Below are 210,697 nucleotides of genomic sequence, written 5' to 3' on the forward strand. Positions count from 1 at the left end.
CTCGGATCTTCCATTCGAGGTACCAGCGCTCGAGGTCGTCCAATGCACGTTGCACGTAGACGATCCCGAGCTCCCAACCCATGGAAGATGAGAGGAGAGCCGTGTCATCGGCGTATAGAAATGAATTGGCTGTTGCAATCATTGGCATTTATAGAATTTTAGTTGGTTATGGGGCGGGGCAAAACACTTATATCTGAAAATTTCTGGAGTAAGGCTCTGGCTATAGGCCACCGATTTTATTTTCAGCTTTATCGCTTCTGGCAGTCACACCTTTGGTCATATTCAAATTGGACTTTCGTAATGAGAGTATAAAGTTTCAATGCCGGGTTTGTTCGCCGTTGTCTGCAAGTTTGTATGTCTGACGTTTCGTCTATTACTGCGAACGACATCATCATAGGCGACGAGGCAATGGATGAAGCGTTTTAGTCTTCCTCAGTATCTGCTTTTAGGACGATCAGCAGTTTACCGCAGTCGTAGGCGAAAATTCAAAGCATAATAACCTGAAAACCGCGGCCAACACAGTTTCCTTATGGGAGACTGAGAATCCTACAATTTTAATTAAAACACTTCTCAAGTTTCCCCTTAGGAGAAAAATCACGTGATTTGGAAAATCTTATTTTGAATTAATTTGTGTCGGAGGAGTATAACACTAATATAATAGTTATTTACTTCATTTTTATAAATATTTCTGTAGTCTAGATGGGTCTAGAGGGTCCATCAGGAGTGAATCCAATCCTCAAACGCCTTAATTATTTTCCAAAACATTATGGTTAATTAAATAAATGACAAGGCTGTATTGTGAATAACAAAACATGAATAGAGGTGAAAGGGGAATGTCACTAGTTTTTGACAATAGCCATTGGACATGTCACTTGAAACTAATGGAAGTGCAATAAACAACACCGATGAAAGAAATAAATATTAACGAAAAAGTTCAATGAGTTTACTGATAGTTCAAGGGCAAAGGTCACAGAAGACCTACCAATTTTTTAAGACGCTTATATTAGCTACTCCTTTGGACTCGATTTTTAAAGTACAGATGTATTTTTGACTTTGTACACTAATCAAGAATCGGTGACAATACAATCATTTAATAGGTTTATCACATTATCCTGATCTGGATCGCCAGGATTAAATTATTTCCTCACACAGTCTCTGCGTGAGCGCAAGTGAGACAACCACACTGTCTGTGAATGCGTATATATTATATATAAAAACAATTGGGCTTGAAATAGCAAGCCAAATTGAAAAGTGGAAAATAAATAGTAGTTTAAAAAACTGTAGCAACACAAACCGCCACCACCATTCAGTCATGACCCTTTTGTCCTTCTGACAACCGCCAGCCGTTAGGGTCAGAGAGCCAGGCTCCAACCTGTTTGAAACCAAGATATCTGTTGGCTGGTTAAGCTTAGCACCACGGACGAGACCTAAGGCGGGTCAAAACAGCGCTTCCCGGTGTTGAGACATGAATGCGTTCTGTTTGGGCTCTAATTTTCGTGTATCTTCGATATTTGAGTATTGAGTTCTCTATCGATCCCATAGATGGCGTCTTCGTAAGAGGAGATGACATTGCCCTCATTTTCCCCACAAGAAGTGCCTGACAAAACATTCGCCAACCATCACTCTATTCTCTTCTGAGCCACATATTATTAAATGTGATCCTGGATCACATTTATCAAATGTGATCCTGGATTGTATTTCCTCAAAGTAGAAGTCCATGGATGTTAAAAATTTAGTGAAGACATCTTAATTGGTAACACTTGACTTTGAGTAAACTGACTAGTGTTTACTGTGTATATTGAAAGATAAGTTCTACTGTGTATATTGAAAGATTAGTCCAAATTGAGCACTTTTCCCAAACACCAGAACTACAACACTCTTCTTGACGCCCATTTCCCCAACTCAGTCGAGAACGTCATCGAGAACGTTTCAAGATATTACCTCAATGCAGGAAAAATACGATCCAAATAGAAATGTGGCTGGGACTCGACCGACTTCAACGCCGCTCGACTACATGTATGGAACATTCGTCTAACTAAGAGAAACAGCTCTAGTAACAGCTTCATCCCGTAGACACAGGCCCAAAATCAAGGAAGAAACGAATGACACATGATCTTTTTATGCAGTCATTACCTCATCACCTCTAGGAAATTCATTTTCTTCATTCTGACAAATGTGAAGTCACAAAGTTTGTTTAAGAAGTATAGAGAGAGTTGCCATATGACCAAGTATATAATGTAGAAATGTTTGTATAAATTTAATCCTGAATATCTATATAGGGTTTGCCTGAAAACAGAAGAAATGAGTCCTTCACACAATTTGTTTAGTAGATATTCTACAAAGTTTTAAATTTATAACTGATTATACTTATAACTGATTAATGTCAAGTTCTTGAAGGTTTTCAATAACGGATGCATCAACTTGCTTATAGACAGGAAGAAATAAAAACTATCCAGAAGAAATTGTTTTATTAAGAAGGCTTACTACTTTTATATCATATATTTACATATATTATACAAACAAAAGCTATTCAACAGATGCAAATATAATACTGAGCCTATTTCAAACGGGAAACGTATATTTGGGATCAATGTTGAAGGGCACCTGAAAATGAATTTAATGAATACATCATAATTAATTTCTTCATTCTAAAACATACACTGGTAGGTATTTAGGCATTAGATTTAGTAGTCTCACTTGCACGATTTAAAATATCTTATACAGAGCCGGCTTAACCTGTGGTGAAGGGTGTACCGCGCACTCAGGTACATGGTCTTGGGGGCACTGAGCGACATATGTTCTTTGGAGGACTCAAAGACAGTGCGCCCGTATTATGGCCGACGCTGGGATCAAGGAATATGTTCGAGTAAACATGTAAATTTGTACCTTCAATAAAGGTTTCTGGTTCTGGGGAACTGACGGCACCACTTAGACTTGGACTATGAAGTAAAACGTCTTTTTCCTTATTTAAAATAATATAGACAGTGAGAATGGTTATTTACTACCACAATTATTGCGACCTTCACCGGGGTTGGAGCTCAACAAAAATAATTACCGAAATCTTAACTCTAAGCAAATCACAAACAGCGTGAACTAGTGATATCGATCGATGTTACTTACATACCTACCTCGAATTTTTCATCAATTTAACCAGTGAAATGCTGAACAACGGTAAGATAAAATACTCTAATATGTACTTATTACTCAAGTATTCATTTAGTTCTTACGTTTTAATCGTCTTTTTAGGGGTTTATGTGTAACTTTGTTTGAATCCTGCAAGGGACAAATGCGTGTGTAATGAGTACGAGGCATGGATATTTGTATCTATATGAATATAAAAGTATGTTGATCCATTAACTATTCTTCATATTACAAACTATCCTCAGTTTGGGGCTAGCTGAAGTATTACATTTGACTGCGCGCCTACTAGAGGGCGCCAGATGGCACACGGGTGCTATGTGGAATAGAGCCGCCTCTGCTCTTGAATAAATTACATGACCACACATCTATAATAGAATGGCAGACCACGGGACACTAATATAAATTGTATTCAAACTGTGTTCTGTTTAGATCTTGTTGTGCAATGTGCTTTGTGGATATTAACAGTCCAGTTAGCAAAGTAATATATGTATGGAGAAGAATACTCAGTTTAATCAAGTTCGAACCTACAACAACAAAGCTAACCAAAATATTGTTGAAGAACACTCCTCCCCTTTAATTGGCGAGTTCCAGTGAAATAATTCATCGTGGAAAACAGGACAAGCTTAGGGATCATTCGGTTTTTCAATACAAAAGGATGATACAGAAAATAATCAGATTTAGTTCGTTTGTTTGGAAATAGTGGAGACAAAAGTTGAACAGCTTTTTTACCTTTTGAAGTGAAACATACAAGATTACTACTCTTTCAATATTCGAGATGGTCTTAAACGAGATCATTGAATGTGGATAATTTAATATAATTCGAATAAAGCTGAGTTCAGCGTGCTGAGCAGTCCGGGATGCAGAATTTCAGTGAATACACGCACAAATCTAAATAGTCAAACAGTTTCAACCACTGAATAAATACAAAAACAAAGGACTAGAAAGTTTATGAGCTTTATCAGCAAACACCAATGTATTGCAAACATATTTTTAGTGATGAATATATCAGAAATACCCAACCTAGATAGAGTCCATGTGTATGGATGTTCAGTTACCAATCCAAAATCCAATATTCATTTCAATTAACGGAAATTTCACTTGTGATGATATTGTTTTCATAATTCGTTATTTAATGTTCAACTGAAAACGGTAATCAACATTTGTTGAAATTATGGTTTTTTACTGAAAACTGATAATTTTGCCATATCTAGTAACACCGAATGAATAGAACAAATGCACATAGATACAAAATGAAGTTTACATAAGTATATAATTCTGTCTACATTCGCTCTGAACGGTATTTCACTCAACATAACCGACTGATTTTATTTGCTTAAATAATTTCAATATAAAAATTGAGACCAAAGAGAAGGGAAGTACATAACCACAGTAACAATTTTATTCCTTTTTAACAGTTCTAATTACCAAATTTGTTGGTGTTTGTATTGATAACAAGCCTCAGAGAAACTGCTCAATTGTAATTGAGGACAACTAAAAGTTTCCTCAAGTTTCTAACATTGCCTTCTTGAAATGACACATTGCACATTTATTTAAGACTGAACACCCGATGAAAAGCATAATACCTCACATCAGCTGTAAGAGCTGATATCCAATGTTATCTCTTGGAGTACAAATTTCACATACTTTCTTAAAGTTGGCTTCACGGCATTTGTCTGCCTTAAAACGACATTTTAAAAATCTGAATATACATTTTTTTCTAAATTGAAATGTGAATATTTTGAGGAAAGATTAGTCTTTAAAAATCTTTGGAAGACTCTTACGTTTTTTTTATATAATGATGGAGAAGTAGAAAGCTAAAACCTTTCTTTCCCAAAAACAATTTCTCACTTTTGGAAATTCGTTTTTAAATTCACCTGTTTCTGCCTTGGTAGTGAGCAAATCAGTCTGTTAGTTCTCTCCACAATGAAGCTTCAATGGAGCTCAATCTGAGTTCAGTTACGTCTTCTGTTATTTTATTCAACGTCATTACATTTTGTAACCGGTACGAGACAGACAATGCCAATCAATTGAAGAAGCATGTCAATAAATCTATTTCAGAACTCATTGATTCATATATTCCAAATATATAGTTGCATGGTGATTTAAAAGCAATTCGAAGCGTTCTTCAAAAATATTTAAAACTTACTTGCTGTGAGGTAGAATGCTCCTTACTCCTGTTATCCGAATACATGTTTGAAATTGTACCCTGCAAAATAAAAGAACACTGTCAGTGTAAATCAACAACTCCACAATAGTGGCATTATAACCTTATTTATTTCCGGGAAAATGGTGCTCAAATTGAAGTTTGTTAAAGAGGTTCCTGCCACATTCATAGAAGGTGGTTCGGAGTGCTGCATGTTGTTTCTATGAAGACCAGTCAAAGGTAGCACAGCGGCAGAGTTGAATTCATTTCCTTGCCTCTGGTAAAAGGAATTTTTAGAAGTGTAGGGTGTAGTAGGAGGTAAGAAATTTGAATGGGAATGAAAATCATCGGGTAAAATAGGAGAGTTAGTCGAGCCATGCATCGATAGCAGTGGATAATCGAAACCGCCGTTATTAGTCTCATCGGTCTGCTTCTTCCTCGATTTTTTCACGTTGTTCGTGTAAGTCACGTTCTTTTCATCCTTAGTTGACTGCCTATAGTTCTTATTGGGACAAATCTTGCTGTCTTTGACCACCGTGTTGGGTACATGGAGGAAGTTATCGTGCGCATATTCATGCCCGATTGAGTCAAAATTACTAGTAACGTGAGTGGATGAAATAGTGGGCGCGGCATAGACGAAGGTGTTGGTATTGTAAGTATTGTTTTGAAAGGAGTGCAGCATGTTTTGGTTTTGAGACAAATAACCGTCATCAACAGCAGGAAAATAATTGATGATATTTTCCGTCAAAAAATTTGAAGATCCCACCGGCTTGATGGTACCGGAAGAATATTTTTTCGGTACTTCAGGCACCTGGTTTCCGATTAAGGCCTCGGCCGAATAGCTGCTCGGCATACTTTTAGGCAAGTTTCTAACTTTCTGCTCATAAAATATTTCATTTGTTCCTAACATATTGTAGTTGTTTGGTGTAGGTTTCAGGTGACTAGCCTTATCCTGGTCATTCTTGGGAGACTTTTTATGCTTGGCAGGTATTATGTTCTTAGCTCGGTTCCCGCTATTCCTTCTAGTCGCTATTCTAGACGGAACGTTCTCTACTTTATTGTGATCCACTAGTTGGCTAACAGACAAGAAGTTACCCGGGTTTTCGTAAGCTGCGATTTTGCGTTTAGGTTCTTTGGGATATTTACATTCAGGTTTCTGATCCCCAAACGTGAGGGGATTGCCCAAAGCCAAATCCCCAACCAGGGTCGGTAATGTCGGAGTGACGAAACTAGCAGCGGTGTCCAAGAAGTTCGGCAATTTCGTTGGGGACCAAGAAAATTGCTTATCTTCTGGGGCCAACGGAACTATATCGGTTTTCTTTGGTTCAATACTGCTGGCGTCTCCTGTTTCACCGGTATTGCACGAAGCAAAGGAATAAGACTGATTCGAGAATGTCGGTAAAAAAGGTTCGGGAGGCTGTTGGACTCGATTATCAGGAGTTGTCATCCAGTTGACAGGCTTGTTCTGAACAAGACATTTTTCCTTATCGTTATTCGTTCTCTTATCCTTTAAATAGTTCGTGGTATTTCCGTAATATTTTGAGGTATAGTCTATTTTCCTATGTTCCTGATAATTTTCATAGTTCAGCGGGTGATGAGACTTGGTTTCACTTCGAGAAATAACAGGTTTGTAATAACTTTGGTTGAAATTTGTTTCGGGGTAATTGTAGTTATGATTGGTGCAATTTGTATAAAGTGGATTGGGATAATTTTTATTCAAGTTCATATACGAACACGTGGGACACATTTTCGCAGGATTGCTTCTATAGTTGAAACTGCAGGAAGCATCCGCATAGCTTGCAGAAAAATAACTCTGTGGTTTCTGAGCAGAAGTTTTCAGGGATGTATCTTCTGGTTTTTTCTGATGTTGAAGGTGATCAACTACTGTTTTTGGATGAATGTTCAAATCAACACTCCTTATGTTACTAATTTTATCGGAGAAATTATTTAAAGTCGAAGTTATGTCTTTGGGTGGCGATTCAAAAAGACTGAAATGAGTATTTTCAGAAAGTCTAGCATTGGAAATGTTTTCGTTACAATTTTTAATTGAATTGGACGAAATCATTTCAATCTTGTTCGATGATTTGGACTGATAACTACTGTAGTGTGAACCGCCTCCTTTATCTATTAGTGTTGAAGAAATATTCATGGGATTCATATTAACTGTGTTGAAATCAAGGTTCTTGTTCTCTTTAAGATTGTTGTGGATATTTTCAAAATCACGTAGTACGATATCAGGTACAATTTTTCTAGATAAATCTGGTTTGGAGTCACAGATAAAGGAAATGTCATTCAACATATTCTTTGTGATATTTTTACAATCACCTTCAGAGGTTTTCAACACATTAGCAGAAATATTTTGATTTGGAACTGTATTATAGCAGATATTTTGTGATTTAGGTACATGTACATCTTTGAGAGTGCTACTAAAATGTTCAGTTGGTACTTTGGGTAATTTTTTGTTCTCTATCTGATTCACAACACATCGTGCGTTTTTTATGCCACTCAGTGAATTATCATGGTAACCCTCTTTCACCTTGTCGTCAAATTTGCTTCCACTGAAAACTTTGGCATTACCGTTATTGTTACTAACATTAATATGTTCTCGCTTTACTGTTTCCTCGTGACTTTTTGAATAGATATCATATTGGCACGTCTCATTTTTTCTAACTATTAGTCCTTCAGAACAAGGATTATCAATGGATGGTAACTTTCTTTCGGGTTTCTCTTGACACAACGTATCACTCTCTTTGAAATGTTGCTTTTCACAAGACTGTTTTTCGTGTTTGCCATTTTTTTCAGAAATATCATGACAAGCGTTTTCATCTTCTTCACTACTGTTTGGAATTTCTGAACATGTTTTGACAGGATTTTCAACAAGTATCTCATTAAATGAGTTGTTCATACTTTCTGCTTTTCTAAACTCATCTCTTTCTTTTTCATCAATACTATTTGATTGTTTTGAACAACTTTCGTGTAATTTTGAATTATCTATGACTTCTGGGACATTTGAAGGAAGAGTGTGGACTATCTCATCCACAGTGAACTGATCAGAAATTTGTAGAGAAGAAATATCATTAGGTTTATTCGAGGTATCAGTTTTTTCTGCAGCAGTTTCATCCCCTTTTTTTGTTTCAGATGGGTACGAATTGCAGAAGTTTCCATAAACATCTTTACCATTGAAAAATGAAAAACTGTCCAAGGCAAGTAATCCGCTAGCTAACGTTTCGGTATGTTTAGTTTTTGTAGAGTCCATCGTTCCAATCTGCAGTAAAGTAGGAGTTTCTCGTTGACTTTCAGAGTTATCATCATCTATAACATCGGTAACTTTAACAGACGAAACCAATGGAAATGCAAGTAAGAAGGCTGCGGTGGGAGAAGTGGATTCGGGATTCTGACATCCTGTTGGTACTTGTAACGATGCAAATATGTCATTAGATAACTCGGAATGCTCCAGATTCAATTCCAGATTTTTTATAGTATCTTCATGCACGTCAACAGTAACAGAATTATTTACGTTTGATATGGTGCAAGCGTTGGAGATTTGAGAACTTCCACAAGCTGAGATGCTCTTATTGCCAACATCGTTATTATCTGGACATATTTCTCTCGTCTTATTTTCAGTACCGTCAGTAGTATCCTTCTCATCATCCTTCTTATCATTCCCATCATCTCTCTGGATCACAGATTCTACTTCCGTTATCGACAATGACAATTCCGGTGAAACCAATTTTTTACTATTGTTCTGGATATTATTTACACAATTGGATGCTTCAGATAATGGAATTGGTGCAACATTGAATGAAATTTTAGATTCAACGTTGATAGTATCACTTGTTACATTAGAACTGGTAATTGTAGATTCTACATTGATAGTATCACTTGTTACATTAGAACTGGTAATTGTAGCTGCAACAGTAGTAGCAGTAGTATCTGGAATGTTATTTACACTGACTGGGACTTCAGACACAAAAGTTGTTAAAACTTCTGATGGATTTTTTTCATTAGGCTTCTCAACATCTGTTTCAATTTCAGGGTCAGTTACGTTTTCATTTGTATTATTTTTCAACTTTTTAGCGGTACTACCAAAACCAGCATCACCTTTTCTTTTCATCGCTTTTCTTTTTGCACCAGATACTTTCACTTGGGTTTTCGGTGAATTTTTATTCGCGATCCCATCACACATTTTTTTCTCGCTAGTTTCACCTAGCAAGTAATAGTTGTTAGCATAATGAGACGTCAATGCAGGGATGGGGACTTTATTTACTTGAGTTGTTCTCGTAATACAAGGTTTTGGTCGAATACTCAAAGATTTTTTCATCTCCGAATTTTCAATTTTCTCGTTGGATTTCCTATTGTTTGATCCGTCTGGTTTTGGTATGCGTATAGGTTTGGAAATGAAAGACGGTTCCGAAACGATAACCTGAGATTTGGATAAAACCTGTATTACCGTACCATTAGCTAGGATAAGTATTCCGGGACCCAAGGATGGTTTTATTGGATTGATTAAAGGAAATGTTGCGTTCGATATTTGTGACGTTTGTGAACCTGAATAGTAAATATATATGGAAATTAACAAATATGTAAATTAAATTGCGAAAATAATCCACACATTTCTAGTTCAGAATCCAATTTTGTGAAATATTGTTTTGTTTGTAAAATAAACTGTTTTAAAAAGTGTTGGATAGATAGATAAGATAGATAATTTAATCAACTACGATACATAATGTTTATATCAAGTCATATAAATAAACAGCCCTATTTGTAATACTAGGTTGTGAACATCTACACATATTCATGGGTAAACAAACACTTAGACATTTAAAAAAACAAAATAGTAAAACAATAATATTTCTAATGGTCGGCGGAAACTGTGTCAAAGCAATTTTCCGGGTTTATTGACAATGGTCTGCTGGTTTTGCCTATAACTGCGTTATAACATTATTAAAGGCGATGAGACAATGAAAGAAGTGCTCTAGTTGACCTCACAAGACAGTGGGTGTAGAGTATCTAATGTGACAATTAAAGCACTTCGTCCATTAGCTCATCGCTTTTGATGTTTACCGCAGTTCTAGACGAAATATCAGGCATAACACCTGCGGATCAAGGCCAACAAACCCAGAAAGTACTTTCAAAACAGTAAACTGTTTCAGTTTGTTGTACTGAGAGACTAATTAGCAATCCTGTGAAAATCAGAATATTGTCAGCAAGGGAAAGAGTATTAAAAAAGAAGTATTTAAATTTCTGTTCGATGCAAGAGAGTCAAATGGAGTAAGATTGTGAAATACAAGAAGATGAAACATTATCGCAGACAAGAACAAAGTAAGTAAAAGAAAAACAGCGCAGACAAAAGAAAGAAAGCATTCAGAAAGAACATAGGAAAACAAAGAAACTAAAGCGACAAGGAAGATAATAAGGCCAGAAAACCATAAATTGCTGATGTAAAAACAACAACTTTTGATAAATCAACCTCCTACAATTATATATCTCTCTTCAACAAGCTAGTGAATTTTCTGAAATATATCAGATACTATAACAAATTCAAGAAGAAACAAAAGAATTTATCTAAGGGTTGCTTCCATTCTGCTGAGGAATTTCTCAATTACTGACTATTTACTATTTTATTTTACCAACATTTTTGTACCATTTCCTCATATACAGTGTGTCTCACTTCTCATAGAAGTGAGAAAAACTGTGTCTCACTTCTATGAGCGAGTCTAAATTCTCATAGAAGTGAGACACACTGTATATAGACACAATGGTTTTTTTATTCCATATCAGTATTGTCCTGTATATATGTAATTCATGTATTATCTTTTAGAATATTTTACGAGTTGCCACTTGTATGATGTAATTTATCCATGGTCAAGTAAATACTGGTAGTACTATTACAATATTCAACATTTGGAAACAAATTCAACAAAAGAGAATGATTCTATGCAGTTATTGACTAACTGTTCCGAGATATTAAATTTATCGATTTCTGATAGATAGACGGACTTGATAGATAATAATGAATGATTGATGATAATAACAGTAAGTAATGACCTGTAAGAACATATATCAAAATGAAAGGATTGATTTGAATTTAATCCATTGCACCTGATAATAAATGTATATAATTAATGGAATCTATTTTCATAAATTACCTGAAGTAATAGCTTTTGATTTTGCTGATGAAATAGTTGTAGGATTAGTTATGAAATAGCATTGTTGGTTGAGTCCACCTACTGTTACAGATTGTGGCAAGACAAATACACGAGCTGTGGAAGACACAGCTCCTTTTGTTGATTTTCGTTTTCTTGAATTCATTTTTTCTGACTTTTTGACAATACTCGTGCTTTGTTTGGGAACTCTGTTAGCCTTCACCAATTTTTTCTTTTTCTTTTTGACCTGCACCAGTTTAGTAGATATATTTTCTTCTGAAAATGAGGTACATTGAACAAATCACCAATAAAGTCGACATTAACCTCTACATACTTTCCATCTCATTTTTCTGAAAAAGTTTAGCTTGTGCAGGAGATATTTTTTTGGACCACGGAAGTTTTCCTGTGAACGTTTTAACATTGCCAACCTCTTTCGGGATTGAAATTTTAGCATCCTTCAGCAAGTTACTCAGTTGCTCATTTCTGACAATTAATTTCTTGATTCTTTCTTGAAGTTTATTCACTAAACTACCTAGAACACATGAAGATATACCAAATGTAACCAATTAGATGTTCTTAGAGACATTGTTTGATTTCGTCCCTAGTATTCCTAGAATGATCTGTTTCACATAGGTGCTATAATTCACTGGCACATACATATGTGTAAATATAGATTATATGAGTTACCTTTAAAGTTTTTACAGAAGATTTGAAAAAAATTCTTAGAATAACCTTTAAAATTGATACACAAATACTTGGTTTTTGCTTCAATAGCTTGCTAATGGCATCAATATTTTTGGAATCTCAAACAATGATTAAATGCAAAATTTATGAATTTTTCGACACATATGAAGCACCATTTAATAGATGGCGTTGGTTGGTTGGTTAAAAAAACAATTGTTTTCTTGCTGACGTTTCAAATTTAATTAAATTATTCTTCGGGGCTCTGTAACAATGGATTTTCAAAAAAAACATACTTTCCACAAAACTCATACAATTATTATCGTTTCAATTTCACAAGAAATATTGAGTTCATGTTGATAATATTACTAGAAATTTTAAAAACCATCAGACATATTAGATACATATTAAAAAAATGAAATGAAAAACACTACAAAAAACCAAAAATTCCGAGACAACACCAACACAAAACGACATAAAACAAACGAATGGCTTTATCTGTGATTCTGAAAAGTTGGTGTCTGTTTTTTAATCAATGGCAGAAAGAAAAAGAATGAAAAAAGGTGAATTGGTACTTATCAAATTGAAATATGCAATATCAAGGCCATCGACATCTTTTCTAGTTTTATATCGCATTTGAGGATATGTATCAATTCGTTCTTTGGATAAATAAGGTTGAACATCTAGAATAGCTTGATGATCAAAATCAAAAATGTGTCCATATTCTTTTTCATGTTCAACGAGAGCTGTGGAGTTTTTATATTCAGTTTCTTAGGGTCTCTCATGTGTTTTGAAACTCGTGTTTTAAGATACCGTCCGGTTTGACCAACATAGCATTTGTGACAGCTTCCACTGTTCAATTTGTACACTATATTGGATTGTAGTTCTTGTGGTGTTTTTGTTTTTTGTTTCGAGAAAAAATGCTTTCCCACTGTATTTTCATTTGAAAAGGCCACTTTGATTTGTTCGGTACTGAGTGGCAATAGTAATATTATCAACAATAAAAAAATACTTTTCGGTGAGTAATTTAATTAAGAACTGATTATTTCATGTGAAATTGAAACGATAATAATCGTATAAGTTTTGTGGAAAGTATGTTTATGAAAATTCATTGTTATAGAGTCCTGAAGAAGAATTGAATTAAATTCGAAACGTCGGCAAGAAAACAATTGTTTTTTCAAGAAAAAATAATCCTGTTACCCAACCAACCTTTTTTCAGAAAAATTATTGGATCACTAAAGTAGTTAACTGTTAAATTATGTGCTGAATGGTGAAATACGTCATCTTAAATGTATAAAATTATGATGATTCAGAACATTTTGGAATAGATTCATATTGCTTATTTTAGCACAACTGAAATGATAAAAATAAGGCCCCAGGGTGTGTAATATGTGTAACTGAATTTGTTTAACTGTTGTTAAATATATAAGGACTTGGAAAATAACAAATCGACATAAATTTCACCTCTAATAAGTCATCAAAAAACAATTACCTGTATCCGATTTGTTCTCTGCATTTGGAGTTATTATTTTGTTCACTTCATCTTGTAAGTCTTTAACAGCGCAGGTAGCTTTTGTGAGTATTTCAATTTTCGTTAAGTTTACTGAAGGGTCGTAACATGGTAATACCTTAGCTAATGATGCAAATGCCTCGTTGAGGCGATTTCTACGTATCTTTTCCCATCCTCTAGATTTACTGAAAAAAACTCATGGTAAAAATATTTCGAGTTGAATAAAGACTAAAAGTATCTGTTAGCGAGGTTTCCCCTGCCTATAAATAGATCTAGAGAGTTACGTTAATGTAGGATAATTTGACTTCCAATAAATTAAAGGTACTAACCATCGATTGAAATAGTGACTTTATTATTTTCACTTTTATAGACTGAAACAAATAAAAATTATAATATAGAGAATGACAACTTTTACAGACATCAATCAAACTAATTAAGAAATATTTCAAAGTCATTTAGGACTTCATAGAAATTTTCTAGATATTTATTCTGCAGGTTTTGACAAGAGACTTTCTGCTCTCTTCCCTGTTGCAGAGTGATACTTTCAATTATTCTTCTACATATCTCAGAGATCAAGCTAGACAGCTAGACTGATAGAACTGCAGCAGTTTGACCTGAAAGTTTGCCATTTCTATACCTGTGTTAAGTACTCTTTTATAATTTTTATTCGTTTCACCTCTAGAAAATAGCTTCAAAGTTACATAACATTCTTTGATTGCTCCATAAGAAATATGTTCACCAACAATACCAAATTTATCCCGACATATTGTCACATGACCAAATGAAAACATAAATCAAAAGTATCAAACATACCAAAACAGTCACATCTGACACATCAAAGAATTCAAAATACCACAAATGTAAGTACCTAGTATGAATGATTTGTCAGGCAAATTTTTAAATATTTGGATTAATTATTGTTATGCAACAATTTCCGTTCAGTTGATTGATAGAAATTGGAACCTCTGGCAAAAAATAAATCTAACACTTCTCCTTAACCAGAACAAAAAACTGTCTCCTGATGTGCAATGTCACGTCATTAAGATGATAACCTGGTTAGTAATAGATTTCAGTTTTCATTATGGAGATTGATCAATAAACAAAAAATGTGAGGGTTTTCAAAAAAACGAATCTCTCCTAAAAATATTCTTTTTCCAACCACGATTGTTGAAGACACTGTATATAAGTTTGATATTTTATTTTGACAGATTAGTCACTTGTTTCAAAACAATTCAATATTGAGAATTTACTGTAAGTCAAGTTGAATAAAAGTTGCATTTAAAACGGTATTAACCAGGTTTATTAAACCCAAAAGTTTCAACAATGATCTTGTTAATAATAATACTAAAGATAAAATTATAATACCCTACAGAAATAATCTGATTGATACAAATTCATAATATTATTTTAGATAAATTAATATTCACAGAGAAGTTATTGTAAATTATTGAAATTATTAAAATACCTGGAATTCATTGTTGCTAGTACTCCGAACTTCAAAACATATTTTCAATATATGTAGAATAACATCTCAAAAAAGTTTTTCACTAGAATCAGCAGAAACATCACTTTCCAAATTTTACTGTTACTATTTTTACAAAAATATTATTGATGAAACTACAATACAACCCCACTTTGACTACTGCTCTAATGTACTTTCCCGTATGCGGGAATTGTGTTTCAGCTCTATAGTAATTATTTTATAAAACAGAATGTGTGTAATTCTGACGTGAAATATACTCCTTATAAGATATTGGATTGACTCACTGGCAAGGACAAAATGTATTATTTTTTTAATGACTCATTTTTGAAATATTTTCTGATGAAGCCCCTACCTGCTGTACCAAATGTATTATGCATCACAACCAAATACACAAATATCCGACCAGAAATAATCACAAACGGTATGTTACTTACACAAAGTATTATTAGAATATTCAATAATCGTCCTCATAAAATTAAACGTAGCTTCTCTTAATGAATGTGAACACTTAGACTGTCAATTTAAAATATGAATTGTAAATGAGAAACAATGAATACAATTTTGGACAAGTTCATATATGAAAACATATCATACAGATGGAAATGTACTTTTTCTGCAACTGTTTTTATACCAAGATTCTTTCTAATTTTTTTAATGTAAAAATATCATATGGTTATATCATTATTGAAATTCTAAAATTTTGAAAGACTGTAAAAACCTCACCTAGCCTCTCTTGGCATAACAATATATTATTGCCCATCTATCACGATTTATTTATCAAATAATATTTAGAATCCGCCGATGCTGAAGTGATTATTCGAAATTTTGTACGAATTTTGTATTTGTTTACATTATTTTGACAGATTTTGATTTTGGATTTTTTTTGAGGTTAGAGGTTAGCTTCGACTACTTCCTATTTTCAATTCATGGCCTCAAATCTCAGAAGTATTGGAGTCAGAACACCGTATTCTCAATACCTTCTCTACGTTTCATATTAATGATTCACAGTTGCCTCTATCACAGTTTTTCAGCTAACAAAACTTTGCGGTCGACATCTTGTTGATAAAGTTTTGTTCGTAATGAAATACGCCAACTTTCAAAGAATACACAACAGATGCTCACCCGGAAAAACAACATATTTCACCATTTGTTTAAATCTACACTGTAATATATAATTTTTTTACCGATGGTGGAATAGGTGAGATCGTTCTTCCGGGTGTGCATTTGTTGTGTATTCATTGAAGGTCGGCCAAGTCGGCCTAACTCGTTACGAACAAAATTACCATTAACCATGAGAGATGCATATGACATGATCAAGTTCAGGCGAAAACACCTCACCCTTGCCTCTCATGTGAACCTACTGCAGATAGAGCTTATGAATTATTTTGTCTGTTCGGAATATTCAGACAGTTTAATCCGTCTAAACAGTACTGACAAGGAGCTAGTACTCTGAAACTGATCTGTCGGTGGTCGTCTCGACCAAATTAAATTAATTTCAGCTTTTCATGTATAGAAACTTACTTGCCTGATGGTTTCACTCCATCTGTATTAAACAAATTCCGGAAAAATACATACAAAATTTACTCAAGTTCCAGTGAAAACACCGTGAAAACACATGTGAACCTACGATTATATAAATAACAACATTCGTTGTTATTTATATAATTGATTGATTAATCTTTCGGTAGAATTTCATAAATGTTTCCCAGGAAAGGTACAATTGAAATTGGGCGAAAATGTGGTGATGCGTCTAAGGATGGATGGGGTTGACCGTATTTTTTTTCAAAATTCCAGTAAAAACTCTCTCGCGTATGCATTGATTTATAAGTTTTGTCAAGGGAGGAAGTATTGAGTACTTTTTATTGCTCTAATAATTTTAGAGTTTCTCTTTAGCGATAGGAAGTTTTGAAATGGTCGATTTTATGGTGACAGCTCAGTGAATACTTTCCCAGGTACAGTACAAAAAAATTATTGAATTCCTTTGAAGTTTGCTTTTGTATTTGTTGTTATTGAATTCATCTGGAAATTGGTTTTGTATTTGTTGTCTGTTTTCATTCATTATACTTCACATAGTTTTTTGTTTATTGTGATTATCAGCTATGAATCTTTCGTGAGATATTTTCTTAGCTTTCAGTATTTTGTTTCTTCATGCATTTATTTTGTCCTTGATTATATTTTCAATTTCTGCAGAGGCATTATGTTTGAAAAAATATTTCATTAGGTTTATGTTGTATCTTCCTCCTTTCAGTTCTGAGATTAACTAATTTACTTTTTTAGGTTTATTGTTGATGATTTCAGATTATATGGGGAATGCTTCATCCATGTGGTATGTTATGATATTTATGAAGTTTGTGTGTTTTATACTTATATCTGTACGTTCATCATCAACGAAACTTCAATCTCTCTTTCTTTATATTTTTGGCTTTTGCTTCTATTCATAAACTTCAATTCATTAGTTGAAGGGAGCTATGAAGATTAAATAGTCCAATGTCGTGTATAGGTGTATAATTGGGTTCAAGTTTGTTTTCTATCGTTTTCGAAATATTAAGTATAACTGCATGATGAGCAGATTAATTGTTGGAGTCCACAAGACAGCTAATTTTCACCATGGTTGATTTAATGGAAACATTGTAAAAGTGGCGTTTCCTGATTTTATTATCATTCGTGTAACAGAAGCTAAATGATGAGGAGAAAAGTTTAATGAGTTTCGTGAAGTTTTTGTCACTTCGTCACTGAATACTGAATTTACTTCTCTGAAGAGTGTTGACTGTCTCCGCAAATTTGTCGAAGACTGTTTCAAAATCACCACTGCGGGACCTATATAAGGTAAAAATTACGTTGCTATTAAGTTTCAATGCTGTGCTCGTCTAGAAAAAGGACATTAATTTCACAGTAGGGATCGGGATTGCATTTTTTCAATACAAATATTGCTACTCCACCGTGAATAATCATCTTTGTTCTATGATGAAAAGAGCTGATAGTATCGTTTATTAGAGTGGCAGTTTCATCTGACCTGAGCTAATGTTCATTTAGGCAAATAGAATCGATAGCTTTGTAACTCAGATATGCCTCCAGTGTACCAGTTTTTTTTCTCAGGCATTGAATTTTCAAATTTGGTGAACTCGTTTGTATTTTGGAGAGCTTTTTACGATATTAGATTTCACCAATATTTAGATATTCAGATATTATTCATAATCAATGACTTTTTATTTGTTATGTTATGCTTGTTTTATCTTTCATTATTATTATTATTATTACTTTTAAATAACCGAGAAGAATAAATTATCATTATTACTTTAAAAAAGGTTGCGTTGATCAAATCCTCTCCTCGAAGCTCCGATACCATAGAGAGCGCTTCGGCATCAACAACTAATGACCACTCCCCCCGTCGTGAGATGGGTGAGAAAATCACGTGCCCTAAGTAGACACAATGAATCAAGAATGATAGTTTTCAGCATTTTTCCGGTCAACAATTCTGCCTCGTTGCACGAAACTCCCATGGTTTTGAGAATCGATGGTAAAGGGGGCATCATTCCACTAGGGACTCCAATAATCATATTAGTATCATCATTACATAGTGGTGGACGGAATGCGTAGAGCCAACCGCCCAAGCAAACCAACTGACCAAATGTACAGATGTGTGGAAGTTATTTTCACTTCTTTTTATATTATCTTTCAAATAAAGGATTATTGTCCCTGAAATTAATTTCACAAGAGTTTTGGATTTTTTTTTTTACAATAACTACCGTAATATTTCATAGTAATTTCAGTACAAAATGTTATTTTTTTTCTTTCCTGGAGTTTTGCAGCGCAACTTTGTGGCAGTGACACAAAATGACTGGCAATAAAATCCTCGAATAAAAAACTGAGAATGAACAGAAATAGGAAGAATTAACCAAACCTGTGACCAAACATTTTTAGGTTAACGAGTAACAATGTGTGTGTGATTGGTCTTGATTTTTGTAGGTGAATTCTAAATAGTTTTCTAAATAATTAAATTGAAACTTTTTCTTGAAATGTACGTAATTTCTCTAATACACCATGGTTGATATAAAAAGTTCCTTATCCGATTATTTGCTTGTCACTAAGAAATTATCTGGTTCCGAAAATGAAGAAAAAAACAAGGACGTTTGGGACCTTTATTGTTGTGTAGCATGCGAAGATAATTGGAAGATCTTTTTTGATCAGTCATTTGATAAAAGTCAACTGAAAATTCACTTCAGTTCACTAACAGAAGATGAACGCATAAAAATTTTCAAGTTTGGTATATCTTGTATTATATGTTTCGTGCAGATCAATTTCACAGGACCAGATTTCAGTAACACCGTAGAAGATTTTCTTAAAAAAGACATTTTCGAACCTTTTTCCTTTCATAAACTTTTGTCTGTTAATAACGAAGATATAAATGTGAATACTAAGTCACCATCACTATTAGTGGTTTCCAAGCTAATTTTCGAATGTTGCCCTGTTGATAATAACATCAATAATTGGTGGTACTGGAGATCAATTTTAATTCACCAGCAAATTCTAGACGAATTGAGTCCAACTCTCCGTTCAGATGCCGATCGCCTCTACAAGCATTTCCAAGTTGATCCCAAAATAAATGGTAATAGATAGTTGAGAAATTAATATTAGGGTAACTTACAGAATATTATTTTCAGGAGTGATAAAAGCCTCGCTTGATATTGAAGTTGCTCAGTTATACTTACTATTTAGACATGTCTCAAAGGCTAAGGATCATATTTTAGCAGCCAGTGCCTTACTTGGAGTTCGATATGATCTAGTAGGGATCCTTGGGAAACGTACAAAATATCAAGAAAAAGAACTAGCTCAATTATCTCTAAAAGTAACTCTAGAAAAAAATGAACAAGAAGATGGATCTGAAGGAGATGACCACAATGTACCAAAAAATATTTCTTTGAATGATGATACTCGTCTGGACTCCATAGAACTTTCAGAGCCTGATGCCGAAAATGCTAGAATAGCAAACTCTGAGCAGAAATTATTCATCAATATTGTCCAAGAAATGTTGATTGCCAAACCCCAGGATGAGTTACAAACAGAAGAATTGCAGCCTTTTGTAAATATGGTCCTAAAGCAAAAAAATAGTTATGCAGTCAGAATAGCTGCTTTGTTGTTGAGGTGCAAGCTAGAAATGAAAAATAAAAGGACAGTCGAAAGGTCCTTGAGTCAATGTGAAGAAATAATCAACAGTTTCAAAAAGGAAGAGCCTCCTGTATTGAAGAGGATAGCAGATGTGTTTGCTACTGGCATGCCACCTATTTGGAAAGTTGAGAAACAACATGCAGATTTATTGTTGAATTTAGGATTGGTCAAAAATGCTCTTGATATATTCCTGAAAATTAAAAGGTGGGAGGAGGTCATAGTGTGCTACACAATTCTAGAATTGAAACACAAAGCTGCTGAAATTATCCAGGAACAACTGAAGGAAAACCCCTCTGTTAAACTCTGGTGTCTTTTGGGTAAGTTATTTTATAAATAAAAAATTCTACTTTGAAAAGATTACAGATTAGCAGTTGATATTTGAAAAACAACAAATGGACATATTAATCTTTCTGGTGGTCTTGAAAAAAATAGGTAAAGCCCTTATTTATACCATTGTAGTTGCCAGGTCCACTGTTACAAATATGGCATATCAAATGAAAGTGAATAAAAAAAATCTTTACTTTTACCAGAACTCTGATAAATCGAAAAAATTACTAAAATGATGAATTTATCCCAAATTGATTACCAATATAAAGAATTAAATGTAATGTAATTTATTTAGGTAAATAGTTAGGTAAGACTAACGTGAGTGGGGAGTAGGGATTTTCAGGCAGGTGAATTAGGCAGGTGAATTGGATGAATTGTTGTTTAAGCGTGAATTTTTGCCGACATGTAGGATGTTTTAAATGAATTTTGGCTCAATAGATTTGAATCCAAATTATTCTCTCACTTTCAATAGTTGTACCTCACAACTATTGGTGCTATAGAATATTGGTAATATCAGCAATAAGTTATCTTGGATATTGATGAAGGTTGATTGTTGATGTCAATTCGGCTGTGGCAAAGTTAAGAAATATTAGCTGGAGATTTGATGGGTCAATGATCTTTCCACCTTAGGGAAGTCGTAGTACAGCAATTTCTTCAAGAATTATTATTTTTTCTCTAAACGATCTATAAAATTGTTTTCTACTTTAAATATTACCAGTATCACATTTACCTTTATCGCTGTTGGGGTCTTTGTACTTAATGTTCCCCTGACAATTGTCATTTTTATCTTAAGAACAAATCTATTAACATTTGAATACTCCTGAAGATGACATATTTAAGTAATTTTTCACTAAGTGTTCAACAATACTTCAATACGTGTTTCACTTTACAAAAAACATCTTCAGGCATGTTCATACTAGGGTGTTATAGTCTATTTCAAAAGAGTGTAGAGTAATAAAATCTCATTAAGTATTCAAAAGCGCTACAGGGTGATCCGTCAATAAATTCTGTCACTTCCCTAGTCCGCATTGCAAAATTATGTCGTTTTATAAAGAGCAGGTAGGTATCACCCTGTTTTAAGGGATTTGTCCATTGTTATCGACGGATAAATACTGAGCCAGAGGCGCGCTAGTGGGATAATTGCCAAAAGAATATGCATTCATAAAAATTATATTAAAGGAAATAAAAATTTAATACGGCAGAACAGTATTAAAAAAATATAAAATGTAACAATAAAATATATACGAACCGAAATCGGGAAATACTCACAAACACACACGAACGAACTTTACGTATTGAAACACTTGTGGGGACTTTAAATCAATTTATTCACAAAAACGACAAGAACTTTACTGGATACGTTATTACAATTTGACACTTGAACAATACTAAAACTGTGAACTTCCCTTAACGTTTAACAACACTCTATTTATACCCTAATTGAATGTTCTAGAGATTACTAGGTACAATTTTCGAGAACCTTCCGAGAAAATAATTATTCAGACTACCCTTAATTCTAAACCCTAACCTAAGCAAAAGTGTCACTGTCACTGATACACTGGTCTCTGTCCAGATTGCTTATCCCGCTACAGTATATTTACAATTCAATTAAATTATTCTACATCAGTATAGTCTTCATCCGAAGAACTGTCATCATCCCCTGGTGTTATAATTATAGGGTCAACCACCTGATCGACCAAGTTGTCCAGTTCCCACATTTTATCTTCCTCTTTTAAAACATGCTGGATTGCTTTTTGCCAGTTTTCTGATGTGATTTCCATAATGGCTTGATCAAACAATACCTTGACATCTTTCATTTTAAATGTGGTATTGTGCCTTGCAACATATCCTTTAACTTGTGCCCATATAAGTTCTATAGGATTTAATTCGCAATGATATGGCGGTAGGCGCAGCACAGTTACTTTATACTTTTCTACTACATCTTCTACGGCATATTTCATGAAGCGAGATTTATGTTGTTTTACTATGGCTAGTAGTTCCTTCTTTACTGAATTCGTCTCAAACTGAATACCTTTATATGACAGCCAGTTAATAATTTCTTGCTTTCTCCAAGCTGAAGTTGGTACCTTCTCTAAGCGCCTTGAATGGTAGCTTGCATTATCCATAACCACGACCGAATCAGCTGAAAGAAATTTTAACATTTCCCCGAAGTAGTCTTCGAAGACATCCGAATTCATGTCCTCATGATAATCTCCCGTCCGGCACGACTCAAAGCTTAACAAACCTTCTTTTAAAAATCCGTCTTCGCTTCCAATGTGAGCAATTATAAGCCTCTTCCCTTTTCCCGAAGGCACTTTAATACCCGTCGAAAGGCCTTCTATGAAAGCTTGGCGAGAACTTGTTATATTTTTATCTTGCCACATTTTTTTGACTATATAACCTTCGTTTATCCACGTCTCATCAAGATAAAAAATTTTCTTTTGCTCTCTGCGGTACTGCTTTATAGTTGTCACATATTTTCGTCTCCAGCAAACAATTTCATCACTTTCCAGTAATAGTGCCTTTCGATTGTGCTTTTCCCAGGCAAAATTCATACTTTTTAAAGTTTTCCATAAAAGTTTTCTGGATATCAAAGGAATATCGTTATCTTGGCTTATCTCGATAAATATTTTTTCAAGAGTGGGTATTTCCTTTTTAAAATAAAACGAATGAACTTTTCTTCGAATGTCACATTTGGTGTCTTCATCTAAGATTTTTATTGGTCTTCCTGATTTTCTCTTGCATGGACTTACCTGGCCTGATATCTTTCTTTCTTGCAATAATTTAAAAATCGTGGACTGTCCAATTCCAGTCATTCGGGCACATCGCTCAACACTTTCTTGCACAGACAAACTAGGGTGATCGTGTTTTATGCAATCATATACATTTAAAATTATAACTTTTTCGCAAACAGATAGCGGAGAATTTTTTACACTTCTTTTCTTTGGAGTAAATGTCCCCATTTTATAACATTTTCACTATTTCTATATCACAATATCACTGTACGTTTAATTGGTGTAGTAACAATTACTATTATAACTCGAATGTTTAAGACACCATTACAATATATTTAAACCCTTTTTCTTAATTACCTGGGTTTAATAGGTATTGCATGATTGGTGGGCAGGGTCAAAAAGGGATTATTATAATGACATGGCACCTCGGAACTAAGTGTTAACCCTTTTTTGAGAAATCATGCTCAAGTATATGAACCCAAATTGCATATTAAATAAGTTTACAAGAACCACTAAAATTAATCTTAATCTTTTTTTAAGAAATTTTACTTACCTAAATACATGTAGGTACTTAGTTTTAGACCAAATTACTTCCCAAAAATGGCCTTTTATTATTATCTATGTCTGTAATTTTTAATTTACTTTAATTATTAAGTTTAATAATCCTAAGATTTGCCTACGCCCATGGACGACAACGAAATTCAGGCAAATTTTATGACACTTCATGATTTATTACTCTACACTCTTTTGAAATAGACTATAGTATTGAATAGTGTTGTGAAAAAGCTATAATATAGTGAAACATGTGGTTTTGTGAATTGTTCAAGTGGAAAAACTCACAATAAAGTGTTACCTAAATTCAATCTTGGATTTTCATTCTTGGTATTGTTCAATCCTTTATTATTTCTTGAAGATGTACATTGATCGACTCTTGTTGAAAGATTATTATATTCCAAAAGATTTGTAAGATCTGTGAAATAAGGAATTCATTGTTCTGGAATATTTCCTAACAGAAACTCAATTTATCATTCCTTGAAGGATAATCATAGATTTGATGTTGGAAAACAATAAACTGGTATGCAGACAGAATCTAGAATATAAAAGTAATATAATATCCTTGACCGAAAGTCAGATCAGTACCACCAGCAACTAGCATAGTACATTGTAATGGGGGTATATTTGTGATTCAATTTGCATGAAATGAAAATACTAAATTTGTTTTTCCGTTAACCAGCTGTCACGACAACCCTCAGAAGTCGAAACTTGTGCGAGCTAAGGATTCATTTTAACGTGTGATTCTTAACACGTTTTGAAAGATCTCATCTAGTTCTTGTAGTTTTGTTCCTGGAATATTGAAAGTGTCTTTTAAAATCAAGTGTGTTTAACCTTATAAAACCTAAGCGTTTAAAGTTATTAACAACTTCAATGGACTCATCATAAATCTTATTGTTCAGGTATTTAATTATATTGTTCTTGTTATAATAATTATGATATCATTTAATATTGACCAGTTGCTTTAGAATTTTTATATTGATCTTAAATTTATTTTTATTCAAAAAATTATAAACAGTTTTAGTGATCATTGACAGCTAAAAATCATCAACAAATAAGTTCAAACTAACGATTTGTTTCCCGATTTTAAAATTTTTTCATTGTGACTTATTAAGCAAAAGAAGAAATAAAGTGAGAACCAATTAAGAACCATGTCAGTACACTGAAATATTTTAATTTTCTAAGTGAATGTTTATCATCTCAAAAGCTGTTGTGATATCAAGAATATAATTCCAGTATAATTATAAGCACCTTTCTACTTCCCAATAAATTTTCAGGAACCTTTCATAAAATTAATATTTCGATTTATGTTGCAGGAGATGCTACCGAAGATGTAAGCTGTTATGAAAAGGCTTGGGAATTGTCTAAACGCCGAAGTCATAGGGCTCAGCGTCATTGGGGTAACTATTTGTTTGTTAGAAAACAATATGAGGAATGCATTCCACATTTTGAAAAGTCTGTCAGTATAAATCCTTTGCAATCCAATGTGTGGTCTCGTCTCGGTTTTGCTGCTCTCCAGATAGAAAATTGGCAAACGGCTGCTACAGCCTATAGACGGTATACTAACTTGGAACCTGATGGATTTGAGGCTTGGAACAACCTTGCTCAAGCTTATATTAAAATAGGAAACAAACGGAATGCTCATCAGGCAATTCTGGAAGCTCTGAAATGCAATTTCGATAACTGGAAAGTATGGGAAAACCTTTTGTTAGTAAGTTGTGATATTTCAAACATTTCCGATGTGATTAGAGCTTATCATAGGTTATTAGATCTAAAGGGAGACTATATAAATGTTGATGTATTGAATGTGTTAGTGTACAATGTATGTAATAATGTGAATGATTGTGAGGGGCAGCCGTCACAACGTTTTTTACAAAAAACCAGGGAATTGTTAGGGCGAGTTAATTCTATCTCTCCCAGCAATGGCTATATATGGGAACTCTATGCCAACTTAGCTCCGTCGATTTTGTTGCGCGCTCAGAGACTTCAGAGAGCTTACAGAGGCTATACCCAAGGTTCGTGGGATAAAGATCCAAAAATGTGTAAACATGTGTTGTATGTTTGTGTTAAATTAGCAGAAATTGTACTTGAAAGTGATATGGATCCCAAAGACACTATAATAAATTCCATTAGGTTGAATATAAGTTCTGCAATCACAGCTATAAAGAAACATGAATGGGAGGATACTCGAGAATCACTCACTCAGGTGTCAGCCCTTTTTGAAAAAATCCTTGGAAAAGTTAAGATGGAGGCCAAGTCTGGTAAAAGTAATTAGATGATTTTTATTTTAATTGTGTGATGCATTTTCATTAAAATTTTTATTTCAAATATCTTAGGTTGTTTTTTTGTATTTGATACTGTAAGAACTTCAAAATGAAAGTAAACGTTGAGCTATTCTTGATAATAATAATAATTTATTTAGCCACTGAGGTACAATATGTACATATGGTATGTCAACAGGTACTATTTATACTGAACATATACATTTAAAATATAGCAAGTAAGTAAGATATAAAGTTTAAAATCTCAATGAGAGTTTGTTAGTATACTAAACAAAATAAAACTCAGCTGAAGTTGCCATCCAGATACTCTTGTACATTATAAAAACATTTTTCAATAAAAAATTCCCTAGTACTTCTATAAAAAATATTGTCTGATTTGGAGTTTTTTAAAAAGTTGGGTAGTTTATTATAAAACGTAATAGCACTATACTGGGGAGAGTTTTTAAATTTAGATGTGGTGTGGGCTGGTATTCTCAATAAGCTACCATGCCGTGTGTTATGATGCATTGGTTGCAAAAGTGGACAGATTTTTTCTCGCAAAATTAACACATTTGAACAGATAAATTGATGGTGCCGATAATAATTGCATTCTGACAAATATCGGTTTACAGCTATCTCTATATTCCATATTGAAAATCAATCTTACAATACGTTTTTGTGCTACAAATATCCTATTAAAATCTCTACCAGAACCCCAAGACATTATATTGAGTGAAATATGGGAATAAGCCATAGCGAAATAGATTGCCAATAGACTTTGTTGGTCAACACAGTTTTTCATTTGCTTGATCGCAAAATATGCTTTATTTAGTTTTTTACAGACACTATCGATGTGTTGATCCCAACTTAATGTTTCATCCAAAATTGTTCCTAAAAATTTAACTTCGTTTGCTGCATTGATATTGATATTATCGCACTGAGCTAATTCACTTGTGGTACCCCTACTTCTATTATAAAATCTCATCGATACCGACTTTGAGGTATTCAGAACTAGACGATTATGATCACACCAGCTTGTGAACTGGTCTATAATCAGTCTAACTCTTGTTAGCAAATCATCTGTAGTAGGTCCAGCGACTGTAATGGTGGTGTCGTCAGCGAACATAGTTAAATAGCAATCACTCATATATTCCGATAGATCATTGACAAAAATTAAAAACAATAGGGGACCAAGAACAGAGCCTTGGGGAACCCCCAATCTAACCTCGCGTTCATTAGACATTGAATTTATTTGCTTTACAATTATGCTACGACCACTCAAGTAAGTCTTAAACCATAGTACTATGTTATTAGGCAAACCAAGCACACTTAATTTGGTCAACACAAAATTAGTTGATATCGTGTCAAATGCTTTTGACAGGTCAAAAAACACACTGATAATAAAATCATTTTTATCAAGTTTTTCATAAATATGACTGAGAAAACAATAGCTAGCTGTTTCAATAGAATGATTTTTCCTAAAACCGTGTTGGCAGTTTGATACCAGGGTATTACTTTCCAGATAGCTGATAATTCTGCTAGCCACTAATTTTTCATATAGTTTGGAAAGTTCACAAAGCAGAGAAATTTGGATGAATGATTGATTGAAAAGATAAGTGAGTGGGTCGATTATAGCATCTATTATGCTCTTAATAGTACTCATAGATAGATCATCAACGCCTGATGACTTTTTATTTTTCATTAATTTTAGGGTATCATGTATCTCACGTTTAGTTATCGGACTGTCTTCGTATGGATAGAGAATATTAAGCTTAGTACTTGTAGTGCAAGGCAGTGATAAGTTTAGTCCAAAGTGATTATTTATGAGAGATTCGGCGGTTTTTGAAAAATGCTCAGCAAATGCTTCAGCTACTTCTAAGGGCTTCCCAATGGTTTTGGATTCAAGTTTCAGGTTGATGTTACTTTCAGCACAGGAAAACCCACGTTTGCCAAGCTGATTGTTTATTATATTCCACGTTTTCCTAGTTTTATTGGTAGCATTACTAATTTTTGCGGAAAAGTAGTCTAATTTACTATGCCTAATGTTTTTTTTTATGCTCTTTAAGTCAATTTTTATAATTAGACATGCTTAGCAAGTCAATTACTTGAAAACTATTTCATTTTGAGATTGTTACTCATAACATATTTTTAATAACTTTATATCTATTTTTAACCAAGTCAGTAAACCATTACTTGATTTTGATAATTACAATAATGATTATTTCCTAATCCCATATCGATAAGTTGGCCAATTAAACTTAATTTGTTGATTTATAAACATCAAGTCGATATACTATTCTATTCGAAGCTCACTCATCTAGAAATAAATGTTAAATTAAATGGAAAACACAATTATGATTTAGCTGAAAACTTCATCAGATGGTTTTCTATGTTGAATTTTGAAGACCCTCACCAGCGCCGTGTGGTGTTAGACATGATTGAACATGTACAGAAATCATTTTATTGTAGCATGATACATAATACTAACATTTAAAAACAAGCACATTGGCATAAAATGATGCCAGAGCACATTTTTTTAATATTTGCAGCATTATTTCAAAGGAAGTCCTGTAACGTGTAAAGATTTTTATTAATTGAAAAACTTTAATGGAAAATTTGAACTCTCTCAAACACACCGCATCCCTTATCTCTTATGGAAGACTATTAGTGTTTTGGTCCCAAGTAACACGGATAATTTGCTGTCACCTTGTACTTATAAAAAGGAATATAAAATTATTTAGTGCAGTTTTCCAAGATAAAATCCTTTCTATCGTTGAAGACAAATACATAACTCTAAAATAAATAAACCTTCTGATGGTAAAATTAAGCAATGAGACAAAATATCCCTTCATGAGTATGTACTAAATATCCAAACAATAAATTGATGGATGTAGCCGTTACTACGTGGTAGGAAATCATAATGAAGAAATGAGAATTGAAACTTTCCAGGTTTTTTACCACTTTATGTAAGTGGTAAAAAACATAAAGTTTCAATTCTCTTTTCTTCATCCTAACAATGACCCTCAAGATCTTTTTTGTGCAAAGAAAACCTCTTGTGCTTGTGGGGATCCACCCCAAAAGGGATACCAATAACATATTCTGAAAGCTACACAAGCATGATATAACCTAAGTAATTGCTCACGTGAGAGTATTTTTCTTAGCTATCGAAACAGAAGTTTAACTTTGCAACCAGATTATTACAGTGAAATTTTCAGTTTATATACTCATCAATTTTGATGCCTAAAATATTGATTCATCAGATTGGAAATATTTTTCTGTACGTTATGATACCTCATAATGTTTCTTGAGTATTAAAGAAAAGTGAGTTTGCACTACACACTTCATCAAGAAGTGATGTTACCCAATAATTGTTCACCAGGCCTCGCCCACTAATAATGATATAAAACCAGAGCAATGTAGTTAATGTGGTCGATAAGACGGGAACACCAACTCGGGCACTGCGACTACATCACCTTTGATAATGTCTACTGCATTAGTAGACGAAACGTCAGACATGAAAACCTACAGACCGAAGCCAAAAAACCCAGGAAATAGCTTTCACACAATCATCTACTTTGTTTGAAATCAGTATGGGTGTATCACCCGGTTGATGTTGAATCAAAATTACTTTAGAGAGCCTCGTTCATTTACATTTAATATTTGTTCCATCGCCTTTACTATCACATAACTAAAATTGAATCAATTGAAACTTTTTTTTGTTTTGTTATGGACTATGACAGATGCCAACGGTTTGGTTGGTGACACATTGGAAAATGGTTTTAAAGCTGATCCACAATTCTGAAAAAGACAAATTCTTATGCTATCAAAAGGTCAAGTAATATTACTAAACAATCCATATAAATTTTCGCCTGTTGATGTTATGACTATATTTGAATGAGTCATTAAAGATGGAAGGAAATAAAATAAACTCAGGGAAAAATTTTTATTCGTAGCACAAAGGCCACTTCTATACAAGAATTTTTGAACAAATCTAAACTATAACTAGTTAGCCATTATTTTATATATTCACAGCACATTCATATTTCTCGAAACTTATCATTCATCTAGATATAAAATAGTAATAATATGCTTTATTTATTATAAGATTTACTAGCTGACAAAATGACCAATAGGGTGTAAATTTCAAAGTACAAGTGAATAACTGAAATAAAATATAAATTATCAGATTCAATAATGTATCCTCCAAAAATATATACAAATAAATATACCCATATCATATGCAAATAAAGCTAATTAAAAAAAATAATACAAAAGATTCCTTGATTAATTCTTGTAAAATATTAAATCTTCAACTAAAATATAGATGGGGATGGAAAATCTAAAAGTAATCTCGCTGTTTCTTATGGGACAAGAAGTGACTAGATTGACTTCTGTTTTATGTTTTTTCACTAAGGAAACCATCTCTAAGATGAACAATACAATGACAGTTGATATTTTTTTGGAAGTGAAGAGTTCTTCCCCATGAATCAATGGGATTAACTTTACAGAGACATCTTACAACTCTCTTTTGTGATACCAATACAAAAGGGTTGGACTATATGCTCCCCAAAAAGCTACTTTATATTGAAGATGGCAATCAATCTATGTGTACTTAGCAATTCAGGTTGAGAAAAAGTAATAATCGACAAAATTTCCACAAATTCAATAGAAGAATTAATATAACAGTGACAAAAATAAACATTCATTAATGACTGCTGAGATGCATTTGTCTTCTATGACTTCTAACATCTGTCTAAATCAGTCCGTCATATTCATCATATCTTTCGGAATGGCATGGATTGTCTTTCTATGTGACCTCATAGGTGGAAAACAAACAATTGTGTTTATAGTGTTCAACTAATTCATTGTGTAGCACAATGAACTTCTGTAAATATCATTGGAACACTGCGCATGCGAAAATTTTGTACAGGGTCTTCCAACAGGGACCTCCGAACTTTGACGATTTATAACAGCCATCTTGTTGAAGCTACATCTGTCAAATTAGCTGTCATTTATTCAGTTTTTGTCAAATCACCATGGACAGATATAACAACATGTGCAAATAATAAAAACGTGTTGTCAAAATGTGTGTTCTGTCCGGGCAACGTACCGCGCGCTTTATAATTTCACAGTCGTCATAATCGTGCTACTAAGAGGACTATTCGCAAATACGGTGGATAATTTGAGTCCACTAGTTCAGTAAACACTCGACCAACACCTGTACATTGACGAAACGCAAGATCTGCCTAAAACATCGCCGAGATCTGTGAGAGTGTGCAGGAGAATTCGAGGCAATCGTTTTCGCGTCGCCTACAAGAACTCGGACTTTTGCAGACCACAATTTGACGAATTTTGCGTCGTGACTTGGGCCTGCACCCGTACAATATTCAAGTGACCCAGGAACTGAAGGTAAACGACCATAGACAACGACGTGCGATCGCTGATGACCCAATGTTCATCGAAAAATCATTTCTAGATGAATATCTACTGAGATCGTGTGATTTGACCTTGTTGGAGTCTTAAGTCGCAGGTGTATACGAATAAGCTACAAACCACAGCGGTCAAGCCATCGGTCAAATTCAGCCTGAGTCATGGAAAATTGGACGTTTTGGATGTGCTTCACCCAGAGAAGCCGTGGCGGACATTTGAACGATGTTATATTTTGTTTTATTTAATTTTAAGGATAGGAAGCCATTAATGAAAGACCCTATAATTTTATAAATGAGAAGAAAATGATGTGACATCATCAAGCACTTTTTTCCCTTAATTTGGGTACAATTTAAATTTGGTAAATAACTACATTGAGCATAAAGACTCATTAATGACTCTACCAACTAGGAGGTCACAACACACTGCTGCCCAACTAAAGCTGAAGATGCCCATTTACAATTGACCTATCTTGAAAGTTCAAAGCATGGTAATAAGTTTGTTTGCTTTATTAAGAACTCCAATTATGTTTTTCGAATCTCCACTCAGTGATATCTCCTAGGGGAAAATTTCATTTATATCATTTGATATCATTTTGAGTATTGGAACTTTTCTAGCAGTCATATTTGTGATTTGAAGTTTCTTGATGTCGGAGTTTTCATTAAGTAGTTGGTTATTCGAAGAACTAGTGTAAATTTTATGTGATTTTAAGGATTTGGGTCACTTTATTTTTCAACTCAAGAGTACAGTTTGACATTTCCGACCGAACATTGTTTTATCCAAAGATAATAGCAGCTGGTAAAAAGTTGCGATACATTGAAAAAGCTAAATTATCATGCTACCAAAAAGAATTAAAAATCACTACACAAACAGAGATTAAGTTTTTGCTTGATGATGTTACATTTATTTTTGAAAGAACAACAAAATGAATTCAGTGAAATTGTTTATATATGGCACAAAAGCCATTTCTTTACAATGATTTTTGAAAAAATCTGGGCCATGACTATTTAGCCATTATTTTATATATTCACAGCACATCCATACTTTCAGAAATTTATCAAGTACCTAGTTATGTACAAAATACAAAATTAACAAATATAATCTTCTAAGCCAAAGGTCAATTCTAATGACAATATAAATAAATAAACACTACAATGTTATTTTGAAGAAATAAGTTTCAAAACAAAAAATAAATTTATAGTCAAGAATTTATGACTTCCAATAGCTGCCTAAATTCTGTGTCAGTCTGTGTCTCCATGTGCATCATATCTTTCAGATTGGCATGGTTTTTCTTTCCATGTGACATTGTAGTTTGGCTTTCAACAGATCTCAACATATCATCAAATACTGTCTGCGTCTGGGTATCAATAAATCCAAAATCATTCAGTATGTCATCACAAGTTTGTGTATACATATTACTCATATAATCACAACTGAACATTTCATCTTCAAACATAAAATCAGTTTGAGTTTCCATATGACAGTTATCAAATTCAAAGCTGTCGATGTCAGCCTCAAGAGTATTCACCATCAAATCTGAAGTATCAGTTTCAATGGAGTCGTGTGTCATTGTGGAAATGGAAAATATATTAGAATGGTTATGAGTTTGCGTGCTCGAATTATTAACTTCAATTTTGTCATCGAAATCCAAATCTGTACTCAGTGATGTATTGCAGGAAAAATTCTTGGATTCTTTGATGTCGGTCTGAGTATTGGAATTTTTCTGACTTAGTGAATTGCATAAATCATTGTTTTGATTTGAATTTATGAAGTCACCTACTGTCTGAGTTCCTACACTGATGTGGTTACCCAATGATTCAGTTTGCTGTGAATTATAAGGAGACGTCCTAGTGACCTGGGTCATTTTACTTTTTAACCTGGGAGTAGTGGGAACAGTTTGGCATTCCTGACTCAACACCGACTTGTTCAGACTTGGAATAAAAACTACACTAACAGAGGTCCTAGGTAAAATTGCCTTATAGCAACTAAGAGCTACTGGTAAACTGACCTCACTCTTTGAAGTAAGGTTTTTCAGTTTATACTCAGGTTTGTTGAGTATTGTATGTTTTTTACGTCTACCATGCGTTTTCAATGTTTCATAGGAAGTATATGAGGACTGACAATCGCAACAAGTAAAATCAATACCGCAGTAATCTACATGAAGTTTCAGATGGTTCTCACATGGAAAACTTTTTTGGCATGTAGAACACAAGAAAGTTTTGGGTGCATGAACCTTCCTGTAATGCTGCCGAAGTAGCTTGATATTCTTGAAACAACTAGTGGAATTATAAACACATTCTAGTTCTGGACAGTGGTATTGTTTGATGCAGGGATCCAGGTTGATTAGGGTAGATTTCTTATGAGTCTTAGTCAAGTGAAGGGAAAGGTTAGATTCTGATGTGAAAACGTTCTGACAACCGTCTTCCGTGCATCTAATCATATTATTTACCTTACATTCTTCGACTGAGGGATATATCTTTTTTATGCCAGTTGGTATATTATATGCAGTTGAGGTATCCATTTCTGAAAATGAAGTATATTACAAAGAATAATATTCGGGTTGGAATTTGATACCTTGAAAACTGGAATTATTCCATCTATTGCCTTTTTTGGGTGAAAATTCTATATTGTTTTGAACATAAACAAAAATTTTGGCATATGACTTGACAATGACAATGGAAGATTGTCATTTGTCACTGGCTGCGTTTAATATATACGAGTTCTTTAATTCAACAGAAAATGCGCTAACGTTTTAAACGGACTAAGGGCTAGTTCATGTTGGAACGAACATCGCATAAAAAGTGCCATTTAAAATGGCGTCATGTTTATCGTAAAAAAGTTAAAAAAATTGAACTTTTTTGCGATTTCCGCAAAATTTTCAAAAACCGAAGAAAATGTAAAAAATATCACAACCTTGTGGCTGAATTGAAAATTAGTGATCCAGAGAAATATTTCCACTATTTCAGGCTGACTCTACCATTATTCAATAAATTATTGAATTTGGTTGGCCCTTCATTAAAGAAAACTCATTTTGCAAAAGAACCCATCGCTCCTGCACTTAAGTTGGCAGTAACGTTAAGATAAGTGGTTTGAAGACACGCTCCTATTAAACAAAACTTGAGAAAATTGTTAGTCCTATTTTCTGATATGATTGGGTCTGGTATTAAAAATCGTAATTCGTATGAGTCGTATGTCATCACTCAGGTTCATGTAATACAATTTAAAATTCAACAATAAAATCCCTAGAAATTGCCCGCTTCAACATGAACAGGGTATTTTGACACTTGGGCCAAATTTGCGGAACCGCAAAAATATTATCGCAATCGTTCTAATATAAACTCGTCTTCATTACCATATAGCAGTGTTTACTTCTGTACGGTTTTTATATACACTCTCATCAGTCCAATTAATTTATTATATCGGCTGTTATCTCTAAAGTTGGAAGTCTTCTCGCATTTGTATTGAACAGTACACGATCATTGACAATTCTGATACAAATTATTCAGGTTATTTATTATGAACACGTATTAGACATCATAGGATTTATTTACTTGCCTCAATTGTCGAGTCTTCAGTTCAAATATATATGGACAGTTCAGAATGAAAATAAATTTTTTCCAATATTTCATGAATTGTTTTAACATTTAATAACAAAAATGGATCCATGGCTTTTTTTATCTAAAGAGCATCTTTTTCATATAAAACCACGAAATCTGTTCGGTCCATATAAATTCCAGAGGTGTATTGAACCCTTAAAACCCTCAAAACTTTTCTATGTGTTACAAATAAATTAGTATTGTGACATTATTGATTGAAGACATCATTTTTGAAATTGTTTCGCCACTCAGCCCTTCTTCGAAAATCCAGTTTTCATTGAGATGCGGGCTCTTTTCCATTATTGTTTAAAAATCCCTGAATTGGCTCTTCAACATTTGTAGTATACAGCTCTGTTACGCCAGCGACCCAAAGTACGGAAATCGCATTTATAAAATGCCGAAATTAGGTACTTTTTAGGTGCTTTTTAGGTACTGAATTCAAAAATTAGGTGGTCTGTAACTTACACCGCAAAGTTGCGTTGCTAGCATTATGTAATGCTAGCAACGTAATGAAAATAATAATGAAATAATGAATGTTAAGAAAACACTATTAGGTGCTTAATAAGGGCTAAACAAACAACAAAAGCTGAACAAAAGCTTCCAATTTCGTTAAACAACAGATCTAAGAATCAGGTCTTCCGAAAACGAGGACGAAACTTTGAGTATTGAGTTGCGGTGTAAGTTACAAAGCACCTAATTTTTTAATTCGGTACCTATAAAGCACCCAAAGGGTACCTAATTTTGGCATTTTATGAATGCGATTTTCGTACTTTGCGTCGCTGGCGTAAATAGCTTTAGTATACAGGTGGGTTTTCCCGTATCTTGTGACCTCACAATAATATAGGGCCAATAAAGTAGTGCCAGATCGTGGAACTCAACTGTCCTTTCTACGTGAACAAGCCTTCAAGTAGGATGCTTAATTCATTGATCACTGACAAATCGATATGTCAATTGTCAATAATGTCATGGTCATGAACGTCATATTCGTGTGTTGTGATTATTAGTGATACCATGTAATTGTTGATTTAACGTGTTTTATTTCGGTGTTTGTTTGTTGTAATTAGTGCAGTACCATGAAAAAATCATTACTCTCCAACACCAGATATGAAAAAGTACCCTATGATGACATATTTATTCACTGCAGGGTGAGAATCTTTCATTCAAAAATTAATGAAATATCGATGAAGACAATATTGTCTATTCTCAATTTGTTTGCATGCTCCTAATTTGCAATGAAAGGCATAATTGAAATTAATACATTTTTATTTCTATTATTTATTGAACAATCACTGTTAATTGCTACCAATTTTATGAAAAATGTCTAGAAGTTATGACCAATGTTTTATACATTCTCAATAAATGATAATACACTTATTGATTATTACTTGGAGAGTAGTGGATTTTCGATTATGAATTAAATATAAGAGAAAAGACAATATAACATTATGCTTTGCATGCTATAATTATGACATCGTTTTATGAAGAATTATAATTTACATTTAATTTGTTTTTAATCAATATTAGTATGAGTTTTTGATTGATACTATATGTTCTGCTATACTGTTCCTAATGGTTTATTTCTAATTTGAGGGTTTATTGATTATAAAACTTTATTGATGTTATTTGTGTCATTTGAGATGACCCCTATTTTAAGCTGGCAGAACTTATTAAGACTACATGACTTATTTTTGGACAGTAATGAAAGCCTAGCTTTGCACTTTTCTCTTGAATGGTTTTTCCTCATTTAACACATATGTCGTATGTTCTGCTAGATCAATGGTAATACAGCCGTTAAAAAACTGATTTTTCAAATGGGATTGGACCATATATATCATATAGGTTCATCCCACACATCGCCCATTTTCTTTGATATTTTTAAATTAATTAGAAGATAAGTACTGCTATCTTTGTTATTAAGCTGGCTGATACGAAGAAAAATTCAGATTCTGATTTTTTTCATCTGGAAAGTTTATTGGTACAATTGGAACCTCTGGCGTGAAATTGATATAACGAAAAACTTTTCCAACACCAGGATACGACTAAAACTCTTGTGATTCAAATTCTTGTGTCAGAAAAAGTGTCGAATAAGCTAAAAATAGAGAATATTTCACAAAAATATTGTAGAATTATGGGCTGAAGATGAATTTTATATACCAAAGTGCAAGCCAAAGTGGTTCAGTTGGTTTAACAAGATCAAGAGAGGTTATTTTAAGAGGTAAGTAGTACAATGGTTCCTTTTAATAAAATATGGTAAGACATTATGAAGTAATACTATAGTTCAAAATAATTACTTCTAAATTCTATATTCATTTTCAATTTTTAAATATGTATTTTTCAAATTCATAAGCATTTCTTATAAATAAATTATTTTCAGGAGTTCACATAACAATACCGTTATGAATGAATGAGAATAATTTTCCTAAAGTTGTGGGCTGATTTTTAGAGAAATTATATGAATAGTAAGACCACAACACGACTGAATATTTTCATTTCAGAGTATCATTGGTTACCAACTCTATGAATTCTACAACGGAATATATACCGGAATGTTTCGACACATATAAAAATGTATTTAACTAACACTAAACTCTTCACAAAGCTGATAACTGTTTTGCAAACTATTTTGCAAAGATCTCACAAAGTATTGCTTAAATACTTTGTGGTGAGTTTGACCCTCACCTTGACCAGATATCTTTCTCAAAAGAATTTATATACTTGAAGTTGGGATGAATCTGCAACTTTACCTGCAAATAGTGATGATGATTCCTAGGTGGCTCGTGCAGTTATTGAAATGATCTACCCAAAACACGAGCCTAATGACCAAAGTAGTTGATGCTGTTGACACCCAAAAAATAGATTATAATAAATTTTCATTCCATCGAATGTCACATAAAAATATTTTCAAATCATTATTGGATACAATAATATAAATACCGCGACTGTTTTTCTTGGATATTTCCTGATTCACTTATCACCTTTGTTGAAAACTAATTTTTATAAACTGATTGACATTAGCGAAGTGTATCCCAGATATATTTCGATAATTTCATTTATTTTTGAGATATTTCAAGAGAAATACTTTTTTTCAGTTTTTCTCAAATATTTCTAAAACTTCTTAATTTACTAAAAGACATAAGAAACTTCGTCCTAGGAATCTTTTGGATTAATTAAAATTGTTGAAACTCTGAAACAACATTTGAAGTATTTTCTCAGTTGAGTAATGAATCAAATCAAATATATCTGGTACTAACAATATTTTCTGAACTATTAGTGTAAATATCAATTTCTTCAACAAAAACACATGTTAAAAACAAAAACATCTTTTCGCCACCCTAGATCTGTGACACTTTTCCCGATGCGCTATTTGTCAAGTTGATAGTCGTTTTTGAAAAATATTGTTTTCATTGGGTAGAGCTATTTCCAACAAATAGTGAAGCCTGTATAAAAATATATTTCCACATACCAAGTTTGTTGTTCAATACTCTCTTCAAATCATTCTAACTACCTTCTATCCTCTTTTCTCTCTCCTTTTCCTGTGCCTTCTCCATCAGCCTACCTTTATCATCAACGACCTTAGTGGCAGATACCAAAAAATCCCATATGCTTACCCCAACATACTTGTTTTTTTTCAACGTGAATTTTCAGACTCTTCTGTCAATTGAAGATTTGGGAAAATAACTTGGGTGATAGTGACCTCATGTTCACTTTTCTGTATGAAAATAAATGTGACGGAACGCTACATAATATTGTCAGGACACAAAACTCCTATGGAAGCGATCAATTATAATGAAAAAGCATTTTTTTGCCACTGTAACAGTGCTGAAAATTAGCTTCGAGAAAACTTGAATCCTGAATTGGTTTAAAGTGTTCCATAGCCTGAAACCAATATTTGAGGAGTATTGATACAAATTCGGTTATATGTGAGCCAGGGCCGTAACCTGCTAATTCATCGGTCATATCATCAATAAATTGTCCTGTGGCGATATCATATTCTTTTGATTAAGACATGTAGATCGTAGAATCTGTATCGTAATACCGGACTCCATCATCAAACCTCTCTAAAGAGGTGTATAGTTTCAGACACGCCAATGTTGTGACATATGCAGCCATAACCACATTGACAGTTGAAAGACAATCAGGGTCTCCTCATTGATTGGTAACAAGGAATTGATGATCATTTTGAAGAATTCAGCTGGTTGATTGACAATAGATATGTTAGGCTGATTGTCACGCCTACCAAAATTGATCCAAAATAAATTCAACATGAGCATAGCCAGCGATCTCAAGCCAGGGTTATCTGTAATTTTGGGAAATTCTAAAAGAACACTCTCTCGCTGCAAAAACACCTCAATGTATTGTTGTTTCTTCTCATAGGTTTTGCAATGTTGTGGCCAATTTGATGATTCTTAATTTACCTTGATAAATTTGTTCATCATATCAGTGAAAAGACCGGCTGTGTTTTCATCAAACTGTACTGTATCATAGGACCAAATCTCTATGGTTTCGAGAATACAATATCCCAACTCGACGGCTTTTACCAATCTCCTCAATCACCCAGGTCCCAGTTAATGCTCGTTCTTCATCGGAATGTGAGCACTTATGAGAGCTGAAGTTTTCACCACATGTCTGACAAAGAACAAACATTCATTTGTTCGTTTTTTGTGACAGAACAGGGTGAAAGCCCTGAGATGGAGGAGAGAGAAACATCGTATTCTTCTTCACCAACAAGTACTTTGGGGTGACCAATAAGAAATTTGCCATATTTACACACCTAGGTAGATTTTGTCTATTCATGAGTCAGATTAATTTACATTTGATTTAAGTGGTCATACTGAAATTATTGTATTATTGTTTTTAGTCACTGTACACTTTTAAACTTTGATGAAATTTGAAGTTACCTTACATGAAATTGTATTGAATCTTGAATACTAGTGTTTAATATTTTTAATCTCTGATAATTTTGAACTGATATGGCTATAAAATACACTGATGAAGTATATTGTTCAATTACCACGCGGAATTACTCTCCAAGTGATTTTCTCAAAAATAAAACATTTATTTGTTTCCAAGTACAGGTAGCCTTAACTATATAGAATACATTTTGAATATTCTCTACGTATTTTGGCACTTATCACTTTTTTATCTACACATTTATGTTGGTTTACCAGATAAACAAGAATGGAGTACCAAGTTATGAACTTTCCTGTTTTTTATTTCAAGGTCACGTAAAGTCGAATGTCTCCATTCAAAAATGTCCGTATCTAAGTCTCAACGAATAATTTGCGGCACGTTGTCTTGTACGCCTGTGTGGATAGGGTCTAAAAAAACAGGCGCGATACTTTCATTGGAAGTGTTCGGCTGACTTGGCACTCTTTGTTGATAAAATTCCCAATTCCAATTTTTCAATTGAATATAATTCAATAAGTTAAATCCAACATACATTGTCATTTTCACTTAAGCACGGATTTCAGAGTGCGTTTAGAATTTTCCTGCTGGGCTTGTGGCCCCTTCCCATGACAATGTCGACGAACATTTACTACCTGGGCTAAAAAGTGTCGGGCCAAACACATAGATTTATTATTATCCATACAAACTTGCGGTTTAATTACATGAATAAATAAGTAAATACATTATCCGAAATAATAAATTACATAGTAAAATGAAATTCACAAAATTTACAATATTTAGAAAATGTAGACACCTAAAAATAGTTATACCTACATACAACTATATTCTACAATATGTGTATTGCATGAGGACTGACACACCTTTGTAAGTTAAACAGCCCTATAAAATTAATGAAACCCAAAGTATTGGACAAACAAACAAAAAAAAATATTAAAACTAGATCCTTCAACTTCTACTCTCCCTTTCCTTTGTCTCGATAATTTTCCTCACTACTTTGTATGCACAGTCCCATGAGGTCTCTTCTCCTTTGAAATCTTATGTTCGATGTTAAATATTTTTTCCGTTTCTCGGTGGTATTCCGTACGCATTTCAGTACATCTTAAGCATGCAAAAAGCGAGTGCTCCGTATCATCATCTACCTGACACTGAATGCAGGATGCAGACTCCGATCTTCCTCTGTCGAACATATATTTACCGAAGCAGCCGTGCCCAGAAAGTGCTTGAGTAAGGTAGTAGTCTACTTCTCCAAAGGGTCAGTTAACCCAGCTCTCTACGTTTGGAATGAGTCGGTACGTCCATCTCCCATATAGACCACTATCCCTTTTAGTTGCCACCTACGCATGAGATTTCCCTGGCTGCATTTCTTTCCAGACCACTGTAGCGTTCGATTCTCTCCAGCACTTGAATTTCTATCGGTGAAACCCCCGCTATAACGCATGCTGCCTCTGCGGATATCGTTCTATATGAACTACACGTTCGAACGTTCATTTTTCTCTGCACCGCTGTTAATTTCTGGACTAGTTTCTTGTTTTGCATTGCGGTGTACCAGGATGGTGAACAGTATAGAATCTGTGAATGACCTACATTTGACATAATTCGTCTCTTTGAGGCTCTGGGGCTTTCGATATTGGGCATCAGGTTTGCTAGCGCTATAGTTGTTTTCTCAGCCTTGAGTACACTTTGTTTTATATGCTCTGCAAAGGTCAGCTTAGTGTCAAGCCATACTCCCAGGTACTTTACCGCCTTGCTCAGTCCGATCTGTGTTCCGTCGATATCGAAATTGATTACCCCTAATTTTCAGGGGCACGGCATCGGTTTATTCTGGGGCTACTTTCAGGCGCCTACTTTTAATCCATTTCGATAGTCGTAGTATTGCTCTATTTGCTACATTCATTAGGAGATTCTCGTTTCCGGCTGCCACTACTACTGCCACGTCGTCTGCAAACTCTACCAAATCAGTTCCATCGGGTTCCATCGAGAAAAAAGTTCATCATACAGGATGTTCCACAACCTATCTGTCTATTGCATGCACCGCTTTTTCAGTTACTACCAACCTTCAAAAGAAAGCTGTTGAAATTTCATGATATTCTACTCATATGTTTGTGAGTTATTGTGCTAAGGGTGACACTACTTTTGTTGTTTTCTAAACAATGTATCAAAAACAATTTTCGTGTTGTAATTTTACATTGCTTCTTTATGGGAAAAATACCGTTCAAGTGAAGCAATGGCTTGAAAGGTGTTATAAGGATTCCGGTCTATCAAAAACAACATTCACACGTTGGTTTGCTGACTTCAAACGTGGTTGTAGAGACACCTATGATGCAGATCGCAGTGGACGTCCAAATGAGGCAGTAACACCAGAAAACATAAAAAAATCCACAAAATTGTTTTGAATGATCGAATAGTAAGTTGCGTGAGTTAGCTGACATTGTAAAGATATCAAAAGAACGAGTTGGCTTTGTATTACATGAGTATTTGACTATGAGAACGCTCTGTTGAAAGTGGGTGCTGCGCGACGTCACTGTTGACCAAAAACAAGAACGTCTTGATGATTGTGAGCAGTGTTTGGCCAAGTTCAAACATAACAAACCGGAACTTTTGCGTCGATATGTAACACTGGATGAAACATGGATTTATAATTTTACTCGGGAATCAAAACGATCGTCATCTGAGTGGAGAGCAACTGGTGAACCTTGTCCAAAGCGACCAAAAGCACAACAATCGGCTGGAAAGGTTATGGCCTCGGTATTTTCGGGTGTAATTGTCATCGACCATCTTGAGAAGGGAAATACCATCAATAGTGAATATTATATAGCGTTATTGGAGCGTATGAAGGCCGAAATTGCAAAGAAACAACTACAACACAACGCACCGTGTCACAAGTCAATCAAAACAATAGTAAAACTGCATGAATTGAAATTCGAATCGCTTCCACATCCACCGTATTCGCCAGATTTGGCTCCCAGCGTCTACTGGCTGTTCGCAGACCTCAAAAAATGCTCACCGGTAAGAGATTTTGCTCGAATGAAGCTTGAGGCCTATTTTGAGGCAAAAGATGAATCGTTCTACAAAAGCGGTACTGAAATGATTGTGAGGCTCTTGATGGAGATGATGAATAATTTTGAACAAAAAAAGCTTTTTTTTCTTAAGCCGGGTAAATTTAAGCCCATGTGTTGGTTATACAATGAAATAGTTTTTTTGAGTACTCACAAGACATTGTTGTGGACAACTGACAATTAATATCTCCATCTTCATTCGGCGAATGTTGCTTGCGTAAACAATAAAATAAAATGTGTAAGTATATGATTAGTTCATCAAACACCACATTTATATCAGAATTACTTTTATGTGTTTCTTTCAACATCTTTGCGTGAATAAAATTATCAGAAACGTGCGGAAGGACATTTCAGAAATTGGCATATTTATCTGAGGATCTTTTATATGACGTTGTTTTCGGTAGCGGGTAGAACAATGTTGGTGAAAATAATGAGATCTGCGATTGTAAATGATTCATAGAACTTATATACCTACAATCAGTGCCGGATTTGATAGTTTGGATGCCCTGGGGCAACAAAGGAGTGAAGCCCCTTAATTTTTTGCTATAAAAAATATTTGTTCAAAACTAATTAGTCTATATATTGAAGAAGCGAGAAGTTCTAAGGATGACATGCAGGGTCAACCGTTATTCGATTTTTTTTTACTTATTTTATTTATATTTAACTCATGGGTAAAGATTACACATTAAAAAATGGATTGCCACTGAAATGATCGATAACAATATAATTGTGTTTGTGCAAGTATTTGTAGTAAAAAAACGTAACGTAACGGAACATAACTCGTCAAATTTTGTTTTTTTTATCTTTATTGTGGAGGCACTTCTTCTGTAGTGGTCCCGGGGCGGCAGCCCCACCTGCTCTCCCCTAAATCCGGCTCTGCCCACAATATAATGAGAGTTTTTTAGTTCATAGCCAGGAATGTATTTCGGGAAGGGAGTGGGTTATAAATACGAAGTGTATGGAAATTAAAGCGTCGCGTCGAAACTTTTGTTGCCGCAAGATATTTGGGTCCGCCGTAGAAATACTTTTTCCAGTTTAAGGAAAATTGTCATAATCTGAAAATCAATGGATGGTTGATATTTAAAATGTGCGAGAGGAGGGTGGATACACTACTTATTTAATTAACAAAATTTCAAAGCAATCAATGGCTAGTAATCACTTCTTTCACAGTAACATAAATTTAAAGCCAGACCATTAAGTCTGTTCTCTCCAGTTGAGTTGAATTTTCAATCTCTTATGAGGTGAAAAATATCGCGCTGCTATACAGGTATAGTGACAGGGCAGTTTGGCCTATATATATTGAAATGAAATGAAATGCTTTATTCAAATAGGATACATCATAATATACAACAATGATAGTAATGTTAACATTAATATACATATAAATACAATAATACAAAAAAGATCTACTTATATTTGTTAATAAGTAGTCTTACCTACGATAATTGAAAATATAAAAAAATTAAATAAAATATGAAAAATATCACATAATACCTTAATGGTCTCTCAAATGATCTAATAAATTTCTTTTGAACAGAATAAGACTGTTAGAAGACTTTATATTTTCAGGTAGACTGTTACACTTAATAAATCCTTTGAACATTAATGTTTTAGTGTTGAATGTTTTTGTTTGATTATTCACATACAAATTATTTTTTATTATAATATTATACTGGTGGATTTGATTATTAAAAATTACAAATTTGTCAAAATATGAGGGTAGAAGCTTATGTAACATTTTGTAAATATAAATCATCGTTAAATATGTAAGCCTACTTTCTATAGATATCCATTCTAGAGTATTTAACATTAAAGATATATGGGTACTCCTGTCACATCTCAAAATAATCCTCATTGCGCGATTCTGTAGTTTTTGTAGTGTTCTCATTTTATTCAAATCACTTGTTTATAGAAGAGTGGGACAATATTCAAAATGTGGTTGTATAAGTGTCTCATATACAGTTATCCGTGATTGCATAGTTAAGTGTTGGGATACTCTTGTGAAAAAATATAATTTCTTCAAAATTTTTTTCTGTATGTATGTGAAATGGTTATTCATTGATAGATGATTGTCTAACATGAATCCTAGATATTTGAATTCAGTAATGAGCTCAATTTTATCATTTTCTATTTTTATTTCAATTTGATTAAAATCTAATTCTCTGTATTTAAACGGTGTAGTAAGTATCATAGCCTTTGTTTTGTTTACATATAGCTTCAATTTATTAGTTTTTAAATATATAGCAATATTACGCAATGATTCATTCATTGGTATAGTGACAGGGCCAAACTGCCCTGTATAGCAGCGCGATATTGATCTCCGATTCGAGTCCAAAAATGTTTCATGCAAAACGAAAGTATCAGCATTGTATTCATTCTCACTAAAGTGACCTACCACAAAGTTGACACAAAGTTAACCTATAATCTTTGAATCTCATAAGATTATGATCAATAAAATCATCGAAAAATGGGATTGCAACTGCAAAAGGTCATTGAATATAAGTAAATATTTTGCAGACTTCAATCTTTAACAAAACACAGTATCATAATTTTCCCTCATTTCCTCGACAGTGATTAGAAAATAAAATCAATATGATCTAAAGCTGATGATGGATCACATAAAGGAAGCTGAAGTTTTACATGTGCCTAGAGTGGGTGAAAATAAAACAGATGAACAACATAAACTTATAACAAATTGGGTGGAGGTGATCGACGGTAAACAGATGTTACTGCCAAAAGTGTTTCAGTCTGCATTATCACTGAATTTCTCCAATGTTTACTGGATTGCTTTATAAATCTATTTGAATCTCAATAATCCATCATGATTTTCCACTCATCTTTTGTCCCATATGAGAACCAAACATTTCCACCTGGTCTCGGGAAAATATGATTCAATATTCAGTTAGAAACACTGTTTCCACACCATAACAAAAATACGCGCATTTTGCCAATCAAGATAGCATCAACAGAAAATCATTAAAATAGCAGAACATGTTCAAAGAAGAGTTTTATTTTATGAAAGTATATTTTTCATAATTTACGTTATTCAGAAGTTCATTGATGAATATTTGTATTTACTTCCTATAATGAGGATGTGCCAACATAAAATTCTTAAAGTTTTTGTCAAATAAACTGGTAATCACGAAAAAATGAAATATATCTATGAAAAACAGCTACGATTTGGTAGATTTTTTTTAAATTCCGTATTTTTATATTATACAAGTAATTATAAGATAAAGTATAATTTGTTGCCCGCGGCTACGCCCGCGTAGAATTTGGTAGTTGTAGTACAAATTAGTACTATGTTGCTGTATCGCTGCTGTCCAATTGTTTTGACAGAATCAGAATCAACGAACTTAGGCGTGCGCTGCGTTGTAGAACAGTGCTTTCAAAAAATTGTTCTACAGCGCCATCTAGTGGCGAGTTACAGAAAAACTGATAGCCTAAAAAACCTTCTCTATGAAAAATTACTTATACATGTCAAGTTTCATCACGATCGGTTGAGCGATGCAGAAGTTTATCATTTACCAACCAACCAACCAACCAACAAACATCCATTTTTATATATTAGATTAAATCAGAAATCTTTTGAAGCGGGAACAGAATTATTTATATTGTTTAAACAATATGCATGATAATCATATAAGAAATGCAATTTTGGTATCTTTTCTTTTGAAAACATTCTTCGTAGATTCATTGAAATAATAATAGTGAGTTACTTGATAACAATAGCACAAACTTTAACGTTGTTTTTGATGAATAATATACAATGATGGTACTAAAGCGTCTTCGAGAAATCGTAGACATGTAATTTATAATTCAATTATTCGAAGAAAAATGGATTTCAATTTTTTTTTTATCAAACGGCTGCAGGCTGATTGGTTTTAAGTAGCTACCTTTTTGTCAGCCCCATTCTTCATATAAGACACACTCGAACAGTCGAAGTGATAACATGCCAATATGGATGAGATTATTGATGCATTTGTACTTAATGCCAGTAATGAAAAAAGAGAAATGGTACTAGCAATGAGTTCCAAATTGCTAGACCTTTACGATGTTTCACCTAAGGAACATATGCGAAAAAAGAGACAGGAAATAGAACAGAGAAGAGCCTGCCTCGACATGGATGACGAAATGCACGACATCTCAGGCTACTCAACTGACGAGAGCCTTGAAGAAGATACGATTTTAAACAAAAAACGCCCAGTGGAGATAGAGTCTCCCAAAAAACCGAAAGCAAATTATAAGACCAAATCGCAGGTATAAAGCGAAGTACCAAAAACAGAGAAGACGGAAATACCGTCTTGGAAACCCAAAAAACTCAGGACAAATACCCCTGAAAACGTAGACGTCCAGGCAACCAATGAGGCCCCAAAACCAGAGGAAAACCATACTCAGGAGGATATGGAAACTGAGGCACATGACGAGGAGGCCGCGATGCCAAATACAACACGGGCAACCGTTCCGAAAAAAAAAAAACACCACCGATCACTATCAGACAGAAAGATAAGTGGTCGAAATTTAATGAAATCGCACAAGTCCAACCGGCAAGCACAGACGATTTTCGTAAAACAGTCAGGAAACTTGACAGAGATAAAATCCCGCACCACACTTATACCATGCAGGAACCATTAAGAGAAGTGTTTCGAGGCGTTCCCGAATTTCTCGAAAACGAAGTAATCAAGGATGACCTAAAAGCCAAGGGTTTCGACATTATTTCGATAGCCAGGCTAAAGAAACAGAACAAAAGCCACTCCCGCTCGTATTGGTTCTCGTTACCAGGAAACAGAGCAATATTTACGTACAAGTAAAAAGCGGACCACAACGACCCCGAACAGCAGTGGGGCAGTGCTACCGCTGCCAAAAGTTCGGCTATTCGCAAAGAAATTGCAAGGCAATACCTGCATGCCTAAGATGTGCCGGCCGCCACATGACGGCTGAGTGTAAGAAGCCAAAGCAAGCCCCGGCTAAATGCTTTAATTGCAAAGGGGGTCACCCAGCCAACTTCCAAGGATGCCCGGAACATCCGAAAAACAAAAAGGGTAATAACAAACCCAGAGACCCAGAGGCCGACACGACCAAGTACAATCAAAAACGGAGTTTCATATGCGGGGGCCGTTAAAACTACAAAAAGCAGCGACCCCAGTTCAGTCGATGGACTATGCACGGCTTTCGACCAACTGCAGACACTGCTGACGAACTGCCCCGTCCTGCTAACTATGCTGACGGTAAACACCCCTTCAACCAAGACGAACTGAACGCCTCAAAGGCCTCGCTACGGGGTGAGATTATAATAAATCTCGAGGCCATACAAGAACCATCATCAGGAAATCATCCCGCCTAGAGGGATACTCCTGGCGGCGAGAGAAATCTCGGCCGTGATCCACACCAAAAATACAGATCCAAATGAACCATACACGATTAAATAGTCAGGGATTTTGAATCCAATCTCGTCCGAAATTAAGATGACAAACAAGAACCCCATTCTTCAAGAGTTATTCTTGTATTATTTTTCTGCTAAACTTGCAAGTTAACTCTAATAATATGTTATTTTGTTGCATTCTCTGTCGGAGGTAATGAACTGAGTTGTATAGTGTTTTCAGAGATATACAGAATTAAAATTTTACCCTCAAACTGCAGTTTGAGTATATCCATGAAGATGTTAGCACAGCCTGCTATCGAAAGCGCTCGCATATGATAAGGATATTTTGTCCTTTGATGATTTTCGATGAACAACATCAATGTACAGAGTACAAAATTCTCTATCGATCAGTATATACCACGATACAGTAAAATATATATTTATTGAGATATGGAGCTACAAAAACATATGACATTAAAACGAACAAAATCTGTCTCTTACAGTGACGTATGGAATTTATACTAAACAAATGAGGAAAAATTATGATAAAATATATAGAATCACAATCTTGACAACAATGTTTTTAGTTTAATACAATAATATTTCTGAGAATTTAGTGCCTACTACTACTATAACTTTTAACCGTTTTGTTGATGTGGAAATAGTCAACACTAATATTTGCCACCTTTTTTTTTTCATATCAAGCGATCGATTTACGAAATGAACATACACATCAAGTGCTTACGCAAAAGTTTAAATAAAACTTTTTTGGATTATGCTTTTATGACATCAATTTTAAATATCCCAACGACATATTATTTGTCTAGGATCAAGGCAAGATTGTGTTTGATGGGGAGTTTGCGCATGTTTGGTCCAATGTAATCAAGACATTTTGTTATAAATCCAACTCGGTATTAATGTTTTCTTTCTTTTTCGTGTACGTGTTGTTTGAAAGTTTTTGCGATTCAAAATGACCAGTGACCCCGTGGAGGTGAAAGCCCAGGTGAATACCCAGGTAAATATTTTTTATGCCGTATTCATTGTTAGTTGATTACTTTAACGAATAAATGTACTAAGTGACATGTCAGTAACCCTGCCAGACTGCAAGGTGACTGCTATTCTTTCGGATGGAGGGGGGGTAGAGCTCAATTTTAGTTGATTATACTATATATATATATATATATATATATATATATATATATATATATATATATAGCAGAAGAATTAGTGGCTGTATTAACTATGAATCGGTTCTATTTGTGAGGTTGCAGTCAATAGCTGGGCAGTTACAAAGAAAACTCTTTGTTATATGTCAAACTTTCGGTATATTTCACACGTTCGTCCGGACAACTACAATAATAAGATTATATAATATATATATATAATATAAGAAGTTTTTCTCATCAAATCGGGTGTCAGGAATAACATATCTCAATCTTGTAGGTGTACAAACTCAATTTTCAGATATATGATTTTTTCAAGTTTCCACCCCATTTTCACTCCCTCAGACGGCCTGATAAACTATAACGTGAAGTTTTTCTCGTCAGTCGGGTGTCAGGAATAACATATCTCAATCTTGTAGGTGTACAACCTCAATTTTTGAATACATGATTTTTTCAGGTTTCCACCCCATTTTCACCCCCTCAGACGGCCTGGAAAACTTTAAAGTGAAGTTTGTCTAGTCAAATCGGGTATCAGGAATAACATCTCTTAATCTTGTAGGTGTACAAACTCAATTTTTAAATATATGATTTTTTCAAGTCTCCACCCCATTTTCACCCCCTCAGACGGCCTGAAAAACTATAACGTGAAGTTTTTCCAGTCGAATAGATCATCAGGAATAACATATCTTAATTTTGTAGGTGTACAAACTCAATTTTTGAATATATGACTTTTTCAAGTTTCCACCCCAGTTTCACCCCCTCAGACTGCCTGGAAAACTATAACGTGAAGTTTTTCTCGTCAAATCGGGTGTCAGTAATAACATCTCTTAATCTTGTAGGTGTACAAACTCATTTTTTTAATATATGATTTTTTCACCCCATTAGACGGCCTGGAAAACTATAACGTGAAGTCTTTCCAGTCGAATAGATCATCAGGAATGACATATCTCAATTTTGTAGGTGTACAAATTCGATTTTTCATGTTGAGACATTTTTTGATATTTTCACCCCATGTTCACCCCCCTCAGACAGCCTGGAAAACTATGACGTGAAGTTTTTTTCTGTAGAATAGATCAACATGGATAACATATCTCAAACTTGTAGGTGTACACATTCAATTTTCGAACAAATGATTTTTCCAACTTTCTTTCCACCCTATTTTCACCCCCTCAGACGGCCTGGAAAACTATGACGTGAAGTTTTTTTTGTCGAATAGATCATCAGGAATAACATATCTCAATTTTGTAGGTGTACAAAGTTTGATTTTTCATGTTACGATTTTTTAAAATATTTCCACCCTATTTTCACCCCTTCAGACAGTTTAATAAACTAAGACGGCTCTGTTTTTTTACTAATTCAGTCAATAAGCGTATCATATTGAAAAATGCTAGGTGTGCAGAGTCGGTAAATGAAAAAATAATAATGCGATATTTTTTTCTCAGTGTACTTTGTGGATGTGGATAACTTCACACTCGTATTAGAACATCGCAAGAATGGCGACTCTTAGATATATTCAATTTCATACGTGAAATTCATATTTGTATGAATGTATTTCTTCAAATAAAAAAGTTCATATTTTTTTTTCCTCTCACAGATGTGTGCAAATCAATTGGTTACACTTTCTCTGAAGCTTCTATAGTACAGGAAGTATCTTGGTGTGACACCTTTATTGAACCTTTTACCATGGTCAGATATGCAGTAGAATATTTCGTTGATTTTACATAAGTTATTAATACATATCAAGCTTTCGACAAAATAACAATTGTTTTATTTATTCCGCCATTTCCGTAGAAACGGAAATGGCACACATGTCTCTGATAGCATGACACAGGTGGACTCACACAAATTACTGATATCTTTCGCAATTTGCTGAAAAGACTCCAATGAAAATTTAAAAGGATTAAATATCACAACATAGGCCGTTTCTCTTATCATGTGGTAACATTGCTATATTCCAAACATTCGAAGACGATTAAATGGGAAAAAAGGGGACCCACGCCCTTCTCGAGTTATACGGGGAAAACCAATAATGCAATTTTTCGTTTTTTTCGAATGGAATTGTTATTATGGAGAATATAAAAAAAATGGAACTAGAATTGTTTTGGGAATTATTCCTTTTATAGTCTGATTCGTATTTTTATCTAGAAAGTTTAAGGATAGGTCCGAAAACGCGCCGATAAAAATAACAAAAGTTATAAACAATTAAGTGAAAAAAAATGGGGCTTCAGTTTTTTCTTAATATCTCGGAAAATTTTCAAAATTTTGTAAATTTGAAAAAAGATTTGAAAAGATCAATGAATTTGCGTAAAAAAAGTCCCGACTCCCGAAACTGTATCTCGATTATTTATAATTTTTACAGAGCCCTGAAAATAAAGCCAAAAGCGGGTAGTCTGGCTTCCGCGTGCCTTTCGTCACTGATATAAAAACAAAAAAAATTATTTAAACATATTAAATGTAAATATTAAGGAATGAAAAAATTCATGTAATGTTGGGATAAATCAATAAACAATAATTCGCAGTCAAAAATTTTTATCCCTATTTTAAAGTTAATTATAAATTTGTTAATTAATAACTTTTTCTGAATTGAAAGTTAATATAAAAATCCCTTTAATTATTAAACTAAAACCCTGGCATTTTTTTCCTTTGGTGAAGTTATCCTTAATAGGCAAAAAATAGATTACCGTTGCCAAAATAAAAAAATTGTTATTTTCTATTTTTTTTACATTCACATCGATTATTACACTCTTTTATGCAGGCACAATTAACCAGCTTAAGTAAGTCGTCAGGCGCCAGTTTTTCCGTTGTTTTTATCGGCAGGAACATTGTTTCAGATTTGACCAAACCCCAGTCTTCCGGATTCAAATTATAATTACCAATCCAAAACTGAACTTGGTAATACGTCCTAAATGAGTGTAAATGTGTTGCTATTTTTTCAATAAATAACGATCAATGATTAAATAAATAATAGGACTTCAACTTTAGTAAAAGGCTTAAATTGTTAATAAATTCATAATGAAGAAAAAAGACTTGAAGCATATTTATCATAAGTGCAATAGTTTGAAAGTTATTATAATTATAAAAGCGAAGGAGCGAATGAAAAAGACAAGTATCAAGGTATCACAATATTAAAAGTTTATAAAAAATAGAATAAATTAAAAAAAACACAGTTACTTTTATTATAGAACAAAGTATTGTAAAAATAAAAAAAAATAATTTGTTTATAACAATTTTTTTTAAATAAACAATTAAGAAAAGAATAAAAAAAAAGTTTTTTCAAAACCTTAAAGAACAATAGAATTTATGATTTAAAAAAAACGGTTTCTTAATTTTAATATTTAGTTGCAAAAAACGATTGTTAATCAACAAACGCATTTTTTAGCAACAAAGATTTTTTTAAGAAATCATTTTTTTTCTAAAAATCATGATTTTTTTCCATTAACATAATGCAAAAAAAATTTTCGAATTGCTTATAAACAATGTATTTGTTTATAATAAATTTATTAACAATAGCTGTAAAAAAACATTGAAACAATAAAAAATTACAAAAAAAAATTGTAATGTATTTTTTATAAAATTATAATTTTCAATTGTCAATAAAAAAATTGAAAATAATTTTTTTTAATTTGGCAACGGTAATCTATTTTTTTGCCTATTAAGGATAACTTCACCAAAGGAAAAAAATGCCAGGGTTTTAGTTTAATAATTATAGGGATTTTTATATTAACTTTCTATTCAGAAAAAGTTATTAATTAACAAATTTATAATTAACGTTAATATTGGGATAAAAATTTTGTGACTGCGGATTATTGTTTATTGATGTATCTCAACATTACATGAATTTTTTCATTCCTTAATATTTACATTTAATATGTTTAAATAATTTTTTTTGTTTTTATGTCAGAGTGACGAAAGGCGAGCCAGACTACCCGCTTTTGGCTCTATTTTCAGGGCTCTGTAAAAATTATAAGTAATCGAGATACAGTTTCGGGAGTCGAGACTTTTTTTACGCAAATTCATTGATCTTTTCAAATCTTTTTTCAAATTTCCAAAATTTTGAAAATTTTCCGAGATATTAAGAAAAAAATAAAGCCCCATTTTTTTTTCACTTAATTGTTTATAACTTTTGTTATTTTTATCGGTGCGTTTTCGGACCTTTCCTTAAACTTTCTAGGTAAAAATACGAATCGAATGACACCTTGGTCGTAATTTTTGGACAGGGCTGAAAAATGTTACAAAAAAAAGTACATGTGAACTAGACTATTAAGCTTGTCGCTCACTTGTCCGGCACAGCACAGAACGGCGCTGTCCGTCGCTTCATGGCGACGGGTAGTAGCATCGCCCATTTGTTCAGCGACAACCAGCATATTGAAGGTGCTGTTTGTTCGATTTCGAGGAAAATAGTCACAAAAAAGAATGTTGTCGCTCCATCCCATTTATCAAAAAAGGGTAAATCTGGGAGAGTTTCATCATCTTTTCAACGATCTGAAAGAAGACGAGGAGGAATTTTTCCAGTATTTCCGATCGGATAGCTGGAATCCTTTTCGGTGGCAGACGGTCTTGGCTGTGCCGTGCCGGGCTAGTGGGCGCTGGTCTATTCATTTTCATTGTTCCAATCCTATCCGTATTTTGATGGCACGTGCCGTGCTGTGCTGTGCCGGACAAGTGGGCGATAAGCTTTATACAGTGTATGACAAAGATAGTATTAGAAAAAAAGGGGAATAAAAACTTTTGTTTTCAATTTAAAGTTTGTCGCTCACTTGTCCGGCACAGCACAGCACGGCGCTGTCCGTCACCTGATGGCGACGGGCAGTAGCATCGCCCACTTGTCCAGCTTCCTCGTCCATTTTCATAGGTACCTTCTGACACCGTGCTGTCAACTGATGGAATATACTATCAACAATTTTCAATTGAAGGTGATTCATTAGCAACGTCGCACTTGAAGTGACCAACAGATAATCCTTTTACCAACTCTGCAAAGGCGTACCAAAATGATATTGTTATTTACTTAAACACATAGGTAATTACGTGAAAATTGTTATAGTAGGTGGCGCTACCTGGTTTCAATGGTAAAACTGATTACATTTTCTTATTATGCCTAATCCAGTACTTCAAAAAAACAGAAAAATTTAAAAAATTATTATTATGTTCCTTTTATATAGAAAGAGAACTACAAAGCAAAGAAATAATTACCCATGTTATGCTTATGAAGTTTCAGAATCCATTGATTCGTCCGAAAAGGAATCCCCAGTCGCACTTATATCTATTATTATTTGGTCGAAAACAGTGTACCATCCCGTCCAATCTCCACATTTTCTCTTCTTCCTTGATCACTTGGGCTACATCATTAGCCCAATATTCTTTCCGAATCCGTTCCATTGCGAGTTCTAATAAACGTTGGACATCAGAAATTTCATATGTCACGTTTTCACGAGCTACGTAACCCTTAATTTGAGCCCAGATTAATTCTATCGGGTTTAACTAGCAATGGTAAGGAGGAAGTCTCAAAATGATGCCTTCAGCACGAGCTATTGTATGCACCACATGCTGGCGATATCTGTTGCGATGCTGTTTAATGACACTCAGAAGCTCGGCCTCAACCATGTCCTCGGAAAATGGAATTCATTTTTGTCCTTACCAACTCTGCATGTCTGCTTTTCTGGTGGTCATAGTTGGCAGCTGTTCTACTAATCGGCTGTGATAAGAAGCGTTATCCATTACTATTTCTGAATTTGGCTCGACTCGTGAAAGAAGGGATCCAAACCATCCTTCAAAACGTTGAGCGTCCATGTCTTCGTGATAATCCCCGTTTTTTTAGTTGAAAAAAATTAGTGCACCATCGTCTAAAAAGCCACTCTCGCTATCTATATGGGCGACAATTAGTCGTTGCCCTTTACCCGTTGGTCCGCGCAACCCTATTGATAAACCGTCCACAAATGCTTGACGATAACTAATTAAATTAGTATCTTGCCAGATCTTAGATACTGTGTGACCAGCATTCACTCACGTTTCGTCCAGATAATAAATATTTTTGTGACCAGAACGCATTTCTCTAATAGAGCGAAGATATCTCCGTCGCCATGAGACTATATCTTCTCTTTCTATTAAGACAGATTTACGGGATCGTTTGGCATATATAAATTTTAAATCTTCTTTTATTATTTTCCTTAACTTCTCTTTGCTCATTTTTGGAATGAGATCATTATCCATTACCTTTGTCCTAATGAATTCGAGGGTTGGCGCTTTATTCTCAAAAAAGACAGAATGAATGGTATAGCCATCGGTATAGCGTACAAAATTTTTCTGGTACTCGTCCAATTCAATTTTTTTTTTCTACCACGACAATGTACTGCTGGAGCTTGCACAAGCCCAGTCACCTATTTTTCACGTACAATGCGTTTAATTGTCGACACGGATATTCCCGTTAAAATGAACATTGGGCTACAGCTTCCACTGTACGGTGTGTATTTTTAAAATTTTCGTACACTCTACAGACAATCTGTTTTTCTTCTAACGACATAAACTTCTGCTTTCTTTGTACATCACTTGGACCTGCTACGGCATCCATCTTAATACTTTAAAAATAATAAAATTCAATCATATTATTCAGCTATTTGTCAGTTGTTTACTTACCTCAAAAAATATTTTAAAGTTGATGTATTTTGAACAAAACACTTTATTGTGAGATTATCACTAGAACAGATTAACAAATCCGCAACACGTGTTTCGCTGCACAGTAGCTTTTTCAAGCGTGTTCACTAACAAACTGAATTCTACATACATTATGATTTATACATACTTTTTGAAATATTACTATCTACCTAGAAACTAATAATATTCTAGGAACTAATTAATGACAGTTATACCTTTAATGACTAGGTCAACTAATTATCTCACAATAAAGTAAGTGTGAATGTGATGAAAATCTATGATAATGTATTTTGAAAAACAAGTATCGGCCAACTCTATCTTCTATTTTAAAATTAATAAATATAACAGTCTATTTAATAAATATAATAAAATATATTTAATAAATACAAAACAAAGTCACCTTCACAAGAAACAGAACACACCACGCCTATGCAGATTAGGACGCTCGATAATGAAGAAACCGAATGACTAGTTATGGCATTTTATGGACGCAAATATAATAGACCTGCGAAGTGTTGATCAGTTTACCGATGTTTCAAAGTATTTAACGAAATGGTTCACCTATTCGCTCGTACATCCTATCGATATGCGGAAACTATCTTGTTACGGGGAGCAAATTTTATGGAATCATCTTATTTTTCAATTATTTACAATGGCGATGCATAGACAATAAAAAGAATTTAGTTCTAACATTTAACATTGTTGCCGTTAGCTCTCAGTTCAGTTTGTATGAGTTACCTTCATTTGAAAATTGTTATACTGTAGCAAACTATCTTGTTACGGGGAGCAAATTTTATGGAATCATCTTATTTTTCAATTATTTACAATGGCGATGCATAGACAATAAAAAGAATTTAGTTCTAACATTTAACATTGTTGCCGTTAGCTCTCAGTTCAGTTTGTATGAGTTACCTTCATTTGAAAATTGTTATACTGTAGCAAAACAGTGAGACAGAAACTTCCCAGGCACGTTTGGACAAGTTGATGCTGGCAAGCGCTGGCTGACGACGCGCTCACTTGGCCAGTCCGTCACAGCACGTACCGTTATTTGCCGGACAGGATCGGGGAACTGGAATCCCTTCCGGTGGAACAAACTGATAACATATTTCTACACATCTACTGCACATCTTGAGGGAGGGGTTTCTCACCGGCCATGACTCAGTTTGGCAGCTGTACCTATAAATAAATAAATGAAATAATCAAGAGAAAGAGTCAATTTACAAATGTATATCTCTCAGCCTTTTTTTTTAAACAGTTACCTAATTTATCAAAGTACAACAGGATGAAAGACCAATTTGTAAATTGATTTGATTTACTCAATTTTGAAGCTGTTTTTGGTATTCTTATTCACTGTTTACTATAACGTGATATGAAAAGTAATTGTACTATTAACCATTTCATTGGGAGTAATTTTGATCGTGATTGGAATGTTTTTTGTGAACAAGTCTATGAGACTTGATTTTGCCTCGTAATTCCTTGTGATAAAATATCTCAAACATTAATTTATAGAATAATTTGAATATAACGAATCTTATATAGATGATACTCAAGATGAAAGACACATAGCCATGCATGCATAGTACTAATTAGTACTATGTTGCTGTATCGATGCTGTTCCAATGTTTTGACAGAATCAGAATCAACGAACTTAGGCGTGCGCAGCGTTATAGAACAGGGTTTTCAAAAAATTGTTCTACAGCGCCATCTAGTGGCGAGTTACAGAAAAACTGATAGCCTAAAAACCTTCTCTATGAAAAATTACTTATACATGTCAAGTTTCATCTCGATCGGTTGAGCGATGTATCACTTACCAACCAACCAACAAACATCCATTTTTATATATTCAAACCACCGAATGTGTGTCAATTCGTTTAACTCCAGCCTATTTCATTAGATGTCGCCACATATAATTTTTGCGGTTCTATTTGAAATTGACCGTATTCGAGAAGGGCTAGCGGGTTCAATATTTTGAATAGAAGCTCTAATGAATGAAATGGTTCAAATATGACAATAACATTGACGCTTGTGACGAGAATCGTGAATACCACCATTTATTCGAATATGGTCAATTAGCTTCGTTATTTTTATACTCAATCTCAAAATGTTTAGTATTTAGTCAGCATCTATCATTATTCGGCCTTTCAAAATTGAATATCGATATCGACTATCTCTCCAACGAGACGAATTGAAAACGAAGGGAATCGAAAACAAGAAAAACTGGAGTTTTTCGATAACTCGCCAAAAAAAAACAATAAATTAAAACAATCAAAATATGTTTCCAATAACACGGGAGATATTCCCGCGTATCCAAAAACTTGGAATATTAATATGTTTTTCAAAAATTACGAAACGGCTGATAAAATCTTATTCTTGTTAAAATATGTCAATACTTCTTATTGCACATCTGCACCAGAATGAAAAACTATTATCACGAATGATATATTCATAAATACAAAATATATGAATTCATATCGAACCGAGTATATATTTATTATTCCGCTAATTATTTACATATAAAATTTCACGCTTCATAAAAACATGATTTCCATATGTTATTTTTCACTCAAGTTATTTCCATAAAGTATCAAAAACAACGAAATCATAAAGAATACCTATACATATAATATTCATAAGAATGTATGATTAAATGGAAATTATTTTTCGACAAATATTCACATCAGGCCTTATCATATTGACAGTACAGGCAAATAATTAAAATTTGGAAAAAAATGAACAACATAACATTCAAACAGACACAACTCTTGAAACAGTATTATATATTCACTTCTGAACATGTTCTGTACTAATATTCCTTATTTCACCTCTTCTGTTTTAAAAATCTGTTTTAAAATCTGTTTTTCCGTTAATCAGCTGTCGCTCCCATACGAACGACAACTCTCAGAAGTTGAGAAACTTGTGCGAGCTAAGGATTAACGAGGTCTTACCTTTTAACGTGTGATTCCTAACACGTTTATATTTTGTTGTCGAAAAACTATATTTTTTTAATTCTTGCATAGATGTTGATTTTTCCAAATCTATATTATTATAGCTGCATTCTTTAATTGATTTGCACTTTATTTTGTTCCATTCCAATTTTCTCTCTGAGCTGTAGTCTACTAGGGCCATCCAGTATAATCCACACCAGAGCGTGCAGAGAAAATACTGCATGCTTGAAACCATGCTTGAAACCATGGTTTAATCAAGATTTAAACCAACTGGTTTTTTTTTAAGAAAAAAAACCGTTTTTTTAATTGTTTTTTTTTCTCTATGTTGTTGATATTATTCTAATAATGAAAACTACAGCTCGAAAAACTACAAATAAAAACTTGATATTAAAATTTTCAAATTATTATATTTTAAATTATTCTATCAATTGAAAGAACTGTAATTTTAAACTAGTAATATTTAAATTTTTCTTCATTTTGTTATCTTTTTAATACATTATCTTTGTTATTTTGAATATTATTATGTTTGAAGATGTTTTTTTTAATTAATTTTTTGTGTGTGTAAATAAAAATAAAAATCGTCTTAATAATTTTTTTCATTGTTTATTACTATTATTTTATAAAATAATTTATTGATTTTTAAAGTATTTAAACTTATGATACTTTGTATCAAATAAACCTGGTTTTAACCAAATAATAATGATTATTATTATTATATAACTATAATTATATAACTATAACACTCTTACGGTACTGACGAGACACCGGTGTTGCCCTACGCTCCGGGGGATACTGAATTGGTTGTGGGGAACGAGAAGTGCCGTATTTATTGGAACTATTCGTTCCCCACCCTCAGGCTCATACAAGCTAATAAGCCTGATGTGGTCCTTCTCGACCACCAGTGCAAAACGATATTTGTCGTGGAGTTTTCAGCTCCTGGCGAGACGAATATAGTCAGAAAAGAGGAGGAAAAACGGATAAAATATCGAGATTTTCTCTTCGAACTCCACAGACTCTATCCAGATCACGCTGTCAAGATGGTTGTTCTGATTATTGGAGTCCTTGGTGGAATGATGTCATCTCTACTCTCGAATCTCAAAATCATACCGGTTTACCGCACTAAGGCAGAAATCTTAGCCGCACAGATGCAGAAGGCTGTCATTCTTGGCTCACTGCACTTGCTCAGGGCACATGATTCTCGGACCCAATGATAACTTACCCGACGGTGTGGGGAGTGGTCATTGGTTGATAATGCTGGCGCTCCCTCCCGAATGTACCGGGGCTTCGGGGATAGGGCCTGGCCAGCGCACACTACGGTGAAAAAAACAAATAAAAAAAAATTATATAATAATTATATAATAATAATTATATAATAAACGTAGTTTAAACAAAGAAACTTTTTTTTTTGTTTTTTGAAAAAAACCTTGGTTTTTGCCAACCCTGCTAAACTGTAATGAAATTTTATGCGAAATTGATATGTATTCTAATAGTTGTACTCACGAACAATCACAGAAACAGTACCTAAATGAAACTGTTTGTTGTTGCGGGTTTTTTTGGCCGTCGTATGTTGAAATTTCTTTCTGATATTTTTCCGGTGCGACTGGCTGTCCTTGTGATCTCTTACAATATTGGAGGTAAACTGAAGATCCCAGCTACTCGCGCCGGCGAAACGTCAGGAAAAAAATCCATAAAAGACAACCTAAATTTTTTAATATTTTTGTCAATATTGCGCCGCCCGTAGGTTCTTTAATGAGTGGCTTAGTTAATAACACAACTCAAAAACACTGCTAATTTGATTTCAATATCACATTTCATTGGATTACTTCACTTTTTTGCTTGTTTTTGCTGTCGTGTCTGTCGCTAAACTAACTAACCTCTTGTAAAGAGGTAGAAGTCTCCAAAAGTTTTCATGCCTTTTGTTATCTCTTCTATTCCAATTCATTTTTGCTATCACAATATAAACACGATAGGTAGACAGGCTTTCTGTTGATTATTGTTAGGGTTGTACTTGCCTACTCACCCAGTTGTAATAATGATATCTCTTCAGAATCTCCCGGAGAATAGTACTAATCGATTTCGAAATATTGAAAAATGCGGTCAAACATTCAATTGGTCCCAGAATCTAAGAAATTGCCGAAGACTCGCGTTTGTATAGCTATCTCTCTTCGATATACCGAATGCAGGCTACTAAAACAAGAGATCTCGCTGATTACAACCAAACGTTAACTGCTTCTCACATGTAGAATAAAATGTTCCTATATAAAAGTAGGTATACTCGTATATAATGATTCGGCCCCCAAATGTTTTAACGCCTCATGATTCCAATTTGGACTCCATGTTCTTAATGAAATGCAAAAACGCCAGAATTTTGAGTAGCCTAAGCATAAGGCAACTATTCCGTAAACAATGCCCCTAAACAAGAAAAAAGCATACTATGTTTCACTGTTTGCCTTGTATCGAAAATATAAGCAGTTTTTATGAAGAAAATTATTATTTCGAACATTAATTTTTTCCCAAGTTTGTCAAATTTCCACAGGTTAGCAACTTTCTCTCTGACGAAGGCACCATTCAAAACTCGAAATTTGGCACAAATATTTGACATATTTGGAAACAATGTAAAATATTATGCAAATGTCATGAAAATGTATCTGGTTTCGCTTGAATCAACCTCAATACAATCTTATAATTTTGTAATAGCTAATTCTGCTTTAGACACATCTGAAATATGGAAATTCATTTTGAAGAAATCCATCATTGTGTCAAAGCTATTTTCGGGTTTTTCAGCCTGGTCTGCAGGTTTTATGTCTGACGTTTTGTCTATTACTGCGGTAGTGATTCTCAACGCAGATACGTTGAGAACTACTCGTGCACTTCGACCGTTAAACCATCGCATTTGATGATGTATACCGCAGGCGAAACGTCAGACATAAAAACCTGCAGACCACGGCCAAAAAACCTGAAAATTGCTTTGACACATTTATCTCTGACCGTGAAAGTTTAAATTCTTCGAGAAACTCCATTGTTGTTATTGACTGAATGAGTTCAAACGGTTTAATTATTATTCCATATCAGTTGTGCAAGTTAGCATATGTAAAAATAACGCAGTTTTATCGAAACTATTTGGAATAATTTTTGTATTTTTATTGAAACTATCTATCGAAAAGAACCTCGAGAATAGCAATTTCGTTAAATAAGGTTAATTCGATGTTTGAAAAAATACGGGCGACGATAATTATTCCTTTAACGTTATTGAAGATTTTTATTTGATGTAATAATGAAAACCAGCCATGCCTGAATATTTCCCCTTCCACAGCGAATTCAGGTAAATTATCGGTATCTGTTGGATTGTATTGTGCACCGCGGCAAAGTAAATCAAGTGTTCAATCCGTTCTGTGAAAATATAGTGACAGTTCATGTTATGATCGGGTGCAAAAAAATTTTACCTTGTTGGAAAACTGTTGAAGCCGAGGTAAGGATTCATAATCAAAATCAAGCTTCTCAGATGTATCGTCAGGATAAGTAAATTGAAACGGCGAAAATTAGATCATTATTATGTATTACACCTTTTAAATATGACGGGTACTTCCTTAATGAACAATGAAAATTGATTGATTGATGAAAGGTGAATATACGAATGATCTTCGTCGTTATTGAATTCCACATGTCCAACCAATCCGAATACAATTTTTTTTTGTAGGCTTCAGCCTTAGTCTATCTGACCAGGGCTGAAGCCTTCAAAAACGGTAAAAAGTGAAAAAAAAAACAATAGTAGGATGGAACCCATTAGAAAAGGAGGGGAATATGATAACAATGAAAGGAAATATAAATCAGGGGCGATCTAAGTTTGGGAAGTGGGAGGGGGTGAGTTTTTAAGGGTAAAAATGGGTTATCTCGATTTCCGGCAAAACTACAAGTCCTATGGAAAAAAGTTAAATGGCAAAGTTGTAGATAATAAAAAGATCTACAACTTTTGTATTCACAATTTCATCACATAACGTCAAAATTTATATGAGAAATTCAAATAACCAAGTTTTTGGTTTTTTATTTTTATCTGCGTAATGTTTTTCTACATAGCCCAAATATTTATACGACATGATCTCTTCCACCGTTTCATTTTTCTGTCAAATTACTTTGTGCACTAAAAATTCACTATGCCGTCAGAATGCGTTGGTCTATTCACTCTCACAAATAACTCGTAGACTTGAGATTTTACATTTTTCCTGAGTAATTGAAGTGGACATTTCAATAAATAGCTCATAATTATACATAATCAAAAAAAAAATCGAATTCGAGTTTTTTGCATTTTCTGAGAACATTTACTATAGCAATGTATATTTTTTACACCATCAAAAAGTAGAGATTTCAACAAACAAAAAGCACACCGACTTTTTTAAAAAAGCTAATATTTTGACGCGAGAATTTTCGATTGAAAATTAGGGTTCTTTTTTTATATTAAGTCAAAATAAGGTGAAAAAATAAATATTTTGAATCAAATAAATTACAGTTTATTCGGGACATAAAAAGGTAAGTTTTCACCAAATTTCGTAGATTTTTTTTTAATAAAAATAAAATACCAAAAAACTTGGTTATTTGAATTTTTCACATAAATTTTCAAGTTATGTGAAAAAATTGTAATTACAACATTTAACTTTTTTCCACAAGACTTGTAGTTTTGCCGGAAATCGAGATACACCATTTTTACCCTTGAAAACTCACCCCCTCCCACTTCCCGAACTTAGATCGCCCCTAATTTATTTTTCCTTTCATTGTTATCATATTCCCCTCCTTTTCTAATGAGTTTCATCCTACTATTATTTTTTTGGTTTCAAAAATGATCGACCCTGATCTAAGAAGAAATATAGGAAAATTCATTCAACAAAATGCAAGTTATACAAATAGTTTTTTCGATTGTGAAAACTTAGTATTCTTGTCAATACCGTAAGAGTGCCGCAGATGGTAATATAGCACTCTAAGGGCCGCGTTATGTCGATGGATATAGGCCGAGATCGCATATGCTGGACATGCTGATAGCAAGTGCATTAGGGTCTCGGGCGCCTCGCGGCAGGCCGGTATTATTATTAATAATTCGAAGCCCAATTCATGAAATTTTGCCATTGGTTTGAATGACTAATAACGCTATATAATAAATATTCACTGTTGATGGTATCTCCATTTTCAAGATAGTCGAAGAACAATACACCACGCACATCCCAAAATACCGAGGCTTATGACCTTTCCAGCCGATTGTTGTGCTTTCGGTTGTTTTGGACAAGGTTCGCCAGTTGCTCTCCACTCAAATGACGATCGTTTTGAGTTTTGATTCCCGAGTAAAGTGATGAATCCATGTTTCATCCAGTGTCACATATCGACGCAAAAATTCCGGTTTGTTATGTTTGAACTTGGCCAAACACTGCTCACAATCATCAAGACGTTCTTGCTTTTGATCAACAGTGAGCTCGCGCAGCACTCACTTTGAACAGAGCATTCTCACAGTCTACTGCGTTCTGCATCATTGGTGTCTCTGCGACCACGTCGATATGTACTGGCTTAAATAAATCTTTAAAAAAGAGCGTTTTTAAGCAATAAAATGTTAGTTTCAAGAAACGATTTTTTTTTCAAAATGATTACTTGCATCGTTAATCACATTCTCTCAAAATTATCAATTATATCAAAAGCAATGCATTCGTTTATATCAATGTTTTAATAATAAGGGAAAATAGCGATTTATAATAGGGGAGCCCAAGCGGGGATTTCGGGATTTACTAAAGCGCGGCAGATTAATATACAGCGGGATACCTTGTACCCGGTTAAGTACCTCCACCAAATATGAGCCCCATATATAAGGCCGCCTTTGAGGGATAAAGGATAAGATTATTAACAAAAAATTGATCATCAGAAATTCTCGAGCGCGTCAGATTAAGGTAGGGTGAGTTAATTACCTGCTAAAAAGTGTTCCCTCTCTGAATTTTGGCATTCCATGACGCCATCACAGCTGATCACAGAGACTCGTTCGTGATGAAGATGATGACTAATTAATCAATTAATTGATGGATGTAGCCGTTACTACGTGGTAGGAAATCATAATGAAGAAAAGAGAAATTAAACTTTCTATGTTTTTTACCACTTTTATTTGTAACTAACGTTACTGCAGTTTCGTCCTACAAGGACATTTTCAAACTTATATATTGTATAAGTTTGAAAGTTTCATTTCTTTTTTCTTCATTAATTAATCAATTGATTATAAAAAATTAATTTTTTTTGAGAATTTAAAAAAAATTATTTTCGTATAAATACAAGTATTCTACTTAAAAAACATACACTATTTATTTGCATGCTATTTCCTGAGATTTTCAATTAATTGAGTTCAATGAATTGAAAAAAATTAAAAAAAAATATTGTTTTTGTCAAATTAGGCGAGTCCCTCTAGATAATCGTCAGATTATGAGACAGCACGTCTAAAACATGAAGATGAATCATATATATCTTAATCTGACGCGCTTGAGTATTTCAAAATGGCGAATTTTTTTGCACATTATAATAATGGCCGCGAGTTTGCGTCAGATCGAAATCGTCAGATTATTGCTTTTTTTTGTTGCACTCAACACCCCCTTAGAAAATCTGATGCGCTCGATTAATTTTTTTTTTCTTTTCACTTTTAACCCTTACGTACAACCACCCACATCATGCAAACGATCAGATTAACATACCAACATTATTAAAAATACGTAGGACATTGATGCTATCAATATCTGACGCGCTCGAGTATGTCCATGCAACAGTATTTTTTTACATATTTAAAAATCTATAGCCGCTTCCCCCACCGATGAAAAGGTATATATTTTATAACATTTTTTTTTCTTATCATCTAAGGTTTGCAACCTAATATGTCTTAATGACGCTCGAGTAAATCCCCATTTTGCATCGTGGGCTCCCCTGCTATAAACAATAGAAATCAAAAATAAATAAAATATGTATGTAGCTTTCACAAATAAGCAGTCAAAGCAATCGGAATATTTAAAATAATTAATTTGTTCTGTGTTTTATTTATTCATGTTTTAATTTTTTTAACATATGAAACACAATATTACTATTGTGGTACCTTCCTCTCACATAAGATTAAAATTCAATATGTGTAGTTGTTGTTACTTTTCATTAATGTTTTATCTTAGGAATGATATATTTGATGTCCGGTATGATTCAAGAATGACGAATGTTTCACTTCTGTTATCACGGACAATCAAACAAATCGGTCGAATGAAACATGGACACCTGCAGAATAATTCATTTTCAAGGAATGTAATTTGTCGTTCACTAACGAAATTTACTAGTTTTTATTTACAGTGCTGCTATTTTCATGTTGAGGTCGGAAATTTTTCATACCTCCCTCGTATAGAAGAATATAACTGTGAAAACTAAGTTTTTGTACGACTGTCATTAAAAGGGATATTTTTAATGGTTGTCAAGAGTATTAAAAGATGATGTTTACAAAGTAGCGTGTGAAAAATATTTTTAACACTAGTGTTAAAAATATTTTTAACATGTTTTTTTTTACCAATTAGCAATAAACAAAATATAATTATTCAATTTTATTATGAACAATACAGATATAAATACAATTAAATTATGTTACAAATGTATGATATGCATTAATTACATTATTATTATTATTTATGAACACTAATGTGAAAAGTATAATTAGAACAACTGCTGATATTAATACCTCGCGATTTTGAAAAGCCTTGTAATATATTTAAACTAGCAACAATTTCATGGGCATTAACATTTAATTCTTGAAGTGAAGAGGGCGATGCTGTAACGCTGGAGCTAGCTGTTGGGATTATTATTTCAGCAATAGCTTTTTTATGAGAAATATATTGATCGATGTAACCCTCAGTTACTGGTGTATACTTCCACCCTCCATGCTTCTTAATTTCCGTAATATTTGCTCCTGATTCTGCTAGCAAAGAAGCAGAAGACCTTCTGAAACAGTGACCTGAATATTCCTTTGTTTCCGGGAGGTTCAGAAACTCAGGAATGGTGTTTATACCAACTGGGTTGGCACGGCATTTATAATTTGAGTATTTCAGAAAAAAACGTTGATGATTTGGAATTTGAACAATCCATGATTTTTCCATTGATTTAGTGTCTTCTATTATCGAATCGAATCGAAAATGAAAACGAGTAGCTGAAGACTCAGAGCTGGTCAAAAATGTTCTTAGTGTATTTGATACAGAAATATATAATAATTTAAAAATATTCAGATTAGGAAAATATGTCCCAAATAAGAATATTAAAGTTGTTTTAAAATCAGCTGATGATGCAAAATATATATTAAAAAACAAAACAAAAATTGTTGTACCAAGTATTAGAATTAGCATTGACCAGACAAAAGCACAACAAGATTACTTTAAATTCATCAAAGCTGAGCTACAGAAATTAATTGAAAATGGCGATAATAATAAAACAATTAAATTCATAAATAATAAACCAACTATAGTCGATAAACAATCCCAAAAAAAACTAATTGAAAAACCTAATATACCTTCGACTTCAGACATAATTTACCTAAACTCTCAAAGTATAATTAAAAATAGAGATGAAATCCAAGAAAGTGTAAGTTGCTATAAACCAAAATTAATACTACTCAGTGAAACAAGACAAACAGACGATATTGAAGTTAGTGAAATTAAAATTGAAAATTATAATCATGTACAATGCAACTCAACAAGTAGACATACAGGAGGTGTTATACTTTATGTGAAATACAGTTATACTTTCACACATTATAAAACATTTAAACTAAGAAATAATTTTTGGTGTAAAATATTAAAATTAATTTTATATCCGCAATATATCTGAAATAACCATTCGGTTATTTCAGTTAATTTCTGCAATGAAATCAAGGTTAATAAGAACGTCAAAAAATTTAGAAAAATCAATAAGGAAAATATAGACAGTATTAAAATTAACCTAATGATTCACAACATTAATTTAACTTCTGTTGACGTTGACACAATTTATAATGAAATTTGGAGACATGTGAAACTGTAATAAATAGAAATGCTTCTATTGAAATATGTAAGTACCAATCAAAGTTGCCATGCTTTGACTATAAGATATATGATTTAATCAAGAAGAGGGATAGAGCATATAACATTTTTAAATCGAGTCGCAACAACAATAAACAAGATAAATGGGAAACCTTTAAACTATTGAGAAATGATGTTGTCAATCTTTTAAAACAAAAAAAAGAAATATACTATTTTAACAATTCGGTTATTTCAGTTAATTTCTGCAATGAAATCAAGGTTAATAAGAACGTCAAAAAATTTTGAAAAATTAATGAGGAAAATATAGACAGTATTAAAATTAACCTAATGATTCACAACATTAATTTAACTTCTGTTGACGTTGACACAATTTATAATGAAATTTTGGAGACATGTGAAACTGTAATAAATAGAAATGCTTCTATTGAAATATGTAAGTACCAATCAAAGTTGCCATGCTTTGCATATAACATTTTTAAATCGAGTCGCAACAACAATAAACAAGATAAATGGGGAACCTTTGAAATATTGAGAAATGATGTCAATCTTTAAAAAAAAGAAATATACTATTTTAACAATATTGACAGATATAGACATAATCCCAAAGAAATGTGGAGAACTTTGAAGAGACTGGTTAAAAGTAATAGCCAAAATGTCTCGAATTGCAGATATGTTGAATTAAATGAGCATAATCGACTATTAACGAGTAACATAGAAATAGCGTGCGGTTTTAATAATTATTTTGTTCATAGTATTAATGATTATACAAAGTATTAGCATCACTGAAAGTTGGCACAATGTAAACAATAATTTATATTGTTAATTATAAAACTTCGAAATGCTCTCTATGAGAGATTTGCGGAAAATAGTTAGTAACCTAGACAATAAATTCTCCATATATGAAACGCTGAACTGTAAAATGATCAAAGAGGTCTTCGAAACCATCGGTCATATTATTCTAAATTTAATTAATACATCGCTATATACAGGAAAATACCATATACATTGAAAAGCAGTACTGTATTCCTATTCCAAAAATAGCAAACACCAATACCAATAAAGCCAGTGAACTTCGACCCATTAATACTTTGCCCCCAATTGAAAAAATTCTGGAAGTTGCTGTATATGATCAGTTATCACATCACGTCACTAAAAATTCAATTTTGATAGATAATCAATCGGGTTTCCGTAAAAACTTCTCATGTGAAACAGCATTACTGCTCACAATATCTAATATTAAAACTAACTTGGATAACCAGAAATATGTTTTTGCTGTATTTTTAGACTTGATTGATAGAGAAATTATGTTGTTGAAATTGGCTCAGTATGGGATTGATGAAAAGGTGTTAGAATGGTTCAGTGATTATTTAAAGAATAGAAAACAGAAAGTCCGTTTTGAAGATGCACTATCAAATGAAAAAGACATTGATGTATGTGTTCCCCAAAGTAGCGTTCTGGGCCCACTTCTTTTTGTTTTATATTTGAACTATATTGGACTTTTTATTAAATCTGACTTCATAAACCTATTTGCTGATGATACGTTGCTTATGTGTAGCGATATGAATTTAGATAGAGCTATTCATAAAATGAATAGGATTTTAGGAGCGGTAAATGCGTATTTATGCACTAACAAATTGAAGTTAAACGTAACAAAAACAAAAGCAATGCTATTCACCACGAAATATAAACACACTTCTTTAGATATCAACGATATAAACCTCAATATCAATAACGAAAAAATTGAAGTTGTGTCATCAGTCAAATACCTTGGTTTTCAACTGGATAATTTTTTTAATTTTGACAATCACTTTGAATATATACATAAGAAAATATCGAAAAAACTATATTTTTTCAGTAGAATAGCACAAAATTTGTCAATGCAGTCCAAAGTAACAGTTTACAATACCATTATTCAACCACACTTTGATTATTGTGCGTCATTATTATTTAACCTCTGTAAATTGAATGTGCTACAAAAACTACAAAATCGAGGGATGAGAGTAATCTTGAAAACAAATCGCCGTACTCTCATAAAAAATAAGCTTGATTGTTTGAATTGGTTATCAGTTGAAAGTAGACTCTACTATTTTACAATGACTCTAGTATACAAAATTGTAAATGGAATGGCACCAGAATATTTTAAAGGTTACATCAAATTCAATAAAAACATTCATAATTATAATACAATAAATTTCAATAATATACATATAAACAGACCGGCATTCGGAAGTACCATGAATTCGTTATTCGTTATTTTCCACGAGTTCAATGAATTACCGGAAGAAATTAAAAAAATATCCATTTTAAAAGAGCACTTGATGAATTTTAAAAAAAATAATAGAATACAAATTGTATAGTTATGTGGAATTATTTGGGACATTATTGGCTATCATTTATTGTTATTTCATTTATTGTTTTTAATTGTTCACTAGGGTATTTGTATCTGTAATGAAACCAAATATCACTGTTTTAATAATAATTTAATATATATATTTACCTATATTTCATTATCTATTTAAATGTTACTCGACATATGATACTGAAATCTTTATATGTATTGTTCATTGTCTGGCTACATGCTAGTTTAAATCTCAAATTGTTTAAATTTAAAAATTTTTACATACTTTTTTTTTATATTTCATTGTGCTAGTGTTATTATTACACTCATAGATATGTATATTAGGTTTCCTATTTCAATAAAGTTTATTATTATTATTAGAAATTAATAAATGGCACAGCTCTTCACGCCGGCAGGCTCCATATATTCCGAAAATAGTAGAACTTTTGTCATCAAATATTTTTCATCTGGCGCCTCATTTATAAACCTGTGGACTTGTTCAAACGTAAGAGTTTTTGATTTATTGGGCCTATAACTTTCATTTTTCCGCTTGAATAATGCTGTTACCTTGAAATATTTGCTAAATTTTCAACGAGCGCACTCAAATTTATCATTGAAAAACTTGCTCCACAAACCACAAAGTTCGATGTTTTCAAGTCTATACCAGCTAAGAAAATTGGAATAGGCGATGTAGTACTGCTGAGCCGATTTTTTTGGTACTAACGATTCAATTGAAGCTAATTTTGCACCCTCTTCAATATCGTCAGGAACACACAATTCCTCACTAATGTTCTTCATTGTGCAAGACCCTAAATACCAGTTAAAACCCTTTAAGTTGCAGAAGTCTGAGAACATTTCAACTGATTATTTACTAGTGCTTTCCAATGAACTGCAATTTACTAGCAATAAAATATTTATTTCATATTTTTTTTCTTCTGGTTATTTTTTTAGAGGTGGGAAATTATTATCCAAAAGAACTTTTAGTGGGACGACTATTTCTACAAGTTTACCTGGAGAATAATTTCCCATCTACATGAAATAGAAAACGTATTCTCATCTAAAGTTTTTTTTATTATAAAAGTATAAAATGTTTACCAAGTACTAAACTGAACCCTTATTTTTACATAAAGGTATGAAATAACTTTAGTAAGACTTATATAATAAAAGTAACGTACTAGACTAAGATGATCTAGGTACGACTTATGGAATGGGGTAAAACAATTTTCACACAACCCGGACATTGAGCAAATAATGTTGCCTCGGTTTTTTTGGCTTTGGTGCTACACCGAGCGCACCTTCTATAAGTCTGGGTCGTGAAAAACTGATACTTTGTGTAGATGTAAATGGCATATTTAATATTTCTGGAGAGGGAACTGGAACCAAATCTGAGTTGATTGTCTGAAATAAGAATGTTCAGATTCTTGTTTTTGTTTAGAGACACTAGGAAATTGCTGGTCTTGTTCTAACGTGAGAGTTGAACTTTTTATCGAGCTTCGTAGGCATATTGATTTGGAACTTATATTCATTGACTCTGGCATGTTATCTTCTCCATCCGAATCACCCTCACATTCAGAATCAATAGCCATATTAACACTGATAATATCTTTTTCATTCATCAGCTTTTCTAACTGCTCATCTGACAATTTTTTCGAATGCCACATATTGACTATATTATACGAGACGAAAATTGCACATTGACACTGCAACAAACACGCAAAATTAGATTATGCGTATAATTTCAGCCCAGCCGAGTATCAAATACGTAAAATTATGTGTTTTTTGCACAATTCATATATTCACGGGCATATATATCAAATATTACCTTCCTCAGTAATAATTCAACAGAAAAAAAACTGAATATAAAATGTACAAATTCAAACGTCGAATTATTTTTCCATAATTTCACGTACACTGTGGCTAAATATCAATACTATTTAAAACGAATACATTATAATTTGAGAGTATCAAATACTTATGTAACTCACTTACATTTTTTTGGTAATATTTTCTTCTACTATTAAAAAAAAGGCACAACACGAACAAAAACAAGGACAATAAAAACTTTCAAAAAATGTATGCTTTTTGATGAACTATTGGGATAATAATTTCCCACCTAATAGTTCAGCGCTCGAATGACGCTTCATACATTGGCGATTAGATGGCATCACACGCATTCTTATGTTTACGTGGAAAATATCTTGGGAAGATATTTTCCACGTAAACATTAACTGCCTGACTTAGATATGACGGGAAAATATTATACCACCCAACTAGCAATTTCGTATTTTATAATAGTTGCGGAAACGTTTCGAAGAAACAAATTATAAAACTGCATTTCTCCCAGAAATATTTTAAATGTGTTTATAAAACTGCTATAAATAGAAAATTGGCACCGTTTTATAAAACATTATAGTTATTATCAATATTTTGTAAGGCCTTTTACACACACTACAAAACAGTTTTATAAACATTCTGGCAGTTACTATAAAATTTGTCTAACACTCTTGAAAAGTAGTTTTGTAAACACTTCCCTAACTGCACTTTTGCAACATATTTAAGCGATACTTATAAAATAATCAGAAGACAATTTTGTAAGAGTTTTTTAGTAGTTCCAAGTAGGCGTTATAAAATATAATACAGCAGAAAACGATAACAATAAAATAAAAAAGTGTTAAAAATGTTTTTTTGAAGACGCAAGAAGTAATTTTGTGTTGGAGACTAGGAAAATATATAATAGATATGTCACCAACTGAAAACTAACAAATAGAAAGGTTGAAGCCATTTTAAAATTTCACTTCTGCACTCATAAAACTGTTAAAGACATTGTTTGTGTTTTGAAGATTGATATTTTTACTGCAAATGAAATTTTATTGACAAATATATAGCCTATAGTAAACCTTAAAGGGTTAAACACCAGCAAGAACTTCAAATGTGAGCTGCAAACAATCCTGTTTGTTGGTAACCAGGTGATTCGGCGTCACCTGACACGGCCACTTCACAGCAAATGCGATAACATGAAAATAGTTAACTGACAAGAGATGTCAAGATGTGTTTTTATAGAAATATTAAATTTATCTATTTCAATATGAAAACTGGACAGTTGTACAAAAAACGTCATATAATATTTGTGTTGAAAGTAAGTTTTACTTCGTTCGTGAAATTGCTCAACTCGCTACGCACGTTTCGCAAACTTTCGCACACCTTACTTTTAACACTCATATCATGATGCTGGTGGGTCGGTAGCCAGGCGGTTCGACGTGGGTGCTTTGTTCACTCACTCGAATTGACTGCCGTGTTGGTCGGTGGTTCAAGCCCCAGTTTGAACAATCTATTTTCACTTACTATCGTCCAACCCGTGTTAGGAATCACACGTTAAAAGGTAAAACCTCGTTAATCCTTAGCTCGCATAAGTTTCGACTTCTGATGGTTGTCGTTCGTAGGGGTGCGACAGCTGGTTAACGGAAAAACAGATTTTAAACAGATACCCTTCTGGATATGGCATCGTCTTAGAAAAAGTTTATATCCAGGTAATGAAATATGAATCAATAACATTGACTATATGCAAACTAACTGTCATCAGATCATTTCAGAATTGTCCATTGAGTTGTCTTCACGCCCCAGTTTTAAGTCATTCAAATCTGAAAGTTAAGTTTTGTACACATTACTCTTTACATATCTCCATAAAAAGAAATCTAATGATGAAAGATCAGGTGATCGCGCTAGCCATTCAATCGATCCTCGCCTCCCTATCCACCGATTGGGAAATGTATCGAGATATTGCCGAACATTAACTGGGTAATGTGGTGGTGCTCCATCCTGCTGAAACCATATGGTATTCACTGGCACTTGAGGTATTCCTGGATCAGGATATAAATTTGCTAAACTTGGAATGACATCATGTTGAACTAGTGCCAAATAATTATCGACAATTCAAGTTGCTCTCAATGAAAATGGGACCAATTATATGGTTTCCTACAATACTTGCCCAAACATCAACCTTTTGAGGGGATCGCGTGTCTTCTTCTCTCATCCAGTGAGGATTTTCCGTTGACCAGTAGCGGCAATTTTGCCGATTAGCATGACCGTTAAGAGACAAAGTACACTCATCAGAAAATATAACGTCTTCTAATTGGATGGTATTGTCATCCAACATGTCCATCATTTGCTCAGAAAAATAATTTCTTTCATCAAAATCATCTTCCATGAGCTCCTGAGTAGGTATCATTTTATAGGGATGCATTTTATTTTCTTTCAATATGTTTACTATCGATGTATGGCTAACATTGAATGAAGTGGATGTATGTGGGTTTTCCTCAAACTCAAGCATCACATCTAATTTGAGTCCATCACTCATTGCATTGGCAGCTGCTTTTTTTATCTGCCCCACAGGACCAAGCTCGCGAAACTGCTTCTCTATTTTGCTTATTGTTCCTTGAGATATGGGGGGTAAATTAGGAAATTTCTCATGAAATAGGCGAGCTACTTCCTGTTGTATTCGGGTTTTATCTCCGTAAACAATCATTTGTAAAACTGTTATTTTATGCATTTCCGTTAATCTAACCATTTGTCAGACTTGAAGTTAACGAACTTTGAACTTAAATCAAAATACTGACAACTAATGTTGTAGCATACAAAACAAGTTGACAAGGTGTTTTAAACTAACGTTGCCACGTAAATGATTTACAGTTTTTCAAAGGATACCATCTAAAAAGAACATTGATATGGTTTTTGCTTACTTTCTTATTATCAATACCTCAACATGAAATAAGTTTTGAGTATATTGCAATAAGTTGAGTGTATTTTATCGAATATCGGTAACCATATGATTTGGAATGATTTTATCCTAATTGTTGCAATAAACTTGAGAATGAAGAGTTTTCAAATGATATATCACAAGCCTATACTTTCCATTTAAAACATTGGGGGTTGTACCTGTTATTCGACGGGGGTTGAAGGTAGGGGTAGTATTTTTTCGTTGAAGTATGTCAAATTGTAATTTAAATTTGACGTGTTTTGGGAGATTTTGTTAAAATATGTACCGTAACCGAAATAATGAATTTATTTCATTTGGCTTTTACACATTGTATACACACAAAAAAACAGTAAGAAGTACAATAATGAACTCAGTATGACATTTCGAAACCCTGCTATCTGTAATAAAAACACTGTGAAACTTATAGACTAGATAAATTATCTTCAGACGTCTTATTTTTGAAGGAGTGTGTTGGATTCAACATAAAATATTACAAAAACGATAAATAGAAAAAAAACGGTGTTTATGATACATATACTGTCTGTAACCTTCTTCTACTGGTCAAATCAATTAACATTCAAATTTATAATAAAATCAACAAAAACAAAGTGACCAGCATCTTTTATTCAATAATTATCTGTCTTGTTCAAATATGTACACACCTTACAAGTTCTTTGAGTCTTTGTTTTGGTGATCTTAAACTGTTATTCGTATATTCGACCTTGACATTTCTTACTGTACGGCGTGGATAAGAATGATGGAATAAATTCAGTTCTAAGAATTGTACAACAAATATGCAGAAAGTTGCCTTTCTTATGTCACCTTCTACATTTTTTCAAATGGGGTTTCACGAAACTCTTCGAAAAGTATTTCAATTCATGAATAGTAGCATCTTATTATTGAAATGTTTATTGAATCTAGAACTTCAAATTTTTGAGATATAGATGAACAAAGATACATTTTATACACGAACTCTATCATAATGAAGAGTTCGTCATATAATATTTGAACAATCGGGGTTTTACAATAACTTATAGGCGAATTAGTAATAAGGGACCCAAAAAGACTTTTCTTGAGACGGAGACGAACCGTCTGATTAAAACTCTGTAAATGCCATCTTGTACGACTTGAAAGTGACACGAGAAAGGGTTTTTTAATCATCCTCCAATATTGTAATGTAAAGACGACCTTTGTTTGAGGAATACCGGATTATTAGAGCCCATTCCACAGTGTTAGCCAGGTCATCATTGATGATGGGGTTAAATTGAGTGCTTCACATTTGTTCTCACAGAGACCAGCAAATCTAAATAGATTATTTTCGATTATATATTGTGAGATTTTCACTGCATAGTTCATAAACAATAGGTTTCACATCTGGGTTCCATACGAGTACAATATTCTCCACTACTCTATTAGAATGTTAGAATTAAAAAAATACTTACTAAAACACTCCGTAAAAGATTCAATCTTCACAAACTTTATTTTCAAAAATATGTGTTCGCTATCACAGTAGGAACTGTGATATCGACTACACAGTAAAAATAAAAATCTCAAAATGAAGAACATTATCTCGATTTAAAGAAATCTTGCTCTCCTATATTCATGAAGAAATATTTTTTTAAACTGAGAAACATATTCTCTCAAGTTGAATTTGAATAATTATTTCAAATGGACTGACGTGCAAATCATAAATATTATCCTGAAAAAGCATGTGATAAACGAAACGTAATAGAGAACTAAATTTTCTTTGCTAATCTTTGCTTAAATATCATATTCCAACCGCACACTTTTGAGAGATCATACAGTTATACAAATAACATAAATAAATATTCAACAAGAAAACATATAAAAAAGGACATATTCTTGACAAACTGTAAATTAATAAATAAAATGAAATCGAAGCCTATAAACAACATTACAACTCAGCCAAGAAAATGAATTAATTTATTAGTAATTTTACACAAATGAAGTTTTTAAATCTAGATGCCATTCTGGTAAATAACATTAAAAAAATCACTTTCGTCGATCAAGTTCTGCATTCTGCTTTTGTTTATCCACAATTTTATTGCCGCAACATCACTTGGATTCTGAAACGGAAGAAGAAATCAGCACAGCATCCTTAGCCACTATTTCAAATATATAGAAAGGTAAAAATATGAAAACAGCAGCCACTTAATCAAAAAAAAATTTTTTTTTCAATAAAAATGTGTGAAAAATTACGAAGCATTGGTATAATTTTCGCAAAATGAAGGCAAAATTAAGAGTTGCCGTCAAAGTTTACCACTTTATCTTCGGTACTCCGTATACAACGCGGTACTTACTGATATAGCGGAGTTTTATCCAATTATAATACTTACCCATGAAAATATCTTTCAACTGTGCAAGAACCCAGTCTTGTAAAATCTGTTCCATTATGGTAGATACAAAATAATCGGAAAGAAATTGCACTGCCTACAGACACATAAAACACTTCCTCCTCAAAATCACAACACACCAGCATCACTTTCCAACGTATACTGGCGCGTACGCAATGCTTACAACGGAATTCCCCGCTCCCCTCTCACTTGAGAGGGTCATAGAAAGACCAGAACACCACAGGTTTTTTCAAAATGATATGAACGAAATACTTCTTTAAAAGAAACCCTGTTCATTCTATACAAAATTCCTGTTATTTTCAGTCGATCATAATATAGTTTTGTATGTAGATTCACAAAACTCTTGTTATAAACGAATAAAATTATTTGAAGGGATACAGTATTAAATTCAAATAAATACTATGTGTTCAGATCAAGTTGATATTGCTCTCCATTTGAAACAGTTCATTTTTCCCTTCAAATAGGTGGTGGATTTTGAGATGATAATATATTTTCTTGATTCAAAATAGTTCATCTTCGCAATGATATAATCAAACGAATGATGTCGTTGAAAGGCCAAGAAATTTGATTTCTTTGTTGAAAAAAGCAACCTATGATCTTCTTTTAAAGAAATACTTTTTACTGTGTATGACTGCTTGTCAATCCCAACGGGTCTAGATCCTTCTGGTCGGTAGCTAAAGCTGTTACTTTACAAAATCCACAATTCCACCACTAACACAAGCAGATGGTTCAATTGCAACCAGCCATAGAAACAGCAAATCTACTAGCTGAACAATTTGCGTCCCACTCCACAGTCAATTTTCTGCGAAAGGCACCATCCACTATTCCCAGACTAGAAACCACAATGCCGGAAAATACTTTTCGACAGCGTCTAGTTAGGCGATTTGAACGAACTCAATATCAACAAGGCGTCTGGTTCTGATGTAGTGCCCGTATTCGTTCTTAAAAAACTCTTCCAAATAACTATAGACCAGTCGCTTTGCTATCAGTGATATAAAAATCATGGAGAAAGCCATAAACCACCATATTCTGAAATATTTGGAAGGTTTCTTGAGCGATCATTAATATGGCTTTCGGTAACAAAGATCAACAGGAGACCTGCTGCCTTCACCGGCAGCAGGAAGTTGAATATCTTAATGAGGATCTAGAAGTAATTTCGAATTGGGGTGAAAGTAACCAGGTTTTAATTTAATTAATTTTTTATTTATATATACTTTATTGTCCACAGAAAAAATATTGTTGACAAAGTTAGTGAATAAATTTAAAAGAATACATAAATTTCCTATGAATATAAAAATATAGATAAAATATAATCTAAACTTAAGTATAAAAACACTGAATAAAAAACCACAAACAATGGTTGAAACATACATACACATAAAACATGATAAGTTAAAAATGATCGGTATAGAACTCAGTCAAACTGTAATATGGTCAAAATTTCTATAATCATTTTTCTGTACTGATTGGTATCAATATTTATCTCTTTAGTGTAACTCAGCAGATGGTTATACATCTTCACACCATTGTAAAATAAAGAGTCCTTGACCAGAGAGTTGCAAGGGATAGGTAATTTTAAATTTTTTTGCACGCTCTGACGAGTTGTATAGCGATGGGTGGTAACCTCAAGTTTCACAAGATGTTTCTTAATTAAACACACTGTTTCCAGAATAAAAAGAGCTACAACCATCAACATTTTCTTGAACAGTCACGAGGTTTAGTTTTGTACAAGTATCGTATAGCTTTTTTCTGTAATACAAATTAAGGCTAAGCACACCCCAAAAAGGTATACCGTACCTTAAGTGAGACTCTACTAAAGCGTGATATGCTGTTTTTGCAGTATAAACTCCCAGTTCTCTAGCAATACCTCTCACTGCATAACAGCCGATGGAAATTTTACTTTTCATATTTCTGATGTGAGCGGTAAATTTCAGTCCACCGTCTATATACAGTCCCAAAAATTTAGTACACTCTCTGTTCTCAATGATACCGCTCGCTACAGATAAATTCTGAAGTGAACATTTGAAAGTCATATTTGTTTTCGAAATATTAAGGGAGAATAGATTGGAATCACACCAAGACTTGATTTTTTGTATATCATGAGCTGTTGTCTCATTCAGTATATCTATACCTTTACTATACCACAATATAGTGGTGTCTTCAGTGAAAAGAGTGAATGTTCCAGATATATTTATGTTCATCAAATCGTTAATATACAACAGGAACAATGTGGGACCGAGAAGCGATCCCTGTGGTACACTAGTATTTATTTCAATACTGTTTGAACATTTAATCGTTTTCACAATCTGACTGCGACCATTGAGATACGACTCAAACCACCGTAGTGTTATCCCTCTACATCCAAAGATATTCAGCTTTCGTAGCAGTATTTTATGATCAACGCAGTCAAACTCTTTTGTAAGTTCACAAAATACTGCTGCAGCAGCATCTCCATCATTCATATTGGAATACACTTCAAACAGAAAAGAGAATATCGCATCATGTGTGCTCTTGTTGCTCTGGAATCCAAATTGATTTTGCTTTATAATGTTATGGCGAAGGAGAAATTCATTGAGTCTTTTCTCAAGTAGTTTTTTAATTATTTTTGCAATAGTAGGAATGAGAGATATTGGTCGATAATTTGAAGGATCATCTACAGAGTTACCTTCATATAAAGGAATCACTATCAACAATTTTAGAAAGGATGGAAACCTGTCATTTCTAAATGAAATGCCACCAAAACCCAGGCATCGGGTTTCTCCAAAAAGAAAAAAGTTTCCGAACCGGATATAATAATGTCAGGTCAGATAATTCCGCTTTCTACTTTGATAAGGGTTAAAATGGATACCAATATGTCTTGGCACAATCATGTCGCTGGAATTGCAAAGGTTGCTTCTCAAGAGCTTGGAACACTGTTCCGTACCAGAAAACTGTATACACCTCAGCAACTTTTGATGATTTATGACGGTCAGATCAGACCTTCTTTGGAGTATTGTTCTCATGTATGGAGCTCCGCCCCCAAACATACCCTGAAGCTGCTGGATTCGATCCAGAAAAGATCCATCCGTCTGATAGATCTATAGATAATCCCCCGAGAAGTGTTCAAGTGACTTGGCACTTTTGATACCACCAAGAGCGGTACATATCAGAAATACGCGACAGACTGTGGTTGCTCATCGTTTGGAGGTTCAACTCAGTACACCTCGAACTTCATTGTTTAAGAACTCTTTCATTTGGAGAACGGCGTTTATGTGGAATAAACTTCCTGAGAACGTTTTTTCCAAATGGATTTATTCTCCAGCGATTCAAATCCAATGTGAATCACTACTTTCGCACAGGCACCGCTCTGAGAGCGCCTTAAAGATTTTTCTGTAGTGCTTGTGTTTTGAACTTAAAAAAGCGAACCTTCACAAAGGTTGTAGATCATGCATAGAAGTTATTTTTAGATACAAACGAAAAAAAATTACTTTCGAAAGAACATTGAAATATATAAAAATAACTTTTCCCAATGGAGGACTTCGAAGTTTCGGAATGAGATTTGTCTTTTTACATTACAAGATAATTCATTCCAACAGTTTTTGTATTAAGGTGGAGAGGTAGAATGCCAAAAACTTTTCTTTCCTTATAACATATCATACCAACAAATTATATATTAAAAAATGGATTATATGAAACAATGTGAAAGTTATATCGTAATAATTATATATTCGAATCTCGATGTGAATAATACAGCTTATTATGAAGGTAGCGACTATATTTAAGTAGCCTTCATTTAGTGTAATGATAGTCATTGCAACTAACATACACGTCAAGAACACCGACGAAGCAGAATTCATTCATAACGAAAATTCTGAAGGTAATAGCGGAACATTGAAAACGCAAATGACTAGCGATATCGTTGTGATGGCAATTCATAAAATCCGATAGGTACAGGTAGATATTGGGGATATATATATATATATATATATATATATATATATATATATATATATATATATATATATATACAGGAAAATATAAATGTGGAGAACTTAGTAACGTGAGAAAAAAATAATATAAAATGGTCCAAAAACGGTTATAAAAAACAAAATAACGATACTTATCAAAACTCCAATGGCTCATAACTCCGGTATAGACTGTGTTATTCTTCGTACAAATTGCAAGCAGGTATACATTGGCCAAACTGGTAGACTTCTTAAAGATAGGATCATTTCACATAAAAATGGTACTTCACAAGACACCCTTTCACAAGACATCATTCTTTTAGATCATTATTTTGCATATGTCAGTGCCAAATCATCACTAAAATAGAATTTACAAAAGACTCTTCCTAGAGATGGTTTTTCTTTTCCAAACATATTTCATCATGCGAAGATTAAACGGTACTGTTTTAATTGAAACTATTTATTTTCCATATTAAAAATTATGATGTTGACCCGCCCTATTAATTTTTTGCTCTTAATTAGTTGTTAATTCATCCTTATCATTTGTTTACGGTGTGTTTGCCTAATCTCCAAGGTAACTTTCTCAATTACTGAATTAGAATAACAGACAGGTAGTAAACACTAAGGCACGACTGGCATTTCAGCAGTACCTTTTTTATCAACTTCATTTTTGTGAAAAAAGAAATTATGTTTATGCATATTGATTTCAGTTTTTCCACTAGGAAGGTGGAAAATATATCATTTAGTTTGGATCTAAAAAAAATCTAATTATACCTTCTCCATCAAATTTGATTATTAAAAACTGATTGATTGATATTTCAATACTATTTATTTTATGATTGAGATATTTCAATATGCCATTGTGAAAATGTAATATTTGAATTATTATTATTATTATTATTATTTATGTGTTATTATTCATATTGTTATTATCTGTCATATTTATGTTATCACGCACAAGTCACTTCTGTGACTTTTGTGATATTGTCTGTTTTTTCAACTAAATTCTGTATCAAATGTATATAATGATATATATGTGAATAAACATTATTATTATTATATTAGGCTGTTTCAAAAGTGTTGTTCGTGTTTATGAGTCTACTTTAAACTGTAATATCTCAGTGAATACTTATTAAATTTAATCGAAATAAGCGCCATTCGAATCAGTGCCAACACAAATCGAATAATTCCGTCAGCATAAAAACTAGGTGCTTGGGATTTGACGAAATCGACGATTGCCATGTCCTGATTGGTGAAGGTTCTACCAGTGAGAAAGTTATCGAAGTGCTTGAAAAAGATGGTAGTCGGTTGGCAAGAGGTCTGGGGAGTATGGTGGCTGAGTCAAAACTTCGACGCTCAATTTGTTCAATTTTCGGACGATGATTTGAGAAACGTGCGGACGGGCGTTGTCGTTGAGCAGGATCAGACTTCTTCTGTTGACCCGTGCCGGCTGTTGCTGATGTAATTTTTGGTACATTTCGTTGATTTTCTCACAGTAGGACTCTGCTGTGATGGTTTGGCGCGATTGCAGAAAGTTATAGTGAAACACAACAGCCGCTGGTCACCATACAGTAATCATTCCAGCTTTTCAATACATTTTGAACCATCAAAAACCACATAGGAGCTGACGCCCAGTTATTTCGCCATTCCACGCACCGTTTGTGATGTGTCAGTCTCCATCAGGGTCCCTAAATCCGCAACCTGGATAACTGTAGGTCGACCATTTCGAGGCTCATCGAGGCTAAACTATCCTGGTCAACAATTCGCGAACCAACGTCAAACAAGTGCGTTCATTAACACTATCATTGTTTGTTTGAAGGTGGTTGACAATGTTTCGTGGTGTATTCCATCAGTTCGGACTTCCATTGTCTAATATAATATAAATTGATTTGAAATCCCTAAAAAAAAATTAAAAAGATTAACCGAAAATAACAATTTTACTAAACAAAAAACTGAAATTACAAAGAAATAACATACAAGCAACAACCAAAAACAATAAAAAATTGAAATATTTATAAAATAAAATAAAATAAAAAAATGTTATTAACAAAAAATGAAAAATAAAAATTAAAATATTCCAAACCAAGTTACGTCACGACATTTCGATTGTATTGTTAGTATCCACAATCGTCTTGGGATGATAACTGGACTTATTCAGATCTCGGAGGAGTGTTCAAGCATAACAAACCGGAATTTCTGCATCGATGTGTGACAATGGATGAAACATGGATCCATCACTTCACTCCGGAATCAGAACGATCTGAGTGGTGAGCAACTGGTGAACCTCGTCCAGAGCGCCCGAAAGAACAACAATCGGCTGGAAAGGTTATGGGCCGGTGGTGTAATATTCATCGACTATCTTGAGAAGGGAAATACCAGCGTTCTTGAAGTGTTTGAAATTGCCAAAAAACGGACGCATCTGGTATCTGTAGAGTAGGGAGGGTGAGTGTAGACTCAAAGCACTTAGGCCACATGTGACCCATTGTACATCCTCCCGAGGAGTCGCCTCCTAGGTCCTCGTCCATCCTGTGATCTCCAAGAAGGAGACATCTCCTTAATATTGGCAGGTGTAGGGCAAGACTCGCCGAACACACACTCTCTTTGGCAACCTTGAGGTGTCTCATGGTGGCCTCCGCGAAGGTTTTGGAAGGTGCAGCGATATTATTATCATTGCGCGGCTTCTTCAACCTTTTTGGGGTTCCCTCCGTGGAGGTGTACAAGTGAGGGAGCTTTCCTGCAGGGGAGCCGGTTCGTTGCCTTTATTCAAGGCTGAGTTCCTGGCGCCCGCCACAGGAAGTGCCCTTGCTGTTGGAGGGGATCTGCTATGTCCAGACTCATTCCATGCGGTAGATTGGGCCAGCCACATCCTTAGATTGAGGTGAGCACTTTTGTCCAGCCTTGTGATTGGTTTTTGTATTTGTTGTTTCTGTTGTTTCATTCATGTGTGTTCCCACGAGTAGCAAGGGAAGAGTTGGTCACCTCGCATATGGCAAAGAAAAAAAATGTTCCATCAAGATAACGCACTTGTTACAAGTCAATGAAAACAATGGAATAACAACATGAATTGAACTTCGAATTGCTATCAGATTCGCATTCGCCAGATTTGGCTCCCAGCAAATACTGGCTGTTCGCAGAGCTCAAAAAAATGCTCACCGGTGAGAAATGAAGAATTTATTGCTGAAACTGAGGCCTATTTTAAGGCAAATTAAAAGAAATGTTGGAGCGGCACTGGAATGATTGTGTGGCTCTTGGTGGAAATTACGTTAATTTCAAATAAAAAACACCTGTTTTTTTTCTTAGTATCAGGACGTTTCAGACCCCGTGTTATATTACTTGAATTCCCATTGCAAATTTAACAAAATATTGCAACATACTACATACTGCCAAATTTAGACTTGCTGGGCTGAATATCGGAAGGAGACCATTTTCTAATTGTAACGTGCATATATATCGGTAGTTAATTGATAAATACTGAAACCTTGTATTATCATTTTGGTGAATATCCCTGTACACCTCATCTGTGAAAGTATTTATCGGTTCAAAACAATTTACCGTTGTTTTTTAACACGATTCGCAGATAACTCAAAACGAAAATGTTGATAATTGCATCGATGACGAAAAATTTGTCAATTATCATGAAATATCACATACCGTTTTTTCTTTCAAGACAAACACAGGTTAGTCAGGAATGTTACTCACGTCGCTACCATTTCTAAAAAACATAACAAATTCCACCTTGTCGAACACTTTGGAGGTGAGTTGCTATCTAGTATTATCTAAAGAGTAGAAGCTGTGTTTGCGAATATTTTGCGATTACATTGGTTTTTGTCCTTGTCGGGTCTCATTCATTGAAACACGATTTTGGAATACAAATTCCTTTCTCTAATTTGTGTCAGAACCTTTTTGTGGAGTAATTAATGATGAAAAATGAAAGCAATAACTCATTTTGTCTCTGTCTACGTTAATTCCCGAGATTTCTCAGTTTTTATAATTATTTGCTTGTTGAATTTTTGAGAAACGCCTACCTCTTCTCAGAAGAAAATTTTATGCTATCGAAAAAAGTGACTTAATTAATGTAGGAAACCACTATCTACATGGGTGGAAAAAACGCGAGGCCCGAGAGATTGGATGGGAATTAGTCAGTCAACTCGAGCGAGCCAAGCGAGATCATTGTTATTCATTTAGTTGTTTATATCCAGATCGGAAAAGGGGTCATGGTTTATTCGTTAAGTTCAATTGTCAATTGATGCATCTTTGGGTAAAATATATTTATACGATTATTATATCTGCTTTTCTTATACTAATTTGCATCAAATTTTGTGTGAAAAATGGAATTAAGTGCTCAAAAACATTTGAAATGATGACAGTGGCGTACGGTGATTGTACTCTGAGTCAGAAAAATATTAACAAGTGGTACAAGCTTTTCACAGAAGGTCGAGAAGATGTGAATGACGACGCCCCGCCTGGACGCTCCAGCACATCAACAACCGATGAAAATGTTAAGAAAGTGAAGAAAATTGTTATGGAGAATTGTCGAATTACTCTTGGAGAAGTCGCTGAGGATGATGGCATATCGGTTGGCTCATGTTATGTAACCGTCGCATGAGCATCGCTCAGAAATTGTTGAAAGATTCAGATTTGCTTGAAAGGGTCATAACTGGTAACGAATCATGGATATATGGTTATGACATCGAAACCAAAGTCCAAACGTCCCAACGGAAGAGCCGAGGAGAGCCAAGACCAAAAAATCACGCTAGGTTTGATCAAATGTTGAGGTTTTGCTCACTGTTTTCTTCGATTACCGTGGTGTAGTGCATCAGGAGTTCTTGCCACATGGTCGTACGGTCAATGAGGAGTATTATTAGTCTAATCAACAAGTTCAAAAACATGAAAAATAGAGATAAAAGTCCTAAAAATATGAGCTCATTCGATTCGGAATCACCTCTAGAATAATTTTTTTGAAGGATTTTGTTTTTTTTTAAGTAGAAATAAATTGTAAATATATAAAAAATTGCCATAAAAATTATATAATTAATTTAATTATAAAATTATAATAAATAAAAAAAATTATGGCACTTTTTTATATATAACTGTTTTTATATTTTTTTCCTGCTTCAGAAAAAAAATATAACTTTGGTCAATATTTGTTCATAACAAATTGTTAAACTAATAAACAATTAAATAATGAAAAAAAAAATTTTTTGCCAAACTATTTGAAAGTGTAAATTATGATTTTTAAAAGCAAAATTATTTCTTAACTGATTATTTAAACAATCGAAATATAAAAAAATCGATGTTAAACAATTAAAAATTAAGAAAAGAAAAGTTTTTAAAACCATTTTTTTTATTTCATTTTGTTAATAACAATTTCAATTTTTTTTCCTGCACCAAAATCCTTCAAAAACATTTTTCTAGAGGTGATTCCGAATCGAATGAGCTATCGCTCATATTTTTAGGACCTTTATCCCTATTTTTCATGTTTTTGAACTTGTTGATTAGACTATATCTTGAAGTTATGCGCCGCTTGCTAGAAGGAATACGAAGAAAACGTCCGGTATTGTGGAAAAACAATTCAAATCTTTCGCATCACGATAATACACCTACTTACTCGTCATTGCTTGTTCGAAACCGTAACAAACACATCCTTCCGCATGTTACAAAATCTAAAACTCAAAGAGCCTATCGTTGTATTTCAATAAAACTATATAATACCCTGCCCAAAGAAATAAAAAATGTAATAATAAACAAAACTTCAAGAAAAAATAACAAAATATATCAATGAAAATGAAAAAAATTGTTCTCCCAACTATTTGAACCCTAATGAAATACAATCATTGTATCATAGTACTTTGATGAAGTAATTCAGTTGTATACCTTTTATTTTATGCCATTTTAACTGACTTTAAATATATTTTAGAGTTGTATACTTATACATTCTTAAATTTTATATTTGTTATCGTCAGTACCGGGCAGAAAAATGTGAACCAAGAAGTACTTGATAAAAACAACTGCGTAAACGCAAGCGAGACATAAGTGGAACCACCTATTTGGTGTGACACCCAAGTCAACTTGCCAAGTTTTTTATGTCAGTGTTGGTGGTTTGACCAATCAACCGACAACTGCGGTAGTAGACATGCTGTCTTGGAATGCCATCGGAAAATGAATCCACATGTTTCTAGAATTGATATGAAATCGAGAAAGGTTAATGCAGTCAAGCTGCTGGAAAATAATTCCATGAAAATAAAAAAAATAAATTAAGTACCACTCTGATCATTTCCATATTGATTTCAATTTAAGAGCCACCGGTAGCAGCTGTTTCAGCCTATTCGGCTTCGTCAGTACCGGGCAGGCGGTCCTCGATTGAAGACGACATGTGAAAAATCAAGAAAAGTACTTAATGAAAATAATTGCGTAAACGCAAGCGCGACATAAGTGGAACCACTTATTGGTGTGACACCCAAGTCAATTCGTCAAGTTTTTATGTCAGTGTTGGTGGTTTCACTAATTAACCGACAACTGCCGTAGCAGAAAATTGGGAAGCTAACCTGAAATGCCTTCGGAAAACGAATCCACATGTTTCTAGAAATGATATGAAATCGAAAAAGAACGAAAAAGGTTAATGCAGCCGAGCTGCTGGAAAATAATATAAGAAAAGCAGATATAATAATCGTATAAATATATTTAACCCAAAGATGCATCAATTCACAATTGAACTCAACGATTAAACCTTCGCCCCTTTTCCGATATGGATATAAAACAACTCAATAAATAACAATGCTCTCGCCTGGCTCGTTCGAGTTGACTGACTAATTCCCATCCAATATCTCGGGCCCCGCGTTTTTTCGGGTACCGTGTTTTTTTCCACCCATTTCGATAGTGGTTTCTTACAATAATTCCATGAAAATCAAAAAATAAATAGATAAGTACTATTTTGATCATTCCCACATTGATTTCAATTTAAGAGCCACCGGTAGACAGCTGTTTCTGCCTATTGGGCATCGTCAGTACCGGGTAGGCGGTCCTCGATTGAAGACAATATGTGAATAATCAAGAAAAGTGGCATATAGGAATCATCAGAATGGTACTACTCATCTATTTATCTTTTGATTTTCATGGAATTATTTTCCAGCAGCTTGACTGCATTAACCTTTAAGTAACCTATTTATATATTTATTCTATTTATCTGTCGATTTCATGGGAAACAAGTGCTTTGCACTTATCGTTAATCACTCTGCTCACCCCGTGTATTTGTATTATTTATATATTATTACTATGAATAAAGTAATCATGCCTCAGCAATCGTATTCACCAGATTTGCCCCCCACGTGACTTTTTCCTGTTCCCATGAAAGGATGGTGTTTTGCGACAATGGGGAATGTTCCTCCTGACGAAAATCAGGTAGTTTTCATAAAAGAGTTCTAAAACAACGCATTTTAAACTTATCATTTCTTTTAAAAATTATTTAAATACTTAAAAAAGATGAATGAAATAATGCATTCAACATTTAAGGGGATTCGTTTCTATTTCACCATTTGGCAACATCGGTTATAGCTAATAAAGGACAATGAATCTGTTACCTGTATGAGACAAACAAAGATGACATATTTCAGAGGTGTGCTGTTCTATTTACTTATGTTCCGAGTTCCGAGACATTCTGTGACATATGACTTTTGTGCACCTAACCCATCTTCCTCTATATAAATAAATAACAAAACAACTGTTGTTTATGTGGCTTGTGGAGGTGGTATTGAACTATAATTTATATTTTGCCTTAATTGTTGATTTATAAAAATAATTTTCCTTTTTTAAAGTAGAATATCTAGGTACGTATAAATTATTTCAACTTGATATAGGCGCTGTTGCCAATATGTGAATTAGAAACAAATCCCTTTAAAAATTAAAACCCAATATTTGAAACATCAATTTGGATACTTTTCGAAGTGAATTTGAAAAACTCATGAATTAAACTCAACTTTATTTTGTTCAAACTTGCATTTGCTGTAATAACCCAAATTGAGGAACATTTCCCATGAGGAGATAAAAACCGAATTGTTGAGAGAGCTCAAGGACATACCAAAAAGTGCATATTAGAACTGCTTCGAGGATTGAAAATAACGTTTTAACGTGTGATTCCTAACACGGATGATATTTGAATGCTTGGAGTACAAACTGAATAAGAAAACGCGTTTTTCTATAATTCATTGTTCATATAAAAGTGGTTGTTTCGAAAATATTTTTTCTTTCGTGTAATTCAATGTTTGTATGAAAGTAGTTTTTTTTTTCCGAACGGGCATTTTCTCCACAGATGCCACTCTTTTAATCACAGAGGGACATGAGTTCAACCATGAATTCAAGCTAGCAGAAAGGTTTAAAACTGTACCTGTTGGAGAGTATGGAAATAAACAAATGTCCATGTCCCCTCCCAGGTTGAGTGCCCTAAAGTAAAAACTTCGCCCCACAACTAATTTGCGAGGAAAACTTATTACTCCACTCCATCCATCCCCGCTCTCCGAGCGGTCCTCAACTTACTGATGGGCACTTCAGCAAGATTGACATCTGACCTCTTTTGGTCGAAAGTCAGCCTTTAGGTGCTTAAACTTTCTGATCGGTTAATTGTTTTATCATGACTATTCCTAACTGAGTTTTTGCATGGGGGCCCCCAAAAACTAACCGGTGGCTATTGTTGTTAGCGTCGAGCATTCCTCAGTGAATCTAAGGAAAAGTTAATCGCTGTCGAAAGGGGAATGTTTCTCAATTTGGGTTATTACAGCAAATGCAAGTTTGAACAAAATAAAGTTGAGTTTAATTCATGAGTTTTTCAAATTCACTTCAAAAAGTATTCAAATTGATGTTTCAAATGTTGAGTTTTCATTTTTAAAGGGATTTGTTTCTAATTCACATATTGGCAACAGCGCCTATATCAAGTTGAAATAATGTATATGTACCTAGATATTCTACTTCTAAAAGGAAAAATATCTTTATAAATCAATAACTAAGGCAAAATATAAATTATAGTTCAATACCACCTCCACAAGCCGCATAAACAACAGTTGTTTTGTTATTTATTTATATAGAGGAAGATAGGTTAGGTGCACAAAATGTCATATGTCACAGAATGTCTCGGAACTCGGATCATAAGTAAACAGAACAGCACGCCTCTGAAATATGTCATCTTTGTTTGTCTCATACAGGTAACAGATTCATTGTCCTTTATTAGCTATAACAGATCGATGTGGCCAAATGGTGAAATAGAAACGAATCCCTTTAAATGTTGAATGTATTATTTCATTCCTCTTTTTCAAGTATTTAAATAATTTTTTAAAGAAAAAGATTGAAATGATAAGTTTAAAATGCGTTGTTTTAGAGCTCTTTTATGATTTTCGTCAGGAGGAACATTCACCATTGTTCTGCGTTGAATCTACCTGAAAGAGAGTTTATTTGATTAGTTTTATGCTTACTTACCAGATGAGTAACAAATTTAAAAGCTTTCAATATCTTATGAACAATGAAAGTGAACTGAATAATTCTCCATTATTGAATCTGTTTATTTCTAGATAACAAAAGTAGAGAATGATTAGGGTAATTTCGGAAATTTAATTTATTCATTTAGTTAATGAATTCATACATGACCTTTTCAGGTAGATTAGGCAAACAAGTAGATAATTTGTTGTAATGAGAAAGCTATTGTAGTGAAAATCTTACAATAAACTGAATTAATGAGTTTCAATATGGATTTTCATCAGTTATCGACCAAGTTGTATTCAATTATACTCTTTTTAATTTAATAAGTTCACCGTCTTATAATACATTTTATCTATTGAAGTTGATAAAACAATCCAGGATATTAGGTTACTGAAGTAGTTCTTGCATTGAAATTTGTTGGTTCATTCGACATTTAATTCATATATATTCTATTCAATAAACGCTTCGAATAATATTTGAATCAACTTGAAATTTTCATACATTATTCGAAATCAAATTTTCCAAAATTGTCACTCGAGACGTCCTGATTTTTTTAGGCTCCCTTGATTCCTTCATAACCAGTTTTGGCTAGAGTAGAATGACTGTGAGAAAAAATGAATAAATACCAACAATCAAATTTGTTATTTCCGCCAGCATGTACCATTACGAATGTAAATCAGCTCTGTAGCGAATCCTGAATAATATATGAAATCCAACAACCAATCGATCATGTGAGCCGGAACATCAAGTTAAGTAATAACAATTGTCCCGTTTGGAAATCAACAATATGCGATGAATAAATTCTTTGTTTCAAAGTGAATTTCATTCGTTCGAACTTCCATTGTCTAATATAATATAAAATGATTTGAAATTCCTGAATGAATCAATAAAATCAACATGAGTAGCTGAAAATAACAATTAGCAAAAAAAATCTGAAATGAAATAAAAGAAATACAAGCAACAATTGAGATTTGAATAGTTTAAATGAAATGAAAATTAAAAGATTTCAAGCCAAGTTACAGGACATTTCGATTGTTAGTGATGACTGAGTCATCATCCGAATCAATTTTCAATTGTTGCTTGTCTTTTTGTAATTTAATTTGAAAGTTTGTTCTTGCTCAATATAATTGTTATTTTCAACTATTTATTTTGAATTTATTGTTTCTTTCAGGGATTTCAAATCATTTTATTTTATACTAGTACTATGTTGCTGTATCTCTGCTGTTCCAATGTTTTGACAGAATCAGAATCAACGAACTTAGGAGTGCGCTGCATTATAGAACAGTGCTTTCAAAAAATTGCTCTATAGCGCCATCTAGTGGCGAGTTACAGACACATTGATAGCCTAAAAACCTTCTCTATGAAAAATTACCTATACATGTCAAGTTTCATCACGAACGGTTGAGCGACGTAGAAGTTTATCGCTTACCAACCAACACACATCCATTTTTATATATTAGAAGATTAGACAATGGAAGTCGGAACCAGGACCATAACGAAAAGAAAAACCGGGGGGGGGGGGGAATCCAAATTTTCCCAACCCCACCAGCAAAATTTACCAACTTTCGAAGAAATGAAAGCCGAGGGATTAGTTGCTACTATAATATATTAATTTTTTTACTTAGCTATCCATAGATTGGCTGAATGCTTTGGTTTTTATGCACAAACAAAAATAAATTTTGGTGATTATAAAAATAATAATGGGAATTATTCTACTTTGGACCAAGGTCCTTGTTCTTCCACCATATTCACCATGTATAGGAATATTCAATACAAATGAAAGAAAACAACACTTAAATAATATTGTGCTTATTGTTTTCTACTATTATTTTTTCTATCTTCACGGCCCGAAATTTCCCAACTTTTCCAAGTCGAAAAAACAGCAAAAAGTTGGGAATTTTGTAAAATTGTCACTTCAAAATTTGTGGACTGTTCAGGACTGTTTTCTTACTTGGGAGAAATTAAACTTTATTGAAGATTTCAAACAACTCAGAATTCTCTTCAAGTTATGCATGTTGGGAAATCCCAACATTCTCGTGGTTCTTTCCCTTTTCTTATTACCTCTCCTTTTCTTTTCTCTCATTTTTATTTTTTTTAATTTTTATTCATTTTTTACTTCAAGGCCCAAAATTTCCCAACTTTTTCCCAAGTCGAAAAAGCAGGGGGGGAGGTTCCCCCATCCCCCCATGGCGACGGCCCTGGTCGGAACTAATGAAATAAAATTCTTGTTTGATTTGGGTTCACGAAGGGTGAAACATTAGGAAAAAACGATTGTTTTTGTCTATTTGTCGCGAATAACTGCCAAATTCTTTTTATTATCACATGTTACAGTGACATTTAAAACAATAAGTCCATTCAATAGAAAGGGATTTTCGGTAGTTTCAAATTATTGATGTTATCCAAGAATGGTTTGTAAATGTTTAAAATGCACAATAACTTTTCCTCCGCGCCGCACTAAATGAGATTAAAATAAAAATAAATATAGTTTAAAACAACTAAAAAACAATAAACTAAGTACTAGTAATATTATGATAAAAGCGTTGGCGCTTTGTGCCATATTTTTTGTATATCAAGCGCCCGTCGCTTTTTTCACAATAATACAAGTATTTTTCGATCGTTATTGTTTTTAGCTTATTTAAAAAAAATATTTTTAACTTTTTAATTCGATGTTCTTTGAAAGCGTGTTTTTTAGTTTTTTTTAACTATTTTTATTTTTTAGTTACGTATGCTATAAAGGCGTGTTTTTTAGTCTTTTTAAACTATATTTATTTTATCTAAACTTTAGGATCAATCAGCCGTATATTGTTTAAAAAAATGACCGACATTTCCGATTCCGGGCAGGGAGCCTGAAAATGAGCTACCAAGCCCAAGGAAGGCAGCAGGCGTGTAAAGGAGGGTTACAAATAAGGCAGCAGGCGCGCGTCTTAATAAAAAAAATACTTTTTCCAAATGAAGAAATACATGTAAAGTGAGTTCGAATTATATCAAGGAGATTACGTACAGCGCCATCTGCTTGCGAATAGATCAAGCAATAATGTCGATAATTCTGTCAAATACAGATCCCGACTTGAGAGTTACAAATAAACTGACAAACAAACAAACATACATACATACAGATGGAGCTAATAAAAGCGTGTTAAAAATCAAAAAGAAATATCTCGATCTAAAAAAGATATCTATCAGTCTCGGTTTAACGGCATTCTTCAGCTGAAATGATGAGGAAAAATTTAAAATACTTGTGAATTTGACCTATTGCCCTTCAATTTCGAATTAAAACTTCAATTTCTTCAATTTTTCTCAAAAATCGCGAAAATTTGCCGAGATGTGAATTTTTTTCTCATATGCTATATTTTTTCGTCAAGTAGAAAAATAATTGCGGTCGCACGTTGAAAAATATTGAAAAAGAACGACTGTAATTTTTTTAAAGTTCAAACAATGAATATGTGGTACTTTTTTATTTGTGACTTAACTAATAACCGAAAAAAAAATTATTACTGATAAAGTTGGTTTCTCTCAAAAATCTTCTAAATAAAAAATATAGATATTTTTTTCTCAATAGGGTAATACATAACTTCGGTTATTCAAATTAAAGAATTAACTGTCTTAAACAAATTTATTTCCAACAATATTTCACGTAATCACGAACTAATTTATTTACAACATTTAGCAAACTAACGCTTAAATTATTTCCACTATTTGAATTCATTGTTTAACCGCTCGATTCACTTTCTGAACTGCCCTCTTGGGTCGGGAAGCCGGGCTTATATAATGTAACGGTCCTTTCTAGAAATCTGTAGTCGGTTCGGTACTCGACTAGAGTTTTACCGGCGGTTGCATTCTTTCGCGGTGATGTCATGTGTTTGTTCGCTGAGTCGGCCGGCATATCGGTCAGGGTCGGCTTCAGATTCGTTACAATAGTATGAAGGAAGAGAAGCCTGAGTACCAAATTTCAGTCCCTAATATTATATATTTTGAAAATTCACATCAATTTTGTTTTTTAATATTTTTCAACGTGCGACCATCAATTCATTTTCATTGTCATTTTCTCTTCTTTTAAGAAAAAATATAGTATATGAGAAAAAAATTGTATATCGCCAAATTTTCATGACATTTGAAAAATATGTCATTCTCAACAATGTTATAACAAATTGGCGAGGATATCTGAAAGAACAAGGGGATTATTTGTCCACCCGCTATATATCAATCGTATCCAATACTAGTTTATATATGATATTCGCGTCGTCATTTGATAGTTTCACGGGCAATTCACTAGTTCTTGTTTTCTCGATTTGGATGTTGATGCATATGAAAAACATGACACCGAAAGAAGTACTATGATTTTTCCAATTGATATGTGATTATTTCATGGATGACTGACTTTTTGTTTTGTTTCAGAATGATAAAGACACAACTGGATTATGGTTAACGGCTAGTGAGGCAAGTAGTTTAGAAGTGGCAGAAGTAGCTGAAAGATTGCGAGTTGACACCCAAAAAGGTTTGTCTTGGCAGGAGGCAAATGACAGGAGAAAGGTTTCAGGGTGAGTGATAGTAAAATAGTAAGGATATAGGCTTTGAACCAAAACAGTAAAATAGTTACTGCACAGAATACCTTACAGAAGTGATACTCTGCACAAACCAGGAACTATGATTACTGTCAACCTAAAAATTTCATCGAGTGGTTAGTGAACTTGAACATGGTGAAATTAAGCGAGTTACTTTGAAATTATTGAAATATTTTCATAATAACCTTCGTCATCGTTATAATTTCAATTTACTGCTAAAATGGCAACACGTCGAACATAGAATATAGGTCACAGAAACTTGATTCCTCAAGATCAATTGCGCTAACACCAAACTGATATTTTTGCACTCGACGCGCGTTTCGCCAACAAAGTTAGCATCCTCAGGAGAAGAAAATTGAATCAATTGGATCAGTTTTCTTCTCCTGAGGATGCTAACTTTGTTGGCGAAACGCGCGTCTAGTGCAAAAATATCAGTTTGGTGTTGGGGCAATTGATCTCGAAAAAAGTTATTCAACTTTCACACCAAAGGTTCCAATCTCATCGTTATTGATTCCTCAACATCGAAGTGCCGCCAGATGAGTGGCTCTTCTCTAAGGTATTCTGTGGTAACTGTTATTTAAGTGTCAGATCAATTTAAAATATCATTGCTTTAATATGTTAAAAAAAGTCTGTCCCACCAAAGAGTTACTATATTTTGATATGAAGAATAGTGTTCAACAAGTCTTCCGTTATTTTTGTTTCTCAATATTATTATGACTACTTTATTATTTGATTGTTTTTTTTTTTGACCATATATTTTGAAAGTTTGACGCTTGAGAATATATTTTGAAGTAGGATATTCTCAAGGTTTACTTGCAAATGAAAATAATTGGTCTCAAGGTAGTCAGTTTGATCTGGTCCATTATGATTGGAATCTGATTGTACCAAAACGACATCCTCTCCTGTCAATATTCAACGTACTGTTGTAACCAAATCCATACCATACTGGTAACCATAAACCAAACGTGACGTAGCTAAGAGCGCGGGAATGTTCAATGTTCCCTTTCACTCGAGAAGCAGCAAGGAGCTCGAGAAGCACCAAAGAACTTCGGCGAAAATTCCACGATGTTCGATTACGATATTTAAACGCTAGCGGCGGGCATATCGAGACCTGAACTTGAGAAATAAAAAACTACAACGTCACCGACTTATCGACTCTGAGATATCAGCGACATGGATTCCAACGACAACATGTCGGAAGAAGGAAATCAAGCGGAAAAAGTCCGAAAAAAGAGGAAAAAAGAGCCAGAAGCGGCCCAACAGACCAAACAGATAAAGTCCGGAATTTCACAGGCCGAACGGACTACCATTCCAAAGTTCAATAAAATCACACCCGCTTTGTTACAAAAACCGGGCGTGGTACCGGAAGACTCCAGACACATGCCCGCTCAGAAAATCGAGCCGGCAAATCCAGAGAAAATTGAAGACCCGTCGCTTGAATCAATGGAAGTAGGCGACGTAGAACAAGAAACAGATGTCCCGAAAACTGACCGGGTAGAAACACGTAAGAAAGCGCGGATAGGCCTCCTTCTATAAAATCATCCACGTAAAAGAAAAAGGGAAAACATGTAACACGATCGCCGCCGCGCAAAACATCTCCATCTCGCGGGCGGTAAATACAACAGACGGCATCAAAGTCCATCTAAAAAACACAGACGACTACAGGAAAATCACTCGGATCCTTGATCACGAGTAGATTCCCTACCATACTTACACAATGCAAGGCGAAAAACCACTTAGAGTAGTTTTTCTTGGAGTGCTGGAGTCCATATTATGTGATGACATCAAGACCGAACTCCAAGGCAAAGGATTCGAGATCCTATCTATTGTCCGCCTGAGTAAAGCAAAAAGACACCGATCCCGTTTGTGCTGGTTTTGGTACCGAGAAGCCAAAACAACATTTACGAAATCATCAAAATCCAAAATGTGCGCGTGAGCGCCGAATCACAGAAACCGAGAAACAGAGCAGGACATTGTTATAGATGCCAGAAGTTTGGACACACACAAAGAAACTGCAAAGCAGTCCCGGCTTGTGTCAGATGTGCCGGACGGCACCTAACCAAGGAATGTAAAAGACCCAAAAATTCGCCCTTGCGATGTTTTAACTGCAAGGGAGAACACCCAGCGAGTTTCCACGGATGCCCTGAATGCCCCGACAACAAAAAAAGGGCCTCAGATAGGCCTAATGAAAACCGACAGTCCCCAAACCCAAGGCCTGTCAGAAGAAATACAGTCAGAAGCGACATCTTGTACGCGAGAGCCGTTTCATCATCAGAGAACGCCTGTAACTCTCCCGAAGGTCTCCCAATGGCCTTAGGGCAGTTGCAAATGCTTCTAGTGAAGTTCCAGGAGCTGCAGTCCGTGCTCGCCGGAAAATAAAATGAAGAAACAGTGCCCAAACGGCTGCAAAGACAACAGAAGCACGCTGCATCTTCTGCGTACAGGGCCACGAGCCGAAAAGAAGACGTCAGAGGATAAAGCAAATCCCCTGCCGCCCCGCCACAAAAATCCACAGTCAAACACCCAAACAGTTGAAAGGATAAGGGGCACTCTCTTATCGGGACGTTCAAGTGGAAGTGACAGTGCGGTACACGGAGCGATCTAATAAGGCGATAGACATTTGAATAATAGTTGAAGTTTCAGTGTTTTGTTGTATTGAAAGTTAAATTAATTTGAGTTTGATTATTGTTCGGTGTAGTCATTTTTTGGTTAACCCACGGGAAAAACGTAACAGTAGAATGAGTCGATTAATTTCGTCGTCCCGTTAAAAATTGAGGGATCAAGATCCGATGATCACGACGAAAGCCGTTTTCGCCTGGTTCTGATTGGCGAAGGTTCTACCGGTGAGAAAAGATGATAGTTGTTTGGTGAGAAGTCTGAGGAGTATGGTGGGTAAGGCAGAACTTCTATGATCAATTCGTTTAATTTTCGAACGATGATTTCGGAACGTGCGGACTGGCGTTGTCGTGGAGCAGGATCGGACCTTTTGTGTTAACCAGTGCCGGCTGCTGCCGACGCAATTATCGGTACATTTTGTCGACTTCATCACAATAGAACCCTACTGTGATGGTTTGTCCCGATTGCAGAAAGTTAGAGTGAATCACATCAGCCGCTTACCATACAGTAATCATGATCTTTTTTAGTGGGTTTTTGCCTTCGAGAAGTATCCTGAACGTATTCGTCGTACAGGATCCATTTGTGATGATCCTTGTGATGTGAGGGTCATCAAATCCTCGTCCTGGATTACGGAGCTCATCTTCGAGGCTAAAATCTTCGGAACGAAACTTGGCAAACCAACGTCAAACAGTGCATAAATTACCTCTATAATTTAACCATGAATCGACTTACGAATGAACAAAGCTTGCAAATTATTGAATTTTATTATCAAAATTCATGCTTGGTGAATAAAGTGCATCGTGCACTTCTTCCAATTTTCTTCGGTCTACTGCGAGAGCTATTCGGAAGCTTATGACTAAATTTCGAACCCAGTGTACATTATTGGATATTAAACCACCAACACGTATACGTAGAGTGAAGACCGAAGAAAATATTGCGGCTGTATCCGCCAGTGTTCGAGATGACCGTTAAATGTCGATTCACCGCCGTTCGCAGCAATTGGGTCTCTGTTACTCCCAACTACATGGAAAATTTTGCGAAAGGATTTGGGTGTAAATCCTTATAAGGTACAGCTGGTGCAAGAATTGAAGCCACACGACCTCCCACAACGTCTTACATTTAGTGAATGGGCGCTGGCAAAGTTGGAGGAAGATCCACATTTTTATCGAAAAATTGTGTTGAGCGACGAGGGTCATTTCTGGTTGAATAGATACATTAACAAGCAAAATTGTCACATCTGGAGTGAAGACCAGCCACAAGCATTGCAAGAGCTACCGATGCATCCTGAAAAAGTCACTGTTTGGTGTGGATTATGAGTCGGTGGCATCATCGGGCCGCACTTCTTCAAAGACGACAATGGCCGGAACGTTATTGTGAATGACGAGCGGCTACCGTGTGATAATTGATGACTTTTTGTTACCCAAAATGGAAAAATTGGACATGCCTGACATGTGGTTCCAACAAGACGGTGCCACATGCCACACGGCATGCGAAACAATGGCCCAATTAAGAGCCGCCTTCGGTGAACAGTTTATGTCACGTTTGAGGCCCGTCAATTGGCCGCCTAGATCGTGTGATTTAACGCCTTTGGATTATTTCTTGTGGGGTCATATATAGTAATGAGCTCAAAAGATGAACAAAATTAATGAAATTTGGTGAAAATGAACAGCATCAATGTTCAGAGTACATTGAGATACGGATCTACAAAAACACATGTCATTAAAACAGACAAAACTTTGGAAAAAGCTAATACAACCGTTCAAGTTAATGTGTCAAGAGATACATGTGTCTAAACTTCATCCAATCGTTATGACGGAATTAAATGTAATTATAACGATGAATTTTAATAAAAAATATATAAAAAGTTAAAATCAAAAACAGATTGACATTATATTATATTATTAATAATAAAAATACATTATAATATTGAAAAAAATAATAATAAAATAATAGTGTGTGGTTCCGATTAGATCATACCAAAATTGAATGAGTAGAGAATCTAAAGGAAAACTAAAGTTATTCATTTCGAATAATTTATTGAATATCATTTCAGATACAATGAGTTCTCAGTAAAAAACGGCGACCCAATATGGAAAAAATACTTGGAACAATTCAAGAATCCTCTGATCCTGCTGCTGCTTGCCTCGGCTGTCGTTTCTGCTGCAATGAGTCAAATCGATGATGCCGTCAGTATTACAGTAGCTATAATTATAGTAGTCACCGTAGCTTTTGTTCAAGAATATAGATCTGAGCAATCTCTGCAAGAATTAACCAAACTTGTACCGCCATCATGCCACTGGTAAGTATACTTATTATAAAGAAGTGTTGACATGGTTCCTCTATTGCAGAAATCGATTCTTCCTCAAAAGTCGAAAATATTTTATAGTTATGTGTGTACTTCTATGTGGCACAATATTGATAATCATTTAACTTTAATTTCGACGAATTAAATATTACTGAAATTTTTTCCCAACACCAAACCGTTATTTTAACACCTCGACACGTGTTTCGATCACCAAGTGATCATCTTCAAGAGGAAGATCAGTCTACCTCTTGAAGATGAAGATCTTCCTCATCTGGATCTTCTTAGCTCAGTTCCCTTCAGGTTGTTGGGGCAAACTTCTTATTTTCGGCAAAATAAGATTCTATTTGACTTTTTGCTTTTTATTCCAAAAACAAAACTGACAACAATAATGGTAACTATATAAAACAATAAACAATCTCAACTTCAATACTAGATGTGAAATTAATTCACAACACAGGTAACTTATCAGTTTCAATATCCAGCTCGAAGGACCACACGTGTTTAGACTGCTTTTTCTGTGATGGTTGAGTCTAAGGTCATCAACGTTCATTGATACAAAGAAATATTCAATGTTTATCAAGGGACAATAGCAATATGAACATTTCATTATTAACAAATGAGTCAAGAGTATAAAAAGAAGTGTGAATATTGATAAGAAACGATTTCAAATAATTGGATTTTGAAAAATATTGATCCACAAACACGCACAGGCAGAATTAATGTATTGGGTTACAATTTTATAGGACTAGGTTTTGAGAGTTGAAGTACTTATATTTTAATCTTTGATGAGATTGGTTAGCCCAAAAATTAGTAATCAGGTTTGACCACCACCGCCAAACCTATGAAAGGCACTGAAAGTCACAGCAACCACAAGTCAACTACCTGCCTTATAAGTCCGAACTCCGACTAGAAAAGACTGTATTCTCCCGGAGGAGGAAATACTAAGAGGAGATAGCTGTTGGTACACGGATAGTTGAAAGACACATTCAGGTTCTGGTGCAAGTATATACAGTCGCAGATCCAGAATAGAGACCTAAGCGACTGCAGTTTCATGGGGAAATCTAAGCCACTTATTTGTGTGTGGAGAGATCCACGTAAACCAACCTCAATCATAAATCAATTCAAACATTCTCGAACAGTCAAGCGGTTCTCTCACCACGCAACGTTCAAGTTGGTAGTAAACTGCAAAAAAACTCAATAGGAGACCCAACATATTGTTTCTGGTCTGGATTCCTGGCTACACTGGCCTAGAAGATAAACAAGCTGCTGACCAGAATTTGTTGTTGGCGTTGCTTCAGGCCCTGCAAGACAAACACTGAATACCTGGAGAGCAAGAGGTATTTCTATTTTCTGGCAGAGCACATACTTGATGCTTGCCCCATTACGGATCCAATTAGGTCGCATCATCGGACCTGAGAGATCAGCCACCAATAATAATTAATAGGATTCGTTGATCGGTCGAATTTGAATATGCGTGTGTTACAATAAACCTTAGCGGTCTCTTCAGTCTAAATTCACATCATTGTTTCAGTTTATTCAAATGATGAGTTGAATCATGTCACTCATGTAGTTCAAAAACTTAAACTGTTAGATATTTATACAAGTAAGAAAAGATTTCAAATTACGTCAGTACTCAAAACAGAAATTCAAAATTTTTTAAAACGCAGTTTGTGATTTCCATACAAACTTCCACAGGCAAAATTACTTTTGGCATACAAAAGACCTGTCAAAATCATAGAACGTTGTAACTAATTAATCATCGATCCATTGAGAAGAGAAAAATAAATTTCTAGAATGATCTAATGATTTGTCACTTCGATCTCTGGCTAGTTCACAAAAACCGTTCTAGTTGTGTCATTCCAATCTCTGACTAGTTCACAAAATTCTTTCAGCTTGAGAGAATCGACGCCGGACAGTTTCCTCGCTCGGGAATTGGTTCCTGGCGATGTGGTATTCCTGAATGTCGGTGACCGAGTTCCTGCAGATATACGTATATTTGAAGCAACTGATCTCACTATCGACGAAAGTTCTTTCACGGGTGAAACGGAACCGGCAAAGAAGAACACTGATTCTGTCATCAGACCAAATGGAGCACATTCCTCGAACACCAACATCGCCTTCATGGGCACCCTAATAAGATGTGGCGTTGGAAAAGTAAGATTATTACTGAAATATTTCGAATTGATACCTGATTCAGAACTGTTAACATTGTGTTAAGATATTGTCATCAATAGCAGTTTAATGTCATTACAAATAATCATCATAAAACATTAGACTTGGTTTTTGTACTGACACAGACCATGTTTACGTAAGCATATACCATTTATTTTATGACAGTTGTTGTTCTAACGTCCATTCTTTGGAAAGTATTTGCATGGAACAAGCATAACTACACATCTAACTCTATGAAATCCGTCCCTGACTACCATCTTTGTCAACACAACTCATTTAACTAACTGTTCGTAAATTCAGTCAGATAGTTTAAGGAAAAAAAGTTGCTCCAAGGAATTCCCATTTTATTATTAATTTACTGACCCCTTGGTGAAAATTAAACACAATATTCTTGACAATAAAACAATTTTCACACTCAAAAGTTTACTAAAGGCGCGTTTTGCTAAACAATATCATTCGCAGTCAAACTGGTACATTGAAGTATTTTAGAATGCATTTTATACAACAGTAGTTACAGAATATAATTAGTTCATAATGAGAATTCTAGGTACACAGGTGGATTTTAAGAAAAAGTAACTACCATACTACCAATAAGGATGAGTGAGAAACTTCTTGTTGGTCTTTTAATAAGGAATTTCATTGTTTTCGTTTATCGATTTCCAGGAATTCCGACAGGTCCAATTCATGCCTTTTATTTTCTTAAAATAATATACTATAGTTCATGTTGAAATCGTGATTGTTCTCTAAAAGTTGGCAAGCTTAGGTAGAATTAAGCTTCATCAGTTCAAATTCTTTTGTGTTCCGAAATTTCTAGACATTCTGGCTATATAAACTTTTAGCTTACAGACACCTGATTTAGTCAAACATTGATAAAGACAATCTGGCATTGGAATATTGGGTTCTATTTGTTCTATTTGGTTCTATTTGTACATTAGAACCTATGTTGTTGTGATCAATGATTACAGATCAGCTCCCTGAGTTGTCACTTCATTAGTAGCCCTTCTTTTTGTAGAAAATTTAAAAAAAGGACAATTTATGAATTTTATTTTTTATGCGAAAGTCATGCGCCTATAAAAAAAACATAAAGACCTACTCAGAAAGGATTGAGGATTTCAAAAATTAGTGACTTATCATTTTTCTATTTAAAATGATTTAGTACAAATCCCTCACGAACAAGAATAAAAAATTATGCTGTGAAGCATATGCTTTTTTTCTGGGGCTGGTACAATAACACTACCTTCCAGTATGTGAATTCGGTATCTGTAGGTTTTCTGAGTAACTTTTTTCATTCATTCACTTGTAAATTCAGAGACTGTTTCCAGTGCTTTTTCAATTTTATCTCTCATTATTGGAAAATAGTCATTCACTTCATAGGTAACTGTCCAATATGCCAATGAATCTGAAATTCAAAATATTAGAATGCTAATTTGTAAAAAAAACATTTTTCTGACCCGACTTGGAAGTGAATTAATAAATGGGTTAAACAATAAGTGATTTGTGATTTCAGGTCACAATAAGTTTTCTTTAATAATTCGCGTCCTTATATATTTCACTTTCATACTTCATTGTTTATTAATGTTTATTTTTTTGTAATATTATCTTCCTTTTCAATCAACTTATATGAATATTTTGACCATGGACTTTCAAGTGGAAGTTTGAACCTCTATCAGTCACCAATCACTTTCAAACAAATCATCAGGGTACGCTTAGAGCAAAGCTCTAATTATGTATCTTAGAAATCTAAGGGAATGTCTAAGAGAAAGTTCTGATATTTACTTTTCACAAAGTCAGAGCCATGAATTGTTTTTCTCAACGCTATTTTTTAAAGCCAAATTTTTTCTAATTACAGAATCCTTTTCGATTTACAAAACCACAATCACGCATGTTATGATTCTTGGATTCAACAGATATGAAATTCAGGTGATTGTTTTTGTAGTTGCCAATATCAGTCACACCTAATTCAGAAATTTATAGGGCATTCATTTTTATCACAAATCAATAAGCGTGTTCCTTCATACAGATTATTACTGTAAAATCCCATTCATGAAATGATTTATTTTCACCTGCAATTGTATTTACTTTTAATTTGTCTGTTGAAAGTTCAAATAATCGTTATTCTAAAGACATAAAAATAGTTCATGAATATTACTAGAGAAAAGAGAATTGAAACTATCTTTGTTAACACTTTTATTTGTAACTAACGTTACTGCAGTTTCGTCCTATATGGACATTTTCAAACTTATACATTAGACTAAAACATGCAAACTGCAGTAACGTTAGTTACAAATAAAAGTGGTAAAAAACATAGAAAGTTTCAATTCTCTTTTCTCCATTATGATTTCGTACCACATAGTAACGGCTACATCCATCAATTTATTGAATATTACTGGAGTTTTTTCCAACACCAAACCGTTATTCAAACCGATCAAACTGGAGTTTGATACTCCTCTTGAAGATGATCACTTGGTGATCGAAACACGTGTCGATGTGTTAAAATAACGGTTTGGTGTTGGGAAAAAACTACAGTAATATTCATTACTACACCAAAGGTCCCAAACAATGCATCACAAATATATAAAAAGAGTTCTTCAAAGATAAAATAGATTACTAAGAAACTTCAATGGTTGAGAAGTCAGTGTAGACAAATAATTATTTATTGTTGTACTTGGTCGTTAGTCAAATTCACTTTTATCCACTTTCACTTTTTTCCACAAGAAATATAGTTCCTTCGTATTATTTTTGTTAATTATTTTAATTTTTCCAGGGAATAGTTGTAAGCACAGGTACAAATAGTGAATTTGGATCTGTGTTCAAAATGATGCTGGAAGAAGAGGCGCCAAAAACACCATTACAAAAATCCATGGATAAATTAGGAGCACAACTCTCCATGTATTCGTTTGGAATAATCGCTTTAATCATGGTTATAGGATGGATTCAGGGTAAATTAATAATGGAAATGTTGCAAATCGGCGTCAGTTTGGCTGTTGCAGCAATTCCCGAAGGTGAGAAAGTTAAATTGTATATTGAGGGGATGTAGACGGAACAATACAACTCACGTTAATTATTAATTGACGGTTATGTTGGAGCATGTATTAATAATAAGTAAGTGGAATGTTGAATGAATCATTTTAGGGTATCTTAACGATTTTGTTCACAACAGTGTCATTTGATATCATTGAACTTCTTGTTTTGAATATGTGCCATTATGAAAGTAGTATATTGCAATTTGAGTTAGGTATATATATGACTTCATTCATAGGTAGTTGGTGGAGGTTTTTATCCTTATTTGTAAGAACTTTATTGCTAGAGCTGTACTCAAGCCTATTCTCATTGTCTCAGCTGCTCAAAAGTCCATCCTCTCATACCTGGGCAGATGTTTCCTCTTGACATTTTGACGTCTTATACTCTGATTCAGAAATGTTCTTAAGAAGCTGTCATCGATACAGCTTGTGGTAGATGTTGAAAATCTTGGCGCGAGGGTTGGAAAATCCATTGATGATTCTGCTCTTAGATAGATAGATAGATATTTATTTAATCTCTTATGGTTGCTATACAACATGAGATAAGTCACAGTACATAAAGAGGGAAAAATTCTCGTTATATAAACATTAAGAAAAAAAAACATCACAAACATTCTAGTTGTTACAAATTGATTAGGAATAATAAGAATAGAATAAAATAAAAAATATTTAAATATAAACACATGTCTAAATACATTGAAACAAAACTGCCTAGTCGCTATGTTTTTTATACTTATCTAATGAATAAAAGGCATGGCGGATGAGAAACTTTTTCAAAGATAGTTTGAAATGTTTCATATTGGTGATGAGTTTCAAGTCTTCAGGCAAAAAATTTTACAAATGTGCTCCAGAATATAGAGGGCTCTTTATATGTTGCTTTTTTTGCAAGTGGTGCAAATGGAAGTCATTCTTCTGTCTGGTATCATATTCATGGTAGTCACATTATCTGAATGTTAGAGAATGTAAGTCTTATCAAATATTAAACTGTATTCATGCACAAGTGCATAATAATACATTGTTTTTTTTAAATTACTAGTAATGAGGTTCCTAATAATGTGTTGTGTTGTACATGGAAAACCGTAGTTTGGTAGTTGAATGTAATGGAATTACATCAGTTCCTCATGATAAGGATCTAAGTGTTTCACAAGGTTCTGTCTTGGGTCCTTTGTTATTTATTTATTTATTTTTCAACGGACAAGCCAATTTTTACAAATATCTTTTTATAAATTGTACATGTGCTTACAAACTAAAGATACATCAGATGTTTTTAATCGATTTTTTGAAGTATAATAATGATGAATTGAACAATTCCAGGTTAAGATGGTAATGATTTGCTGATTTCAATATCCTACATATTGTTTCATTCTGACCATAATTGGTTCTACAAAAAGGAATTTTAAAAATATCACTATTTCTGGTTCTTCTATCATTCACATATTCATCAATGACTTGCCTGAATTTGTATCAGATTGTCAATGTATGCTGAGCATACTACAATCACTGTTGTGAGATAAACGAAAATAAGTTATCGTTGAAAATAAGTTTATTTATTGACGAATTTAGTAGTTTGTGTCAACGTAACAAACTAATTTTCAATGAATCCAAGTCAATATAGATGATGTCATTCGTTAAGAGTGTGCAGTAAACTTAATTCAGCTTATTATTCAATGAAACAGTTGAAACAATTTTTGGGTTGTGATATTTTATGATCCAGTTTTACTTTTTGATGATGTCCTGGTGAAGTGAAATTCAATACTTGTTAAAAAACAAGTTCAATTCGACCCAACGTTTTAGTTTTGTATAAAACCCTATTCATGATCCCTAAATCATTTCAGTTTTATCATTACCTCATCTCTACGTGTTGCATGAGCCAATTGTTGTCTTATTCTTCTAAACATTCTTGGGGAGCTCAAATTCTTGAAAGTGTTTTTTTAAGTAATGAAAAAAGATAACCATTATGAAATCGAAGTAACTTTTGATCTTTTCTATAGGTTTGCCAATCGTCGTGACAGTAACATTAGCATTGGGTGTAATGCGAATGGCAAAGAGGAAGGCAATAGTTAAAAAATTACCAACGGTAGAAACGTTAGGCTGTGTTAATGTGATATGTTCTGATAAAACAGGAACAATAACTAGGAACGAGATGACTGCCACTGTGCTGGTTACGTCTGATGGATATATAGCAGAAATTACGGGTGCTGGTTATAATGATCATGGACAAATATTACTACGCACTAAGTATGATTTTCCAGATAAGGCTAGAGAAAGTATACACGCATTGTTGGAGGTAAGAAAAAAAATAGCTCTTTTTCGATAAATTATTTGCTTTTTTCTTATATTGAAGTAGTGCTTATTTGGCAAAGCAATGATGTTAACACTTTTCAAAATAATTCATGTGAAATGTAGTTTCATCAATTAAAATTTTTGTATCTAAAGACCTACTCAAGGAATTTTGAGTATAATATTCTTCAACTCGTAACTTGGATAAGTATATGATGTCATTTTAGAGGAAAAATTTCACACATGCATCCATATTATTTGTCACAGTTGGTGTTAAATCTGTCACAGTTGAGTTTGATGTTGGTGAAATGTTTTCTGGAAGAAAGGACCGTAATGGTTAAGAATTTTGTTTGGAGCACAAATATTTCTATATGTTGACCATTTTATGTATTTATCATTAGTGCCAGTTGTCAAAACATAGTTGGCGTTTGTAGTTTCCATTATTGAATTTGGTGTTAAACTCAGTTTTCTCAATATCAAATTGAAGTTACATCGTAAATAATGACAACTGACACTAATGACAGATTCACAGAGTAGCCAACTAAGAAAAAATACATGAACTCCAAATTTAATTGTTAACAGATATGCCCATTATAGATTATTAGATTACATTTACTGCTTGTGTTTCAAATGTGTAAATATACAACATTTTTGGGAAAACCAGATTGTATGTTTCAAGTTTTCAGCTCCAACATTACAAACATATGTTTTCTTAATGTAGAGTGGTGATTGAACTTTATTCTGTGAAAAATATTCCTGAATACTAGTTTAGTGTTTGGCACTTGACTGTACTTAAGTTGTTTTAAAACCAGTTTTTGAATAACTTTGCATTTGTATTGGGAGGCTATTCATTTTTGGCTGATAAAGATGTAAACAGGAAAATTATTTCGGTAGTTCCATCTGAAACTTTATCTTTTTGTCAGCTTAATATTTTCATCAAGTTCACTATGTATCATTGTGATACTTTTACGTCATCTTCCAGATGTCTTTCATCTACCTAATTTCTCATTTTTTTCTTTGTCATCGGTGTCATACCACATAATAGGTAGTACAACTTGCAAAATATACTGTGAAAATATGTGAAAAGTTTCAATACCCCACATTGTCAAATACTGAAATATGACTCATTCCTTTTCAGACTGGGGTGGTATGCAACAATGCAACAATAAAAAATGACACTCTGACTGGACAGCCCACCGAAGGAGCACTGTTAGCTGCAGCAATGAAACACGGAATGGACATTGTAGCTAACCGCTATATCAGACTGAAAGAATACCCTTTCAGCTCCGAACAAAAAATGATGGCTGTTAAATGCATTTCGAAATATGACGACTCTAAGGATGAAATCTACTTCGTTAAAGGAGCAATGGAAAAAATTTTACCTAAGTGTACAAAGTACAGTTGGAATGGCAATCTGCAGTCTATGACGGACAGTAAGAAGGCAGAATTCATAGCCGAAGCGCACGAAATCGCTAAAAAAGGGTTGAGAGTTATCACAATGGCAAAAGGAAGTACTTTACAGGACCTAGTTTATTTGGGTATTGTAGGTATCTGCGATCCACCAAGACCCCTTGTGAGAGAAGCTGTTACAATATTGAAGGAATCTGGGGTACAAGTAAAGATGGTCACTGGAGATGCTATGGACACAGCTATTGCTATTGGTGAGTATTTGTTCGTATTTACTGAATATTCTTGATTTGATAAAAATCATCAATTACTTCAATACTTTATTATATCATAATAAATGTGATACATTGCCAGTATCAGTAATGATCAGCTGGATATTAAACAAAGATGCAGATCTCTAAAACACATTATTCTGTATGGAGTACATTCTTCTCTGTTGAAAACTGTCTTGTTTGTAGAATTTGAATTCAATGGTCACTTAGTAGATAATCAATGACCATTAGATTACTAGGTGTTATTTGATTAGATAATTCATAATCAATTGGTGTTTTTCAATTATGTTTTATACATGTTGGTAAAATATTGTTCAAATGAACATAATTCATGGATGATTCATATTTATATCTTCCAATATCCATGACATAAATACCAATCAGTCTAATGATATCTGTGAAATCATAACACTGCTTGACATAAACCTCAACCACCCCAACAATTTTGTCTCTTGTCTGAAAAATAGCATTGTATTCTGGTATATTGTATTATTCAAAGATAAGATCGAATGCCATTCAATTGAATATAGATAACAATATTGTTCAGGACACCCAGATAATAACAAATCATTTTGCTGAGTATTTTAATAGTATTCCAACAATACTTTCGAACAATATAAAAGAACTATTATATGAACTCACACTTAAAGATTTCAATCCTTTTACTTTTTCCTTCAAACCTGCTCTAGAAACAGACATAACACGTATAATAAGTAATCTAAAAACTACACATACTACTGGTAATGATGATATTAGCTCTAGTCTGTTAAAAAAGTGTTCAACATATATTGTTAAACCATTAACTTGTGTGATTAACAGCTCTTTGGAGGAAGGAATCTACCCTGAAATTCTGAAAGTCGGTAAAATAAAACCCATAAATAAAACAGGTGATAAAACTCAGGTTGAAAATTTCAGGCCCATCACTGTTCCCAGTGTGTTTGCAAAAGTTTATGAAAAGTGTGTGGCACACATGGTAATTTCTTTTTTTGATCTTTATAAACTCTTTAATGCAAATCAATTTGGCTTTAGAAGAGGGCGGTCAACAACGCATGCCATAATAACATTTCTTAATGAACTATATAATAATCTAGATGAAGGAAAGAGAACCCTGGGTGTTTTCTTGGATCTTAGTAAGGCATTTGATTTGGTTAACCATAAAATCCTACTAGATAAATTAGAAAAGTATGGATTTAGGGGCATTCCATATAAATGGTTTGAAAGTTACCTGGGCAATAGAACACAATATGTTGAGATAGACAAGTTTAAGTCTATTCACCGTAATTATACCATGGAAATGCCACAAGGTTCTATTCTGGGACCATTGCTTTATATAATATATGTCAATGATTTTGCAGGTGATGTTGTAATGTATGCAGATGATACAACCTTACTGGTAAATGGACCAAACATCTCCGCTACAGTTGACTCTGCTCATATAGAAATATTGAAAGCACAGGATTGGTTCTCCAAAAATAAATTAGTTTGCAATGATAAAAAATCCTCTTTTGTAAGATTTAGTTATGCACCAAAAGGGTATGATCACAGCTTACTTTTAAAAGTATCAAATGGTTCGTTAAAACAAGTAACATCAGTTAAATTCTTGGGACTTAACCTCTCAGAAGATTGTAAGTGGAATCATCACATTCATGAAATGTGCAAAAAAATATCACCAATGTGCTATTGCCTGTATCAACTTGATAAAATTGTGGACAAACCTGTATTACTTATGTTTTATCATGCACATGTTCACTCTTTAATCTCATATAGCATATCAGCTTGGGGTTTATCTAGTGAAACGCAAAGGGTGTTTATTTTACAAAAGAGAGCTGTCAGAAATATTCAAAGAGTAAGTAGACGCACGAGCTGTAAAGAACTATTCAAAATCCTAAAAATTTTAACCTTACCTTGCATTTATATTTACCAGATACTGATGTTTGTAAAATCAGACAGACAATTGTTTGCTTCATTGAATAGAAACAAATACAGTACAAGAAATTCAACTTTATTGGAAATACCAATTCACAGACTGGCCAGGATCGAATCAAGTCCTTTTTATATGGGTATCAAATTATTTAATAAATTGTCAACTCGTGTTAGAGAAATGTCGCTGAGAGAATTCAAACCGTATGTGAAACAACTTTTAATTGACAAAGCCTATTACTCTGTTGATGAGTATTTGAAAGATCCTATGTAATGTATAATTGGTTAATGCCTTCATGGGTTGATTAGAATGCCAACACAATTACCAAATGTGGCTCAGTTCATAATTATATTTAATTTTGATGTACCTACGATTTCAATCATATAATCGACTGTTTCAATCAACGGGGTTTTCTATCTATATATTTAGATTTTATTTTATCTATCATATTTATTTTTTATTTTTATTATTGACTTATTCTATGTCATCATGTTATGATCGTTATGAACGAATAAATATTATTATTATTATTATTTATCTTCCCTGAAAAACAGCCACATTTCAGTAATAACCATACCAAGCTAATCACAAGTTTGGTCAATCTTTCAACTTTTTCAATTAGTTGCATATAGAACAAACAGACATCCATTTATAACATTACAAAATGATTGGTCATTGCTTCCAACTGATGTGACACTTATAATTTTGTCATACACTCTTGCAGTATTCTCCATTCTGATTACTAGTTCCAGTTAACTCTTACTTCGATCCAATTAATCTCTCTCTTACTTTCCTTTTGAGAGCAGTATTCTCTTTTTTTAGAGTTTGCGTTCCAGCCAGGACTCTTTTTTCGTTACGAAAAATTCATCAAATTTTTCAGGCATGAATAAAACAGTATTTTCCAGATCCTTTAAACATCTGATATCATCAGAAGACGACATCTTTAGACTTTAGGATAGGACCATTTCAGTGATAATACATTATTGTTTATCCTGGCACAGTTAGAACATTTTATAGATCCATCAACAATCACACATAATTTTTAGCACTACATACTACTTACATGTTTTTCATTTATTTTATTGCAATATGCCCAGATTTAATTTTGGGAGCTCATGTTTGGCATTTAATCTCTTAACCCAATCTTTCTTCCAGTTGTGCATCTTTTTCTAACAACAATTCTTCATACATTGTGTGTAATGTATAACACTGGTAAATTCTTACTTTATTTTGAATGCAACACTCTGTTTGTTCAATTATTGGCAACCAATACTTTTGCTACTGAACAGAAGATGTAAAATTTCATGGCGAGAGACAACTTTGTCAAAACTAGCTTCTGGATTACTTGTATTTGTGGATTGGTCTTCACTGGAACCACGAAAAGAAGTGTAAGTACCTGGATCCATATATACAAGAGAAACTCTCACTTCAACAAAGCTGCAGTAGCGGAATATGCACTCGGAGAAGACATTTTAAGATACCGAAGTGCTCGGTAGAACTAAAAGCTACTATTCAAGACTATTATGTGAGGCAATGGAAATTCAGAAGAACAGATATAAGAAGAGTGGATTAACATAAATAAAATCTGGCTACCTGCACTAAATTATAGACGAATCTGGTCATTTAATGAAACAAAGAGAAACGAAACCACGCCCACTACCTGAATAAAACTGCAGACTCAAACCTTGAATGATGCAGTATGTGCTGTGAAGATAATAAAAAAATGTCTACCGCAATCGTAGACGAAACGTAAGACTTGCAGACCACGGGCAACAAACCCAGAAAATAGTTTGACGCAAAATAGAAGGTGTGACATTTAGATGACTCCGACTGTATGAAGTTTTTTTTTGAAAAAAAGTGGAACTGAAAATACCAATCAATAATTATGACTCGTGTGCGTTACGCTAACTTGTCTAGCGAAAACGCGCCTCGAGAAATCGTAATTTTTGTTCTGGTGTTGGGAAAGTGTTTTCAATAGATTCATTTTACATCAGAGGTTCCAGTACAAACCAACCAATCAATAAGTTTCAGCAGTTTTTTTTTCAATCTGCCCCAATTCAATTATCATTTGACTTATACACTATACACACCTGAAATCCTTTTACAGACCAGTTTACAACTTTTTTGAGTAGTTGTAACATAGTCTATATTCTTCTATTTTCTCAAAATGTATGCGGTATACATATACATAGAAATTAATGTGATTTTTCAGCTCAATTGATTGGCCTCGAAACTTTGCCTAGCCAAGTGATATCTGGGGAGCAATTGGATTCATTTACGGAAACAGAATTGGACGATGCAACTCCTCGAGCCACAGTCTTTTATAGAGTTTCTCCAAAAAACAAACTTTCGATAGTCAAGTCTTTACAGAGAACTGGTCATATCGTTGGTATGACTGGTGATGGAGTCAATGATGGTGTAGCTTTGAAGAAAGCTGATATCGGCATTGCAATGGGAAAGAACGGTACAGATGTATGCAAAGAGGCGGCAGATATGATACTCGTTGATGATGATTTTTATACTATAATGTAAGTTTTATTTCTCAAAAAAAACTTGTGTGAAAAATTGAAGTATTTTTTGTTACAGAGCTGCCATAGAAGAGGGCAAAAGCATATTTTACAACATCAGGAATTTTGTTAGTTTTCAACTTTCGACTTCGATAGCTGCCTTGTTGTTGGTAGGACTCGCTACAATGATGGATATACCCAACCCCTTGAATGCCATGCAGGTAAGAATACGCAACTACAATTCTCTGGATAACTCCTGAAGTGAAACAGGCCAGTCTCGATTTAAAGAGTAGGCATTGGTTATGTAAAAATATAGGCAACGAAGATTCTCGTGCTGCATACAAAAAAGCGAAGAAAGACTATGAATCATTAATAAAAGCTTCAAAGTTGAATTTTTACGAAAATGTAATTAAGAATTCTAACAATAAAAATAGAACAGTTTGGAACCTAGTTAACAAAGAAACCAACAGGAAAAAAATTCATTCAAAGAGATATTACTCTCAACTATAATAATAAAGTAATCACAGACAGAGATCATGTTGCGAACATATTTGGAGACTATTTCTCTTCAGTAGTAGAAAATAGCTCAGCAGACCTTTTTGGCGACAATAGATCATCCGTATGCACGGTTTCTGGAATTGAATCGAATACTTTTTTCTTTATGCCCGTTAACGAATGTGAAATTGACGCAGTAATTAACAATCTAAAAAATAAAAAAAGTACAGGAATTGATAATAATCAGTGAGAATTTTAAAAGAAATTAAGTTACACATTTCAAAACATTTAGCTTATTTGTTGAATCTATCAGTCACAAGTGGCAAATTCCCTTCTATTCTAAAAACAGCCATGATCATACCAGTTCATAAGAAGAACGATACATCGGATATTACAAACTATCGCCGCGTGGCCCTGCTAAGCATTTTCTCAAAAATTTTTAAAAAGGTTGTGAATGAGAGAATATTGAGATTTTTATCAAGGTTTAAGATCCTGTCCGATTCTCAACATGGTTTTTGCAAAGGCAAGTCCACTCAATCAGCTACTTGGAGATTCTTAGAAATTATATACGCTTCTTTAGATAGGGGTAAGCATGTTGCAGGAGTATTCTTCGATCTGTCACATGCGTTCGGTTGTCTAAATATTAAATTCATCGAGAGCAAATTATATAATCTAGGATTTAGAGGGGACTTCCTAGAACGGATCATTGACTTTCTTACAGATCGTAGGATGTTTGTCAAGATTAAAGATATGAAATCAGACTATCACAATATATGTTCTGGAGTTCCTCAAGGCTGTGTGTTAGGTCCGCTGATCTTTCCATTGTTTGTAAATGATCTGCCTACTTATTTCACCAGTAATGAACATGCTCTCACTCTTTTCGCAGATGACACGTCTTTAGCTGTATCAGCAGAGAGTCAGGAGGAATTAAAATCAAAAACAGAGGAATTAATATCACTGTTCTTAAATTGGTGTGAAAGGAACAATCTGATTGTAAACTTGACCAAAACAAAATATATCTATTTTAATTTAAAAAACATCTGAAAAAGCAATCGCTTGCCTTACTAATCAATGGAATGGCACTGGCATGCACAAGTTGTGCAAAATTCCTTGGCGTTCATGTAGACAACTGTTTGAAGTGGTCTGACCATATCACAGTTGTTTGTAAAAAAATCAATCAAGGATATTATGCAATCTCAAGAATTAAGAATTGTATGCCTTTACGCGCCATTTTAGATGTATATTACAGTCTGGTCTATAGCCATCTAAGTTATAATGTGATCCTATGGGGAAACAGTGTTGACAAAGATAGGGTTTTCATTGCTCAAAAAAAAGTTGTTAGGAAATTACTAGGCATCCCTTGGAGGGAATCATGCAAGACATTTTTCATTAGTCATCAAATTTTAACCTTTCCCTGCATCTATATCTTTAAAATACTTTTATATGTTCGCGAATGTATAACAGACTGTACTAAGAACTCATTCTATCATAGCTACCCAACTCGATATGCAGAGGAGTTGAGCATTCCTAAACATAAAACTATAAAATTCGAACATTCTCCCAAATATATGGGAATAAAATTATTCAATCGTTACCAGACCATTTCAAACAGATGAACACTGTAGCATTTAAAAAAGCAGTTAAAACATTGCTTCTTTCTAAGGCCTACTATAGTATTGGCGAATTTCTCTCGGACCATTTCGACTGAATGGGTTCATGCGGCTTTGGCATGACATATTCAATTTTTATAACTACAATTGTTTTAATTTTTGTAATTCTGACTTTGTTGTATACATTTTTATTGTATTATTTTTATCTACTGATCTACAATTTTATCGTTTGATGTGATTTTTATGTGCTTAATACTGACCTATCCTATACGTTTGTCAACGTCTTTGAGGATGAATAAATATTATTATTATTATATTATTATTTTTTTGTTGTGAGATTCCGCCTTTTTACTCGTAATTTTTTGAATATTGTTTTTAATCATTGAAGGCACTGAATGTTCATAGAGATTTTCTCATAATCATCCGTTCAAACTGTCAATAAGCCATAATTATATCACACTCAATAGGCTACTACACGTCACACTATATATATATATATATATATATATATATATATATATATATATGGCATATACTTTGCCAATATTACTCGATACAGAGTTTTGACATGTCACTGAATACATTAAAGAACTGGGTTTCAAAATTTAAAAAAAAAATTGTTAGGGCACGATTAATATTTCAATTTCTGAATTTATGCATAAAGCATAAAGAAAATAGAAATTCAAAGGTGTCATGATAGACAAAGCATTGTAAGCAAGTTTTCAATTTCAATTTAAACGTGCCTATTGGAGCTTGTTTGATAAAGTCTGAAAGAGTGTTGAACAATATGGTACAAGTGAGTTTTTCATTTGTAGAGGTTAACCTTTTATTGGGAATAGAGATATGGGATTGAGATCTTGTTCTAGTCAGATATTTGTGGATACCTCCGTTAAGTGATTATAAATGCATATGCGTTTTTAGGTGGACTAACTCATTGTAAATTATTGCTTGAACTAAGTGTACCATGGTTCACAGCTTCCACAGTTGTTGAAACCACATGTTGAAGTTGGTCATCATCAACCTTTGGTGCTCGCCGTTGACAGTGATGACCTGGCCAACGTCGTTCTCAAAGAAATATAGATCGATAACGCCGCCAGACCAAAATCCATACCAAACAGTGACTTTCTCGGGATGCATTGGACGATCTTGTGTCTCATGTGGATTGGTATTGTTCCATATTTGACAATTTAGTTTGTTTACATAGCCATTCATCCAGAAATAGGCTTCATCGCTGAAGATTATTTTTCGATGGAAATTAGGGTCAGTTGCCAACTGCTCCAGAGCCCATTCACCGAACACACGTCATTTTCTATGGTCAAAATTCATTAAGTTCTGGTCTGCGAAAGGCCGAGTTCTTGTGAGTGACGCGAAATCGACTGTCTCAGATTTTCCTGTACACTCTCACAGACAGCGGCGTGTTTTTGGCCGATCCTGCGTTTCGTCGATGTACGGGTGTTGGTCGATCGTTTACTGAACGACCAACAACCAGCGGACTCTCAAATTTATCCACCACATTGCGAATAGTCCTCTCCGTAGGACGATTATGGCGCCCGTAAAATGTGCGTAGCACGCGGAATGTTGTCTGAAGAGAACACCCATTTTGATAAACAATTTTCATATCATAACAAGATGGCCGTTATCAATTGTCAAAGTTCGGAAGTCCCTGTTGGGAAATCCTTTACATCAAATTATATAAAATAACCACTAGATCCTTCAAAACTACTCAATTGAAAGGAGAATGTTTATTTGTCAATTTGCGATATATAAAGCCCCAGATATTTACCAACAACATGCCTTTATCACTTAAAACTCTATGATGATCGTTACATATATGAATAACAAATGATTTTTTATAGATTTTATGGATCAACATCATTATGGATGGCCCACCAGCCCAGAGTTTGGGTGTGGAACCTGTAGAAGAAGACGTTGTGAAACAAAGAGCCAGAGATACCAAAGAGCCAATGATCACGAAAAGGCTTATTTTGAATGTTCTTTTATCTTCATTAGTCATTATCTCAGGTACCTTATGGGTTTTCCAGAAGGAAGTGAGTACTGAATTTTACAGTACATTATTTAATAACTGCCATGAAATGAGATCAAGTCAAATATGCTAAAAACATAAATGATGGTTAAAGTTTGAATGCTTGCAATATAAGGGGTGTACTTAAAAATCTTTCCAATTATAATATATGTTTACAACAAATTATCACTGAATTATCTCGAAAAAATCATCAGGTCCCAATTTGAACAATCCGTCAATTTCAAAATGAAAACAATAATTGTTCATCATGTCATGTTTTTAAGTGACTCTATTGACTACAGAAATTCATCATTGTATGAACATGCAATGATAATAGTTTGGAAATATTTTGAAATCTTTTCAAAAATTTTTCAATTATATATTCAAATTATTCATCCAATAATTCAAAACTGCAGTATTTTGAATGTGACAAAAAAATTATTGGCAAATTATCAAAAAACTAGAGGGGAAGATTTGAAACTCTCTTACATTGTAATTATTTCTATCTATAACCAACTTTTAGTGATTTTTACTAGTTAATTTTAGGCTGTCTTTTTTTCAGTTAAGTTCAGAAGGAATTACAGCCAGAGATACAACAATGACGTTTACCTGCTTTGTGTTTTTTGACATGTGGAATGCCCTGTCATGCCGATCACAGACTAAAAGCGTCTTCAGTATTGGTCTTTTTTCTAACAAGATGTTCCTGCTTGCTGTGTCTTTATCAATAATCGGACAAATGCTGGTGGTATATGTACCACCTTTACAAAGCATTTTTCAGACAGAGTCCCTAACTGCCTGGGGTAAGTCGTTCAAATAATTTTGGTCTGTACAGTCTTTATTTTCCATATTTCAACTGAATATCAAAGAAATAGACGGGTTTTATATTTTGCAAAAAAACTAATTACTGTAAGTTTGAAAAATTGTTGATCTTGGATGCAAGTGGCCAATAGGCCAACTATGATGGTCAGGAAAAATATTTTAATAACATTAAACTTGTTTTGTAATTCAAATCATATTTTCAAAGTTCAAGTACCTACCGTTTATATATTTTCATTTTTGTACCACCCAAATGTTTATCATTATCTATTAAATATTCAAAATTCAAATAAAATATATAAAATAGAATGAGCTCGTTAGCTCAAATATAATCCTGAATACGCATGTGTTTCATTATTTGGAATTTTAACTTCGTTCTGAATTAGAATGCTTAATAGCGCAAGCAATCTTCTTGTGAGAGATCTTTTATAACCTCAAAACAACTTATGAACAACCATTTTTCACTTTGTGACTTTCTGCGATTCAACATTGTCTGTGTCATCACATAATTATTTTTCTCCTAATCAACTTATCAATATTACTGGAGTTTTTTCCCAACACCAAATCTTTATTTTTAACACCTTGACACGTGTTTCGATCACCAAGTGATCATCTTCAAAGAGGAAGATTAAAACTGTTTTAATCTTTCTGTTGGGAAAAAACTCCAGTAATATTCATTGCAGTTTTAATCTTCCTATTTGAAGATGATCACTTGGTGATCGAAACACGTGTCGAGGTGTTAAAAATAACGATTTGGTTTTGGGAAAAAACTCCAGTAATATTCATTACTACACCAAAGGTTCCAAACAGTGTATCATAATCAACTTATCCACTAAATTTGAAGGATACATATTAGTTTCTATGTCTGTCCAACTATATCTATCTCTGAGTTCTATCATTTATTTGAAAGTAGTTGTTTTGAGAGGGCTTTTTTTTCCCGTTTGTATCTGATAGTATACATTTTTGTGAAGAGTTTATTTTGAAATTGATTGCTCTTTAACTTCCTTTGGTGGTTTCCCACTTTTTTTTTATAAAGAAGGAGAAATACTAAGCCAAAACCTTTTCCCCAATGTGGTCAAATTATTCGTTTTTGCTTTGTCAAGATACCATAGTTCAATTAGTGAAATTATTTTCAGTTATACACATATTGTGAATGGATGCATTTATTATTTACTATAAATACCTTTTTTTTCAGATATGGCGTTTTTGACCGGTCTTTCTTCGTCGGTATGGATAATTTCCGAGATAAAAAAACTTATTGAAAGGTACTGCGAAAGTAGGTGCAAAGGTAAAAAAACTCCCTTAGAATACGTATGACAAGAGAGGGGGCTAGGGGCGAAAACCCGCTGCAACTAGCTGCTTCCCATTTTTGCCCCTCAAGTTAGTCAGCCCCTAACCCTTTAGAATGTGCAACATATTAATCCGCAGAAAGCGCCTAATATATTTCGAAATATGTAATCTGAATGTTGTCTATTCAGCCTCGAACAAAATTTTGCACTTGGATATATGCTTGTCTAGCACATACAACTCGTGAGTTAACTGTCAACTTTTTATTCACTTTTGTCTATTAATATTAATGGAAATATCAAGTGTAACTGAGAAGCTTGAGTGAACATTTCAGATATATTAGTAAGTAAAACAATTTTTTTTCTCGATTTTGATGGTACTCTTAGATGTATAACTCATATTTCTGTCGTAGTTGTCAAAATGTACTGACACTGATGAGCACTGGCAAATAGGATTGGCAAATACTGTTTGACAAAATATTCAGAAGCTATTTTGCGACAGTTAAATTACTCGAAATAATAATAACTGAAAATCTATTGTTTAATGAATTGTCATTGGTTTTTTGATGAAGTTTCCACCTGTTTCACTTTTAATAAAGAAGCTCTCTCAATGGTGGTAACCTAGATTTTTTTCATGCGAAATCCGAGAATAATAAATTCTACAACATCGCTCACTACTCTCTAGATTTCCTGGGATATATTGGCCAATACGCTTCTATTATTCATGTCGTTCAGATGTGTACATTAAGATTCTGTAAACTGTAATTTCTTCAAAAATTCAAGTCTTACCAGTTGAGCAAAATTGTAATTTTGTTCAATAAATTACAATTATTATTATAATTATTTATTCAAGTCTTATTATACCTTGTTATAGTTATTGGATACTTATCAGTTCATTTGTTTCAGAAAACATTTCTTGGTGAATTTGTATTCAAGAAGGATAAGTGAACTTTTCATGTTTATGTTATGTCTGGTACTGACTTCTCTTGTTCAAATATATAGTCACTTCTCCACAGCACCAGACATCAAAAATTCTCTAACGCAAATAAATTAAGAAAGGTTTCCGAAGCACAGAATACATATCTGATAACTATACCTCATAGTTTCATTTACTATCAGCATGATTTAGTTGTTTGCTTTTCCAATAATTACTGATTATGTTTTGACTAGCTAATTTCATTCATTTCACATCATTGAGAGAAACTACATTGAACATAATGTAATTTTACTGAAGTGTTAATGTACAATATTAGTTAGCAAATTTGAAGTATAGTTTCCAGCTAACCTATACAATTCATTAAAAACATATCAAAAGTAAAATTTGTACTCTCCTATTTGACAGTTCTTTATATAAGTATAATCGTTTTAAGTCTAAAAAATCTGTAGTATTGCAAATTTTAGAAACCCCTTTATTGAGATTGCACATATCTCACCCAATAAATATTTAGAAATTTCATCAGATTTTCCATCGTTAGATACGGAAAAATATAGTTAGACTATACTCTACTATATGAATTGCAAATTAAGTTGAAGTATTTTATTTGTTGCATCATTTGAAGTGGTCCATTCACAGGATAGTAACATGAATATTTATGTGAACCAGGACCATATGCCTTGCACAAAATTTATAAAAAGTAATTCTATCAGAGACACTGAGAAATAATTATTGATTAAGGGATTACATTGTTGAGGTTTCTTTCCACATAAGTCATAGATATAAGGTAAGGAAAGAATAAAGGCTGCAAAAAAAAATGAGATTTCATTTTGAAAAACAACATAATTATCAAAACGAATATATATTGTAGGACGTAGCCAGTTCTAAAGAAACCGTTGGAAGCTGTAAAACGTGTAGTTAAATTCCCGTTGAGAACACTTATAGAGAGATGTAGACAAATGAACACGTGTGACAATTATTTGACAAATAAAATGTTATAATTTTCAAGCAAGTTGAACAAAACTACTGTGATATTTTTTATATGGGAACACATAGAAGTTTAGGTACGCCCTGAGTGGTTCATAAGTAAAAAGATCAAATTTGTACATCGTTTTGAGCAAATGTTGTAAATATCGATTTGAAAAGTGAATTTCAAATGATACGGCGTCCTTTGGTCTACTTAAAAAAATCTCTATTCTCGGCCACTCCAAAAGATGCAACATACAATAAATCTGAACTTTCAACTCAATTTTGTAAATTTTCTACAATAATGTTTACATTTAGTTAGTGCTATATTGAAATAAAGGAAATGTAGAGAATATAGTGATTTAGATAAATTTTTCAAGAAACTTGAAAACTGACTGGAAAATAGAAAAGTAAAAAATGTTGTGCCGAAATTGATATTATTATTTTAATTGAGAAATTTCCAAATTAAAAAATTTTTGGTTTGGTTTTTATAATAAACACCCTATTCAAGTATGGCTAAATAAGCATCAATCATGCATTTTTGCAAAACATTTTTAGAGGTCAGTAAACCACTTTATAGAATCGTTGTTTCCACACAAAAAATTTCATTGTGCTGTTCATTTTAGGGTGTTCTGAAGCTTCACTGGAAATTTAGTCAGAATCAAAGAATTCACTATATTCTTCACGTTTACCAAAATAAAATCAACAAACTATTGAAAATTGTGAAACTTGGATACATCAAAAATATTTGGGAAAATGTTTGCTCAATTTTTTTTAGTAATTTCAGGTACTTAAGAATATTTATAAATTCTGTAAATAGTCCAAATATTTGATTTTCTCATTACTTTAATTGGGTGAGTATTTAAATGTACTTTGATTTTGATTGTGTTACTGCTTAATATGTATAATTTTGACTGACACTTCAAAGAGGAAATCATTTGATGCCATTGACGGCTTTTTATCATTCAAAAAGAATTAACAAGGATTTTATATCAATATCGAATGCATATCTAGATTTCTTATGTAAACTATAAAATATTCTTGTACCGATAAGTTAACAAAATCAGATATGCAAGATAACGCATTTTTAACAAATGTAATTAGAAATACAAAACTCTCAATTTGTAAAATTGATTCGTCTGTAAAATCATTCTCATTTTTTACATGCTTGCACATTTTTTGGGATTGCTTGTATATTTTGCAGCTGATTGTATGTATTAATTTATTTATTTATTTCGTGTTATATGATGAATTTTATGTTTAGCACTAAGGAATAAAACTCATTATTTGATATTCGGAATTGAATTCAGGCACCATATCTAGGTTTCTATACAGTGTATCTAGTCTTATTAAATGTTTGTTTATTCTACATTGATAAGGCCAATATACTATAGTTATCCATATCACCCATCGACGTAATATTCGTCTGTTTCAGCTTGTTGAAAAATTGAAAATGCCCTCCATAATAATTGATATTAAACATTTGACTTCTCAAATTTTTTTCAAAAAATTTGGTACCTATTATTAAAGTATTTGCAATACCGATTTTGGATTTGTAGTTGAAACTTGCCATATTAGCTAAAACATACTTTTCAAATATTTTTTCTTTTATTTTTTGGAAGTCTGGCCTATGTAAAATCAATGTAGATAATTTCAAAATTTTACTGAAGTGACAATTTCGACTGAAGTAGAAAAAAGCAAATTTGTAATCTGATGAACAACTTTCCCAACAATAAAATAAAAATATTAGTAATTGAAGTTTTCATTGATAAATTGCTACAATCACCATATCGTTATTTAATATGTTGTGCTATAGTCATATGTATTCTACTTGAAAAAGTAAACCCTTTTATTTCAAATTGCACCTTGATATTTGAATAGCTTTAATACTTTCCAGTTGATGTTGGTATGAAAATTCTATGAAATCACTGTGGTGCATCTCAACAGGCATTATTTGTGCTGTGAAAATACATTTTGATTTGCTCATTTTAATTAGGTGAACTCTAGGAACAATTGTTGAAAGAAAAAATAAAAGATTATGTTCAAGAAGTTTTTTCATTTTATTGAAACCCATTCCCTAATAATCTCAGGTCCGAAGTGGGAAAATATGTTCTTGGCTATCCTGGGTTCAAAAAAACAATATTTTTTACCATGTACCAACCTATCAGCATTACAGTTATGAAAAAGTGTTTCACAAATTTTCGTAGGACTCCGATGCGAACAAAATGGTTTGATGAGAAATTTTGATATCTGCAAGTAGTTTTGGGAGTTGTAAATACAATTAGACTTTCCTATATTCATTGTTACCTTCCGTACTATTGAAGAAAGAGAAAAACTAACTATTTTCACATTTTTCTGAAAGAGATGAAAGGGGTCTCATAAATTCATTTTTAATTTTTCAAAAAAGACCTGGAAAAACATCTTTATGAATTTTTTACTCGACTCATTTTCAATAGATTTGTGAACTAATTGACTCTTTTCAAATTTCATTTTTTGATTCTGAACAACTTCGTAGTAACCATGGTACATCTCTTCAAATAAAAAAGATGGGGTGTAAATTTTCAGTGACAAGAAGTTGGTAATAATTTTTATGTAGCTTAAAAAATACATGAAATAACGACAAATATAGAAAAGTTTGATTTTCAGATTGACGTGATGAGGATCCATAGTAATTTCACAAACTACACCTAACCATTTGATCTTCACAAACTTCATTTTCAAAAATTTCACATGTTCTATCACATAAGTGTAATGCTTCTGTGTGAAATTATTTTTTAATTAGGGATAGCCATGAACATATTTCGATAGGCTATATATTTGGGATGCATACATCCATATTTGAAATTTAATGAAGAGTATGTTTCATCTGGAAAACAGATGGGCAAATGATGACTTCTCTTTGGATCCTGTACAATAGGTATTTCAAAAAGTAGCATAAAATAGTGAATTTATTTAATCAGTATAATTTTTAGGTAGGAATATTAAGAGACTGAAGTAGTAAAAACTAAATGTAAAATTTAATTTTTATTCTTGGCTCTATAAGGAAATTTTTGGCGCCCATACAAAAATGTTTATTAAAAAAAAATGAAGTTATTCAACTTACAAGCTAACAGTATGCACATCAATAAAAATCTTCATCAAACTTAACATTTTGTTGCTGATTTTTGACCTGTTCTTGATTTGAATACATATAGGCAATTTGTTGTGATGATGTCGCTTCTTCTACAGTCTTGTCGTCTCGTATTCTTATGAATCTCGGAAATCGTAATGAGATACCTTTCTCTGGATCAGCCTGAAATAATAATTCAACCAATCAATTACTGTACTTTATTGTCTAAGAAAAAAATCTTATTGACAAAGCATATGAAAACAATACTATTACACAAAATAACATACACATATATGCACATATATACACACACATATATATATATATATATATATATGAAATACAAGTTATCAAGTAATTATAAAGAAAAATAAAAATAACAGGTGCAGACAAAATAAAAATATAATAAAATATAATAGTCGAAGTTATGTAAAATTTCCAGAACTGTAAAAAGTTCAAAAAATAAAACCTAAATCAGAAGCTGGTCTCAAAGCCTGTCTTCAAAATATTCGACCAAGCTGTAATACGCTTTTAAGAGCAAAAGTTCTTTTACACGGTTACGGAATACCTTGTAGTTCACTATACTTTTCATTTCGGTAGGTAAATGGTTGAAAATCTTCCGACTCTCAAACAAAACAGAATGTTTTGTTAACGTTGTTATTGGAATAGGCAGAGGTATGTCGTGAATTTGACGGGTAAAGTAGGTATTTTCTGATCTATAGCATTCTCTTCTTTTAAATATGAGACTTACTGTTTCCAAGATAAAAATGCAGTGTACAGTCAGTAATTTATTATTGATAAATAGGGGTTTGCAATGGTCCCTAATATTGGCTTTGTAGATGAATTTCACTGCTCTTTTTTGCAAAACGAAAACAGACTGTAGTAACTGTTTGCTACAAAACCCCCAGAAGGCGACACCATATCTCAAGTGAGATTCGATTAAAGCGTACTACGCAGTTTTACCAGCGTACGAAAAACAGTGCAGTGTTTATGATTGATTTTTTGTAAATTTATTTTTTTTTATCAACTTCTTATCCTTTCATTTTATTTTTCACCAATTCATTTTAGTTGACATCAAAATGGGTTTTTTTAGGAGAGATTTTTTTGGGAAAAAAGCCTTTTGGCTTTCACTTCACCATCTTTAAACAACTTCGTAAAGAGTTCATTTTGAAACAATTTCCTTCTTCCTCTCCAAAAATGGATTGACGAATTGAATACAGGGTGTTTCAGAATAAAATGCTGATCCTCAAGCGTGAATCCTCAGCTGATTTTAAGAAGAAAAGTTCAAATAAATGTATGTCTTTAACCTTATTGACTTTTGAGCTACAGGGTGTTAACATCTCAAATTTATTATATTAACTTTCTGGATAGGAATGAAAAAAGAGATTTTTGGGAAAAAAGTTTTCAACGTTTTTCTTAGAATTGTGCTTGAGATTTAGCACATGCCATTCATATTGGGACAAATTTAATTTTTTGATCTTTTTCATCTGACATGCGATTTTTGCGTAAAAAATTCAAGTTTGTCAAAAAAACAGTGGCATACATACTATTTATCCAAGAATATCCAGTCAATATTTCTGTACGAACGCCACTACTTCAAATTTTTAAAATCTACATGAAAAAAATTACTGTTGGGGCTTAGAGTGTAGGTGCATACACTTCATGAAGAACTGACATGAGACAATGAAAAATTCTTCAATATAATTGTATGTTGATAGCCTCCATTGATAAGCAATGAAAAAAGAGTAAAAATAAAACACGCTAATAACGAAAGTGAAGTTGGTTCGAAAGAAAGTTCATTGTTTTGTTTGGGGATAACACTTCATTCTGTTACAAAACCTAACATAACTGAAAATTGTGACTATTAGGATTTGGATTTCCGTGGCTTAGTTTACCAAATACTACAGTTGGTATCTAGATTTCTGAGAAAAAGTTCTGGAGACTTCTATACTCAAAGCATAACATGAAAGGACATGGAATCTTCGAAATTCATTATAAAAGAGAGAGCCTAGTGCACTAGTGATTTAGCTAGTTCGATAAGGTGTTCAAAGATAACCATGAGAGAGCTGAATTAAATATGTGAAATGTTTATTAAGAGCAATAAAACTGTTTGGATTTTTTGAACTATTTGTCACTTCTCTATGATAACCCAAAGTAACAGGCACTTTGACTGTTGAAGACAAAAAAATTTTGTACAAGTACTTGTATGACATAGACTACTTATTTTCCTTGTTTACTTTGGCCGAATACTTTTCTGTTCTGAATTTTTGTTATTACATTCAAATTCTATTTATTTAAATTATATTTAAAACATGTAAACTCTGAACTTCACCTCAAATAGATATAAATTTTTCAAACAACATATCTAGTTTCAACTCACAATTCCAACTGCTGCCTTATGAATGGGAGATAACGACAAATCAGCACATTTTATCTCCCACACCTGAACTGCATCAAACCAGTGATCCGGTTCTAAAGAACTATCATATCGGTAATATGATTTTGGCTGTGAAATAACATGATTCTTGAAATACTCCGAATGAGTTTGTAAGTTCTCATCACTGAATCCAGTTCCGATCTGAAATAAATTTCCAAGTTCATTATTCCAGAAAAATACTCGAAACTTTACATAGTGAAATAGTCTACAAACATACTTTACAAATGCTTTGATATTCCTCATTGTCGTTGTCATAACAGGCCAATAAGAATCCTCCGTAATGACCAGTACGTTTTCCTTTGCCAATATACCCTCCAATAACAACTACATCTATAGTATCTCCTACTCCTTCCAAATAGTCCTTCTTCAATTTCAACCAATTGTGTGATCTCTTTGCTATTTCGTAGGTTGCATCTTTTTCCAACGTCTTAACCATCAAACCCTCACAATTTCCTAAAATAATCGTATCAAAATCAGAAGATATACCATAGAAAATAATTAACTGTAAACTATATACAGGTGGTGGAATATACACGCATATTTAATCTCAACTTGTTTATCTATCAACGGAAATAAGTGCATTAGGAAATTTTTAGTGACCATAATCATTTTCAGGTATATCTTAAATTTATTAAAAAAAAATTATTGTCTAAACAGGAATAAATCCCAATAATAAGACATATTAACATCATTAGCAAGCATGTTACAGTTTTATATCTGCCTATACATATACACATACATACATACATACACATGAATACAATACTAATTTATCAACTAGAAACACCTGAAGCGAGTAAACAAAAAACAAAATAAAGGAAACATTTAGGAGAGTTAAGCAAATAATTAGGTGAAAAACTTGTGTGCAACAAGCTAGGAGAGTAATTGAAAAAAAACCATAAGTCAGATGTAGAGCTAACAAGTAAAACCATAGTTCAGGTGTATTACAAAAAAAAAATTCAGCAAAAATACAGTAGTAGTAGTAATAAGCTCACATGATTTCGGGACAGTCAATCAGATTATTTACTAGTTTATAAATGAAAATTATAGAGTAGTAGGTTCTTCGGTTTTGAAGGGATAATAGATTAAATTTATTCAGTATTTAAATTTTTCGGAAAACTGTATAGTTTTCTTAGATAACGGAAGACTTCTAATTTACTGAACTGGTCGAATCCTATAAATAAAAAATAATTCACGGAGTTTCGATAACCTGGCAGGAGCCAGGTTATACTATTGTGATACAAAACTATTTTCATTCACCTGTTTTTTTGATTAGATCTGAAATTTTGCTGTATTATTGCTTTATACACTAGACTGAAAGATCATTGGAGGTACGCAAGAAAAGTGGAGTTTTTTGATATTTCATTAATGTTATATTTCGAAATGATTACTGAATTGTCTAGTTGAAATCCCAGAAATGTCACATCATTAGTAATTTCAATTCTTTCATTGCAAAAATGAAGATCCATCAAAGTTTATCGATTGATCTTCTTTAAAATTGTCTTCATCTTATGTAAAGCAATATTGGCATTCTTGTGGTAACAAGGTATCAATTAAATAGTGGTGTGGACCTAATATACTACCCTGCGGGATTCCAGCTATAGTGTAAATTACCTTTTACACTTTCCTCAAGAAATTCTTGTACTTCTTCCATAGTTGTAGTGTCTAAACTTTTGGCGAATACCCATTCTCCTTCCACCTCTTTGAAGTATTGCTTGAGCAACTCTCTTCTTTCTATGAATGGTTTCCTAACTAATGCCTCTCCATTCAAGTACAACAGATCAAACATGAAAACACATACTTGTACTTTGATATCAGCTTCATTGGCATCCTAAAAGTGTTGAATACATACTTTAAATCTGCCATTATTCAACAAGATCTCGATAGTTTGTCCTGGAACCTCTGGCGTAAAATCTATTGAATAGATTCAGTTTTAGATTCAATAGATTCAACAAGATCTCGATCGATTCATAAAAAATATGCCCTAGATATCAGACCAAAGTCTTGGTGGTCTCATTAGGTTAAGATATAACTTCAAAAATCCTATCATTCAAATCTACATATAATACTTGAAAACAATTAACCCCAACACCTTTTAGCGCGAAACTCAAAGTTTAATAAACCTACAATCATGTAAACCTGTATTCTAAAATATTTCAGAAAATAAATTTGTAATTAGTGTTACCCAATATATAATAGAATTAAATTTTGTACATCATACAGTTCTTTGTTTTGTAGGTGAACTATTGAATACATAATAAAACGGTGGTTACTTTTTAAGAAAACATAATCCGTACTAGTAGGCCGTGGTCAAATGGAACCCAGAGTACCAAACATTTCGTTTGCTACTTCCAGTGGGACATTCGTAAACAAAGACACAACATCGAAGCTGACCAGAATATACGTCAGCTCCAGAGTTAAATCCAACGAAGTCTGTCGAATCATTGACGTAGGAGTTTATCTTTCCCACATGCGGCTAGAGGAACAAGGCTAGATGCTTTGCCAAGTGGTAGGTTGGTGAGCCTGGAGCACTAACTATTGGTCTCAGTGGCATGTTAGTTTTGTGTATTTTCGGAAGCCGTAGAATTTGGGTGGAACAGCTTCAGTTCTGAGAATGGCTCTGTGTAAGGTTTCCGACAGTGAGAAAGATTCGATAATTTTGTTAACGTTCCTTAGCCTTGATTGTGTTGCGTTTATCGTATACCGTGCACTTGTGGGGAGGTATACGTCGGATCCACCAAAAGATCCATGGGAACAAGGCTGAAGGAGCATGAAAGACTTGGCCAAACGGACAAGTCAGCTGTGGTGGAACACGCATTCAGTGAAGGAAACCACATGATTCTATTTGAAAACACTGCCCTTGACCAGGGATACCATAGCCGACTGGTATGGGAAGCAAAAGAAATACACAAACTCACGGATGATTTTAAGAGAAAAGAAGAAGCTGTGAACCTCTTAATCGAATATGGAAACCCATTCCAAGAAGTTCAACAATAGCAAACAGCATGACGGCAGGTAGAAAGGGGTCAACGAACGGTATTGACAATTTACCAACTTCAGGTATTATCACACCAGACTACTTGAATCAACGTAAACACGCTTTACGTAATTTACCTAAGCCAGGTTCAGGTATTAGCATACCAAACTACTTGAGGAGTCAACATAAATACATATTACGCAGCCGTAATATCCAGTCATTGGAGATATTCTGCCGCGCTTAGACAAGAGGTCGTATCTAGTTTTGCAAGAGTTTTGAGTTATTTGGAGATTAGTAAATCCAATTGGAATATCAGTGTTTGTTGTATTCAAAATTAACTTTTTGGAGAAATGTTGTTTAGTGTGATGAGTCGTTAATGATTCAATAGTTTGACATTTTAAATATCACTATTCAAGAGAATTTGATGACTTTGACAGATACGACTTTTGGACTAAGTTATAATGCCTCACCATGAAATGAACTTGAGTCATATTCTTGTGAGAGATACGACTTTTTGCCTTTGGAAGAATCATATAAGACATATCGGCTTGGGAAATGAACTAACCAAATGAATAAGTGATGTTTATTAGGATTAAGTGGAAACAAAAAATCATGTATTCACAATATTTTGTGAGAACTGAGAATGGAAAATCAGTAAAATCAGTTTTTGATGATTGAAATATTTGATTAAAAAACTTCAATCTAATCCGGTTTCTTCTTCGGTCTCCAGTAACTCCTCCCAAAACTTGAGTCTATTTTTGGGTACAGACATCCCTTGTAATTTACGAATCAAGTTATGTTTTCGAATTGGGTTTATTCCTTTCGGAGTGGATCTGATTTGCGGCCAAGCTATTTCTTCTTTCAGAGCTTTCGCAGTTGGGAAACACAATTCAATTCACTCTCCATCAAACTTTGTTTTGTGAAATAGTTTTTTGGAACCTCTCACGAAATGTACTTCACAAAACATAGATAATTATCTATTATCTATTATAATAGAGGTTTTGGTTCCGTTTTCTTTAGTTTGAATCTGGCTGAACAGTCTGAAACATCCAAAAAGTCATCTACATCCATATGAATGCAGGTCGTACGTCCACTATTTGATATTTGAACACAAGTTTTATAGTCTTCAAAATCTACGACTTTGCCCTTCTGTTTTAATTACTTTTCCACTTGGTGATGGAATGAGTCAGCATTCATGAAAGTGTGACCAGTTTGAAGATATTTGAGTTTCAGTAAATTTATTGTTGTACATTCAGAATTAATGAAGTGAACTAAAAAACAGTACAGAGTCCAGTTTTTATTCTGGGCTGCACAATTATCCATCCAAAGTGTTATTTCTTTGGCATCTCTGTGTGATAATAGAAATTTATTGAAAGTTAATATTATGTCAGATTGTGACCTTTCAGCACCTGAACATATTCACCGAAGTTCAGTTGCAATGTGAAATTGTCAATTTTGTCGTTTTCAAAAACAATGTTCAACAAATGTACGGAAGTGATCGCTAATATTATTCGTAGAAATATGGAAGAATACATTCACCACGTGGTGCAATAAAGAATAACTTTCACACACATAACCTCACTTCTGTTGAATTGAACAGGTGTAAGTATCACATTTTCAGCCAGATTTCGTACTCATCATATTTCAATTGAAGGCAACCTAATTTCAAAAGTCGTATAAGGAATTTTAAAGCAGTGTTACGACAATCTGACTCAGTGCAGGGCAGATAGGACAATTCAACCATGTATTTGCTTATCAAATTCTATATGAATAGCAATAAGAGAAGTCTCAACTGTCAGATAGGACGACATGATTTACCATGAACCAGATACGACACTTTGATTTAGTAACCGCTTGATATTCTCAAGATACGACAAATAGTATATGTTATTTTAGGTATTTAGACTGAAGATACGACATTCTGACTTTGTCCCTTGGATAGGTTGTGTTCAATAGAAGCGAAATATTCAAAAACCTTGAAATGCAATTTTTGGTCAGTTACGACCTTCTGTCTTAGCACGGCAGTATTAACTCAGGTTGTATAAATCTCTGAGGAAGGTAGCCACTCGCGCCAGCGAAACATCAGGAAGAAATTCCAAAAATCGGCGGTCTTCAAACCTGAATAAAAATAGTGACACTGAAAACCCCGGCCGCGAAAGCCTAAACCATTTAGTCATAAATGAAGTTGTTTATAAATTGTAAAGATACCTTTCTCTTTCTGGTGCTGAGAATTTGAAATGGTAAAATTTGTTTCTTTTCCTTATCCCAAGCAACAGCTTCACAATCGAGGATACAGGATTTGACATCTTCAACCTTGCAACCCTCCAATCGTGAAATAATATCTGGGTATTTTGAAGTATTATTTTCTTGATTTCTACTGAATATATGTACATTTTCATTGTCAATGTGAATCTAAAAAGAATCTTATTAGAGGAATTTATATAAAATTTTTGAATAATGTGAATTACCTGAGCTCTTTCACCATCATATTTCCATTCACAAGTGAATTTCAAACCTTCGAACCTTCGGAGTACCTCCTGTACTCCCTTCGTTGGATGCGCTAACATTGGCTTCAAAGGAATTCCAGGTGTTAATTTGCAATGTTCAGGTAACTTTTCTATACCCTTCTCCAAAATTATTGAAATAATTTTGTCGTAGTTTGGACACTCGCTGTTATAAAATACATGATGATATAAAATACATACTGATATAAAATACAGAAAATGAGATAACAATAATGATGCAACTATTATTTTGATTATTTTTGTTTTATCAACAACTAGTACTGTGTTGCATGCGCAGCGTTATAGACCAGTGCTTTCAAAAAATTGTTCTACAGCGCCATCTAGTGGCGAGTTACAGAAAAATTGATAGCCTAAAAACCTTCTCTATGAAAAATTACTAATACATGTCAAGTTTCATCACGATCGGTTGAGCGATGTAGAAGTTTATCACTTACCAACAAACATCCATTTTTATATATATGATAAAGAAAATCTGTGATACATATATACAGATTTTTCAACATTTTATGTTTTAGATCATCATAGATGGACCTAACAAGAGTCTCACGAAAGTCTTCAATGCCGATTGATATTATAACTTATACTACCGATTTAACTAAGGGCACAAGACATTTACAGTTTGCTTCTTTTGAATTAACTTTCCAAGGATAATTTTTTCTATTTGTCTCAAAAAATAATGGACTGATATATTCAATGGAAACACCTGTGGGAGAGACTTTGAAAAGTTGATGAAAACTGTAACTTATCACTTTGAAAAGGCTTCCATTTACGAAGTATGTACATGTACAATCACTCAACAAATCTATATACTGAAAAATTATGTTTTTCTGTATGACGATCTGAGCAAACAATATTTTAAGTATTTATCAAATGGTGTCAAGAGACTTACTCTTCATTAATTTTGTCTCATTCCATTATTATGAAATGAGATTCAAATTTTTTAAATATGTGATAAAAAAAAAATTAGATGACATAGGAAATAATTCATTTTATCATATGTTCTCGGTTATATGAATTAAATTTCGTTAATTTTCAAAACTCTGAGTTCTATTGAAATTTTTAGTGTAAAGTAATGAATGATAAAGGTATTTACTTTTTTATAGAAGATGTAATAGTTACCAAGTATTTAAATTTTTTCAAATCTATGAATCTTATGATTTGAATATGAAAGGAAGACACCTTTTTTGTAGAGTCCTTTACAATAACAAAAAAAATGTAATGACACTTTTTATCGAGATATTGAGAAAAAATTAACTCCAGCATCAGATAAAAAAAATTTACATCGCATAAACAAAGCTTCACTCAGATTTGCTGGAATTTTTCAGGAGTTTCCCTCCGCTATATGATGAAGGTCTGGTAAAAAATGAATTATTTCAGTAATAATTCAAGTTATCCATTTTTCTTAAATATGTGCTTTGCTACTGAAATAAATATGTAATTATTCAATTTGAAGAAAAACTTTCTCACCAATAGGCTGTTTTAAGGAGAATACTGAATCTGTCGTATTCTGCTTTAAACGAGTCAGCAGACATACTTTTAGACATATTCAGCTCCTCAGGTGGATACTGCTGATTTGAAGGAGTCATTGCACAAGCCAACGCCAAAGCTTGTAATACAGATTGTTCTGCAAGGCCGATTCTCAGTTTACCAGCCAGAGATCGAATCAGGAACCTTGCTTCAGATCCTTGACACGCCACAAACATGGCTTGAATTTTCTCAACTTTTTTGGTCTGAGATGCATGTCCTGTCATCTTTGCGATATCTTTCAGTTTTTCAAACACCCCTCGAACGGTTAACCTTGCCGGTTTGATAAGCATCCTTTGATTCGACTTCGATTTTTCGGCTACTAGACCTAAGTCACCAACTTCTTGCGAGTCTGCTTTTATTTGAGCCATGCTTCTTCCAGTTGATTGCGCAATGGCTTTCATGAGACTAGTTTCAGCTATTCCCAATTCCAAACCTGAAATTGAAGTCTCACATTTAGTGACATCATTGAAGTGGGCAAAGTTTGGAATTCAAATTATTTACAGATTCACATGAAATTGAAGTATGACATAGATTGACGAGATTACTCAAACTTTAACAAAAATGTGGGAAGCTTCTGAATGAAGAAAGGAAGCAATCAAGTTCAAAACGAACTCTTTACAAAGATGTGTAGATCATGGAAAGAGGTTTTTCTGAATTTTTCATCGTTAAACCAATATGAAATATCAAATCAAGTTTATTCATCATTCAACATTCATTTTTCAATGAGAAAACATTTCTTTTTTTACAACATGAAGGACCACGCACAAACCTTATAGAAAATGGCTTTCGGTGAATTCTGATGATTTTTTGGTATAATGAACTTTTCATTGTCATGATTAAAAGTCTCCACAGACACAACAAAAAATAATTACAGTTTTTGAGAAAAACTTGCTCAAACTCGGGAAATTGTTGAATTTATTTCACAAATATGTCAAAAAGTGTCGTCTAGTGTTCATATTCAATGTTCCCAAAAATATAGCCAGAGAAACAAAGGAGAAAAGGGGGCTGTACCATGAATATGTCTCACACGGTATATCAATTGAATCATCTTCTATAACCATATCCATATCCATTGACTAACTTTCTCAAGATCTATTATTTTCATAATATAGAAATTATTTTTTCATTCCTCGGATAATGGCTTCATACGTCACCTGTATGATCTGCAATTATTCGCAAACGGTGCTGTAAAGACACAAGACCCATGAAACAATTGCTGAAACGAATGCTACAATTTCCCAGAAGCATGAAGTTGCAAAAAACACTGCGTATTTCTCCCGTTTTACTAGCAAATTCCCCATTTTACCAACTATGAACAATTTTTTTCTTAAAAACTGTCCATTATTTTTCATTATCATGCCTTAACGAAAGATATCAATTGTTGATCTAGGAAATACCAAAAGTGAAAAAAGAAAAATATTAAGAGGAGTGCCACAAGGGTCAATATTGGGGCCACTTCTGTTTCTAATATATATATCAACGACCTACCTCACGTGATGAACTCGTCAGGTATAGAAACTATATTGTATGCAGATGATGCAACCTTGGACAAAAAAATATATAAAATAGATTATCCTCATATGATCCATACTGACATATTAGAGAAAGCTCAATCATGGTTCACACCAAATGACTTGATTTTCAATGAACAAAAAACAGAAACTCTAACTTTTGAAACAATTTGTTTAAATCGAGATAACAAAAATTCTACCAAATTTTTGGGAGTACAAATAGATTTCAACCTGAAATGGATAGACCACATAAATAACATGTGTAGTAAACTTAGTAAGACGGTTTTTGCTATCGGAAGAATCAAAAAAATTGTAAATCAAAGTGCGGCACTTGCAACATATCATTATCTTTTTCATTCAGTCCTTAGGTATGGTATAATCAATTGGAATAATGCATCAAAGGTACATCTTAATAGAATATTTGTCATTCAAAAATTTCCAGTAAGAAGCATAATCTCTGCCAATTATGATGAAAAGTGCCGACCAATATTTGTAAAACTTGAAATAATGACCCTATATTCAGTTATTGTCTATGAAAATCTGCTTCTTGTTCAACAACACTTGTTGAATGAAGTTGCTCACAAGGATATACACCAACATTATACAAGAAATAAATCAAACCTTGTTCCTACAGCTAATAGGTTGAAAAGAACAGATAATATAGGAATTAAGCTATACAATGCCTTATCTGCCGAATTTCGTAACTTGCCATTTAGAAGATTCAAAAACTTATTGAAGAAAATATTAACCAAACATCCTTTTTATGAAATTGATTAATTTTTCCATTTATCCAAGAAGAAAGAGACACTTTTGTGGTCACCTCCCGAACTTTTACTCAACTTTGTATATATATAATACGTTAGCTATGTGTTTATAATTTGTGAAAGCTCATTCATGGCTTTACATTTTAGTCAAGTCTTATAAGTTTGGAATTTGATCTTGTTAACCTGTATTTTTTTTTTGTAAATCTAATTTATCTACAAGCATTTTTTAAAAACTATATTGACAAATCTTACCCTCTCAAACCTATTTTAGAAATTGTATTGACATGTCTAAAAACTGTGTGTTTCTTGAGACTAATAAATATTATTATTATTGTGCCCGTCGAGACTTTTGATCAGGACATTGAAAAATTCATCATACCAAAAAATCTGCAGAATTCACCAATAGCCATTTTCTATAAAGTTTGTGTGTGGTCCTTGATATTTTTCAATTGCTTACCTTCATATGCAGGGGCCAGTTTATTCAAACATAAATACACGCTAGGCAGTAGGTCCTCTGGTGTTAAAACAATTACAGATCTGAAATAGTTACTTAAAATTTCGATGATCTTGAGCCTTGCGGATATGTTCTCTATTTCTTCAAACGTCCTAGCTAGAGCAATGTAAGGTACTCTAAAAAAAAATTAATATTTTCAATTATTTTCAAAAATAACACAAGATCTTGGAGCACAAATTATTACTTAATTTCTGATTAGACAACCATTTCTTTATCCAAGCTAATAAGTGAACGATTTTCATATAAAAGTTGGACTGATCATCAGTACAACTGATGAAGCTACATGGTAGCGAAACACGTCTTAAACAAAAGTCATAGTGTGAAACTGTTCAATTATTATCATGGATAGTGTTGATAATTTTCATGAAGAAACAGGTCAGTATATTTACAACTATTTCATTTATACTCACTTTTCTTTATATTCCCATACAGCGTCTTTTATTGGGTGATATTTAGAAGAGTTTGGAGTGTAACCGCCGGTGTCCGATTTTTTGTTGTCTTCTGAAGTTTGTTTTTCTGAAAAAATTAGTTCAAAATTACCACATTCTTCTAAATTGTAACAATCTCTCAATCAATGCATAAATTAAATTGTGATAATGTATGAGCATTATAAATATACTTTACTTTGGCTATAACAAAACAGATGAAGCCAAAAATAATTCAAGTCTTAACTAACAACTAGAATGAAATACTTTGAAACTGCAGTTCTTACTGAGAACTGCAGTTTCTATATATATAGCTATATATATATATATATATATATATATATATATATATATATATATATATATATATATATATATATATATATATATATATATATATATATATATATATAGCTATATAGCTAGGTTGTCATCCTATGCTACAGTAAAATTTCATCAGCAAACGTGATATTGAAACATGGCCACATATAACAAAAAAAGTAGACAGTGCATTATCACACGAGACATATGAGAGGATCTAGTTAGTATTATCAATCTGCGTGTAAATATGATCCACAAGATGGTAGTAAGCTGCTTCAATTGATATCTTTTTTTACAAAACTGTGCTGAGTCGAAAATATATTCTCACAAATTTTCAAGAACTGAAATTCTTAAGGCAACTACTCAAGTTATCGGTTCAACCCTCTATAAAAAATTTAGATTCCAGGATTTTGTTCAGTTAGAAAGTCGCAAACAGGTTCAAAGTTGTCCGAGATGATTTGATCTGGCACTAATAAACAAATAAAAGCAAACTTGAATACCAATCTACAAGTCTTCACGAAATGTAAAAGGATACCTATAAAAGAGTATCTCAAGTCTGTGAAAGATAAAGTTCACTAAACTACCATCCAGACGAAATAATTTGTTACAGTGATTGGTGTTTCTATATTATTCAGTTTTCTCAGACTGTTTTGAAGTGTGTGAAAAATACATGAAGATAATTTTAAATGATTTCAAAAATATTTTATTTGTTTGTTTTTTGTGAAAACTTCTAAGATAAAATTTGACATTACCAAAGAATATATTATTGATTTTTTTCTCAGAAGTATCAGAAGTGGCATCTTTTTCATTTTCTTTTTTCATTGGTGAGGTTTTTTTTGCTGGAATTTCATTTTCAGATGATTTGCGTTTTTCATCTTTCAGTAGTGTTTTATCTTTACATTTTCCATCTTTCTGCACATCTTTTCTTCCACTGATCTCAACTTTGGGTCGTTTTTCTTTTTTCAATGGAGATTTCTTATTTAATTCTTTCTCTTTTTTACCATTACTTTCTCCTAATTGTTCATCTGTTTCAACATCATTTTTTTCACAGTCCAGTTTTTTTTTCAGGTCCCTAAAAACATATTTTTTCTATCAAGTTATTAGATTAGATGCTATTGCTACATACTCATCTCCGCTAGATTCATCGCTACTCAATATCCTTGCTCTTTTTCCTTTCCTCTTCAACCTTGAAATATGTTATTATTTGAGTTTGTTGATCAAATTTTTTTTTCGAATTTTACATTTTGGTTTTATTTGCACATATACTTATATGTTACATAGACATGCTTTATTCATATATATATTTTTTTCTACTGATTTTTCCTGATAAGTGTCATGCATTTTATAGTTCCTTTTCACATTATCTATGTTTTTTAGATATGAATAAATGTTTATATATCAATATTGTTACCTCTAATATTATTGTCAACTAAGAGTAAAGTTAATAATTTTGGTTTCATCTTTTATTTCAATGTAGTTGACAATGTTTAATTGTAAATGCTATAGCGGTTAGGTTTTACAATATCTAAAAAAATATTGATAGGTTCAAGAACTATGAGAAGAAAAAAAATTAATGTAGTATTTATTACTATTGAATATATTGAAAATACTAAGACCAAAAACTTTGTCTTATTGCTTAGTGAAGTATAGGAAAGACCTCACAAAAGGAATGTACCAATAACGTCAATAATGATTTAAATAATTTGAATTTATGACAAAAATCACAAAATGATGATATTATCACATGTTAATTGAGAAAGACACAGTTCTGAAGATATTGAAAAGCATGTTCAAAGATGCAACCAGGATCTTAACTAATAGTGCAACTCAGATACATTTCAGGTAAATATTAGAGAAATTTTGCAACAACCTTTGTCCCTATTAGATCGCTAGCTAACGAAGAGGGATCATCGCTCCTCTGACCACTACATGACCATGAACTTACTCAAAAAAGTTACCATTTCACTGTTAAATGCATTTGAAGAAAATTCTGGGTTTTTCAGACAAATTATCAGAAATGTAATACCGCCTACACGAACAAAGAAAATTACTGTTTTCTAATTTTAAAAATAATTAGTCTCAATAATTTATAAGATTCACAAAACCCGAACAATATCTGTGACACTAAACATGATCAACAAATTCTTGAGATTCAATACGTTCATGAGTTGCAAACAAAAATGGATAAATTCCAAAAAACTAATTTTGAAATTCCGCTAACAAACGTAATTCATAATAAAAGTACATACATAGAAAAAGCAACAAGAAAAATTATGATCATCTTGTGATAAAAACAGTCATTTACATTGAAAGAAGAATACTTTTAGGAGGTTAGTTTTTGAGAAGCTTTTAGGTTTTTCACTTCTTCATCTTCATACAAAAAACTTCCAGAGAGAGGAAAAAAGTAATTGAAATCGAAATAAAATCTTTACACAGATGTGTAGATCATGCACAACAGTTCTTCCAGTTACAAACTACTTTTAAATATATGAACATTCCAATTTGATCAGGTTGACTACATTAACCTTTCTTGATTTTATATCGTATCTAGAAACATGTGGATGTGCTGATAAGGAGTTGAAGGCAAGTGTTTTTGGCACGAAACTTCTATAGAGGTACCAGCAGGAATGATAGATTTCCATGTTTGTGAAATTTCATCTCAATACGTTGTGTAACGTTTCTGTGAAGGATATCTGTTTCAAATCCATATTGAATATACAAGTTGAACAGAGAAAAAGTGATTTTCGTGTACCTAATTCAATATTTATCTGTTTGATAGTAGTTGTTTCCAATGGGTTTCACATCTTTGTAGAGTTTATTTTGAAGTTGATCACTTTTTTCCTTTCTTTAAAAACTTCTCATATTTTTTATACAATGAGTAGAAAGCCAAAAAGTGTTTCACAGATAGATAAAGTCATATAACATTTAATCTTACTTTCTAGTATCCACATCAATAGATTCTATCAAAGTACTAGCATTTGTATTCCCATCTAGTTTTTTAGACCTAGAATAAAAATAAATCATTTTTGACGACTCGATTCCAATTCCGTACTTACATGAGTCCATGATAAATAAATAAATTCCTTTCATTTGAAATCAAATTATTGTTATGAATTATATTTCTACTCAAAGTAAGAATATCGCAAAATGACATAGCCAGAACATTGTAATTAAGGCAGCTGGTGAATTTATAAGGGATGATACGAAATACAGTTGAAATCATTCTTCCTTTAAATAAAACTATTAAAGTTGACATACCCTCCTTCTTCTGTTGGCTTATCTTTTGGGGGTACTCTGTTGAAGAATGACCTTTGAAAATAATTCAATTAGAAAATTGCTTAAAATCATAATTTCTCAACTTACGTTATACTCTTTTGAAACATACTTTCAATTTGATATTTTAATTAAATGGCCCAATAATTTTTAAATTCAAAACAAACATATATCATTATAGGTTAAATTACGGAACACCACTGACACGGACAGTTGTCAATTCTTTCCCGCTCAATTTTTGTCATTTTTGGCTACGTTCGATACTCTACTGTAAATTATTCAAAAAATACACTTCCACTTAAAGTGTAAGTCTCACGTTCATGTATGTTTTCTGAATGGGTTTCGATTGATTTTCATCAAGTATCGGTTAGTTTTATCATGTCCTTTAAATCTAAAGGATATGTTAAATCTAAGTGGCAGCTATTAACCTAATCAATTGAGGCTGAGGCCCGTGATGTTAATTCAAAAGACAGGTCTCATGAGTTCGTTCTTCGTTCATTTCGTGTTTGAAGTAATTTTCATAGTTTGATGATTTGCTGATTTCATTTTCGAAATTGAAATACCCACCCTCGAAGCGAAGATACAGGTATTGACAACAATTAAAAAAATGAATTGTCAGGAGTTAACGCAAAAAAATGTTTGAAATTGTCATCTGAGTTAGTATACAGACCGTGCGTTCCACTAAGCTCTCACAACGATCAAAATGTTCCCATAACCGTTCCACATAATGATCGCGGTCGTTATGATCGCCTCGAAAACGTTACTCATGACATCATTACTTTTGCTCACGGCAAGCTCACAACCAGAGTACGTGCTCACAACGACCCATCTAAAGAGCTGGGTCGAAGTCACAAAACTATAGAAGTGAACGTTGAGAATATTTCGGCGCAATTTTTGAAATATGACATATGTTATGCGTTATTTTTGGTTCATTTCTAATTTCTCAACTTATTCCATTATTCAATCTCATAAGTAATCAATGGAATGATTACTTACACATATCGAAGTAAAGTAATTGTGTTGATATGACATTTTGAAAATTTATAGTGTAATATGTGATTGAAAATCATGTATAGTTCAAGTACTCTCAGGCAATCATAAAACTCGGTCAGTAAAAATTATCCAATACGAACCGCCAATTCTTCAGTCCACGTGAACTAATTCGTTGCGGCATAATTCCTTTGAATTGGTTTTTTTGGCCTTTGACTTCGCCTTTCAAGATAACTATATCGGTTACTTCGACCTGAAATGACTTTTGAATTCTTCGTCTGAATAACGATTAAATACATTCTCATAATCAATAATACGTGGCCTGAGTTTTCAGTTTTCACGATTATAATTTTAAAAAGTTGCATTCCACTCTCCATCTGAACTAGATGAATTAGTTTCTGAAGCACTATTGCGACGCATCTACGAATATCCGATTGCCGTATAAGACATTTTGACTACATTCAAACTCAATTTGTTTAATAATTTATACATCTTTTTTAATATAAATGAAGTTAGCTTGCAATTATTGAAACCTATAGTTAAAATTTACGTAACCTCATTAAAACTTTTACTTAATTTTTTCAACCTCGCCATTTGCAATGTATACATGAACGCCCAAAACGTTCCATAATCCATTCCACTTGAATTTACGACAGTAACGCTCGCAAGCAAGTGGAACGGGAAAAACTGCTGTCTTGAGCGTGATCGTTGTGAGCGCTTAGTGGAACGCATGCAGAATCAGTTACGAAATGAAATAGTCCTGATCACAGAATCAGAATATAATATAAATATATGATATGGTACAAGTAAATATCAAAATTTGGGTTCACTGAACCGAAAAGGAGAGAATTTGATTTTGCCTGTTTTAAATTCAACGAATGAGATCCAGTCACATGTTACTTTTATCATGCCAATAGGGCTGTTATATATAATATTATGGGTGATTTTCCAATAGTTGGAAATTGCAGACCTGGGGTGTGATGATGATTCTGAAAGTAAAGCTATTCTATATATTTTATATCCATTATTTGAATATGAATACTTATTAAATATCGGTGAATTTACTAATATGCATATTTTAATGTTTCGGACTTTGTTTCGAGTTCGGGACTATATAGCCACAAAACTAAAATCTCAACTTTTCCGTGATGTCACTTTTAAGGAATATCATAGAACTAAAATCAGGTCTGTGTGGAATATATTTTGGCAACATCGTTGGATTTTCCCCCTCTTTCTTTTACCACCACTCTTACGAATGATTTCACGAATCTGAAAATTTTGAAAGTCTTTTCAGTTTGAAACGTCGCCGGTTAAGGTTGTACTTGGCTACTTAACTTAGTAGTACTTTTACATAACCATGTTTTATCAGAATACAATTTCAAAAGGGAGGGGTTTATTGCTGGTAAGTAGTATTTCTTTATTTATCAAAATCATCCCTTGAGTTTTCCTTTATTTATCTTTACAAATTATATCCTCAAATGATTTTTAGATCATAACCACGGATATTTTTCCGATAATGTATGATTATAATAGAACGTTCAGTATATAAGTGATCATAATTCCTAATAGGGTAAATAATCCTTGTGAGGGCACCCGGCGATTTTGAAAAATTTTTGAATGTACTTACGTATTTTGATGCGTAGATTAGAAAAGGTCAACTTTTCAGCCTTCTTTTTAACAAGGTGAACTATTTAAAAACACAAGCATTTATTCACTAGGTCACCTTTACAACTTATTCCTCCTTCCTTGACACTCTTCACTTCAACAATCATATTTCCAATAAAAATGTTGTAAAATGTCTTTATGTTGATGATATACACTACCTTGCACTGACGAGTGGCCAAACAGCCCGAAACCGGTCTGCAAGTGTGTTCCGATAATTGAAAATCTATTGCGGCAGTTGTATCGCCAACAGCATATGCAGGAATAACTTCAGTGAAGAATCCTGCACTGACACCTGTCGGATATAATCCAACGCCCTTCGTGGTATTAGCCAGGGGAGTAGTTGTTTTCTGATAGGTGTCAGTCCATTAACCTACTGTGTAGGGTGTTGAGACTGGCCTGAACGAATTGTTCTTTTAGATGAGTTGTAAAATGTATTACGTATATGTCTTATAGCGTTTTTAAGGTTAATGGCATAGTTGGTACGACTGCAAGCATTCGTTTTTAAATTAAGTTTTTTGTAAGAAAAATGTTGACTTCCATCCAGTCGAGGAATGTTGATTGTTGAATTGAAAAGTGTCCATTAAGGAGGAATAAGGTGTAAAGGTGACCTACTGAATGAATGCTTGTTTTTAAATAGTTTATCTTGAGAAAAATAAGTCTGAAAAGTTACCCTTTTCTGAACTTTGAAGGGCCGTAACTTTGGAAATAATGGAGAGCACCGCTTTTTTCTTTTAGATTCGTAATCTGCGCATCCAAATACGTAAGTACACTCAAAATTTTTTTCAAAATCGCCGGGTGCCCTCAAAACGAATATTTACTAAATTCACCATAAAGATTTTTTCACTGTACCCAACTAGCTTAAAAACTATTCCTTAGTGATGAAATCATTTGTCTCGTTCGTATGAACTACTGATTAAAATATTTCGGAAATGTCTGAACTACTTTGAATCAGAATAATAGTTTTATTATTTTTGAAAATCTTTGCTAATTTTGTCTTTCATTGTAGTTGCAGAATACTATGAAAGATCTGATCTGATATCAGATAGAAAAAACCAAGAGATGTGTTCAAGGACTGAAACATGGGAAATGTCATTATAAATCAGTTTAATTTTGAGCTGTGAACTGTGAAAAATATGGAAAGTGAAAGCAGTCAAAGCAAACGCAGACGTCCAAATTTATCTGAAGGAGAAAAAACTATTATATATAATGTGTATTGTGGGCTCCGTGAACGAAATGAAAATATGTTGCATAACGACGTAGTTAATCTGTGTAGTGATTTAACTGAAGTGTCGATAAGAAGTGTTCACAGAATTCTTAAATCCTTCAAAGAAAATGAAGGTAAATGTGATGTATCTAAAAACATTGAAACTAGAGGAAGAAAACAAATTCAGCTTGATGATTGTACCAAATATGCTATTCGTAGGAAATTCCATTTGTTCTTTTTCAGAAATGAAATCCCAACCTTGAAAAAAGTCGCAGCTGAAATAAGTTCCGATGAAACGATGCCCAAAATATCAAGACGTGTTTTATTGCGCACATTAAAGCAAATGAACATTAAATTTATCAAAAGAGGTAGGAAAAGTGCTCTTATAGAAAGAGAAGAAATTGTTTTGTGGCGGAGAAATTACTTGAAAAAAATCCGAGAGTATCGTCTTGATGGTAGAAAAATTTATTATTTAGATGAGACTTTTCTGAATCAAGGCCATACTGTTTCAAAAGGATCGGAAGCACTAGCTGGCAAAGGACGGAGGCTCTTGATAACTCATATAGGCAGCGATTCAGGTTTTTTGGAAAATGGCTTGTTAATCTTAGATTCCAACAAAACTAGTGACTACCACGAGGAAATGTTTGAAAGTTGGTTTTCACAGATTTTACCAAGCCTTGAACCAAACTCTGTCGTCGTCATGGACAATGCCTCTTACCACAGCAGACAATTGGAGCAGTCACCAACAACTGACTGGCCAAAAGCTGATATCATTAACTGGCTGTCTCAAAAAAATCTAACATTCGATGATAATATGTTAAAAGTTCAATTACTCAATATTGCAAGGAAACATATACCTCTGTTGATGAAATATGTTGTTGACGAAATGGCTCGTGAGAGGAACATAATTGTACACCGCCTCCCTCCTTACCATTGTGAACTAAACCCCACTGAGCTAATATGGGCTCAAATAAAAAACCAGGTGGCGAGGGAAGACTTGACTTCTGAAACAGATAAGATAAAAGGCCTACTAGCTACTGCTATAGAAAATGTCACACCCGAGTCATGGAAAAAATGCATTAGACATACGATAAAAGAAGAAGACAAAATGTGGGATCTCGACACTAGAATGGACATTGCAATTGAACCGTTGGTTATTAGCTCCGATAATAGCGATTGCGATAGTTGCTCATCATCCAACGAATTTTCTTCAGAAGATAATGAATAATACAATAATGTAAGTAATTTTGAACTTTTTGTACTGGTAGTGGTTTATGTGATTTTTTTTTTTTTCATAATTTCACAAAAATCAAGATAGATTAGTTAGGGTGAATTCTACATAAAATGCAAATTTAAGAATGACTTTTTGTTACAAGATATTTTCTCATGAAAAGAGAAATGACAATTTCTATGTTTTTTGCCACTTTTATTTGTAACTAACGTTACTGCAGTTTCGTCCTATACGGACATTTTCAAACTTATACAATAAACTAACAATGATTCATTACACATTATATACCACCCCTGTAGGTACTAATAGAAATAGAGTGATTGACTTGATTGAGTACCTGAATTTACAGTTCACAATGCGGATGTGCCAATTTAAAAACCGGAGAGTAATTTAAATCGAATTGATCATTTAACAGGTTGCACCCGCAACGCTTATGCTTGTGAATTTCCAGGGATTCTAAATAATTGAATTTGCAACCCTTCCTTGCATAGTGCAGAATTTCCGTATCGTTTAGATTCAGAAACTTGTGGTTGCATGCCAAGGAATGGTTTGAAAACGTCGAATCGTTTTTTCCTAGGCTGAAGGACCTTTCATGTTCAGCATAAGATTAAGATTAAGGCAAAAAATGTCAAGTCATTTCTGATAATTTAGTGCTGACTATTTTGGAATTACAGTAGACGTAAATACATAGAATATGAGAATATAAAGATTGATCTTGCATTACAGAAAGAGGATTGCCTTGAAAAACTAAAACCCTCTGGAGCTCCTGGCAAAAATTCTATCATTTGGAAAATTGACACATCAAAGTAGTATTGTAGTATTCTTTCTTTAATAAACGAGTTGGTACCGAATAATCATATACACCAGAAAATCAAGTAGTGATAAAACATAATTGCTCAAATAGAATTCAGTTTGTGACATATTTTTATGATGATTTTTATTAATAGACAAGCATATGACTGAATTAGTTTTGTTGATAATTTCGATCTGAGAAGTTATATTATTAGACACATTGTTCAAAGATTTGAGTTATGAATTGAAGTTAGTTTTTTTTATTGCAGCAAATGTTGTGTGTTCTACCTTTCACCACGTGCAACATGGATGAATGATGGTAAGTATTATCCAGTTTATCATTCATAAAAACTGATACAGCAGGAGAAAATGTTAAGAGCAATTGATTTAGGAAGCTTTTATTAATTTTTTACAATGTATTTCACAAAAACTCAAGTCAATTATGTGTAGTGATGATTTTATAGACAAGCATATGACTGAACAAGTTTTATGTTGATATTTTCTATCTGACAAGTTTTTATTTTGATTATTGGATTTCATATGAAAACTTTCAGTGGAAATAAATCCTATTTCTGTTTCAGAACTTGAAGAAATGTGATTCAGAAATCCGGAGAGATTTTGACGTATTAGGTAAGTGTTATATACTGTCCAAATTAATAGTTTTTGTTATATTTTCACTAATAATAATTATAATTACAATGATTATATGATCATCTTACCTACATTATTTGAATATAATGAAAACAAACCCTTTGTTTTATGAGTTCTCACAATTGATAAAATTCAAGCTGAATTGAAATGCTTTTTCTAATTTTTTTTTTTTTAATGTTCTAGGAATGCACATTTTTTGAAGTCAAACAACAGTACTGGAGTACTTGGTAAGAATTACTGTTAAGGCAGTTTAATTTTTTTGTGTAGTGTTTAAGAGCATCAACTTAGTTTTTCCAAATTTTTTGAGTGATTTCAACTTGCAGTTGTTCAACAGCATCTTACAGAAAAAATTCTATTATTGTTAGTGTCTTATTATGATGATAATAATTACCGTCTGAAAATAATGATTATTATTTTGGCTGCAATTTATTTGTAACTGAATCATTTAGAATAACTTATTCCTGATCTTTTCATTAAAATAGATAAACTAACTTGATTTATTTTTCAGATGAAGTACGATAATGTGCTCTCTTGGGATACAGCTTAATGAAGATGAATTACAGGTAAATTTTAATGTTTTACTCCACTCTCTCAAAATAATTAACAAACATTTTTGAAATTTTTGAATATATTTTTTGACAGTTTTCTTTAATGCTAATGATAGGAATTTGTAAAGCAAATTTTCACTAATCCTTCTTTACCAAGTCTGGCTGTAAAATAAGGGGTAACATAAAAAACAAATCAAATGTTTATCAAGGTTATCACTTTGTTAGAAATTTGGTTCATATTCTTAGTTTGGAAAATTTTCATGTCGAAATAACTAGATGACTCATATTGTTTTTAAAAGTTTCATGTTTTGACATAGAATGCTCTTTGAGAACCATTACAATTTTTCAATTTTTTGTCGCACAACTTATGAAATTGTACTGAGAATTTGTTAAGGATAACAAAGGTTTGCAAATAACTGGATTATTTTACAACCAGATCATTCTTTAGATTTCATGACTTGATATTGTGATGATAATAATTACCGTCTGAAAATTGTGATTAATAATTTTGGCTGCAATTTATTTGTAACTGATGAATTCCCCTTTGATTTTAATTTTTTTTTGTTGTGGAAAGAAAACTTAACATTATATCAATTTTCCAGATTAAATATCGACGGATATATGGAAAGGTCTTCTTCGTCACTTGAATGTAAGTTATGCCAAATATATTTTTAATGAAATGTTTCTCGAGTATGTTATAAAATTTTCTATACATGATTATGTAAGTTTGTTTAATGGTAAAAAAACGAGAATATTCAATAAAACTGCATCTAACAGCGGTGCTAGATACAAGCCTGGTAGAAGTTGAAGAACCTCCAAAATCTCTTGAATAGTTGGAACAAAACGTAAACCAAATAGTTGTTTCCTCATTGGCACAGCTGCCAGACTGAGTCATGGCCGGCGAGAAGCCCCTCGCTCAAGATGTGTAGAAATCTGTTATCAGTCTGTTAGATTATTCAAGCCGTAAACATTCAAATGCGTAAAATTGCAAATAAAAGTTTTTATTCCTTTTTTTCCTAATACTTTGTTTCACCGACCCAAACTTTACGCAGATACAGATTTCTCTCACTCTCACTCAGTCCGGTAGCTGTGTTCAATGATGTTTCAACCCAATTTTGTATGGAAACATTTTTAAATATCAATACCAACATTGTGACCATGGCATCAATGTTAAAGTAATTTTTAAAAAGAATAATTTCTTATTAATTATAACATCCATTGTGGTACAAATAATAATATAACCTAATTGGAGTTCCTCAAAAAATAAGACGCTTCACTTCAATTATGAGTCTGTTTATCATGATTTTTTTTTCATGATTTGATGATGACTTTGAATCTGCTTTTGTATCAGCTGTCAAAAGGTTTCATTTCAACAATTGGATCTTCATTTATAAGCCATTATAATTCACAATTTGAGCATTCTCCAGACAATTGATAACGCGAAAAAAAAATTGAAGATGGATCTCCCATACAAAAATTATCAGCCTAAAGAAACTTGAAGGATATTTTCCTGTTATTTGGAATGATTTTAGACTATTATACTATGAAAAGATATTTCATTTTTTGTCAATTTTTAAATATTCTGATCTTTTTTGAGATATTGAAGAAAATACGGATATTTTGCCTATTTTAGATTTACAGGTATATTTCTAATACTAGTGATTTGAAAAAAAGTATCTGGATACTTTTCTATTATTTCTATTAATATATTGTGCTGTTTTATCGTCTCATTTGATATATAATGGATTTTAAAAGTTGGCAACAGACATACATCGATTTAAACATGATGACTTAGTTATCCCTGTCATAAAAAATAATATTGATGACAGCATTTCAACTGATTTTTGCAACAGAGACAATTCTTTGATGAAATGCATAATATCACTTTTTACATATTTTTTTCTTTTTTTCAGATCTAGTTTGTAGGATGTGACAAGATTACTACAACGATCAGAACTCTGAAGTAAGTTTACTAGTTTCTCAAATCACTTAATTTTTTTTGAACGAAGAGTGATATTGAAGAAAAGCTTATTTTATGATGATTCAAATATATACGCTATTATGAGGTGTTTTATAAACATAAAGGATTACAACTTGCCCTCTCTGAATATTTTCATTCAAGAATATAAATCTAAATGTAGATTTAATTTTATTGAAAATCTATATATTTTTTTCAGGAATCATGGTTTCTTTATACAGTACGCATCTTAAGCGTTATCTCCCTATCTAACTCGTTACTGGCCCCTTTATTTGAAAATGCTGGAAACAGTGATAGATCCACTGATAGTGGCGAATTTCCTAACAAGCGTCCAGTAACGAGGTGGGTGGTAACACTTACGATAAGTGCAATGGACACAAGTGCAGATAACTCAAGGTGTGTATTAAGACCTATACTTTTGATATTGAATTATTTTTCTGTTTTTGTATTTTTGCATTGTTTGTATTGTCCCAAGAACCATTTACTATAATGTGTAGCAATCTTGTGAACGATATCTAATTCAATTTCATAGAATAGAGAAAAGTGTTTTTCATATAATTCAATGTTCATATAAAAAATTAGTTATTTGAAAAGTATTTTTTGTGTAATTCAATGTATATATGGAAGTAGTTATTTTGAGAGGGCTCTTTCAGTTTGTGTCTGAAAGTTATTTCTTTGCATGATCTAAACATATTTGTATAGAGATTTTTTGAAATTGATTGCTTTCTTCCTTTGGAAGATTCCTACACAATGAAATATTGAACAAGAAAATACAATTAATTCATATGAGCAGTGAACTTTAAGTTGGCTCTCAATCTGGTCAGAAGAGTGGCAATATACAAGCATATCAACAGATTTAATTTGAAAGTTGACACATCTATATTGCTAAAAATATCTTCTAGTTGCTTGATTGAATATAACTGCAAGTAATTAAAATGTATATTAAACAAATTTAACTATGCTAAAAATATTCTAATTGCTTAATTGGATATAACTACAAATAATTGAAATATATTATTCCAAAATGTAACTTATTTTTTAATTTGAATACGAATAATAGTTATCCCTTAATAGTGGATAAGTAATTGCTATAAAAGCACAAATCGACCAATCTCTATCGAAGAAATGTTACCAGTGGTAAATAGTTGTTCATCAAATAGATGAAATTTGGTTTTGTTCTGTTTGTTTGTTTGAAAAGTGAAATAAAACTTTTTGTGCAGAGTGTTGCTTTCTAAGTCACACATTGTTGATTTTAAAGATATATTTTTGCCTTGTATTCTGGGCAAGGTGCTCTGTAATAAGTTATTATATTTTCAGATACTCCTAATCATACAAGGCTAAATAATATCCTCGTTTAATCCCGTAGTGCAAATTATTGCTCATTCGATTCATGGCGAGGAAACAATATTTTATACCCAAAATTGAAGTTTTTTTTGTATATTATTGGAAATAATAACAATTTTTTGTTTTCTCATTTTTTCAGGTGAAACTGATGAACTTGTTGAACTGGTTTCCTCCATCCATAGACATCATTTGTGGAATTGGATTCAAGAAGTTGTTTGTGGTGTGTCCATTTTTGAAGATGAAAGAAAAAAATGGTTCAAAGGTAATTTTTCTATGAAAAAATCCATCGATATTGATAGTAATAATCGATTGATCTTGCCCTGACGCCACGCTCCAATAGATTTATTCGTCTACTGAGAGTGCCATTAATCGAAAGGGCAGAATAAATTTCCCGCTAGGAAACAGACAAATATCAATCAATTCTCTGATATTGTCTGTGCCGAAAGTTGAGGATACACTCTTAACGAAATGTTCATTCAAGACACTTTTGAAAACATCGATTCAAAAGTGTGTTCTCTTGTTTGAATATATTTTTTCACTTACATTAATGCAGAAGAGTGTCCATTGAAAACTTTTATATAGCATGAATTGAAATTTGGATTTATGCGATATCTCATGTCCAGTTTTTCAAGATAATTTGAAGCTTTGGATCCATGATTCAAGGATGATTGATCTTCACTAATTAATGAATTTTAATTTATTTTCCAGGTGAAATCTGCTAAGAGGTATTCAGAGCGACTACATCACTGAAGGTAATAATATTTCTTCAAATGATTAATATTTCATAAATGAATATAACTACATATAATTGACACATCATCCCAAAATGTAACTTATTGTTCAATTTGATTATAACAAATAATAGTTATCTCTTGATATTGGATAAATAATTGTTAAAAAGCTCTAAACTGAAACAAATGCGAGTATTCAGATCTTTTTGATCTACCTGGTATATATATATATATATATATATATATATATATATATATATATATATATATATATATATATATATATATATATATATATATATATCGTTTCTAGTTATTCTTCTAGAACACTGGTGCAATTATGAAACCCACATAGACAAGGTATTCTCTATCGAAGATATGTTACCAGTGGTGTATAGTTGTTCATTTCATCAAATAGACGAAATGTTTTTATTAACTTGTTTGATTGATGACCTGTATATTTTATGGAAATTCATATTAAATATAGGATAGAGACAATAACTTGTCTAATTTCTGCTAAGATTTTTATTTGTTACAATTGGTGTACGTTTCATACGTGTTGCTTTCTAGGTCACACTTCAAAAACTGAAATAAACATCACAATCACAAGTGATATTAATTTAATACATGAAAACTTAGATTTGAAAATTCCATATTAAGGAATAAATATTAAAATAAAAACACATATGTAAATTATTACACATGATTTTTCGTTTTAAGTTTATTAAAGATTCTGAAATTTTTAATTATGAAATTGTCAATTTTGAAGTTATATTCTAGCCTTGTATTCTGGGCAAGGTGCTCTGCAATATTCATATTTTCAGAGAATCCTAATCATACAAGGCTAAATAAAGTCCTCGTTTAATCCCGAAGTGCAAATTATTGCTCATTCGATTCATGGCGAGGAAACAATATTTCATATCCAAAATTGAAAGTTTCTTGTATATTATTAAAAATAACGGTTTTTTGTTTTCTCTTTTCAGCTGAAACTGATGAACTTGTTAAACTGGTTTCCTCTATACATTGACATCATTTGTGGAATTTGATTCAAGAAGTTGTTTGGGATCTGTCCATTTTTGAAGATGAAAGAAAAAATTTTTCAAAGGTAATTTTTCTATCCAAAAACCTATCAGTGTTGATAGCAATAATCAACTGTTTGATGTTGCCCTGACGCCACGCTCCAATAGATTTATTCGTCTACTGAGAGTGCCATTAATCGAAAGGGCAGAATAAACTTCCCGCTAGGAAACAGGCAAACATCAATGCTCTGATTTTGTCTGTGCCGAAAGTTGAGGATACACTTCAATGAAATGTTCATTGAAGACACTTTGAAAACATTGATTCAAAAGTTGAGGTGTTCTCTTATTTGAATATATTTTTTTACATACATTATTGCAGAAGTGTCCATTGAAAACTTTTACACTCCCTATGATGTATTATTTATATTGATATGAATTAATAAAATTTGGATTTACATGGTATATCACGTCTTTTCTTCGAATTACAGTTTGAAGATTTATATCCATGATTCAAGGATGTTTTTAAGTAACTAATGAATTTTAATTTATTTTTCAGGTGAAATCTGCCCAGAGGTATTCGGACCAACTGCATCACTGAAGGTAATATTTTTTTAAATGATATTTTGTAAATTGAGACTGGTATTTACTTTTTGGTTTGCCCTGACGCCACGCTCCAATAGACTTATTTGTCTACTGAGAGTGCCATTAATCGAAAGGGCAGAATAAATTTCCCGCTAGGAAACAGGCAAATATCAACATTTGATTTTGTCTGTGCCGAAAGTTGAGGATACAACCATCAAACTATAGCAATGAAGTTGTGTTGTCGTATCATATTGATCTAACATTAATCTTGTCAATTTTTCAGGTTTATTGACCTAATACCGTTTCCAGTTTGGGCTAGTGTTATTTGAAAACTATCCGAGGTAAATATAATTTCATTTAAATTGGTATTTGTGTTTATTAGTGGCATCAAAATATAACATAACCTGAACAAGGGAATTTTTGAGTCGATTCATAAGAAACCTGATGTTGACAATTATATGTGAATAATTGTTCATTCAAAAAATTTTTCAGTTTCATTTAAGTAATACAAGTAATGGTTATTATACAGTTTGATCTGATTTGAGTGCTCCATTGGTAATCCAAAAATTGTTCAGACTCCTCGGTCAGTCGAAAAAAGATATTGGAAATATTGACCATTAAAATGACTGAACCTTTCCACTGGTTTAACATTTTTAATTTCTGCTAATCTGAAATCTGATTTAGAAAGATATTCTAGAAATTCTGAACATTATTTTTGTATCCAGAGCAGGAATATTTTGCTTTGTTGCTTTTTTGAATTTCGGCAAAATCCCGTTTAATACACACTAATCAAAATATTAAGGTGACAAATACGTATTTTTTCTGAGTTGGCCACTCTGTATTTGTAAATAGTATCGATTATCATATGTAGCTGCTGTTTATATTTTCCATTTTTGAGTTTCATTTATATAATTGAAATACCATTTCCTACCTAAAACAACAAACAGGGTTTCCCATTAGGAAATGAATGTGAAAACTGGTTCTTGTTTGGGCAGTTTGAACAATTTCGTTTCTCCAATAATAAAATTGCCATACATTTTGATCAGGTTGTATTTTTCAAAGCATTTTTAGGAGAATTTGGTGTATCTCGTAACTTCTCAATTAACAATTAGTTCATGATGACAAAGTTATCCCTGTCATACCTATAATTTGATGATAATGTAACTCCTGATAATTTTAAATTTTTGAATAAAATATGTTTAGCAAATTTTTGAGAATTTTTGCTTTCACTCTGTATTTTATTTTCAGTTTGGGATGCACGCACAATCCTACACCGCCTATTAAATTGAATGGTGAGTATTAAGTACCAAGTTTTCATTGAAATATTTTATTTTGTCAATTCATCCTTGACTTATGATGAGTATAAACATATACGCTATTATGAGGTGTTTACATTTTTGATTACAACTTGCCCTCTCTGAAATGTTGCTAGAAATTATATGCATGCTTGTAATAATTTGAATGTAGTAATTTTGATATGTATTTTTTCAGCTGAATTGATCGACCGACCATCTCTAAATTATTGAATTCTATTTGAAGATATTTCGTTTGGGAGACCATCTAGCAGAATGTCAAATTTTAACTGGACAAAATAAAGCTCAGCTCAGTCTACTGAAACAGACTTGCCTGCATTGATAATATTTAAGGTATGAATGCACAAATTTCAAGCATTTCATTAAAGTTGTGGAAAGTTTGTCATGTCACGCGAAGGATGAAAAGTAGTTCTTTCAAAGCCATATCATGTGGAGTAGTCAATATTTCTTGTTCTTTTTTTGGATGTTTAACCTTCTATAATTTAATCTGCTCTGAAGCGTAATAAAAAAGGGCAAACTGAAAAGTTACCTCGAAAAGTTACTGCATAGTATAAACCACTGAAGATTACAGTTGGTAACTAATTTGTTTACTTGTGAATGAAATGCCTCAAATGTTGAACAGCTGAATATAGAAATATTTTTCTAAGGAGTATAAAAAAAATATTTTCAATTCATCGGTGACTTTTAGTTTATGATAACTGAAAAGGAATATTTTCTAAAAGGCCAATCGTCTAACTAAAGATATTTTAATCTGTAGGCAAAAGTATGAATATGATAATTCACTGACTAATGAGCTTTTCAGTGGTTTATATTAGGCAGTAACTTTTTGGGGTGAACTTTTCAGTTTGCTCTTCATTTACACTTTAGCAGATTCTCTGTTGATTTAGTTTTGTCTATTTTTCTGATTGTGGAAGGTCAAACACTCAAATCAGTAAGAATACTGCTTATTACGGGTACATATTGTTGATTAATAATCAAGATGATTTCCTAACATTGAAGACTTTTAAACAATGACCAATATTCGAGAATATTATGATGCTTTCAATATACGCTATGATCCAATGATTATAATTCTTTTCTGAAGATTTATTTGCTAATTAGATTATAACTGGATAGTTTGAGATAGGCTTTAACAATCTGTTGTTTTTTTTTTCAGTATTAACGAAAGATGCCAGGAATAACTAACTTCCAAGAGTGAAAACAGTTGAAGTTGCATTATTGTATTAGAAAGTTGAGTTTGAAATGGAATTCTAGCATATTTTTGTATTTTTGAAAAATAAAATGTAATTTGTTTCCTTTAGTTTCCTTTATGTAAATGAAAAAATTTACCAATCCTGTGATAACCCAATCCTATTTTAATAAAGCAAATTTTGTGGAATTGGACATCTAATCTATGATTTGATTTCAATAGAAAATAAGAAATACAAACCCCCTTTTCTCAGTCGTTCATAAAAATAAATGAACTGAATATCAAATGGTACACACACCACATCTGCTTTGTCCAGCTTTTGGGCTCCAGTCAATTTTGGAATAATCAGCCAACATTCTAACGATCAATAGCACATACAAGGTAATGTAGTAACAGCTTTTGCCAATTCCTAACCAATTTCATTGTTCAAATTCCCCCTAGAAATCACAGTATGAAGAACTTTACGCATTTTGGAAAACACTGCAGTACTTTTATTATATAAAACTTGTTGAGTGTCCTTGAAGCAATCTTTCGAATATATGCACATTATTCTCTAAACAAAAAAGTGCAATTTGGCTAGTCTGGGTAGTCATAAAATTCGTAGTGCCTCCTTCTCATGTCGGTATAATCGAGAAGTTTTACTGTTCAGATATGATGTCTATCTTAGAACTAAGCCATTGTCTAAAGATTTAAATAGACAATGACTAAGCTATGTGGTAAAACAAAAGGCACGTCTGTTGTTTCCATATATTGTTGTTTTGTGTGCTTCCATGAGTGAAAGTAATTTATTTTACCTACCTATTCATCAGTTTCTCATAAAAAATAATCTAACCAAATACATAACTCTCGCAAATTCACAATAAAAACATTTTAACCTGATAGATTTCATAAACTACAACCTTACGATTTGATCTCCACAAACTTTATTTGTGATACATTTCTCAAATAAAGTTTATGGAGATCAAATCGTATGGTGTAGTTTACGAAATTACTATGGATTAGTCTTTCTCAAAGTGAGCCATAACGCCCCCTTGTGGGTGCTGGAGGCATATAGGAGAGCAAGAGCAGTAAAGGGCACAGAGAAGATTGGGATACGTTGAAGCGGTTTAGGGGGACCGCTCCTTTAAATGCCTTTTCGTTTAACGCGCGTTTCTTCTTGTAACACCATCTAGGGGACTAGACAGTAACTATTTGCTGTCCGATAGTTTTCAAACTGTACAATAGATAGCGGTAAGTTTCAAGGTGATTTTGAGTAAATTCGAGCCTGATATCAACAAACTTGTTGAAAATTCTCAAATTTATCAACTTGTTAAAAATCCTCAAATTCATCCTTCACATTAGATTATTTTTAAAATTCAAATTGAAATGCTTGTTTTAATAACATGAATAAAAGTTTTCCTTATATTACAAAATGGTATTTTATATTACCCTCATCAGAAAGTCTCATTTTCACATGAAACACATAATTTAATTATTAAAATAATGACTGCGATTGTGATTCTTAAGATGTAGTAGAGTAAAAAATGGGGGGCGCTAGAAAATAATTAATTCTCGAAGTGGGCGGTAGACAAAATAAGTTTGAGAACCTCTGCATGTATCTCCATCAAGTAATGGCCGAATTAATCAGAAAACTAATAATGAGAAACACTACCTATATGCTGTTCACGTTAAGAAGAGAATTACGTCATTTTTGGTAATTTTGTATATCCAACATAACAACGTTAAACTTCCCACTGAAATTCATTCAACAGCAATGAAACTAGTAACATTTCATTTTGTAAGTTGCTCAACTGATAGTAAAATTTCAGACGTTGCCGAATCGAAAAAAACTCGAAAACTGTCAGTCTTTCTTTTCTGTTCAGATCTAATCATTTCTTTTGATAAGACCTGCGTATATTCAATATGCCTAAAGCATTGTCGAAATAGTCCCAACAAGTAATAAAAGTAAGTAATGATAATAGCAATAAAACATATCAACAGTACAAAAAAATTTGAAAGTTCGAAATAGTGCACATGTTGGCAACGCCGTAACTTGTCATCTTGTGACGTCATTTTCTTCTTAACGTGAACAACCCATACTTAAGAATAGTATGCCGTTAATGCAGATGTTGACAATCACAATTATTCTGCATTTGATATTCTACTACACTCGTGAAAATAATTCCATGTTAGCAAAAAATATTCCATACTTTCTCACTCATTTTTTTCAATAACTATAATAAATTCAAATTTGAAACAATCCTTTTCAAAATTGCTGTCGATGACAGCCGTGAACATTTCAATTTGACCTATTACTTGAAAGTTTCCATAAACGCTATCGTTGATTGTTATGGTTGAACTATAACTTGGTTGAATTATAATTGAAAATCATAATTCCTCCTTCATTTGTAAGAGTTCATAATTGAATTACATACATATACTTAATATTTTCGAATGCAAACATGTTTTGGTCCTGATAAAAGCAAACTGATTTATAAAACAATGCTAATCGAAAATATGTTTTATATTCTGTGGTCATTACTCACCGTGTTTAACCTCAGAGTAATAATATGAATATATTTTTTATTACTGTGAGTGTTCAACTAAAAGACAAATAATCCGAGGCGAATGCCGACCCAAAACGAATACTACAGTTTTTGCCCGGAGAAACGTATTAAGTTCATTTCGTCACTCCTCTAGCGTTCTGGTAGACAAAACGAATGCGACTTTAGGCTGTCAATGTCACTGTCATGTCAAGTTGACTTGATTGACAACGAATACTGAAACGTCAAAACACTGAAGTGATAGAAAATAGAAATGGAGTGCCCATTGTTGTAATTATTTTAATCAATTTCTCCATGCTGAAATTGTCGCTGGTATTTTACGATAATATTTCTGCAACCATACATTTTAGGACTTTTGATCTGATGAGAAATGAAAAATTTTGATTCTGATGAGCATTTAAGAGATAACGGACGATCCACTGATGTTTTAATTGATAAAAGAGGTCAAAATTGTTCAGGAAATGAAGAAGTGCTGATCAGAAACAATAATGGGTTCAAATTTTCAATGGGACAAAAAGGATATGGTTATGAAAACCTTCCCACATACAGCAACAACCATGACAGTCCAAGTTACAGCTTACCAGCTTGTGTTAACACAGTCAACCATGAGAATTATTACGATAATACAATAGACAATAAGTCTGACAAGCTTATCCAGGACAATACTCCCAACTCTATCTCAAGTGAATCGTGGTTTAGAACTTGGCCAGAACGGTACGATAAACTGAAAAGTTGTAATTCTAGCCCAGTTCATAATCAAGCAAATCCTTATGATGGTATCGGCAATAAGAATGTTAAGAATAAGTTTACATTTAATGAAGCACTGCAAAACATATCGCTAGCCTATAGCCCTGTTACAAAGCAATTACATGTAGTTGAAAAATCTGAAATCGTGGATATCGGCCTTCCTGTAAGTGAGAAAGATGAATGCAGGAATGAAGAATGCAAAAATGAGGATAGTGAAAATACCATTGTTGGAAAGAAACTGGGACATAGAAGAATTGAGGCTGGATCATTTTCAAGCACTGTTTCAACTTTGAGTGGAATCAGCGATCCATCAACCTCTGGCAGTCTTTTGGGTTCTGATGATCAGTCACTCTCTAGCTTTGATATTCCCAGCTCGAAGCCAAGGAAAAAGAGTATAACTAATTTTTTTTCAAAGTAAGATAGGAACCATAGATTCTTTATTTTTCATCATTAAAGTTATATACAAATATACGTAGCAGTCAAGATTCATTCTCTCTAAAAAATACATACAATATGCATTCATACAATTTTCAATCATTCTAAAAGATTGTTTCAATACAAATTTCAATGAAAATGCCCAGTATGAAATGTACATGAAACAAACAGTATGTAACATTGCAAACATTATGTAATTAAATTAATTAAATTATTATAACGGAGGGTTTCTTGATGATGACAATTCTGTGCAGTTTCTAATCTTGAAAATCATGGCATTCAAGTTGTCACCTCTTCCAGTGAATTGTGAAATTTATTGTTTTTGGAATATTCCAAATACACCTTATCAAATATGAAGGTAATGTGAAGAGCTTATGAAAAATTGGCTAAGAGATGTATAAGGATTAATATCTTTCATACAATATAACATGAATTTTTTGTGAATGAACAGTAAATGCAGCAGGAAAGTCACTAGGTAGTATTGGCATTTTCAAGTAATTTCAGTCATTGAGTTAAATTTTCTGATTGATTCGGCCGTTACTTCATGAAGATCCATAGTAATTTTAAAAAGTACACCTCATAATTTCATCTCCACAAACCTTATTTGAAAAATATATCACATGTTTCACTAGCACATTCTTCATTAGCTTTATCAAGTGATTTGAGTATTCAAATCACTTGATAAAGCTAATGAAGAATGTGCTAGTGAAACATGTTGTGAGATATTTTTCAAATAAGGTTTGTGGAGATCAAATCGTGAGGTGTAGTTTTTGAAATTACATTGAGTTAAAGTCATTATTCTTCTGCTGAAACAATATAATAGATGATTTTAAAGTTTTATGTATTGAACCATCATTTGTACCTCATTGAAATTCTGCACAGTTTTTTTCCGTTTGATGTGGTGTGATGATTTGTAAGTGTTAAGCTGATTTGCTTCACCTGTGCCAGCATGGGAAATCAGTAATTGAGAGAGATACAAGGAGATGTGTTTGTTTAGATGATTTTGTTTGGAAAATAAAATAAGGAATTAATAAAAACTTCAATCAAAAACGTTTTTTTAAAAGTAGTTTAAAAACTACAAGTACAATGCCATAATAGTAGGCACTAGATTCTCAGAAAGATTTTATTAAAACAAAAATATTGTTGTCAAGGTTGTGATTCTATATATTTTATTATCATTTTCCCCATCTGTTCAGTATAATTTCCATACGCCACTGCAAGAGACAGATTAAGGCAAAAACGTCAGTCATTTCTGAGAATTTAGTGCCTACTATTTTGGAATTATAGAATATTCACAGAGTTATTTGAAGTTAGAAAATTCATGATATTCTTCTCTATCAAATAATTTCTCAACATTTTCGAGGCGCAGACTAAGCCAAGCTAATGAATTTAAAATTGCTCAGATATTCTCCATCGAACCTGTTTCTCCCCTAATTATCAGCTGGTATCAAGTGAGTAATGTAAAACGGAATTTTATATTATTCAGTCACACATCAAATACCAATGTTACCATTTTGAGTGGCAGTATTTCTGTGATAAGCAGCGAGAGCTTCTCAACTTCCCAACTCCTGATCCAATAACTGAACCTAAAAAAAAAAGTTTGGTGGTGCAGCCAGAAAATTACTGAGTCATCTCCTCAAGGGCGGGGTACTTCATAAAACCGCCTTGCACCAAATTCTTGAGCGGCGTACGCATTATCTGTCTCAGGTGGAGGAGCAAACCTCCCACGAGCAGATTAGCAAACGTTTGCGCTCAAGCGATGATTTACCAAAAGCAGAGGCGAAAAAGCCCTGCATGGTTGAATCTAAGGCATCGTCAAGTGTAGCTGACGTGCAAAAACCCTCATATGGGAAGGTTGTCGCGGGTATCAAGGTGGGAATCTTGCACCTTGACTATATCGACTACCTCATAAACGATGAAACAGCAGGGCATATACTTTGTGCCTGCCCCGCTGGGGATCGAATCAGGTTTTTAGAGTTCGGCAGAGCCGTACTCTTACCGTCTGACCTGAAAGACCACTCACCATACAAACTAATCGGCTTCGTTAATAAGCTGGGTTCATTTGGTCGAGTGTGAGCCGCAATAAACCCTTGCGGGTTGCGGTGGTGAGTCGAATAGACCCACTTACTTTGGACCTAACCTAACCAATTGCTGTGATAATATTAATAAAGATCGCAAAAGAATCAGTCAACTAACTTTGAATATTCCAAATTTACTAGTATAACTGAAGTAAAAGTAATACAAAATAATATATTGTGTAAACGGACATTTTTATTTTGAATGTATTGTGTATATATTGGTGGTATTTTGTTATTTTCAGACATGTATTTTCTTGGAAAGGATCCTCGAATGAACCAGCACATTTCAGTAGCAATGTTTGGAATATATTCAATAAACAGTCAATCCAGAGTCTCCCATCCTCACCAGTTAATGTAGTTGCAAGTTCTTCTGCTCTAATTCAAAATGAAAGGTAGTTTTCATCAGTGATTTTTCAAAGAAATCTATTAATGGAATTTTTAGACCTTCCAATCTGCCAGCAAAATCCGTTGAAGAGGAACAGAAGCACAGGGATGAATATAAGGCAATTCTTGCAGCAGCCAAAAAGAAAGATGCTCAATCATCAGCTGCTAGACACAAACAACGAAAACTTCAATTGAAGTTGGAAGAACAGTTAGCAGCGGCTACAAAACATTTCACTCAATCTGTTCTTCCAAATTGGGACGCAATGTAAGTTTAATTAATAGGTACTTTGATTGGAAACTTCAGTTGTAGCCCAATATACTTGCATTTATGATTTTGTCACTGATAAGATGATAATGATCTAATTCGAACATGATTCTAGTTATCATATAATAATAACAAGTTTATTCATAATGAAATATACAAAAAGTAAAATTATATAAAAGTGCTTCAATAAACATAATTTATAAATAAACTGAAAAATGAATAAGTACATAGATAACCTTGAGATACACTTCTGAATTTCTGTACCTCATTTAGCTGTTCGGATTGCTGATCGATAGGTGAATAAAACATTTTATAGAAATCACATGCTTCATTTTAATAGTTCTTAAATATCCTAATGTACAAACATATGTACAAATTCTGTTATTTGAGTTTGTTTTTGACAAACTTTTGTACGGTAGTAAGAATTTCGTACAGCATTATGAACTCGCGATATCATTGTTTTCATAACATTATTATCCAAGTTAGTCTGAACAAACACATTGAGCGATTCCGCAGCCTTCGGAGCTTCAGACACACTCAAGGTTGGATAAATCTCCTCTGGTGCGTCATCATCACCATCATTATCTTTGTTATTCGCGTCGTTGGCGTTTTTACGAAATTGTGATTTCAAAACTTGAATAATCCCTTGGTCCATGGGATACAACACTGATGTCGTGTTTGGAGGCAAAAACACCAGCGTTATGCTTTTCAAGTCTGTAATATGGGGATGTGCTCTTGTAGCAGAGGTCCATTAAGGGGTATTTTCCGGTCGCGCTGAAGCTTGAACCACTGTAACAATGCCTTTTCCAACTGCTCATGAGTAGAAGTCCTTACACGTTTGCATTTTAAAACATTGGCATTGAACAGCGACTAGATTTTATTTTAATTCTTTTTAATTGTGGATATTGTAGAATGGGATACGCCAAACTCCTTTGCGAGTTCTGTATTTGATTTATCGGCATCTAATCGGTATAATATTGCAATTTTTTCTTCAATTGCAAAACACTTTTGCTTCACAGAATTCATTTTGTCGAACTTTATGGACTTACAACAAGTGACAAAGACTTCATACTGGAGCCTCTGGCGTAAAATCAGTCTATTAATATCTGTTAGTAGTACCTATCAATAGATGTTCCTAAGAATACTACCTGTTAGTAGTACCTATCAATAAACTTTCCTAAGAAGAGGGAGTGCGCCGAGGTATTGGTGCGCAGATTGTGTAAACAAAACATTGCGCGACGTTTTAACCGGATGTAGTATTATAAAAAACGGATGCTATAAGTGGTTGGTCGCTTAAACCTGAGTCGCACTAAACGGTATATTTTCGCAATAACTAAATGTGAAACTGAACTTGAGTAAACATTATCGTCGCTGTAAACGGATAGTCGTTACATATGAATTCTATATGTATATAAAGTTAGTAAAGTTTCTTCATTTAAGTGCTGTTACAAAAAATATCTCATCGCTGAAAAATTTTCAGTAATAAATTCAACATGTTTTCTCTCTCTCTCTTCCCTCTCTCTCCTTCCTCTTTTTTTATATCTTCTTTTTTCTTTATTTTTTTCTCTCGTTTAGTTTTCTTTTCTTCCAGGCTAGAACTAAGATCAACAGTACCCTTCCGGTACATGTTGTTTCTAGCCTCATTTGTAGTTTTTTTTAATCATCTTTATAGATTAAATAAATATTACTGGAGTTTTTTCCCCACACCAAATCGTTATTTTTACACCTCGACACGTGTTTCGATTACCAAGTGATCATCTTCAAGAGGAAGATAAAAACATCTTCCTCACCAAGTGATCATCGTCAAGAGGAAGATGTTTTTATCTTCCTCATGAAGATGATCACTTGGTGATCGAAACACGTGTCGAGGTGTAAAAATAACGATTTGGTGTTGGGAAAAAACTCCAGTAATATTCATTACTACACCAAAGGTTCCAAACAGTATATCACATCTTTATAGATTGTATATTTATTGTATTTATATGAAACTACAAATAAATATTATTATTATTATATATACCAACCAACAAGTTCAGGGATATTAACCCTGCAGTGGTGACCTGCGGTCTCTCAGACCACCCAGTAATGCGTTTTTTACTTTTGGCGACATCGCGCGATGTTACTCCTACTGCTTCCTTCTAGCTTAACCTTTTTCGGGTCCCTTCACGCACTGTAAACCAGAACGCGTTAGTGGTAGTAAGAAGCCAGTTGTAATTGTTTTCGGACTGTGAGACCGACGTCACCTATGAAGTAACAAATCTGCTGTACATATATTTTTCGATTTAATTCATTTTGTGTGAAGTAGAGCGTATCCAATCAAAGGTATATATTCTTATATAAATAAAATAATGTTTCGAACAAAAATTATCTATATAGGAATATGAGTTTTGAAGCAGAACAATAAAGACAAAACGTTGCGCCGGCACTTCCTTGAAAATTTGTCTTTTGCCCTGATAAGCAACCATTTGAAATCATGAGCTTATTCAGAATACATACCACGTTCAATGCGCAGTAGAATTCTTGAAATTTGTAATCTTGATTCTGAACCTTCAGGTTTAGAAAGGAGAGATACAGGTCGATGTGCAACCTGCACTTCTAAAAAGAACAGAAAAACCCGATATTCTTGTGAAAGCTGTGAGCGGTTTCTGTCCCTGAAGCACTGTACAATGATTTGTGAAGATTGTTTCGAGAGAAATATTGTCAACAATCATTGAATTATGATTGATATATGAACACGGAAATTTTTTCTCAGGATTTGAGGTTTTTGTTACAAAATTATTTATATTTTTGGAATTCATTATAATGTATTCAGTTGATGAGCAAGATAATATTTGAATTAGTATTTTTTTAAATAAAATTTGATTCCCAATGATGTATGTTTCGATCAGAATTAACTCAAATAAGTGTAGTTTGATAGAAAAACATTTTTTCACACACACAAAAAAATATGTCTCTCAGACCGACGTCACCACTCATATTTCTTAAAACCGCGTCACCACTGGAGGGTTAATTATAATTCTTTTCATCAAAAATTGATGAAAATAAATCTAATTCTCTGACTAAAAAACAAAACCGAAAAACTAGTTCATACCTCACTGAAACAAAAAAATGTACTGTTATTGAAAAATATTCTGCTAGAGAATTCTTTTCCAGAAAAATTATTCAACAAAATTATTTTTACTACTGTCAGTAAGACAGAAAGTACAAATGATAAGAGTCAGATAGAAGACAGAATGAAATATTTTTCTTTTCCTAATAATGGAAAATTCTCGTCCAAAATTATAAAAGTTTTTCAAAATGAGAAGAATATCAAAATTTCTAAAAAAAATATTAAAGTTATTGGAAATATTAAAACGCAGTTAAAAGACTCTACACCTGATTTTAAAAAATCAAACGTTTTTTATAGAAGATGGTGGACAAAAAATGTTGGTCAGACTAAACGAGCTATTAAAACACTGTTTCGAAGAATCTGAGGTAACTGAATTCATGAAACGGAAAGGTCAGAGGATGAGAACTATGACCATCGGTAACCATTATTTACTGTTTTGAGGGATATTCTCGTAAAATTAGCGGGAACTTTCCTGGAAAATTGGAGGTTTAGTCTACTAGATATGAATAGGTTGAGTCGGAGTTTAGAAATTAGTATAGTTCATCTTCGGATGAAGCCAATTTGGTTGGTGAAAGACAACAAAGTTTTGGCCTTCTTTCCCAAAATTAATCTTTTCTAATTATACATCTGTGTGGGTGCTTTGATTTCACGACACGAGTTTAATTCTTCTTTTCCATTGGGTCTACTATTTATTGAAATGTATTCATTCGTTTTTCAGGCGTTCAAACAGAAAAACTATCGAATTATGGTGGCAGGGCCTTCCGTCCAGTGTACGGGGAAAAGTATGGAAATTAGCCATAGGTAATGATTTGAATCTCACTCAACAGCTCTACGAAATTTGCCTTTCCCGTGCTCAAAACAGACTCAACAGTCCAGAACCGCCTCCATGTAATCCAGAAATCGATCAAGAAAGTAGTATGGATGTTATCCAGTTAGATATTTCAAGAACGTTTCCCCATTTGTGTATTTTTCAAGAGGGAGGCCCTTATTCGGATACTTTACATTCCTTACTTGCAGCATATGTATGTTATCGTCCGGATGTGGGTTACGTTCAGGGCATGTCCTACATAGCTGCCATTTTGATATTGAACATGGAGCCTTTCGATGCTTTTATTTGTTTTGCCAATTTACTGAATCAACCGTTACACTTGTCGGCATTCACTCTCAATCAGGAACAAATGCAAGCTTATTATAGTGCTTATAATCAGGTATTTAGTTATAATCTTCCAAAACTATACTCACATTTCGAGAGATCAGGACTGACGCCGGACCTGTATCTGTTGGATTGGATTTATACGATTTTCGCCAAAGCGATGCCGTTAGATATTGCGTGCAGAGTTTGGGACGTTTTTCTCAGGGATGGATATGAGTTCATATTTCGAACAGCTCTAGGTGAGTCAATATCTTTCATCTGCATTTAGGAAAACTAGTTTAGTTTGTTTTAGTTCGTTTCAGAATAATATTTCTATTGAACACTTTTCATTTCAGTGTCACTATTTTTTGGGTATGAAGGCCGTGGATTGTTGTAATATCTTCCCGGAGTTTCGCTGACACGTGTGGCTAGGTTTCTCAGAGGTTTATACATCCTGAGTTGAAATCTCCGACGATTGGATTATACGGCTGAGTAACGCGTACTTATGTTGACTCCACTGGCAATTTGTGTGCTAATACATGTACCTGGGTAAAATACGTAAAGCCTATTTATGTTGATACAGGTAGTCTGGTGAAATAATACCTTTTTCTGGATTTGGTAAATTTTCAATAACATACGTTGACCCTTTTCTACCTGCCGTCATGCTGTTTGCTATTCTTGAACTCCATAGAATGGGATTCCATATTCGATTGAGGTTCACAGTGAAGAAATACAAGTGTCAGGGGAGGCTAAATATCCGGGAGTAATTCTAGATTCCAAACTGACCTGGAACCAACACTTGGACAGGATAAAGAGGAAAGCGGAGGCAGCACTGATGCTCGCCAGACGCACCTATGGAAAAACATGGGGGCTAAAACCAGACATGGTATATTGGCTAAACATGATGGTGGTTAAACCCATGATAACATACGCATTTCTGGTCTGGTGGCCAAAGATGAAGTAGGCGACCGCTATCAACAAACTAGGCAAGGTGCAAAGACTTGCATGTTTGGGAATGACGTGAGCAATGAGAACTACCCCAACAGCTGCATTGGAGACACTCTTGAATCTACCTCCTTTACACTTTGTGATAATGGGGGAGACCAGAATGGGCCAATTCAGACTGGAAAATTCACCGAAAAACAAAAGATCGGACCGAACAGAAATTTCGGAACATGTGGAGGAGCACATATTGAATATGTGCACGGACCATATGACATCGAAGTACACCTTTAACACAAACTTCACGGCCATAATCATAAGCCGTGAAGAGTGGAAGACCATTAGTCATTCCTAAAACATGTTTGGAAAAAACACCTGGTATACAGATGGATTGAAAACCAAACATGGATCGGGAGCTGGAATATACCGAGCGGATAGAAATTTAAACTACAGTTATCCGCTAGGACTATACACATCCGTCTTTCAGGCGGAAGTGCATGCTATCTTGCAGTGTACAAGGCTTATTAAATTGAGACCTCAAAGAAATGAGCGGATCAATATTTTAACAGACAGCAAGAGCGCAGTACCTGGCAACAAACACATTAGGGAACCGTCCGAGAAAAGAACTGAAGAACTACTTCAATATAGTAGGGATCGGCTCAGAATAATTACAGGGTTACTAATCGTTCATTGTCTGCTTAGAGGACACCTGAATGAAATGGGGCTGTACAACGGAGACCTCAGCTGCAGATTATGCAATGAAGGGATAGAAACAGCTCTACACCACTTATGCGAATGTGAGGCACTGAATCACAGGAGGCAGGCAATATATGGACATACAAAATTACGTCCAGAAGAATATGACAAACATCCAACACGGAACCTGTACAAACTAGGTTCACAGCTTTTTCTTTTTTGATGAAATTGTCCGTCTCCTTGTGGATTTCTATTGCCCCCTGTATCAGTTGGCTATGGTATCCCTGTTCGGGGGCAATGAGTTCCATATTTCGTAATATCCTGTCATCGGAGATATTAATTCGGGATGTATAAATAAACCTCTGAGAAAGCTAGCCACTCGCGCCAGCGAAACGTCAGGAGGAAATTTCAAAAATCCACGGCCTTCAAACACGGAAAATATTGACACTGAAAACCTCGACCACGAAAGCCTTAACCGTTTTCCCATTTTTCATTTCAATAGTAAAAATATGAATGGAAAAAAGTGGAAAATGATAAAAAGTATATATTTTTGTACATTTCCATGAATTTTCATACATTCACATATTTTAATGTTGTTATAGACTAACTCTTTTATTGATCGTGAATTACTAAGATCTCTATAATTAAAAAATAGATTATATAATCTACTGCTGGGAAAATAATATCAAATTCATGATTTGATAGTTATATCTAGAAAATAGAATATTGTTCAAGATGTGTAGAGTTGATTAATAACAATGATACATGCTGTTTCTCAGGGATCCATAATTGGACCACTTATAACGATTTAATGAGTTATTCATGGCCTTCAGATGAAATCAAACAGTTGAATAGTACTTACAGAAACAACTGAAACTGTCCACAAAAGAGTATTTACATGGACCAAAAAAAGTTAATGACTTAATGCCAGTAAAACGGTATTAAATATTCGTAATATAATGACTTACACTCTCATTAAATTGATATATAATGATTTGAAGGTTACATCTTGCCCAACAACAAAAATGCCATGAAAACTATAGCAAGTATTTCAAAAACTGTATATGATTTGTTAAATGAAAAGCATGTGTGAGGTTTTTGAACACAATGAAGGTAATAAGAAGAAGATAAAAAAAGAAAAACATGGTTAAGAATGCAGAATTGAGGCCAATTAATGCTTTTGAAGGTGGTTTGGTAAGCTGAGATGTACTAAACTAAGTAGAAATGAGGTTCAGCAAGTTTCTGATGAGAAACTGAGATCAGAAACTTCATTCATTCAATAGGTGTCCAGAGTTTTATGGATTGATTGTGATACACTGATTTCATCATCTACTTTGAAGGAAATTTTCTAATTTGGATTTTGTGCCAGTGTTTTGAATAATATTCTGTTCAAAATGTACATTCAATGCAGTGTGTCTGTGTGAAATTGTTCATTGCATTTTGTTTAAATTTTTTACTTTGTTTTTTCGAAAGATTGATTGTTAGCAATATTTGACGTAAATCTATTTAAGTGGTTTTGAAGCATTTCAAACAAAATTGGAATACATGAAAAGAGAAGTACTGGACCTAGTAATTATATATTTTAGGTATTCTACATTTGCACCAAGACGATCTGATGGAGATGGATTTTTTACATGGAGCTCAGTTCCTAACCCACCTGCCCGATGACATATCATCGGATCACTTATTCAAAAGTATACAGTTAGTTAGTACAACAATAGGAAAACGAACTTTTTATCAAATTGTTGAAAAATGCTTTTTCTCTCTACCGGAATCGATGAGATAGTACATAATGTTATCGGTTATTGTAAATATCACACAATAGCAAAAAGTCCGGAACTGATAGCATTTCAAGGCTGTATGTATGATATTCTTTTGATAAAAAACATATGTGAGGTGTGCAATGCTAAGGTCAGGTAGATATGGAAATTCAAAAATACTTAGGATCTGTTTCAGTTCAGTGAAAAAGTCTACATACAAATTGACTAATTATGTTTGATTTTCTGCAGTTATATTTATGGGAAATAGGATTCAATCATATGGCAATTTTGCTCTTGCTGGTAATGTTAAGCTCAAACTTGTTTCTACTTTCTCTCTTTCACAGCAATATTTTTTTGTATATGTCCTTATATTTTTCTTTGTTGTACGTTCTGAACACTTTTATGAGTTCCGATTGCTCGAAACCTAAAATTACCACTTGTTTGGCTATATATTATTGTTAATAATATTTGTTTTCATCTTTCCACCAGTGTCTTGAAATTTATATAAAAATTATAGTTCGTCCATCACTCTGAGTCCTGATTAATGTATTTATAATATTTTTTTGTAAACGGAGTTCAAAAAACTTTTTAATACTGGTATTGGTTGTCGTTCGTAGGGGTGCGACAGCTGGTTAACGGAAAAACAGATTTTAAAACAGATTTTTTTTTCAATTAGCGATTTCATTCTATATATCTTTGAAAACTGAAATATATCACTAATATTGTGTTTTCCTTCAGTAACAGTTAAATCATTGTCAGAGTACACAGCAACAAAACTTTAGATGATTTATAATTTGCACCAGAATTCACAAATAAAATACCGTATCATGATAGGTTGTATTGGAACCTCTGACGTAAAATGAATCTATTGAAACTACTTTTTCCACACCGAAACAAAAATACTCTCTCTCTCTCTCTCAACGTCAATTTCACTAAAGAAGACAGTATTATCTCTGCTTTGGGACGGAACATGGTATATTGCTCTGTCGATTTAAAAAAAAAAATTTCACTGTAACTTATTTATTGACAAAGATATTGAAAATCCGTTTATACTTTACCGTAGAAACTTTCCATGAGCTTTCGATTTTTCTAATGGAAAAAACTATCATTCATCAACATTTATTTTTTCTGAAGGAAAATACATTTGTTTTTCATTTATGTTGAACGTTTCTTCTCTCCTAAATGAGTCTAAATATTTCAACCATTCGAGCAGACCTGCTCTTTGTGGATTTTTTTGGATTTTTGATGAAGAGAACCAACTGAAATTACAATGAGTCTTAATGAGGCTTACCCATTTTGGTAAACCATATAAATTAGTGGGTTTACGGAAATGAGGAATTATTTGAATGCATTCTGTTTTACTTAGCGAATTTTTTGTTCAACTGATCTTATTGAATCACCTCTTAGTTTTTTGTGTGGTACCTAATGTTATACTATAAATCAACTGAAATAATGGTTATTGTAGTTTTCTCGTACTTATTCAAGTTACTTCTAGTATGATGAGGTCATGATAAAACATTTTTACATTCAGATCAAATATTTTACAAGGGCTGATTGCTCGATAACAGTAAGCAGAAGGAAAGAAAAACTGCACCTTATATTGGATTCTTTCAATTCTGAAGATGGAGGGAGATTTTGGCTTTCGAAATGTTAAGATAAGTATCTGTACAATTTTCCTAGTTCTTTTTTGGATGGCAAAAATTATCAAATACGACAAGTTACTGATGAATAGTGTATTTTCCTTTGTGAAAAATACATTGAATTTACGCATTGACTCATCTGGATAAATCAAAAGTTTGCCCTTTCTATATCTATATAAAGTTCCCGTTACAATTTCAAATGTTTTCAGATTGTAGAAAATGATATTCCCAGAAAGTTCAATAAAAAAAATTTGCGTTTTCTATTAAAAAAATCTGTTAAAATCTGTTTTTCCTTTAACCAGCTGTTGAAAACATAGATGATATTTTCATAAGGGGGTGGTCAAGTGCACTGTTTAATGACTTTCTTGTTACATGATGGAAACACAATCATATTTTTTTTCAAAGATTTTGTGGAAACAAGAAATCTTTGATAGAATTTTTTTCAAACACAAGGATGTGGCATTTCTTCAAAGACAATTATTTAACGCTCACTTGAAAATAAATCGAATATCATTAGAAATGTAGTCAGTTTACTTCTCCGATAATTTTCTCAAACATAACCTGTTCTTACTAATATATTATTTCAGATTCTTTTTGTTGGTATGTATGTACATATTTAGTATTTTTTACATATGCGAAGTGTAACCTGATTTGTATGTTTCAGTTTCAATGTTTTTTTATTATAAACGTGTTTTCCGAAATAATGAATTTCCGTATATGTTTTGCTTTGATTAACTTTTTGCCTATATTTTTGCGCTAATGAGCAGTTTCATATAATTAGAAAAAAAAAAGATCTGAATTGCTTAAACCAATTTATCCAATCTAAATTATCTGAAAAATCACACTGGTTTCAAAACTACTATCGTGAGGAATTATTAGTCATATTAAGAAAGAGAAAGAATGAATCTATGAAAAAATTGACATTGAATGAAGTCGAATGTTATAAGTTAACTTGATAGGAGTTATTTTTACAAAAAATGTTATGAAATTTTGCTAGACAAAATCTTTTAACTAAAATAAATACTACTGATCATAATGCTTGTGTCGGGAGACCTTGATTTGTGTTCTGGTGTTGGGAAAGTGTTTCCAATAGATTATTTTTATGCCAGTGGTTCCAGTACAAACTATCAACATAAATGAATTAAGCAATGTCACACCAACTCTCATTTTTTACCTTATATGCCCAACACTAACATCAACATTTTTACCAAGCAGCAACTATTTTTTGTGGAGGGTATGAACTGCTTTTTGCCTTATGATTCGAGATTTAACCGAAATGATTTATGTTTGACTGTGAATATTTTTAGAAATAATAATTTCGTGATACCTTGACATGTTGAGTTAAACCTATAGTGTTCGACCGAAACTGGTTTTTACGACCGAAACCGATTTCGGCAACGGTTTTGACCGAAACCGAAACTTCCTTACAAGGATTATGTTTTGAGGGAAAAATAAAGAAAATGATATTATAATCAGTCAGTCCTTATTTTTTATCTTCAAATCCCAACGTTATGCAGTCTTCGACATTTTTACTTATTGATAATCAACAAATCAACATAACAACCCCTTATTTAAGAAAAAATATTAATTGCACCTTAAAAATACTTGAAACGGGTGAGGTGTTTATTTGAGTAGATTCTTCTTTTGAATATTACTAATGGTTTTTCAAAAATATTAAACATAAAATTAGTTATTTAAGTTGTTACCTAATATCACAATAGGTACTTAATATTTATGTAATAAACAAAGTAAATCACAAAGTAAGTCACGACATGATTAGGTACGTGGACGCGGCAAAATGTCTTCGTCACTTGTATGAAATTCAACGCGCCGAACAAGACCGATCACAGCACGAGAACTCCCGAATGAAGTTTCGGTTTCGGTCGTAGTTTCGGCAGGTTTGCCGCCGAAACCGAAACTAAACCGAATCCCGTTTTTTGCCGAAACTCGACTGAAACCGAACTTTCGGTCGGACACTATAAACCTATTTTAAAAACGTTTTTAGATATATTTTTATTGTAACTTGTGTAATTATGATGAAGAGATCTACTGTCCACACATTTCTGAGGGTAAATTCTAAGGTAAAAAATTTTTCCATATATATATATATATATATATATATATATGATGTGTTGTTTTTCCGGGTGTTCATCCGTTGTGTACTATTCGATAGTCGACGTTTCGCCATCATCTCAGATGGCATTATCAAGACGAGTTACTGCTTCGCTTCGAGAGGTGTAACTGGTGAGAGGTGTTACCTCGTCTTGATAATGCCATCTGAGATGATGGCGAAACGTCGACTATCGAATAGTACACAACGGATGAACACCCGGAAAAACAACACATCATATTCTACCATCCGTGAAAACCTACATTGTAATATATATATATATATATATATATATATATATATATATATATATATATATATATATATATATATATATATATATATAAAATCTGAAGTTTTCACGGATAGGAATATGCTGAACTGGTTTTTCCGGGTATTTGATCCGTGTATGTGATATTATCTCTAATTTCAGGTGAAATTAGAGATAATATATATATATATATATATATATATATATATATATATATATATATATATATATATATATATATATATATGATGACTAATATTTGATGTTCCCAACTGCACAACTTTGTTATGTGTATCTCTGGTATTCAGTCATAATCTGAATTGAAGATAATTATTCATGATAAAACTATAGTTTTGTTGAGCATTACAAAAGAAAACCACATAATAGCCTCTGTACCCTCTCAAAATAATGTCATGGACAGTACTTCTCATGTAGTTTGTGAAAGAAATTATAATTTTTAAACTTCGTAACATGACCAGATATTCTTATTTGCTCTCTAAACATATGTAGTTGATATTTAGTGATGATTTCAATGCGGAATTATTTTTCGAAGGACAATTACAAACCCCCACTAATTTTAATTAGTAGGTATGTTGAAATTTGAACAAAACTGGATGGTTTGAATCCAGATTATTTTGTATGTAGAATTTATCATTCATATGTTGAAAATATTTTAATTTATGAAGAATCTCGTAGATGTAAATGTCTTACCAACAATGTCTGTCGCTTTTCGTAATTGAAATTTGTTCAGTAAATAATTGGCTGTGTAGTAGATTGAAATTATTGACAAAAATGATCTGTTATTATTATCTTTTTGGAAACATGTATTTTCATATCAAATATTTATTCATTGTCAGTCCAATATATATTTTTTTGATACTAGATATATTTATTTCATTTTCATCATTCTACCACTGATATTACTTTAGATTTTAAAGAGTTTGAAACAACTTCCAATTCTATTGTGATAAATGGGGTTATTTTATTTGTTACACAATCAAAACTTGAACATCATCAAAAATTAGTACATGTTCAATAATCATATTGGATGTCCTTAGATTGGCTTCAAGTCAGCAGACTAGGCAGATCAAAAAATATTTATTCGTTCAAGAATAAAGTATTTTTGGTTTAAATAAAAAGGGACGTATTTATAGGAGAGTCTAATTTTTGGGAAAGAAAGGTATCGGAATAAGACAAATGTCTTATTCCTCCATTGAGGATTACAGGATGTTTATTTTACCAAGCTCCAACAAAAATCACACCCTTTTTTCAAGTGGAACACCCTGTAAACAGTACTACATTCGGAAATTCCACTCAATGAATTTTCAGAAATGGATGGTTTGGCTATTTTTTTAGAAAATGTATCTTATCAGAAATGTATCTTATTTCAAGAAAAATTATAAAAAACTTGGCTTCTCTTGCGAAAAGTGTGTAAATTGAAATAGCTACCTCTTATCAGTGATAAGAGATGGAGTTTATGAATATTTGAATTCAGAGCTTCTAAATGAATTAAAAGTATTAGATTTATAATAAATAAAAAACAAATATGACAATTTTTTGATAATACTTACGCAGGGGTTTAAAAATGACGTTGGCAACACTTGTGATTACAGTTTTTCTATTATATATTTCAGAATCGAGATAACATCATCTTTCCTTTATATAATAAGTTACTGGTTAGAATAAGAGTTGATGGATTCTCCAAACGGAAGTATTAAATACAATACCTGTAACAAACACTATGGCGCGTCAAAAGTTTTAGTATGCGAGAAGCAAAACTCATATTCATTGTATTTTTTGAATTACATTTCAATGTTTGAAAATTACGTTTAGGATTTTTGATATGATTAACATTACTTTTCAATCAAAACTTACTTTATTGTTTGAATTAATACCGTAGAATAAAATTAAGTTATATATTGCCCTGCTCTTCAACACTTAAGAGCGACAATGTCCATGAAACTTCATGTTCTTGGCAAAGATGAGTTTATCACCTCATGTTTGGGCGTTCAAATGGAATGAAGAGATAAGTCTGCTGTCGCCAACAGAAATATATTACATTTTTCTTTTTTCCAATGGATTATCGATGCACGTTAGAAAAAATTGGAGATATTATGGATCCCTGGTAAACATCAGCGATGATGGCAAAGGTAACCAAGAGAGAAATATACATGGCTTCTTTGGAAAAGTTGGAGAGTCACGAAAAAAACTCCAACCAAAATATCAAAGTCTAGGCCTTTGAAAATTAAAACGCAGCAGCTCAAGACTCTCCAAGTGAAGCAGTATTTCTTTTCAAAATCCCAAACACTGAATTTTTGGAGAGGAGTTTTTGGTGGGGGAATTACTAGCCACTAGTCGACCTCATTGTCACACTTATTGCTATGTATTTAAATCAACGATCAATGGAAACCAAATTTTCGGTAAATGATATTCATTTCCGGCAAGAATCTGGATTCGATGATGAGTTATTTTGCCAAGGGTTTCCTTGATGAAACTGTGAACTGGATGCGGAGAGGCAGCAGTGTCTACGGAACTACATCCTCGGCTATAGCGAGGTAAACCATTGAAACAAGACGAAATGGTAATTTGATAAAGTATAAGTATTTTGAGTTATATTTTTGACTTTCAGAACAAAATTGTTGATTTGTTGAGTATTATCATGTATTAAAAATGAAATGAAACGTAGGTTTTTGCGCACCCACACACACACACACACACACACACACACCGAATCGTGTTTCTGCCTACTCAGCCTTCGTCAGTTCGGGGCAGCCAAGTTTAAAGAATGTGCAATACTTGGCTGCAAAAAAGGGTAAAAACACAAGCAACAAGCGGACTCATCATCAGGGGCCAATTGCGGATTCGTGGCATCGTCGGCATATGCTATTCTGTTCAAAAAATAAGGAGAATAATAATTTTTCTCGAAATAAATATTTATTTGTTGATCAATTTCTATTCTGTCCACTTGCAAGTAGTCCCCCTCAGATATAATACACTTGTGTCGGTGTTATTTCCAATCCTCGAAACAGTTCTGATGTGCACTTTTTATTTATGTCCTTGAGCTCTCTTGGCCATTAGATTTTTATCAGCACTTATTTGCTCAAACAATGCGCATCGCTAATTGTTGAAGCACTTACCATCATAATAAATAAATGTCTTTCTGATGATTTTTTCCATCAGTGTTCAAACCAGCCAAAGTTCTAGCTATATTCAAGAAGGGAGATGAAAAATTACCTGAGAATTACAGACAAATTCACATATTGCCCATCTTATCCAAAGTAATGGAAAAAGCTATTTTAATACAGTTTAGTAACTACATGGAAAGCAATAATTTCTTACATAATTATCAGTTTGGGTTTAGGAAAGGTAAAAGTGCCATAGACGCTATAAACAAATTAGCTAATAACATTATTGAAGCTTTTGAAAATAAACAATCCTGTTTAACTATCTTCACAGATCTGTCAAAGGCTTTCGATTGTGTCAGTCATGATAAACTGTTGGAGAAATTAGAATGGTATGGCATAAGAGGAATTCCCAATGAAATAATTGAATCATATTTAGCTAACTGGGGCCTTTCCTGTTCCTAATTTATGCTAATGACTTACCTTCATATATGCATCTCAAACTGGAATTACTGACAATATTATACGCTGACGACACGTCATTTTCTGTACATATAGATAGAACCTGTGATGTTGATAAAATATCGGCAAATATTCGTGCTTCTGCTAAACAGTGGTTTGACTCTAATGAACTGTATATGAATGAAACAAAAACAGAAATTTGTGTATTTTCAAACTATCGCATTGATTCCATTTCTGCATCAGAAAGTATAAAATTTTTGGGAGTTCATCTTGACTCGTCTCTTGCTTGGACCACCCACATCAGTAATCTTTGCAACAAACTAGCAAAATCTGTTTATGCCATTAGGCGAATAGCTACAACGGCTGGTCAGAAAGCAGCTCTAATGACATACTACGCCTTGTTCCACTCAGCAATGAGTTATGGGTTGCTGTGCTGGGGTAATGCAAGCTACATCCATCTTCAAAGAGTATTTGTCTTACAAAAAGCTGATGTACGTAGCATTGTTAAAGCTGAATATAATGAACACTGTAAGCCTTTGTTTGAGAATACAGGAATCATGACTCTATTCTCACAAATTATCTTTGACAATGTTCTGCATGTCAAAGAAAATTATCACACACTCACAACACACTCGGATATTCACTCCTACAAAACACGCAATGGAAATAATATTGTGCCCCTCTTAAGAAGATTGGATGAAAGCAAACCAATTGGCATCACTTGCTTCAATTTACTTCCTGAAAAAATCAAACATGTGCCACTCAGACTTTTCAGAAGTACAGTGAAAAAACTTCTCACTAAAATGAGCCTGTATTCTCTTATACAATGTTACTCTTAAGGATTCGCTTGGAGATACCTAGTGCATCTTTTCCACTTTTTATTCCTGTTTCTTTATACGTTAAGAATTTTTAAAATGCATTTTATACTCTACATTTAATTTTATTGTTACATTTACAGCTTTTTTATGTAACTGTGCAATGTAATAGGTGACTTGTCCAAAATATTTGTATTTTTTATGGGCGCAATAAATGTCTATTCTATTCTATTCTATCTCCTCAATCGTGGCAAAACGCCGTCCTTTCATGGCTCTCTTCAATCTTGGGATCAGAAAAGAGTCACAGAGGGCCAAATCTGGTGAATACGGTGGCTGAGGCATAATTACGGTGTTGTTTTTGGCTAAAAAATTACGAACAAGTAATGACGACTGAATAGGTGCATTATCGTGTTGCAAAATCTACGATTTTTTTTTCTACAATACCGAAAAAAATTTTTTGTATTATTTATCACAAGTGGTGCATAACTTCAACATAATACTCTTTATTGTGGCAAGCACTCCTGATGCACTACGCCACGGTTATCGAAGAAAATAGTGAGCAAAACCTTGACATTTGATCGAACTTGTCGTGCTTTTTTGGTCTTGGCTCCATAGGATATTCCATTGGGACGTTTGGACTTTGGTTTCGATGTTATAACCATATACCCATGATTTGTCACCAGTTATGACCCCATTAAGCAAATCTGAATCGCCGCAATTCCTGAGCGATGTTCGTGCGACTGGTTTTTTGTCAAAATTTGGTATTTTTGGAACAATAGTATATTTTACAACAAGTGAGAAAAACGACATATTTCTCACGAGCGCAGGCCGCAAATCAAGCGAGTGAGAAATGTCATTTTCTCACGCATGTATTGCTGTATACTGTACTTTTTCTACGGTTGCGTCGTTTTCAAGTATTGAAAATTAAAATACATATATAATAATACTTGTATGTCATTAACTTATTTCTATACTTTATTTAAAATAGTAATTAACAGTTATATTTTAACAATTTTGTAATGTAATTCCTAGTAGGAATTCCTAGTAGGCGAAGTTGAAGTTGATGGGGAAACGTACTGAGCTTCCACAGCATTGTTGTGTTCAGGTTCTAATGGCGCTGGAGGCTGAGTGGATTCTACTATAGTTTTTGAAATTTTCATTTTGATAGCTATGGAGTTGTCGATATAAGATTCAGCAACATTGCTGGATTTCCAACCCCCATGGCGTTTTAAAGTTAAAAGATCTGCCCCTGCATTAACTAAAATAGTCGCAGATGACCTTCGGAAACCAGAATGTTGATGATTTCAATCTTCTTGACAACTCTTCAAAACTAACAAGGTATTAATGAACAAGAATTTACCTTGGCTTTCATTTTACAGTCCATAAAGTTTCTGTAAGCGATTCTACATTTTTCTTTTGATGTGCTTGGTAGCAAATTATTGCAAACATCTATTACTTTCTGAACACAATTTCTGGAGGTCTATTTTCCAACTCTAAATCTTCGCATTCTATTATATTCAATATTTAATAAATCTGAACTGTTTATACTATAACAATTAACAATAAAACTAGTTTCGTTGGGTAAGTTGACAGCAATAATTATGCAGTGCTACGGTTTTGTTGTTATGGAAACGCCGACAATGGGCTACTTGGATATTGCACGCGAATCGTCAGCGTAGCGTTGTCAACATGGAGAACGTGACATTTCAATCTGATATGTAACAATTCATGACTGACTTGGGTTATCGGGATAATATTAGTGACAAATTATTTTTCACTATAATGGCGGATATTTCTCACTGCGTGAGAAATCTTTCGTTTTGAACGTATGAAAGCGATGAGAGTGGCACATTGTATAGCATCCGTAGAAAAACTTCCCTGCCACACGCTTCATGCCCAAAATTTACGAAACAATTGCATGGCATGAGCCATCCCATTTGACGACATCCTCAGCAATTTCTCTAAGGTAATTCAACGATTCTCCATAACAATTTTCTCCACTTTCTCAACATTTCCATCGGCTGTTGATTTGCTGAGGCGTCCAGGGCGAGCGTCGTCGTTCACATCTTCTCAAATTTCTGTGAAAAGCTCGTACCACTTGTAAACGTTTTTCTGACTCGAAGTATAAACACCGTATGCCACTGTCAATGTTTCAAGTGTTTTGGGCACTCAATTCTATGTTTTAATAAGAAGGACTCCAGGAAGCGAAAATTTTTGAGATCATTCATTCAACTTTAATGTCGACATTATTTATATTAACAGTTGAATAACTTTTTGAAACATCTAGACACATTTTTTCCAACATGAATTTGTTTGAAGTGTTCAGATAACATCATAATTGATTTAAATTTTGAAATGACAATAGTATACAAAATTATTCCATGTGGTATACTGTCTTCAGTGGCGATGCTTACATGCCGTAACGGGAATGCTGAGACCTGTTTTTGGTGTTGAATCTAAATTATATATAATGGAGGTAGTTTCAGGAGTTGAGAGTTTTTCATTGTAAATTTCCTACTAATTCAGAATATTTTTAATTTCCCAAGTATCGATAACTTTTCAGTTATTATGCCTCGTGTCCACTTGCAAGTAACTTGCGAAAGTTTTTTCACCAAGTACTTGCCGGCGTGTCTACACTGCAGTCTAATTGTTTTGAAATTTATTGCCGCAAATTACTCTAGCAAGTTCGTTTGCTTGAGTAACACTTCCAGAAAAATTTCGTCTCAGCAAGTGGCTGCTGCTGTTGTAACATATATTCAGTGAAAAAACAAATAAAGGACAAGGAAAATGACAAGAAGCGTAGAAAAATTTGGGTCAGAAAATGGATTCAGCGAAGATCTACGTTACGCATACATGAGAAGCTGCTCTCTAAATTGAGAACGGAAGATCCTTAGCAGTTAAAATTTTTTTTACGTATGTCTGTGGAAGATTTTAATTTTTTGCTGAATTTGGTGAAAGAAAAAATATATAAAAAAGATACCAAAATGCCAGAAGCCATTCCACCAGCTAATATGAATTTTAAAGAATCAAAAAATTCCCACGTGCTTTTATACAATTCATTTGTCCCCTGTCCACTCTTTTTCTTTTGAATTTTTCTCCACTCCTGATTTAGTTGTGTTCTCAAGTTATGTATAACTTGCGCTGAATTTCATGTTCAGATGTGTTGAATAGTTCTGCTAATTTTTGAAATGCGCCTTGTTCGTTTACTCTATTTTTAAAATATTTGCAATGTACATTCCATATTTCTGGGTACAGTTCAAAATTTTCAATTAGCAGAAGAGTTTCTTCTCTATTCCAAACACATCGTTCCTCCATTTTTGTGAAAAAATCAGAATTTTAATTCAGATTCGAAAAAAATAAATGAAAGTTTTAAATAGTTCACAAAATCTCACAACTTGCTGCAAATATTTCGAAACAGTCTCGAAATAATAAAGTGCAAAGTAATTTGCTCAGATTAGCCGTGTACACTACAAGCTCTAACAAGTCGGCAAGTACTTGGCCCGAGAGTAAACTTTCAGCAAACTTCCTCTAGCGCTGCTGTTTACACGCATTGCAAGTGACTTGTGAGAGTACTCTAGGCAAATTTAATTGCTAGTGGACACGAGGCTTTAACGAAACACTTGATAACTTGTGTCCCGACTATAGTCTAAAAAATAGAACGTTCTGGATTAATTGACATTCCTGCAATGTACAACATTTGCGTCATAGTATTGTAGATTAGAACCCACACACTGGTACTCGTGGTAAACAAAAGAATGAGTCAAACTCCTATTGTTATAAGTAAGTAATCAGTATGGTTATTGAATATTATCGAATAAATACGTATTGTTTCTTATCATTATGAAAGAACGACTGTGCTATTATTGGATAACTAAATATTTATATTTATTTATGAGAAAATAATGATTTCATTTTGGAATAAAAGTGTTTATGAAATTGGAATCCGTATGTAATCTATTTAATGGATACTTTGCGTGCATAAACACGCTCAACATAATCATATACCTATTGCTTTTATAACCATCATTCTACTTAAAATTAGATCAACGGAAACATGATTAAATACTTACGAAACGAATATTTTAATTCAATCGTTTCAGAGAGGGGCTCTTGTTCTAGAATAAAATATTAAAAATGATCATAGCTCAAACTCGTGATTATACTTCTATATTTTGAAGTATAATTTGTTATTTTTGAGTTGTAGGAAGTTCGTCAGTGAACCGGAAATTATCTGCCGAATAAAACGTCACAATGAAATATTTCAGTTGTCCCAACACTACATATCGATAATGTCGACATGTCGATTATTTTTACCTTTATCACCTTCATAATTTCAGCTATCAGATGTCCACTAATTGATTGACATATGGACATAGGCCTTCTGGAAATAATGCATTCATCGCTGTTCTTTTTGTGTTAAGCCTATTTATTTACAAATATACAGTGTGTCCGCAAAGTATGGATTAAATTCGATGTTTCCAAAACCAAAGGTCGTTTTACAAAAACTTGAAACACGTCGATTTTTAATTTCAATATTCTACATTTTACAACAAAATTTCATTATACAGGTTGATCCATATTAATGTGATGACGTCATCGGTAATTTTTTTGAACGCAACACCCTGTATTTGGTGTCAGTTTTAGATAATCCGCAACGAGCTGATTCCGAAAAGGTATGATCCTTGGGGTCTAACTGACAGAATTTGAAAGATGTGCGCTTAGAAAATAAATTTTATTGATATCTAATAAAAGTAGAAATTAATTAATTACTTTATATTTTTTTCTAATGATTAATTTAACAATGGGAAAGTAATCCAGTAATAAATACATGACTTTATTTTAAATGTTCGAACTCTAGTCTTTGCTGTATTTGACAGTAACTTACACGTTGAATAAATTCTTGTTAAACCTTGTTTATGGTTTCTTGAGAAATATTGTTTATTTCTGATCGAATTCCCTCTTTTAATTCTTGAATATTTGCTAGTTTCGTTTTATAAACAACATTCTTCAGATGGCCCCACATGAAGTAATGCAACGGATTTAAGTCTGGTGACCTCGCTGGCCATTCAATATGTTCACGTCTACCAATCCATCGGTTCGTAAACATTTGGTCGAGATACCTTCAAACATCTGCAGCATAATGTGGAGGCGCACCATCCTGTTGAAACCATAAACTTTCATCAAAACTTCCCGGATTAATTCTACTGGGGAATAAATTAATTAAAGTATGGCCCGTCTAAAGTATCGTCGAAAAAGTAGGGTCCGATGATCCTATTTCTTAGAATGCCAGCCCATACATTTACCTTTTGCGGGTATTTTGTATCATGCTCACGCATCCAGTGGGGGTTTTCTTTGTCCCAGTACCAACAATTCTGACGGTAGACCCCACCATTTAATGTAAAAGTGGCTTCATCAGAAAAAAATATATTTTTTACGAGGAGACGGTCTCGGTGACAGTTATTCATCATGGCTTCACATAATTTTATTCTTCTATCTGGATCATCCTCGTTTGATTCCTGTAGAAGTTCGATTTTAAAGAGATGCCATTTTTCCAATTTTAATACTTTGTGTACAGTTGTTTTACTGACATCAAACTCGACTAACCTTACGAACAGAACAAGATGATACAAAACTAGATGTTCTACATCTAGTTTTGTATCATCATTTACAGAAGGACGACCTAATTTGCGTGCATTTTCAACTGCACCAGATTCTCGAAATTTCTTTTCAGTCTTACTGCATTATGCGTTTTTCTGGATATTTTTCATTGAATAAGTTAAATACTTTCTTCTGAGTTCGCGATCTGTCTCCATAGCCAATCATCATAAGTATTTCAATTATTAGCTTTACACTTAAATTCATTACTACTTCAAATTAATTCGAGGCAATACTACGGAAAATTCACGAATTAATACAACAACTACTGTCCTATTTAACAGTTACTGAACGTCAATCGAAATAATGACATTTCACAATAGCAAAAAAAAAACTAGCCGCCTAGTTTTTTGAAATTAATAAGAAATAGTTGTTAGTACGGTTACTGTTAATTACAGCAAGGACTACACTTCGAACATTTAAAATAACGTCATGTATTTATTACTGGATTACTTTCCCATTGTTAAATTATTCATTAGAAAAAAATATAAAATAATTAATTGATTTCTACTTTTATTAAATATCAATAAAATTTATTTTCTAAGCGCACATCTTTCGAATTTTTTCCGTTAGACCCAAGTATCATACTTTTTCGGAATCAGCTCGTTACGGATTATCTAAAACTGACACCAAATACAGGGTGTTGCATTTAAAAAATTACCGATGACGTTATCACATTAATGTGGATCACCCTGTATAATGAAATTTTGTTTTGGACAAATATTTTATACGTAGCACAGGATAGAATTCAAAATAAAAATATGTATAATGAAAATGAAATTCAAATGAATTATTGCATATTGTGAATTGAAATTACAAATTTACTCTTCGAGCTTATTGTTCAGCAAATAAATCTATGGCTTTCTCATAACTCATTCCTGGCTCATAAAAGATCGCAAATAATTTCTAATTAGTTTTAGTTTGCTAAAACTTCGCTCACAGCTTGCCGATGTAGTAGAAAGCGTAGAGTAAATTCGCAAAGCAATACAAATATTCGAAATCATGCGCATAGATATGTTGCAAGAGATATGAATCGTTTGCCTTTTCTGTAGGTACCACCGAATAAAAGCTCTTCAAAAACGTTGAATTCAACGGTGCTTGAACCTCGCTCGTATTTACGGGTCAGAGCTGCTCAATACTTTTGCAGTTCTTCAATTGACATTTTCAACATATTAGTACCATTAAAATATAATTCGATCAGATACCATCATCATTCCTTTGGAAAATAGTCAGGTTGGACCAGACCATCCATCACTACAAAAAAATGGACAAATATAATGTCTTCTTTATGAATTTCTATATTCACTCGATTGAATTCGCGGAGAATCTTTACCCAAATAGTTAAATTGAGAATAAATTTTAAATTCTTTGTAGCAGTTAAGAGATGACCTGCCTCTTCTGAGGCTTCTTCTACTTCTGCCAAATTATTTGATAGGGCATTCACAGCAATATGTTTCGCTGACCATCTCGTCTGACTACTTTAAAGTTTGTTTCAACATATTTTTCATAATGTCCTATCTAGTAATGGAGCCAACAAAACATCAACATACTTTTTAAATCAGTTCAAATAGCTTCCTGGCAAGAAGAGGCAGAATGAACACCTACAAGATTTGAGGAGTGAACCAAGTACGGGACGAACTCGGCCAGCTTATTCCATTCTGCGATTCGGCTTGTACTCCTTTATAGAGGCAGACCATCTCCGTATTGGTATTTGTAGAGTAAGGAGGATGACTGTAGGCCCACAGCACTTAGACCACATGTGACCCATTGTACATCCTCCCGAGGAGTTGTCCTCCTAGGTCATGGCCTATCCTGTCCTTTCCAGGAAGGTGGTGACATCTCCTTTATATCGGCAAGTATAGGCCAAGACTCGCCGAACACACGCTCTCTTATTGACCTTAACTCCGGACACTCGCATAAGACATGCCAGACAGTTTCATCTTCCTTTTCACACATCCTGCATAGAGGTGTGTCCACTAGCCCCATAATATGGAGGTGTTTCCTTAGTTGACAGTGACCAGTCAGAAATCCTACTGTTAGGCGTAGGTTTTTCCTGGTCATCGCCAGATATTTCTTTGGCGCCAGTTTCCCAGGTTGGCCCAGGGTTATTCTGGCAAGACTGCATCTGTTGATTCAATCCCATCTCTTCAGGGATTGAGCATGGGTGTGACGTTTGGCTAGTTCCGCAATTGTCGAAGTCATCATACCGTAGGTGTCATTGGGTCCTAAAATTCTCAGTCCAGCAGCTTCCTTGGCTAAAGAGTCGGCAATACTATTACTTCAACCCCTGTCGTGCCCTTTAACCCACCCCAATACAATGTTATTACTTACCGAGGCTTTGGCTAAATCTTTGGTGGCACTCTAGTACTAGCCCTGATGTAACAAGTTGTCTGTTCAAGGCTAATAGGGCTTGTCTACTATCAATGCAGATTGTTATGTTTTTGCCAGAAATTCCGTTCCTGGTTATTTGTTTTGTGGCGGTTGAGATACCAGCCAGTTCTGTTTGAACCAAGCTGGTATTTTTTTCCAGTGTTGCGTTTCTCTTCACAATAGTTTCTTCAGTTGAACTAGTACATTGGACCATTCCGTCAAAAACTCCAAAGTAATGCTCTCATTTACTTCCATACAGATTTTTGACCATTTGCATTTGAGTGTATGCCATTATTTCAAATGGAACACCCTATCATATGAATACAGGAAACATTATTCGAACTCCTTTCAAGAACTGGAATGAGATTCAATTTGGAATAAGATTAGTGAGAAGAAGACGCATATATCTGATATATTCAGCAAACAATTTATTGTGAGATTTTCACTACATACCTAGTTTAACAAAAACGCAACACGTGTTTCGCTATACAATACTTTCTTCAGGCTCATCTTTACTTTAAACGTCCTACACAAGATACGATTTTTTGTAGTACTGCTTGCAGTACGATATGCATCCGTACTGCCGCAGTAACGATAAATCATAACGTGTGTAGGCAAATTGGGTGTTTTGCAGTATGCAGTCGTCGAATCGTTCGCAGTACGGAGCTTCCATAAAATATCGTCCGAGAATACGTGCGACGTGTGGAACTTATTGCTGCGGCAGTTACGATTTTATATCGTTTAAAGCAAATCATTTAGGGAACGGGGTTTTATATATTTCATATCATTATAATGGATATGAAAAATAAGACGTTCTGGAAACAGTTCATTGCTGTATATAAAGAAAACAGCTGCCTGTGGGATATAAAATCAAAAGATTACACGAATAAATTAAAAAGAAATTCAAGTTACGATATTTTATTTGCAAAATTCAAAGAGTTGTTTCCAAACCAATCTCAAGAAGTGAAGTAATAAAATAAACAATATAAGAACTTCCTTCAGACGTGACTTTTGAAAGATTGAAATCTAAACTTCGGCAGTACGAGCTGTTGTGAGGTGTGGATGAAACATGTCTGTACTGCATTCCGTACGATTTTCTTAACAATTTGCAGTTCAAAATGCAGTAGGAAAAATCGTAACGTGTGTAGGCCGCTTTAGTAAGGACACCAGACATTAGGGATTTAGTAGGTTAACGTCAACGTGATAGTTAATTCAATTGTTGAGAAGAGTATAGTAGTTTTGTTGTGTAAAAGCGGTGTTCGTGTTGGATAGTGGAAAAAATGTATTGTCATATTTATTTATTTCCATTGAGAAATGTTCATTTTTATTCTGCATAACTACTCTTATATTTCATTCTCCTTAGTTAATGAAAATATACCAATAAAACTGAAACTTCTTAGTGATACCATTACGATATATAAAATTCTACAATTACTATGAAATATGTCGTGATGACGCTTATCATAGCGAGAAGGGTTGATCGATTTATCGGAAAAAACCCAGCAGCAGTGATTTTGGGAGACAAGTACTTCAACTTTTTAACTGTACTCTTAAGTCTTCTGTTATGTTCCGATCCTTCAGGAAACTCTCCTTCGAGATTCATGCAGAAATCTATGAGTTTTTGGGGTTCTTTCGTGGCTGCATCGATGCAAAATATTACGATAACAATTAGTCCAATCTGGAACTGAAAAACAAACTACAGTATGCGAGTATTGAAAAATATGTACAGAATTGTAGACCAAAGACATTTCAATCATTTTATACGTAGATAAATGTACAGACCAAAGACATTTCATTCAGTTTGTACGTAGATAAATGTACAGAGGGAAATTGTGATCTTTATGAAAAAGAATACAATAAGTCGAAGGAAATTATCTCATTTCTTCAGAAAGTTTTCAAAAAAGTTATAGATTTCTTTATGGAAAACCACAATCTATGTTCGACTATTCATGATTATATAGAAAGGTAATATAAATTCAGAAACACCGACAATTTCAACCGAAAGCAAGAGGAAATTAACAAAGAAGTTTGACATCCTCTATTGAACTGTACATGATGTTTGGTCAAGCCAATCAATTCACCCAACAGGAACAAAGCTAGACGCCCACCACCGATGATGTAGAACCAGAAATTTACTTTCTGGAAAATAATATATCTAGCGACTGCGGTAGAACTCTGGCACCGCGGCTTTTGAGATCAGCTTCCATTCTTGATCGGTGTTCCTAAAACCACAGTGGAAAAGATTGACCCATGTATCGTCACACAATAATGGCAGAATCGAACCTCTAATATCTTTTATAACAAGGAAGTGAAATAATTACTATCCGTTATTCTCTTTCTAAAGCTGATTGCAAATAAATTTCTAGAGCACCACGTTCATTTATGCCATCCTCCACGAGTTCTCTGCGATCGTTTACTACCTAGTGGATTTCCCACGCAAGACCCATGTCCAAGTGATCTTCCTATTGAAGACGATTACTTGGAGATCGAAACACGTGTCGAGGTGTTGAAATAACGGTTTGGTGTTGGGAAAAAGCTACAGTAATAGACAAGGTGCTAACAACAAAAATTCTGTTATGGTCTTGGGGAGGTAAAATAGCTTCACGTCACCGCAGTCCAAAGGCCTGGCAACTCCAAGAAATAGGTGTGGTTTTCCTCACATTTCACTCAGCGACATGCTGCATGGCAGCATTTTTATGCTCGGCCCATTGGCAGCTGTGTCACCGGAACAAAACTCTCTTGTGCTGCCGCTGTAGTTCTGCCTTCACAATTAGGTTTTTACCTGATATCTTCATTGCATGGTACCTCAACCAAAAATAAGGGCGTTTTCTTCGCTCTTTTGGGTATCAGCCGATGGTGCTCGATAACGTCGACCTTGTAGCTTCAGAACAATTGCGTCGATGTTTTCTGGGATGTCCTGGGTTAACGCACGAAGCGGGATCTCTTACTTCGGGGGGGGGGGGGGTATGTGTGGAAAACCACCTTATTTTCTCCAAGGCACTTGGTACGTTTTTCGCAACCCTTCTCCTTGGTAGATTGGATAACATCCACATTAGGTTTCGCCTTGAAATCTCGTTCCACCTTTTCGCGAACCTCAGAACGATTGGCGATGGTTTCGCCAGGTTTCTTTGAGTTGCTGTAGGAGTAACTCGTGTCCGCCATCCTACGGACACGATGCCTATTTCTACATTTGCAGGGTTGTCTTCGGGTTTGACGGGTTTTTCATCGGGTTTCCCTCATTTTCGTTCTTCGAAATCTACTTTGAACTTCCCCAGTTCATAACTGTAATACCGGCAAGTAGCCAACATGCTTGCAAACTTTGTTGGAAAGAGGTGTAAAACAAAAAAATTATATTCCTGAAAACACCGGTAGTTCTCAGAAGAACTAATGGTTGGTGGACAGTTAGTTCTGAGAAGAACTGATGGTTAATGGTTTCAGAAGAAACTGATTACAAATTTTCTGATAGGATACTGCTTCAACTTCCTCACTCACTGCTAATCACTTCTTATAAATTTCTTCAAAATCTGTCATTCGAGTACCCAGGCTACCCAGTAGCCGAGGTACAGAAAGTTGATGAGACTTGTTTTGATAGTGACAGCATTGATCCTTATCCAATTAAGTTACCTTGAATACATTGTGCATTTAATATAGATCAATATGGCTATTCACAGCATGTAATTTAAATGGACATTTTCGAAGATATTACAGATTCAAAATGCAGGGACATAGCGGTTGCGGTGGTACCGGCCGGGAGGCCGGCAGCGTGTGCCTATAAATAGCGCGTCGAATGCCGCGCTTCGCCCTATAGCACTTCACGATTAACAGCGATCGCACGCGTTTATATGTATATGTAGTAACCCGGCTCCGCATGGGTGCAATACTGATACTAAATATACTAATTATACTAAATATAATATTGATATACTCACAGATGAGAATGTTCTGTACACGATATCTGCTATTATCGACTTCATGGGTCTTCCGTGTACATTCGATGGATTAGTATTTATTACTACGGATGCAGTTAGAGTTGAAAGCACCAATAAACTCACGTGGAAAATCATAGTTAAAATAATCCAACCGAACAACCCATTTACCAGCTCTATTATTCGGTCCATCATCAGGTACAACTTCTCCACTTTGCGAATTCTTCCCATTATGTTAGAAACGTTGGTATCTGTTCTCATCAACAGATCGTTTATATCTATATATTTATGTTTGATGCAGATGAATAGGTTAGAGAGGATATTCACTTGAAGTAGTTCTACGTAAATTATAAAGGAAGCGACTCCAAAGTAATGTAAGTTCGTTAGAAAATGTTGACCGTTAACCTGTAATGTCAGGTAAATTAAGACTAAGAAAATAATACTGCATATTGCAAATGAAAAGGTTCCATTGCCCAGTATAGACATGTCAGTCATTTTCTTCGTATTCAGATTTTCGGCAGCTTCTAACTTTTGGAAATTCGAAAGCAGTTCTTTCCAGTTATTTGCTTTCGCCGAGAAAGATCCCAACGCCGATATTACGAATAGTACAACCCCAATGAAGTAGGTCGCAATTTGTAAAAAAGACAAAATTGATACTTTATTACGAAACAATCTTTCTGTATTGAGATAAATAGCTTGGAATGTATAAACTGCACCAGAGAAAATAGTTGCTGTCAACAGTAGTCTGAAAATCATGTTGGTTTTCTTTCGATACAGTACTTGAAGTTTGAAGTTGTAGTTTGGAAGGACACAAAATAACGCTGCTAATTTCACCATCGGCTCAAGACACAATATACTTTTTCTACTGTATGTAAATCTCATCTTTGTCAAGACTGCTATGAGGCATGATTTTGTTCAATTCAATTTCCATCCACTGGTGCGTCATTATGTATAACAAATGATGATTGGTTTTTCATGACTTGACAGTAATAGATTGATTTTGCTCTTAGGAAAATTGAAGGAAATTGAATCATGAGTTAGAAATGATCCATAAATCTATCACAATATTGATAATTTATAGTTAAATTCTGTTTGAACATATTTTCACTTGTAACCGACATTTTGAAAAAAAAATACTCACGTTCAAGGTAGTTAACTGAGGCTGATATATATATATATATATATATATATATATATATATATATATATATATATATATATATATATATATATATATATATATATATATATATATATATAAAATCTAGAAAGGTTAATGCAGTCAAGCTGCTGGAAAATAATTCCATGAAAATCAAAAAATAAATAGATAAGTACTCTTTGATCATTCCCATATTGATTTCAATTTAAGAGCCACCGGTATACAGCTGTTTCAGCCTATTGGGCATCGTGTATCAGTGTATATATATATATATATATATATATATATATATATATATATATATATATATATATATATATATACTTTTAGAACAGCAGATGTCTCTGATTACACTTACACCATAACAGTTCTCTATTGTTGAACACTAGTTCAAACTTAATCACACGACAGCTGTCATTGTCAATTGTTTTTTGTCTCTCTCTTTGTTCTTCAACCACATGGCTTTTGCCGGTAATCCGCTTTTTAGTAAATTTTAATTCAATAAACTTCTTTATATCTAGTGAGGAGTTAACCTCGTTTAATGTAGTGACTTGTTTTATTGTATTGACATGTTTCAATTGTTTAAATGTAACATTCTTTTCGACACGGCCACATCCTCACTAACAGTGAGTTTGAGACTTTTCATAATAATTTTTTATATTGTACTATCATCATACAAATTTTGTAGCTTTTCCTTGAAGATGATAATAAATTTTATCGAAATATTGGAATAACTTGTGTTATAAGGGTACACTTCCGTTCTGCTGATCACACAAAGATACTTTCGAAGTAAATACAATAGTACAAAGTGATAGGAATGTGAGAAATTCAAACATAGGTGCATTATTATTATTATTATATTATTATGCTCGAGAAACGTGTATCTAAATTTAGTGTGGATATTGGAGTTATTTTTTTTGAAAATGGTTAATTTATGAATAAAAACTCTTGATGAATCTTTTCTATTTTCTTATAACTCACGAGCTAGAAACTGTCATAATTGTAGGTCATTTATTTTTGCAGAGATATCTTTTTCTTTTTCAGCTTCTCAGCAGAACAGTACCCGTTCTGATAAATTTCTCCCTATTCGCTACATTCTGTCCAGTAATGAGAGAAACTACAGCAGTATATCTATATAATATTAGTGCCATAGGTGTTCTGCATTAAAATCATTTACTCTCAACAAATTGAATAAATGAATATACAAAATGTATTCTTTGAAAAATCACATTCATAACAAACAAAATAACAAATCAACTACTACAAAACTGAAAATATGTCCAGCTGAAACCAAGACATTCTTCAACAAATGAGTATTTAGTTGAAGGGGATTGAAAAAACATTGTTTTTTTAATGCGATATAAATACAGGGTCTTTCACGACGAGCGTTCGTTAGGAATATATGGAGAACGATTCAAAATAAAAACTTAAAATTTTTTGGTAGTGGGTTTTACGAAATGGCCTTCCCAACTAAAATATTTTCAACTTCCGGTCTCTTTCCGTTATACCGGAAGTTGAGGGCAACTTCCTTATTTCAAATAGAACACCCTATATTTTATTACATTTTTGAATTTCTCAGCACATTTTAGGCCCACTTTTTATAACAATGCCTATACCCAAATTTGTTAGTTTTCGAGATATTAATTATTTTCTGATAAATTTGACAGTTACAACGTCACTCCGAAAAAATCATAACTCATAGACAGTAACAGTTGAAAATGTGAAAAATCACAGAATCACACCTCAAGCATCAAGTCATGAACAGGTCCATCGAATTTTTGAAAATAATTTAAAGGGTGGTCGAAATTTTCACCTAAAACATAACATCGAGAAAACTAATGAATCACGGTTTTTTCAAATAGAAACCATACACTATTCTATTATTTTTGGATACTACAAAAAAGATATCAAATTCATGAAGAATGTCCTATACCTAAAATATACCCCTGGCAAGATATATTCGATTTTGGGAAATATTTGAAATGTAAATCATTCGAAGCAATACCAAACCAAGAAAGCTTCAAAAACAAATGAAGTTACAACAAATATGTCAAAATTTGATGCGATATAATTGACGTGTATATCGTAGTTTTCTATTTTTGTGCAAAATGTCTCGTTTGGGGTATTCTAATGAAGATTTCCTGAATGTAATTATCATTTATGGTGAATGCAATAAGATAATGGGTAGAACTTGTCATGTTTTTGCAGAAAGATTTCCAAATCTACACAGACTCAATAAAAATATTCTGAGACGACTTCTAAGAAACTGCCGTGATTTCGGTTTCTGAACAATACCGTTTCAAGTAATGGTATCAGGTGGATGGAGCCCCTGCACATAGTATTGATACCGTTGCTGGGTTGTTGAATGGGATGTTCGAAGATCAGTGGCTTTGCTACAATGGACCATTTAAATTTCCTCCTCGTTCTCCAGACCTGACGCCACTGAACTCCATCATCTGGGGATATATCAAAGAAAATGTTTATGCGGATCCTGTGGGTGATAAAGAAAACATGAAACGAAGAGCTTCTGAGAGCTTTTAATAATTTGATTCCTGACTGTATACAGCGGCAATGTCTTTGAACATCTGTTGAAATGAACCACAATGTTATTTGAATTTAAAGAAATGAAGTTAAATTCTAAAATTAAAGTAAAATATAACCTTAAAAAATATAAGCAAAATAAAATTACTGTATTCGATATCAATAAGCAAAGATATAATTCATCTCTCTGATAGTATTTTATTTCAATCTATCCATTTTCATGTTGGGTTACCTTTTACCAACGACAGAGTTAATATTAGTTCATTTGTTTGGTTTGGTATTGCTTCAAATGATTTACATTTCAAATATTTCCCAAAATCGGATATATCTTGCCAGGAGTGTATTTTAGGTATAGGACATTCTTCATGAATTTGATATCTTTTTTTTCGAATTATCCAAAAATAATAGAATAGTGTATGGTTTCCATTTGAAAAAATCGTGTTTCATCAGTTTTCTCGATGGACCTGTTTATGACTTGATGCTTAAGGTTTGATTCTGTGAAATTTCACAGAATCTCATACTGTCATACTCATACTGTCATACTCATACTGTCATACTCATACTGTCTATGAGTTATGATTTTTTCGGTGTGGTGCTGTAAATGTCAAATTTTTCAGAAAAAAATTAATATCTCGAAAACTAACAAACTTGGGTACAGGCATTGTTATACAAAGTGGGCCTAAAATGTGCTGAGACATTAAAAAATGTAATAAAATACAGGATGTTCCCTTTGAAATAAGGAAGTTGCCCTCAACTTCCGGTATAACGGAAAGAGACCGGAAGTTGAAAATATTTTATTTGAGAAGGCCATTTTGTAAAACCCACTACCACAAAATTTTAAGTTTTTATTTTGAATCGTTCTCCATATATTAGTAACGAACGCTCGTCGTGAAAGACCCTGTAGATATTCCTTTGAATTATATCGTCAGCCGACACACTGCATCCATCAATAGGTTCGACTTGGCTTTTCCCATAGGAAGAAAATATTACATTATTTTCTGTTAGGAGTTTAAAGGCCATGGCAGAGAGGTTAGTCGTGTTCAATTTAATTCGAGAGTAACATGGAAGCTAGTTGTTCGGGAAACGAGAAGCGTCCGAAACTGCCAGCATTAAATATAAATGAAAGAACAATTGTTATGAATGTTTATAATTCTTTAAAGATACAATATCTGCCCGAATTGAAAAGTAAAGAGGAAGTATTGCAAAAATGCGCGAGTATGACCGGCCGACAATTTGTAGAATTTTCCAGGAAGTCAAGGAAAACAACAGCTTTTTAGAGCCTAAAGTATCCTTTGACAGAAAGTGTTTGGTACACTCTTTTTATGTAAAAAACGAAATACCTTCATCAAATAAAGTTTTGTCAGTTATTCGTGAAGCCAGTTTTTCCCTGATATAAGAAATGGATTATGGAAGATATAACGAGAGCTTAACTTCGCTTTTGGAAAACAAGGTAGAAAGAGCATGTTAATAGAAAAATCAGAGATTGTAGGATAGAGAAGAAACTATTCAAGAGAAAAGAAAGCCAGAACGCTGGGTAAATCTATTTCTTATTTGAATGAAACATGGGTCATTGAGGGTCATACCGTCTCGAAGGTTTGGCAAGACCAGGACGTCAAAAGTGGAAGACAAGCCTTCATGGAAGGTTGGTCCCCTGGTTTCGAAGAATATTTGTAGCCATCGTGGTTCAACCCCCAAAGATGTGGATGTTACCCTTTTAATCTTAAATGGGGAGGGGTGTCAAGTGGCACATCATTTTTATTGGCGTTCAATTCTGCTGTTCAACTGAGATAATGGTTATTGTAATTCTCTCGTACTTATTCAAATTATTTCTAGTATGATGAGGTCAGGATAAAACATTTCTACATTCAAAAAACTGCACCTTATATTTGATTTTTTCAATTCGTAAGACGGAGGCAGATTTTGTCGAAATGTTAAGATAAGTATCTGTATAATTTTCCTAGCTCTTTTTTTGGAAGGGAAAATTATTAAATATGACAAGTTACTGATGAATAGGATATTTTCCTTTGTGAAAAATACGTTGAATTTACGCGTTGATTCCTCTGGTTAAATCAAAAGTTTGCCCTTTCTACATCTATATAAAGTTCTTCATTACAATTTCAATTGTTTTCAGATTGTAGAATTAATATTATCAGAAAGTTCAATAAAAAAGTTTGCGTTTTCTATTAAACAATCTGTTAACATCTGTATTTTTTTTCAAAGGTTGTCCCTTTCCTCTCATGCAAACCTACACTTTGTAGGTACGTGTGGAAGATACCCAACGGAAGAACCACAAACCCAGCTAATGCCGCGCAGAGAGTTGAAGTAAAACCGTCAGGCACCTGTGCAACGTCTTCGATTTAAAAGATTCTTCGCTAATTATTTCCCACTATGAAAAGCAGAAATTAATTTCGTTTGGTCGGGTCGACCAGACGAAATGTGTATACGATGTGTATCTCTGTTAGTTAGTCATAATCTGAATTGAAAATAATTATTCATGATAAAACTGCAGTTTTATTGAGCATCACAAAAGAAAATCTCATCTTCGTAACATGATTAGATATTCTTATTTGGTCTCTAAACATATTATGTAGTTGATATTTAGTGATGATTTCAATGCGGAATTATTCTTCGAAGGACAATTTCAAACATCCACCACTTTTAATTAGTATGTTAAAATTTGAACAGAACTGGATGGTTTCAATCCAGATTATTTTGTATGTAGAGTTTATCATTCATATGTTGAAAATATTTTAATTTATGAAGAATCTCGTAGATGTAAATGTCTTACGAACAATGTCTGCCGCTTTTCGTAATTGAAATTTGTTCAGTAATCAATTGACTGTGTAGTAGATGGAAATTATTGACAAAAATGATCTGTTATCATTATCTTTTTAGAAACATGTATTTTCATATCAATCATTTATTCATTGTTAGTCCATTATATGTAATGTACAACATTTGCGTCATAATATTGTAGATTAGAACCCACATACTTGTACTCATGGTGAACAAAAGAATGAGCCAAACTCTTATTGTTATAAGTAAGTAATCAGTATGGTTATTGAACATTAACGAATAAATACGTATTGTTTCTTATCATTATGAAAGAAAGACTGTGCTATTATTGGATAACTAAATATTTATATCGAGTTATGAGAAAATAATGATTTCATTTTGGAATAAAAATGTTTATGAAATTGGAATTCGTATGTAATCTATTTAATGGATAAAAATATATGTAATAAAAATGAAAATCAAATATATTTTTGCATATTGTAAATTGAAATTACAATTTTACTCTTTGAGCTTTTTGTTCAGCAAATAAATTTATGGCCTTGTCATTATTTAACTCGTTTCTGGCCCATAAAAAATCGCAAATAATTTTTTATTAGTTTTAGTTTGCTAAAACTTCGCTCACAGCTTGCGGATGTAGTAGGAAGCGTAGAGTAAATTCGAAAAGCAATATAAATAGTAGGAAAAGCATCCTGCAGACCATCCATTAGTACAACGAAAAGGGGAAAAATAATATCTTCTTTCTGAATTTCTATATTCACCCGATTGAATTAGGCAGCTAAGAGATGACCTGCCACGTACTTAGCTTCTGGAGCATGAGAAGTTTGCTTACTTCTTCTGAAGCTTCCGCTACTTCTGGCAAATTATTTGATAGGACGTTCACAGCAATATGTGACTACTAACTTTCAAATTTGATTTAACATATTTTTCATAATGTTCCACCTAGTAGTGGAACATGTGAATCATTTCAAATAGCTTCCTGGCATGAGGAGGCAGAATGAACACCTACAAGATTTGAGAATTGAGCCAAGTACGGTACGAACTCGGCCAGCTCATTCCTTTCTGCGATTCGACTTGTACTCCTTTATAGAGGCCGACCATCTCTGTATTGTATAGAGTAGGGAGGATGAGTGTAGGCCCACAGCACTACGTCTACATGTGACCCATTGTACATCTTCCCGAGGAGTTGTCCTCCTAGGTCATGGCCTATCCTGTCCTTTCCAGGAAGGTGGACAAATCACTAGGAGACATCTCCTTTATATCGGCAGGTATAGGCCAAGACTCGCCGAACACACACTCTCTTATTGACGATAACTCCGGACACTCGCATAAGACATGCCAGACAGTGTCATCTTCCTGTTCACACATCCTGCATAGAGGTGTGTCCACTAGCCTCATAATATGGAGGTGTTTCCTTAGTTGACAGTGACCAGTCAGAAATCCTACTGTTAAGCGTAGGTTTTTCTTGGTCATCGCCAGATATTTCTTCGGCGCCAGTTTTCCAGGTTCGCCCAGGGTGATTCTGGCAAGACTGCATCCGTTGATTCCATCCCATCTCTTTAGGGATTGAGCATGGGTGTGACGTTTGGCTAGTACTGCAATTGTCGAAGTCATCATACAGTAGGTGTCATTGGGTCCTAAAATTCTTAGTCCAGCCGCTTCCTTGGCTAAAGAGTCGGCAATACTATTACTTTCACTCCTGTCGTGCCCTTTAACCCACCCCAAGATAATTTTATTACTTACCGAGGCTTTGGCTAAATCTTGGTGGCACTCTAGTACTAGCCCTGAGGTAACACGTCGTCTGTTCAAAGCTAATAGGGCTTGTCTACTATCAGTGTAGATTGTTATGTTTTTGCCAGAAATTCCGTTCCTGGTTATTTGTTTTGTGGCGATTGAGATACCAGCCAGTTCTGTTTGAACCACGCTGGTATTTTTTCTCATTCCCCACTTAATCCTTAGGCTTAGTGATCTGGAGTAAACTCCACATTCTGTGCGTTCTTTGGTTTTTGAGCAGTATGTATATATGCGCATTGGTATTGCGTATTGCATTTGTAGCATCTGACTCTGTGTTCTGTTTTTTTGTATTTTGTAGGATTTATTAAACACAAACCGACCATATTGTAACCATTATCGTAAGATTGGCCACGACATAATAGTACACACAGACAGACAACAAAACACTGTCGGAAAAAGAAATCAACGAGGTAGTTGATCCCAATAAAGACTATTTTTTTTTTCACCGTAGTGTGCGCTGGTCAGGCCCTATCCCACCCCACACCGTGGGGAGTGATCATTGGTTCGAGAATCATGTGCCCTGTGCAAGCACAGTGAGCCAAGAATCACAGCCTTCTGCATCTGTGTGGCTAAGATATCTGCCTTAGTGCGGCAAGCCGGTAGGATTTTAAGATTTGAGAGTAGAGAGGGCACCATTCCACCAAGGACTCCAATAATCGGAACAGCCATCTTGACAGAGTGGTCTGGATAGAGTCTGCGGAGTTCGAAGAGAAAATCTCGATATTTTATCCGTTTTTCCTCCTGTTTTCGGACGATATTCGTCTCGCCAGGAGCTGAAAACTCCATGACAAATATCGTCTTGCTCTGGTGGTCGAGAAGGACTACATCATGCTTATTAGCTTCTATGAGCCTAAGGGTGGGGAACGAATAGTTCCAATAAAGTCGGCACTTCTCGTTCTCCACAACGGATTCAATATCCTCCGGAGCGTAGGGCAACACCGGTGTCTCGTCAATGCAGTAAGAGTGTCTTAGATGGTAATACAGCACTTTTAGGGCGGCGTTATGTCGATGGATATAGGTCGATACCGCACTCTTTTTTTATTATTATTATTATTATATTAAAATATTCATTTACTTAGTCAAATTTTTATTCCCATTCTCCATGAAACTATCCGTGTGATGAGACCAACATCTTGTATTTATTCCCATTTAATTTTGGTTGATGCAACTAGTTTTCCTTTATTTTCAGTGTTTTGATATTTACACTTGTTCACAAAAAGGATTTGAAGCTTTGATAACTTCTAATTATTATATGCTGACGCTTTCGATAGCAGGCTCTACTCAAACCTAGAGAAACACCATTACAGAAGATATTACCTGATGTAACCCAAGTACAGGCAAATTTAAAGAGACATCAGGATGAAAGGAGAGGACAAATACCTAAACTAAGGTGTTCTAATGTTATAAAAGAACAAACAAGAAGATAAAACGTTCAGTTTGAGTATAACCATGACGATGTAGGCACATCCTGCTATCGAAAGAGCTCGCATATAACAATTAGAAGTTATTAAAGCTTCAAATCCTTTTTTGAACAAGTGTTATTATTAAAATCCCATTTAATTGTATGATCTTCTATTTGGTATTGAAAATCCATGGGATTTATATTTTTGGTAAAAGTTATTCTGAGGCAGTTATCGTGATTTAGGTATATGCTTCTATTGCCACTCCAATATTTTTGAAATTAGTTATAACAAATAATGATCCCAAGTGACTACCCTGTGGTACACCTAATGTAAACACGAAAGGTGATTCTCACCACAACCCAGTGAGAAGGTTTTTACACAGAGACGATGGCGCAAGAATAAATGGATAAAAAGAAACGAAATCATTCATTGGCCAGCAAGTTTCTCTTCAGTTGAACTAGTACATTCCGTCAAAAACGCCAAACTAATGCTCTCATTTACTTTTATACAGATTTTTGACCATTTGAATTTGAGTTTATGACATTATTTCAAATGGAACACCCTATTATATGAATACAGGAAACATTATTCGAATTCCTTTCAAGAATTGGAATGAAATTGAATCTGGAATAAGATTAGTGAGAAGAAAACGCATATATATGATAGATTCAGCAAACAATTTATTGTGAGAATTTCACTACATACCTAGTTTCACAAAAACGCAACACGTGTTTCGCTATACAATACTTTCTTCAGGCTCATCTTTACTTTAGTAAGGGCACCAGAAATTAGGGATTTAGTAGGGTAATGTCAACTTGGTTGGTGATTCAATTGTCGAGAAAGTAGTGTTGGTGTGTAAAATCGGTGTTCGTGTTGGATAGTGGAAAAAATTAGTTCGCCTATTTATTTATTTACATTGAGAAATGTTCATTTTCATTCTGACTGCAAAATAGTTTATTGGTTTGGAGTGTTAGATGAAAGTTAGATTTGAACCCAAAATAATGCCAAGTTATGACAATTACCCGCCAAAGGAATACCATTTCTTTTGACTATCGCATGAACAACGAATCGCTAAAAAGAGTGCATAAATTCAAAGGCTTAGGAATAACATATGATTGCAAATTATCATTCCAGAAACATATTGAACATATAAGAAATACCGCAAATACCGCTCTAAGATTCACTTCAAGACAGGTTTCTCTTTTTAGTAACATAGATTCCATAAAAGTAAGTACTTTATTTGACGCTAGTGTGATCTAAACTCGAATACGGTTCTGTAATTTGGAAAGGAAACAACCTAACATGAACTAAAAAAATACAGAACAAATTTCTAAGGTACCTATATTATAAGAAATATCGTAGTAGACTCGATTACAACAGCATTAGAACATCACAATTAAGAACTCAATTTGATATATCCTCCTTAGTTTACAGGCGAAAAATCTTTGCACTAATTTTTATATATAAAATTAATAATATGAGTTTTTCAGAATTATTGTCACTATTACCAATTAATGTACCTCCCAGACCTACGCGTTCTTTCCTTGAGTTCAAGACTCCCTCCGTGACTGTTACTTCTACAACTCCCTTCTCAATAATGACTCGTCTGGTTAACGACAGCAATTGCTTGCAAGATATCGATTGGAAAATGTCTCTCATAAAATTCAGATCTCTAGTCCGCAGACATGTTGAGAAAAGTCATTCTTGTAATGAGACCATTAGGCCTGTTAGGGTAAAATAAATAAAATAGCTACACTCTCATATTTCACTCTCATTACTGAATGAAAATATACCAATAAAACTGAAACTTCTCAATGGATCCATTACGATAAATAAAATTCTACAATTACTATGAAATATGTCGTGATGACGCTTATTATAGAGAGAAGGGTTGATTGATTTATCGAGAAAAAACCAGCAGCAGTGATTTTGGGAGACAAGTACTTCAACTTTTTAACTGTAATCTTAAGTCTTCTGTTATGTTCCGATTCTCCAGGAAACTTTCCTTCGAGATTCATGCAGAAATCAATGAGTTTTTGGGGTTCTCTCGTGGCTGCATCGATGCAGAATATTATGACAGAAATGACTCCAACCTGGAACTGATAAACTAACTTCAGTATGATAAAAAATACGTAATAAATTGTAGACATTCAAGAATTACCTCATGTCTTCTGAAGGTATTGAAGAAAGTAATAAATGTCTTAATAGAAAAACACATTCTATGCTGGACTATTCAAAATTATATAGGAAGGTGATATACATTCCGACACACATATAGTTGCGACCGAAAGGAATAGAGAATTAACAAAATAATTTAACTGCTCCATTAAAATGCACATGAGTGTGTTTGGTCAAGCTAATCAATTCACCCAATAGAAACGAAGCCAAACGCTCACCGTCGATGATGTGAAACGAAGGATTTCCTTGATCTAGCGACTGCGGTAGAAATCTGGTACCGCAGCTATTGAGACCATCCTTAATCGGGTCTCCTAAAACCATAGTGGGGAAGATTGACCTATGTCCCATCGAACAATAATGGCAATAATTCCTTTTATAACAAGGAAGCGAAATTATTACTGTTCCTCGTATCTAAAGCTAAAGCTGACTGCAAATAAACTTCTAGAGTACCACGTTCATTTATGCCGTCCTCCAAGAGTTCTCTGCGATCGTTTACTGCTTAGTGGATTCCCCACGCAAGATCCGTGCCCAATTCCCAGAGTCGAAATACGTGTTTTTAGCCCCAGTGGTGCAATTATTGAAATCCTTGTGTATTTAATCGTCAACAAACTGGTAGGCATCTCCGAGAGACAAATTCTATTCGAAGACAATGGTCTAACAACAGAGATTCCGTCAGGGTCTTGGTGAGGTGTGGTTTTCCTCACATTTCACTCATCGACATGCTGCATGGCAGCATTTTTATGCTCGATACATTGGCAGCGATGGCACTGGAACAAAACTTGTTTACGCTGCCGCTGCGGCTCTGCCCTCAGAATTAGGTTCTTACCTGATATCTTCATTGGATGACACCTCAACCTAAAAAAGTGTGGGCGTATTTTTCATTCTTTTGCATGTCAGCCGAAGGTGCTTGATATCGTCAACTTTGTAACTTTTCAGGTCGTCCTTATTCAGGACAATTGGTTCAATGTTTTCCGGGATGCCTCGGATTAACGCACGAAGTGGGATCTCTCACTTCGAGGGTTATGTTAGGTTAGGTCAAAAGTGAGTGGGTCTATTCGTCACTCCACCATAACCTGTAAGGGTTTGTTGTGGCTCACGCCTATTCATACTCGACCAAATAATCCCAGCTTCTTAACGAAGTCGATTAGTTTGTATGGTGGGTGGTCTTTCAGGTCAGATGGTAAGAGTATGGCTCTGCCAAACTCTGAAAACTTGATTCGGTCTGCAGCTTGGCAGGCACAAAGTATGTGCTTTGCTGTTTCATCATTTTCCAAATAGAGGCAACAGACACTGTCTTCCGACAGTCCTAGTCTCTGCATGTGATGATTCAAAACAGTGACCTGTGAGATGACCTGTTAGACATCGTAGTTCATCCCTACTATACTGTTTGGGATCAAAAGCTCCAAAGGGCGAATAAACGCCTCGGAGTGAGCCAATCCTGAAAGATTCTGCCAGAAGTCCATAAATCTTCTTGCCCTCCAGGTGTTCAATGTTTGTTTGGCAAAGCCTAAAGTGATGCCAATGACAGATTCTGGTCCGATAAAGCTGCTTGCAGCACCCTCCTTTACAAGGGAGTCAACAGACTCATTGTTTTCCAGACCAAAGACAATCTGTTGAGTCTTCCTATGGAGGAGAGTCGTTTTTGGCAATTTGCTACCAATTTAGAAGTTGCTTGGTAGGAGCCACGAGCTTCCAACGAGGTTGTATTCTTCCAATCTCGCCGCACACAATTCAATGGCAAACATTTCCACTTGAAATATCTTCGCATAGGTTCCTAGGCTGGTTGATATCTCTGTCCTGGGTCTGCGACTGAAAATACCTGCACCAGAACCTGAAGGTGTTTATGATCCATCTGTGAACCAATAACTATCTGCCCTTACTATTTCCTTCTCCTGGAGAATCCAGTCCTCTCTACTCGGGAACAGTATTTTATGAGGTAGTTCGTAGTTGACAGTTGAGGCATAAAGTCAGAGGACATTTCCAGAATGCTACCCTTCTTCTTTGGTCGATTGGACAACAGCCACATTAGGTTTCGCCTTGAAATCTCGTTTCATTTCTTCATGAACCTCAGGCCGATGGTATCACCAGGTTTCTTTGAGCTGCTGGTGGGGTAACTGGTAGTTGCAATCCGCTACCGCCATCCTGCAGACACGATGCCTATTTCCGCATTTGCAGGGTTGTCTTCGGGTTCAACGGAATACCGGCCAGCAGGCAGCCGGTTTGTTGATTCCATCATGCAGTTTTTCATTTGTGGTTTTCGGGCTTGTAAACTCTTCATTGGAAAGAGGCGTGAAACGAAAAGTTTATGTTCCTTAAAACACCGGTAGTTCTCAGGAGAACTAATGTTTAATGGACAGTTAGTTCTGAGAAGAACTGATGCGTTAATAGTTTCAAAAGAAACTATTAAATACATGGGAGAATCTATTAAATACATGGGAGCTCATGTTAGAAAATTAGCAGAAACATCGGGAAAAGCCATAAGCAACATAAGTAGGATAATGCTAAACGTTGGGGGTCCTCGAGAAGGTAGCAGAAGAATTCTATGCTCAGTCGCTCAATCGATCAAGCTATATGGCGCAACGAATTGGAAAAGATCCATGGAAAAAAGGTATACAGGAATAAATTACTTAGTCTTCAACAGAAAGCAGCCATAAAAATAGTGAGTGCATATAAAACAACATCAACTGAAGCTCTGTTGATGATTACAAGAACCTTCCAATAGATCTGCTGGCGGAAGAGAGAACATTGGTACCAAACAACGTATCAAAAGGGTTGGCAAGAATACAAATTATGGAAAAATGGTAACAAACTAGGGAGATAAACAATAGAAAGGTCAACTGGACAAGAAGGCTAAGAGACATAGAACCATGGATGAACAGAAAATGGGGAGAAGTGAATTACTTTCTCACACAAGTACTAACGGGGCATGGGTGTTTTCAGGCGTATCTGTTTAGGTTTGAAGTGAGTGATACGGAAGAGTGCAAGTATTGCGGAATGATAGATACGGTAGAACATACATTCTTTGAATGCACACATTGGGAAGAACAGAGACGAAACGCATAAATGACGACAGGATAATTAACACCGGAAAACATGATAGGGAAGATGCTCAAAAGTATAGAAAATTGGGAAGCCGTTAGTAAACTCTCCAAGACTATCCTGACAAAGAAAATAACTAGATGAATAATAATGAAGTACTGAAGAAAAAGGAAGAGCTCTGATCCATCACTACAGTCTGCTATTCCGAAGTAATGTCCGAGGGCCAAGGGCGGTTCCAGAGTAGCCTGCTTGACTCATGAGTGGTTTTTTAGTCGGTAAAAATCCGACACTATCTGGTCAGAGGGCGACCAGGTGTCTTTCGAAGATTTTTCCACTCGTCGAAAAAAAAACTTAAAAAGGTCTACAAAAAAGTCCGGAATATATACCATCCCATGTGACAGAGAAAACCCAAAATAACCATTTTTATCCTCGAGAAATAATGGCTTATTTACGAAACGATTTTGAACAATACAGCATTATTCCTTGTCCAATTAAGTACCTTAAATACATTGTGAATTTAATATAGATAAAATTTAGTGTCGGCATTGCCACGCGCAGAGCCGGGTCGGTTCGCTAGTAATAATTATATACTCACAAATGAGAATGATCTGTATACGATATCTGCTATATTCGACCTGGATCTTCTTGGTTTAATACTAAAGGCCACGGATGCAGTTAGAGTTGAAAGCACCAATAAACTCACGTGGAAAATCATAACTAAAAAAAATCCAACCGAACAACCTATTTACCAGCTCTATTATTCGGTCCATCATCAGGTACATCTTCTCTACTTTGCGAATTCTTCCCATTATGTTGGAAACGTTGGTATCTGTTCTCATCAACAGATCGTTTATATCTATATATTTATGTTTGATGCAGATGAACAGGTTAGAGAGGATATTCGCTTGGAGTAACTCTGTATAAATTAGAAAGGAACCGACTCCAAAGTACCGTAAATTCGTTACAAAATCATGACTGTCAACCTGGAATATCAGGTTGATTAAAATTACGAATATAATACTGCATATTGCAAATGAAATGTTTCCATTGCCCAATATAGACATGTTAGTCATTTTCTTCGTATTCAGATTTTCGGCAGCTTCTAACTTTTGGAAATTCGAAAGCAGTTCTTTCCAATTATTTGCTTTCGCCGAGAAAGATCGCAACGCCGATATTACGAATAGTGCAACTCCAATGAAGTGGGTCGCCATTTGTAAAACAGTCAAAATTGATACTTTATTATGATATAACCTTTCTGTATTGAGATAAATAGCTTGGAATGTATAAACTGCACCAGAGAAAATAGTTGCTGTCAACAGTAGTCTGAAAATCATGTTGGTTTTCTTTTGATACAGTACTTGAAGTTTGAAGTTGTAGTTTGGAAGGACACAAAATAACGCTGCTAATTTTACCATCGGCTCAAGACACAATATACTTTTTCTACTATATGTTAATCTCATCTTTGTCAAGACTGCTATGAGGCATGATTTTGTTCAATTCAATTTCCATCCACTGGTGCGTCATTATGTATAACAAATGATGATTGGTTTTTCATGACTTGGCAATAATATATTGATTTTGCTCTTAGGAAAATTAAAGGAAATTGAATCATGAGTTGGAAATTATCCATAAATCTATTACAATATTGATAATTTATAATTAAATTCTGTTTGAAAATATTTTCACTTGTATAGTATATCCATTCCCAATTGGAACGGCAATAAAAATAAGAGTACAGTCATAAACATTTCTTGCCTATGACCCCTAGTCGCCCAGATAGTTAGTAAACGCTATCGAATGTAGTTGAGGAATAAAGACTCGGCTAGCTGGACTGGCTGAATACTAATTTTTTGTCCGTTTCACAATATTTCTTTATCAGTGCCGTATGTTCGTGGGGTTAGGTGAGGTAGTGAGTGGTTTCGCAAAACGATTTTTAAAAACTTTTTCTAGAGAGCAATTACCCTAACATCAAACTGATATTTTTGCACTCGACACGCGTTTCGCTAACAAGGTTAGCATCTTCAGGAGAAGCAAATTGATACTTTATCTAAAGACAAGAGTTAGTTGTATATATACTTAAAGTTATATAAGTTAGATAAAAAGTTTTCAATTTTTACACCAAAGGTTCCAATCTCATCGTTTGAACCGATTTTTGTGAAAATCTTAGTGTTTTTGGGTACTTTCATCAATATGGCTTTCTTGACACCTTTTGAAACAAATGACAACATTACGTGTGAGGAATCTGTGTCAATCGACAGGGATCCGGAATTTGAAAATAAGGATTTACATGTTCAAGTTCAGCAAGTAATTTTAAATATTCATGAATGCTTAAAGAAGGAAAACTGTCACACTCCACAGAATGCTATTGTGAATAGAATATGCGAGTTAACGAAACTATCTCGTTCGACAGTTCTTCGAGTCATTAAAATAGGGGATGTCATTGACCATGCAATGAATTGAAAACAAAGGAATAAAAAATTCGTAAACGTTGATAGTGCTACAAAAGATGTGATTCGGCGAACAATTTATGGTATATACCAAAAAAATGAAGTACCAACCTTGGAAATGATTTGGTATAAATTACTCGACTATCCCGATTACAATTACAAATCTTTAGAAACTCTACGAGGTGTCTTATTATCTTGTGGTTTCAAATATAAAAAATTGAACAATCAGATGGTCATAATGGAATCGACACGCATTATTCAATTCCGACAAGAATATTTCAGGCGAATGAAAAGCTACTGAGAATCAAGCAGACATATAATCTACCTCTACGAAACTTGGTTTGACACCCATGATGTTGTCAAATATGGCTGGGTAGACGAAACCAAGTATTGTGCTTTGAACACACCTTCTTCAAGGTGTTATAATTTTGCATACCGGGAATGAAAGTGGTTTCGTACCTAACGCTATGCTTCTGTCGGCCAAAAATATAAAAGATTCGTCTGCTGATTACCACGAAGATATGACTGCGGCTTTATTCGAAACCTGGTTCAGTGAGCAGCACCAGCACCAAATATTCCTCCAAACTCGGTTATTGTTATGGACAATGACAATGTTGATTTCATGCGAAATCATGACATGGAAATACTCGAAAAGATTCCAACGAAAATGGTATTACTGGCTACCATGAAACAACGTAATTTCAAAAAAGAATATATTATTGATTCGATGTGTGAAACACGTGGTCATACCCTCTTACGTTTGCCTTCATACTATTGTGTGTTCAATCCAATCGAAATGGTTTGGGCCACACTGAAAGAAAGCTTGCGGAAATGTAATCAGTCACCGACTTTGAATGCTGTGGTGCTTGACAATATAAGGGAGTGGTGAATGAAGTAGGTAATAGTAATGTGTGGAAGAACTGTGTGGCCCACATTATAAAAGAAGAGAACAAATATTATGTGCAAAGTTCCATAATTCCGATCATTATTCAACCCGATGATGATTCCAGCTCATCCGAATATAGCGAAGAAGAATTTTGATTTATCTAGCAATTTTGTTGGCCTCTATCATTTTGTAAATATATGTTTGTCGAGAATTCGGTGTGATTATTTGTGTTTTCATTGTATTTTAGAGTTTTCGAATCGGAAATCAACTACCATAAATTTCGAAGTTTTTCATAATTACCCATGGTGGAAAAATTCAGTTGAGATAACTTTTTCATGGAGTGATCAATTGCTATGATTGTAAGAATAAGTAACTGAAAAACTACCACTGAAAAATAATATGCCGACGCCTATGTCGAGGCGGGAATTCCTTCTATGTGCTGTTCCAATTGGTGTTGGGAATACTATAACCGACATTTTGAAAAATGAAGTAACGTTCAAAGTAGTTAACTGAGTCTGATATTTTAATAATGAACAAAACTCATGTTGATATTTTTATATACATGTTTGAAAAATATTTTTCGAAAACTGCAATATCACAAAGTGATAGGAATGTGAAAAATTCAAACATCAGGTGCATGCTTGGGAAACGTGTATCCAAATTTAGTGACATACATTTTTAGAGAATGTCATACAAAACGGCCATAAGAAAACTTCTTGATGAACCTGTACGATAAAAATGACGTTTTTAATATAACTCACAAGCTAGAAACTGTAATTATTATAGAAAGTCATTTATTTTTGCAGAGAGATCTTTTTCCTTTTCAGCTTTCCAGAAAGAAAAGTACCTCTTCTGATAATTTTCTCCCTATTCCCTTGGATGAGATCCTTTGATTCTAAAGATTCTCGACTAGATGGATTATCAGAAGCGGACAGGATGAATGGCTCCCAAGGTCACCAGATTTATGGCCCGTAGTGAAATGGTAATAGTGGAATACAAGTAGACAAAAAT

General features: G+C 33.6%; 8 protein-coding genes across 18 annotated transcripts; 4 read left to right on the forward strand and 4 right to left on the reverse strand.

Moving 5' to 3' along the window:
• Positions 1-2,453: 2,453 nt before the first annotated feature.
• Positions 2,454-16,001, reverse strand: LOC111507529 (uncharacterized). The gene is made up of 7 exons (XM_023162850.2): positions 15,828-16,001; positions 13,604-13,806; positions 11,765-11,962; positions 11,434-11,706; positions 5,409-9,832; positions 5,288-5,347; positions 2,454-2,604 (listed from the first exon to the last, which is right to left on the reverse strand). The coding sequence occupies exons 1-7, from the start codon at positions 15,842-15,844 to the stop codon at positions 2,563-2,565; spliced, it is 5,217 nt and encodes a 1,738-aa protein (XP_023018618.2). The 5' UTR covers positions 15,845-16,001; the 3' UTR covers positions 2,454-2,562.
• A 2,995-nt stretch (positions 16,002-18,996) lies between these two features.
• LOC111507528 (tetratricopeptide repeat protein 27) lies at positions 18,997-26,216 on the forward strand. The gene is made up of 3 exons (XM_023162849.2): positions 18,997-19,710; positions 19,766-20,587; positions 25,201-26,216. Exons 1-3 carry the CDS (start codon positions 19,146-19,148, stop codon positions 26,157-26,159), a joined length of 2,346 nt encoding a protein of 781 aa, XP_023018617.2. The 5' UTR covers positions 18,997-19,145; the 3' UTR covers positions 26,160-26,216.
• A 3,858-nt stretch (positions 26,217-30,074) lies between these two features.
• Asciz (ASCIZ zinc finger protein) lies at positions 30,075-34,272 on the reverse strand. The gene is made up of 2 exons (XM_023162848.2): positions 34,147-34,272; positions 30,075-34,095 (listed from the first exon to the last, which is right to left on the reverse strand). Exon 2 carries the CDS (start codon positions 34,091-34,093, stop codon positions 32,774-32,776), a length of 1,320 nt encoding a protein of 439 aa, XP_023018616.2. The 5' UTR covers positions 34,094-34,095; positions 34,147-34,272; the 3' UTR covers positions 30,075-32,773.
• A 1,859-nt stretch (positions 34,273-36,131) lies between these two features.
• SPoCk (Secretory Pathway Calcium atpase) lies at positions 36,132-124,413 on the forward strand. 4 transcript variants are annotated; one of them, XM_074172493.1, is made up of 12 exons: positions 36,132-36,313; positions 95,568-95,710; positions 100,404-100,649; positions 102,548-102,809; positions 105,592-105,829; positions 107,839-108,134; positions 109,266-109,788; positions 113,940-114,255; positions 114,314-114,455; positions 118,196-118,387; positions 118,925-119,162; positions 120,374-124,413. In XM_074172493.1, the coding sequence occupies exons 1-12, from the start codon at positions 36,242-36,244 to the stop codon at positions 120,493-120,495; spliced, it is 2,790 nt and encodes a 929-aa protein (XP_074028594.1). In that variant the 5' UTR covers positions 36,132-36,241; the 3' UTR covers positions 120,496-124,413. The 4 variants fall into 4 exon arrangements, with proteins under 4 accessions (XP_074028594.1, XP_074028597.1, XP_074028596.1 ...); XM_074172496.1 differs by lacking the exon at positions 36,132-36,313 and adding an exon at positions 49,385-49,509; XM_074172495.1 differs by lacking the exon at positions 36,132-36,313 and adding an exon at positions 62,567-62,719.
• A 1,006-nt stretch (positions 124,414-125,419) lies between these two features.
• DNAlig1 (DNA ligase 1) lies at positions 125,420-141,988 on the reverse strand. Of its 3 annotated transcripts, none has more exons than XM_074172498.1 (14): positions 141,838-141,988; positions 141,733-141,783; positions 141,410-141,478; positions 139,601-139,660; positions 139,227-139,546; positions 138,139-138,244; positions 137,672-137,844; positions 134,880-135,372; positions 133,356-133,557; positions 133,096-133,299; positions 129,525-129,741; positions 128,128-128,363; positions 127,854-128,051; positions 125,420-125,656 (listed from the first exon to the last, which is right to left on the reverse strand). In XM_074172498.1, the coding sequence occupies exons 1-14, from the start codon at positions 141,855-141,857 to the stop codon at positions 125,486-125,488; spliced, it is 2,520 nt and encodes an 839-aa protein (XP_074028599.1). In that variant the 5' UTR covers positions 141,858-141,988; the 3' UTR covers positions 125,420-125,485. The 3 variants fall into 3 exon arrangements, with proteins under 3 accessions (XP_074028599.1, XP_074028598.1, XP_074028600.1); XM_074172497.1 differs by having other exon boundaries at positions 141,531-141,783; positions 141,838-141,952; XM_074172499.1 differs by lacking the exon at positions 141,410-141,478.
• A 2,003-nt stretch (positions 141,989-143,991) lies between these two features.
• On the forward strand, positions 143,992-157,088 carry LOC111509966 (uncharacterized). 6 transcript variants are annotated; one of them, XM_074172507.1, is made up of 18 exons: positions 143,992-144,139; positions 145,409-145,740; positions 145,850-146,843; positions 147,899-147,948; positions 148,211-148,259; positions 148,464-148,507; positions 148,789-148,843; positions 149,431-149,477; positions 150,742-150,791; positions 151,006-151,202; positions 152,290-152,412; positions 152,859-152,902; positions 153,865-153,986; positions 154,457-154,500; positions 154,766-154,823; positions 155,731-155,774; positions 155,974-156,128; positions 156,952-157,088. In XM_074172507.1, the coding sequence occupies exon 3, from the start codon at positions 145,905-145,907 to the stop codon at positions 146,832-146,834; it is 930 nt and encodes a 309-aa protein (XP_074028608.1). In that variant the 5' UTR covers positions 143,992-144,139; positions 145,409-145,740; positions 145,850-145,904; the 3' UTR covers positions 146,835-146,843; positions 147,899-147,948; positions 148,211-148,259; positions 148,464-148,507; positions 148,789-148,843; positions 149,431-149,477; positions 150,742-150,791; positions 151,006-151,202; positions 152,290-152,412; positions 152,859-152,902; positions 153,865-153,986; positions 154,457-154,500; positions 154,766-154,823; positions 155,731-155,774; positions 155,974-156,128; positions 156,952-157,088. The 6 variants fall into 6 exon arrangements, with proteins under 6 accessions (XP_074028608.1, XP_074028605.1, XP_074028603.1 ...); XM_074172504.1 differs by having other exon boundaries at positions 145,409-146,843; positions 147,884-147,948; XM_074172502.1 differs by having other exon boundaries at positions 145,409-146,843.
• Positions 157,089-159,720: 2,632 nt separating this feature from the next.
• Positions 159,721-175,980, forward strand: LOC111509968 (TBC1 domain family member 12). Its single transcript, XM_023165833.2, has 5 exons — positions 159,721-160,688; positions 163,030-163,179; positions 163,230-163,436; positions 167,264-167,937; positions 170,902-175,980. Exons 1-5 carry the CDS (start codon positions 159,898-159,900, stop codon positions 171,099-171,101), a joined length of 2,022 nt encoding a protein of 673 aa, XP_023021601.1. The 5' UTR covers positions 159,721-159,897; the 3' UTR covers positions 171,102-175,980.
• Positions 175,981-188,918: 12,938 nt separating this feature from the next.
• Positions 188,919-192,530, reverse strand: LOC141481232 (uncharacterized). The gene is made up of 2 exons (XM_074172436.1): positions 191,450-192,530; positions 188,919-189,204 (listed from the first exon to the last, which is right to left on the reverse strand). Exons 1-2 carry the CDS (start codon positions 192,326-192,328, stop codon positions 188,929-188,931), a joined length of 1,155 nt encoding a protein of 384 aa, XP_074028537.1. The 5' UTR covers positions 192,329-192,530; the 3' UTR covers positions 188,919-188,928.
• Positions 192,531-210,697: the final 18,167 nt, after the last annotated feature.

This window comes from Leptinotarsa decemlineata, unplaced genomic scaffold, assembly GCF_025532065.1.
Source record: "Leptinotarsa decemlineata unplaced genomic scaffold, Ldec_3_MD MMD2_tig00000133_RagTag_RagTag, whole genome shotgun sequence".
In the NCBI taxonomy this organism is placed as follows: Eukaryota; Metazoa; Arthropoda; class Insecta; order Coleoptera; family Chrysomelidae; genus Leptinotarsa; species Leptinotarsa decemlineata.

Coding starts and splice junctions, on each gene's coding strand:
- LOC111509966 (XM_074172504.1), top strand. CDS start 145,536: ATGGAAAGTGAAAGCAGTCAAAGCAAACGCAGACGTCCAAATTTATCT.
- LOC111507529 (XM_023162850.2), bottom strand. Junction 11,963..13,603: donor AGAGAACAAATCGGATACAG/GTAATTGTTTTT, acceptor CATGTGTTCTAG/GTAGTTTAGTGAATAAACTT. Junction 5,348..5,408: donor TTTTCCCGGAAATAAATAAG/GTTATAATGCCA, acceptor TTTATTTTGCAG/GGTACAATTTCAAACATGTA.
- LOC111507528 (XM_023162849.2), top strand. CDS start 19,146: ATGGTTGATATAAAAAGTTCCTTATCCGATTATTTGCTTGTCACTAAG. Junction 19,711..19,765: donor AGTTGATCCCAAAATAAATG/GTAATAGATAGT, acceptor TATTATTTTCAG/GAGTGATAAAAGCCTCGCTT. Junction 20,588..25,200: donor TAAACTCTGGTGTCTTTTGG/GTAAGTTATTTT, acceptor TTTATGTTGCAG/GAGATGCTACCGAAGATGTA.
- DNAlig1 (XM_074172497.1), bottom strand. CDS start 141,730: ATGTCAACTTTAATAGTTTTATTTAAAGGAAGAATGATTTCAACTGTA. Junction 129,742..133,095: donor TCAGCACCAGAAAGAGAAAG/GTATCTTTACAA, acceptor CAACACTTTTAG/GATGCCAATGAAGCTGATAT. Junction 128,364..129,524: donor TCTTGAGGAAAGTGTAAAAG/GTAATTTACACT, acceptor CGATTATTTTAG/GAAATTGTGAGGGTTTGATG.
- LOC111509968 (XM_023165833.2), top strand. CDS start 159,898: ATGAAAAATTTTGATTCTGATGAGCATTTAAGAGATAACGGACGATCC. Junction 163,180..163,229: donor GCTCTAATTCAAAATGAAAG/GTAGTTTTCATC, acceptor TGGAATTTTTAG/ACCTTCCAATCTGCCAGCAA. Junction 167,938..170,901: donor CATATTTCGAACAGCTCTAG/GTGAGTCAATAT, acceptor TATATATTTTAG/GTATTCTACATTTGCACCAA.
- LOC141481232 (XM_074172436.1), bottom strand. CDS start 192,328: ATGAGATTTACATACAGTAGAAAAAGTATATTGTGTCTTGAGCCGATG. Junction 189,205..191,449: donor TGTACAGAACATTCTCATCT/GTGAGTATATCA, acceptor TTTGTTTTTCAG/TTCCAGATTGGACTAATTGT.
- Asciz (XM_023162848.2), bottom strand. CDS start 34,093: ATGGATACCTCAACTGCATATAATATACCAACTGGCATAAAAAAGATA.
- SPoCk (XM_074172493.1), top strand. CDS start 36,242: ATGAAAAAATCATTACTCTCCAACACCAGATATGAAAAAGTACCCTAT. Junction 100,650..102,547: donor GTACCGCCATCATGCCACTG/GTAAGTATACTT, acceptor AAATTCTTTCAG/CTTGAGAGAATCGACGCCGG. Junction 102,810..105,591: donor TAAGATGTGGCGTTGGAAAA/GTAAGATTATTA, acceptor TAATTTTTCCAG/GGAATAGTTGTAAGCACAGG.